The sequence below is a fragment of the Hippichthys cyanospilos genome, chromosome 11 (genome assembly GCF_059441005.1).
Source record: "Hippichthys cyanospilos isolate Australia breed blue-spotted pipefish chromosome 11, RoL_Hcya_1.0, whole genome shotgun sequence".
NCBI classification, from domain to species: domain Eukaryota; kingdom Metazoa; phylum Chordata; class Actinopteri; order Syngnathiformes; family Syngnathidae; genus Hippichthys; species Hippichthys cyanospilos.
The window spans coordinates 8,126,769-8,370,561 of record NC_142379.1 but is presented as its reverse complement, the minus strand read 5'-3'; the positions used below and the strand labels follow the sequence as shown (position 1 = coordinate 8,370,561).

The 243,793-nt window shown below is 37.9% G+C and overlaps 7 protein-coding genes across 13 annotated transcripts in view; 2 read left to right on the top strand and 5 right to left on the bottom strand.

Annotated features, from left to right (window-relative positions):
* Positions 1-373: 373 nt before the first annotated feature.
* On the bottom strand, positions 374-12,182 carry mtnr1ba (melatonin receptor type 1Ba). The gene is made up of 3 exons (XM_088427961.1): positions 11,996-12,182; positions 1,378-1,496; positions 374-1,123 (listed from the first exon to the last, which is right to left on the bottom strand). The coding sequence occupies exons 1-3, from the start codon at positions 12,180-12,182 to the stop codon at positions 374-376; spliced, it is 1,056 nt and encodes a 351-aa protein (XP_088284087.1).
* A 14,316-nt stretch (positions 12,183-26,498) lies between these two features.
* Positions 26,499-155,689, bottom strand: fat3a (FAT atypical cadherin 3a). The gene is made up of 33 exons (XM_088427661.1): positions 155,639-155,689; positions 118,488-118,547; positions 101,198-104,521; positions 91,975-92,298; positions 82,969-83,030; positions 79,531-79,845; positions 78,654-78,864; positions 76,052-76,120; positions 70,384-70,523; positions 67,603-67,878; positions 65,629-65,839; positions 62,819-65,544; positions 61,352-62,723; positions 58,495-58,691; positions 58,162-58,315; positions 56,838-57,071; positions 55,649-56,041; positions 54,370-54,584; positions 53,574-53,711; positions 50,975-51,118; positions 47,128-47,325; positions 44,933-45,734; positions 43,893-44,027; positions 43,640-43,794; positions 43,209-43,451; positions 42,174-42,420; positions 40,763-40,916; positions 37,902-38,614; positions 35,323-35,436; positions 33,376-33,435; positions 31,974-32,009; positions 28,836-29,486; positions 26,499-28,707 (listed from the first exon to the last, which is right to left on the bottom strand). Exons 3-32 carry the CDS (start codon positions 104,502-104,504, stop codon positions 28,855-28,857), a joined length of 13,977 nt encoding a protein of 4,658 aa, XP_088283787.1. The 5' UTR covers positions 104,505-104,521; positions 118,488-118,547; positions 155,639-155,689; the 3' UTR covers positions 26,499-28,707; positions 28,836-28,854.
* Positions 155,690-179,261: 23,572 nt separating this feature from the next.
* Positions 179,262-196,292, bottom strand: LOC148415718 (uncharacterized). 2 transcript variants are annotated; one of them, XM_088428354.1, is made up of 26 exons: positions 196,160-196,292; positions 195,846-195,929; positions 195,517-195,628; positions 194,026-194,239; positions 193,689-193,853; positions 193,226-193,333; positions 193,055-193,135; positions 192,767-192,865; positions 190,707-191,567; positions 189,496-189,614; positions 188,696-189,304; positions 187,912-188,043; positions 186,254-186,440; positions 186,037-186,111; positions 185,849-185,971; positions 184,735-184,878; positions 184,155-184,238; positions 183,995-184,063; positions 183,668-183,927; positions 183,404-183,556; positions 183,019-183,130; positions 182,204-182,306; positions 181,780-182,118; positions 181,616-181,682; positions 181,419-181,520; positions 179,262-180,388 (listed from the first exon to the last, which is right to left on the bottom strand). In XM_088428354.1, the coding sequence occupies exons 2-26, from the start codon at positions 195,922-195,924 to the stop codon at positions 180,292-180,294; spliced, it is 4,494 nt and encodes a 1,497-aa protein (XP_088284480.1). In that variant the 5' UTR covers positions 195,925-195,929; positions 196,160-196,292; the 3' UTR covers positions 179,262-180,291. The 2 variants fall into 2 exon arrangements, with proteins under 2 accessions (XP_088284480.1, XP_088284481.1); XM_088428355.1 differs by lacking the exon at positions 190,707-191,567.
* Positions 196,293-196,953: 661 nt separating this feature from the next.
* mrps23 (mitochondrial ribosomal protein S23) lies at positions 196,954-199,576 on the bottom strand. The gene is made up of 5 exons (XM_088427714.1): positions 199,452-199,576; positions 198,130-198,309; positions 197,949-198,026; positions 197,674-197,800; positions 196,954-197,600 (listed from the first exon to the last, which is right to left on the bottom strand). Exons 1-5 carry the CDS (start codon positions 199,493-199,495, stop codon positions 197,469-197,471), a joined length of 561 nt encoding a protein of 186 aa, XP_088283840.1. The 5' UTR covers positions 199,496-199,576; the 3' UTR covers positions 196,954-197,468.
* Positions 199,577-200,996: 1,420 nt separating this feature from the next.
* Positions 200,997-220,444, top strand: ngef (neuronal guanine nucleotide exchange factor). Its single transcript, XM_088428395.1, has 15 exons — positions 200,997-201,557; positions 205,949-206,045; positions 207,364-207,672; positions 208,034-208,098; positions 209,322-209,560; positions 209,766-209,926; positions 210,030-210,182; positions 213,578-213,707; positions 213,793-213,867; positions 214,459-214,548; positions 216,168-216,331; positions 216,409-216,567; positions 217,715-217,794; positions 217,864-217,968; positions 218,048-220,444. The coding sequence occupies exons 1-15, from the start codon at positions 201,293-201,295 to the stop codon at positions 218,290-218,292; spliced, it is 2,337 nt and encodes a 778-aa protein (XP_088284521.1). The 5' UTR covers positions 200,997-201,292; the 3' UTR covers positions 218,293-220,444.
* Positions 220,445-223,180: 2,736 nt separating this feature from the next.
* LOC148415715 (ATP-binding cassette sub-family G member 4-like) lies at positions 223,181-235,527 on the bottom strand. Of its 2 annotated transcripts, XM_088427308.1 has the most exons (15): positions 235,401-235,527; positions 231,426-231,682; positions 230,127-230,244; positions 229,793-229,925; positions 228,790-228,840; positions 228,224-228,369; positions 227,543-227,666; positions 226,985-227,099; positions 226,622-226,764; positions 226,436-226,534; positions 226,179-226,347; positions 226,001-226,101; positions 224,789-224,947; positions 224,583-224,701; positions 223,181-223,848 (listed from the first exon to the last, which is right to left on the bottom strand). In XM_088427308.1, the coding sequence occupies exons 2-15, from the start codon at positions 231,655-231,657 to the stop codon at positions 223,623-223,625; spliced, it is 1,935 nt and encodes a 644-aa protein (XP_088283434.1). In that variant the 5' UTR covers positions 231,658-231,682; positions 235,401-235,527; the 3' UTR covers positions 223,181-223,622. The 2 variants fall into 2 exon arrangements, with proteins under 2 accessions (XP_088283434.1, XP_088283433.1); XM_088427307.1 differs by having other exon boundaries at positions 226,436-226,764.
* A 3,722-nt stretch (positions 235,528-239,249) lies between these two features.
* Positions 239,250-243,793, top strand: part of usf1 (upstream transcription factor 1) — a 5,636-nt gene continuing 1,092 nt past the window's right edge. The window contains exons 1-12 of one of the 5 annotated variants that reach the window (XM_088428308.1): positions 239,250-239,290; positions 239,834-239,895; positions 239,977-240,026; positions 240,714-240,826; positions 241,218-241,331; positions 241,994-242,147; positions 242,288-242,375; positions 242,450-242,508; positions 242,596-242,690; positions 242,780-242,815; positions 242,889-243,017; positions 243,448-243,793. The exon at positions 243,448-243,793 is cut by the window's right edge and continues 1,092 nt beyond it. In XM_088428308.1, the coding sequence (XP_088284434.1) occupies positions 239,855-239,895; positions 239,977-240,026; positions 240,714-240,826; positions 241,218-241,331; positions 241,994-242,147; positions 242,288-242,375; positions 242,450-242,508; positions 242,596-242,690; positions 242,780-242,815; positions 242,889-243,017; positions 243,448-243,537 (969 nt within the window). In that variant the 5' untranslated portion in view covers positions 239,250-239,290; positions 239,834-239,854 and the 3' untranslated portion in view covers positions 243,538-243,793. The other 4 variants (XM_088428309.1, XM_088428310.1, XM_088428307.1 and 1 more) reach the window with 4 other exon arrangements.

Genomic DNA, 243,793 nt, shown 5'->3' with positions numbered 1-243,793 from the left:
GTAAGCCGGGGGCTGACTGTATATATATATATATATATATATATATATATATATATATATATATATATATAGGGGTAGTGTAACGTAAATGCAATAAATAAATGTTGCATTTTTAAAAAAGTGTGCCATCTAGAGGAGCAAAATGATGAAAATGGCTTCATGAGGTTTCATTTACCCATCACTAGTTTCTGAAATGAACACGTTTCATTTTCACAAACTAAATTGATGAGCTTTAACTGTTAAAAATGGCACTTGAAAATAACATTGTTATTTTGGATTTTTTTTTTGGTCTTTTTTTTTTTTTACTATAGCTTACTCGGCCATTGCGTTTCGAGCGCTCGTTGAGGCTTTGGCACAGTCAAGTCAAACTGCGTCACAGAGTTTCTCCTTTTACTTGGTCATTATTATTGAGTCCAGGTGACGGTTTGCTCCTCATACCCTCAGTCCCTCCTCGTGATGTTTCTTGGAAGAAGAGGTGCGGCCACCACACGGACATGACAATACGCTTGTACTCCCTGCGGAAGTTCTGGTTCAGCAGGCCGTAGATGATGGCATTAAGGCAACTGTTGAAGTAAGCCATGAAATAGCTGACGACAAAGAGCCACTCGGGGACGCGGGGCGCCACTTCCGCCGGGTTAATGGCCACAGCGAGTCCGATGAAGTTGAGCGGCGCCCAGCAAATGGCAAAAAGCACAAACACCACAAACATGGTGATGAAGTTCCTCAAGTCGCTGGGCTTGATGCGAGGACGGACCTCCGATTTCACCTTGCGCCTCACCTGAATGACCAAGATCCATATTCTCATGTAGCAGAAAGCCACCACAGAAATGGGCACGAAGAAATGGATGACGACTACTGTGATGGTATAGGCAGCGCTGACCGTCTGTGCAAATGTGCATGAGTAGACTCGGGGATCATACTGCAGCGAGCCGAAAAACAAATTGGGCACAATGGCCATTAACGTTAGGAACCAAATGAGCGCAACCAGCAGCAGCGTGTTTCGGTTGCTGTACAGCTTGTCGTAGCTGAAGTTGTGGCAGATGTAGCAGTAGCGGTTGATGGCGATGCCTGTGATGTTGAAGATCGAGCCGATGACGCTCAAACCCATCAGGAAGCCGCTTATCTGAAAGAGGTGGACATTTAGACTGGTAAATGACAAACTACGTAAAAATATGCACGAGGAATTCCAGATACTGCGATTGGCTCGGCACCAGCTGACTTTGGGCAGTAGGCGGAGGACGCCCTGAACTGGTTTCCAGCCAATTGCAGGGCACACAGAGACAAACAGCCATTCGCGCACCCAATCACACCTAAGGACAATTGTGACGGTCTCGGATTTCTATGTATTACTTAATAATGTGTCAATAAATTGCATACCTTACACTGTGTCTCTCCCAGTGACCAGCCATCATGGAAGATGGCGTACAAAACCAGAGGATAGGGGTAGAACGCTACCATCAAGTCAGCGAAGGCCAGGCTCACCACAAAAGCATTTCCTGGCAAAGGTAAGAGAAAGTAAAGATAATGGTGAATCTAGAAACCTTGACATCTGTGTGGTTAACCTTGCATGCTTGGGCAAATCTGGGAAGAGATTCAAGATTCAAGAGTTTTACTGTCATCATCTAATATCATCGGTGACAAAAGCCAGAACATGATTGGCAAGTTATTTTACAGTATTTACAGACTTATTTTGGATGGCAAGATGTACAATGAATTTTTTGGCGTATCAGCACGACTTTAATCAACCAGCAATTGACTTATAGTCTCCGTCATGCACTCTCAAGGGTACGTGCTCGCACTTTATTCATTATCAAAAGAACCTTAAATGTAACTGGATATGACATAGGGAATAGAAGGTGACTGCATGAGATTCAGTGCAGGACTTCAATTACATAGAAAAGTGTGAGCAGCTGTCAAAACAATCTGGGCGCGTGTCATCCATCAGCAAGAATGGTGAACATTGTTTTCTATTGCCTGCCTCACAGTTCTTGGGATTCCGATTCGGATTCAAGGTACTCAGCATCCCAACAATCCCAAATCCAATGAATTAGGGACATTCTGTAAAAATTAAAACGATCTTCCACCTGTATTCAACTGAATAGACTACAAAGGCAATATATTTAATGTTTAAAATTAATTATATTGTTTTGAGTGTTTCCATTTTATACAATGGGAGTGCATGGGGGTATTGGGGTATATATATATATATATATATATATATATATATATATATATATATATATATGTGTGTGTGTGTGTGTGTGTGTGTGTGTGTGTGTGTGTACAGGTAACTAGTAACACCTGGATAGAGGTTCAACACGAGTGGGCTTTTTAGGGCTCAGTAGGACGTAAAGAGACTGCAACACATTGACAGTCGGATGAGAAAGGAAGACTTCCGGGACCAGGAGTGATACGTGAGCGCCAAAGGACTTTGAACCTTGACACACGTTTCACTTCCGCTCCATTGAAGCGGGTGTGGATGGGTGCGTGCCTGTCTTTGAACCTGTCTGAATACCGTTATGATCTCATTGGTCTTCTGGGTGAAGAACAGTGACGAATGCTGAAATGAGATCAGTAAAAAAGATTCTGACAGTAAATTGTGGTTGTCCGGATTGGTCAGTACTGAGTTAAGAGACAAATACTACTTTTGATATTTTTTTCCTCCTCAAGATGCACCTCTCGGTTTGAAGATGCAATGGAATTTTAAAACATTTCCATTGCACTCGCCTCCACTTTTAAACCGAGAGCACACTCTAAAGGAGTTTAAAAAAACAATCACAATTGGCTCATAAGGCTTTGTTTTCTATCCAATAAGGACAATATTTTACCCCCCATACACACTTATACAAACACCTCCATCAAAGTAGATTTTTTTCAGTCAGTGTCTTTTAAAAGATGCCACACAGTTTAACTTACAAAATGGCGCATTTTCTTCATCTAAAGATTGTTACGTTACTGTCAAACAAATTATGAGAGTGATTTGCTGTTGCGACATCAAATTGCACGAACCAAAAGGAACAACAACTTGACATCTCTTTCTTCCATTAGCTCTCCTCTCTTTTATATTCCTTGTGCTTTGCATAGTTTTGGTCATTTTGACATGTTCACACAGTTCTCTAGGTTCATATCAATAAATGCGCCCCATACCCCACTGAGAAACTGTACTATTTTAATCAGCCAAAGGGGAGAATATTTGGTATTATCATTTGCAGTAATTTTGTTATATACCACATTTTCCACACTTAGAGGACGAAAAAACATAGAATAATTTAATCACCATGTACAGTAAATTCTTCAATTTTTACCTCTGCGTTTCATTTAAAAATGAAAATTTTTATAACTCTGTTTGATATTTAGATATGCTATATATGCTCAAATTTTGAAGCTATTTATATGGCACAAAACCGCAGGTTTTTGTAAAAGAAAGTGTGATTTTTCAAATTAATCCAGAAACTGTTTTTTAAATCAACAAACAACATTTTTAAAGGTTTTTGTTTGCAATTAGATGAAAAAATATCATTTATATATTTAACTGAATCATAACTACTGTTTATTCTTTTAAACTCTGTACTCATCTTGGTGTTCATCCAAAATATTTTTTAACGTAATCAAGAGATATATTTTTTTCCATTCGTTGTCTATTTATCAAATTTTACCGATTGTGATCATTTTGTCAACATTCCCTTTAGCGCAGCTCCATCTAATGGATACATACAACAACCTCTGCCACTACTGTAGCTTCTATTCTATGCACCGTATAATGCGGAGCGTCCTGTATATGAAAACAGTTTTAAAATAGGCCATCCATTGAAGGTGCGCCTTATAGTGCGGAAAATACGGTATACATTACTACAACTATGCATGCAATTTCAAGAGAAAAGATTTAGGACATTTAACTTGGCTTACACAGCTTGACGAATGAAGTGATACACAAACCTTTGAGTTTCCTTTGGACATTCTTCTTCTTTCTGAAAAGGCTGTTATTGATTTTTTTTGTTTTTTGTTACTTTTTCCACTTAGTAACTGGGCTACATTGTGTTAGATTAGAATAGCATTAACAGAGCACGGAGAGTTTATTGAAGTCATTCATCAGTAAGCCCAGCAAAGTGCCAGGGTCATTAAAAGGAAGTCATACATCAGTGGAAGCAAACTTGATTTTAGCTCACTCATGAGTATGATCGGCCGGAGCGGAGCCGTCCGAGGCGAGCCCACGGGGAGAGGAAAGCGGCGACATGCTAAGCTTTAGTATTGATATTCTGCCGCTTAAGGCACGTAAATGTCCCGACGACCTACCGTGTCCTTCGCCAAGATCCGGGGCCCCTCCTTTTGCTCTGCTATAAATCTCCCACTATTCCACCCTCTTCCCTTTTTCACACAGATCGCATGGAATTCAATTCCCTCATCCATCATCTCATCTAGCTTTTCCCATCCTTCACTCTCTCTATCACATTCTTTATTAGGCTCCCTCCTATCTCATACCTCCATTTAGACCTACGACCTAGGGACCATTTTGCTGAAATGGAAGCCGGTTGCTCGCGAGATGAGCTTCTGCTCACCTCAGCTGGCAGGAACAACTTTCGCATGATGAAGGTTGGCAGTGATTGATGGTGGCATTCAAGTACAGTGAGGAAAATGGAACATGAGAGAAGGATGTGCAAGGACTGGCATTATTCCAATGCATGGCCATGTGATGTTGGCGCTGCACCTACTGTTGGATATTGTCATTGAACATGCAGTACATGTCCCGGACTATAACGTTCATTAAAATTCATGTAGTCATGCTGTGGACCTACATTTTCTGTTTCCACATTAAAAAAACTACCACAATGCTCACAAAATTTTGCTTCCCTAATCTCCAATATACGGTATTTAGCCGCGACTTTTTCCTCATGTTTTGAGCTTCAGTTTATAGTCCAGTGTGGTTTATCTGTGTCTGTTTTTTTTTTTTTTCCGAGCCACGCGCAATCAAATGTGTGTATCTGTTCAAGGTGTCAATTTATGGAACAACTATCAAATAGAACTGAAAAGATGTGAATCAATAGCTGTGCTTAAAAAGAGTTAAAACAATATATTATTGAAAAGAAATATATTTAAAAAAAAAACGGTCAAAGCACTCAGACATAATTCGGAGTTTCAAATCTTTAATGGATAATTTGCATTTACTACATCTACAATGTAGTCAAATTCCAAGTTGCGAAAATGTTCTTTACTTATTTTCTATCAAATCTGTAAAATTGGAAAACGCCATATACGTGTTTTGTTTTAGTTTTACAACGAGGTGTACAATTTGCTTGTAATACTGTTTTGCAAATACCAAAGCAGACTGTGGAATTCTGTTTCGAGAAAAAAATTACTGCAATTTTGTAAAACACATGCCTTTACTAAACTATGTTCTGTATTTGGATGAATGCTTCCTTAAAACCGGAATCCAGTGATCTCCAAGTTTCGTTCCAGGTTTCTACCGGCTACCAGAGGTCAACACGTTACCATAGGTCGCCATAATGTCCATGAGAGCTGCAATATTTTTTTATCTTTTTTTTTTATAAGCCCTTTATATTCTCCAGCTTTTTATGTTCCTTTTCCTGGAGGTTGCTATCATTCAGATTTGCTACATTTATCTCAATTGCTGTCTTCTGATATTTAGCCACCACTACTATATCAGGCTGGTTGGCTATCACCAATTTGTCTGTTTGGTAGTCCCACGTGATCTTGGCCTGGTTGTTCTCCTCCACATTCAGAAATTTCTGCCATCTTGATTCTGGAACCTCTAATGGATTTTTTTTACTTACGTTATGATAATGCTCCATGTACGACTTGCACGCCAGCATCATACACCCTGCTGTGATGTGATGTGCTGTACCATCTCTGGAGCATCCTTGCAGTGCCTACACCTGGGATCTTCTCTGATGTGGTAGACCCAAATCTCACTCGATGTTGTGTTTGACTGCCATGATTACCGCCGAGTGACAGTATATTTATCAGCAGCAACCTCCAGACCTAACACTAATCCTCTTAAACCAAGTGAAGGTCTCAAAATCTACTCTCCACGGGGAACTTCATTAACAAACGCTCTGTCGCAGTGCTACAAAAATCAGTGAGATGAGTTAAAAATTCTGAGACGGGTGACTTACAAAAGTGACGCAAAACGCCTCATCCTTTGCAAAATATCTCAAAGAATACCAGACAAAAGAGTAAGTAATGTCTTATCATGGCTTCTCCTGATTGCAAGACAACATAAGCATAACACTGCCTTTTATTCTGCCTGTAAACTGCCTTTTAAACTGAACGCAGTAACCCTGAAGAAGCCAGTGGTGAAAGAAGAATGCAACAGTTGGTGAAATCAATGGGTCACGGACTTGATGTACTTATTACAGGCTAAGGATTTGTAACTGAATATTAAATTTGTATGAGGGCAATTAGGATAGGATGCTGCTGACACAGAAGCAGGGGAAGAGAAACTGAATAATAATAAACAAGGAGATTTGTAGCACAGCACAGTTAGAGATCATCTGAGGTGGAGATTTCTCAGAGGCATTCAAACAGACAATCTTATGTGATGACGATGGTTATATAACGAGACTGAGAGAAGACTGAATGCTCCCTGAACAAGACCACCTTCCATGACTGTGTGCGCGTGACCTGAAGAAAACACAGGGGGGAAAAGAAAGCAACACTAGCACGAGTTGTATTAATTATAGATGGTTGCTGACAGCCTCTCAGGTATTAATAGAAAACTACTACAGGATGTCAATTCATTCTCATGCTTAAATATAGACTCACAAAGCAAGGATAGAGCTCAAGGGTATTTTTCTTCTCGGGGTCCTGTAAGTTACAAATTGGCCTGCAAAGAAGGATGGATATGTTGCAGAAAAATCTTGTGTTATATACTGTATTTTCTTTTCAACTAGGTTTATTACATTGCATGAGGTAGAATTATTACTAACCCTTGTACTGTATTTCATCCAATCATTTGATCTTTGAATCAAATGCATTTCACATCAAAGAAAAAGCAATGAAAAAAGACACTAGGGAGCTGAAATTTCACCTGCATGGTGACAACATGTTGAAGTTCAACATGGCACGACCACTTAGTTATCACACTACCAGGAGTTTTCCATCACTTGGCTGAAATACTGCAAGAATTATGTGGAAGAAAATGACCCATAAATGGTCCAAATATGTATGATGTGAAATGTATGATCTGAAAACGCAGAGGACTGCTTTGAGAGAGGGAAGTAACAGCTAATTGACTGATAAATACTTCAGGTCAGCGATAAAATTTAAATTTGACAGTTACATTTCCATGAAGACGATTCAAGTCGCACCTGTTTATTTAGCAGCTGTGGTCGATGAAAATTATGTATTCATCATAGCGCAAAAAAAAAAATACTGTCTGCATGAATTCAATCCACAGTTTCGGGTGGTACATGCAGCAGCAGTATAACCTCACAACCTTATTTTGTTAAAAGGGAAACTCCGAGATTCAGCAGAGTCCAGGTCAATGAGAAAGCAAAGTGAGACGTGACCTTGGCAGTGGGTAGGAAGGAAGGACAAAGGAAGTGAGTCCATAAAGATGATAAGAGACTGGAAGACAGGCAGGAGCAGGGATAAATCCATTAAGGGAGGATAGGGCAAATGCAGAAGTCATTATTACAGAAATTCCAAATAAAGGAACTTTTGTAAATACAGTACATAAATCCCATTGAGAATTGTGCTGACAAATTTTAATAAGTGGAAAGAACATCCATAATGCATATTGTTTACTTCCTAGAAAATAGATGCCCAAAACCAGAGCCACTACACTTCTTAAAAGTAAATATCAATTCGCAAGTTTTGTAGCCTGAAAATGCTTTTTTGGTATTGTTGTCTGAATACAGGCGTTCTCAAACTTTTTGGAGTTAGGAAACCCTTCTAAAAAGCACATTTTCCAAAGGCTCCCTTAGCAAATGTTTATGCAAACATAACCACAACAACAACAACAACAATCATACAGTATAAGGGAATAATCAGCACCATATTCAATTTGACATGTATATTTGTTACTTTTTAGTCAAAAATGAAAACGGCATGCCTCCTTATAACAAACCGTGTCAATTTCCCTAAAAAAGCTTATCTTTATTTGAACAAGGCAAAACAAGGCAAAAGATAAACTAACAGTTCCAAAACATCCCATTTTTTTCCGCCGACCCCACGTTGAGAACCACTGGTCTAAAAAACGTACTCTTGGTTGGTAAATATTGAAGAAAGATGAATATTGTTCTATAATTTCAAAACTTTGTAATGTTGAATAATACTTAAGTAACTGTAAGGCATTATCTCAGGTCCAGTTGACAAGATCGCCCTAATCTCTCTCCTACAGAAACATGGCTAAGTGTAGGTGAAACATCTGACCAAAACGCACAACTGAGTAATCTAACAACAGTGATTCCCAAACCAATAAAACAAGCAAACACATAAAACAAGCAAACGAGCAGAAAGAGTCCGAATGGAAACAATCACAGCAGACACCAAACCGAGCTAATCTTAATACTGCTTGCTGTTTGTATGACTAAATTAAATCCAATTCCTTCCAATGTCTAGTAATAAATTCCCACATAGATGGATCCACCAAGCTGTGTTAAAGTAGCAGAAAACTTAGCAACTACATCATGGCAGAAACAATGATGGGATCAGATCCTCTGACGAAAGAACATTTCGCTTGTGAATTTCTGTAGATGTTTGTCTCAGCGTGGCTCGAGAAGCACTTCTATTCCCAATGTGCCATATATAATTGGCTCCTTCATTAGTTCTGGGATTTTGGTGGTTCTTTGCGACAATGCTGGCATATCAATGAGGAGTCCAATTTCTTCTCATTGGCCAGTTGAATCATCATCAGGGATTCGGTTGTTCATTCTCTCTTTATGATTTTAACCTCAATGAGTCATCGGATACTGACAAATGTCAACACAACGAAAGCACTGTTTGGGGCAGTGTTTCTCAAATAGTGGGGCAGATGACCCCAGGGAAAAAGCCCTGTAATTGCATAAAATAAGATTTTTATTTTTTTTAGTTTCAGGCACTTTGATGCACTTGTTTTTTTTTTTTTTTTTCAGTTTTAGACTAAGCTGTAACCCATATAAATGCTTTGTTTACTCCAAATTCATTGTAAACATCTCATTTTCCAGTGCTTGTCAGTTATGAAGATAGCTTACTGTGTAGAACGTGTAAGGCATGTAATGGCGTCATGACCTCTACGCTGTGACTAATATGTAAACAGGATTATCAAACAGCTTTTATGAAGCATATTTGATAGGTGTCACTGACACTTCAGTTTTGTATTGTTTTTAACCTTGCGTTAAAAGCGAGACGGCCTCATAACAAGGGCTATAACAAAATGCCCGATAGGAGGATTGATGTCATCTTGAGGGCAAATACATCTTCAACAGACAAAAAAAAAAGAAAATTAGAATAAAATTTTCACTCTTCACTGTCTACTTCTTCAGGAAGGATTTTTACTTGCATTAGGACTTAGCTTAAACAAATTTCAGCCATTGTGTTGAATGGGAAAAAAAAGAGTGGGAAGGTTAAGCAGTTCGAAAGCTTTGCTCTACCCTTTCATACATCTAGCCAATGAGGCAAAGAAATATTAGATTTTTTTCCACATAGTTGCCCAGGGTGAGAAGTGGTGGCCAGACTTGCGTGGAATTATTCATGTGTCACCAACTGAGTTTTGTTAAGTTCTTGCCTCAGAGCAGAAGTATGATGCTTTGTGTCTGTCCGCGAGAAGCTTAACAGAGCTGAATATATAGTCTCCCTGAGTTTTTCGGTGGGCTCATGAATTTTGCAGCTGTCGTTGTTAAACTCGAACATAAATTGCTCTTTTTTCATAAACAGCACACAAAAACTGGCCCAAATCCATCTGGTGTTGGAGCAGGTCAACATTGGTGTTTGGGGGAAAAAAGGAAGAAGGATAAAACATATCTAGTCTTACTCCTTGTATTCTATTTACTCCGATGTTAATATAGATGTTGTTTTACATCACAAAGACATATTTTGTGATATGTATATTTTGACAGGTTAATAATTTGTATTGCTCTTTTCTGGAGCTTGGACGGAAAAATTAGCTTCTTCATACAAGCCATTGCCAGGGATAGCTAGTGGACTTTGACAATGTACTTATTGCTAGTGATGGGAAAGTAAAGCCTCATGAACCACTTTTGATATTTTTATTCCCCAAGATAGAGGGGAATATTGACCGAGTATTGAGTATTGGAAGTCCCAAAAACAGCAGTTTAAGTAAATTGGCTGTTTTCACAACCACAAGGGTGCAAACACCCCTTTCCTTTACACCATATATTTTTACAAAATACCCCAAGAGAAAACTCCACCCATGCTCACAGTTTGACTTCGTTAGACTTGTACCGAACAGAAAAATAAGGTCATTACTTTATATCTGAGAAGTTCGGACTGCGTTATGTGTTTCTTATTTGACCCTAACCAATCAAGAGACTACTACGCATTTTGCGCAGTTGCATACTCGTACAAGCATACACTACAAACTGCAAGAGGTAGATAAATGTTTCCATGGCTCTGAGGATTTCAATCTTTGTAACTGCAGCCCTGTGATGGAGCTACCGACATCATTGCCTCAGTTCCGAGCAGGGACAGAGCGGGAGAGAAAGCGTCACCAAGCTGCGCCTTGCTCATTAGAGAGATATGTGGAGAGAAACTGAAAAAGATGAACAAGCTACCACCGCCTTGTTGATGCTGGCATAGTTATTCTGTCTCGCTGAATATATAAACTATCCATTTCCTTAGTAATACTGTGCCATTTACTCTTGTGTATGGACTTCATTTTGCTGCTCAAAGTGAACAGTTAAACAAGAGGTCAATTCAGAGTTTTTAGAGGATGAGAATTCCCGAGGTTCTTTACTTTAGTGCACAAGCAAACAATTTGAACACAATAGAGGAAAGTGAGTCTTCACGGAGCATATCTAATCTGGCATTTCTAATTAGAGCATCAGATGTGCTGGAATGCAAATTCCATTTCTCCTCACTTGGCACACTGGCCTAAGGATGCTGATGTTGAACTAAGCAGCTTTGTTTAAAACAGATACGTGCATTAGGCAAAACATTCACATTACTCTCTGAAAGTGACTATAGTAGTTATTTAATTAATTAATTAAATATGACACATTTTAATTGATTTTCATCATTAAAATACATTCAAATACGTCACGTTGCCTCAGAAAGAATTCAGGCACCGATCCATTATTCTTCCAACAATTTTACTTCATGAACAGAATGGATTTTAATAACAGAGAACCTCCATGGTGCCTTTTCCACAGACTAATCATTGATCTTAAAATAAATGTTCAAGTTAAAGCAGCTCCATGAGCCAATCTCCACAGACCAATCAGTGCTCTTAAAACAAACATTGAAGTTACAGATGCAGACTAAACTACAATATTCATCTTTGTTAACAACATTAAATCATGCGATCAATTATAATTGGTACTTTTCTTTTCCATTGATGCACATACTGTACATGTTATGACATAACCGTTTCTCTGTGCTTCTACCCAATTAGACTGAACACAGTAAGTGCACAAATATATCGTAATGATCCCCTCCATGGCGCCCCTAATTATCCCATTATGTTGACACCATGACCAAACAAAAACAGTAAATAAACGAAACCTCCAATCTGCGAGAGTCAAGTTCCAGGCATTGTGTGGAATACAAATAGCTCCGCCACAAGACAAGTTGAGTAAGACTTATTAGTCGGGGATGAATGGAGAAGACTGTTGAAAGCAAGCCATTCAGCTTGGCACCTGAATGAATTAAAATCCATTCGTTTCGACCCACTCCTTTATAGTGCCCACTCAGTCAAGGTTGATTCCCATCAAAACCGTATCCAGCCTGCACGAGACACTTTGTTGACACGGGCGCTCCCCGACCCTCGCAACCACACGCACCCGCACGTGGATACCATTTCTGTATTTTAGCTCCTTACCCACATTTCGGAGTTTACGGTTCCTCGCCACAGCGATGACGACCAGCAGGTTCCCCAGCACGTCCACCACAGTGGTGAAGATCAGCACGCTGGCCAGCGCCGTGACTGCCCATGCGGGACGCGCGCCTCCCCGGCTTGGCTCTTCTGTCTGATTCTTCAGCAACGATCCATCCTCCGGCATGTCCATAGCCGCCCCCCCCTCCCCTCCCCTCTCCCCTTCTTCACTCCCCCGCGTGATAGATTGCCTGCGTTCTTTTCCTTCTCCCCCCCGGCATGTCCCAAATTTCAGCCGCGTGCCCCTCGGCGGCCGCCGGCGTTCTTTGCGCCCTTAGTGCCTCCAAGGTCCGGAGCCGCTCCGCCGGCCCGCAGCCAGTCCACGCGGAGCGGACCGCAGCCAGCCGAGACCCATGTACACTTCAGGGATCCGAGATGCTGAGAGCTGAGATGCAGCCGCATGGGTTCTCCGCACCTCCTCTTTTTATTCGCTCAGCCGCTCTAGCTGCCTCTCCAAAGCTGCTGCTTCTCATTTCTCTTCATTTCTGCCTCCTTCAACACATCTCCCTTCCTTCCCCCTCCTCTGATCTCTGAGGAATGAGAGGGAACTTGCTAAATCTCCTTATATGTCGTTTCTGCCTGGGCAACCTGGCTGTTGTTTAGTTGCAGCTTTTCCTACATTTTTTTAGGCTACAATGCTTTTGTCTCGAAGTGACGTTTGATCTGATTGGGATCTGTCTGCTTGATTTTATTAAGTCGACAGCTAGAGGTATTTGGTTGTGTTTGGAATGTCGGAGACTACAATTACCTTGGGCTTTGCTTCTCTTCTCATCTTGTGCCACTTATGTAATGCGCAACAATGTTTATGCAAAAGATTTTGATGCAGGTCTGAGAGTCTTTGACAAGCTGCAACAAAGTCCAACTTGGGCAAAAGTGTGTTGAATGAGCTCAGATGATGAACAACAAATTCATTTGGATATTAATTATATTTATGTTATCATATAACAAAAAAACACTGACTCACAACGAATACAATTAAAGTTGTATGCTGTGCAGTAATTGTTAAATTTGCATCAATGGTTTGAGAATTGTATCCAAGTATCTCCACCATTTTATAATCTTATACACTGCAGATGTCATATTATCATATCATTCAATATTTCCTCTCCCACAGATGTCCGCATTCATTCCTCCAGACGGACATTGACATGTGCAGTGAAACCTCAATCTCCATTCATCCATTCTCGAGAGCCGCCTCTCCTCACAGGCCTGCTGGTCCCTATCCCCGTTGACTATGGGGGACACCCTGAACTGGTTGCCAGCCAATCAAAGGGCACACAACAACGAACAACCATTCACGCACCCAATCACACCCAAGGACGATTTAGTATGTCCAATACACCTGCCATGCATGTTTTTGGAATGTGGGAGGAAGTGCCCGGAGACAACCCAAACAGGCTAGGGGAGAACATGCAAACTCCTCACAGGAAGGTCAGAGCAAACTGGATTTGAACTTGGATCCCTGAACTGTCAGGGCAAACGTACTAATCACTGCACCACCAAGTCACCCTTTAAAACCACAATATGTCAATTTTATAATCATTGTATGATTCAGAAACCAACCAGATGGAACAGGGGAAAAAATGACTCCAACTTTTGGAGGTCAAGCATCAAGTGAGAATTCAGGTTGTTTAGTATCGCTCAGGGTAACTCACCAGAGTTCATTTCAGCTATTATAAAAGGATTAACTTGTATTTCAGTGCCCCCGAGACAAGTGAAATTAATTCATGAATGACTTAATTCATCGTAACTCACCCGCCATTTTTAGATCCTCCTTTAGCCAAACAATCTAAAAAAGTAATAAATATATCCATATGTACAGTATAAGTAGCTGGGGCTGAACATCTGGACTCTTAAAAGTAAATATGCTTTTGGGATGGAATGCGATCACATTTTGCGCAAAATTATATAACTTCCTGAGCACGCTTGTATATAATAGTAGCTATCTTCAACATGTGCGAAGTGGATTATAATCTTGAAAAAAAGAGAATTAAAAAAAATCATGGTAGGGTGGAAGATATCTTTAATAATGTCCCTCACCTTTCTCTTATGGCATCTGTGGTAAATGTCATCAAAGAAGGTTAAATGGGAGCTGCTTTTCAGCCTGACAATATTTATTACCAGCAGGCACATTTTATTATCATGCTAATAGATGCACCCTCCTTACCGGGTTACTATTTGCATTATTCGTTTGATTGTTAGCGCATTCTCCAGAGCACGGCGCTTAAAAGATCCGGGATGCTCTGTTAAGACGTGTGTCTTTAAAGCTTCAAATAAAAGAACCCCAAATAGTCAATTTGTTTTACAGACTGACTATTTAACTAATCTCACCTAAATCCTAAAAAAAATAAAATCCACAATGCCATTTAGGCACCAAAGGTTTTTTTAATAAAATATTAAATTTCATACCACTATTTCAAAATGTTGTAGCTTGAAAATGGTTAGTGATTGATGGATACTGTAATCATTGCTTAGTGCAGTAATGGTACTTAGGTGCTTAAAAGGTTCAAATGATTCCAAAAGAATAATTGTATCAGTTCTTTTAACGCTTTAGCTTTACAAAATCTTCAATTAGGGACCTTTTGGGATGGCAAGTTAATATCTCAAGAAAATATATGTGTTCATAATCTGCATTCTGAACAAAAAAGAAAAGAAAAACTACCGTATAAACTCTTAAGGAGTAACATGAATTACTGATTAATGTGTCAGTGGAAAAATAAGTAGCAAATCTACTCATTTTTGTCCTTCTCAAAGTCTTCTCTATAACATTCTGGCCTTTGAGAAAAATGTGTCAGTTGTCAGCGAAGAATCTTGACTATACTGATTGTAATTCATCACCTGCAGAATAGATTAATTTCAGCCTATAAATTTTACGTTCCTTTTTTATATTTTGCTATGATGACCACTCAGGACAATCAGTGCCCTTCAAGCTGCACCACAATTTACAACCTACAAAAATGTCCATTATAATAAATCAACACATCTCAAGGATTCAATAAATACATTATACTCCTCAAGGAAAAATATGGAAGGTTGCCAGTTTAATTCATTTACAGTGAAATTTGCCAGAGCTCAGTTTGACTGAGTCAGCAAAGCTGTACTTGGAAGTCCGCAGCAAAAGACTAAAGCATTTGTCGAAGCTCTGATTCTCTCTTCTTGTTGTAAAATCTTAACTGTAGAGGAAACAGGTTCCAAAATGCAAACTTTAACTGTGAAAAATGGCACGTTTTTTTTTTTTGAAGCCATTTATGTGTTCTATTAAGTCATTTCTCGTGTCCATGTATAAAAACAGTCTTATAAACGATAAAAGCTGCACCTGAATGCGCAAAGCACTCAGCTATGAACTGGCGTGGGAACGGGGCAAAAGGAAAGTGCATTTTGATTATCGTGCTAAGAAAAGAATGGCAAATCTTTGTGGTCAGAAGGCTTCCTGTTCAGCATTCAATTTCTATTGATTTCTTTAGTCTGTGCGTGATTGGATATTCCTTATGACCATATTCGATTTGACCTCAGTGTGTCTCTGTAAAGACTTTAGACAGATGTGGGTTCAATTATTTTAGCAACCCTTTTGTCAAAAGTCCCGTTAGACTTAACTGAACAAAGAGAAACAAACCCAAACAGTGAGACTAAACCCAAATCGTAGGACATCTCCGTTTCCGTACAATATTGACACAAATCACTTATTCAATGCTGATATAGACATCTTAGCGACTCCCATCATTTCTATTAAATCCAAGACGGTCAAAGAGCACACATCGTTGACATTGCGGAAACAAAAATAGACTAACTGGTTCAAAGCAGTTTTTTTCCACACATTTTTTGACATTTTTTGAGATGGACAAGGTCTGTGGAGGTTTGTTTTCTACTCCCTTTCTTAGCAGGGGTTAGGCCACATGATTTGAGGTTTTCACCCATATAACTTCCTCTCTACTGTTGTCCTTGGCTGGACGGGCTCAGGTCCCTTGTCCATTGGTGGATCCATGTGTAGTTTGGCTTCATCTGGGGTTCTGATACCCTTTGGACTGTAGTGAAGGTCCTGCTGCCGGGCTATACTCAATCTCTGAAGAAGTAGTGAAGGTTGTGAGGCAGCTTGCTGATCTCTACTAAGCGCTTTTTTTAGCCCAGGTGGATTTTGAGATATTGTCTTTTCCCAGCCAAAGGCGCATTTGTGTCCTGCTTGTGTTGTTCCTCCATGGCATGTTGATTATTTGATTCATTGCTGTTTTCGTTCCAGAGTGAGTTGCCATGCAGTCAGTTTGTGAGATTTCTTCCACTTGCACTCTCACAAAATCTTGGAGCATTTTCCTCTTGGACTTTTCATTGGGCAGCTGATTAGGACATCTGTCTCACAGTTCAGTGGTGTAGGGTTTGAATGTAGGTTCTGGGGTATTTGTGTGGAGTTTGCATGTTCTCCCCATGCCTATGTGAGTTTTTTGCAGGTACTCTGTTTTCCTCCCGCTTTACAAAAACATGCAAGTTAGGTTAAGTGAACATTGTAAATAGTCCTTAGATTGTCATTCAGACTAACAAAAATCAATTGTAAATTCAAGTCTATGATGATTGAAACAACAAGGGAAGATATTGGAAGAGACCGCCAACCGTCATAACGTCAGAAGATCTTTGCAATTTTACTTGCAAATTTTTTCAAGGTTTTTGAACATTTTCAGACATTTTACTGTTCATGTTGTTATCCTACCTAAAAATGTCATATTTGCTTTTTGTATTTTTTGGCTCTGCATTAAATTCTAGGCATGTGATCGTGACAGAGGAACTGCAATTCAATATGCTAAATTGAGTCGTTTTTAACATAATATGGATTAGAACAATAATCACACAGCGACAAAGTAACAGAAAAAGTCAATGTTTTTACTGATTCAACATGAAAAAATCGGAAATTTTCAGACTAAAACATTTCATTTTTACTAATCAGTATCATGTCATCATGTAGCAACATTTTGACCCAAAACAAACTCTTTCAGACAACAATTGTGCACATCGGAAGAAATAAGTGGACGGCCAGTCAAATGTCAGACCGAAAACCCATAGAGCATTCATTATTTACCTGCTAAAGTGGAAAGTGAAAAGAACAACTCCACCGACACTAAGATGTATGAAAGCAACACATGATGAAAAAGTTTGAAAATTGTGATGTCTATCTCAGATTGATGCTTCGATTGAAAAGAGAATTCACAATGAACTATTTTGACTTAGTCACCTGAAAAGTCAGTGTTTCGTGATTCATTCAGATCCATTCGGGATGAACACTATTCCTCTTTTGTCTTACCTTCTCAAGTAATTGCACTTTTCTCCCCTCTGTGTTAAATATGTGCTACAAGCTACGAGCTGTCAAACTAATGGGAAATTCTTTACACGGTTATATTCCACCATATGGAAGAAGCACTAACCTTGCATATTCAATGTCTTTGCTGAGGGAGAAATGTCATAGTGAGGCAAAGCATATCTCTAGACACACGACCAGCAGCAAGCTAGAAAGAAACCATTCCCAGTTTTTATATTTCTGGCCCATATTTAGGATTCAAGCGGCCACCTTATACTGCTCAAGCCAAGGTTTTTCACTGCCAAATTGTGTCACTGAGGCTGAAAAATCCCTGCCATGTCTTATACACATGCTTTGCTTCATTCATATAGCAAATTACAGTACCATAAGGCAGAAACCCAGTCATAAATTGCTTGTTCTCAAAAATTGTTTTACTTTCTAATATCTCGCTATTGTGCTAATACTAATAATGCTAGGACTCTTCATGATTGAATTAAACACTGGAAGGGGGCATAAACTATGAATTGCATGGCGTAGTGTCTTAACTTGATTTCTCACCTCCTGATTGATAATAGTCCAGTAGTTAAATATGGTCCTCTCAAATAAACAATGTCCACACTTTAATTACATGTTGACGTATTACAACTATACTGTGGTGAGGCCTAAAATAAAAAACTGTAACTGTCTACTTTCTAGTGGACCTGACCAGTGTGTTTTTGAGCGTTTTCAAGCGTGCATGCATGTTTGTGTGTGTGCAGAGTAAAAGATTGGAGGTAAGGCAAATGGTGAAAAGGAAAAGAATGTGTTAGGTAATTTACTGAGCTCGCAAAGTGTAAGTGCATAGCAAGTGATTTAGCAAGGCACTCAGAGCTAACCCAATGAGCTTGAATGTCAAAAGGCTTTTCACGGATGAACTAATGAACAGAGAATGGTCTTCCTCAGAAACAAAGAACCGAAAGGGAGTCATCAATAATGAAAAAGTCCAATAAACTCAGATCTTCCATCCATACGTCCGAGCTAAAGTATGACCTGCATGTAAGATAACTCTGAGGTCTACACTTTGTTACTAATAGCACAATAACACAGTAGTCTGGGCCCTCTTTCGGTAGACAGGTGCATATGTGCTCAGAATAAAAAGTGGCACATTTTCATTTCCATGCCATGGCGAGTCTAGACTAGTGTGTTTGGATATTTGGCAGAGGATATGACAAGAACATACATGAGCAAACCCTTTGAATCATTGTAGAAACAAAATTAGGGACGGCAATACTGTTATTGTTATCATTAGAAATGATGTCATAGATGACATGAAACCTTTATGTTTTGATATGAAATTCCACATAAATTCTGTGTTGGTTTGTCAATTTGGCTCATTATCTGTGACAAAAGCCATGTCATAATTTGTTTTTTGAGGGGTTTGGTTGTTGCTTTTTTGTTGTTATATGGGTTTTTGTTTTGTGTGGTTTCATTCATGTTCCTAAGATTCATATTTCTGTTCCCCTGGCATCTCCTTTTCTTGTCTGCGTTCTCGTTAGCTTGATTTGGTCCACCCTATGAACATATTTTAAGATAGATGCTTGCACTATGAAGCCGTGCTCATCAGACAGCCAAGTGAGAACCACAACACACTCTAAGACTGCCAAATTCCACATATTCACAACAAGTGCCCGCAAGTCTCACAAGGCCATTACATTACAGAACATTTTTATGGGCAAAATGTGGTGTGGAAATAAAATTGGAAATCAGAGTTCTGCACTACCCTGTTTGCTTCCAGCCTTTTGTGATATACTGTCTGATAGAAGATGCGAATAAGATAAATTCAAAACATTTTCCAACATTAGTTTGACCTGTAACCTTTGTAATGTCTTAAAAAGAAATCCCTTCACCTAGCCACATCGATTGCGACTGCAATGTGGATTTTCTCTTTGCTGTTGTCTAGGGCACTGGTTCTCAAAATGAGGTCTGCGGACCCCCGGGAGTCCCTGAAATAATTTGGGTTATTAATAAAAAATATATATATTTGTGTTAAGTTCATTTTATTTTATATTAAATTGTGAAACTATTTATTACTCTTCAATAAAGCAACCACTTCAACCAGTTTAATATATTTGAAAAACTTTAATAATTTTGAAATTTACCAAAATGCGTTTGTTTCTACAATCGCTTTGCAAACAAGGCGATGAAGCCAACAAGGCTTTATTTTATAATGCTGTTGTTTACAAAATGATTGGCAACAACATCATTTGGGCGTGCAATTTGCAATTTTTATTTTCTAAACTTCAGGATAGCTGGAAAGTAACAAATGGGGGTCCTTGGAAAATAGGGTGTAAAAACAGCAAAAGATGCGGGAACTGTCAGGAAAAGCCAATGACATTAGGTGAACTTTATTCGATGTTTATTTAGTGTACTTCTAAATGCAGCCACATCCCCATGACTTTGCCTTTCTAAGGCTACGTTCAGATAACAGTGTAAATGGACTCAATTCTGATTTTTTCCCCCAATTTGATCTTTTCTTTTAATGACAGTTTGAATGACACGGATCTGATTTTTTCAAATACGACCCAGACCACTTGGGTATGTCATCCTGAAATCGATCAACATCTGATCTTTTGTCATGCGTCTTCAGTCTTTCCTAGGCTGCAGCCAGACAGCAGCATGAAGGGATAGTTCAATTTTTTTTTTCCCAATCTGATCTTTAAAAGGCAGTTTGAATGATACGGATCCGATTTTTTTTCAAATGCGACTCAGACCACTTGTCATCCTGAAACCGATCCAAAACAACAATGACGGATGAGACGAAATATCTCATCCTTTTCCTTCTCAATTTCCTCCTTAAATTTAACAAATGGAAAATATTCCGTCTCAGGTATGACACCCATTTCAACTAGTGACGGAAAAATGAAACCTCATGAACCAGTTGGGGTGCGTAGCCTTTTTATATGCACTGCATAGGCCGCATTTGAGAACGGCATAACCTACAGTACATTGCATTTACAATGTCACATGTGTCGGGAATTTGTAAACATTGTGATACAATTACTATGCGTGCAAACATGCTGGCATGTCAAAAATATACAGCGGCAGGAAGAATGTGGATGATGTCAGCAGCTTCACATATTGCAGAGAGTGATAGCAGAGGCACACACAGCCTTAATGAAAAAAACATAATGAAAGAACATCTCTGATGGAGAGACAGAGAGAAGTTCGATCGTATCCTAAAGCAAGAGACACATGATTAGTGGAGCTGCAGATAAAATACAATCAGCAGGAGTCTTGGGGATTCGCCACAGAGACCTGAGAGACTTTTCCTCTGATCAAACAAAATTCGTGCGTCATTATCAACCAATAATCATGAAAAAAATATTTTAGGACATTTAACAATGGGATTTATGTGATGTATAGAGTATGTATGTAGACTTTGTTTTGCACAGGACTAATGGATTTTTGGAATTTCAACATTTTGGGGAGGTAAAAAATGCATCGTTGTTGAGTCCTGTGCAATGTTTTGCATGTTAACTCTTACCACTCGGCATCCAATCCATGCCTGGAAGAGGGCCTGCTCCTGCCTGTGGCCTCTTCAAAGTTCCTCATTTTCCTCAGGTGGAGTTTTTTAAAGTTTTTCCTTGCCCTTGTGGGAACTTTGTTCACAGGACTTCTTGTGCACTTGTGAAGCTGTTTTAGATTCTTTAAATAAGGGTTGTATGAATAAATTTGACTTGATTTAATGTATTTCAAAAAACAGTCATCCCTGATTATTTCTTTTTGATAGAAGAGAAGTTTACAAACATTGGCTAATTGTGCTCTTGATTTAACATGAAGCATCATTGACCCATCGCTGTTGGTCTGTATTCATTGTGGTTAAAACTCTTTGTTTAAAAACACAATTCAAATTTAATGAATTACCACTGTACTGTACAGCACTAATCTATTTAAATCCAGAGCACCATTTAAATTAAAAAAAAAAAAAAATCACAAATGGTTCACGAGGCCTCATTTTCCCATCAATAATTTAGAATCGGCGGATCGGTGGGTGAGCGGTTAGCACGTTCGCCTCACAGTTAAGGGACTCGAGTTTGCATGTTCTCCCTGAGCCCATGTGGTTTCTCTCCAGGCACTCCGGCTTCCTCCTGCACGCTAAAAAAATGTGCAAAAATGAAGATTTTAATTTCTATAAGTGGCTCCTACACTATTTGTATTTGTTGTATGAATGTATGTCAAGCTTGTAAGAGAAATTGATGGCGCTGCTCTCTTTTTGGTCTCAAAATCCATGGTTATAATTTATGCTTGGAGAAAAATAAAACACACTTCAGTTAACGGTGTCAGAGTACAATAACTTGAGTTCCGCACACGCGACTCACAACTTTTCTGACCCGAAGAGTACCGTATAACCTCATACTCAAATTTGAATGATCGAGAGTAAAGCGTCCTGATTAAATTTAGTCATTTTAAACTTTAGTGAACATCTTCTCCTTGAGGGAAACGTGACAGTCAAAATGCACCCTTGTACTCTCTTGCTGGGTGAAGTTTTATTTTTGTTACTGGTACAAGAAGTAACGATTCAGCTCTGATTCGGAAGTTATATGTTGCTGTAAACACGGATGATGACTCAGGATTTGGATGAGTCCAAGCCCCATGCAGTAAAACCCATATGTATTGATTTACCTCGCTGATGATCTGTCAAAGTCGTTGAACCACAGGAACATAATCCGCATGCTGTCGACAAATGCGCGTTCATCATGGTCATGGTTTACGACAATGTTGCCAAAGTAAATGAGATTCACAACTGCGGGGTTGTTCTTGTTCCTCACAGTGACTTGAATAAATAACGTTTGATCTTTTCAGGGCCACTACAGAGTGCTGCAAACTCCCTACGATGTAAATTATGTACTTTGACAAGACTCTATGGAGAAAAAGAGATGCAGAGATTGCATCTGGCGAACAAACAAAAAAAGGTAATACATTGGATTCACACATTATGTGGCACATGTTGATTATGTAGTCATTGACAAACTGACTACTTATTCCTAGTTATGGGAAAATGATGCCCCATAAATCACATTTTTTTTCTACTCCAATCTCGCTCTGCAGATTTAAAGATGAAAGTTAGTGCAATGGAAATGAATTCAATATCTACAGCATTTTTAAACCAAGAGTGCAATTTAGAATAGCAAAAAAATATCAAATGTGGCTCATGAGGTTGCATTACTTTATTTAACCATCACTCACCTCCAAGGAAAATAAATGCTAGTTATTTAAGTAGTCATTGCAGGATAGGGCACAAATCTCATGTCCGCCAATGTGGACATGAGGTGCATTCAAAATGCAGTAGGACATTTCAAACTCAAGCAGAATGTATTTATTTATTATTACTTATTTACTTAGTTTTACCTATTATATATTACAGATGTATTTATTAAAGAACCTAATGATTTACTGTTACCCACTGCCTAATTTACCTGGCAACCATAAAATACGGGTGTACCAACAACTATTTTTTATCCACATTAAGCACGGCTACCCTGGCTGATACAGTACAGAAATATGCAACTGAAAAATTCAAGTAAGTTTGAATGTATTGGTAGAAATAATGTGAAGAAAAGTACAGCATTTTTTTCCCATAAATGCCAAGATTTAGTAAAAACATGTGGGGAGAAAAGCCTTTTTAAAAACCTACAATAAACTAATATGCTGAAACATTAACAAATCAAACTTTATTTGTATTTTATTATAATGTCTGTCATGCATGATTTCAGTTCAGCATCTTTTCCCATAATTCAACAGTGTGCTTGCGCAAGTCAATTCTGCTTCTGACAATATCAGTCAGTGTGAAATTAAAAAAAAAAAAAAACAGTCCTACGCCATCTATCTGTCACAGACACACACATCCACACACATCTTGAAACATAATACACACAGAGCGGAGACAAAATGATCCACCTCAATTACTGCTTAAATCTTTTAAGGGTGTCTATCATTTTAGCTTGACGAAATGCAAAATGTACATCTCTCAATCACAGAAATCACACTTATCACTAATCAACACTTGATCAGCTCAGGAGACTGACAAACTCAAGGTTAGGCGCACTTAATCTCGGTAAAAACAAGAGAGCAACTGTATGAATATATATTACCTTACTCTCATGATAGTGTTATTGCTCTTGAATTATTCAATGCATGATCTCCATAAATCATTCTAACCACATTAGCAGCAGAGCATGTTGTACTTACGTCGGGGTGAAATGAAATGTGCATGAGATTAACCTTGGCCACAGCCTTCTTGTGTGTATACGTATGTTAATTGTGTGTGTGCAAGAGGAACGAGAGACGGTAAAGCAAAAACTGGCGGGGGCGTTAACCTGTGAATGTCGACTTTGCGTTCCTTTAAAACACATATACACTATATATGTGTAGATATCAGCGATTACGTGACACGCTTTAAAGATTACTGATGAGAGCAATTGACCTTTGCTGAAAACCTCTTAGGCAATGGCAAAAAGACTGTTAGGGTGTGTTGTGTTAAGTGATCCTCTGGAATATGAAGGGTGCTATGGGCACCCCATTGAATGAATATTGTAGAACCAGAAAATACTGAAAGACGAAGAAGAAGAAGAAGCTACGGTGCCGGAAATGAAAAAGAAATGAGAATCCGGATTTCTCCCTGAGAAACTGCAATATGGTGTCTGGTGGCTTGAGTGTGCTTCAACCAACATGAGGAGTGCAAGTCATAGTTTGATATGGTCAGTTGCGCTGTGCCCTCAACAGGATCATTTCTTGTGAAGACCGCAGTGAGTCATGTTTGGGTGTGAATTGTGCGATATTGCTTCTGTGGGATTGTGTGTGGGTTTTTTTTGAAACAGTGAGACACAATTTCACACACGTATAACAAAGCCAGCATCTACTTTGACTTTTTAGACAAGGGCCTTCTTCAACACACCAAGGTTGGTGAGTTCACTCTCAACTGGGAAACCTCACAACCCCGGGGCGGCATTAGAACGATTCAAGTATTGACACAATCGATACTACAGTGAATATTGGTATCATATCACTACAACAAAGCCAGAAATTATCCTTTACATTTATCTTTTTTTGGTTATCTTGAGTTCATTACGTGGTCCCTTCGTTGCTGCTTGATGCGCCTTATCGAATGAATTAATTGCCATACCATAATAGTTGTGTAATTGACTTCTTAGTGTACTTAGTCAGCGTATGAAGAATGGGATGGCAACGTCTGCAGAGGACAACTTCAAAATAAGAGCCTGATACGACTATTGAATTGTCGTCTGTGTCGCTATCGGCGAATAAGCATCATGAATCACTTGTTTTTGCACTCTTGGCTTTAAAATGCAAAGACAATTTCATGCGTTTCCATTGTAATATCCTTTATCTTTAAACCAACAGCATAATATAAAGGAATACAAACATTTTGTGGTTAATGAGGCTTCATTTTCCCATCACGCCGACAATGTATTATTTGGTGTGTTCATTTTGAAGTTGACTTCATAACACATTGATTTCATTCCATCATGCTTGGTCACATTTGGCCAATGTCAGTGTGGTGTATCTAGGCCTTAAGGCTCACTACAGTGATCAAAATACAATATTTGTAAATACAATCTCTGAAGACGTGTTTTTTTATGTACATTTGGCTAGTTTGGGGAGTTACAAAGTGATGTGGTAAATTGATGAATAATATTTATAAATAAATAAATAAATGTATTCTGATTTTTTACTTTTTTAGAAATAGATTACCCCTTCATCAAAACGGCCGCCATTATAGAGTAACATATTTCAAAGTAACATATTGCTGGCCAGCCCCTTGCAACTGAGAAGACATTGTTTACCATACCACCCACAGTCAGCAATTCATGAAACAAAATGCAAGCCATGTTGTTTGCTTGCACTTTACAACTGCTTGCTATACGTTTCTACAAATTTTGTCGGACACATTCAGCACTACTGCCTGACACCATAACAGCTATTAGCGCCTTTTAAAATGGCTCTCCAGCCTCGGTTTAAAACTTCATTTGATTGCTTCTGTGAGTGTTTTTTTACTCTGACCTTGTCTGTACTAATACAGTATATGTTTCATCCAATGGATTATGAGTTGTTTTAAAATCTATTTTGTGCTGATATTTAAGTTTTTTTGACACATCACTTGACTTCCCTGTTTATGGTATACGTTTTTTTATGTTCAATGTTGGGCAGCCATGAACATGAGGTGGCTGCTCATTCTAAGTCACGTTTAAAACCAGTTCAAATGGTGAGGTGTATGCCCACCTTTATCAAAATTTTCCAACCGTGACTCAGTGAGCAAAACTTTAGTGAACCACAACTGATGAAAGAGATGAAACAATTACGGTCAAGCCAAGAGAAGGAAAAAGTCTTTGTTCTTTTGTTTCCATGGAGGTAATGAAGTAAAACTAGAACTGAAAACAAGATGGAGAATTTGATCCTTTCTATTGTTAAAGCTTCACTTGAATAGCAGTGTTCTGGACCATCTGGTGAATCCATTAAGACATGTTGCAGGAGTCTAACAAAAGACAATTAGCTTAGAGGTCTCAGAAGCATGAACTAGTTACCTTTGGATTTCTTGCACTCTTACGGAGGTAATCAAACACTTTGGAGAACCTGGGAGATTAAGGATATATATATATATATATATATATATATATATATATATATATATATATATATATATATATATATATATATATATATATATATATATATATATATATATATATATATATATATATATATATATATATATATATATATATATAAATAAAATGCACTGTCGCATGTCATAGAGCTTAGTTTTGAATTATTGATGACATTTTTTGTATTTTTTCAATGGAAATTGGGATTCCTACAAAAACCTCAAGGTCTCGATTTTTATTTCTCAGCAGCCAAAAGGTTAAAATTGTAATCAAAGTGAACAAAAATAAGGGATTAGAAGGCGATGTGCACAAATGAACATGCCAATATTTTAAACGCATTTTTCTCAAAACTTGGCTACATTCAAACTGCTCCTTAATGTACGAGTATTTTAGATCGGTTAAAAGGGAATTAAGTATAGAATTAGAATGTTTTAATATCTTATTTTGTGAAAACATATCATTTATGTATATATATGTATATACATCATATTCTCAGAATTGCAAGATGATGCCATGAGCAAGAACCACTTTATTTTTTGCAATAGAAAATAAGAAATGAAAAAAGAAACACATTGTACATTTTCTGCAGATAACGTGGATATTTTGATGGTCTCGAAAAACCAACAAATCACAAATACAATTCAGTCAATTCATTCAAATGACTGAAATGCAAAAGTTCTTCGTTTTTTTTGTTTCAATTGAACACTATTCATCAATAATAGTGCATTCATGTGGAATTAATTCAGTACAAGTGTGGTAGTGAAAAATGAAAATAACTGTTATTAATCTCCTCTTTCTCCAACATTCTCTTGAAAAACAATACTTACAATTCCATACCTATAAAATCTTAATTATAATGACATAGTTATGTACACTGTACAAAATTTTGAACACAAACACTTCTTTTACAAAGAAAAATGAGCCTTATGCTTGATTTGGTCAGCGAATATCAGGACCTAAATACACTTCCGTTTCTTGCGGGCGAATGTACAAACTGAAATGCTGTTAAGGTCGTAGTGGTGGGAAAATGAGGCTTCAACTGCTTCATGAAACAGCTGTTGTATTTTTGGACTTTTCGAAATGGCACAGTTGGTTTAAAGTAAGGTGTTGAAAAAAATGGACTCTCAGTGTGCTTTTAGTCCTATGTTGAACTGAGTACCAATCTAGAAGAGATGAAAAATATAACATCTGAGTCATGAAGCATCTTGAAGCTTCATTTTCCCATCACTACAAGGCTGTGAAGCCGATACGGGTAACACACTGAACGAATGAATACAATTTATCGACATTGACAGCGATTTTCGTCCACACATTTCGTTTACCAGTTGCACTGTCATTGTTTTCTTTTATTTAGTGTGTTTAATTTATAAATAAGAATGATATCAGTATTGCGGCCAAGGTTTAGAATTCATGAATGTGACACATTTCATAAACAGCTTGACAAAACAACATTACATCAGTTGTGCACCATAAAGTAAACAAAGCAATTTCATGAAACAGAATTACTGAAGCTTAGAGGGCCTGTGGTTGCTAACATACAGTATATGGAATTTCATTTCACACTGTAAACTGATTCTAAATTGCTTTTAGAACATTTTCCTTTTCTGTATCAACGTTTTGTTTGTTTGATACTCTTTGTGGTGCTTCTCCAGCGATGTGTGAACAATCACATGAGAAACTATTTTATGCCAATTGGACTTGCATTCACTGAATAAAATAAAAGTTTGCTCAAACATTGTGGCCAAAAACCGTTGTCATGGCTACCACACTATGTGCATTATTTTATCTTTGTGTCACTGGATTAATAAATAATGAATGTGAGCATTTCTATGGTTTATTTGCCTCAGTCTCTGACAGCAACATGAACATTATTGTGACTATTCCATTTTCATCAATTTAACTTTGAAAAGTTTCGGTGTGATCAGTTGCTACAATGAAGTGCTGGTTAGCGAGAACTTTGAAAAAATCAAAACCGGTCGGTCCATTGCTGGGTTAAAATCGGTCCTTTGAGTGTCTGAGCTTGATGTGTTGCACAGCCACCGCAATGAACTGAAATTTTATCCTGTACCCTGTATGTGTGCAGCTATATAAACGCCATTCCCATCACCTCAAATTTCCGAGACAAATTTTGGACACGGATACTGGTAGATAGAATACATTGGTAAAAGTTTTGTGAGTTGTCTTTGACAAAAACCTTGGCTGACTCAAATGTTATTATCCACAAGTCTGACATTGTGTTTTAGAAGAAGAATCTCAAGGCGTGCTCCCCAAATAACAGGAACCACCTGAAAGTATATTAGCAACAACAGCAGCCCTTAGCTTTCATACAATACTGGTCATGGTTGAAGGGGGCACATTCCACAGGAAATAAAATACAAGTCTTTTAGAAAAATCACCCCCCCCCCCATCTTATTATGAGTCAATTCACAATACAAAGACTGTACAAAGCACTTGAAATTGTGCAAAAAGGAAACATAGGAAGGCAGTAGTCGGGGAGGATTTGTGTGTTTCTTGAAAGAAGTACTCCTTTGGCATCTGTGAGTCAGCAGGAACTCAAACAAACGTTTCACTTACATTATTGTCCCTTCTGTTTTTCTGCAATTCTCCATAACAAGTGTAATTTTCATCACTTGTGATTTAGTCTCCCATGCACATTCTCTAGCCAGTTCTTTTGACAATTTCAGATGACTCCCTGCTGAATCAAAAAGGACACTTCTTTTCTGCAAATCAAGAAAAGAAATGACTTTTTCAATGGCTGTGGTACAATGCAGAGATACGACGGATGGGTTGTAACAATGTTATCATTGTTGCTTTATTCGTTCGATAGAACTTCTTCAAAAGCACCTACCGCCGTGTCCTTCGATCAATCACACCTCTGTTTGTTGCTGGGACTCGGTAATAATGGTCACCCCTCGACGCAGGTCGTCCATACTGTCGAAATTGCTGCCGCGTTCAGAGTCATCCGGCCCGCAGGGGGCCGACACGTCCGACGCCGACGACGCTCCGATCGACAGCCGCATATTTAGAGACGCAGAGTCACCGTTGTCCCCGGTTTTTGAGGTAACCCCGCTGGCCGGCGTACTCAAGTCCCCGTGCGCTGCCTCCCCCATCGGAAGCTGATGGGGGGGCAGGTATTGACTGGGGTGGAAATTAGGCCTACCATGCTGATGTCCGGCGTCAGCGGAACTCAAGGTGCTCTCCTTGGAAGCCGGCGCGTTGGCAGGGAGCGCGCCGTGCGGCTCCGCATAGTCCTCTCCAACGGGCAACGGGGGAGGCAACTGGTCTTGGCTAAAGAACTCATCATCATGGGGAGGGGGGTAGTCGCTGTCAACGTCGTAACCCCCCAGATAGTAGTCTGACTCTAACTCGCGAGTGCTTCCTCCAAGTCGTGCTGCTGTGCCCACTGGAATGCCTCCAGGAGGAGCTTCATAGCTTGGCGCCTCTTCAATGTCTGACAGTTTGCTGTTTGGCATCCAGTCTGATGTGTCCCAGTGATAAGCTGGACAGCAGGAGAGGACACGATTAGTGACAAGAACGAATGTGAAGGTTCCGCGCGGGATAGTAGTCACTGCAAACATCCCCTCCCCGCATTGTAAAGCTTTGCTGTGCACATGCCTTGGGTATGCGTACGATGCGTCACACACAAGCAGTTGCATCAAAGAAAAAGGTGGTGAAGGTCAATTACATGACAAGCGCTTGCACAAAATAACACGGCGTTTCACAACTGCTGCGGCATGCACAAAAGAAGCCGTTAAGAAGCACAGTCACAACATGCCTATTGAAAAACATATTGAAGACATATTGAAAAACATATACTTTAAACTAATGGAGAGAATGAAGCCTCATGAATGACTTGTGATTTTTTTTTTTTTTTTTACTCCTCAATATGGTGTTCTTTGAGTGAAAAGAAAGCTTAATTCGATGGAATTGTAAACAATATTCCCTGCCAAAAAAATGTCAAAAGTGATTCATGAAGCTTCATTTTCCCATCACTGCTTTCAACCTTTGGACAATCTAGAGAGCTGTATAATATTTGGTAAAATGTCCTCTTGATTGATGATGCAGTCGTATAATCACACATTTGACAATTGGATGCCCTCTCAAAGATCAGGAAGCAAATATTTTATAGGGTCTGGTAAAAATCATAAGTACAGTGTTCCTTCACTTCAATTACGGTCTCACTAGTTCACACAATTTTTATTTGTGGAATTTTTTTGCCTATTTTTTTTTTTAACAAAGGCGGAAACTTTTGAGCATTTAAACTGAAAAAGTATGGGAAACTGTTAATGCCTGATTGATAAAAGTGTATTAGGTTTAAAGTGAGCAGTTTTACAGCCTTTAAAACAGTGCTTCTAAATTATTAATGAAACATTTTGCACCCCCCGCTCGCTGACATTACTACAAATAAGTGTCAACAATACCTACATTTGTATACTTTACATTTACAAAGGGAAAAAAAGCAATATAAATCAACATTTCAACAAATGTTGACTTTTTACAGGATTTATACAGGTTACAGATTAGTCTGAAACAGAAAAAAAATAACTACGTGCATAAAACTGCATCAATCCATATTGAAACTAGAACATTATTGACCAACTGAACTGTGCTGAAAAAATAAAATAAATAATAATACATTTAAGGTATTAAATAGTTTTTTTTTTCTATATTGTATTAGTCATTAACATGATTCAGAAAAAAAAGTTTACAGCAAAATAAAAAGTTTATAACTCCCACACCGAGTTTGACAATAAAAGCGCCACATCACCACCTGATGCAGCGGGATGTGAAATTACACTTCGTACAGCAAAAGTGACAGCTATTCCGTGTCACGCCCACTAGCAGGAAACGCATCACATCCCTGTTTGAGAATGACTGCTTTAACTGTATATAATGGGACGAAAAGTAATTGAACAATTGAGCAAATAAAATGTGATTGCATGGTTAAAAAAATGTGAGAATGATTAAAAACAACAACAACAGTCAAAAACAACACCATGCACCAAATCAGAACACAATTGCATGGGGATTGAAAAAGTGGACTTTTCACATCATCAAACTTGCACAATCACTGGGATGGAGGAACGACTCCAAAGTGCATGCCAGTAAATAGAGTAGAATAAGTCCGGGGACAAGCAAGAAGGGCGTTGGATAGGAAGAAGGATGACAAATGAGTGATTCTCCTCTGCTGCCAAGCCAACAAATCAAGGGAAGAGGGGACAGGGCTCGGAGGAGTGGCATGAATTTATCAATGACAAAAGACCATCTGTGTATTTATAGATAAAAAGATACAAGGAGTAGACTAATTTGAAAAAAATCACTGCCTGGCGACGTGCGTTAGCCAATCAGGCTTCCACGTGATCTAATTCTGGAGCATGCTTTTTTTTTTTTGCTTTTTGGGATGATGGGAATTGGTTGATTTCAGCACAAGAACGTGTACTTTTGAATGTTGCAGCACTTAATTGGTTCCACTACACAAAGGTGAGTGAAGATGGAGGCTCCAAAGTTACGAAATTGCAACCTAACTAGTTCTGTCTCTTTCCTACCGCCGTTGATTAATGAAGCAATTGTGTACTTTACTCAAATTGAAATGTTAGCCTGATGCTAGTCCTAGAGAAAAGGTCAGATGCTTGCAACAAACTTATTGCAAAGTAGGTCATCTCATTTTGCCCCAAACATAATGTTGTCACGGATGGATTGATAGCATGCCATTAAATATGAATCTGTTTTGTCAGTAGTCATCATTGGGCTAAGACAAATTTACAGCCCAAGTTGAAGTCTACTCCTTGCAAATAGAGAGAGAGAGAGAGAGAGAGAGAGAGAGAGAGAGAGAGAGAGAGAGAGAGAGAGAGAGAGAAAGATAGATAGATAGATAGATAGATAGATAGATAGATAGATAGATAGATAGATAGATAGATAGATAGATAGATAGATAGATAGATAGATAGATAGATAGATAGATAGATAGATAGATAGATGTTTTCACCTCTGTTGTAGGTTTGACTTTGGTCCATGACTGACACTGTCAGATGGAAGAATAACATATGAGAAGTTTTAGTAAATCTGTGACTAAATTGTTGCAGTGTATAATGCATAAGTCTTAATGCTGTTTTTACACTCTCTATATGCTGTATTTCATAGTAATTTATTTGGTAGGTAAGAACACTAAATATTTGTAGGTATAGCGTTACCTTAATTACAAATAAATCAAAAATGTTATCTCCATAACTTTCTCATTGGGAGGTATATGTACCAGGGAAGAACACATGAAATGTAAGTGAGGATCTGAATAAATGTGCACAAATTTATTTTCACTGTCAGTCACTGTTATGAATGGAGCTTATCTTTATGGACCAATCCAAAATTGACAACCAATCCTCTCAATGTTTGTAACAGTTTGTACTTTGAGGGGGTCTGAGTAGTATTCTTATTACATATAATGTAATAATATAATCATAATATATCATATCATAATAATGTAATCATAATATTTGATAGAATGGATATAACAACAACCATAAGGGTGCCTTCAAACTGCATGGTTCAGTAAATTTACTGTAAAACAGTTAAGTTCAATTGTTCTTTTTTTTTTTTTTCGCAATGTAGTGCTTAATTTCAATGGCCTATGACGGATAAAAATAAACCCAATGATTTTTTTTCTCCCCCAAATTGCATCCATCATTTGAACTCACATAACAGCCATATCCAACTATAGGCCCAAAGTCAAAGAAAAATTAACACTAAGAACATTTCCAGATTATGAGGTTATAACTGGCCTCCAAAAGCCTAGTCAGTTACAGCACGTAGTAGTTATGTCGATAAACGATTCTTGCCCTGCATACTTCAGTCTGGAAGAATAAATCATCATCTTTTCGAATGAAAATCTGTAAGACTCTCTAAAATAAATCGACTGCCTGCGGTAAAAGCCAGCAGGGCAAGTTGTCAAAGAAACCGCAGACTATTTCATCAAATAAATGTTTTTTAAGATATATTCTTCAGGCTTGCAAGTCAATTGAGTGTGATTTTTGTCAGTATCCAGGAGCATGCGAGTTTGATTTCTTTCAAATCTTGCCGGTCTCAAAGACTCTCGTGATTAAATGATTCTTTATTGGGCTTAACTTGAGCGGACAAGGATAAGGCGTTGTTCTGTGACTTCCCCTAAGGCTGAGGGCCTAAGAAATGCATCGTGAGGAGAGATTTTTCCTGAGTCATAGCCACTACCTTCTAATTTAAAAGGACTTGTAATGAGAGTTAAAGCTTTGGGTGCCGTGACGTATTCGTCATCTCCAATTGTGATTTCCTGAAACTGCATTCCAAAGAAACAGCTCTGAGAAAGGAAACGAGCGGAACAGTCAGGGGTGAGATGTAAAATGGATGAGACATGGTACCTTCACTTTCAATTGTGTCGACAGCGTCATTGACCAGTCGAATGACGGTCACTATGGAGGCTTTTGGAAAAAAAAAAGCAGAGAGGAGGTTTTGAAAGACAGTAATTCATGGTGATGGTTTAGGACATTCACTCAAAATCCCATCGGTTGCCATCGCTGCCTGAACAGAAGATTCATTGAAACCTAAAGAGTTCGCCCAAACTTTTACATATGACAAATGAACAACCCTATCAAACAAGCATGCAGCAAACTAAACATTTCAAATGAAAAGTCAAAGGCATGGGATCAAAGAAAATCCTAAAGGAGTATGTGTGCAAAGCAATACACCTGGAAAAATCAAATCGGCTTGAAATGTCAAAAGGAACGGTGCAAAGTGAACGTCTTTAATTAATGGGCTATGATGTTGACATTTCCAAATCATACCCGGTCAAAAAATTGGCTGTTGAGGAAGCAGTGTCATGGAAACAATGCAATGCAATCAAACCAAGACACAAAGACATGTGCAAAGCTCCAGACAAAGGCTGCACAACATATACAGTAAGACATTGTGAAACATTAAAAACCCTCATCTGCAGAAGGTGCGGCTGACTTTCACAACAACTATATTGTGCTTTGGAAAGGGCCCAGAAAGTCTGTGGAACCCCTTTGTAGAATGATTACTGTATTCTAGCTTCGGATGTTGAGTGTGAACCAATTTCTCAAGCACCGTATATAGGTATAAAGGTCATAACATATAATATCAGCTGAATGATGTATATGTTCGGACATTGCTGCCTGTCATTGCTGCAGTCTGAAAGGAACAACAGAATTAACACGTGAACCTTTTACAAAGACTATTAGGGCACCTCCAAGCACCAGAACACAACATGAAAATGGAGTCATTGAATGACGTTATATTGTAGCGTGAAGAGGAGAATCTGGATCACAGTACTGTTATATGAAAATCAAGATTACCACAACTAGACTCGGAAACTAAACCTAATTCTCATGAATTAACAAACTAGTCCTGCGTAAATATATTGGTAATATGTGCTATATATGTCTGTTTTATTATGGTTTACACTGATTACTATGTGCTGTAGTAAGCATTTGGTGATCATTTTCACTTCTCTGGCACCTTTATATAATATTATATTATTATTATTATTATTACCATAAAATACCAATGGCAAAAAGGTGACAATACCATACATGGTCATTATGGCAAAGGCGACACATACCTGAGGATAACAACTGATATCACTCACATTATATTACAGTAAGACAGACCTAACGCGCATCCTATTGCTTTTTCTGCCAAATGATTAGAATAGAAAACGATCAACAACACAACTTTTCCATTAATCAAAACAATACTTCCTTGTTATGGTTCGGAACTTTATGGTCGGTTTCAAGCGTGGAGGAATGGCATTGTCTGTGTCAAACGCTACCTAAAAAGCATTGCTATGCCGGAGTCAATAAAGCTAAAAGGACAAACTGCATGCATTGGAGAACTCATTCTGTGGCTGCGCGCTCGACGAAGGTGTTTTATGTGAGCCGCGGCTCCACAAAATAATGTATGAGACGCGGTTGGCTGTGGAAGTAACACAAGGGAAGCCAGTAAATGTTTCCATTCCTCCTTCTCTTCTCATTGATAATTCACCCGTATTGTCTTGTCCCCTCCATTCTTTCATCCTCATTCTCCTCATGCACGCACACGTGAGACATGAGGTCTTTGTATCGCCTTGTATTGTTAACCAAACATTTCACCAATGTATGAAACCCCTGTTTATGGAAAGCATTTGTATTTGCATTTCAATGTGAACGCTGTCCCAGTCTTACCAAACAAGCAAAAATATTTTAGAACGCCGACATTACCAGAGCTGAAACTCAAGGGATATTTGAGATTCAGGCTGTATTACTGGCAAAGCAGTGTAAAAGGAGAGAAGGAGAGAGAGTGAATCTCACCATTGTCATCACAGGAGTCCGACTGAAAGGAGCTCAGTGACTGGACCTCTGAATTACTGCCCTTGTTGCTCCCTGAGAGACAATTTACTTCCTCTGCCATATCTACCATCTTACCTGCAAAGAGAGGACACAGGATGGGGAATTTTTACAAATTCAGAATGAGACATGTCTTCTTTTAACATTTCATTCTTAGGAGTGTAAGTGAAAACCGTTTGAATAGAAAACGAATAAAAGCAATGGTCCATAAATTAATGCATAAATATAGCTTGAGCCAGTAAATAGCCAATCAAAACGTTAAAAATCGGTATAAATCGGTTTGATTTTGCTGATGATTTTTGTTTCTTTAAATTCCCAAATAATTATGGAACAATTTGAGATTAGTTAGGTAAAAGCAATAATTGTTTGACAGCAGTAATAATATACAACTAATAAATTCAGATTATTTTCAAAGGGGGGGGGTGTTTTTGTCATGTGAAGTGTAATTGCAAAAAAAAAAGAATTTTCTTTTTTTTTTCATTATTTTTTTCAGTTTCAGACTAAGCTATAACCAGTACAAACACTGTAAAAAAAATACTTAATTGTTGTTGAAAGTTGTTTTGTATTGCTTTTTTTGTTAATGTTAAAAAGGATTCAGATTTAAAGTATACTTATACATTTTTTTATAGATAATAATCTTATTTATAGTCAGCACGTCGAGTGGGGGGTGCAAAAAGTTGTCTCTTTCCTGTAGGGGGCCCCGGTAAAATGTAGTCGAGAAGCATTGATCTAAAACGACAAGAATAGCATCTCTTCTTTGCAAAGCTTCAAAAAGGATGTTCTAAGAGGGAAGTGGCCACTGATGTTAGAGAGTCACAGAGTGTCATCAGCAGGTTGCAACACAGATACAAAGTGAGTGGAAGAGTCACTGCAGAAGTGGACATCCGGAAATTTTATGGATCAAACCAGGTGTGAAATTTTTTCCCCTCGGCTCCTTGTTAGAACAGCAAGATGTGCAAAAAGTACTGAAACGCGAACAGTTGGATATGCATATTCAAACATTTAGAGAAGGTCAACTTAAGTTCATGAGTAACTTTCACCCCAAAGCCCAACGTCCTTAACTTTTTCTGAGCAGTGTATACTGTGTTCCCTTGCTACATTTCCGTTTATTTTTATCATGGCTTCACCTTTGTGGATTTTCATTTATGACTATAACTTCTCTTACGGGTTGATTTCGCTATTTTCTTGCAATTTTTCTTCATTTTAGGTCAGACTAGTCAAACTATAGCAATTTGGTTTATTTAAAAAAAACAAAACACATCAACCTCTACTCCATGCACTTTCATTTATGGACATATAAGCTGCAGGTTCTGAATTGATTGCTAATTCATCTTATTAAAGCCCCACTCGGAGCCTCATGCTTTCAACCACACTCTCAGCCCATTCCCAAAACAATTATTTATCTCGACTTTTTCCCCTGGAGGAGGCATCCTGCTAGAAGCGACAATTTCCCGGCCCCCTCTCACCAAGTGGTCTCAAGGACTGATGGACAAGAACTATCAATTATACAATATGCTTGGACACTCTTATGAAAACACACACAGAGGAACCACAAATCCACAAAAGCATTAGCCCTATCCTAAATCTTGTCACCCCTGAATTCTACCCTGCTGCAGATGCGCATAGATCTGGCTGCTAGTCAGTTTGGTTGCATCAAGACTCCCCAGTCTCATGTATGTCCCGAGATCTGTGGTGATTTTTTCTTTTGTTTATGCATGTTCAAAAAAAACAAAAAAACAGGCTTAAGCTATTGCCCTTTGTGGGGACATGGCAGAAGAATCGTGTTTTTTTTTTTTTCCCTCCTGCTTTTCTTTTCTCATCTAAGATCTCGGAGTGATCAGTAGAAAATTTTGACAGGCATTCTTGTCTTTTATCCCTTGTGAGTCATTGTCGTTGATGGCAATTACAGTTTCGTTGTTTAAGTTTCGTTGACTTGTACTTGTGCAGGTGTAATGACAATAAAGCCTCACCTCTCTCTTTACTTTACTATATTTACCCACTCATTCATCCATCCATCCATTTTCTAGAGCCGCTTATCCTCACTAAAGTCAGTAGGTGGGGGACACCCTGAACTGGTTGCCAGCCAATCACAGGGGCACACAAGAACAAACAACCATTCACGTACCCAATCACACCTAAGGACAATTTGGAGTGTCCAATACACCTGCCATGCATGTTTTTGGAGTGTGGGAGGAAGCCAACGTTCCCAGAGAGAACCCACGTGGGCTTGGGGAGATCATGCAAACTCACAGGAAGGCTGGCGCAAGGTGGATTTTGAATTCGGTACTCTGAACTGCAAGGTGGACTTACTAATCACTGCTCCACCAAGACATCCTAAATTGGACCAAAATAAAATACAAAAGAAGAAAAGAAACTAAAAACATCAAAATAAAAACAAAAGATAAAAAAGGCTCAATCTCTGTGTGGATTTAGGTTATGGCACGCTTTTTTGGGGAACGTAACCGCTGCGATAAACACTGTATTTTCACAAAAACGATTGCTGATTTGAAATTCAGTTTGAGCGTATGCTGGCAAAGACTCACCCTCATCACTGTCCCACGGGCTCTTTTGTATGGAGTCACAGTCGGATCGACAAGGGGAAACCGGGGGCAGGTTGGGGGCCACGCTGCACACCACCACCCCCCTCCTGGTGGAGCCTGACAAAATCCTCGGCGACTCTGGGTGAAAGGTGCTCATCTCCGTATGCTCCACGGTGCGCCCGTCCACCATCTTTTCCAACGTGGAGCGCGGGTCGCCCTGGAAACAAGGCGTGTACGCCATGGGCCTGACAGGGACCTGTGGCGGCCCCATCATCCCACCCGCCCCCACCACGGTGGGCCCCAGTCCGGTCTCTGAGTAAAGATTGATAGGGTCTCCTCCCGTGCAATGCAGGGTCTTGAACTGAACCCCGTTGGCTTTGTTGAGAAGCGCTGCGGTGGCGGGGTCCTGGATCAGCGACAGGTTGTTTCGCGAGTAGCTCTTTTGGAAGACCTTCTTGCGGAACGCGATGAAGAGGATGATGAGGGTGGTGATGACAAACAGCACCACGGCGATGCCAATCAACTCCTCTTTTCCCACCACGGCGTGGCCAGCTTGCATGTCGGGGACGACGACGGGCCGCAGGCTGCAACGCTGGCCCACAAAGCCCGCAGTGCAGTTACAGTAGAAGGAACCGTGAGTGTTGACACAGATACCGCCGTTCTCGCACTCGCCCTCGGGATTGCTGCGGTCACATTCGTTCACATCCTTCTCACAGCTGCGTAATGGAGGGCAGGAGGAAAAAGGAGAAGAAACTAGGGTGAGAAGAATGTATGAATAACAACGGCTGCGCAAATTATCTGCTGTGTTAGCTTATAAATCAATCAAGTCTTTTCAAGTGATTTTTGTAATTTTTTTTCCCTATTTTCAAGAGAAACATTTTATTATTCAAAACAATTCACTGAGTTTATTTGTTGACGTATGTCTATTGATGCTTCTTGAACCATTTGTGATGTTTTTACTTTAGAACATCTACTTTAGAAGAAACAATTGGTTGCTTTGTTGCGCTAGCATTGTTGCCAAAAATATGAGTCATTTATTTATTTTTCAATATTTATTTATATTAATTATAATTTTGTTACTGTTTTGAACCTCTAACAAAGTCATTTTTTTCCACTGTTGTACTTGTGAAACTATGCTTGTGTACTGACCACTGTGACGGAAATAACACTGTGTTATTTTTAGCACTTGGCATCTAGTGCAACCTAGTGAGCTTGGAGGGGGGCTCCTCCCATCTGCAGTCCCTTCTGAAGGTTTCTTTTTTTACCCAAATGGGAATTTTGAGTTTTTCCTTCCCCTTCTGGGAGCTTTCTGTATTTATGATGTTATGTATGACTTATCTTGCACCTGTGAAGCCTTTTGAGACTGCTGTGATTCAGGGCTACTGAATAAACTTTATTTGACAACAGATTTGTCAGGGACAAAACAATTATAGTAATAAATATTTATCTGCATTTCTCAGGTCAGTAATATATATTTGATTTTTTTCCCTTTTGTCTTTAATGAGAACTACAAATGCTGTGTTTTTTCACTGACGGCCATTATCTATAGGGGCCTAATTCTCTCTTTTTTTCTTTTTTTAAAACCAAACTAGTACTATTTTAAAAACCAAATATCTCTGCTTTCATCTATTCTTCTTGGCTCCTGTTCTTTCAGTGGGAAGTTAGAGGTCGGAGGGTATATGAAAAACAGACAGCAAAAGACTGATGGTATTAAAAATTCTCGTCCTGGTGGTATTTCTTCATTCAGTGTTAAATGAGGTCAGCGCATGAGTGACTTGCACTCAATGGTGGGGACACTCAATAAGAACTTTTATGAAGTAGAATAGTAAAATAAGACGTTCAGACTAGACAAGACGTCAGGTAAACTATCTTGAAGGTCTGTTGACACACTAATTTCTGCAGATTAATTGACAAGAATCCATGTTATTAAAAAGTACTAGAAAAGGGTGTTAAGAAGTTGAAGTAATTAGTTGGAGTCCGCTGTAGAACAGTGATCGACGATATACTGTATAAGGTATTACTGCCATCATGTGGCCACAAGAAGAAATCACTGATTCTTATCCGTTCATTCATGGCATACGATTACGGGGTTTGTTTACTATATGGATCATCGACATTTGCAACCAATGTGTTCCTCATTGGTGAATAATACATAGATATATTTTTAAATGACGGTACAAGCACTGTATTTTATAAAATAAATTCACCTAGCCAATAAGTGAGGAAATACACTACTTAAAAATCAAATTAATTTTCAATATCACTGTGATTGTTACTACTGGTTGTATTGGTTTGGATTAAAGATTTCAGATTTTTTTTTTTTTTTAATGCTTCAGTTGATTTTCTTTTAAATGTGGCTATTGAGGATTTTAACGGCACAAATCTAAATCTTGAGTAATTGTTCCTAACCCTGTAAACACGGAATAAGAAGAAGTCTTTAGAACCAGTCTTGGAATCAGACCTAACACTCCGTCTAATGGTGCTTGCCTTGAAACCAAAAGGTATAGGCTAGCACAATGAAAATGCATCAAATTTTCACAGCATCATTAAACCAAGAGTGCCATCTGGAAGTGCAGAAAAACATCACAAGCAGTCCATGAGGCTTCATTTACCCATCACTACGATCAAGCATTCACACTCACAAACACATCTAAGGAAAATTTAGAGTAACAAATACTTACACAATAATAATTATCTCTTTTTACTTTTTTTTGATGAGTTATGATGATTCAATGTTAAAGATGATTGAGTCAATGTTAAAGAAAATTGATTCAATGGTTCAAGTTATTCAATAAATCGCTGCAGCCATGTAACTAATACTTGAAGAGTTTCCCTGTTAGAAGCTTGATTGACATGATACTTACGTCAGACCTATGAAGCCTCTTCTACAGCTGCAGAGGAACGCATTGCCAATAGTTTTGCACATCCCACCGTTCTTACAGGGATTGGGTACACATGCTGTTATCTCTATCTCACAACGCCCTCCAGTGTACAGGGGGTTGCAGCTGCATGAAAAACCTTGCAGAAATGAGATGGGGAAAGAGGAAACACAAATAATTATAATTTGCAAATATTTATGCGTGCTGGGATGATTACACACTCTCCTTCAATTTTAATAGTGGCAGGCATTTTTTTTTCTTTGGCGTTGAAATATGTAGAACTAGATTATGTTACCATGTGGTTAAGAGGGATGATTGCTGACTTTGTATTTCTCTGGTTTGAATAGAGAAGAAAAATCCAGATAAACGTACACTGATATGTTGAGGTACGACTTGAATTCTTACCTTGACCAGTCATAAACCAAAACACTCGTATATCAAATCATCTTTTGCTTTACCATATGAGTTGCTGTGTTGGTGATGAGTGCCGAAAGACCTTTTTAGGTAATTTAATGTGTACGTTTTTTCTTTATGTTTCTAATGATCCATGTATCTTCAGTTTTGGATTATTTTGACAATGTAAGTTAACTCGTTTAGTTCGCGATCATGCGAAGTGCTTCCTGTGTGATGTTATTCTGCCCACTCGTTAAAATGCTAAAGGTGCGCTAACAACACTAATGTCAGACACGACAACCCAAAGTGGTATCTTACATATGTGTACATATATGTGTATATACTGAGGATTATTGTTAGCCTGTGTGCCTATGGTCTTCCTATAGGATGCCAACAAAGGCTATACATGATTCCCTTTGTTTTATCTTTATTCTTACAGCAACCTCCATGTGAGGGTGCCAATAAACAGCTTGAAACATCTTTGTTTCAAAGTCTTTACTAATTGCATATGTAGCAAACCTTGAGTGTCAAGGAATTGCTATTGTATAACCCCAGGCATTTCAGAAGGTATTTTATTTATTTATTTTTTTACCTGTGAAACATTTATTTAAGGGGTAATGTTTTACCATGCGTTTAAAATAATGCAGTGCAATTTTACCATTATGGCGATATGAAAAAAAATGACCGGAAGCTGTGAATTTCACTCATTTATATTGATATTTTCGATTTGCCCTGATCTCGCATTGTAGTTTGCGTCCAGACCACAAGTAATAAAACAAACAGTAATTTTATTGTTTTATATCAACACGGCCAAAAAACCCATATAGTTATCTAGACTGAGTGTAATAATGCATATTTTATATGAGGAGAAAGGTAATATCATAATTCAATGAACGGTTTCAATGAAATACTGAGGCGAGCCTATACGAATACTTAATTAGTCGTATCGTTTTTGTGCAATTTGTGCTTAGGAGAGTTCAGTTTTGCGGTTGCAGTAACTTACCACCAGAGGGCAGGCTGATACAGCTTCCTCCATTGCGACAAGGCTGCTGCAGGCAGGCGTCAGGGAAGAGGACGCAACCCAACTTGAGCTCTGTCAGTCCCACCACCTCGGCATAGTGTGTGCGCTTGTTCTGCAGTGGCAGCTCATTGTTGTTCAGCATCACCGAGTCCAGGCAGCCTTGGAAGCCCTCAAGCACTTTCGGGTCCTTTTGGGAGTCAACAAGGCTGCGTGAAGTGGGATGCTGCACCTGAGGACATTGTGGGAAAGTGTTATGACAAAAAAAAAACATGACAAAGAAACCTATGGGGTGCCCAGACATAACTTTTACCCTCTTAAGTCCAATGACATAAATTGATCTTGCAGAGGGACGCAGAAGTACTTCAGTCATCAAACAGTGTTTTGTTATGTAAATGCAATGCACACTCAAAATTTGATACGTAGTCATAGTAGTTGAGCGAGTGAGAGAGAGAAAGAAAGAGAGAGAGAGAGAGAGAGAGAGAGAGAGAGAGTTACTATACTTTGTTCAATCAGATTTTCAGATTTCTGTGTAATGCACATTAATGATTAATGCGATTTTGAAAAAAATTCTATTTCAAGTTGTTTTTTTTCAGTTTAAGACTAACCTGTAACTTCTGTAATCCTGTAAAAAAGTAGTTAACAGTTGTTGTAATGTCAATTATATTGCTTTTTTTTCTCTAATGTTAAAAATGATATAATTTAATACATACAATTTTGATAGAAATTGACCTTATTTTGCAAAAAATAATTGCTAGTTGGGTCAAATGGTTAACTCAACCACAAAACAAACAACCTTTTGCACTTTTTAATGTTTTATTTCGTATGTACCCATTTGACTCAGTTACTTAGGTGAAATGCATTACCTCAAATATTGGTTGTTGCTTTCTGACCCAATTTGTGTTATGCTTGACCAAGCTGTTTTCCGAGTGTGTTTAACGCGCTTGGCCTGTTATTAAAACGTATGCTTGGTAGATTTCCCAAAATAACACAAATCAAGAAACAAGACTATTGACTGACCAGTGCTCCAAAGTAGATGGTTCTGTCCGGAGCGAGAGCTTGCACGTAGGCTTGCCCGTGGCGCCTTTCAACGTAGCTCTCATCCAAAGAGAGACTGCTGAAATTGCGGTTGAGCTCTATCGCCACCGTGTGCCAGCTGCCATCGTTGATCCGCCGGCCAGAGATGCCCAACATGTCGGGACTGTCACCACCTCCGGTGCCAGGTGCGCAGCTGAGCTGGAACCACAGCTTTCCCTCGTCCAGCTGCTCACACACACAGAGAAACATATTGTCTGTGACAACTCCTGCTTGCCCTGTGGATGACTGCACTCTAAATATTCCTAGTCTCTTGCAAAAGTTATTTTGCTTAAACAAACAAACAAGAAATACCTTTAAGGATGAAAGATTTTAAAAATGGACCAGAAAGATAGAGAGAGATGGAAAGAACATACCTTGAGCATAGTGCAAGGCTCACTGTGAGTGTACATGATGATTCCTCTCGTCTGCAATGTTCTAATCCTCAGGCTGAGCTTCAGCTCTGTTTGGAGACGCTCTGAAAGCTGGTATTTTATGTAGCTGTTACCTGAGAAACTTAACGAAGAATGGCCTACACACACACACACACACATAGAAAGACAGACCCCAAAATGCATTATTACATTATGCAAGAAAATACAAACAGGTAAAAGTATTTTTGACACATACCTGCACATTCACCGAGTTTGCCCGGTGGACACTGGCATGCATAGCGTCCTCTGGTAACATCCACTGAAACACACTGCATGTCTGCTGGACACGGCTGGTCTTCACATTGTTCTGACAATGCAGCACAGTTGAGGTCTAACAACGTAAACAACATCAAGAATGAGAGAAAAGCATCATGGAAAAACAAGATGTAGTCATCATTCGAATTGATGATAGCAAGATGAAGCACTTGTGACTTTTTTTTTCTCTCCTAGATGGTGCTCTTGCTTTAAAGGCTTGTGCAATGGAAATTAATCAAATTTCCAATCAAACTTGACATCAAGAGTGTCATCAACAGGAGCAAAAATATTAAATGTGCTTCATGAAGCTACATTTACACATCAAGGCATATACTTCATGAAGCGTGTGCTTACTGAAGATCCAGAGCCATGAAGCATTTTGGCATAATAAGAGGTCATTTTGGTCACTTTAGATATATTTGAATGAACTGGTCAGTACTGTAAACCTGTTATTTCCTTTTTGATATATATATATATATATATATATATATATATATATATATATATATATTTGAAAGTCTCGAGGTAAAAAAACAAAATTTTATAGAGCAGAAATCACCAACATTTTTGAAACTGAGAGCTACTTCTTTAGTACTGAGTAATACAAAAAGCTACCGGTTTATGTGAAGACACCAATTAGGTTCATGATTTCTCACAAAAATTAAGTAACAGCCGTGGTAGATACGTAGATCAAAATTAACAAGTAACATAAATGTAATAAACGTATAATTGTTTGTAAAATTCTGAGAAAAATCCCAATGTTCTATCACGTGTAAGCTTCTCGCCGGCAGATATTAATAATGTTAGATAATATGAAATTACTTGCATGACTGATTGCTACAGGGTGAGCTAAAATAATAAATAATTAATGTTTTTGTATTTTTCTGCATGCGGTCCTCAGAGGAAAAAGTTTCGACACCTCTGGTCTGTTTGAATTCGATTAGCCGTAAATAAAACATTAGACAACAAGCCATTGCTTACCGGTGCATGTGCAGCGCGAGGTTCGATGAAAGCGCGGTGAGACAAAGCTGACACGCGGCGTGCTGTACGTGGCCAGATTGTGCGAATCCAATACGATGCTTTGTTCACACTGCGCCCCGCGACAATCCAGCCCCGAGCAGTTTTTATCCAAGATGGCAGAGACTTTGAGGACCTCCTCCAGCCGCCGCCTGGACGCACTAAGTTTCTGAGTGAGATAAGCCGCCTTGTAGTAGCCGCCCTCAGCCGTTTCCACGGCAACAAGCATGTCCAGCTGTTTTGTCCCACCAACAGGCTGCAGACTGAGCAGGTGCAAAGCGTCCCGCTGCTGCGAGGTGGCGGCTTGCTGCAACAACTTCAGCACGCTCTTCAGGTGCGAGGCGACAAAGTCTTGCGGCGCTACGCTCTCAAAACGAACGGTCACAGCCTCACGCAACATCTCAGGGGTGGCCTGCTCAACATGCACGCTGACAGGCACGGGGACTGCAAAACGGCCATCACTAACGCTGGCGTTGAGGGAGTATCTTCCCGCATCCAAACCTCCCAGGGCGATGATCTTTCCATCACGAGGGCTAATCTTGAAGAGACTGCGATGGGCTGGCGGGGCGTGACCGAAGGTCAACGCGTCGTAGGGGTCAGCATCGGTGGCGTGTAACTTTCCAATGACACCGCCGGGAAACTCGTCCTCCATGGTGACAATATGAACCTCGAGGGGCAGAGCTACGGGCCTGTGTAGGCTCTCCTCGATCACCCGCACTGTCAGCATTGAGGATGAGGACAAGCGAGGCCTCCCAGAGTCACTCACCTAATACAAAGAAAAGAAAATTAAGAACATTTTTCATTGACGTGCAGATATCAACATGCTTTATCTCGTCGGGAGACGTTTTCGTGGAAAATTATTAACGCTCATGGTGTGCAGTTACACAACTGTAATTCAAAAAGCAGTAAAGCTCAGGTGTCCAAACTTTTTAATTGAAGGGCCGCTTACAGGTAAATAGAAGAATACAAGGGCCACCTGGCAATTCTTCACCTTTAAACACACTATAAAAATCCCGCAAGAAATTATTGCAGACCTGGCATAATTGAGGATTCTTTCAAATATTCCATTGATCAATCAAAAAATCTGGCATATTTTGCATTCAAGTCTTTTAAAAAAAAGAGTTCTCACATTTACCAATTAGAGTTGTTTATTATTGTTCAGTGATGAAAAATACTTTTTATAAGAACTGAATGTGCAAGTCACAAGCGAATGAGGTTATGATTTAGTAAGTTAGTGTGACAACAAAAATCCAGCAATGCCTGTTTAGCTATCTTTGCAGGCTGTGTCATATGGTTTTTAATTTTAGCATATGTTGTAAGCCACTGAAAAAAATCGAATCGCGGGCCACAAATGGCCTCCAAGCCGTGGTTTGGGCAACTACATGCCAAAGCAAAATTGTAGATGAATGAACATTTAAAATACTCTTTAACACTGTAATTCCTACCCTTGAAAACTACACAAGTCACAATATAAGCTTTCTTTTCTTGTAAATTTGACGACTGAATCATTTCAGGCCAAAGCTTTTCAAAAATGCATGCTTTATTTCATTGTGCTTGTTTCTCAAGCTGTTTATTTCTTTGTGCATCTGCCGTGGAGTTGTGTTTCTTGTGTTTTTTTTCTCCCCCGTGTCGATCTTCACGAGTGTAGAGGAAGTGATTATTCTTGCCTCATTTCAACACCTGCAGATAATTTGCTGCTGTTTACACCTCCTCCTCACTGCAATACAAAATACACTGGCTTGCTTTTTTTACAGGTGTTAGTTTGTTGCCAGACACGTGTGGAAACAGTATTATGTTAATTTAAAATGTTGCTTATAACCACATTTCTTGTGCCAAACTATCATCGGTATAATATGTTTCCATCTGTTTGTTGCCATTTGGACATATAACACACTAAGCTACAGTCAGCAAAATAGTAGTGTTTGGACATTTTTTGGTTCTTAATAATTTTAATAATAATAGTTTTTGGAATGTGAATTGTTTACAGTGTTTCCCCAATTGAACATAGAAAGAGAACTGTCAGAAGTAACCATATGGTCATTTTATATCTCCTTGCAATTGGTGCGGAAATCAAAAACTTTCTCATTGTTATATTAGCTTACATTGTTGTATTAGTATACAAGATTGTTTAGGGTAATTTTGAATCAGATGGACCATACCTGTATCTGGACAACATATTTGGCTGCCAGGTCTCTTCTGAACACCTGATTGGCCACAAGTGTTCCATCTTGCTCCAACTCAAATTCTCCTCCCTCATTTCCGGATAAGATGCGGAAGTCAAACGGCGGGCCATTATGGGATGAGTCCAGGTCGATAACGGACAGCTGGATGATGCTGGTGCCAATTGGCTTGTTTTCCTTGGGGAGTAAACAATCTGTCAATGGGACCTGCCAGATTGGACGTTAATCTTTTATAATATTTTGGCTGCTGAATTTTAGAATGTTGTTCGGTTCATTTCTGGTGCTACAGCACAACAAACACTCCAGATGCATTTCAATGAATTGCAATATCGAGGGAAACTCGGTTTATTGAAGTCGCTCACAGCTGAAAGTGAAAGATTCGCAGAGTAAAATATTAAAGCTTTTAGTTCTCATCACTAATGAAAACGCCACATTCCGATCACAAAAACATCAAAATATATATTAAAAAGAGCCAATCTAAATTTAATGTAGAATTGTGGGCTTCTGAAAAATATGTTCAATATTATGGGTATGCCCAGAAAACCCCCATTAACATAAGAATGAAGATTATCATTTACTACTGTTCAGAATTGATATAACATGACCCAAAATTTTATAATATTATTCATTAAAAAAAATAGGAATTTCGCACAGCGCCAATTATGAGGCAACAACAACACGTCAAACCCCAGTGGCTTGCTGCTCCTCGTGATTACATTTTTATTATCATCACAAAACACATCACATCTCTACTACCCTTACCACACTGCCCTATAAACAATAATCAAGACGCTGATTAATTGAGCTAGGAAACCACTAGTTAATTACGCTGTCATTGTGCGATATGGCACAAGTTTCCAGTGCTAGCCGCTTACAAGGTGATACATTCAAATGCAGTCGGAGAGAAAAAAAGGCAATCTACACATTATATTAAGAATCGCAAAGAACAAAAAATGTTGGCTTCTATCCATCTATAAAAGGTGACATACATCAAGAAGAACAATGGAGGAGAAATTACTCTATTTTACCTAAATGTGAAAAATGGTCCATCAAGTCACTTAGGTTTACAATAACTAATCATAAAAAAGGCTTGTGTCTTTCATTTTACATGTAGTTGTTGATATAACAATGAATCAAAATGAAGAATGCAGCAGCTGATGAGAATTTGTCAGCAGACGTGTAATTCTTTGCATATATGTATATTGAAGCAGAAAGCATTGTCCATCAAATGTTTTTGAATCAAAAATAGTTTTGAATGGAACATTGATTCTGAATCAAATCATACACTCAAAAATCGGAATAGAATCATGAAACAGTTAAAGATTCCCACCTCTATTCATTGTGCAGTCAATAGATTGTTGGAGGTGCTTTTGCATAAATTACAGCATCAATGTGAAATGGCAGGAGGCAATCCGCCCAAGGCACTAGCGAGGTGTTATCAAAGCCAAGGTTGCTTTGATGACAGACTTCAGCTTGTTTGCATTATTGAGTTAGGTTTCGCTCATCAACCTCATGGCAATACTCTTATGCTCAGGCGTGTGCATTTGCTAGTCAATGTTAACCCCTGCACAGTGTTTTGACAATTTTAGGGTCATTTTCTTCTACATCATTCCTGCTGCATTTTAGCCAAGGGATGGTACACACCTGGTAGTGTGCAGCAGCTGGTTGAATATGGACAATATGTACACACGCCCATTACTTTCAGTTCGTCAGAAATGAAGACAAGAAGAAGACAGATAATCATCAGGTGCTCAACATCTAAAAAGCCATTCACTTCGCAAAATAGGACCAGCAATTTGACACCATTTAGAGTGGTGCCATAGTAACGTGAAGTTAGCGAAAAGAAAACACAAGGAGGATTGTGCTCTCTCGCTGAGAGATGCCACTTTGACATCAAGAGTTTAGGAGATTCGTTAGGAGATATGCCAATATGGTGGATGCGCCTGCATTTCGAATCGAAACACTGTTGGCAAGATTCCTGTCAAAACTAGCAAGTAATGACAAGGTAAGCTAATTTTCACTGTACAATTACCATTCATAATAGTCTATAAATAGTTCTGTTCAATGTTTATCAAGAGGAAACATAAAAAAAAAAACTCACGTTAGACAGTACATTAAACAGAATAATAATGATGTAGGCTAGTTGCTAACATTGCCCCACCGAAACCATCCATTTTTGAAACGTCTGTCCCTAATCTAGCTGACTGAACTTGAATTGAATATTAACATTGAAATGGTGATATGCACTAATTGTTTTTGCCCACAGCATAAACAATGAATTACTATGCTCTGCAGTTAGGTTATAAAGCAATTAAAATACAAAAAAAAAAAAAAAAAGATTGTGTATCTTGTTTTTGAAGATTTACAATACAGATGACATGATTTTTACTATAGGCTTAAGCCAACCTTTCACTGTTTGTGCAATGAGCTTCATTTACAATAGCAAATTCATATTTCCAGTTGCGGTGGTGACAGTAATACAGTATAATAGTAATGCAATAGTAGTGTCATGCATTACATTTCAAATACAGTAGTAATGTAATGCAACTAAATACTTTGAAATGACAGTAATAAGTAGTAATAATGCATTACAGTTCTGAAGTAACTGGACATACTGTCCCATCTGAATGAAATTTCAGCTGCACAAAATGCTGCACAAGGGTTAAAGTTGCGTTTGGTAGTTTTGGCAATGTGGGGAAGTAGACGTAATACCAAGTTTCCCCAAATTCTTGAACGGATTTTGCGTGATATTCCTCTCAAGGCTGAGGTTATCAACGTGTTATTAATGTGTCTGGATCCTGCGATATGTGTCTGTGAAGAGCCAGCTTCTTGAGCTATAACCTGGCTCGCCTTCCTTTTGGAGGCTGTCAATAACTTGTCTTCCAGACAACAGTCAGCACTTTTCCCCATGATTGCAGGGGCTTCTAAAACAGACTTGGAGACCATTTAAAGTTCAGGAAAGTTTGGCTGGTTTTTGAATTGCAAGTGCGACAATGAGTCCATAAAAATAGACTTTGTCAAATATTCTAGTTCCCTGAATGGCAAGTCATTCACTTTGAAATATTTTTGTTTCAAATATAGTTTGGAAACACCTTCTAATTTAGTCTTTTTTTTTTCTATTGTTTACAAAACTCCTGATTATTTTTATTATTAAGTCATCAGCATCATGGTGATATACTGATGGTTAATCATTGAGATTACTGAAAGTGGAGACCGCTCAAATAACAAATTTGCACGTCTTGGTGTGTTTTTCAGCTTTATGATATGGATAATGTTTTATGACCTAGAGGTTATTCGAATGTGAATATACAGTATCTCAAAACTTTTGCCTGGTACTGTATTTTATTTTGAATCGAACGACTGAAATAATCAATTCAACTAGCTGGCTTGAGAAACGCAGATTGGAATAGCAAACCATGTTACATTACATCACATCAAATGACTCTGATTACTAAACACAGGATGATTGTGAACAACACACTGAGGTGTATGAAGAGATTTTCAGAATTTTAACCGAGACGCTTTCTGCGAGTGCACCTCCGAGGTTGTGTTTTATACATGCGTCACAGGATGTACTAAACCGTTTAATTTATGGGGCGTTAGGAACCCGAAACATCCTGGGAGGAAATATTACCTGACAGGCATATTTTAGGGCATAAATAATATCACCCACTTCCCCGGTGAGCTATCATCATGCATCAGCAACCTTATTACTGCCGAACTGACAGGCAGCACCACTGGCTTCTTTCCTAACACTATTTCAATGAAATCATAAACGTTAAAGAAAATCTAAGTCTAAATGTGTTTTTGTCAACATGGCCTTTACCTGAATGACAGTGGTGAGGTTGGCAGGTGAGAAGGTAGGCGGATTATCATTGATGTCAGAGATGTCAATCTTGACAGTGGCAGTGGAGGACAGAGGCGGGATTCCACTATCCAGGGCTCTGATGGCCAATGAATAGCCAGGAACCTAAGTGGCAAAAAAAAAATGTCTTTACTATTTATAAAAGTAGGCAAGTACATTTGAACCCAAACTATTTAGCTGTGTTATCTCAAAATCCTGCCCAAAAAGTAGACAGCTCATAAGATCTAAGATCTAAGACAAACATTCTATTCTAAATTCTTCCCGGAAAAAAAAAATAAAAATACAACTGTCGTAGAGGTTTTTATATTTTGGTCGTAGCGAGATGTGGGATAGAGATGCATTGCTTCAAATTGAGCAATGTTTCAGATATTATTGTTACCTTAATTAGCAAAACAAGATGGGTACACAGTATGATGTAGCGCAGCTCCTCACAATCGCAAATTACCTCCTAAATTAGATAACTGATGTTAAATCAATACCACTCTGACAAGAATCCCTAAAGGCAGAAGCAGCTGTTCTACTACCGCCCATTAGAGTATCCTCATCCTTAATACAAGGTAGTGTGGCCATTTAACTAGTCCCCTCCAAACTTATCAAAACAGCGGCGATCAATATTTTTTTTTGGGGCGGGGTGTGTCATATGTTTTGCTGTAAACAAGTAGTTCACAATTATTTGCTGTTAGGCCACACCAAGTATGAAAGTGTGGAACTGCCAATGTGGAGTAATCATGTTTGACTTTTCAAAAGTGTTTCCGTACTTAATAAAAGAAAATATTTGCAATTATATTCAAATGAGGTTGCTATTCAAAAATGTTCAGGATGCTCCAAAATGTCAGTTCCATATCCTAGGAAGAAGAAAACATTTTGTCGCTCCGCCCCACGTCTCTCCCACAAATGTCAATCAATAGTCTAGGATGTGCCTTCACGTACTCCACTTCTGCACTTTTCAGACATTTTAATATACTGTATATGCAATAGATTTTTTTTTTTTTTTTTTTACCAAACATTGCCCAATATATTGCAACTTGTGATGCAATATGCCTTTGCTATATTGCAATATATCGCAATACACTTTTAAGACCCAATACCCTGCCTTTTATATATATATATGTATATATATATATATATATATATATATATATATATATATATATATATATATATATATATATATATATATATATATATATATATATATATATATGAGTATATATATTAAAAAAAAACTCAACAATGTAGGCTGCCTGCATTTATAAATGCTCAATGTGATTATAATTAACTAAATACAAAATTTGACAACCTAAGACACTTTTCACTAGCTCAACCTTGAGACAATTTTTTTATAGTTTATTTTTATTTAGTTTAGTTTATTATTAGGTTTTTTTTGTTTTGTTTTAAGAGTACAGGGTAACTCGTTCCAGTGAGTAGCTGCCCTATACTATAAACATTGTTTTCAGCAACAAGTGTTTTAGTTGTTGTTGTTTTTTTTTTTTTCTAACATAAATGTTGTTGTTCAAATACTTTGGGATCAAAGTGGATATTTTGTATTTCCAGATTAGGCTAAGCAATAATATCTGAGAAACATATTTATTGTATGTACCTTAACTCCAACCTGGAGTGGCTTGTTTATTTCCTCGTTGTAATAATGAGGGATTTTTTTTAATAAGGGGAATCCGCACACATGCTCACACGCACAGCTTGTTTTTCTAATATGTTGCAGTGCCCCAGAGAGCAGGGTATTCTTTTGTTTATTTTTGTTGCACTGCAAAATTTAAAAAAAAGAGTCCTAATGAAGTACAATGAAGAGAAATACCAATGCAGCAGCAATATAATTTGAGAAATAGGATAACACCCCAAATTTAAAAACACATTTGTTCACATCTCTGGTCTGTTTAGGAGAGGCAGAAACACAGTCAGGGCGAGAGAGCGGTGGAAGGGAGGCAAGTGATGAAAGTAAATCAGAGGTGAAAACAGGTAAACACTAACATCTGACACCCATGGGGAAAAAAAGCATGGTGATTTTGCCCTCTCTCTCTCTCGCTCTCTCTCTCTCCCAAACACACACGAACCACTTCTCAGTCAGTGTATGAAAACCCCTAAAACACTTTCATCAGCATAAAGCTTTGATCCCACCCACCCAACTTCAACCTACAGTCAGATGGCTCATGCGCTACGATCATGAATACTTTATGATTAGAATCTTAGTCTGACTGAAGTTTTCAATAGGAGTCGTACAATGCGAAGGGTGAGAAAACAACTGCATGGAGGAGGCAGGAAATATTCACGCTAAAATTGACTGAGCTCACGTGTGAGACTTTCAGGATAATTGTGCGTCTGGGTTTCTTGTGTGTGAATAATTGCCATCCGCTTCGGGATTCATCCACTTTTCACACTTCTCATTGGCTGTTTACAGAAGCATTTAGACAGCTCAGAGGATTTGATCAGACAGAGATCAGATTTGGGCCCATTTTTTCTCAGGGCTCTTCAATTGATTTTTCTTAGTAAAGATATTAAGCGATTTCATTGGATTTTATGCATGTGTGTGTTGGTGCGCCCTCACCGTCTCACGGTCCAGATGCTTGTTGACCTTCACGATGCCGCTGAGTGGGTCAATGAAGAATTGGTTGTCTCGGTCCCCACTCACAATGGAGTAGAGGATGGCCCCATTCAGCTGACTGTCCATATCCTCTGCTACCAGCTGCAAAACACACGCGCACGCAAACACATGCGTGGATACACACACATGCACATTAAAATGGAAATATCAGCCTTTTGATTCAAATGCCAGGTTTCAGGGATTTACACTATTTGGTTTCACACTCTTGATTTCCTGCTCTAGGGATCAATACGTTGAATTATCTTGGATGTCATTCTATTTTTCTCTCGAATAAAACTTGAATAAAACGTGTATGCTCATTGCATCAAATGATGATGAAGTATAACATATTATTATAATTATTGACAGATAAGAAATTCGACTTGCTGAATTGTACACTTATATGCTAGCAGCACTCACCTGTAATTTTGTCATCATTATTTAATCATAAAAAATGATTCGTATAACGTTTGTGAAAAAAAAGTCGTCTGGCCTGCAAAAGAATGTATGAGTTCAACTAATGCTAATGTGGATTTCAACCATTAGGATGTCTCAACCGCGAGGCAGACATGCTCAGCAGTAACCAACCATCCTACTTGCATTCATAAAGGTTACATTTCCCCATGGAAAATTTCAGTTGCTGTCAAAATTCGATCTGAATCTACTACAGTAGTACTTGAAATGTCATGATAATGGGGGAGGGATTAATCACGGTGTCTTCAAAAGGTCATGAATGACGCATCTATGGATTGGAACCTACCTGTACAACAGACTCTCCAATGGTGGCATCCTCTGACACAACAGTCGTATAGAGGTCACGGCCGAACATGGGAGCATTATCATTGACATCTGTTACATTTATGTTCACTGTAGTGATGGCGCTCAAAGGAGGCGTACCCCCATCTCGAGCCTCCACTGTTAAGAAATAGTCCTTGCAACTTTCATAGTCCAGTGACTGGGCAACTATAATGGCGCCTGTAGGGAGGAGAGCAGAAAAAAAAAAAAAAATCAAAAGGATTGGTGAGTATGATACATTGCAGTACATACGCATTAAAAATTTAACAAGAAAATGCAATTTCTGGAAAAGCTGTGTGTGAATGTTAAAATGCTGAGCGGAAAAATATGGGATCATATGGAATGAACTGAAATCATGGAAAAGGATATTTGATGAAATGGAATAACGGAAGTGTACTGAATGATGTAGAATAGTTTAAAATACATAGCTTGACTTTGAATGATGTAAAATCATGTGAAATGATCTTGAATCAAATCAAATTAAGGAAAGCCATATGAAATCATTTGGAAAAATATAGAAGGGCTTTGAATGATGTAGACTTATGTGGAATGATGAAGAACAACAATAAATCATGTGAAATGATGAAAATAAGTCATGAGGAATTATATTGATGATCTGGAGTTAATTGGAAAGCTATGAAATGCTTTTGGAATTGAATGATGTAAATCGTGAGAAAATATATTGAATTACATCAAAACAATGATATAGAATCACTCGAAAATATATAGATTAGTTATTGATTATGTCGAATGATATTGTATGAAAGGAAATCATGGTAACGATATGGAGTGTAAAAAACTTGAATGCTTGTGAATGAATGCTAATGAATTAAATTATGCAGAGTGATATGAAATAAAAGGAATTCACTTATATTCAATTATATGGAATCATTTAGGAAAATATAAAATCATTTTGAAATAGAATGATATGAAATCATTTGGAATATTGAATGAAATGAAATCTTGAGAAATATTGAATGAAATGAAAACAATTTGGAATGATATGGAACCGGTTGGAAATAGATATAATGGTCTTTAATGATCTGGAATGATATTGAATGGAATGAAATCATACAGAATCCCTTGGAAAAATATACATCAGATTGGTTTTGGAAAATGTGAAATGACATTGGAAAAAAAATGTGCACAATGTTGGTGGATAAGCATAGCATGATATAGAATGTGGGTCCCACAGTACACTTTCTCATGGGACACAATACCAACAACAATGTTGTCATACTCACCAGAAAGAGAATGAATACTGAACTTCCCATGCTCATTTCCTGAACGTATACTGTAGGTTATCTCAGCATTGGTCCCTATGTCCTTGCTGGCAGCGTACACTGTGAGCATCTTGGTGCCCACCGTCACATCCTCTGGGATGGTCACCAACTGATCGCGGCGTTCAAAGACTGGCGGGTTGTCATTTATGTCCAACACCGTGATTGTCACGTTGACCAATGACGATAGAGGAACAGGTGAACCCTGATCTGATGCACGGACTTTTATCAGATAAGAAGGCTGAATCTCTCTGTCGAGGATGCGTTCGAGGACCACGATGCCCGTTGACTTGTCGATTGAGAAGGAATCATCGGCAGAGTCCGCTAAGGAGTAGACGACAGTACGTCCCGGACCAGCTGCGCGGACAAAACAAGTAGCATTGGTTATTTCCAACATGCATGATAAAAAAAAAAAAAAAATGTACTTCATTGCATTGCATTTGTTTCCTAATTTTGCAAATGCTTTCAGACATAACAATTCAAGTTATTTATCAATATTTTTTCCTTCAACCACACAAATTGTTCAGTGGCATCAGTTCTATCCATGTAGGTTAAATATTTTAACACCCACAAAAAAAATGAAAAATGGTAAGGTCTGTCTTTGTAGTCTGTGACGTGATTACACTTCAGACATAGCCATCAACTGGTCTCTACCGCCACCTTCTGTCTTGGGGTGAAACACAAGTCAAGATAGGATTGCATGTTTGCTGACATAGTTTGACCGCCGCCCAATGGAATGTTGCAAAAATTGCAGGAAAATCCTCCTAAAAAGCATCTCAAAAATTGTAATTATAATGGATTTATATGGTCCAAAATTTGGACAATCATTATTTTGCACACAAAATCTGGCATGTCCAGCTGCAATCACATAGAAATGTCAGAACTGTCGAATTTTGAAATTTGACATCATCTGCTGGAAATTTCAGCTCCCTAGTGTTTTTTTTGTTTGTTTTTTAGTGATATAAAAAAATCTGAGGAATTTCCATTATTTGTAACATAATGCCACAAGGGTTAAGTATTACAATGGTATGCATATCAAACCAGGACTTCACATTTTGCTGTCAAAGTTGATTTGATTTAGGAAAAACTGAAAAGAAGAACTTGACACGCGGTAGTATTTTTGAGCTTCCACTATTAAAATGAAACACATCACCTTCATCGGGGTCTATGGCTTGGATGCGAGTGAGAAGGGCTTTGGTGGCAGTGTCTTCATATACACTCGCGGTGTAATGTGGCAGGGTAAAGACTGGCGGGTTGTCATTCACATCTGTCACTTCCACCCACACCTCAGCACGGCACCACAGCCCACCGCCATCAGTTGCCAGAGCAACCAGCCAGTAGTTAGGTGTCACCTCTCGATCCAGAGCCACAGATGACTTCATCTCACCTGATTAATGAAGTTATTAACAGGATGTGTAAGAATAACGAATTGAAGCAAAGGATGAGGTGCATTGTATGAAGGGAGCATAATGAAAAGCTAGCAAGATGTTAACTATTTTACTCACTACCACAAATTAGTTATAGTTTCATATCACATACAGTGCAAACAGAAAATATACACTGGATACAAAAAGCAAACGTATGTTCTAAGTATGTTTAATCTATAGTATAGGTCTACAGCTGTATCGTTGGAGATGTCGCCGTTGCGATTAGGTATAAAAATGGCACACGGAATTTTGTACTGGTGCAAGTGTCGTTTCGCCTGTTTGGGAAATTGGTTGACCATAATTAAAACAAAAAATGCTAAACACGGTTTCATTGGTCCTCTGTGATGAATTTGGTCAATTCATTGGTCAAATGAGAGAAGACTGGGTAAAACTAGTGATGGATTGAAGCTTGTCACTATTAAAAAAAAAACAACAAAACAAAACAAAAAAAAAACATGATAAGTTTGAAAGCCTGGGAAAAAAGTAGCAGCTGATAGTCCGGGAAATACAATAACTATTTGTGTATATAGGCCATGTCTTTACGGAAATGTAGCCAAATTCTAGTGATCCCTATAGGGCTTCAGGAAATGTGTTTGTCCACACAAACAGGCTTGTGTGACTTGTACTGCTGCCACATGAAGTCACCCAAAACAGACTAAAAAACAACGCTGCATTCAAGCAAACAAACTCAAGAATATCGCTGAATGGAAAATGAAGAAGAAAGTAAACATTTACACGGATTATATTTGGGTGAAAAAAAAAAAGGCTCTATCTCTGAATCACTGTAGAACTCAATTAACTGACTGCATTATTGTATTATGATCATTTTTATTACTACCCTGCCTAAAGTCAAGCAAATATGTTTATTTTGAATCATGTCAAAAACTGTGCCTCTCATGCAAAAGGAAATATGGGAGCTTTGATTGGAAAACTCCTTTTTTAAATGCATAACACTGTAATGCTTTGCACAGGTCTGTAAAATTAATTAAACAAGGACTAGCCCAGCAGATTTAGAATGGGTATATATATATATATATGTTTCCTTCATACCAGTGTCCGGGTCCATTGTGAAGTCATGGGATCCAAGGCCGTGCAAGGAGTACTGAATCCAAGAACTGATGCCCACATCTTTATCAGTAGCACCGACCTTTAGCAGCACACTATTCACAGGGATATTTTCTGGAACGGATGCAGTATAGAGTGCCTGTGGACATACATTCACAAACACACTCAGACACACGGTCCTCGGATTAAATAATTTATCAAGCTTTGACACCGGCTTGCTCCATTCAGTCTGAAATAATTTATAGCCCTCTGATGAATCCAAATCTGGTGTATAAAAAAACAAAACAACAGTGGGCCAAGAGCAAGCTTAATAGTCACCTGGTCACAGATGGGTTTGTTATCATTGGCGTCCATCACTGTGACCTCCACGGTTGCTTGGGAAACAAATAGTCCATCGCTCGCAGTGACATTTAAAATGTAGAGGTTACGTTCCTCTCTGTCCAGCAGCCCTTTCACGTACATTTTCCATTCACCCTGAACGAGACCCAGCGCAAACACGCCACGATAATTCCCACCTGGAAAACGTAGAGAAACAGTGCAATTAAGTTGCTGTCAGTTTTGCAATTTCTGCTTTGATAATGACAACTGATTAGGCTATACAGGCAAATATTCTGAACATTAATTTATTCTAGTTCATTATTTATCACGAATCCTGCAAAGTGATAAAATTAAACTGTCAGTCAACATTGTCCACATTTTTTAACATTGTGCTCAAATTTGACATTGCACTTTTTTTTTTCTCTCTCCAATGATAATGTCCATCTTTGTCTGCCTTTGTGTCGGTGACTCTCCTCTTAAGTTTGGTTCTAAGGCTGTCACAAGAAATCAGTAAAATTGAGTTAAATCATTATTTTCCATAGTTAAAGCTTTAACAAAACAATCCACCACATTTATGTTTTACAGCATAATCCGGTGTGTGGTATATTGCTATACATGTGACAATAATTCTCCTTGAATCTTAATTTAAATCCAGGCTACGAATAATGATAAAAAGTTTGAGCTTGTCATTTTAGCAACAATAAATTACAAAATTCCAACCAAAGGATCCTAATGTATACATTTGAACAATTCCATACAAAAAAGGGGTTTGAAATAAAGGAGGTTTGCAGGCACATTTTGGGAGTTTTCCATTATGATATGTGGAAAATGCTAATCATAGTGACTGGCTCATTTTTCTATTTCAAACGTTTCATATTTCATTCTAGTAGAGCCTCTAGTGTTCAAATCATGATTATTCATTACTAGAGTCAAATTAACATATTAAATATTAAAATAGTTTTTCATTACGATATGAAGAACCACCGTTTCCCATGATACAGGAGGTGGATTGTTATAATTCGGTGTTCAGCGTGCTACTATCTGAAGCTTCCAAACCTCATAGTTTAGTTAGGGTGTCACGTTGAATTTCCGAATGGACCCTAATTAATAATTAATGAACAAATTAAAATGTAATTTTGTTTGAACTTATTTAATATCTACTTAATTGCCACACAAACTAATGGTGGCTAGTCTGACGTTCAGATAGACTTCAAGTGTGCCTGGACGTTTACATATCCTTCAAAAAGAATAGCTTATCCTGACTAAGCCTATTCATAAACAAAACATAGTATAGATGTTAGATGGTCAGTAATTTCATGTGTTTTATTGGGGGAGAAATTGGAGAAATTTGCCGCCTAAGATCAGTGTAATTTAAAATAATGATAATGCATAACTTTTGCAAAGTGCTTTTCTGGACACTCAAAGACTTTACCATGAATACATTATTCATGCACTCACACATTCATACACGAGTGGTGGTAAAATATGTTGTGTAGCCATAGCTGCCCTGGGGCAGGATGACGGAAACATGGCTGCCATTTTGTGGCGATGGCCCCTCCGACCAACCACTGAGGGCTGGAGGAGGGTGAGGTATCTTGCCCAAGGACACAACGACACATGACTCAGCGTGTAGGATGTGAAAGGCCGACCTTTCGGTTACAGGACAACCTGCTCTAACGCCTGAGCCCCGGTGAAACCCAGAAACAAGTGATCGAAAAAGAAACAAAATTGTCATCACCCATCACTAGTTCATGAGGTTAAACAATTGGTTACGCTTATATTGTTTCTAAGATGATTTAAGGTAAAGTAATATGTAAGATTGCTAAAATTGTTTTACATTGACCTCTTCATATCTTGTAATAGGTAAATGAAACACTTTTGATATATTTTTGCTCCTCTAGAACAAAACTAGATGATGTGGAAATTAAATGCAATTCCACTGTAGTAGCCTTTATCTTTATTAAAGTATCGGAAAATCACAAGAAGTTTAGATTCAGGACACTTAATTTCCCCATCACTAATATATATATATATATATATATATATATATATATATATATATATATATATTAGTGATGGGGAAGTACTTTGAGGGAAGAAAAATGTAACATAAAAGAATCCCTGATAAATTTCTCCTTCTCAACTGCCAAGTATATTGAGGTGCCTCTTTAGTTGACACTCATTGCCACGTAATTAAGAGAATGAATTTCTTCCATCTAAAGTTATTCATTAGAGCTTTTATCTCTTGTCTCCCAGTAGCGCTACTTTCAATCTCATGGGGATTTTCAACATAATTACCATCTTATTTGTCAATCAGGAAAGTAATCCTTTGAATTTAACACATTCTATTTCATCAAGTACAGATCTAATACTGCGTTCATTAGTTTTCATTGTTTGTGTTGCCCTCAATATGCTGTATACTGTATTTCTCATTGCGAGTCTACTTTTAAATGTTCTCACTCCAATTAAGCATACAAATTAAACTCTGTTTCATTTGGTAAAGAATATGGCATGGGACTCATTAAGTTTCCAGGGAAAGCCCTCAATGAATGTTTGAATAACCTCACAAATATACAATATATTCAATAGCTACAGGGGGGCAAAAGTTTACTGCAGATGCCTTTTTTGCTGCTAGTTATTTGTTTGACTTTCTTGGGATTTTAGCGCAAACATTCAGAGCTAATGTTCTCTGTGAAAATGTTACCGAATAAATCAGTGCCATGGTATTTCTGTATCATCATAGGCTTTAAAGACGATTATCCTGATACACATATTAGGAAAGCAGAACTGAAATGTCAACATTATCTTAACATACTTTTTTTTCATTCGACAATAATAATTAAAAACAAATGCTTACCTGTAATGTGATAGCTGACTTGTCGGTTGATGGCAGAGCTATCATCATCTCTCGTGTTCAGCACAGCGACCACTTCTCCCGGTGAGTCACTCTCGTTTACTGCCCCAACATACCGTTGCTCCAAGAAAACGGGTGGGTTGTCATTGATGTCTGATACTGCCACTGTCACAGTGGTAGTGCTGGAAAGAGATAATGCCTCCCCCAGATCCGAGGCAATCACTGTAAAGGTGTATGACGGGTTGGACTCATGGTTCAGGTTCTTGCGGGTGGAAATCCACCCCGCATTGGAGTCCATACTGAACATTTCATTTAATGCATGGGAATCGACCTCTGACTGAATGAAGTCCCCAAGACTGTATGTAACTTGTCCGTTTGCGGCTGAGTCTGGGTCATGCGCTTGGACTTGAATAACTCGTGTTCCGATTGGCATTCCTTCCAAAACGGTGGCTTCATAGGAGGTGGCCTCAAAAGATGGCTTATTGTCATTTAAGTCTAGTACTTTAACATTCACGTCAACGGAAGTTACAGAATCCAGTTTGGCCTGTTGCACAGTGGCGATTACTTTGAAGTGGTATACTTTGATGTACTCGTGGTCCAAGAGCTTATCAACCTTGATAACACCAGTATCTTTTTCAATCACAAAGGCCTCATCTTTGTTGTTTTCTCCGTTATCTCCATTCACCAGGGAAAATGAAGCTGAAGGTTTGTCATATCCAGGAGGATTGTTAAGGCGGACCATTCCAATAGCATAGCCTATCAGTGTGTCCTCCGGTATGCTGAATACATATGAATGTTGACTAAATGAAGGAATGATGGAGTCTGGGGAAACCACATGTATGTAAACAGACACAATAGAGTGGCGAACTGGATTTCCACCATCCACAGCTTTTACAAAAAAAGATAACACCGAATTCCTCAAATGACTGAAGCTTCCTTTTGTCACCATCCAGCCATTTTCAGGATCAATCTCCAAAACGTCTGCCACGGGGATGTGTGCCTCACTGTATAGTGAATAGGTAACCCTGGCATTGGTACCGTCATCAGGATCACTGGCTTGAATCTGCATCACTAAAAACCCAGTATCTACATCAGATTTGACAGAAGCTCTGTATTCAGTGGCACTGAAATGCGGCGCATTATCATTGTCGTCCAAAAGCGCAACTTGGACTGTGCAGTAGGAAGCACGTCCACCTGCGTCTTGGGCGAGAACAGTCAATACTATGTCTTTATTCGCAGAGTCCTCACGATCCAGTTTTTCCACTGTGGTGATCTGGCCCCTTTCATCAATGCTGAACTGGTTCTTGCCCGCATCATTGACGAAGGAGTAAGCAATATGACCAAAAACGCCGGGATCCGCATCTGCTGCCTTTACCTTTCAGAAAAAAAAGAAAAGAAACATGCAAGGTACTTTTTCCATTGCAATAAAATAGGAGAAAGAATTATTTAACTAAAGAGAGTTATTCTTACCTGTATAACTTTGGTTCCCACTGCAGCATTTTCTCTCAGCTCTGCTTCATATACATTTTGTCCAAACATCGGGCTGTACAAGTTTGCTCCCAAAACTTTAACGTGAACTTGTGCAGTGCTGGTGAAAACACCATCTGATACTGAAACATTAAGACTGTAAACAGATTCCATCCGTTCTTTATTGTGGCTGGACAAAGTGATGATTCCAGTCTTTTTTGCCATCACAAAGTTCATTCTTTCATTTCCAGATAAAATACTGTACTCCAGCTTGTCGAAATCAGAATTGTCCGCATCAGAGGCTTGGACGCAGGTTACAAATTGACCTTTTGGTGCAAGCTCGTTCACATGGGCTTCATAAAGAAGCTGGTTGAAAACTGGCGGATTGTCATTTGTGTCATTCACCACAACTGTGACAGACATGTAACTACTTAAAGGTGGGAATCCATTATCTGTCGCTCTGACGATGAAGTCGTACTTCTGTACGTGTTCATAGTCCAGCATACGAGCAGTCAAAATGAGTCCACTGCTACTGTCGATGTGAAAATAGTCTGTGTTGTTGTGTGAATCAGATAAGATCTGGTAAAGAACAACATTATTCTTCTCAGAGTCTTTGTCGGTGGCGATTACCTGAAGAGCTGGGGTTCCAATCACGGCTGTTTCTGATAAAACTACAGAATAGGACATTTTCTGGAAGATGGGCACGTTGTCGTTCACATCCAGAATAGCAACATTGACATCAACTTCAGAACGGGCACCGGTTAAATAGTCAGTTGCTCTGATTGTCAGATGATAATATGATGCTTTTTCATAGTCCAAGGAATGGATGACACTAATGACTCCAGTGTCAAAGCCAATGTCAAACTGAAGAGATGGATCTCCATCAACGATCGTGTAAATGATACTCTGACCTTCAGGACTAGTTGCGTTAATACCCAGGACAGGTGTATGCACCGTCACGTCCTCACTAACAGACACCGAATAAAAAGATTTGTCAAAGACCGGCATGGCTTTGTTGACAACCGTAATAGGAAATTCAATTGTAGAAGAGAGAGGTGGATAGCCACCATCTCTGGCGTATATCACCATCAGGTATTCCATGTTTGACAAGTCAGACTCAAAGGCCCTCTTGAGTTTAAGATTGCCTGTTTGTCGATTAATTTCAAAATGGCCATGGTCATCCTTGAGGTAATAAGACACCTCTCCATTAATTCCTTTATCGCCATCAACTGCCATGACTCTAAAAATGTGGGATCCCGGCTCAGCTTCTACTTGAACAGCAGCATAATAAGGAAGTCCAACAAAAATAGGGGCATTGTCGTTGATGTCTTCCACCTGGACTTTGACCATAACTCTGGCTACATGCAAACGGTCATGCTCCCTTCTTGCTTCGACGACCAGTTCATAAAATTCTTGCTCTTCGCGGTCAAATGGTAAACCGGTAGTTTGAATCACTCCTGAAGTTGGACGGATTTTAAAGCGTTTACCAGGGTTCAACAAAGTGTACTTCAGTGGTTCGTTAAGACGGTTCCCGACGGCATTGACAACAGCCACCTTGGTGATGTTAGACACATTCTCTTGAATCGAGGAAGTGTAAAGTTTATTAGTGAAGCTTAGACCGGAGTCCAGAGCTTCTCGCACAAGAATAGTTACGATAGCTGTGGTGGAGAATTTCCCATCCGAGACTTTGACACTGAAGCGAAAACGCTCTCTGGAAAAGCTGTTGTTTTTAACAATTATAATACCGTTGGAGGGTTTGATGGAAAAATGTTCCTGTGCGCCGTCTGTGAAAGAGTAGATGAGTCCTGTCGTCTGTTTGTCTGGGTCCACGGCTGACACCTGGAGTGCTTCCACTCCCACATAGGTGGGAAGAAGCACGACTGCTTCATAGGTACTCTGTGTGAAACGAGGTGGTGAATCATTGGTGTCTATGACTTGTATCGTGACCTCAGTTGGGCTGTCTGCTGTTAATTGTGGTCTGCCATTATCCCTGACTTGAACATGAAAGTGGAAGATAGAGGACGTCTCGTGGTCAAGATTCGCAATGGTCCTGATGGAGCCAGTACCTGAATCCACTGTGAAAATCGTTTTTGCTGTGTCCTCCACAATCTGATAAATGAGCAGAGCATTCTGGTTGTGATCAGCATCAGTGGCCCTGATCACGAGAGGGGAATCTTCTGTGTTTAAAACTAGACTGTTCACTGGTGCAGCTTCGCTGATGCTGCCATGGTAGTGAAGTTGCTTGAACACTGGTGGGTTATCATTTTCATCCAAAACTTGTATCACAAGTGTTGCATTGGAGGCCAAGCCGGCCATGTTGGTAGCCTGAACAGTGAGAGTATAAGATGCTCTAGACTCATAGTCCAGTGATTTTTGAGTTGTAATTACCCCACTATACTGGTTTATCTGAAAAACACGGTCGGCGTTGCCTTGCTTGATACCATAAGTGAGCGTGGACTGACCGACCGCATTGACTGTGGTGACAGAGGTCCCGATCACTGCGTTTTCTGTGATGTCAGCTTGGTACTCAGGTTGAGGGAACTTTGGACCTGCATTGTTGGAGAGGGTTACAGCAATACGCACGATTGTGGTTGTGGACAGAGAGGGGGAGCCATTGTCTGTGACTCTGATTGTCAGTATGTAATGGCCTATACTTGACAAGTCAAGGTCACGTGCAACTGAGATGATTCCTAAAGCTGGCTCAATGTGAAATGCATTTCCAATATTTCCTGTTGGAAAAGAAAGAAAAAAAAGGTTTATTATTTTACCAACAACAATTTATAAGCACATTAAACATATTCCGGTGCACGAACCTGATTCAATGGAGTAGTGAAGTTCTCCATTCTTCCCTTTGTCTTTGTCCAAGGCAGTCACCTGTACAACAGCTGATCCCACTGCTGCTGACTCATAGACTGAACCTTCATACAGTGCACTAGTAAATATCGGTACATGGTCATTTATGTCTTCCACCTCTACCAGCACACGGGCCAGGTTCTTTCGGTATGGGAATTCTTGGTCTTTTACCTGTTGGAGAACACATTGTCAAAAGTTAGCATTAATAATGGGAAGAAAGTGATTTTACTATTTAGTTGGACTATACAGTAAGACTACAAGTACACCCATATAAATATTACATTTCTGCAGACAGGTTTCCAAATCTAAGCATCTTCTGGTATAAACCAACTAATCCTTTCTGTGTATTTAAATTCCCATGTATATTGTTCAGATTCAGTGTAAATTTTTAATTTTTTACCATTCACTCCATTAATGTGTTTTTTTTTTTTTTTTTTTTAAATGAAGGTTTTAAGACCAAAACACTCAAGAGCGTCTGAGAAGTCACCAGTATTTTTTTTGCAATATTTGCATTTCATTAACAGGTCCTTTTTTCTCACTATCCTGGGTGCCAACTCTTTCCCCCGTCTGCAAGTGGGTATGTGTTAATTGTAGGTTTGGACACTGGCGTGTTGGAGCCAGCCAGCAGATGAATGCCATTCTTCCAATTAGCAGCTTTCTGTCTCGTACCGGTCTTGGACACCAACACACTTCCAGGAGTCAACACTTTTCATGAGTTTGTTGTATCCATCACTGAGAAAATTCAAGATCATATTCTGATGTACTTCGTCTGCCATATCATGCATTATGTTCCCAGTCTGCCTCCTACTCGCATGCACTCTGCGCCGTGATTCTTTCTTTCCCTTTGCTTTTTGTTCAGTAACAGCCATATCCAACATGTAACACTAAATATTCCTGCATCATATACCACTGTAGATCTCTTCTACCTGCACTGGAGTTTTCCTCACAACCATAACCACAACATTTTACAGTTTTTTGCATGTTGCCGTTATCCAAGAAAAGGCAATGGCTCTGCCTTTTAAGTCTGCTCTCAAAAATGAAGGTTGGCCTTATCAGTCTGAAAAGAACCCAAATATGATGAGCAACTTGATGTCTGGTCATGGGAGTAAAAGAGTTATTCTTCCTCTTCAACATTCATGGCCAATATATTCATGCGCTTTCATGCTGGATAGGATATACTGTAACTATATTTGCAAATGACAGCAGATTATTCCACAGCTCTTTACTTGGAGACCAAGTTGAGTACTTGCAAATACAACATATTTGTACAAGACCTGTTTGAGACTTGATGACCGTATTTTTCACACTATAAAGCGTACCTAAAAGCTTGAATTTTTTTTTTAGAAAGCCGATGGTGCGCCTTATAATCAGGTGGCCCTTATATATGGATCACTATTGTGATTGGGATTCGTAGATGGGGAATGAAGTGATAAAGCAAGCTTTACCTGTTTCTTTTGTGTGTTTACAATTGAACAATGTTGCTCATATTGACATTGAGTTATTATGCAATTGAGAGTTTAGAGTTATTATTTGAGTTATTATTGTTATGACTTTGAGTATTACTATATTGTGATTGAAAAAGTTTTAAAATATGTCATTAATTGAGGGTGCGCCTTATAATCCGGTGCGCCTTATATATGGAAACATTTTTACAATATGTCATTATTTGGAGGTGCGACTTATAATCCAGTGCGCCATACATATGGAATCATTTTTAAAATATGTCATTAATTGGGGGTGCGCCTTATAATCCGGTGCGCCTTATAGTGCGGAAAATACAGTACTCTGTTTTGGTAAGATTCTGTTATTATGAGCATTATATGTTGTTCTTACACTAACTGCTAACATTTAAAAGACAATAACATCAGTTCAACAGGTGGACAGTGCCATGACTACTCCATGAGCCACTTCTTCTCCACCTGAAGATCACTTACCATAACAGTTAGTATATGCTGTGCACAAGCCTCATGGTCCAAACTCTGGGTTGTGTAGAGAGTGCCCATGGTGGGATGGATGCGAAACAGGCGCATGCTGTTTGGGTCTATTGCACTCTGCAAGGAGTAACTTAGCCGATGATATTCATCTCTGTCCAATGCTAGGACCTGAACCACTTCAGTGTCAGGAGGTGTGTCCTCAGGAATTGTGACATCATAAAATGGCTGGGAGAAGATGGGAGCGTTGTCATTGTTGTCAGTAACAGTGATGTGAACCTTGAGACAAAAGTCAGAGAGTAGAATCAGCACCATTGATCAGTGATGAGAAGGTGAAGCCTCATGAACCACTTAAGATTTTTTGTACATTTCTAGATGGTGCTCTGTTGTCAGTTTTAAGATAATAGCTAGTGAAATAGAAATGGGTTAGAGGAGCAAAAAAAAAAAAAAAAAGTGGTATATATAATAAATAAATATTCACAAATGCATTTTATCGTGCCGGAAAATGTTTAAGTGCGTGAGACTGTGAGTCACCAATTATAAGTTACAAGGCACAAAATGAATCAGACAAAACAACGGGCTGGTAGAAAGACGGAAAAAAAAAATAGCCCAGCGAGTTTTTACTAAGTCACTAAACCAAAATACATATACATTTTTGGCAGATGTCCATATTTCTACAAAAACAACTTCCTTAATTACACCTTTTGTTCCCAGCAGCCAAATAATTCAACTTTTGATCAATGTAGAAAAATAAGAGATCAGAAGATGATGTGCATCATTGCTATAAGGTTTATAATGCAACAAACTAGAGGTTTATAATGCAACAAGCTAGTTAGCATATACAGTATTAGGCAATACTGTGATGCCCCTAAAGCTCTGATTCACAAATATTGCACATGATCTTTTTTTATTGTGTAAATTTGTAACACAAGACATTTTTGAACCGCAATACACTACCTAGGCACTGACAAACATCTAAATAATGTGGAAAAAAATATGATGAAATAATATGAAATCCCCTGTAAAATATTCCCCCTTGATTTTGGAGCATTTTTCTAAGTGTGTTACTCTTAGAATTAAGCTAGGCTGGAGCCCAGCAATACATGCAGTTCTTTGTTTTTTTTTTTTTTGGTCACTGTCACAACAGAAAAGCCGTGGCTTAGTTTACAGCACAGAGCGAAGGAGAACTTGTGTCAGACGTAAAGCATGTGTGTCTGCTGTATTCTATTTTCACCGTTATGTATCATCATATTTCATAATGAGGTTTTTTTGTTTTCGAATTTTTTGCTGTCACCACCACCCAGCTGTCTTGTGTCCCAGAGGTTAGGAACCTAAGACAGACAGCACATTATTTATTGATACCTCCATTTTCTCCTTTTATTCATTTCTCTAAAGTTGTCACTGAAAAATTCTGCCAAAATCTCTTTGCTGTCAGAAATACTTTTACCCACCATGTCTCTGATGGGCTGTGCACAGATGCCATTGCAGCACGCTGCCACGCTAAATGAACATTTTTCAACTTTTGCAAAACCAGCACAACAGTGAGTAACTTATTAAGTCATCCACTGTATTGTTTTGGCTACTTTCATTCGGTAATGGAATTGATGAAGATTCTGTCTTCTAAGACAGTTAGGAAGAAAACGCAAAAAAGCAAAAGACATGACCCGAAAGTCTCTCAGTTTGCGCTCCGACTGACTGCTCATCCAAAATAAACGAACCAAACTGAAATTGCAGCAGGAGCAGCGGTATGAATTGCAAGGCGAGGAAAGCATCAACATGTACTTTGCACACATTCAGAAACTGGATCCTGAGATTTGTAAAGAAAACATAACGAAAAGTGGAAGGAAACAGACTGGAGAGCTGCCAGGCAGTTAGTCTAAATATAAATCGTGCTGCGGCAGTCAGCCTTCTGTAGCTGAGCTGCCAAGGCTCTCCCTGGCGGCATGTAGCAGCGCTGAATGTCCATATGAGAGACTTGATTCCGTCTTACAGGTGTGCATATAAGTGGGAAAAAATGCACAGTGGAAGGAGAAAGGTCCTTACACGCCATTCCCTTATCTAAGCAGATGAAAGGCAAATTAAAGATGTCTGACAGTATTTTTTTTTTCATATTATGTAACAGTATAACACTTGCTTATGAAGCTTATGAAAAACATTTACCATGATAGCAGTTTGAAGTCAGAGTAAACCAAAAGTTAGCCAGTTCTCTTTTGGGCCGCTCGAAAGCTTCGACTAAAATATTAAAATAACGATAGAAGTAGTTAGAGCGTTTACTCGGTATCATTTGTACTCATTGCTCCTCCAACATGGAAAAAGAATCACATATTTACATTTCTGTTTAACATTTACCCTCTCCGAGGAAAATGAAATAACTATACTTTCATTTAGGTCAAGTATAAATGCTTGAGGCTTTGGCGAACAGACATAACAAATACTTGCTGCCTCCAAGCAGTAATCTTCAGTAACGGAGAGAGTTGAATGAAACTGAGGTCACTCGAAAGTTGGCAGAGACGCTTACCACATTTTGGCAAATTTAATATAGTATATGCATGTTATTATTCCTCCATAGTAAAGCAAACATTTGCTAAGATATCTGTATAAATCATTCAAAAATACAATTTTCTTGATGTAAACGCTCAGTGTTTTACAAGCTCTCGATACAGCATTAGTACATCAACTGTGTGAACGCAAAGGCAGCTATTACCCAAACATATATGTACCTTAACATCTACCAAAGTTGCAAATATTAAGCAAACCAAAAATGATGTGTGGCACGTGTCTTACCTGTGTGTATGCAACGTTGATGCCATCTGTAGCCTGCACTGTTAGGTTGTAGAAGGAGCGCTGCTCAGCATCCAAAGGCCTGGCGATGATGATGGTGCCCATGGCCTTCTCGACATCAAACACACTGTCCGTGTTCCCACCTGCTCCGCATAGCGAGAGTGAAAGGGGTCAAGCGATGTTAATCATGTAGACTTTGTTCAAACATACGATGGCTGATACAATCAATGTATGCACACACACACACGCATACGCACACACACAAAGACACACTCACTGATTAAAACAGTCCGAGGATGTTTATTTTTATGGCTGATTTTAGTTACATTCTCTAACAATGTGAACGTGGCAAATTCATTAAAAGCGATTAAAAAAAAAAACATCTCATGGTTAGTCAGATCATCATTGTCTTTGTAAAGTCCGCATAGTTATGATACAGTTTCAGTGGATCTCATCCATCTGGTCTATTGTGGCTAGTCGTCAAGAGATTCAAAACATTGAGAGATTAATTCACGAAGTTTGTAATTAATTCATCTAGTTAATTTCATTTTGATCCCACCACAAATTTTGTGTGTTTGTGTTACCTGAAGAGATTGATAAACAGTAATTTATTTACTTTAACAGACTTTAAAAAGATACGGTTGAAATTATTAATTTTCTGATGTATTTGAGATGAGTCTCAAGTGCCGGTTGCAACGTTTAGTTTCAAACATAGGAGGAATGACTGTTTTCTTTTGTCAATTGCCAACTAATTCAAAATTAAAACAAAACATCATTAATTCTGTCCATTGCAGACTTGCTTAAAAGTGGTGTGTTCTTAGGTTTTGTTTGACAAAGAGCTTTACTATGGCTTGCTACTTTAACGCCTTTGTTGCTATTGTTAGCCAAGGCTGCAGTCACAGATGGGTGCTTTGCATTTATGTGGTAGGCGGAAATTAAGATGCTTCTGTGATAAGCAAGCTCCACTTTACATAGAACGCCTTTAACTTTAACTATATAAAAAGTGCCATCAGGGCATTTTTTAAAGTTCAATATACCATTCATCGGACAGACAAATGTCACATGCTCGTCCATTTTCACATCTTCCTTCTGCTCCTGAATTTATCCTCACACCCACAACAGGAGCCAGTCAGGTTATGCCAAACATAAATGAAAGCCAATCAATGAAACAAACACATGAGCATACACAAACCATAAAGGGATTAGGAATTAAAAATTAGAAAAACGATTGAAAAAAAAAATAACTTTAAAGATTCAATGAATTCATCGCAATGTGGCCCAGGGTGTACATCACAAAACTGTCATTACTGCGTGTTTTTAAATGTTTTTAAACCGCATCTATTAAATAATTCATGCAACATTTTTTTTTATATAAAAACAAACGTCGGCGAACAAAAGATTTCAAACGTGAAAAATAATTTCTCGTGATTTTTCCCTGTTAGCAGCATGTTCAAAAACCAGGGATGCAATGTTTGTTTAGCAGAAGGAAGTGGGAAAGATGACACTAAGACAGAAAAAGACATTAAAACATACTGTGATCACAGGAAGATTCAAATGACTATGTCTGCTGTCCAAACCAAGCATCCTCAGTTAGACCATGTGGAAGACTGAGGTTTGGCAAGAATCCCACTGAGGCCAGAGAGAACCTCCCATCTGCCAACACCAAATTATATACAAAGAATCCCAGCCTCTGCCAGCTCTCAAAATTGGTTTCCACTGCCTGCAGGGTTTATGATCAGTGTCTTGCAACAGAACAAGGTACTACCTCACCATGCAATCTTTAATTAAATGCAGCAAACATCATGGTGGCGAAGCGTCTATTAATCGTGTTTATCATTTTAGTATCTGCTCTTTAACAATTTTAATGTTAAGACAATAAAGTCAAAGTCAATAAATGGAAGCTTTTCATGACCGCAATACAGGAAATTATGTTGTAATTTTAATCTTTAAATCTATTTGTTTTGCAGTGCTGTTTCCCTTTCAGTGCAGTTTCTCGCTTACTCGAAATGAAGATATGAACGTGCGCTTGCGAGTTATTATTTGAACGAGACATACGGATCACAAATTCCAACAACGACAAATCCATATCCCCTTATCCTTATAAACTAGCAAACAGGTTTTTCACTTTCAAAAACAAGCTGCTAAAATGATATGAAGGCCCAATGGCTTGCTGTTGTGGAAAGTAGCAGCAACTTCAACTACATTTTGAAAATTTTGAACAAGACCCATATGTAGCTTTTTTTCCCCATATAAGTAGTGTAAGTCATTGATTCCCATTAATCCAATCAGCAACTCGATAACCGGCAAAAAAATGTAATTCATCTTCGCTGCTGGTTCCTGCTTAAAGCTACAACATTCAACCTGGAGCAGTACTCAATAACCAGTCAACAGTTTCTCCCAGACAGCTGTTATTTGGCCTTTAAATGGCTGTTAGCGCATGGATGTAATGTAGTGCAGAGCTATACTAACTCCTAATTGGATCAGCGTTTGTTTTTAAGTGATATACTATCGCCTGAAGACAATATCTGGGATGAACAACCAAACAATATAAGAATTCACCACAAAAGCAATGTAGCCAACCATTCTAATCAGCGACTTTGCATAATTGTTGGAATAAAGCATAATTTGATGCATTTCTATAGCCGCTTATCCTCACAAGGGTTAGGCATAATTTTATGCTATCTTCATTTCATGTATCTCCTACCTTTGAGAGAATCAATGCTCTCAATGTCAAAATAGTTTGTAATTTGTCATTTTGGCACATTTGACAGCACTCAATATTGCAGGGATGAATATCCATGCATATCTAAACAGTAGAATGGCAAGCTGTTTGACAATGCACTACATATCAGACAGCAGAACAATGAAAGCAGTTTCTTGTTTACTAAGTCACTAAACCAGCTAATGAAAGACATTGATACAATACTCAAAATATATTTTCATGTCCTATTATGGGAACTGACTTGTAACTTTCCACTCATCCAAATGTAAAATGACAGTAAAAGTTTTTTTGTGTTTGTTTTTTGTGTTAAACCCATTAAAAAAAAGGGTAATAATTTACATGAAGTCCAGATTTTCATTGTACACTAATGTTTGAGTTGGCAGCCTTGAGTGGTATGTCTATGAGTTGTGGTATTTGAAAATGCAAAGGCAACCACCACCAAGTAAATCTAAATCTCACTCTGCATGCTAAATCAATGTATTTACATATTCTCTCAATATTTTGCAAGTTTAGTTAAAATCTTGCAAAATGAACTGAATGTCTAATTTGCTCGTTCAGCAAATGCAATCCTGAGTGCTCCCGGTTAGTAGATCTACATATGCTTGCTTGCGCAATCAGTTTTGAGGCTATTCGTGGGATTACAAACCTTTGGTGAATCAGGCCGCTTTATGTCCCAATGAACCAATGCAGGATTACTAATTAGAATTTTATTTTTGACAAATTATAAGTTAATTACACTTCAGTAATTTAAAGGTAGCCTGTTAAGAAAAACCCCGTACTATTTTAAGTCGCACTTACATACAGTGCACAGATGGCTATCCACTGCATGTATCGTGGGAATGTCAAATCTAAAGCGGTTCATAATTACTATGCCTGTTTCATCTTCTGGGTGGAGTTTTAGCTTGAACTGGATAATGAGGTGTTTGATATGAGGGTGTGGCTAGTGCAAGATTATATTTGGTTGCCATTACATCATATTTTAAGTGTGACTACTGCATATGAGACACTTTCAGGGAAGCGGAATCATCACTGCATTATCATCTCACCAGGACACAGCTCTCTTTTGCCAACTGTTAAATGTCATCTATAAATATTTTGCATGTGAAAATATGTTGTTACTTTTCTGCACAAATGCACAAAGCGAAAATAATGAAATGGTCAAATCTATAAAGTATACAAGAAACTCAATTTCTCAGCAAGAGTATTTGTAGCTAAGTCTATCTCCAAGAGACACAGACCAACATCTAAACCTATAGCTCCAAAATGCTCGCCTCAGAAATTGTAACAGAGCATTGGGGATGACAAAGTGTAAGTTACAGCGCTCCCGGATGTCACTAAATGGTGGAATTTTGCTTCTAAAACTTCAGACGCATGATAATTTTTCATCAATTTTTTTAATGACTTATTTTTGTCACTGATAAACATTTGCTCTGCACTTTGAATCAAGAGACATTTTTCACTGTGAGGATGCAAGGAAAAACAATGTGATTGACACATGCTGCAATATGGATGCCAAAGACTCAATCCAATCATGGTTAGCCAAAACCAGCAACATGAGGTTAATCATGTCACTTGCCCAATCGCTGTTAGCCAACACAGACACCAACTGCGTAAATATGGTGACACTGAAGGTGACTTCAACAGCCCAGCCCAACAGCAGTGTATCACGTATCTAATATGACATTGAAAACCACAAAAACGTATGTCAATCAATCTCCAATCCTCAGAATTGGGGCAAGCCGTTGCTTTGCCAGGCATGGCGGCTGGTGGATAAATCAAAGTGGCCTCTTCCCACTCAGCATTAATATATCACCACCAATAAGTGGGAGAAAAGAAATGATAGGAATCTTTCAGCGGGGTCTAAGCAACATTAGACATGCACATGGTAATAAACAAGCCACAATTCAACAGAATTCATAGTTAACAGGTAGCCCTTCACATTTTGGTACATCAACAACATTATATCACAGAAAAAAGCTGCACACAAGACATCTATCCATGACTAGGAAAAATTAACTTTAGTGTACATTTTTGGTGGTGTGCATGGTGCATGTGACTATGTTTACATTATATGATGTGAATTTCCATCTAGAATGCTCCCCTTTTCGGCCATTATTGACACATTTTTCTTCACACTCCTTCAATTACATGTGCCAACTTGGTCAACTTTTTTTTTTTCTTTTTTGGATCAGGCAAATACGAAAATGAAAACCTCATTTGAAAACTTATTTATAAAAAATGTATACTTATACCTTAACGGTATCATTTTTAACAATGACAAACGGAAAACCAATATAAACTAATGTTCAACAACTGTTAACCATTTTTTGCAGAGTTTATACAGGTTACAGCTTAGTCCAAAGCAGAAAAAAATAACCAAGTGCATCAAAGTGCCTGGAAAAAAGGATGCCAATCCTTATTTTATTGCAACTACAGGTCACACAGCAAAAACAAATCCTTTTCTTTAGGGTCATCCGCACCCCCCCAGGAGGGCCCACCCCGCTATTTGAGAAGCACGGCCCTAAGTACATAAGCACACAAAGAGAGCCACCCAAGAGAACTGCTACTTGTCACCAAGGATGTTAAAAATACCACATAAATCATTGCAATATATACTCTGGTTTAAAACCTATTACTCTCTTTGTATTTCATTTTGGCACCAAATTTCAATTAAGTAGCGAATGAAACCCCACTATTTATGCTTTATAATACAAAGGCGGATATTTAAAATTGTAAAATTGTTATTTTTTTTCAATTAGCACAGCAGAGAGGGAACAGTGTTCTACAAAGAAGTATTTGCTACCTAACGGCTGAATGATAAGAGCAACACCAAATAAATTACGCGGGTGGACAGTGATTAAAGTGCCAACAGCCCAAAAAAGTATGAAGAAATGAAAGGAAGCCAAGTGGAAAGCTGACAGCATAAAAGAGGAAGTGGAAGTCAGATACCTTCTGAGGAACAGTTCCGGATGCAAGTGTTGTGCAGAATAACAAACATCTCAAGGAAAGACCGGGGACCTTTCAGTCACGAAGCATTGAGGAAAAAGAGGAGAGAACAAGTGAGAGACAAAGACTACAGGAAAAGGACGAAAGGATTACATGATGAAGAGACAGCTAGAAGAGACCAGGGCAACAAAATGTCCAGCTCGCAAAGATTCTACATGTTTGCCGTCATTTTATTGCAAGTGGATCGTGCAGACAGTCCGAGATATTTATTTGCATGCAAAATATGTCTTTTTTGCAAAATAACAGCTACTTGAAGTTTGGAAACACTTTCAAATTAAATTGCTCGGATACTAATTTAAATGTCCAGAAATTCATGCTATAATTTTAAAAATCGACAGCTGACAACTGATTGATTCCAAGTCATTAAATATCAACCACTGACTGAGACAATATAAAACGTGCAAAACTGTCATTTTTGCAAGAATGTGCCTACTTTGAAGAATCTAAAATATATTTAGATTTCTTATTTTTTACTTATACAACACATCAAAACATTGTTAACTTTACTCAATGATTCCTACAATATTGCTTCATAGTCTGGAGGACTATTAATTATATATAATGCAAGTATTATTTTGCAAGGTAAAAAAAAAAAAATATATATATATATATATATATATATATATATATATATATAAAAAAAACACTGAATTTAAAAGTGTTCCCGAACTCATGGGTTCTGACAACCATCATTAAAAAAAAAGAAACAGCCAATTTAAATTAAAAATGAAGTGACTGACATTTCCCAAAACAGAGAGCCATGGCAGTAGGATGAAAGCGCCACATGCAGCTCTGGATCTAAGGGTTGTGAACTCCTGCTTTAGATTGCATCTGCTATTATTTAAGATTAAGTTAAAATCCAACAATAACATTAATCAAAATTGAGGCTAATAATGATGTTTGCTGTTGCTCAATGACATCTATTTCATATCATTTACAGAAGGAGAGAGAGCAAGAGAGAGGGGAGAAAGATGGAGCAAGCAAGAGAGAGAGAGAGAGCGAGAGGAGGTGGAGAAGGAGGGTGTTGAGGAAGAGAGAAAGACAGGGAGAGAGAGAAGGGGGAGGGAGTGGGTAAGGGGGAGTGTGTGAGGAAGAGGGAGAGAAAGTGAGAGAGAGAGCGAGAAAGAGTGAGAGGAAGTGGAGAAGGAGGGTGATGAGGAAGAGATAAAGACGGAGAGAGAGAAGGGGGAGGGAGCAGGAGAGAGGGAGTGTGTGAGGAAGAGAGAGAGAAAGTGAGAGAAAGAGAAAGCACGTGAGGGAGAGAGAGAGAGAGAGAGAGAGAGAGAGAGAGAGAGAGAGAGATTCAGAGTGTTAGTGTCTTGTTTTACATTATTATTTTCACAATGGTACGTTACCTTATACATTGTGTTAATGATTAGAAATTAAGTGTGGAGGAGGTTTGGGTGTCTTCATTTTCACAATGATCACAAAGACAAGTTTTAATTTTGTATGTCAGAGCTGTCAAACTCATTTTTTGTGCATGCCACATTGAAGTTACACTTGCCCTAAGACTGTGAAACAATATCAATGTTTAATTCCCTCCTCGTATAATAGCTATTATGTATTGCTTATGACAATTTGAAATTTTGTTTCAGCAAACAACATGGAAGTTGACATGCATGAGTTGCCTTTGAGGGTCACAAAATGATGTGGTGGGCCGGATTGGAGCCCCGAGGCTTCAGTGTGACACCTGTGATGTAACGTATGAAATATTAACGCTCTCCAGTTTTCCACCAACTCTCAAACTAAAATTCGCAATTATAAATTCAATTTCAGACATGTAGCGCTATCTTAAACGCTGTTACTGATCAAGAAAGATGTTTGAAATCCTTATGAAAAAAAAGAAGAAAAGATGGTCTCCTGAGAGACACATGGTCAGTGAGATGGAAAGACAGAAAAAAAATAGTCACGGTCAGCCAAAAGCACTAGTAAGAAAGTAACTCATAGGGGATACATGCTGACTTTCAATGCTAAGTAAAAAAAAGAAGTGAGACATGGACTGCCCCGAAGAAACGAAGCAGTATTTTCGAAGCACTGTCACACCACTTGAATCTCATGGAATTACAGTAAAAAGTACTGATAATTGGATCACATCGCTCGAACCCCACCAGTCGACACTATAACACATGCGGGCAAATTGGGCTTAGTGCAATTCACATGACATAATCTCATTTAAGCCTCTCAAGTGGAGAAAAGTCAACTTTGATGCATCAAAGGCATATTAGTGTACAACACTGGGCCGATTCACTACATAGGAAAGTGCTGACATTTGATTTATGATATATTGTGCAAAAATACATTTAGATTAAACCGCATCTCCTGTCTCAAAAGTTCTCGGGGAATTCATTCATTATTTCCCCTCCTACAGAGCAAACAGCATATATCTGCAATTGCTGTTACCATGGTGACTGGGACTTGCGGGGCGTAACGGATCAAACAGTGAGGCGACGGTACCTGAGCCGCGCTGATAATGCAATGATCTATTCAGCCAAACCAGCCATGCAATTAGCCCTTTACTAGTTGTCAGAAGAACATTTCTTTTTACCTGTGATGTCAAACCATAAGGGGGCCGAACTCCGCTGCATGGAGACCACGCCGACGATTTCGGTGACTTTGTCGTTTTCCATAACAGTAAAATTGTAGAAAGGCTCATCAAACAGAGGGGGCAGAGCGGTAAGAGGAGGACGACGGATCCACTCGATGTGGAGGCGAGCCGAGGAGGACTTCTGAGGACGGCCATTGTCTGTCGCCTTGATCTAAAAGAAAGAAGTCGTCAACCACTTTTGGAAAGGACGTTCGCCAAAGGCTCACAATAGTGTCAGCGGCACACAATTCCAATGAATTGGATATACATAATTTATTTTTTTGGCCGCTGAATAGAGCCGTTACTAGAACTCCTCTTCAGACGTCTTTAAATGCAGGAACCCTTTCGCGATGCAGCCACACGGGAAGATTCTGCATAATAGTCAATTAAGGCCATTTTATGTTTTTGCTGTTCAAATGATCTCACAGCAGTGTAACTCTCTTCATAATTGTTCGTGATATTCTCTCTACAACAGTTCTAATCATCTTGCTACAGTACCAGTCAAGACTCTGAAAAAAAACAAACATCTTTTCATTCATTGTGTTTTCATTATTTTACAATCTTATGACTTGTAGATGAATACTTCAAAGCACTCACATTATATATATCATTTTAATAGCCTGGTCTTCTTGTTTGGTACTGTGTATTATTTTACGGTACATTAGCGAAGAATTGAAGTCTCCAACCATATACTCTCCAGTGGGAGACCTTTTCATTTACCTATTGCATTAGGAATAGTAGATCTTCAAATTTGGTGACCACTGCCATTAGATTTGTTTTCTTGAAATATCATAATTTTTCTGGCTATGCTGTTATTCTGTAGATTCATTGTACATACTGTCAGAATATCGTAGCTCCCGGCAGCGAAAGCCTTGCGAGATGACACCATTGCGGTTTTGGGATCGATGAAGAATTTCCCATCTTCATTGCCATCCACAATGCTATAAGAAAGGTCGCTGTTGGGCCCATCATCGCGGTCGTAGGCAAAGACCCTGTAGATGGGCTCCCCCTTCTTTCTCCGCTCTCGCTCTGGTAGTTTGACCTGGTAGACCTTCTCTGGAAATGTGGGTTTGTTGTCATTTTCATCAAGGACCTGGACCATCACCCAGACTGTACTTTGCCTTGGACTGGGCCCACCATCAGACACCAATACCTAAAAGGGCGGGTCACAATATATACAAATGTCATCAATACATTCTTAAAAAGAAGTCTGAAATGTTTTCTCGGATGAGCTCAAAGACATCTTTAGCCATTTTTTGTTTCAAAATTTTAAATGTGTTTTTTTTTCCCTAAAAACTAAACATTTCAACTTGGCAACATTTGAATTGCTGTAATTGTCAATTTTAAGATACACCTATGTAATATATATCACTTTATAGATAATTACATGAAGCATTATAATATATCAATATCTCTATTTTCATTTTCTGAGTCATAGGCCTGATTTCATGAAAATGTATCAAACACAAATATACAGATTTACTTATATCTGGCAAAAACACACACACGCACTCTCTGCTTCTTTCTCATTCAAATTCTTAAAATTATTAGTTCATCAACAAGCTCTGTAGAAGAAGCTTGAAAATGATTTGACTCTGGTGCGTTTAAGAGACACGTATACAAAACATGCAGGATTGCTGCCCTCGAGGACTATACATACATATATATATATATATATATATATATATATATATATATATATATATATATATATATATATATATATATATATATATATATATATATATATATATATATATATATATATATATATATATGTATACACACATAAATATATATATAGTTTAATGCTTTTGCCAAACTTTCACCTGTGTTCAACATGTTTTGCCCAGTACAATAAAGGCTTTTACTTTTTTAACAATATCTCTGATTGGATCATGAATCACAGCACTAATGACACCCCAGAGTTGCCTACTCGTATGGTGAGGCAGCAGCCCTATGTATGTGCACATTGACTGAACACGATTCTTTCCTGGCTCTGGAGGATACCGCGACCACTTTAAGCTTTTTTTGTGAAAACGCCTTAATGGTAGGCATGGTGCATGAAGTCTCTTGCTTGTGCGTATTTCTGTAGTTGATTAAATAGCACCAGTCCCCCCACTCCTGACTCCATAATGGTGCAAAATTTCCCCTGTTGCAAATTTAATCAAGACACTTTTTTCGCTCCGGTGACCACTTTGAGAAGCCGCGAGCTTTGGCGTCATCACGTTTGCTCTTAAGCGCACATTTGAGGTGCTGAGCCACCTTTGCTTGATGCTTAAAGTTGGAGAAGCACAATCGATTAAGTCGTTTGCTGGACAATGTTTCGTCCTTCTTTTGGGTTTAGGACGAACAGCTATACAGTCATTAGAAATTTGCAAGAAGAAAAAAAAATGGACCTTGCAATGCTAAAAACATTTAGAATTGGAGGGCATTCCTAAACTTTTGCCTGATACTTTATGTACTACAAAACTGGGATGTCTCTTTGGATCCTGTCAGGTCAAAGTCCCAATTGGTCTTAAGATGTTCTTAATACTTTCTGAAACAGTCTTAAGTGTCCCAAAACATTATTACTTGTTTTTGAACACGTTTGAAATATCCTTGCAACACGATTGTTTCAGGTTATAAGAAGGTCTTACGAAATTTGCGACCCTGAACAAACTAACAAAACCCTTAAAGTGATGGCACATTCGCTTTCTTCGCAAATATTCCAATCTCAGTAGGATCGCCACACACAGTAAATCTCTGAAAAGAGTCTTCAAAATGTCTGTCCCACATGTCCTCATCAACATTTAAAAATACAAAATTGGAAGGACTGAATATGCGTGATGTGTTCTTTCCAGGCTCCGTAATATCACGTTGCTAGGTTAATTTATCATTGTTTCTCTTACAGGTAACCCATGTTTGATCCCAGATGAACACAAATGCACACACACACTCACCTGAAAGAAGAACTACACACTTCTTTCACTCACCTCATATTTACGACGGGAAAGCCACAGCATGGCACGATTTAACACTAATCAACGTAGACTAGAGTTGATACAGGTTCTCATTATTGTTAAAAGGGACCAGCATAGACTAACTGTCCTCAAACAAGCTCAATTACCAAGCTAATGAATACCACATTGAGGAAAGCCAAAGAGAATGGAGGGGCAAAAGCTGAGTGCGTGTCGCATATGCGATGGGAGAGGCCATTTATTTTCATCAAAATCTTGGCAGCTTCTGAAATGGAGTATGAGTTGCTGGGCTAAATATCAGCAAGGCGATGTCAACCATATGCCGTTCGTTTATAAAGAACGGGTCACCGCTGTGAGTTCTGAGGTAACACAACAGGGGTGAATTTAATTTCATTTTGGAGGTTTTAATTATCAAGCAACATGATACGGTATCACAATGTGTATTGTGGTTTGTCATGTTGAATTTTAGTAATAGAACTGTTGGTTGGTAAGTGAAGCAAAATAAAAGCAGCATTTTAATTGTACTTATTAAAGCATATGGAAACTGGTTAAAAAAGCTAAGAAATGATGAATTTTATGCTAATTAGATCTTTTCTTTTAACAACTTTGTTCTACTTTTGAAGGGCATGATGAAAGGTTGTGTGAACTTTATCTCCGCCTTCTTAATTGCATCAAATTTACCTTTAAGAAACTCGGCTTATAATTGTTAATTCAGGCAGCACATTTGGCTAGAAACATCAATTATGTACAGTACAAGAGATTTATTCATTCAAATGATATGTATGAAGTGATTTTGAACTAACATTTCTTACTACTTATTTCTAAACATTGCTTTTTACTTTAGGGCTGTGCAATGAACGTGTTAAGCAAGATTGTGTTCATTCAGTTCATGAAAGCATGACTGAATTGATGCCAGGGGAACGCGAATGACCCCGGGGAAAAGGCTTGGTTTTTGTCATGTGTAATTGCAGTAAAATAAGATTATTTTTGTTTGTTTGTTTGTTTCAGGCGCTTTGATTGACTTGGTAATTTCTTTTTTAAATTTGGAAGATGATTTCTGTGAGGTGACATGCTGCTACCAATGGTGACATGTAACATAGGCGGTGATGATTAAAATGGTGGATTAAATATACAGTTCCATCAGGTTTAGTCTTTTGATTTTAAAATGTTTTCATCAATCAGTGGCCCATTGGCAAAACATCAGAAACTACCCACCTCTGTTCAAACAAAGCATATCACACCAGTACAAAAACTGTAGCTTCAGTGTCATCTCATATGCCAGTTGTGTTCATTATTTAGCACACCAAAGTCCTCACCTCTAAAACATGTTCCGTTTGTTGTTCACGGTCCAGTTTCCTCGATGTTGTTGTGATCAGACCTGAGACAGAAAACAACAGAAAACCTGAAGATATGCATTTTTAAATCTCACTCAAAAATGTGTGTTTGCTTTGCAGTTTGCTATGTTTTTTTTCTTTTAGATTTGGGGTTCCAATCGTAGTCACCCCTAGCGATACCTCTACTTGTCGCGACATAATATATTCACCATTGGACAGCACAGAATGGGACACAGCACACAGCAATTGACAAGTGTGATAAAAGGTCATGCAGAAGTCATTTCATGTACCAAATATTTCAGAGAAAAACCCTCAACCAAAGTTTTCCGCAGGGCATTTCTGAAGAAAAAGAACAGCCTGCCCAAAACTTTTAAAAAACATAGTGTTTCCCTAAAGCAGACTGAAAAGAGCTGGTCTCCTAAAATAAGGGAGAACATTTTGGGCATATTTGCAGAAAAGAAAGTGGGAATTGAGGCGATACAGGGCATTGTGTGTTGTTGTTTAAAAAAAACATATTGTAATGATTTCACTTAAAAAAAAACACATTACAACATAGAGAAAAAAAAACTCATTATTTTGTTATTGTCAGCACCCATGTTCATAGGCTGTCTGACTTATGAACTCATAAACAAAAAGAAAAGAAATCATTGACACATTTATCTCTCATAACAGTGCAGCTAAAAAGAAAAAATGGTGCTGGTTGACCTAAAGACATTCCCTTTCTAATATAGTAAATTCTCCTCTTAGGTCAGCATGAAAGCCATAATGAGTATTATGCATAACAACAAAGACACACATTGGAAATAACAAACAAATGTTGATTATTAGCTCAACGTCAAAATGAACCCCCCCACAATGAAATAGAGAATCTTTTAATTGGATTTATAATTAGGGCTGGAGTTTAATCGGGCACATGTTCACTCCCTTCACACATATTTTTACCACCTGCTGTTGAATGGCCGATAAAAAGAGAGTTAATTAAGACCAAATTAGGGCGGCTCGGTGGAAAAGTGGTTAGCACGTCCGCCTCAAAGTTCAGGGACCCGAGCTCAAACCTGCCTCGCTCCGGCCTTCCTGTGTGTAGTTTGCATGTTCTCCCCGAGCCTCACGCGGGTTTCACCCGGTCTGGAGTCAAGACTGCCTTCTGTCACTTAATAGTTAGTGCGCCGGGGGCGTGTGATAGAAAATAACCTCAATCCGCTAGAACGCCCAGCGAGGTCTAACACGGTCTGCCAAATATTGAAACAAGGTAAACGAGACTTACCAAGGCACCAAAGGAAAGATGGCCCAGTTTTTTTACACCAAGCGAACATATGTCTTTACTCCAGGGATCTCAGAGTACACAGAGTAGTACTCAAATAAACACGTATTATGCATTCCATTGAATAGAAAAACTAATATGTATCTAATACTGTAGACTCAACAAACAAAAATTAAGTTTGAAACAAACAAACCCGAAGCTACTGGAGAAGCTAGCATCTGTGTCTGCACCATTGAACGAAGTATGTGTTGACTAGTTGTCGCTCTAACACTTAGTTGAACACTACTAAGCACACCTTTACGTCTGTTTCTTTTAAGGTGGTCCGTCTTCTCGAAATAAGAAAGTTCACTACATAGTAAATTGATTCTGCAATGATAACTTTTGTACTCAGTGAGCTAACTGGTTCAAAAGATGAAAGAAAAAGCCATACTTCCCCTCCACCAGACTCTCAATGAAAATGGGGCACAAAAGTGGGAAGAAATTGACAAGATTAAGGTCACTGTGCTTTTTCATCAATGCAAAATGCCCACGGTGATAATCAAATTAGCTGTATGAGCATGAATCTCCATGAAAGAGTTGTTATCAAAACTACAGTACGGGGTTAAATTAGCCTTCAACATAAAATGACAGTAAAGACAAATTTATGTTTGTTGGATAATTTCTCAGGCGTAACAATACTTCTTTATATTTGATCTTCATAACATTGCAAAGCTTTACTGTTTTGACTGTTTTCTTTTAAAATGATGCCTTATTTGTGAGAAACATGTAAAGAGAAAAGCAGTACAAGTGTGTACTGTATGGAAAATGTGTCAGATTTTCGCCGGCTGTGCCAAACAGTTCATTCTGCTGTGGTACTCATGTTGTGAGCCTCCGGTTTCACCCACATGCATTTCATATTTCCATAAGCGCGAGCTGTTAAATTAATAGAAGTAAGCCTTTGTAACTTCCCCAAACTGAAAGCGGCGCTCCACGAAGTGCGAGATATCGCGGACCGCTAAGTGGGTTTCACAAAAAGATGACCCATCAAAAAGCTTTTCCTGACCTTTTATACATTTGTAAAAGAAAGAGTCGGCCTTACCACGTTAAGAAGGACAGTGCAGCACATGACTGTCTGCCAAGAAAATCTAGAACAGACTGCATTTGCCAATCGTTGGATTTATAGGGCTACCAGAATTGATTACATCACTATTGCCGGTGTCCATGAATCATTCATTTTAAACTCATTGACTCAACTAAACAAACTCTTCAGGAACACCATTGCTTATTAATCCCCCCTAATTGCCTTTCAGACTATGTTAATCAGAACATTTGTATTCACAAATTTCCTTGCGAAATTGCAGCAGTTCACCACATTTTTTTAAAAATTGAAATGCGTTCTTTTGTATATACAGTACTCTGTTCATGTTTCATATATTCACTGGCAAGTACTGCAACTTTAAAATGAGTTATCAGTTATAAAAGTAAAATCTTGGAATTAATCTAAACTAATAAAGGGCTCAATTAACTCATTCACTGATCACTAGGTTAAAATGAATCATTAACATGTATCACCATCAATGGAAGACAAGTAGTGATCTTAATGATTTTAAAGCCTGTTATTTACTGCATTTTTTATTCTCCGATAGATAGGTGGAGTGACAAGTCATTGGGAATCCGTATCGAGCCATCTGCAGTTCAGTGCAAGTCACCCAACTGGGCAACGAGTTAAAAATTTCTGGGACTTACAGCAAATTATACTGACCCTTAACTATGACTCAAGTATTTTTAAAGTCAAATGTAAAGCATCTTTGAGTTTCTTTGCGTGAACATGAAAGCACAAAATGCTTGTTGACTTTTGTTTGAATGTCATGAAACACCTGATAAAACGCATGATGAAGACCATGGCAGTCAAAAATTTCACATTGAATAGAATTCTAATCAAGTCATGGGGTGGTAGAGAATGTACAGCACAACTGAATATAAAAAGCATGACATAAATTTCCTCCACATAGCTCATTAGTTACTCACTTGTCATTGCCTCGCATGACAAAAATACATCACCATATTCATGAGGTGCGCCTTGGGAACATCCGCGTTATACATCACATGCGCAGATACGATTGTGATTGTCCAGTGAAACTTCAAAGGAGCATGAGTAACAAAGTCATTTCTTCAAACGTACTTGTTCTATAATTGACCCTGTGGGTCAATGTCATCAGACAAATACCCATACTACAGCAGTACAAGGTTGTTATCGCTACCTGAGCCTTCAGTGGGAATTTTTCTGACTTAATCCACTTCTTAATTACAACCCTATCACACTGCAAAAGTACAAATGATCAGCACTATTCAAACACACACAAGCACAACATGTACTACAAACGTAAATCGCCTGGATCAGTTCAGAATCAATATATATCTAATAACCTGAAAACAAAAACAAATTATCATGAGAAATGATGGTTAAATAAATTAGGGCAAATTTGAAATATGCCTGGCTAATTACTAATATAGTTTAATCTACGTCAGGGGTTACTAACCTTTTTGAAACTGGGAGCTACTTCTTTGGTACTGAGTAATATGAAGGGCTACCAGTTTATAGCTGTAGTAAATATGTAAATCAAGTGTTATATGTAATGTAAATGTAATATATGTAAAATTGTTTGTAAAAAGCATAGAAAATTGTTTGAAAATTCCACTTCAACCTGTTGAGTCTGGAAAGGGGCTCCTCCCACCTGCGGTCTCTTCTGAAGGTTTCTGATTTTCCCCAAATTCGATTTTTTGAGTTTTTCGTTCCCCTTCTGGGAGCTTTGATCAGGAGATGCTGTTGTGTATTTATGATGAAAAGACTTCCTTGAGACTTCAATGATTCAGGGCTATACAAATAAACTTGATTTGATAGAAAATCATCAATGTTCTATCTCTTGTAAGCTATTTGCAGAACAGGCCTGCGGGCGACTCATGTGATCTCTAGGGGCTACCTGCTGCCCGTGGGCACCACGTTGGTGACCCCTGATCGACATCTGCTGAAGTCCCTGGTGAGACTAGATTGATGTGGAAGCACAAGGAGGCAGAAAATAATTGTACTTTAAAAAAAAAAAAACATAGCTGTAATGCAGTACAGCATAAAGGATGTAACATCAGATATACATAAGATGATACATTAAAGTAAAAAATTAAAAAAACCTGCAGATAAGCCGCACTGCACTATAAACTGCAGGGTTCAAAGGATGAGAAAAAAGTAATGGTTTATTGTCCTAAATTTACTGTAATCAAATTGAGAGAATAGCCTGCTTGGAATAAATCAAAGCAATATTTTACATGTTGAATTTGTGGTGATCTGATATTTGCAGAAACATACAATTAGTGAATTTAATAGTGATCTATTAAACAGACAATGAAAGAATTTGGATGAAAAAAAAATATTATGACTACGCATGCCCAGGCAGTCATTTCCAATTCCTCTGCTGACAGAGGAATGATGATTGTGAAAAAGACAAGACGAAGAAATGGAATGTAAAGAAGGACACTCATGCATGTGTTTGGGAGAGAGAGAGTGCCATGATTACCATATAGATATGTGTATTGAAGTTTGTGCAGTAAATAGATGGCAGAAGGCTGCCAGAGGAACTACAATTTACTTGCTCAGAAATAGGAAACAGGCAGAGAGCAAAGCATGAGAAGAGTTGTGGAAAAATCAGTCACTTCAAGAATATATAGAATATGATTAGTCAAATGAAATCAATTCAGATGATTGTGACACGTGACATTTTTGGCAGACAAGAAAAATCCTCATGGGAAATCAATACAACTGTCCTACGGTGTCTTGCTCAACCATGTTGTGGACTTAATTTTCCAACTGGCTAAGAAATGATTCATGAATACTATCATTTCAAACAGCACATAGTTGGCTTGAAATGAACCCCAATATATATATATATATATATATATATATATATATATATATATATATATATATATATATATATATATATATATATATATATATATATATAAAGAATGCTATGAATGTTAAGTTAAAGTTCAACGTAATTCAAAATCACGGAAAATTGTCAGAAGAATTGTCAGAGTTTTTTTGTAAACAAATATGTTTTGTGTTTATTATTTCGATTAAAAGCGATTAAACCTGTAACCCTCAAGAATGACTGGAAAGAGACATCAAAATTTTATTTTTAGGCTTTATCACCCAGCCCTATGTGTTGATGGACAACACTTCACTCTTTACACTTTCGGTACTGTGTGGATGCTGAACCGATGTTGTTGCAAATAAGGCGAAAATGAATGCATTTCAACTATAAAGACTCAGAAGTGCAAAATTTGCCAACAACACCATTTAAAACAAATTCTAGTATAGTTGAACTGTATAAATTACACTTAAGCTTTATAATGCATTGACATTTGCAGAACAAATTGAAGACATTATATGTCTGCAAGTATTTATCAATAAGACAATGGAAATGAAGGGAAATGTGATCATTTATTTTCAAGTCAATTTACAGTGCCCCCTGAAATTTTAGTTTAACACCCCTAAAATTCGTAGTTAGGGGCTACTTGCTACTTGTAAAAAAATGTTAGTAAGCAGCGCTGCAAGGGATCTGACAACCTGTGGTGTACAACTGAGTGAAATCCATCATCCCTTCTATTTCCCACACTGCTTTCCTGTACAGGGTGACAGGGATCGGGAGCATATCCCATCCGACTTTGGCAAAGGCAGAGCATTTAATCAGAGCGTACATATAGCCACAGAGAGCAATTCCGTTTCACATTCACACCTTCCAGAGTGTGAATTGAACCCACACTATCTGCACAGAAGTCAGGCAGGTGACACCAGACACCATCAATGGCTAACCCCAGGTATCAAATGGATGAAAATATTCTTGTATGGTCAAAGATTCAATTTGTTCAAAGCAAGTGGGCAGGACCCAGGTCAACATTGACAGAAGGGTATACTGATTGGTATGTAAGTTTATAGGAGTCATGTCCTTGTTACAGCCCGCCCGATGCTGTAATGACAACACAGAACTGCGAGTGCACTGAGGAGTTTTGCAAGACACAGTGGATAGAATAAATCAACAGAGAGGAAGAAAAATAGGCAGAAGACACACAGGGATATAAACACAACAGTAAACTGCAAATCAGAGAGAAGGAATGATACAGACTGATGGGATGAATTGTAAATCCCTCATCCATGTCTCATGGCAAATGATGAAATATTCAAGACCTGCCATCAAGAAGAGAAATAAACAATTGGGTTCAGGGCGGGATTTACAGTATGCCAGAAAAATGAACACAACAAGATTATCCAAAAAACAGCAGCAACACAAATGCATTGGATGTCAAATTAAAATATCAATTAAAAAGTGATTTGGCAAGTAAAAAAGATTACTGTATACAGTGGACCCCCGGGTTAAGGCATCCCTGGCTTACGTTTGTTTCATGTTGCGATGTGGAATACTGAGTTTTTTCATCCCTTCTTTAAGGCATTTATCCCGTTTTACGATCAACAACTGTCATGGCCCGTAGGGTTGGTTGTGTTTGTTTTGCCTCCCTCTTGAGGCATTTTTAGGTAATTGCTCTTATTTTCTGTTGGCGTTAAACTGCCTCCGTTGCAACGTGTCACTACAATGCTGGTCTGCTATTGGTCGGCGTCTCGACTCCCTAAGTTACTGGTCTACTATTGGTCAGCGTGATGAAGTCACAAAGATCCTGGTCTGCTATTGGTCAGCGCACGGGGTCACACAGACTGTTTTTGTGCCACTCTTTTTTTACATGGAGCTTTCTTGAAGATGCACACAGTTTACTTAAAACAGCATGCGACAGCAGTCCCATCTTTCTCCGAGGACAAGTCAACCTACTAATACGTCAGCCCCCCTTTTTCAATGCAATTTGTTTGAGTTTTACAACAAAAACGATTATAAGTCTACCCCTAAATTAGTGCTGGCTCGGTTTTTAGGTGTTCAAATTTTAACCATCAATGTCCAATCAAGCACAAAATGTGTAATGTGCTCATCAAGAAGAAGACAAAGAAGAACAGGAAAGTATTGACATTGCAGTAGCTAGCAGGCGGCTGCATTCAAATTTATATCCAGGTAATATCTAGGTTTAGATTCTAAGGAGAATAACAAGTCCAAGTACAACACCTGAATGATAATTCGGTCAATTAGTTGGCTGTTTCTCACGCGCACTTTTGTTTGTAATGTGAGGCAAATGATCTTTTTACTCATGCCACATAGGCTGAACCTTTGAAATGACTCCATTTATTCACGTGTTGACAAAAATGATCTCTTTACATCCTATTTCTGTACACTTCTGCCTAATCTCCAGCAAACACACACAAAAACTCATTTGAATAAGCCATTATCTATTTTCATATTTTCTTTCCATATTATTTCTGTGTATCCAAATAGACATTTGCAGGGTAACCCAACTGAATATCAGTAATGAGGAGCCTCCTTGAAGCTGAAATTATTAAAGGGAATAGCTTGATACTGTTGCTTGACACATTATTGAGCCACATCAAACAGTGAACTTTTTTCACTACATACAGTGCCAATCAAAAGTTTGCAAACGCCTTCAAATGTATTGCTCTCAAATACACTTTGAGGGCAAGAAATGCAAGCTATGACTCCCTGAAAATGCACAGTGACATGAAATTCACTCCAGGTCATAAAGCATCATACGCATCACAAAGCTGTCAAAATACACAGAGCTATTATCTGAACAAAAAGTGCCTACGCTGTACTTTGAAGAATCTCAAGTACACGACATATTCTGTTTTGATTACACATTTTTTCAACCAAATAATTCCATCAATAGGTCTTCATAGTGCCAGTTATTCTAATTTATTACTTTTAAGTTATAACTTATTATTACTATTACTCTCTATATGGTTCTATAGAAGACTTATTTCTATTTGTAAAATATATTCTACACATTCTTAACCATCATGACACACTGTTCCTTTGATATTCTTTCTCTTCTTTGTTCAGATTATTGACTGTAAATTCACAAAAATAATCATTTTATTTTAATCTTTTCGAGGATTGTTACTTTATTCTCAACAACTCATTTGGTGGGCGAAGTAAATGTAAAAAAAGAATAAACTGATACATTAATTAATTTCATGCCTCTAATTTGAAGTCTGATTACAGTATTTATATCATGAAACTGCGCTCATCACTGCCTGTGTTGATGCAGGGTGAATTTAGCAATAATGAATGAATAAATAAATGGAAGAAAATCAAAATGGTAAATGAGAAGCGAGTCACAATCAGCGTCATCATGTTTGTGTTGCAGAAAGACAGCTCATTTCTTCCCGCTTCAGCAGTCAAATGCTATTCCGATCTCTCCATTCGTACATCTATTTATTTTTTTTTTTAAATTTAGTTCAGCAAGACACACTTGATTTATATCTCCGTTTTGGTGTATCCCAACTACAGAATGTGTTTTGTCAGCTGATTCTGTTTACGGTGACATGATGTAATTATAGCCTCAAGTGAGCAAACTGTACACGTGCCAGTCTTTAGAAATGAATCACATTCTTTTTTTAACTCTAAGATGAACATTCTTTGAATGTGGGCGGAAACTGTTTCAGTCATTTCTGGCCTCAAAAAATGATAAGAGGCGTCTTTATCAAATCAAGTCATGCCTGATGGAAAATTCAACCCATGTCTTTGTCAAATGCTGCATTTGCAATGTAATCAAAGCAAAGCAAAATGATTACTGACCAGTTCGAGTGTTGATGGTGAAGAAATTCTGTGGGTTCCCGCTGATGATGCGGTAGTTGAGCCGGTCGGTCGATGAGTGCGGAGTGGCGTCGGGATCCTGAGCTTGGATGTGGACCACAGAAACATCCCGAGGAGAGTTCTCTGGTATCGACGGTCGGTACAGTGGCTCAGACGTCAGCGGGGCATTGTCGTTCACATCCTCCACTTGGACGAAGACTTCGATTGTGGCAAATTGAGGGACCACACCACGGTCACTGGCGTACACTGTTAGCCAATAAGAGTCCTTGGTCTCACGATCTAGCATGTCCGTAGTATAGATCACCCCTGTTGAAAGAAGAAAAGAAAAGAACGCAATTTTCAGAGACTTTTTTACTCTTAAAATTCCTTAAAAACCAGCAGATAAGCCGCGCCGGACTACTGTATGAGCCGCAGGGCTCAAATCGTGATGAAAACGACGCGGCTAACAGTCCGAAAAATACGGTAATCTTTGACATATGTTTCATTTTTGACAATAGCACTCCATTATTTCTTTTCATCACTTGGGAAGACGAGGACTCCCGCAAGATTCTTACATGTGTTCTGGAGTCCGCAACACACAACTACACACACACATGCACAGCATATAAGTGTAAAGCTCTGAGGCCCTCCATTTGCTCTCATGCTTTAATGGAGAAGCTCATAATAAATTTAGACTACATTTTTCAGCTCGAGTTCCCCCAGTGAAAAAAATGATACGAGGAATACAAGGGAGCATTACAGAAACTATTAATGTCTACTATCCCACATTAAGTATGAATGTGTGTGGTGAGGTAGATATCATTGACAAATTCATTTCGACAAGAAACACCTGTTTTGCATTATAAAGACACAAATACCCTCCTTTTCTAAGCACTCCAGTCCGTATCTTCTTCAATGTTCCGTTTGTAAAACTGTCTCAATATTTTCTGTGTATTTCCTACACTGCTGGGGTAACTTAAGGATTTCCTATCAGATGTTTTTATTTATTTATTTTTTACTACCAGAGACAATATTATTTTCAATGACAATGCACAGATATTCTTGCAGTCTCACTTTCTTCAGTTGTGTACAGGGCTGGCGTGCCACTCATTTTCAACTCTGACTGTAGGCATAATGGATTGGTTTCGTTCGGAATCTTTTAATGAATATACACAATATAACACTCAGTAGAGTGTCAATCTAAAATAAGTTATAATTACATAAAAAAAAAAAATTCAAATCCAAATTAAAAAGGTAATACTCTTACAAGATTACAATCAGTGTTTGAACAAGTATAAACATAAATAGTAAGGATGTACATATATATATATATATATATATATATATATATATATATATATATATATATATATATATATACACACACACACACACACACACACGCACACAGTATATTCTCCACAACAAAAAAACTGCAATAACCAGTCAGAGTTAAATAGAGGTAAACCATCTGAACTGTTGTATCACCTCTCCCTCTATCACAAAGAATGTCCACACATATTTTGGTAAACCAGCTTTGCGGGAACATCTTGGAAAGCCTTTTTGTCCAAAATCAAACATTTGGATTTGCATTTTTCTTTTCTTTCTGTTTTTCCTTGGGTGGGAATGGCTTTAAATATAAAATGTGGAGGAGTGTTTTAGTTGGGAATCAAATCTTAGTCAGCCAGAGGAAAAACTCAAGTGTAGTGTTATTAAACCACCACAGTCGGCTGGTATTGGCCAATTGGTTGCTGGCAGAAATAGATGAGCACTAAAATAGCATTGTAATCAAAATGGATCATCTCAAAGTAATAAAATAATTAAGTGAAGCCTGAAGCTGAATTCACTAACATTTCTCAAGTAGTATGAATGATGAGTGGAATACCACCAACGGCCCTGAATGAAATGAATGAATGCTTTTCTTTTGATTCGGGCACAGCTAATATGTGAAACTCTCTGACTGTCCTGAGGGCAGCGCAATATCTGAAGAAGTTCATTTCAGCAAGTCAGACAAAGTGAGTCTCAAGCTTAATTGGGAATTAGGTGAGGATTAATTAAGGAAGTGATTAGCATTTGCACTAATCCGTGGGAGTGGAAGACACTTGTAATTCACCGCACAGGCACTTGCACTGTGCAGTGCGGCCTCTTCAGAAGGAGGAAGTCACACATCTGAAGCATTGCAGCTGAAAAACACTGAGCGGCTTGTCAATATAGCATGCTCATGTACTTAAAAAAGCACCAGTGGACTTGCTTTCAGGCTTTAATATAGTTCAAATGAGTTGGTCTCAATGAACCATTGATGTCTCATCTTTTATGTTCCCTCATTTCACTATTTACACTAGACATGGAAGCGCAAAATCTGCGCAAAAATATGTATTGCCTATTTGTATTTTTAAAAGACACAATTTCCACTATTTTTTCCATTATTTTTTTCCACTATTATTGCAGTATCATGCCAATGTAATTTTTCTGAATACCGTAATTAAAAAATTATGCACTTTTTTCCCTAAAGGGAAGGCTACAATTATGGGAACAGTATGGGAACAGTAACTTGAATATTAGATGTTTTTTCCACAACATTTGAGAAAAATCGCATTTGTCAGCAAAAAAAGCAGCGTTCCGAGGAACATATGTGCATATTTATATCACCCGTATTCTTACTTACAATAATTACGGTAATGGGTTTGATGGAAAAGTGATTAGCACGAACGCCTCACAGTTCATTGTCCTGTGTTTGATTCCAGCTCACTCTGGCCTTCCTGTGTGGCATTTGCATGTTCTCCCAGAGCCCGTGTGGATTCTCTCCAGGCACTCTAGTTTCCTCCCACTCTCCAAAAAACATGCACGGCAGGTGTATTGGGCATTCTACATTGTCCTTAGATGTGATTGGGTGCGTGAATGCCCGAAGCCAGCTGGGATAGGCACCAGCAAGCCTGTGACCCTTGTGAGGATAGGATGCTCTAGAAAATGGAGGTATATACATATATTTAAAATCACTTAGGAATTAAAAAAACGGTGTGTTTTGTTGACCAAACAGAGGGAATATTTATTTATTTATTATTGAATGATCTTTTAATTGTTTTTGCAGGCATTAAACTATTCTTATCGTGGTGGAGGATGGAAAGGGAGCATTTGTGTAGGTGGAAGAGGACAGTAGGTCAGACATGCCAGATTGTGAAGCAGCCACTAGGAAGAAATGAGCAGTAGAGAGCTTTCATCAGATTACTGTTATACTGTTCCCAAGGGGGTTGTAATGAGTCTGAGCTCGTTCTTTGAGCTATGTGCAGGGATTATCACCTGGAAACCCTTCGGTAAACTCCTCTAAGCCAACTACCATAACAGCAATAACACACATTAGGCCACAATGCGGTATCAGCATGAGAGAAGGGAAGTCAAGAGGTGAAGTCAGTTAAGGTTAGCACGTGGATATGAGAAGACTTAATCTTCTCAGTTTTTAGCCTAATAGCAGTCTTTCAAAAGGTGCTGGCACGATGCAGATTAAAAAGTGGTACCTCTGCATTATTTTAATATTCATAACTGTTTTCCTATTCAAAAGTGTATCCTTAGCCACTTGAAGCAATGATGTGAAAATCACTGAAAATATCTGCTGTAACCAGAATCAGCAAGTTAGAGATTTTTGTCCCCTTGTTTTAAATAAATATGTGTTAATATGTTTTTTTTTTTTTTTTGTCTGAATTAGAAAAAAAATATCTAGGAAAAATAGTGTGGTAAACCTGCTACAGTCATGAATAAAAATACGTATAGTAGCGGTTGAATTGTTTTTGATACCCAATGATGCCACAGGTTATTGTAAAAATAAAGATAAGGTAAAACATTTATGATATGCAGGGATGAATGAGCATCCTGCTAAGTCCAAAGTTTTGAGTAGTTGAATAGTTTAAAGTATTTTGTTTTCTAAACATTGAATTTAATGAAAATCATTACATTAATATTGATTTCAATCTCAAACAAAAATATTGTGATTATCATCATTATTTCCATAATTGTCCATACTGTATGTGCGGATAATGAGCTATTCACTCTCTGACAAGCTTTTTTGATTGACACTTTAAAAGACACAGAAGAACACATTCTATTTTTACTCTTGCTGATTAATCGCATTTAGGGCAAAATGACAATAACGTAATCGAAGCAAGCTAACGGCTGAAATAAGATTCGGTTGAGTCAGTTGTGTTATTTGCTGAGAAAAATACAGATTCACTCCCTGTTTACTGCACCTGACTTTATCTTCCCACAGCGCTGACACCCTCCACTACCTCCACATGTGCCTAATCTGCTCCCCTCTGGGGTTTGCTGGCACTGTAACTGCTCTAGTGGCAGGCTGTGAGTCCTAATTGGTGTTTTCCCACAGCACTGAATAAAACCTGAAAACCACAGACATCCAGCAAGACACACAATGGAAGAAACCAAAATTATGACCAGACAATTGTACACATTGTTTTCGGATGGTTATTACAGCCCAAGGCTGGTTAGCCTTTCATTTAGGGACCACATGCACATACAATGTGGACTTGTTTTGATGTAAAATAACATTTGGGTAAGGACAGAATGTACGTGTGAGTGTGCGCATAGAAATGAAGTTACAAGGTGATGGAGAGCATTTTGGAAGGCTGTAGACTGACAGAGCCCATGTCCATGAGGTGTTTTGACCCATCTGACAACAGTCGCAATTTTCCTTAAGTAATTTGAGTACCTTGGTTCAAAAATATTCTTAAGACGTGTTATTTTATGTTTTTGCAACACAGGCATGGGGAGAACATGCAAATTCCCTCCAGAAAGGCCAGAGCATGACCTCCATATTGTGAGGCGGCGTGCTAAGCAATCTGACAATTTGCACAGGTTGCCAAGGTGGCAGATTGCTTTCACCTTTCACCCCATTAGATATACAGATATATGCAGAAACCCTGTTCAAAGCTCACATACCCCCTGAAGTGCCTTCTTGTACCCTCAGGAGTACAATTATCCCCTGAGAACCACTGTTATAGAATACTGAGATTCTAAACATGTTCAGGAGGGCTTTTAAATATTACTCTCGAAGCCACATTCACCCTGTCATTAGAATTCAACATTACCATATCAGTATACAATGTACAAGGGAGGATATAGAAGCGGTATATGTGTTGGATACCCCACAGAGAGGGCAGCCGCAAGCTATAATTACCAAAGTTACTGTTTTTGAGCAGAGGAAATGTAGCTTCTGCACTGTGTATGTGCGAGTGTGTGTGTGTGTGCGCGCGTTTGTTGCCTGGCTTGGATAAAACATTAGATTCCTGGTTAAATTTATATTCAGGAGCTGCTTTATATTCAGAATCTATTCAGGATCTCCAAAAGGACTAGGACAATGTTAGATGGTTGAATATGGAGTCGCAAAATGTTTAGTTCCAGTTTTCTTACATCTGTTTGCAATAGCAAAAAAAGAAATACTTAAAAATATAAGGATATTGCAAATAGAATATTGACTGAATGGAAAACAGAAGAACTCCGATGGGGCGTGTCTTCTACCTGGCAAAGAAATAAAGTCTATTTTAATTAAACATTATCTATAGGTTCACCATTGCAATAGGAATATAATTGCATTTTTCAATAAAAAGATTGCTCAATGTTTCATGCTGTTAATAATGTTCTGCCGAATATCTCTGTACAAACAATGGACAAAATGCTTATGTTGTTTTAATGAGTAATTTCAGTCTGCTTAGTTTAGTTCCAAGTGCTCAGTAGAAGGACATTAGACTGTGGAGCCCATTTACTCCTTCTGCTTTCTTCCTCTGGCTCACACTCAAGACAGTGCTGCACTCATCCATGTTCAAGTAATTAATGTTATAACATAAACATACAACTGCATTACTGCAAGTTTCCCAACTGCAGCAATTTATAAATTATCCCTCTCCTTGTAATTGTAATTGCAGGACCACGGTAAACTACAAAGACGAACTCACCTGTATAAGCCTGTATTTTTGTACTGTAAGGTTTGTTTTAGTGCAGGATCAGGTGGATGGGCGGAGCCTCTGGTGCTATTAGCATCGTCATTGAAGCGCACTTGTCTTACCAGGATATAATACTTGCCTCTGCTTACATTTTAATTTCCAAAAGACATAGTGTTTTCCTTTTCATCCCTCCCATGTATACCAAACAGTACTGGCTAACGTGTATTCCTCAAACATATTGCATACGGGAAGATTAAATGCAATGAACGTCTGAAAATTACAATTAAAAAGCTCAATTAGATTGCAAACAGAAAAGCTTCGTATCTCAAAACACTTGTATCGCAAATAATTCGGTCACGCACAAAGCGGAAATAAAAGAACATCAGCACAGCAGTTGCATGTCACATATTAGGTGTTTCCATATACTGTCGCTTGTCTGCGTGCGCGTGTGTGTCCCCGTTTCCATCTTCCTCTGTGCTTCACATTCAAGACTCTACAAAGCTGGTTTTGTTGAGAGACAAAGATGTAGCCCTCCCCCCCGGTTAGAAATTAATTACAGCAGAAAAAGAAGCCATGAATTCTGTTCCACACTTTTCTATCATTCTGTCACCTTAAACAGGAGAGGTGACACTGTGATTAAGAGCCTTGATGTGAAGAACATTCTACTGAATACAGTGGGCGGAAGAATGGCATGGAAAGGTTAGGCTTTGAAGGGAATGTTTGTGTATGTCTTTATAGCCCTTAAACACAAACACACACACACACACACATACAAACACGACAACTAGCAGAACAAAAATGGTTCTCAGGCAAGCTATAGAGAATTATGGAATCAGATTTGGGGCAACAACAAATCCTTTTGTTGAAAAAACAATATATAAACTGAAACTAGCACTATGCTTGGCCTCTATGACATCAGTTGTTTTTTTGTTTTTTTTTTAAATCCAGTGTCCATGCCAAAATTTTGAGTGTGAAGACATGTTACAGTGATGTTTTAAAGTGCTAATAATAGAAAATTTCAAAGAGTTTACTTGTGACCCATGGCAAAGAATGAGCAATAAATTATTTAACTTCTTCACTTACATCTAATTAGGGTTGATACTAACAACTACCGTAATTCCCCAAATATAGGATGCGCCTGTGTATAGGACACACCCTTGATTTTAGTGTTAAATGCTGGTATTTTCTATCTTATATGTAGTACAAGTTTGACAACCATGTAAAAACTATACCAAAACAGAATAAATCTCATCTTTGTAAATTCTTCATATTTACTTGTGTTCACATCCGTATGTTATGTATTTGTGGCAGGTTAAGTGTGTTTCAGACTTCCTGCAATGTGAGCAGTCAGTGAACTCAGCAACAATGTAAGGTTGCATGCGCCCGAAGCAGTTGCTTTTAAATTTTCTTGCACCGCAGGTCGAGATCATTTTGCCATAAATAACTAAAGTTGAGCAGCATCAACCAAGTTTATGTGTGTAATTTAATCAGCTGGAGACATCATAACCTTTACATGATCCTCTCCAACAATGATGGACTCGGATGTTGGTTCAGTCTGCTCACTTCTTTTATTGAAAATAACAGTAGCAACCTAGAGAGGCAGGTACACCCAAATGATATTGTATCTGCCAACACTACTTTCCAAGCAGCTCTCATCAAAATATAAAAAATACATTCAAAGTAACAAAGGTAAACCTGAAAATTAGTAGAAGATTGTGTGTAAACGCGCAGCACTGTGCAAATATTTTGAGCTATCAGTATATTTGCTGTTTTAGCAATGCAAGCATCAACGTAAAAACTAAAACAGCACTAAGTCGAGTAAAGGCATCCACCAAGAATGAATTATTAATGAATGTGAAAAAAAAAACTTCTGAGAGATTTGCATTTGTTTTTAAATAAAATATCAACCGTGAATTTGAATCGAGCCAACATCAGTAAAGACAAACTAACTTTTATCTTCATCTGTTTGGTGAAACACATATTCTATTGATGCACAATTGAAAAAACATGCATGTTGCACAATTTTAAAAGTCTCAAATGTCTTATTTAAGAAAAGTGTATTGTGGCCACCACCATTAAGCCTTCAGACTCTTAAATTGTTACAATAGAATTAATTTCTATATAGAAAATGGCTTTGTCTCTATAGCCAGCATTCTGCATTCACTTTTACCAATCCTGGATGGTGGAAATTTAAGACTTTTGTTAAAAAATAATATATCCAAAAAGTCTACCATCAAGACTTGATTTAAGTGTGTTTCAAATTTCACCTTAACCTTAACATGCACTCCTCTAAATGCAATTTATGAATGGCTCTGTGATGCAATCCTTAAACATAATACGTGTTGCACATCCATGAAGCAATGGATGTACGATCCTAAATGCCTATAAAACAGTATCAATGACAGCAAGCAGCATTTTTTTCACATTAATGTGAAATATGTTTAGCCCAAACATGGATTACACCATGTAAGTAGTTAATGATTTTATTCCTAAAGAACTGTATTTTACATAGCTTGCTAAATTAGCTGTGCTGATGTCAGTGCTTGCGTGTGTAGACCAGGATAATTTTTGTTTTAAGTTGTAATTGAATTTATACTGTTTCTCAGCAGCTTGGAGCTGATTTATGAGGCCTGCCACAGCTCAGTTAACAAGGGCAATAAATCCCAACCTTCAATGTGCTCTTGTTCATCACCTAGGGACAAGCACACCAAGTTAAATACAGTGTCCCACTACGTCACACTGATTGTATTAGTGTACAACTGTGCACCCCAATACAGGTAAGCACTCTAACGGGGCAGTGTTATGCAATTATTTTAATTAATTTCATCACAAGCTTTTCTCTAGTGATGTTTATGAAGTTTATTTTTGGTCATCAATTAGCATTTGATATTCATTGACAGTGTAGCTAGACTTGAGCGTTGAAATTGGCGTTGATGTTGGTGCTGGCTCGAGCTTCATTTTTCCAGTTTGCGGAGTGCTCTTCACTATGGTGGGTGTTTTTGTTGAAATGTGCCTGACGCAACTGACAATTTGCGTCTAAATGTTTGGTAATATGTCTAACAGGCAGATTCTGCGCATCGTGTTGTGGGCTTCATCATATTTCATTCATACGTATGACAACAGTGGGGATCGAAACCCTCAGCATCATTGTAGGATCAATTATTTAAATGCACTATGATTAATAACGTCATTATACCATATTTTTCATACTTTAAGGTGCACTTAAAAGGCTTTAACTTGATCAAAAATGGACAGTATGCCTTATAATTAAGAGAACCTACCTGATTCTTCATCAATGGCAAATCGTCCGAGTCCACTCCCATCGCGAATGGAGAACTGGATTTCTCCATCCCTGCCATTATCCTCGTCGTTGGCGCTGACTTGCAGAAGGGTAGTTCCAATACGTGCATTTTCTTTAATTAATCCTGACATGGCAAACTGGGAAAAGTATGGTGCATAGAGGTTTTCGTTAACATCAAGGACCTCTAACTCCACGAAGGTGACAGAGAGAAGAGATACTGGTTTTCCTTTGTCTTTGGCCCGAACAGTGAGGTTATAGAACTGTTGAGTCTCATAGTCCAGCTCCTTGGTCAGACGAATAGCTCCACTCACTTTGTCTATCTCAAACCATCCATTGTAGTCATTGGCTAAGGAGTAGCGGACCTGGCCGCCCAAACCGAGATCTAAGTCTTGGGTTTCTAACCAAGCCACCACTGTTCCGACAGGGAGATCTTCTAGGGCCCTGGCTTTGTACACGCTCGGAATGAAGAGCGGGGGACAGTCATTTACATCCTCCAGCACGACTTTTAATGAGGTTACAGAAAACCTCTGTCTCCCTTTATCTGCCTTGTCTCGTGCTTCAATCTTCAGATGAAAAAAAGAGCCAATCTCCCTGTCAAGCTGCCCGGCAACATATACGATGCCACTTGAGGAGTTGATGCCAAATTGGGTGGTGCTAGTCAAGAAGGAGTACAAGACTTCCCCATTGAGTCCATGATCTTTGTCAGTGGCCTCTACTTGAATGACATCCGTTCCTATGGCTGTGTTTTCAGGTATGACAATTCTATAACCACCTTCTTGCAAAAATTGAGGTGCATTGTCATTAGCGTCCATGATATAGACCGTAAGCAAACGCCAGGCGGCTTTCTGTGGCTGGCCAAGGTCGTAGATAGTTATGTTGAGGAGATAACTATCTCTTTTTTCTCTATCCATAGGAAGAAAGACGCGAATAAGACCTGTTTCCATGTCAATTGTAAAACAGCTATCGGTATTCCCATCTGAAATAGAGTAAACGAGTCGGCCATTGAAACCGGTGTCGCCATCGTAGGCATTTATCTGGAAAACGCTTGAGCCCACCTTTAGATCTTCCATCACAGAAATATCTGAAGGAAAAGAACTTTCAAACTGGGGCGTTTGCCGGTTGACAGAAAAAAGGTCAATAAACCCGTCCTCTACTTTGGGCTTGTTGCTTGATTTGGACTTTTTCAGTAATTTCTCTGCTAATTTTTGAGCCACCCTTGTTTCTTTGCAATTAAAACCTTTGTGTAGAGATTTTCCATTAACAAGTGAAATGTTAACAAACATAGGATCAGAAAAATTCTCACCATCCGTGGCAGTTATTTTGAGACTAAAAACACCATTCTTTGGATTGGCTGTTGTTAAGGGCCGCCTCAATGCAAGGACCCCTGAATCAGGATTTAGATCAAAGTACCCCCATTCGTTCCCTGAAATTATTTTATATTTTACGAGATCCAACTCGTCTATATCGATTGCAGACATTGTGGTAATCACTTCATCTATTGGGAAGTCTCTGGCGATCACGCCCTGACATGCAATTTTTTCAAACAAGGGCTGGTTATCATTGGTATTTTCGAGATAAACGGTAACATTTACTTCACTCTCTCGCCGGTAAGGTGAGCCCCAGTCAGACGCCCTGACTACAAACATAAAGCTTTCAGAAGATGATTCAAAGTCCAACTCCTTTGTCGTGCTGATGACACCAGAAAACTGATTAATTTCAAATGGCAATGTCACAAGACTGGAAATACTATAGGTGATGTATCCATTTTCTCCTTTATCCACATCCACCGCAGAAACCGTTAATACGGTGGTCCCAACTGGTGCACTCTCGTTGACAAAAGCCTTGTAGAGGGACTGAGTAAATGTCGGCGTGTTGTCATTGGCATCCTCAATGTAAATCTGCACTTTAACTTTGAGCTCACTATCAATTTCCAAAATCTCCAGGTTGAAGACAGTCTGGGTCAGCTGGGTAAACCAACGAGTGGTGGAGATGACGCCAGTGAGGGTATTTATTTCAAAAAACATGGAATCTGCAGAAGGTGTCAAGATATATTCCGCATCATCTGGCTCTGGTTTGATTTTCACAGCCTGTACGATTGTACCTGGCGGTGCTATTTCACTCAAATTAACATCATAAATGTCATGCTCAAATTTGACATCCACTGTTGGTTGTTTGTTAACGACCACGTGGACAACCTTGACTGCAGAGAACTTTGGTGGGTTTCCTCTGTCTTTAGCTTGCAATGTGAGGTTACAACCGTGTGGGTAAGTCTCCCAGTTAACTGTCTCAGAAGCTTTTATGGCAAATTCTACTTCATTAACCCTGTCAATGTAAAACTGGTTGGAGAGGTCCCCACCAACAATGATCACTGAGTCTATCTCGCCATTTACACCTTCATCCGAGTCTTCAACGGTGATTATGGCATACACCGAGTTTTTATCAAGCCAAGAGGGGTTGTGGGTAATCACATGTATGAGGGGCGCACGTTCATTTACACGTTCAACATGGACAAAGAGTTTGGCCGTGCTACTGACACCGTTATTTCCATAGAGCTTCATGCCTCGGTCTACCGCCAGTATTTCCAAGTCATACCGGCTTTGTTCTTCGACATTGAGCTTTCCACTGAGGGACACAACACCACTGGTTGGATGCACTGCGAAAAGCTCCTTTTTTTCTTTGAAAAAATAGTAAAACTCCCCATTGGAGCCAATGTCTGCATCGGTAGCTGTAACTTGTGCTATGCTAGTCCTGAGCGGGGTGCTTTCTGCTATGGTCACAGAATAAGTGGTGGGGGAAAACAGAGGGCGAAGATCATTCATGTCCAAGACTTGGATGCTGACTTTAGCCCAGGTCTCCAGGAGCGCCTCACCCTTAATCGAGGCTTTGACTGTCAAAACGTAGTTGTCCTGAATTTCTCTGTTCAAGATGGCGGCATTACCACCTTTAGTTCTTATACGCAAAAAGCAGAAGTCGCCAAGCAAATACTCCTCAGCTTTGAAAAACCCCTCATCATCGCCTGATGTGATTCTGTAGCGAATCTCCCAGGAGCGCTGTGCCAAGTGGATGCCCATTTTAATTTTACTGTTGGCATAGGTGCGAGCAGCTGAATTTTCATAGACTGTGGCATGGTACACGGGCTGAGTGAAACCAAAACGAGGTGTATTCTGAGGGGCCCCGTGGGTGTTCTGGCCGTAGCAGGGCGGTTTGAAGAGAAACAACAGCAGCAGCAAGTTGAGGCCGAGCAGAGGGGCACGCATGCCTGCCCACTGGCCCATATTCACATCCATCCCATCATCACTCCATCCTGTAACAGAAAAATACAGATGATCACAGTGAGAGAGATTTACAGCAACAAAAGGAACCACAATTTGACCCTTGAACTCTACTCTCATGGGCAACTAATTATCCAGAGGACCGCAAGACTGATTGGATGTGGGTAGAGGTAGACATTGTGTGCATGTTTTGCATGTTTCTTAGGAACCAAAACGAGGTCTGACATCATCAATTTGCGGTGGCAAAACAATGACCATCAACTGCAAGTTTCATAAAAACCAGAAGTGGTTTGAGAAGGAACAAAATAATTATATGGCTAGCGAGATAAGTGCGACGCCACCAAAACAAACACTGAAGAAAATAACTGGTGAGGACTAAATGATGGGCTACTTCATCGTGACCCTATCATAATCATTTTCCTGAAATACGCGGAAACTGCAGACTCAAAACCATGTAATAGCTCCAGAGGCAATGGGATATGATTTTGAACCAAGAGTCAAGTTAATGTGTTCAGAGTGTGTTCTTTTTTTAAAGAAAAAAAAAAGGCAACCACAAATATGTGCAACGCTAGTCTTCGGAAGACAAGCCTGATCCGGTAAATGTCATGTTGTGGTCAAAGGAGAGCCACACTGGTCTGCAACTTGATGATTTGGCACTTTCCCCCGCAAGGGATACAGATCACGGGTGGGACAAGAACGCATACTTATAATAACATACTGCCAAGTACAAATATAAAATTCTCAGCTACATATAGTGTATATATTGCTTTTACAAAAGCAACATTTTATTGTCTTGCACAAGAGTCTTGACCTGAGTCAGAATGTTTGGCTTTGTCTGCCTGGCCAAAAACCACCTCTGCGAAAACAATGCAAGCTGACTCCGAAGCCAACATTTAAATATAAGTCAAATCATTCAGGGAAGTCAGTCTCGAGTCCACACCAGTGAAAGGAAGACGAAAACCCCTGCAATTTTCATCTGACCCTAAACTGTCATCAGAATATCAACTTTAGTCAGTGAAGAGGTTGAGTGGAGGTGGGGTTTGAGAATGGGAAGAGAGGCGTTTTGAGGACCTTTTTGTGAGTAGACTTTGAAGCAAGCTCACTTTTACTAGGTCAGTCCATCTTCAGAAAAAAAAAATAAAGAGCGAGGCAGCCCTTTGATGCCTCAACCCATCCCAAACATAAAAAATAGCTGCTTTGGCTTGCTAATTGTGATAAAACTTTAGCAACAAGGATGACAAGGTAGACAATGCAATTCACAGTTACTGTACCATACAACCTTGCCACATTATTTTTAGGAAGATAGTGAAGACCCAATTGCACTTGTTGCTGCCTCAGCAGTTTGTAAATGAGCTGTTAAAGTTGCTTCCATCGCAGTCTATCCCGCAAGCATTTATCATTTGAAAAAAGGTGACAATGGAAAACATAAAAGAAATAAAAAGAAGGTAATAGATGAAGTAAGTGATACGCATGCTGCACATTGCGAAAATGGTATACTTCATAAATGGCCGACTTTAACCTGGGTCACTTGAAACAAGTTGCCAAATCCATATTTTCACACACCATCGAATGTTATCTCGGTAACCGTGTGCATACCCAACAAATTACATCTGACTGACATGAAGTGGAAGGCTGTCATTATTTTTGACCAAAAGCAATTCAGAGAACATCCATTTTCTTGTAGCGCCTCTTTCAAATTTTACATGTGGCCATATGGCGTTTGCTCATGAGAGAAGCAACAGCCTGCATTGCCACTGCTGTTTGTTTAATCTTAGATGAGCTTGAGTTTTGCCTGCTGTTTATTTTCAGTTGTTATGAAACTGTACATCCCCAAAGTTAGCTGTATTTTGAATAACCATGAACACACACAGGCAAAGTATTCCCTCGGGTTTAACACCACACAACCACAGTTGTGGCCATTGAGATTCATTCCCGTCCGCCACATACTTTATACAAGGACTTTTGCCCACGGGCTTGCTTGAGGCCTGCATACAGTAGCTTCATGGCAAACTCATGTACTCCACACGCTCCTCTGTTCTAAATGTTTCCTTTCATATATATATATATACATATATGAATATATGTATATATATATATATATATATATATATATATATATATATATATATATATATATATATATATATATATATATATATGTATATATATATATATATATATATATATATATATATATATACATGCAGTGACCCCGCGTTACTTCGCACCTTGCCTAGAGTGCTCTCAGTGCATCGAGAAAAAAAAGAAAAGCTATATTGCAGAGAGATGCACTGTGACGGTTTCCTGCATTCCAGACAGACAAGGTAACTATGAATGTAGTTGCCACAGATATCGAACTACCGCAGTACACACATTTAGTAAAATCTTAAATTTATTTAAGCTTATACAGCAACTGAACAGAAGTTACTCCTTTCCATCCTTTGAGTCTCGTGGCAGCTGCGGTCATATTAGCGACGCCCGAAGTTGAATTAAAGTCAAAGCTGTAGATAAGGAAACATGATAACAATGAGAGTTTATACTTGAAATACCATTTTATAATAAAAGAAATCTAGGTAAGAGATTTCCAATGGTCCAGTGAAGGTCCTTGCCCCTCTTCCTTGACTCTATACAACAGGTTGTGTGTTTTACGATTGAGACCGGCACCGCTTCCTTGGTCTACCTAATAGCGAGAGTTGGGGCGGGAGTAGATTACAACTCCTCCCCTCATTGGTCGATGGTCGCACTGGGAGCCAGTCAGGTGGCTTATGGAAGTGCCAAGCTCCCTCTTGAGTTCAGACACATTAAGTTAGGATGGATGTACCTCTTAAGTATATATTTCTATACCAAGACCCCCACTAGTCAGAGCCCACCACTTCATTCTTTGTAGTAGCACGCACACACACATACACACACACAAGCACGCCACATGGACGGTGACAGAAAAACATCGTCTGCACTCAGAAACCCCACTCACTGTTAGCGCTAAACACCCTCTCATTAGTGTTTCATCACAGGCTAATTAGTTTTGGATCATGTGTGGAAACCAGTCGCCTCCAGATCCTGGACAAGTTACTGTCTCTTCTGCTGGCTCAGACTTCTTGCTCACATAGAATGAGTTATCAGAAAGACATGCATTCACTGACACGGATTTTATTTTTTTGTGTCTTTGTTTACTAGTTGACACGTTGACAAAGTGCGTGAAGGACTTCGTAATGAGACAGGCTAAAAATGTTTTTCCGAAAGCTGTTTTTTTTTTAATATATAACCTTTTGTACCTTTATCCACAGATACATGAGAATTGAATATTATCCAAATAGTAGTAGTTTTTGATGCTAATCAACTGAGTATAAATTTACATCAGACTTTTTACCAGATCGACAGTGATTCTAGATTCTAGGGGGGTGTAGAAGTCACCAATTACACGATTAGTTCATGGTATAATTGATAGGATAATAAATTTTAAAAAGTATTTGACAGTCCTTTTATAGGGATATTACAGAAAAGTCCCTTCCACTTTTTTTTAACTCCATAAAGATGATGTCCATGGATCACCTCAACCATCCCTACAAAATCACTACAAAAAAGGAAACACGCTTGAATAAAAAAAAATCGAATTCGACAGTTAGACCATCTCACTGCCAAATCTTTCTTTGCAGAATAAAACGCTTGTTTTGTATGCCTTCTGAGATAATCAAAGCCCAATCTTGCTGGAAAGAGTGCAAGAAAGCAGACTGGTGGTGGAATAAAGCGCATGAAAGCAAGAGGAGAAAACAAACAAAACCAAGACATTGGAATGTGTATTATCTCCTCCATACAGAGAACTGCGCCCACAAGACTGCCCGAAAGCATGACTGTCATCTCTGTTTAACACATCAATCAGTAGAATGACATCCATTGAGCCAAGAAAAAACTCAATTACTCAAAACGCGTGATTCCCCCCGCCCCCCATCCATTTCAAAGGATGTAGCATGGCAAATTCCCAGATGACTCATAGAAAGACCAATTAAAAACATTTTCTTTTAACCCAAAACTGATTTGGCTTAAGCCAGCGCTTGCATAAATGTTTGTTTATGCTTCTGTGAGAGCGAGAGAGAGGAAGAAAGAAGTGCACACAAAAAAGAAATCAGAAAATAGGTCAGGCACCAAACAAGTTCATTTTCACTGCATTATCAAAACCCATCTCTGAGACGCACTATTGAAATCGGTATCTCACCTGTTCAACTCACAATCTTTTAACTCTTGCTGGCTTTAATTCTACTTTCAATTGAACCAGGGGTCCATGCCAAATCATAGCGTTCCCGTTTCAGCAACAAAATCATTACGGTTCAATGTACCGTGGGCAAGAAACCAACACAATACTTGAAAGCTGAGCAGATGAGGAAAATCCTTCGGCGTAAACAAATAAACTCAACAAGCTGTATTACCAGTGTTGAAATAGCACCTTTTCTATTTCTTTTCTCTCGGCCAAAGGCTATTGCAGGCGAAAACAAGATCAAGTTCAGTTTGTGGGAGAGCTGCTTCAAGCTTGGCTAGGCACTACATTGAACACAATCAGTGCTAATTGTAGGAAGTCAGTGAAGGATCAAGTCTCTCGCCACTCAGCCAGGAGTGTTTAATCTCCTTGCAAGTGAGGGAGGTAAAACGGAGAGGGTTGAAAGAAAGAGAAGAAACTTTCAAATGAAGAAAACAATACATGAAGGCGTTTTATAATCGTCTTAGAACTTCATATAGCACACAATTTCAATCTTGCAGGTAACATCTTAAAAAGTGTCCCAGCACCAAAGCCCTGAGAATGAAAACAAAATAAAAATGTATTGAAATGGAAACCTCGGTTGATGTCATCAGAGTATTAATGGAGTGTGGCTCAACAATATTATACATGCCATATTTACCTATTGTGCATGGCTTTTATTCAATGTGATTTGATAGAAAAGTCTTTTGCGTGTGACTGATAGTGTGAAGCATGCACAGACAAATGGCTTTTACCTAATGTAAAATAGCCCAGGAGAAACGGCAGAAAAAACAACGGCTTGTTTATAATAAATGGGGGCGTGGGGTGCAACTCCCACACACATACACAAATATCCATTAGGCAGCAGGCTGTGAATGCCAGTGCCAGTGTTTATGTCCTTGGTGTATATGTAATCTGTCTCAGAGTAATAGATGAGCAATTAACAGAGCAGCAAAGTCAGTCACTCTGCTCAACTACCCTCATATTGTGCATAGATGCGGCACACTGTACTGAGTTAAGGCGTTTGGAAATGGAGTAGCGCAAAACTGGAAGAACTTAGCTTGGGGACTGTTGGGAGGTCAAAATGTTCACATTAGGACAGACTGCAACAGATGTGCCAGTCACCTTCTTAAGTATCAGTGCTCCAGTGGAAAAAAGTCTCTTTCCAAAATAAAGCAGACAATGTTTCTGCTCTGTTAAAAAAAAAATACATCTTCTAGCAAAACCAAAGTACAGCACAACAAAAAAGTGTATGCAGCCAATAATGGTCAAAGTAAAGCTTGACCTCACTAATCACATGAGGTGAACGGAACTGACAAACACACCCAGTGTGAGTGTGCGTGTTTTGCACGAGTGTACTTTTTAATTCCCTTGTACATAAGATGAATAATTGAGTGAGACTCATTGATATTCTGCTCTCAATCACTGATGGTCTGGCGCAGTATAGAGGTAACATGACTGACATAAATTATTTATGTAATTTCATTTTGTCTCACAGCCATATTCTAAAGGTCAAAGGATGATCCATTCATTTTTATTACCATAAGCTGTGGTCAACTCCGTGAGTACTGTCAATAGAAAATGGATGACAGTATTCGGCACAGCCCTGACCAACACATGTAAACAGACATCATCTCAGCCTCATGCACAAACGCATCAGCATTATCTCCTTCAAAAGTCTTTTAAATTCTTAAAACTCCTCCTGGTGGGGCATGCCTGGAACACAGGTAGCATAAGAAAAATTCCCCATCAAGTAGCAGTCTTTATTCAGCATTAATATGCTATTCACCTATGCACATGCTTCATTTACAACAAAGTTAACGTTTCCCCACAGCTATGGCCTCTCCATTGGGTGCAAATGTGAAAATTGTGCCAACTGCCATTGTAATTTTACAAAAAAATTCACTCTAGCATTGGTGAAGGTTCACTATGCAGTGCCCCTTTTAATGACTATCAAAAACGCCTGCTGGTTGTGCAGCCGTGTGCTCCCAAAACCAATTTCCGACCATTTCTGGTGAAGAATTCCAGCTTTCCAAAGATCAAACACACGATTCTCCCAACCAAGACGCCATTTTCACCATTTTGACGTTTTCTACAGCAAAACCCTGTAACTAATGAATCAAAAGTTGTTGTTTACTTAACTAGGTGCAAAATCTTTTCTCCCCAACTCCGGTTCTTAAACTAAATAAAAAAAAGGTATTGCTGCTCGAATGATGTGGATGTGAGTTTGGTCTCACTGTGACATTACATAGAGAGACTGGAGTACGGAAGTTTCTTATTATCTGCTTGGGCGGGGCCGGTGCCAAGTGAAAAAAAAAATTCTTAGAAATAGATCAAGGAAGGAAAACAAAACTGTGGCGGTACTTACGGTGAAATATTTAAAAAGATTAGCTAATGGTTCATGTTTCACTTCTCATCATTCTTGCTATGCAGTACCACTCACAATTTCCTCATTGTGATATACATTATTTCAATGACACGCCCAGTTTTGTTTTCACACCATATACGCACATTAAAACTTGTTTTGAGTATTTCTCCAATACCACGAGTTCATTATTTTCATTGAAGGAGATGAGGAGGAGACTTGTTTAAAATGATTGAAAAGATCACATTTTCATTTGGAATTAATAATATTGCATCACTTTTATATAGTAATTATAGTCGTTACATCTATAGTTATAACTTCAGATCCAACACAGTGGAGCAAATAAATACGAAGTAATTAAGCTTGAATAAACTTTCACACTTATTTAAAATCCACATAACCCGAATTAAAATATTTGCTTTGCAAAATATGAATGGATTCATCCGGAAAATCTCAATTCCACTCGTCCCCTGAGTGGGACATCTTGTATTATGTCATACATAACACTGAATTAAATGGCTATAAATATTCTTTAGGTACATGGAGAGCAACAAATGAAGAGATCAAATCAGCCTTTTATTTTACCTTTGGTCCAGCAAAGCAGCTGTAAAGCTCTGCTCAGCCATTTCACATATGTTTTTGTGATAGTTGGCCGTGATACCAGTTACTATATGGTTGCGTCCAGTCATTTTTGTGCATTTATTATCTTTGTCATATTATGTCCTGCATTTACTGTTGTGACTGGTTTATTTCCTTAATGTATCAGTTATGCCATAGAGGACTGATATCTGATTGTTTATAATCTATGTTCACAGATAAACATTGTCAGAATGTCAAGTTGAGCTGTTTTTCTAGTTTCCAGTTTACGGGTTTGATTCAAGTATCATTTTTACGAGATGTGTTTCCGAGTCAAGTTCTCCAGCATGTTGGATTGCATTTTTGTGTATGAAGACTTTCTCATTTTTCATGTTTCATGTTCTGTCTGCTTCTGGGTCCAAACTCTCCTGCTCACATGACATATGTAGTAGAATAAAGTTCCTGAAGAGAATGAGCTAAAACAAAAAACTAATCCGTTTTGTATTGTCCATCATAAGACCAATATTAAGTTATTGCTCTGAATTGAGTACTCAGTGAAACAGGAAAAGGGAAAATCAGTTTAAAGAGTGTGAAATGAAACCTTTGTTTATGTTCAGAGTAAGTACCCAGACTCCATTATTTCACTTTTGTACCTCTTCCATCCCTCTGCTTTAGATAAATGCAGCACAGGTAAGTGATTTTCCAGAGATCCTTTCTGCTTACGACCGCCTCCTAGACCGAAGCATTTGTTCTATAAGCCTCCGCAAAATTGGGCGTTCTCCTGTTCCACAGCAGCTGGATGGGGGAGGAATACCGTGTGACACCGCATCATTCAGTGCTTCCATTTTGCCCTTGTAGCAGCACTATTTGATTAACAATGAATGTGTGTGTGCAACCCTCACAGCCATAAATTGCAAAGTCACCGGCAAGGACGGAGGACCACAAGAGATTTAATTGTCCCATTGCTATTAAATATGATATTTTTAGGTACTCAAGGATTTAATAACACAGTTACTTAAGTGACTCAAGAATCTACCTTGGGTGCCTCACTCCTATTGGATTGCAAAAAACCCCCACACTTTTTTAGAGAATTTAATACCATGCTTGCATAGACAAGAGCTTTTACGAAACGCTGCAAAATTACCCATCAACACATTTTTTTCATGAATGTATGAGAGAATTACAGATAATTGCCATTTGCAGAATTCCCAAATTCACCCAAGTGAACAACTAGGTCACTAAGTCACCCTCGTGTTTGATGTTCTCTTGCATTACCAACATTGCGGTCGGCTGTTGCTGCTTAGTGGTTCTGTTCTAACCACTAAACCCTAAATAGCTTGATGCCTGCTTATATTAAATAATCACTATGAGTAAAACACACAATTGTATGTTTAATAAGAATGGCTGTCAGGCTCCAGTATACTGTGAGCCATTAGTTGTGTTTTTAGATTACAAAAACAGAAGCATGCAACATCAGTGCAATGCGGTTCATTATTTTCCCTTTCGATATATGGTATCTATAAAGGTAACCCTAAAACATATGTATACTCTGTTAATATTTTTTTCTGTTTATCATTTTTCGGGGTCGCAAGAACTTAAGAGTGGGATTCATTATGTACTCCAACAAAGTGAAAGTTAGTCTCTTTAACAATATTTGTGAGAGAAAAAAAAAGAAAAAAGACCAAGGTGGTACATTAATCACTTTATAAAGTCCTGGTTATAACTGTAGTCATGACTTTGAATAGGTGATAAAACAGAAAATGTGAATACCTATAGCTTTAATACTTAGTACACAATAGTGTAAAACTGTACATATACTGTATATTATCATAATGCCTTTTTAAGTAATGGCTGCAATAGGACATGTTCCAGCTTACAAAAAAACATAATGAGTGTAGGAGCAACAGAAAGTGTAAAAAGAGAGTAAAAATAAACACCTAAAATATTGTAATGTAAATAATGTATCCAACTTTGCACAACTTAAACGTGGCTGTGTTTAGAATTTCAGAGCGGTTGGACACTTCTGAAGACTTTAAGAATATCCCTCGAGTTGATTATCGATCCATTGTCAATTCTCAGTTATTTCTACCTCAGTGCGTTTGCTACATGTATGAGTTTTTTATATGTTTTTTTTTTTTTTAATCTGTTTTAGCAAGACAATGACAATACTGATAATAATGATCATTTTTGTTACGACAATTATGGCTTGACTTTTTCAAAACATTTCATTTATACTGTCGACAAAGGATTAAAAAGAAAAAAAATATTTGAAGTGAATCTTTGATTCACACCTAAAACCCCCTTTGACAAAGCCAAATGAGCAAAAATATCCATCTCCTGCTTTTGCTTCGAAAGGAGATGCCTGAACACCAAGGACAAGTGGTGATATCTCCCTAACTGAAGTAAGATGAGTGGTGATTTCAAACACTATCAAAAAGACTGATATAAAGATGCACATCCACAAAGTAGGAAAGCAGCTTTGACCTTGAAGCCGCCTGAGGAAATGCTATCTGCGCTAATGGTCATCTGGCAGCCGGATAAGCAGCATTCCAAACTCACTCAGGCAATTTTGCGATCCATGTGTGTATTGAGGAGGAATCTGGCCCGTGCTCATCCATATTATTAATTCATAAAATATGGTCAGATATTCCATAAGTGTGCATGTTCTCACTTCCTATGCTTCCCTTGTTTCTGAAAGCATTCATTTTTCACTACAGACGCGTGGCTATACGGCTATGATGCGAGGAGATACCCATTATCGCTCCCCTACACACGCCGGCACGCACGCACACGCACCCCCGCACACACTTCAGTACGGATGCATTGCGAAAAGGCAGAAATAATTGCATAAGTCTTACTGAGCACCCCATTTCCTTCAGTGGAAGGCAGGGAGAGGAAACGCATGAGTAGGCCGGTGTGTAAAGGGTTGCATGCATTTCTGCAGAAATGCTTCAGAGTTCAAACACTTGTGTGTGTTGCCCTACTCCACCCCACGAGAGAACACTAAATCCAATCAACACCCCCACCGGCGTACGTGTGCTCATTGCAAAGGCAGCAGGGACTATGTGTGCGTGTCCGTCCGAGCAAACCTTTGGACACACTACGCATGATAACCGCAGCCTTGCCGAGACCACCCCTCGGTTCTGCTTCTGTTTCTAGGGGACCCGTGTAAGAGCAAAGATCAATTTAAGGCTTATGTGTCTGAGGGTGTTGCGGGTTCTGCTCTAGTTTAAGCCCCGGCTATGTAACGCTATCCCTGTCTTGTCCCTTCAAATGTCCCCAGAGTTTTAGACAAGAAAAATGGGAGAATGGGGTGGTGAAATGTGAGAAGAAAGGAGAAGGAGACATGGACAAGGAACATCGATCTGCATTGAAATCTAATCCCATCCTTGGGAATATGGTATTCACATCATTCGGGGTGTGTAAAACAGTTGCACTGCCTTCCAAAAGATTCAAGAAATAAGTCCCTTTATTGTTGCCCTAGACTGAAAACATTGAGGTTTGCAATCACAGAAGTTGTCTTTTTGAAGACCGAGCACATTTTATAAAAGAAAAAAAAACATGTTTTGTTGTGAAAGTATGGCCTCTACGTGGTTTATTCAGAACAACAAAAAGTGCAGAATGTCAATGTGCAGTTTCAGATTTAGAATTTGCCTGGACAAAGAGCTGTCTCAGCATGGGGAAAATCAACAACTAACAGGCAATGTGTAGGACAATCATTTGGTATTTCTCAAAGAAGTCGTTGGTTTACTCACAAACATCAAACGTTCCCTCAGTTCTGACTAGTTTGCTGGGTTCTGCCTCTGAAAAATAAGCCCGCAGCATGGAGCCGCCACTGTTGTGAATCATTGTAGGGATGGTATTGGTCAGGTGATGAATATTTTTTTCCAAACATGACATTTGGCAATTTCTCAGAAAAAAATGTTGTTTTATTAGACCAGAGGCCAATATTTTTGTATTCTGTTCTTCTGAAAGGGACAAGGATAGAGGCAAGGTACATATTCCCCACACTCGCTAGATTCACGAGTGGCCAATTTGTTAAAATTGCACTGTGGGAACCTGACTATCACGTCGAGATGTCAGTGGAGAAAAAAAAATCCATGTGCAAATTGCATACATTAATCACATAGTCCACGCGCTCAGTAACAATTATGATAGGTCAAGCCATTGTTTGTCAAGCCACTGATGCCTTGTTCACTCGAGACATGCTAGCAGGTGGTAGAGAGAAGTGGTTGAAAACGCAAAATTTTGCGGTTCATGGACCTAATGTCATCACTGCTGTATGTATTACAATAAAATTGCATGCAGAAAATATAGTGCTGACTCCTTGCATACAGACATATAATATTATACCAATTTGCATTCTTAGTAAAAAAAAATACCAATCTAAACTGGTTGTTTCAACAAAAAGATCCTTTGGACACATAAATATGAACTAAAATGGTCAAATTTAGCCTTTTTTTTGGTCACTTGGTCCAATCTGTTTTGGACACATAAATATGAACTAAAATGGTCAAATTTAGCCTTTTTTTTGGTCACTTTGTCCAATCTGTTTTTAGAGTACTGGAGTATTTTGACAAAGGCATGTCAATTCAGAATGGTTCATTTTATTTTGGAGGAAAGAAGTTGATCTAAAAAAAAAAAATCACTTTGAAAAGAAAACATTTTAATTATCCAATTCCATATAGTATATCATGGGCATTTAAGTTCAATGCTGTAATAAAACCTTGCGGAGAAATAGCGTTAGGGATCGAGCGTGTTGACGTTTCTGGATTTAGTGGAAATAAGTTATCGATTTAATATATGAGCCAGTGATTCCTTGGCTCACCTACTAAACACAGAAGTCAGAAAGTCAGACTCCCAACTGATACTCTTGTGGTCCTTTATAACAGCCTGGATTCAGCCATATCTTTTAAAAGCTTCTTTCAAATGGGTGAGCTATGACAGCAAATTTCTTCAATAAAAACAGCAAAGGCAATTACTGACTGGTATTCCAGCCGGCGGTGTCAACCATGTTATGGCCTTTGGTGTCAAAATATCAAACAACTCCTTCTCAGCCCATGAAGGATACAATAAAAAAGAGCGTTTCCCAAATCAAAATACTTTTTTAACTTAGAATATTTTAAAAATATAATGTTTGTGTCACTCAATTCTAGTTACACCAAGAATCAAATCGTATAAGTACACACATCCACGGTGGAGTGCTTGTGTTAAATAAGGTGTTTGTCCAAAGTAGATGCAATTGAAACAGCTAAAGGATTGTCTCAGTGGACCATGTGCTACCACTTCATGTCTTTTGCACACGGAACAAACAAATACACACGCACAATGAGGGCAAAAAGTCAAAAGTTCAGCTAATTAGGAATGTATTTGTCTAACCAAAGTTAGAATATAACAACTAACTTTAAATCATGGCAGATGCACGTAGGCTAGGTTGTAATATCCATGCTTGACTGTTGACTTCCAAATTACAATTAATGTTGAATCTAATCAGTGACAGCTGTTAAACAACTCAGAACTTACTCGTGAAAAATGGCCTAACGGCGAGCACTGACAGAAAATTCAAACAGCTCCATGGAATGAGAGCAGATCTAACAAATGACTGGAAAGTCAAACAAACCGTTAGTCAGATGAATGAGCAGATGAATAATGCACAAACCACCCACAATGCACAGACCGCACAAATATTTTTTCAGCAGATTTGGATGGAGAGGTGCAAACCAATGAAATGTATACAATCAGAGAAATTGACCTCACACTCCACAGGGGTGCCTTGCTTAAGGACGCCTCGATAGTAGCCAGGAACGAGACTGGCATCGATCCAACAACTAGTTGGCATGTTGTCCACTCATTTGGTTTGAACTGGACTGCAGCTTTCTACAACAACTAAGAAAATTATTTAATAGTCAGAGGTGATCCAGAAGAGGCCCTGTCCCCCTACACTAAAGTCCTGAGGCGGGCAATACCTGAAAGCTTACAAGACCCAGTAATCACATGTGGTCTCCAATCCAAGAACTAACCAGGCCTGCCACTGCTTGGCTTCTGAAATTGGGGCGCGGTCAAGATTATGTTCATTTTTTAGGGCTAATTTCTCTCCCATTTATCATGATGTCATGTGGCCACCCAACTACCTCGGCGGCCCAATACAGAACTATCTCATTGGTTGAGCAGACTTGCCGTTCTCAGGATTCACACTTACCCTTAAAGGGCCAATGTGTAAGATTTAGACCATTTTTCATTAAAAAGGAGGAAATCAAATGACTATAAATGTCCAAAAATTTCAAAAATTATATTTCATAGGAGGTGGCACTCCTCCGGAGGCTGCCATATAGCTACGGACAATGGTAAATGCTGTTCATAATGAAAAACTGTCTAAATCTTACAAATTGTCCCTTTAAGATTCAACAACATAGGCTACAAATTAAACAAAAATACTTAGACACATTTATGAAAATTCACTCTGTCAAGTACAACTGGACGCTGCTTTATAATCCGCCAACTTTGTTTTCTTGCCGCCCACACTAGTACCCCAAATAAAAAGTGTCCGCAGTGGGTAACAGCCATTATATGCTGATATGTTAATAACGGAGTGGAGGGAGAAGGCATAAACTGAATGAGGGTCCTGAGACATTAAAGTCATACTGAAACTGGTTAAACGAGGCCCTTGGCACAGTGTTAGTTTGTTACTTTTAATTCATTCTTTTTTCTGTATTTTTCCATTACACATTGTTTTCTAACGACACACAAGAACAATATTACTGGGTTGTCATTTAATCATTCCTTCAACGTTTCAATACTACGCGGATGCAAGAAAGATGCAATTTACCTTCTTCATCATCATCTTAAACACCGGGATTGATGCAAACCACATTGGTGTTCCTAGTATCTGAAAAAAAGGAGAATTTGAAAAAGGAATTAGGGTTGAATATATGTCAGTTAGCAAAACAAATATATTGCAGTTAGATGATTTGTGTAGTTAAGGGTGAATGACAAAAACATTTTGCTGGCGGTATGCTATAAAGCAATTTATAATAAAGCATCCAGCTAATTGTAAAGTAGTGTTGTATCATTTTTCCCTGTTAAAAGAAAAAACTCAGAGTTGACAACCACTGTGCCTGAAGCTGGAAAAAATCGAAGCTTTATAAAAAGATCAAAAATCGAAAATAGCTAAGGTCATTTTATTGATTTATTTACTTGCTATTCCTTCCATTGGAAGGTGTTATTTGCTTTTCAGATAAGTATTAAAAATCAATCCTACAATTACCATATATCTATAAACCCATGCAATCCAAAATGACCTTGCACTGTCTGCATCATATCACATGGGGGGTAGATGAGTCTTTTTTATTGGAAGTGTCTCACATACCTTAAATAGATTATGCATAGATAAAAGCTTGGCACAAAAAGACTGCAAGGCCTAGGGATATTCAGGACATGGTAACTCATTTGCCTCTAAGACTATTACATTACAAATCAAGTCAAATGACATTTAAATGAATTCTTAAGTAGAGAATGTAATTCCTTAAGAAATTAATTTTGAGGACTGAAAGGATGGATGAATAAGGTTGAATGATAATTAATGATGTTGGCAGATATGGAATGAGCTAGAATGGTTTTAATCTGTTGAGAAATGTACAAATGACATGAGGAAGACCCTCCAAAAAGTGTTTTTTTTTTTTCATTTGTATGTTGTATATTTAAATAGAAAAAAAAATAATGATTTAGGTAAATGTGAACATTTGGTTTAAAGGTGGAACAGTTAAAAAATTAGATTATGGAAATAAAAAACCCTTGAAAATTAAATATTTACATTTAAGAGGGTGTTTTCATGGTTAAACTTATGAATTTAAGGTGAGTAAGAATTTTGGGCATGTTGGATTGGTGAAAAGTTGAATTGAATGTGTAAATGACTCAATATTCAAAAAGGAACCAAATCTGTTGAGTATGTCCCCAGGTAATAATATTGTGGGAAAATATTTTTTTTTTAAAAATGAGGAACTGTGTACAATACATGATTTATTTTGAGGGCTGAAAATTTCAAAAAATTCCACTGAAATATGTGAAATTTTTGGTAAATGTGAATTTTTTTAATGTTGAAAAGCATCCCCAAAGAGAATCGAATGAGCTGATTGTTTTGAATTTCTGAGGGGAATGAAATTCATCTGTCTTGATGAAGCTCTCCTCAAATTTAAAATTTGTGGAACAGGAAAAAATGGTAGCCTGCATAAAATGAGTTTTCTGAATACACTTAAATTTGAATGAAGTGATTAAAAAACCTGAAGGAAAAAAGTGGTCGCTATGGAAAGAAGAATAGTAAAGCAAAAGCAGCGCTCAGTTTTTTTTCCTCTCATCGTAGCTCTACATTTCTCCAGGAAACACACTCAGACAATAAACTCCAGCGTGGGAACAGACGGATGGCATGAATATGGATGTGAGTGTTCAGATTAGTATGCAAGCGCTCCAGAGACCCAATGACTCCTGTCAAGCTACTGCTCAAGCATAAATCGGAAAAATAACCCTGTAGACCTGATTATATAAAATTATAACATCCATTCTCCCAACAGATCACTGTGCATAACTGATGGAAACCCCTCTCACCGCAGGAATTGGAAGATCACCCAGTTCTTCTTGTTTTTGATTGTCACTCACTTTGGCACCGAAACAAGCATTTATAAGCATTTGAAAGTGTCTAGGATTTAAAAAGAGACTCCACATGAGATATGGTTTTATTACGCTGTATTTTTCGATTCAATTTTATAGATATTTATTGACCACGAGCATTCCAACTTCAATATGTCCGAAAATTTCACGTCTCACAAGCTTTCCATTTCTAACTTTTAATTTTCCTGCAATTGTACATTTTTTCACCCCGAAATCCCCATTCATTTCCAAAGGGGAATTCAAAATGTTGTTCCATTCCAAATAACTGTTCAATTCAGTCACAGTTTAGTGAACCAATGTTCAACATTCTCATAATTCCTGGGATTCTATTATATTCCATGCATTTCACATAATTTCATATGATTTCTTTTTTCATTCATCTTTCATCATTCACACACAACTTCTGCAGAAATGTATTCATCTAGTTATGAATAGAATTTGACATATCTTAACATCTAAACCCTTTACTGGGCACAGCAGCTGCTTTCGATCGATAGTCCAAACAGGCAAAACAAGACGAAAGCGACCATAACAACCATTGCTTAAATCCTAATGCCCCCCTAAATTTGTCAAAAATCCTGAAAATTCTTGCATGTTTAGGACTTCAAAATAGAAAAATATGTGCCTAATGAAGCCAAAATTTAGACTATTGGCTGAAAGTGTCTGCTTTGCCCATGAAAGGGTTCAATGTTTGCCCTTCCTGGCAGCTGATATAGATTAATTATTAAATGATATGCCTCATGTCATTTAGTTACAAACATCACTACATTTTCGTGCAGTGAAATCGTCCAGCTCACATTGTTTATGATCATAAATACACACTTTATAGTAAACCTATAAACACAAAGTAAGCAAATGTAATCTGAGGCTGGAACATATTATATATGTTCCAAATTCAATATGACAAAAAAATCTTAGCTTGATGAACTTTTTGGTTCACTGTATCTCAAAAAGAGTTAACATCATCTAAATAATGTCAACTGGGTTCCCGCCATATTTTAAACAAAGCAGAAACACATTTAAGCTTGCCGTGCACAGTTGCATCACTTCATTGCAATTCACAAATCTCTGCAGTTCGGTAGAAACATCTGCATTCTTCGGTTAAAAAATTCTTACACATTGTTGAATGTCTGAAACAATCAGGGAAAACGCAAAGCAATACAATATGACACAGGGTTAAGTGGCTATGCTTGGGAGCAGGGGCGTCGGAAGGTGGAATAAAATGATGATGACATGACTGAAAGGGGCCTTCAAAAAATCATTTCAATTTGCAGCACTGAGGTTCCTGGAGCCCAGAGAAGTTGATTCACAGGGAACCGAATCCCAGGTATCTCACCTTCTTGTTAGGGTTAAGAGACTTTCTGGAAATATAGTTGGAGATTGCACCAAACCTGTATGTACTATTGAGAAACCAAATATGAAGAAAAATGATCGTATTTGTGATTGTCACAAGATAATAAACTGAAATTGTGCAATTGACTGTCAGTACGCAGTAGGCTGACTGTATCCCCTGTCTGTCCACACAACCGAAATTCCAGATTTTTTTTTATCTTTCATATTCCCACTCCTCAGCCATGGGTGTTTTCCAAGCACAACACAATTAGCCGGGATCAATTTTTAGCCTTAAAATAACCAGTCCATGCTGGCGTTGATTGGAAAAGGACAAGCAAGATAAAAATCAACCCAATTAAGCGGACTTGACTTAACAGGCATGGAAAAAAGAAGAAGAAAATGTGAGAGTGGTGAAAAGCTGGGAGGAGAAATGGAGATACATTGAAAGAAGTGCTCTCGAGACTGATCCTTGCAAGAAACCAATGTCTGAGCCAAGCATAAGGCAGCAGCATAAAGCAGATCTAAAGGGTGTATTCCTCCTGGGTGTAAATTAGGGCCATGAACATAACTGCTTGCACTGCAGTAACGAGGGATTTGCTCCTTCGGATTTACACCGGGCTAAAGGCTTTAGACCATTTTTTTTTTGTTGGGAGGGCGGAGGGCATGAGCACAATCAGGCGGTATTTATAATAGTGGCATTCCTGTTCTAACCTGAAGTAGCTGCTTTTGTGAGACGAAAGCTCCTGTTTCGTCGTAATCGCCTGGGGTCTCCACACAATAATAAAACATAGGCATTCACACAGATAGGTATGCAACCGCACACCCTGGCTTACACACAGCTGTTTTTTTTTTTTTTTTGATGATAATTGAGCAGGAACATCTGGAGAAGAACTTAACTGGCTGTTAAAAGAAAGCCTGTTTGGAACCACCACCTAAAACAAGTACCGTTAGGCTTATCATCAGTCAAAAATCATTTTTTACAAATCATACAGCAATATGTCAGGACAATAAGGTTATTTCAAGGTATCAAAACCAGCATCGGTGCCCGCTTTACGATCAGGAGGTAAAAGAAAGCATTTGGAAGAATATCAAATTGACAGTTTCTTCAAAACAAATTGACATATTGGGATAAATAAGTCTGTCTTTAAAATAAGTGTTTTTTTTCTGGATATTTTGTAGATCGAAAGTAATTGTGGTACCTCTAGCTGGTATCGGTATTGCTCCTGATACTAACCTTATTTCAAGTTACAGTGACTAGTATCAGTTTGAAAGAAAATTGGTGTGTTATGTTATATACACCTGACTTTAAAATAATCTGTCTCGGTTTCATTTTGATGACGGTACTAGTGGTACCTACAGTAAATAAAGTATCCATGCCGATACCACGCTAATTTCAAGGTACTGGTACCAGAATAAGTGTTTGTGTGTGTACGTGTAAGTGTTAGTGTAAGTGTGTGCCCATTTTATGATCAGGAGCAAGAAATTTAGATTCAGAATAATAGTAAATTGATGTTAATGTATTTCTTCTTTTAAAGTAAATATACAGAGATAAATATCGGAAGTCCGTCTTTAAAAATGATCTTTTTTTTTGTTTAGAAACTTTATGTATCAAAAATAAATGTGGTATCGGTACTTGGTATCAGTATTGAGGATTACGCAAGCATTGACGTTTAATATTGGTGTTGGTCTCAAGAAAGTGTTAAATACCGAAATACAGAACTCAATACATACACACATACTAGCTAAACAAGGCTACACAAGGTCCTAATTGCAATGCTATCTTGCTCAAATTACATTACCGCCTCATAGAATGAGATCTAGAAGCTGTAAAATATAAATTGAAAAATAGAGCAAAGCCAACTTCTTTGGCCTGAGGAAAACAACACTCCACTAACTTGAATGTTTACCCATTTATAATTTGCAGTCCATTTCCTATTCTCCATTTTGGTCCATCAAGACAAATTAGAGCGCAGTCAAATCCGGAAGGTACGAAGATTGTAGTCCAAAAGGCAGTTGCTAAGGAAAGCAAATATGTCTGGCCTGGTGTTGGGAAAAAAATTAAACAAACCGAGACAGACAGTATATTTAAATTTTCTGTTTAAGCCTACGAAAACATTGCAGCTTTGAAGATTTGCACCAAGGTAAAAGCATTACAGAACACTTGCATATTTGCGAATGTGTCAAGCAGTCAGGAAAAATGCAGCGGAGTCAGGGTTAAGTGCATTGCTTTCTAAAGTTAATAAACCATCTGCAAATAATGTTGGTAGGAACTGCACTGAAGTGTCTGATCAAAACTAAACAGTTTATTCTCTGGTTCTCACAAAAGATTTTGTCTATTAGACTCAGGATGTTTTGACTTATCCACAGTATCCAGATGCTTGATATTTGTACACCACAAGACGGGTTTACATGGAGACATTTTTGTCATCCGGGGTGAATGAAATCCCATTTATTTATTTATTTTTTAATACGATTGAGCTGTTTATGTGGAGCACTTTCATTCCATTTGGTCATTTATTTCATTGTATACAGGAAAGACTGTAAATCAGTGGTCCCCAACCCCCGGTCCGCGGATCGGTACCGGTCCGTGGATCAACTGGTACCGGGCCGCGTGGGCTGCACCCGAAATAATGTTTTGGAGATGATTTAGTTTAACAGTTCATACGTTTGTGCTTGAGCTTTGTTTTTTTGGCGCCGCCTCTGGCCGCTGTTGATATTACATACATAATGAGAAGGATGATGTGGTTTTTAGAGCAGCCAGCTGGGGACCACTGCTGTTAATAAAATAAAAATCAAATTGACAGATCTAATTGACGTTTAAAACCCTGTGTGGAGTTTGCATGCTCTCCCCGTGCCCACATGGGTTCTCTCCTGGCACTCTGGCTTCCTCCCACATTCTAAAAACTATAATCTAATTGACTGTATGTTCCATTGTTTGAATCAATTCATAGCTATAAGTACGCATTTGAGATTTTCTATGGTAAAATGACTGCTAATATATCAGTTTCAACACACAGCTCGAACATTGCTACTGACAAACCATGATAATGTTTCACACCGAGACACCTACAACCTCAGGCAAGATGTGTTATATGGAGTGCGCAGCATGTGTGGCAGGTCTTTTTTTTCATTAGCATATTTTGCAATAGACCTTCCAACTTTTCTTGATTGTCTAATGCCACAACATGCACTGATGAGACTGTTCCAGTATAACATTTAAATGGCTCTCATGGCCTTCTTTTGCTTTCATTGCCTTTGTTACTCTGTGGTGGTGGAATCATTCCTGATCTTAAAAAAAAAAAGCAGCTGCTGAATTTGCGCTCAAAAGCCTATCAATTGCCTACTTGAGTTCTGGCATGTTTCTAGTCTGTTTTTAATATCCTTTCCTGTGATTACGTGCCCTGCCATGCCCTAATGTTCTTCACCTGTGATACCTGATCCACCTCTTTTATTACTTTCCACTTCTATGCTGTTTCCGTGTAATATATGGTATTAAATTCTTTGAATGACACAAAAATGTAAATGTAAGCAGGGGCGTAATTGAAAAGGAAGCAGGACAAATCTCCTATTTTCTGAATCTGTCCTTGCTGTAACCCCCACAATTTTCCATCCATTAAAACGATTAACTCATTTTTTAACCTATTTTTTTCTGAAATTACCCCAAAGGTATCATGAAAAACCATCCTGCAGACTTTTTCCCATATGCTGCAGTAGAAGTCATGTCATCACTAAATACACATATAAAGTGCACACCCAAGTTTTGGACAAGTGTTACTTAATACATATGTACTTTATATTTTGTGCATTTAAGCACATTATTTCAATGTTAAAACCAAATACTATTCCAGAGCGACTTAAAAAATAGAACACCTCTCTCACAGCTGATAAACAATTCTCATCGTTCACCCCAAAACAGATATTCAAAGGAAGGACTCATATTCAAACGTCACGGCACTAATATATGATCTTACGTTTATTTAAATTGTTTTCATTATGTAAATCAAGATGATGGAATACAGTTGAGTGACTAATGAGCTGCTGATAGGTTGGAGAGATGCCAAACCTCGAGCTAACACCCTGCACTGCTACACTCAGGTTGATTAGCCCAGGGATATAACACGAGCGCTTTACTCCTGTGCACATAAACAGTAGTTTTCTAGAGCCGAATTCCTCATTAAGGTTTTCCCCTTTACATATTTTCTATTTCTGCTCTCAGTCACAGGAGCAAGTATGAAATACTGAGTGCAACGTAGCCTAATAAGACTTCCTATTACCCATCATTATCATGAAGCCGTCGTCACGGTTGCTCCCGCGAAATCAACAATGTTTATTATCGAAATAGTAGGTTTGACTGCATATTTGCAACTTTAGTAAACAATCGTTCCCCCTACTTTACTATGTAATTACTAATGCTAAATCGTACAGTTGTCAAGATAGCTTTGGCTACATCCCAAAAGTGTTCTCCCTTAATTTAAATTCCCAAGTGTTATGGCAAGTAACAGTAAGACCATACTGGTATTACCTATCGTTATCACAAAGTTGTCAATACGGTCACTGCAGCCGGTTACCAAGAGATATAATTAATCTAAGAGCTCACAGTTAAAAGTGAAGTGTAATACTTATTTAGTATTACTTATATATTAATATATATGAGTTACCTCAACGGACCAGTATGTTTGGTTTTAAAACCTTAGTGGAGAGTAAAAAATGTAATTAATGTTGCTAGCTTTAGTGAACAATTATTCCCACTCCCCCGTGTATAATTTTGAACACTAAAATGTTCAATTAGCAAGGTAGTGATATCAAAATCCCCAAAATGCATCATCCCTGAATGCCACCACGTATAGCCCTTTGTCATTTTTTTAAATTCTCAGGTGTACTGAATTCTGTGTTCTTAAAGGGACAATGTGTAAGATTTAGACCGCTTTTCACTACGGACAGCAGGAGGTGCTGCATTTACCATTGTCCATAGCTATAACAGACTTGGAAGCCTCTGGAGTGTCAGCCCTCATGTAATATCATTTAATGATAACTAGACCGACGAATATATTTAAATATACTGTTGGTCATTACCAAAACATTTATTTGCAATTTTTTGCAATTTATAACCAATAAATGGAATCCTTCTGAATGAAAAAGTGTCTAAATCTTACACATTGTCCCTTTAAAGCTACACTAATGCGGAGAGGTGCAACAATTAATAAAATAATTGACAATTAATCAAATCATAATCAATTATGTTAGTGTATTTTATCTGCACTGAAAATAATGTTCTGTTTTTTATTGAAGCGATAAAATAAAATAAAAAAGTTTTTCATTCGATGTTTCGATTAATAGGAAAAAAATGGTAAAAAAACGTAACTCAAAATATAACATCCGAGACAACGGACGGTTGAGCAAGTGAAGTTGCACATCAGGCAAGAATGGAAAAGAATTCCAACTGCAAAGCTTCTACAATTAGTCCTCAGTTTTCAAACGCTTATTGAGTATTATTTGAAGTAATGTAACTACTTTCTACTGAAGATTCTACTGTTTCTGTAACTCTCAAGCTGCAGGAATCACATTTCACACAGGCTCTGTGTAAAGTGGCCAGTTAGATCTATTTTGTTTGGACTGGCGCAACTTCACGGGTCAGAGTTCATTTCAGTTGCTCTCGAAGCCCTGCCTGAATGTAGTTCACAGTTTAGCCATTTGACAGCAGCGAGGAACCTTGCACCAAACTAACTGTCATGGTCTGATTGAAAACAACAAGCGTTCAGCCTGGCCACGGTAAATTGAGTGTAATCCTGTTTAGTCAGGCTTGTGCGGGCTCATACGATGCCTGAAACCACAAGATCTCCTCCCCTCTACCGCATATGTGTGGCACTTTTAATTCTGTCTATTTGTAGTCAGTCGGAACCTAATTGCCATCACATTACTCTTTTCGAGGTTGCTGAAACTACTTGTGTAAAAAGCAATTATAAAAACCAAATAATACAAACAGCTTTCATAAATTTTTGATAATGAATATTGTTTGTTGATTAAATGTAACCTGTGCTTACCAGCATAACATCTTTCCTCTTTAAAAACATTGTTTTTTAGACAAATCTCCCCCCACAAATTTTGAGACTAATTTGCCAGCTGAAACAGCACATTACAGTCAGCATGGTTTGTTGAAAAGTGATCAGTGGGAACGGCAACTGTGTCGGGGTGTGCAAAATCATTTAAATGTATCACGACAGCTTATTTGGAGCACTCAAGTGCTGCTAGCTCAAGGCTAATTTATCCTAGATGCAGCTATTGAGAAGCCTCTGGTAAACGTGTCATATGTCTATGTCATTATAATTATAGTACATTGTTTGTTAGTACCTTGAATTGGCATTTATGTCCATGTATTATTTGGTAAACTAAGATTTATTTTGAAGTTGGCCTTCTCACAACATTCCCGTGTGTTTTACTGTGACGGAGAGCATTAACGATTGTTGCTGGGATCAGCTTGATAATTTTTCTGACATGTACACTAATGAGCGGGTATCCGGGGCAAGAAAAAAAACGCCTCAAGCATTTTTTCGAATCAAGTACTTAAATGACTCGAGGACTCGTTTCAGCCCTAACACCTTTCTCAGTCTGCATCTCACTCTCCATCCTATTATGTTGCCTATCCACCTTTCTTTCACCTCGCTTTTGCTAGAGTGAGCTCAAGTTTCTGGTCTTAAACTCATTAGTTCCGGCGCCTTATAATCCGTTACAAACAAACAGGCAAACATTCAAGATTAATGGCAGTTCAGTGACTGAGGAAAAGGTTGGCTGAGATTTACTGTAAGGCTACTTTATAGCTTCACACTTTCCCACACACACACCTACACCCACACAAACGCACGCACACACCTCTGCCTCAATTTATGTGTGGGAGGAACTTACAAACTGACCGTTATTTTACCTCTGTCTTTACCAATTGTTAAGCTTGTCTTTCAGTCTTTTGTCTTCCCCCCCACTTTTCTATCTAAGCCTATAAATGTAGCTGTGGCAGAGCAGAGAGGAGGGGGTGAACCACCACGGCAGTAGATGCCAGGGACTCTTCTGGCTCATGCCCACCGCCGAGCATTCCAATATCCTAACACTACGCTTTCAGCCAAGTGCAATAACAGCCACCAGCAGACAAAGGCTGCCTGGCTCCCACCACCTTACAATGTTAACGGTTTGCCAATGACATCATCAAACCAGATCCAGCATGAATGAGTCAACACAGACTGTGTGTGTGTATGGGGGTGACTGAGTGAGTGTGTGTCCACCACTCAGGTGCCTCTTGTGTCTCTGAGAACCCGTTTGAATTTGAGCCCTTTTCAGTTTGAATTGAGCCAGATAAAACATTGATTTAATGGCTTCAACTGACAGAAGTGAAACTACAGCCTGACACCGGCAGAAATGATGCAAAGTTAGGCCCGCGGTTGATCATTCAGATGACTGATCAGAAATGTTATTTTTCTTGACTGATGTGGAGCAGTGTTGCTAGTGTCATTTTGCTAACTTTGAAGCTTTATGTTGTCTTTGTTTATGATTGTGACTGATACGTTTACATTTGAGGATCTTTGTGAATGACAGCTGTTTGTGCTGCGTGACAAGTAGGATTTATTAGGAAAAGCACTGCATACAAATACTAAAGTATGTCAACGGTGACAGTTAGATGCTGTATTAGGCAACTTGACAAGTAATTCTGTGGATTTATGATGAAGTGTCATCTCTGAAGAAAATACAATCGGGGTATATCAATCACAATTATCTAGACTATTTTTGCAATCCCATTTTTTTCCATACTCAACAGCATACACATTTAACAAGTGCTGTTGAGAAATTAAAAAATTGGGGGATTAATTAATTAGGATCTGTAATTAATTAATCAATTTCATTAATCTAATTTTAATCTCTCCCAAATTTTTCTTTGAGAACCCCCAACCACATTTTTTTCCCATTTCATTTCATTTTGGTTTTGTGGCAGATAAAAAACTTTATATACGACAACAAAAAGTGCCTTCAGTTGTTTATTTATTTATTTTTATAAATAGATACAGTTGTAACTGCTGCTGTATTTGAGACGAGTCCCAAGGGCAGGCCCCAACCTTGTGTGTTTTCTTTTGTTAATTGCTAAAAAATTTTAAAACAAAATTAAAATAAAACCTAGTCCATCCTGTCCATCGCAGACTTGTTCAAACGTGGGGTGTTCTCGAGTTTCAAAGAGCTTTTCTGTGGTTCACTATGTTAGCATATTTGCTACAATCCTTAGCTGTAGCTGCAAGTCACAGTTGGGTGCTTTGCATTTATGTGGTAGGCTAAATATGAGCCGATTCGGTGGTAACCAAGCTTCTTCTCACATAGAATGCACATCACTCTACCCTTATCCAAAGTGCTGTCGGGGGATTTTTTTTATGTTAGATTCGCTATTCGTTTTTATTTTTGTTGCAGTATCAGTTGCTATGTAGTTTCTATGGTCATGTCTTTATCAACTTTTGTCAAATTTATGTATTTATTATCTTTGTCATAAAGGGTTCAGTATTTACTGCAGTGACTGTGTTTTTTTTTTTTATTGCTGTAAAATTGCTATGCAGTCACTCTGGTCCCTTAATTCATTTTATTAAACCACATAGGATTGTTGTCTGATGGTATTCAAGCTCTAGTTTGTTAGTGACACATTTTCAAGTCAAGCTCTCAAGCTGTCTTGCTAGTGTCGTTAAAAGTCAAGTTTTTGACACAGTTTTCAGAGTCTGGTTTCCGAGTCTAGCTACCAAGGCCCACAGTGGTTATGATGGGTTTGTTTCAACGATGCCCCAAAAAGAGGTTGGAGTGTCCTTCAAGTGTATTAATATTTCTGTCTTATTAATATGTCACAGGGATGTTATTCAGACTTCCATAATATGATCCGTTTAAGATTTAACACATATTAATATGATTCATGTGTGCTCTATATTTGTCAACAGTACAGTTCTTTTAGTTTTTAAATGAAGGATAACAAATGTAATCTCTATTTGAATCTATGCCAAGCGTGCACTGTCCTAAAACTGCTCATTAAGGCAGCTCCGAGGAGATGACAGACATGAAACAGGTGGAGAGAGAAAACAACAGGCTCTCTTGTGTTGCTGAGTATTTTAGCAGGACACTTAAATTTCAACTGACTGAAAATCTATTAATAAAGATACTTGATACCTCAAGTCATAATGGGGCAACTTATGCTTCGTGATTACTGTAGGACCAAGTTCATTAGAAAGCAATCAAAAAGGACTTCATGGCTGCATTTGCCTGGAGTTGAAAATAACTTGAAATTCCCCAAATTCGCCCCCAAATTCATTTGTGTAACTTCTTGGGGCAACAAGGGAAAATACAGCAACAATGCGTGGTACGTAATAGTGTTGGAGCCACGTCATGGGAGTTGGAGACACTAGACACTAGCCTGTTCATAATAAATCCCATTATGACTAAAACAGATTTCCTGTGCTTGGCCAGAGACAAGATCAGTTTTCTTGAACCACCACAGTTCATATGAAATCATAACCTTTGAAAGACATGGCTCCGTTACAAATGGTTTGAAGAAAAACAGGAGGATGTCACGTTTGTGGTGTTAGGACGTCCGAGCTGTCTGTTGAGCTTGAGACACCAAATTAGCTTTGGCATGCTGACATTTTCCATAACCTACTCTTCAACATGACTCTTCATAAAAGTCGGTGATTCATTCTCTAAATCAAAATGTTGACAGGGTTGGAGCGCTCTCACAAAAACTTTGAGTCATGTTCATCACTTTAACTGAGCAGCTACTGTGTTTTTCTATGACAAAATGTATTTGTAAAAACAGCAAATTTGTAAAAAAACAAATCCGCTATTTTCAAAGATTTTGTTTGTTAGAAAGGAAATCATAACTGACAGCTGAGATGCCAATAGTAAATTATAGTCGTCTAAACCAGTGGTCCTCAACCACCGGTCCGCGGATCAACTGCTAACAGGCCGCAACTGAAATAATTATTTCCGTTTAATGAATTAATTGTCTGAATCTGACAAATATTTTGTTTTGAAAAAAACTTTTATTTTTAAAACTGACTGGATTCTCTTGGATTTGTTTCTGTCTTTTGAGAGCCAAAATTTCACCCATAGGGTAGAGAAAAATGAGTAAAATGTCTTTGGAAAAAATCCGGGGGAAAAAGACAAGAGAAGAGTCTACAACTTTGAGGAAAAAGACAACTTTTAACAGGTAATAGCAGGAGAACGACTTGAATGAATGATTTATCGTAATTGGGAGTTTGAGTGCTACTTTCTAGCCCAACTAGGTGAATCGAGCACGGCTGTGCAAGATGATTAATTGCTGGAGATTGCAAATGATGCTTGCCTTAAAAGTATGCCCGAGATTTCCGACAGAGAGAAAAGAGAAAAAATTAAGAGGTCAAAACAAATGCAAAGCTATGATTCAAAAGTCATTCCAGGTAAAATAATTGCACCAAACTTTCTTCATTATTTTAATGACTTAATGATTTACAATTCAGGATTTATTTGAATTTTTAAAGGAAAAAAAAAAACGGAATTAAATGGCGTTTCCCAACTGTTGACTTGTAATTTATGCATGAAACTACACCACGCAGCAAAATCATCTGATCATTGAAATGAATGAATATTACTGAAAGGTGACAAATGCACACCAAACAGCTGTTGTATAGAATCCCTCGTGTAATTCTACCCCATCTGCAGTTTTAATTTTTTAATCAACTATCAAGCTTGTAATTGCTTCTCCAGAACGCTAAACCATTTAGGCTTTGAAGTATCTTCATTTGCAATCCCATGTTCTATAGTTATTAGCCAGAAAGTCTAAAAAAAGAGCAAAGTTCGACTTGTGTTTTGGAGTCAATATAATGCCGGAACGGTTAAAAAAAAAAACTCACACTGCAATGCAGGAAAACCTGAAGGAGACCTGTGGCATGCAGACAGTTATAAATGATGAAAGTGTGAGGGAGTGAATGTGAGTAGAGAAGTGTTCTTTGCACATGCTTAGTATGCATAGCCATACCCCTGGCAGTGGCACGGTAGCAGAGTGTTGATTCAGATCAAAGATTGCCGCTGAGCTCTGTGCAGTCACTTATTCACAACTGCGGAGCTTGCACCAAGTGTCTGCACTGTGATCTTCCTCTACTTCTCACCATCGCAGAATGTTCTGTTTTTACATTGAGGGAAAAAAAAGAAATGTACTTTTTATTGTTATTTACTTGTCTGTGTTATTAATAATATCCTATTTGGCGCAATAGATTCTTCCTTGCAGTGCTGTGGAACATTGTTTGACACTGCTGGACGCGCCATGCAGCAAGATATGGATTGTTTTGGATTAAAATTCCATCCATGACTTCCTGTGTAATTTACTGCAGGGGTCCCCTGCTACTGGTCTGTGGCCAGGTACAGTTCCGTGGCTCAACTAGTAGCGGACCACACCCAAAATAATCATTTCTGTTTTATGTATTATCTTGGTCTGAAAGGTTTTTTTTTTTATTTTGAAAACTCTTTTATTTTGAAAACTAACCAGTTTCAATTCGTATCACTTTCGAGACAAACTTTCACCCACAGAGTATAGCTAAATGAGTAAGCCATCTTTGGAAACTTTCTTTGGGAAGGGGAAAAGGCACAGCGAAGAGATGGGAAAAGTCTAAAATTGTGAAGAAAAAGAACGTTTTAGCTTTGTTTAACTCACATGCACCAACACATTTGCGCCTGAAATTGTAGTTTAAAGCAGCTTTCTTTAGTACTTAGTACTAATTAGTACTAATTGAAATAATGATTTATTGTTACTTCTTCGCCAAGCCAGGTGATTGGTTTGATAAATAAATAAATATATATATATACTGTGTATATATATACTGTATATATATACTGTATATATATATATATATATATATATATATATATATATATATATATATATATATATATATATATATATATACTGTATATATATATATACACACATGCACACACACTGTATTTTCGAGGGAAGTGGTGGGCAAAAGGTTGGGCTGCTGCACACTCCCTGTCTTTTGAGGGTTCTCTGAATGACAGGCTTTTGTTTAACTCACACCCACCAACACATTTGCTCCTGAAATTGTAGTTTAAAGCAGCTTTCTCGACGGGGAAATGATCAATAGCCAATACATCAGTGACGGCACGATGCTGCGGGCTCAGTGGACTCCACGTCAAAATATTTGGCCGAGCTTCAGTCATGCAGAGTGACATACGTCGAACAAACAGCTCCACTGACAGATGATGGACAGGTGTTACTATCGCTATGCTGCGACATGTCACTGAGATTTCACGCGGCCTGAGCTAGAATCACATCGTAATTCAGTATGCATGTCCAGTCTGTTTAGCCTCTCAGGGTCAAACATTCACACCCCATCTCTCAACAGGCAGAATTTATTGCATCTTCTGTAGAACCCACAAAGCATCGCAGGCTTTCATGCAGGTGAGTGTGCACTGCAAGGTCAAGGGTGTCATAGAGGCAAGAGCCATTTACAAACAGTGGCTGAGGACCAGGGCGGCTAGGTGGAAGACTGCCTCACAGTTCGGAGTCCCGTGTTCAATTCCAGCTCGCGCTGGCCTCAATGTGTGGAGTTTGTATGTTCTCCCCAAGCCTTCGGGGGTTTTCTCCGGGCAGTCTGGCTTCCTCCCACACTCTAAAGACATGCACAGCAGGTGTATTGGACTCTCTGAATTGTCCTTGGAAGTGATTGGGTAACTCTGTGTGCCCTGCAATTGGCTGACAACCAGTTCAGGATTTTCCCCACCTGCTGCCAGCAACAGAAATGGGATAGGCACAAGCAAGCCAGCGACCCGGGTGAGGATAAGTTGCTATAGAAATGGATGGATGGATAAGGACCACTTTTTTACCATAACCTCCTACTGATGGGAAAATGAAGCTTCATGAACAACTTGAAATGCTTTTTTATTTTGAGACTTGCGAGATTTGAGCCATACACAGTTCTGTTCAAAAGTGTGATAAAAGTCATTTATGATTTTTTTATATTATTATTCCTAGTCATCTAAATGGATTTTTTTTCCCCTCTGTGGACAGTAAAAGTCCAGAAAGTACCAACGATAAAGCCCATTTTTATCTCCTCAAAACAGAGACTGGGTAGGGTGTATAAAGTATACTATAATTCTTGCTTTTTGGTGGGGTAAATGATAAAAATTGAACTTCCTGAAGCACTTGTGATTATTTTTTTTACTCTTCTAAAAGGACCTCTTGTTTTAAAGATGGTTAGTGCAATCCAGAATGCATTCAATTTCCGCTGTATCTTTAAACAAAGAATGCCATTTACAGTAGCAAAAAAAAATATGAAAAATGCTTCATGAGGCGTCATTTACCCATCACTACTGAGACCTATTGTTTCCATTTTGTCCCAGCAAGACAAAAAAAGTTTATTGCATCCTGCCCAAACACATCAGACATCATTGCAAAGGCCAAGATGCCTTCCACTTAGTACACTGGGACTAAGTAGGGTCCAATATAGACTTAGTAAAGATTTAAAAAGATGTCCTCTACAATGGATAAATTACGATGAAATAAAAACAAAATACAATGAAAACAAATTATTTGGCTTGACCTCAGTAGAAAGTTAAACAACTTTCATCCCTTTTGAAATAAAAACAAAAAGACAGGCAAAAGTGTCAAGCATTTGTTTCATCAATGTTCTTTGAACTTTTTTTTTAATTAGAGCTGAACTGACAAGTGAGGCAGCCTGGACAGTCATAATTCCATAGGGCTAGATAGCAAAAAGCCACACAAAGCATTAATGAGTTGTCAAAATGATCCTCTGCATAAATCGAATCATCTTGCGACAAATTGTTTATTTGTTTTCAAAAATCTCAACTGCAATTTTCTTTCTTTCAAGCTTTGTGTTGTAAGCCTTAAACTAAATTGGATACACAGTGTGTGTGGGTGTTGGGGGGGGGGGCACGTTTTCTAAAACTGTTTGACCTCTATCCTTGCTCCTCCATAGTTTATGGCCTTTGTGCTAATGCCTTCATGTTTAGTTCTAAAAATGAGAGGCCAGCTCAGATTGGCAGTGTGTATGTCACCTCTGCCCTCCACATCTGCTGGGAGCCTCTCAGTTGCTAAGTGGCTTTTTCAACATCCACAACATGCTGGAGAGTTGAGTCGCACCACAGCACTATGTCAATATTCATGCCATGCTGAGTGAGCTGACATTTACAGAGTGATTCTACATAACAGCGCTCTGAAATGATGCTTGCACTCTTGGGCCACACACTCACTCACACACACAGAGTACAACATTTGCGTGTGTACACAAACATTATATACTACAATTTACCATTTGAAACCGTCACAATCAGACAAATCATGTCATCCTCAGTTAACCACAAGCTTCCAGAATGAATTGGAAAATATATCTATATCATATTATGGTCCCAACCACCACAGCGAGGACCTTGCTAAATGTATTTTTCAAATCTCTCACACGGTTTTTGCTGTGGCCAGCAACCTCAGGGCATAGCCAAAAGATTTTTGATGAGTTGGCCAGGGTGTCACAACATGTGTTGTGTGAAATTTCATGGAAAAAAACAGAACATTTCATTTAAATATTAATTCAAAGATTCAAGACTTTTATTGTCATATGTATAGTATTATTGTACCACAAAATGAAATCCTTATTCTGTTCACTTTCCGAGTTATTATAGATAACTCATTTATCAAGGGGTCTAAGAATACTGCATGCATGTGAAAAAGCAAAGAAAATTTTGGCATGAAAAAACAAACACTATAGTTGGGCTGATTTTACTGTATTTAAAAAATTACAATGAATAAATAGCAACGTTTCCTTCCAATGATCATCACTTATATGCTCATTTTCACTAATCAAAGGATGGCCTAGTATTTTTCCCGGAAAAGTAGGGGTTACTTGTAAATACATTGTTAAAAAAAAAAAAAAAACACTTTCCTTTTTATTTGTTTGAATGAACTGTGTGGTAAAAAGTTTAATTGGCAGATAAATTGATCGGTCCCTATTAAATTTTTCTTTTGGATGTAAGTTTGGATGTAAGAATGGCGAGAAGGGGTGAACATGGCGTTGTGTCGCTTCTACCGCCATTCTGGGCTTGATTCAGCCTGATTTTTTTTTTCCAGTATCAGCATGTTCTGACAGTTTTGTAAGACATTTAGGCATCACACATGGGTGCAAAAACATTTCACGCACTGCAACACATAGAGAGCAGTCATCACGATAAAAAGAGTGACAGAGTGGCAGACAAAAAAAAAGGAGGATGAGATATCACTGCATCCACCGAGTGAGACCGTCGTGAACGTGTTCAGACTTTAGTGGGAATACTTTCTGATTTCAATTGAAGTCTACTTTCACAAATGAAAATTTACATATTTAATGAGTTAGTATTTACCTTCTCTTAAGACTGGTATGATTTTTACAAATAGAGAAATGTACATGGGTTTTAGGTACTTACGCATTTCTTTTTTTTTTTTTTTTCCCAAGATTGGGCTTGGTTCAAAAATAAAGGCTAATTGAATAATGCGAATGAAAGTTTCACTGCATTTAAACCAAGTGTGCCATCTATAGGAGCAAAAGCATCTCAAAAATGGTGCATTTTCCCCAACATTTTAAAAAAACGGCAATGGATTAATTAATGAACCATTATTGAAGGCTTTGTTCGATCTTAGAGGCTCCTCTGTATTTGAAATCTTCTTTTATTATATTCCCTTCAATAAATTACATATTTAATTTATATTCCTCCTGACACTATCCAGTTTAATTGGTCTCAGCTATTTATAAATCAAGAACCACTCCAGACAAATTGAACATTCGTTTTGGAGTGGGCAGTGTCTTTGACCATAAATGATCCTTGACAATATATCGGCGCTGACTTTAATAGAGGACAGTAGCACAGTTGATTGTGCTTCCTTGCGGAAGCCTCTCTTAATCCCGGATGGCATAACATGTCATAGAAAGGAAAAGCCATAGAACTGAATCATAGTCTAGTTTAGTTTTTTTTTTTTTTTAAATCAAGGAAGAGTTTCGGCCCAACACAAACAATACTCTCTATTTTGGCAACTGTGTTAGGGTCAAGCTTTGTATATTTACAGTATATAATCCTTGCTTATCTTTTTCGCTCTTTTCTCTGCTTTCCCTGCTTGCTGTGTAAGGTTAAAAAAATATTGACCCGTGTTATTGTTTCTTCATAGAAATATGGAGTTTAGGCATGATATCAATATACTATGCGAGTAATTCTGTGCTGTCAACATTGAATGAATTATAGCTCACCTTATGTTATAAAAAGCAGTAAACCAGTCAGAAAAAAAATAACTGCAGTGCCAAGAAACTCTGCCCAGAAAAATAACCAGCAGAATTTCATTTGGGGCTTACGTTATGCACATTCTGTAGTGTCCGTTCTGCTGGGAAGTCTCGAAAACGATGTGGCTGTATGTCTCCAAATTTGTGAGTTTGAGTCAGACAGAGATTTTGGTTTATGAGAGTGCCGGGAACACTATCCTTGTTGGAGTTCATCTTGAAGGTTTTTGATGGGGTGAGCTCAAGGTGGTTTTGGCAGAGTTGCAGTTGAACATAATTTATGAACACAACAGTAAGTCTGCCAACTAATGGAAGATAATGATTTATACAACCGTGCTCAGAATTTCCATAAACTGTGATAGAGTATACAAACTAATGACCACAATTGTATTTGGAATTGTAGAACAAAGCAATCTAAAAAAAATGACTGATTAAGAATTGTAGTGAAAATGAAGCATTAACTAATGGCATTGTATACCTTTAATTGTTAAAAGCTGTTAAAATTAATCAATTACCGACAACTAATTTAATAATTGAGTTATCGGACAGAAGCATTGTTTGAGTAAAAATATTCTGAATTTCAGTCATTTTAGTCATTATTCTCATTTCTGTGGTCCTTTTTGAAATTTGTTTGATTTATCTTTTGTGTGCATTAAATACATGACATTCGATTTTACTTTGGAAGAACGATGCCCCAAGCGGCGACTGAATCAGTTTATGACGATATCTTTTATTAATATTACTTCTGGCGACCATGCTGGCTTGAACATACTTTTCATTCGTAAAAATAACATTTGCCAAAAAGTTACATGGCCTGAACAAAGATTAACCAAAGTCATGGAAAGGCTAAAAGCTTTAAGAAAGAAAGCATCTATGTTGATCCCCAACAGACGAGCTCATCTGTGAAACACATTGGAGGTAATGTCATGGCTTCGGCTTTCGAGGCTTAGTTTGGGACTGACTAAATAATCTTTGTTGATGACGCAACACAAAATGGCAGCACCGAAATCAATTCACATGAAGAAATGCATCAGTCGCCACAACGTTGGTGATGTCACAGACTTGTTGAACGTATGGCAAGCAAAAATACGCAACTAATAAGAATGAAGACATTCAGTATTTTCAGTCATTAATTTCAAATGTATCTGACTGTTTTTTTCCATTACATGTCTATTCAGGAAAGCTGCCCACAACACAGTAAGCTTCTATTGTTAATGGCACATACTGGAGCAACTTAGCCCCCCGAGGAACATTTAATTCGCGGCAGGTCGCTACATTCTTCAGTCCACATTTGAAATAGCATAACTTTTTTCCCCATCTTAAGCACTTGGCCACAGCTTCCCTAAACCAAACCTGAACTCATCATTTGTCCATCAGTAACCTTCGCAGACCTCCATTGACTCCGGCTCAATGCCCTTGTCATGGCAGCAAGAAGTAGCCATCTTGTTTGTGAGACCTGACAACCCAAATAAATAAATCTAATCTCTATTTCAAGGTTTCCTTAAGGGATGGTAGCCTTGTTACACTGTTAGGGCTGTGGAGTAAAGTGCAGCCAGTTCAATCATGAAAAAATAGACTCGATTTTCTATTATCCAAGTATGTTTGCCACTTTACTCTGCACGCCAGTGTCATTTCACATGAATTCCTGCAAAGAAATTGCCAATTTAGACCATTCAGCACTCCCACTCCTCTCACTGCGCTGTTGCCTGCCTCGTCTCCGTCCCCACTTGGCAAATGTGTGTTTTCAGCATTTTAGCAATCTATGATGGCCTGAATTGGTATAAAGTTCAAATAGATATCTCCAAAAACAACACGAGTCAAATGTCAAGGTCTGACAGTTTCTTCCGAGGTTTCTTTCGATGCGGGCTGTCAGAACCAATTAGCTGAAGCATAGGATAGGCTTTGGCACACCCACGAACCAAGCGATTATTGTTACTACAGAAAACAGATGGATGGAAGTAGAGAAACGCAATGACACAAAGATGTGAGCAGGTAGCATTGCCTTTTAGTAAAATGGCGAAGAAAACGAAACCAAACATTTTGTGAAAGAGTTAAAGGTGAGGTTATGTCAAAAACTTTTTTACAGAAATGTTTTGTGCACCGCCGCTAGCTGGATTCCGATTAATATTGTCTTTGTGAAAAGCCAATTAAGCAACAAAATAAATCAGTTTTTATCCATCTCAGAGGATTTTTTTTTTCTCTCTGGCAAATTTTGCTGCAATGTGAGGGACAGACAAAGCAAAGAAAAAATTACTGATGCTATAGGAGAAAAAATTGGCACAGTTTAGCACATGACATGTTTTGTTTTTTGCACATATTAATTTCGTAGTTTTGATTTCAAGTGTTGGTTGCTGTTTTGTTTTTTGGGATCACACTCAGTTCATCTATTGTAGTTCAGCACAAACACTAGCACACATACACTCACACTGTTGAGACACACCATTCAGGAAGTCCTAACATGAGAATAATTTACGCGGGAACTTATATATGAGTCAGTGATTTTACGAGCACCTCCTCTTTGTGCCTGAATTGTTTCCTCTACACTGTCATGTTGATCGATATGGAGAACTGGTGCTGATATACACCTACTACAGAAACCATTGAATGCTTGAGGACAAATGTCTTTACATAGACTAAATTAGTACAACGGTCACGTGGTTACTTGTATCATTTACTAAAGGGAATAGGAAGGCATTTTACAAATGTTTCCCAGTCCACCCCAGGCCCCATACCGTCGTCAGTGAACATTTTTTTCTGTGAGATATGGGCTAAACGTATTCTCTACTTAACATGTCATTATATAAAAGGATACACGCCTGCTGAAGTTTACTGCCTTAGTGACATTTTCACTGTGTCATTTCTGTAAAAAAAAAAAAACAATTGTAGTCATTTTGGCTAAACTAATTCTTGCTTAATTATTACTTTAAATATATGGCAGTTGACAAAGACAACTTGAGGTTTACAACTATAGTTATTGTCGGCAGACAGACTGAAATTGATGGTGGAAAAAAGAAGTTTTCCCACCATGTTGTTCAACTGTCTGTCAGAAGCTCCGAGCGACATGGTTCTCAGCAGGCTTTAGTGTGTGTGCGTAAACGCGCCTGCATGCATGCGTCTGGTGGATATGTGTAAGTGCGCTAAAAAGAGCGAGAGGGAGCAGGAAAAGGGGCAGCGAAATGTTAATGAGGGCAGTCGGATGTGAACAAACAGCTTCCAGCCTGATGAACCCATTCAGACAAAGACAGAAACGGAGACAGAGAGCGATAGCCGCTGCAGGAACAACTTTAGGGGTCAAACACTCAAATTTGAATATGAATGAGTGCAGATGACCAAGCAACTTTGTTGCCCAGTGTGGGGTTTTTTTTTGTGTCTTTTTCATTCAGTTTTCAATTCCAACTATGCGCATAAAGATAGATAGATAGATAGATAGATAGATAGATAGATAGATAGATAGATAGATAGATAGATAGATAGATAGATAGATAGATAGATAGATAGATAGATAGATAGATAGATAGATAGATAGATAGATAGATAGATAGATAGATAGATAGATAGATAGATAGAAGCAATCATGATTTGGGGGCAATAACAAGGGCAAATCAACAGTTTTAAAGTGGCATAATTATCAATCAAACCTGATAAATTAATTTATAATAATTTAGTTGTTAAGTAATGTTACACCTTTACATTCTACAACGTTTTCTTTTTTTTTTTTCTTAGATTATATTCGATTCCGATTTCAGGAGTCTCACAGTGAACTGCGCTTGTTGCTTCTGTTTGTCATTACCATTTAACTACAACTGAAGTGTGAAAATGACATTGCCACTGGGACATCCCGTTTCCACGAGCCTTTTTATCATGTCTGAAGTTTGTTTTGCCTCAAGACCATTATCTATTGACAGTGATGATATTGTAAACCAAACTTATTTTGTACACAAATCCAATAGTTGTGCGTGTCATTTGAAAAAAACAAAAAATTAAGCTCAGGAACGAATGTTCATGGGCTGCTGTTATGCTTCATGTTGTGTTAAATAGGAGTTTTATTATGAAGACAAGTTTGAGATTAAGGTCACAGTTAGATAGTGGATTAATGTGAAACGTTTTGATCCTGTTTGGTTGGGTTAGCTGAATTTCTTGTTCTGACAAATTAAAAAAAAAAATCTTTGTCATTCACCTAGGAATTTTTGTGTGTGCTCAGTGCAAAGACAGGACATTTAGAGACGATAAGGATTTTAAGCAAGTTTAGAGGCTTGCTAACCATCCATGACAGCCTGCCAGGATTAAGCAGGTGTTAGAAGTTTACTGTTGTCTGGTCTTTTGCAGCAGTTAAAGATAAAATATTTTATTTTCTCATGCGTGTTTGCCTTCAACCTGTCAAGTCTTTCATAGGAGCTTGGTGCGTTGAATAGAAAAAATTGCTTTCTCCTCACCCCAAAAAAATCTGTGATGCTGCTAATACTCTGCCTTTGTGCAGTTTCTGACTCTTAGGCTAATCAGTATGGCTGACACTTCAAAATAGTGTGGCTCTAATCTGTTTTCAATGCAAATAAGCAAATGACAAAATTCAATTACTCTTAAGAAAGGTTCGGAAGAATGATACACTTTAGCTCAGCTATATCCACTGAAGGGTTTTTAAATTGCTTAAATGTATTAATTTTTTTAAACCGTTAACTCATCTTGATCCGCATTTGTGCTATCAGGGGTTAGTGAATTTATGCCAATAGCTCCATCAGCTACATAAATAGTGTGACTTTACAAATAAGACCTGATGTGTGATGCTAATGCTGTGATTTCTGTGTTTTTTGATGAGGTGCAAAATACAAATTTTGACGGGTAAACTATGATGTGAAAATGCCAAGCCATGGACTCCAATAACACAATTACCTGTATCTGCCCAATGTGTGATATGAAATTCAAAGAGCTCTAATGGTGGATCCTTGGAGTAGTACTAACAACTTCTAATAAACTTCTCATGTCTGGACAGCTGCTGTCTCGCTTGATCAAATTCAATGTGAAAAGAGAGGACACCACAGCCTTCAGGCAACAGAATCTCAGTGACCTGTTGCGGGGCAGCACAGATTTCTGACTCTCATCAAAGTATCCCTCAAAGCACCAAATGGGCAAAATAACTCGGCGTATGAAATGCCTTATTTAAAGCATGTAAGCACATAATGAAACAGTTTTGTTTCCTGCGCGGTGGAGAAGGCAAGAAGGGATTTGCACTGCATTTGGAAGTCCCAAGTAGAAATGGCTAATTTGAGCAAATCTTTGTTGTGCATAATGTCAGTGCAGTTTGAAATTGTATTTAAAATAGAGAAAGCAGAATGTTTTGTGAATGTTGACTGTCGATGCTGTATCATTTATTTAAAGAATGCACATCATGAAGATGATAGACGAGAGCAATTGGCAACTTAAGTAAATACAGAACAAATTAGCAATTTAAACCAGACTTAAGAAATATTAGTAAGCATCTTACACCTACTGATACATTTCCCTTTGGTAATAAGCACAAAGCTTCAGTATATGAAGAAAAATCAATGAGGTAAAGAACCAGAAAGAAAGAAAGAAAGAAAGAAAGAAAGAAAGAAAGAAAGAAAGAAAGAAAGAAAGAAAGAAAGAAAGAAAGAAAGAAAGAAAGAAAGAAAGAAAGAAAGAAAGAAAGAAAGAAAAAGCATTTAAACAGAAAACGGCTAGAAAAATGGCTTTAGAAAAAAGAAACTAATGGCAAACGTTTGGAAACCTCTGGTGACATTTTGGTGAACTACCGATACTCACCAATATCACCAAGAATCATTATCTTACCATTGGACTTACATGTACAAATTATTAATAAAGGCAAGGTGATAGTGCATTTAACTTTTGGCTAAACTGTGCAGCTTGTTGCAGCTTTACAGCTAGCTTTGTAAATGATAAAGTAACTTCAAAGACGGAAAGTGATACGCTGGCCTTAAAATTTTTTAGCAGTAAATATTTACTCCATTGTAAAACCAAACCAAAAATAATACACTATGCAATTGCACTGCTATGAAACTGGCTATATATAAAGAAGCTAGTGAAACCACGAGTAAATAGAATTCTGCTAATGAAAACTAAAAGACATTTGTATTAGTTATTCATTTTGTTTGTGTTCAGCTTTTATCCATTTTTTTTCATCAGTATGCATCATTCTGAAGTAATAAACAGATCTATAGAATCAAATGTGCTCTCCACCTGAAAAGGTAAAAAGAAATCCTAAAGATTGGAAGATTGTATTTATTTTACAACTATACAGATGTTACAGTAATCTCACGGTCTCCCTTGTATCTCAATATGAATCATGCATGGCCCAATACACACCACTGACAATCACTTGGAGAAAATATAACGCCAGCGAAAGTGCAAACATGAGGCTTGCAAAATTAACCCCCCCCCCTCCCCTTTCTTCTCTCAAACACATATGCCTCAAGCTAAATTCACACTATGCTGCTGACTAAGCACTTTCTCCCTACTTGACTGCCGAGGGAATTCCCGCCCCCTCCACCAATTACTACCTGGTGCACATGTATTTCTTTCGTCTTAGTCTTTGCGAGTTTTAAGTATGTGGGTGATGGTATTTATGGCAAAATAACTCTCCTCACTATGTTAATGGCTGGTCAATGTCATAGAGATCTCGGCGATGTATCTTTTTTTAGATATATATTGGCCCCATTTTCTTCAATCATGGATATCTGCATTACATATTAGTTATTAACAAGGAGCTTGAGCAGCTGTGCTGTTTAGCCTTTCAAATAAAGGACACCATGCTCTTGCTTGCCAACTACTTGCCAATTTACTTAAAGAGATGAACTATGCGGGGAGTTTTTGGTTGTTTTATTTTTTTGCAGTCCTGGGTGTCTGAATAAAAATGCCTCCAACATTCCATTAAAAAATACAGAAAATGAAGACAACACATGTAATAATAATCACTTGTTCCAAGAGTTGAAATCCGTTTTGGGTGAGGTTTGGAGAACCCCGATTTGAAATGCCGAGTATAGCTTTCATTAGGTGACGAACGTTAACAGAACTAGGGCATATACAAAAATCAGCGCTGCCAACTTCGTGACTTTGTTCCTGTAACGATACATCCAGAAAGAAGGAGATAGGAGCCTCAGCCTATAACTCATGCGAGTTTGAATGCGGGATACACAGTGGCTTCATTCGTACCACGCCACAATAGAAAAGAGGAGGACTCCCTCTTCCAATGACAAAAAAAAAAAAAAACTATCAACATGTCTAATCAATCTGGTGGCCCTTGGTTGTGCTAAAACTTTGGCTAATGCTCCATAAAATACTATTGCTATTGACTACATTGATTATATCAATCATATAATTGAATCAATCATATAATCGAACTACAAATTCCATTAATTTCAATACGAAACATTAATTAGATGCAAATGAGTACTTTTTCATGCAAAGCCTTTGCATATGCTAATATATACTGAGGGGAAATACCTGACACAAATGAAAATGCTAATGAGTTAACGCATACAAGGCAGCAAGATATAACATGCTGAAGGAAAGAACTAACATTAGCTAGCATGTCATCCACAGTCACAAGTTGTAGGATCAACAAACAAACAAAATTTTGGCCATATTATCAGAAACATTCTTGCAAAGAAAGTACAGTTTACAGACACCCGTGGGTCAGATTTCACATAGATACAAAACAACATGTATGTCACCGACAGCGACTGCTCTCAACTCAAACCACCGTCCTTCCTCACTACAAAGTGTAATATCAACAGCGGCCAGAGGCGGCGCCAAAAAACAAAGATCAAGCCATATAGAGCACAAATGAATGAACAGTTAAGAGATAAACTAAATCATTTCCAAAATATCTTTGTTTCAGGTGCAACCTGTGGCCAGTTGAGTTTTGATCTAAGTGTGATATACAATGCAACTGATTGACACACCAGGATCCACAAACTGCAACTGCCTGCTCTGGATTTTTGGGGTGCAAGAATTTAAGAATAAACAGCAGCAAAAAAAATCGTCACGTCTGTGTGCCGATTGCACCACATATTTACATATAATATTAGATTAGATGGTGAGTGTTACCAAAAAAACTAATTAAAACGAAGTCTTAATGGAATCATTTGAAACTCGTGACTCCTATCAGACAAAATGCATCATTTGGATTACAACCTCTTTACATTTTATAAATGCTACCACCTGTTCATGTTTTGCCGTTCATGACTTGTGAGCATGATTTTCAGCTCAATTACACACACCTCCGGGCCGGTTATATGATAGTTTCACTGCAACCGCATTGTGTGTGTACATGCACAATGAGCTCACAAATCCCAAATTATACCTTCTGTTTATATTACCGTCAAGGGAGGGGAAATCTAATGCGGGACCAGCTCGTTGAGATTAATGGTGAGAAGCTGAGTTCCCCACTGTTTCCAAACATTATTCTCCATCAATAGTGGCTGATGTACTAATTCTCACCAGTAAAGATCTCTTTGGCAGTTAGAAATGGGGCAAGTCGAAATGATTTTTTATGCAAAAATGTAATTTGTCTTTGAAAGCAGGTGGAAATGAAAGCGAGACACCTGTCTTTGTGTTTCCTAAAATCTAGAAAATGATTGGTGGTGCGCATGATTTAACATAAAGAGGTTTGGTGAATTTATGTATACTGATAAGCGATAATGGTCCATAATGATCCTCTTTAACGACGTACTGCATGTATAATTAATTTGAGCCTGATAACAATCACATTTTCATTTCCTGAATTGGCACATGGTCAAGTACAGTAAACACCAGTGGGCCAAAGTGTATTCAGTAAACTGTTTCGGACAATCTGCCACAAATTTAGACAACAGTCAAGAATAATCAAATGCTATCAAATATTATTGACTTTAATGTTGTTGATAATGCTGTTCAATTTGATTAAAATCAACAATCAGTACACTTAACGTATGACCATGTATGGTGGCTAAAAAATGGGTAATTTTGTAAGTGTGTGATGTATGCTGTATTAATAAATCTGTATGCAAACATGTAATGTGTAAACCTGGAGGGTTGGAATATGTTTGCATTCCTTGAATAAAAACATGAAATGGATCAAAGCATTTTTATCTTTCAGGGCTCTGACTTCTGACTGCAGCACTTTACATTTTACATAGAAATTAAACTGCTTTATTTGCCAGAAAAAATCATGTGGGATCACAGTTAAAGCTATAGTGATGTTTTTTTTTTCTATAAACAGTGCAAATAGCTTCAACGAAAACAACTAAAAACATCTATGTAGTGCTTAAATAACTCGCAATGTAATTACACCAAAATAAGGTAATCAATACAGATGGTGATGCCTGATCTTTTTTTTTAAAATACTCATATAATGTACACAAGTACAGTGAACGACACAAACGACAGATTTACTGTAATCACTGTTAACAGAAGTGAGGCAAAAATGTTGAATTAAAAAGAATATATACTATGGTCAATGGTCTACAAAATTGCCTCATCTAATCCTAATGTGAATTCCATGACATTATCACTCTGCTAATTCAACCACATAACAAGGTTGGTCTGCTGAAATCATATTGAGTGACAAGTAATGCTGTTCAGCAAACCTCTCTGCAGGCCAGAGTGAACAAATGAAATTTTCACCATGTCACATCACTGCCACCAGCATGGACTGTCTGGTAGTGTTGTTTGCACTCATACTGTGGATTCAAACAGTTGACTAAATTCTGACCCTTGCAGCACACAAAGAGCTTCTATGAGTCTCGTTGTCAGCACCTCTCTGTCAGATCAAATCAGTCGAGCCATGAGTTAACCTTTTATCATTGAGGATTTTTAAACACAGACCTCCAGCTCAATGTTTGTCACACTATTCTGTTGTGTCCCAAAGTCCAAGATGACATTATCTGTTTGGTATGTATAATTGTCAGTGTTGGGTAAATCAATTGGCACTCATGGTATTCTGTATTATTGTTATATATTATTTTTCCCATTCCTAACTCTCAAAGTTTTCCCATCAATTCAACAATTTAAGACCAAAAATCTCCATTCATTCTCAAAAGAGAATTTTATCTTCACATTAATGTGAGCTTTTCAATTAAAGCTTTAGTCTTTAGTTCCGATTTCTTCCTGTTTACTTTCACATTAACTTTCACATTCTTAGGCATGGTCTACACGTAGCCGGGGTTCTAGCAAACGGGCAGTAAATGTCTCCGGTTTGCCCTATATGTGCCTGGGATTTTTTTTTTCCCCATCAAAACTAAAGGTTTCAAAAACTCAGGCCAAAATGGAGATTTGCCAAATCCTCTGGATCCTTGTTTGCTTTAGCAAGCTTAAATCAGAGATTTGCATCATCACTCTACTCTATTTCCCATCAGACATCAGACACGGAAGTTCATTCTGATTGGACAGAATTTGGTCAGACTATTGCTGCATAGCAGCTTGGCATGCTTGTAAATGAATGAAATTACTCTATGCGGATTCGTGTAGGAGCCATTTTTTTTCAATACACAAAGCGGACAACATTTTTTTACACATGGAGGTGAGGAGAATATGCGAGTTTAGGCCTTATCTAAAATTAACCAGGCTTATTTGAACCCACATAGTCGCCTTCTCTTTGTGTGTAAAAAATAAATAAATAAACATGTCAACAGTGCTTTTTTTGTAGTTAAAGAAATTGCTGCATCAAACATAGTGTGGTTTCATTCAAGTATGACAAGTCGCTAGGTGGCAGTAGTGTCACCAAATTCTGTCAATCTGAAATAACTTCCACCCCTGATGTGTCCAATAAGAAATCATTTCTGCTTCTGACGTCACCTGTATGTGCAGGGGGAAAAAAAAAGTGTAGTGATGATGAAAATCTCTGGTTTAACTTTGTTTTTTTGATGAAAAAAAAAAGCCCGGGCACGTAGAGCAAACAGGGCAAACCGGAAACGTTTACCACCAGTTAACACAACTATAGACTATGCCTGTAGACTATGCCTTAAATAGCCCTGTTTACGTGTAAACAAGGCCTTATTCTCAAATGCAGTTTCTCATCGAATATTAAGTAGAACTACTTCGTATTATTTGTCTAAGAATCATGGGAAATGTAGTCTTACTATGTTAAACTAACAAATATACACTTGTACACGAGTGACAACGAGTGACTCGAATTTGAGCTGGGCCTTTGTGCCGGCGCCTTTCCATTTTTACAATAGAAAATATCAATGCCAATGTCGAATGAAATGAGAGGTAAAAGACAAAGCTTCTAATGTATGCAGGGACCAAGGAGAAAATGAACAGACTTGGATAATTAGGCCGGGAACCAGACTCATAGCTGTAACAGCAAATCAGTCCGGGCACAGTCACTATGAAGCACAAACCTGACAAAACAGACGTGTTTTTTTTTTCCTTTGAGGTGAGTTGGGTGGAGCCATCTGTTTAGTGGAGCTTTTAGTTCCCAAGCTTATTTTTGCATTTAACAGTTTTGTTACTTCCATTTTGGAAAGTTAGAGTGTTTGAATACTTTCAACGACCGCCGTGGCGTTCGACCTGTCGCGTGTTGTACCAACATCTCCATATAGTTATGATTAAGTGAGCAATCAAGTCATGACGTTATCTTTTAATTACGTTTCCTTTACCCAGTTGGTGCGGGGCAATTGCTATCAGCATTTTCATGAAATGCATTTGACGCTAATGACTCTAAATGAATACTGACGGTACTCATTGATGACAAAACTGATATAGCATATTTGGCATTGTTCTCAGCCATATGTACAGCAGACAGTGTTTTGGGCAGTGAAACAGCCTCATTGTGAGGCAAGGCGGTCTCACAAAAGAGGCAAAAAGGGCCCATACACATACTGTATGAAAATGACAAAGACAGACAATACCGCTGAACTGCCACGACCACCATTCAACAGCATTCCAGCAGTTGTTGAGGACAATAGTGGGACCTTCCACACAAGCACACACTACCCAACCGTTCCGACACTAGGGAAGGAGCACCATCCACCAACACATAACAGGCACCCCCCAGCTTGTATGGAGAGGGGAACCAAAGAAATCCCCCAACTCGCTCTCTCTCCTACACTCAGAGTGAGGGAGGGGGGCTTTCAGAGTGCTGGCATTTGGCACGAACAGACGCTCACAAAGCCCCCGGGACCCCAGAGATGAAGGAGAAGTGTGGGGGAGGGTGGAGGAGCACGGAGAGGAGGGGTTGCAGTAATGCCATTTCCAAGCAGGCAGCCTGTGGAGTGAGGCGCTCGGGGAGAATGAGAACAAAACGAACAGAGGGATGGATTCCCTCTCCACCTCCTCCTCCTCCTCCGTGCGGAGGTCAGTCTGCTTGGCGGAGAGGTCAGTCACTGCAGCAGGGGACGCACACCACCCCTCGTCGAAATCTGCATGTACTGTACATCTGCAGTGATGGGTAAGACTCACTAAATCCAAGCAGTTCGGCAGAAGGAAATGAGGGGCGTCTTTGCAATATACCGACACGTATTGCTCAGTCGGTCGCGTTATGTGATGGCTGTAAAACAAATTGAGATTACACTCTACATCAAAGTCTCCGGGCGCGACTGAAAGAAATGAATGAAGTCATGAACAACGGAAAGCAATGAGGAGTAGGGTTGTCTGATATGATATTGATATCGGATGTCGACTCCCAAGGAATATTCTAATGGTCTACATCCAAAATTAATATTTTTATATCATGGTTATTACTGAGGGCGATATATGTCAATAAATAAAAGAGCCCTCAGTGGTAACATTTATAATAAAAATAGTAACATTTATAGTATTTTTAGTATCATTTAATTAAGACTCCTCGAACATTTCATGCAGAAAAATAAATGAAAGCATGAATTATTCCTGCTTTTATTGTATTGGATGAATATTGGTGTTGGACTGTAGTCTGGGCTGTAATATCAGTATCTGAAATGAAAAAGTTGTGTTCAGTCATTGTAGATATATACTCTCAATCTACCAAATGAAAGCAGACTCTTTTTTAATGATCACCAGAAGAAAAACATTAAGTTCTTTACTTGCCATATTCTTACTTACAATAATTACTGTAATGGGACAAGCTAGAGGGGGACATCAATGGGCTATTAGCAGCAAGTGCCTGTAGCAACTAACAGCAGCTTGTGTTCACTGAGGTTGTTACAGAACTATTTTCAATAAAAGAAGCGAGCAGACTGAACCAATGTCAGAGTCCATCCTTGCTCACAGACAAGAATATTATGAAAACTGAGAGTATTATGTAAAAGTTATGATGTCTCGATCTGATTTAAAAAAAACTTCAGCCGTGTCATGAGGAAAAAAAAAAACAACTGCTTTGAGCTCATTCAGCGTTACATTTGCGAGGCCTTCACTGACCGCTCGCAATGTGGGAAATATGAAAAACACTTAACTAGCGACAAATATATAACTTTGAGATATGAACAGAAGAAAATATGAAGAATTCACAAAGATGACATTTATTCTGTTTTGCTATAGATTTGACCAAAACATCGGTGTGTCCTATACACAGTAACAGAGAAAATACCAACATTTCACCCTAAATTTAAGTGTGTATGTAAGAGGACGAAGCTATTAAACCAAATTTTCTGCCTGTAACTCACATCTGGATTGTAAACAATGAAGACCAAATAAATTTTACTCCTCATAATTTTTATTATCATTATTGATCAGCTGATAAATCTGAATTCCAAATATTAGAACAGGTATTGGCCTGAATCAATATCAGTCTGACCCTAATATATATACACGCCACCCCTTAACATGAGTTTTTACTGATGCTCAATAGGGCTGTGTATTCTGACTCCTGCAACAACACTTTTAAAGTGCACTAATTACCTGTGATAGGTCACGACAAACCATTTCAGATGACTTCCTATTGAAGCTCAAGGAGAAAATGTCAAGGGTGTGCAACCCAGTCATCAAAGCAAAGCTTGGCTATTTTGAAGGAACTAGAAGATAAAACCATAAAACAGCAAGAAGTATTTCCTGCTCGAGTAAAGATTTTTGTGAAATAGTGTATTTTAGACAGGTATTTGTGGTAAATCATAGAATATTGGAATAATGGTTCACTCGGTTTGCAGAGAGCAGCCGCAACATCATGACATAACGATACAGCACAGACAACACAGCACACTACAAGCACTATGATAAACATTAATGATTTAATGGTGGTGTCAATCCAAAATAAGCATTATTACATGTCTAAAGGCAGACGATGATCTCGTAAAAAAACTGCATCTTAGTGTTCAAATATTGCATGAAGTAAAATGGAATATATTGAAATTGGGGTGTTCAGTAATGAACTAGGGCATACGATAATTGTTTATTGACTATTTGATACTATATGTGGCTCAGGTGCTCTGGTGTGGTGAAAAAAAAAATCAGCAGATATAGTCGGTTCATTTGTAGCTTATTCCAATGTATTGTTTGTATTTATTTTGGTTAGGAACAAAGTTGTTTGATCTCAATGCCAGCACAACGCAGGCTGAATTAAAAACGCTGCCAAACAGACTTGTAAAATGATACTTGTCAAGCGTTGTCTCTAACCAGATTTAATATTTAATACTGCAGCCGCAACAAATGCATTCAACCCATTCGTGCCGTAACCTGACCCATAAGAGCCACAATCAGTCCCAAAACCACAAATAAAGAACCGGGTCCCAGATTTCAAAATGCTGTAGTCCAAAAAATCTGTTTGCCGCTGCTCGTATTGTGACATACTGTTATTTCTCGTCTTAGATTATTAACTGTGACGAGCCCACTTTCAGTGCCAAGCTCATAAAGACAAATCAAGCAGAAATCCTTGTTTTTGTAGGTGGTTGGGTGAAATGAAATGTATTTTCCAGTCCTGCGATTTACATTAGCAGGCATCTCTATTGACATTACCATTCATTTATGCGAACACCTACCCTTTGCATAATAATCAGCTATATGCTTCGGAGACTCGGCTTCATCATTTCTGTCCGCTGTAGTAGACATTTGTTTCTGTTCTATATCTTTTGAGTCATATGAGTAACGTCACTCAAGTCCTAGTGTGCACAGTAGAGGACATCCCTGCTTTTCCGATGATGTCTCATGTCCTTGAATGGGATGCCATTGACTTTCCCGTCTCGCTGAGACAAAATGGACACCACGGTGGACACAAATGAATAGGATGGGTCTCAGGAGGGTATGGTTCAAAGAATCGTTTTCTATTCTTCTTGCACTCTATGAACCTATGGGTCTATCCCAGCCGGCCAGGGTACAAATTCAACCAGTCACCAGCCAATTACAGGACATGTCCAGTATAGATGAAATAACCTTTGACATATTCATGCAATTTAAGTTCTTCAATCAAACTAACATGCATTTTACTGAAATATGGAAGGAAACCAGAGCACCCAGAGAAACCTCAGAAAGCTCAGGGAAACATGCAAACTGCACACAGGAAAGCTGGAGCACAGTAAAACCCATAAACCTCAGAATTGATTGGCATATATGCTACCCAGTATAAAACTATGCTGCCCGCAATTGAATGCAATGCAAAAAATGTACAAGAGAAATATTTTTGGAATGTGTGGAATATGTTAATTAAAACTTAGATCTTTTTAAGTAAATACATTTCTTATACAGTAGTACTAGAATAACCAATTAAAATTATTAGTTATTAAAGATAATTAAAGACAACATTTCAAAAATGAAAGGCAGCAAGGTTTGTAAAATTTGTTTGGCTAATAGAAGTAGCATGTCAGGCTGGAATGTAGCTCTAGCTTTCTTTGCAAAAAGGTTTGGACACCACTGAATGTAAGTGAACAAAAACTACCCTGCATTGTATAGTTTAAAACATATCATTTTGCAGGACATAGCATAAAAAAAAAAAGCACAAAAAAATAAAACAATTATCAAAATTTAGAACACAGAAAATGTGGTGAGACTTCCCAGAAAAAAAGCCAATTAAAACAAAAAATTCTGGGAAATAATTTTTAAAAATCTGACCTTATATCCTGCGAAAACTTGGATTATAACCAAAGGTAGCAAAAAAAAAAAACCTGGAATTAATGAGATCAGGTTAACCGTAATGCTTAATTTCAATATCCAATAAACAATGTTATTCATCGTCTGGCAAATTCTGACATAACAGCCGGAATTTCACATAAAAATGCAAAATATCTGCGATCCATCAATTAAACCTGTGTAAATTCCAGCCACCACCACTTCCAAAAAAATGTCCGGTTGGCCACACTTGAGCCATCAAAGTGTCCACACATTCCACAGAACAAACAATAAGTCGGTGTACTGCATTCTTTTCAAACCATTCCAAGCACCCACCACAAATTATAAGCAGATACTCCAGAAATATGTTATGATTACACCTATATGCTCATTTCCCAATATGCCAAAAAGGAATAAACTTAAATCCTTGAAGAAGATCAAATGTGTTTAAAAATTAATTTGGCAGCATAATAAACACCTGCAGGCTTTATTGGACTTACGTGCTTGCAATACTATGTAGGCCACTGCAAGGACGCAAGTCCACAGCAGCCGAGCTGATCTACGGCCCGGCCTTTGCAAAGCTGTTGAAAGCGAGAGCGGTGATAAAGGAGGTGCGAGGATAAGAGGTGATGGGGTGGAAGCGGAGGAGGTGATAGGGACCGAAATGAGGAGGAGCTGTAAACACAGGCCCGGCGAGCGGCAATACAGCTGTGCGCTTGTTTGGCCGCCTGCCAGCTGAAAGGTGAGAAGATGATGCTTAACACACAAAGCAGCAGATGTGCATATACAGGTGTGTGTGCATGTAGTGTATGTGCTTGCGTGATGTATGTTGTAATCAGAGAAGCCGGGCCGTGAACTAAATAACCGCTTTTGTCCCATCAGAAATTGGTCTCATGCATCCTGATGGCTTTTGCAGAAACCAGACTGTAAATTTTCCCCACCCTGCCAAAGCAGCCCCCTAATGACTGCTGCTAACCTTCATGATGGAGATCCATGAGACATTTAAGACCAAACCCCAGTTGTTGCGTTCATACGCTTGTCTGCAGCTACATGCAACCTTGCGGGAATCACTAAGACCAAGAGTTCCCCCTTCCATATTTGATATTTGAGTTTGAAAACGAATAGACATCAAGGCTCGGAAACTGTGTGTCTCTATCTTTTTTTATCGTATTTCTATTTTTCAAGCAAATGCAACCTAAACCATCGCTATTCAAGACACAGTATATGATTTGGAGCGGAAAATCCAACATAGCTACACCTGTCTGTGTAAAAAAAAAAAAAACCTCCAAGATCTTTCCTCCAGGTTTGGCTATAGTTTTCACATTCATCAGAGACGAGGATATTAGTAATTAAAACACACACACGCATACATACACACACATGGATGCGGTCCTACTCGGACAGTCCCACGCGACTGGGACTGAAGCCCCTCACCAATCATCAGCAATCACCTCACATTTGGTATTCCTCCAGCCAGTTATTCAGGACACACACTGCTGCAGGACTTCATTTATATTATAGGTGCACAATGCCCTTGAACATTCTTCGTATCCTTTATCATCATTAAAAAAATGATCGCATCACTGGTTGCAGAAATCCGCGTTGCTCCTCATTCATGCTCACCGCACGTTTGCGTGCATGTGTCGAAGTTCGCATGAATAATCTAAGAAATAAACGTGGCTGAAAGCTCGGGACTTACCTGCACATGCTGCTGCGGAATACCCCGATGGAAAAGTCCGTCTTACTTAGGTGTACCATCCGCAGCGGTGCAACTGTAATGCACGCCGACTGCTCTCACCGAGTGGTTGCTCCGCTGCGAGCTTTCTCCTCTGCTGCTTCCGCGCGCACATGACGGAGCCGTGTCGCGCGCGCAAGTCCGCGGGCACAGCACAGCCTGTCGGACAACCATCAAACTGCCTTTACTATTCCAGTTAAATTAATGTAGTCATTCCCGTCTTTCAAAATATATTTTTATTTTATATGCCATATTTATTCATTTAAACCATTTTAATTAAATTTACAATTTCAAACTTAAGCATGAAAATGTCAGAAAATGGGCTAAAATGTTGATCAGCATCATTCTAATTAAAAGCAACATTCCAGTATAAATAAGCTGGATGGATGGATGGATGGATGGATGGATGGATGGATGGATAGATAGATAGATAGATAGATAGATAGATAGATAGATAGATAGATAGATAGATAGATAGATAGATAGATAGATAGATAGATAGATAGATAGATAGATAGATAGATAGATAGATAGATAGATAGATAGATAGATAGGATCAGAAGGACCCTATTTTTGGCCGACACAAATGTGGCACAAAGGTCATTGTAATTGTTGAGTTTCATTTTGGTACTCTTGTACATGGGAAAAGGGCTGGTTGCGCCGTTGTGGGAATGAACACAGTCGGCTTACTTCCCAGCCAATGAAAGAGGAACACAGTTGGGAACTGCCTCCCAACACCGATTGTTCATGTCTTGGTGGAGCCCGGAAGGGTCTTTTAATAAATATAAAAAAGTTGATGGTTGTTATAATCATACGCTCAATGAATTGATTCCTACAACGATTCAGAGGTGTGTGCTTATGTTATTGTAAAATTGAATGAATGAGATAAAATAACATTCACCACAGATATCAGTGGAGCACAGAATCCAAGTATGTCTTCCAAGTATCGATAGAATTGATATTAAAGTCAATATCGTTTTTTCAATTCAATGTATGCATGTATGTACCTGTATGTATGCATGCATGTGTATTTATGTCACCAAACTGTCAGGTGCGCCAAGGTGTGTAAAAATCAACAATCTCGTTCTGCCAGAACACATAGCGGGCAGTCTGCATAAATCAGACATGTAAACTGAAGATATAATAAACATTTGGACTCACAATCTCACCATCACTTAGTGTGCATCACAGATCAGTCAAGTATACTATTACACCATCAGGGATCCAATATACACGTTGTTGTTTTTTTTTATTTAATGTTTAACAAAAACATTGTATCAATTCATTTTTTTTTTCAATGTACTAATGCAATGGGTTGTAGACTTGATACTATGAATAGAAGTTATGTTCACAGGTGACACAAAAGCAAAAGTGATAAATTGATGCTTGATTATCAATATTGTGACATGTGCAATGACTATTTATAGATATGTGAGCTTTAAGGTAGTGTTAATTCAACCCATTCAATAATGCTTGCTTGTGCCATTTGTTTGAAGAACGGCTTGCAATTCCGTACTGGAGGCAAGTGTACCAAATAAAATTTTAAAAAAAGGAAAGACCAGATGAAGAAGCCCCGGCAGGCATTATAACCTACTTCTTATTTATTTTCGACAAAACAACTCTGAAGCTTCCTGCCATGCAGAAAAGAAATAGTAGAATAAAATGCGTATGACCAACTCCAATTTAATTTGTTTCATTTAATGTGCCAAAAACAAGATATCAATCAGAAAATGAACACCCTGAAAGCTTTCCTTTCACTGGGGGAGTGACAAATCAATACCGTTTTTAATTAGTTTACATTTCCAGAATCTGAATCTGCAATGAAAAAAACAGGAAATATTTTTCTCATTAACACTGAGGTCAGATTGCTCTCAAAAGTAAATGTTATTTGATCCGTATCTTACATAATATTGCATTAACCGTGTGAGAAGCGTGATTCTCATGAGTAGAAGCGGCATCATTCAAAATTGTGGATGACGGCGCATTCGGTTATTCCCGAGAATTGTCATGAAAATACCATCCATGTGAAAAACACTGAGAAGAGGCTGCTGTGTTCTCCACGTTCCACAGAGACCTTGCCATCTGCAGGCCTGAACAATATGTCTCATAAATCTGAACTCACAAGAAACTGTTGTCAAGGACTCCATCCAATACAGGAGTTACCCCCTGTCTTCCTTTTATTGTCCCCTTCAATCACTCTAACAAAAAAGACAGCACTTCCTCGCCGCAATTTCTTTTTCATGATCATTATCCCAACCAATCTTTTCCAATCAGGATTTATGAATGCACAGCCAGTAATCTTGATCTTTAAATAGCTCCGCTGTATAACAAACACGGAAAAGGGAAGTGACCTTTTGTATCCGATTTCGTCCCCGCCATCATTATTTTCAGCAAATGGTGCAGAAAGCCGTCTTTTATTTCCATGTCATGTTCGACATAGCTGGTTGTGTGCCCGCTGAGGCTATAGCAACCAACCAAAAATAAAGTTCTGTCTTATTCGGACTGACAAGTGTGCTGATGCATTTCTGCTTTTTATCATTTTGGATCCATTTCATTTAGTGGGATTTTAATATTCGTTTCCTTTTTTAACATCTCGCTCAAATTATTGATGACTTATTTTACAGTATATGATACCCATTAAAATTAAGAGAGTGTATATGGAAGTAGAGTAGTTGTGTGAACTCTATATTCTCACAACCAGAATGTTTACACATGCAGAGAAGGTCACATGTCCTATGAGTGACCATGACCAGCTCACAATATATGCATATGTGCATGGATATATACAGTATACATATATCCATGCATACATTGCACTGGACTGTGAAATATGTTTTCATCCAAGTACCCCTTAACCAGTGCAAAAAATAAATAAATAAAAAGGACATAAAAGACATCATCACTGTTTGATTTATTAACCTTTAGAACCCTTCAAACTTCACTTGTATTGGTCCACAAAAAATAGTCCTTTTTTGGATCATAGAAGTCATCAAAAAGAAATGTTAATTATTTGTCCACAAAAAAATAATCAAAATAAAGTGTCAGCCCCTTTTTCAAAAAGAAATAATTATGAATATTTTTCCGCAGAAAAATATTACACATAATGTGCCATCTTTTGGGGTTGCAGAAAAATAAATCATTCACTTAATTATCAATAAAGATTTGTCCAAGAAAAAAATAAACATAAAGTGTCAGACCTGTTCTCAAAAATAAATAATCATAAATAAATACAGAAAAATATTAAACTTTTGTGATTATAGTCGAGATGTGTTCACAAAAATAAATCATTACAAATCAGAGGTTGGGTCAAACCATTCTAGGATGGGGGAAATCTGTCTTTTAAAAATAATGAAATTGAATAACCTACTGAACATAAAAAAATATGAACTTCTATTTTCCTGAAACATTTAAGGAACTGAAAAATTTTCAAAGGATTTTTGCATGTTTATTTATTCGTTTTATTTAAAATCTCAGAGTACCCCCTGGAGTTCCTTCAAGTACCCTCAGGGGTTTCCGTACCCCCATTTGAGAACCAATGGATTAGAGCATTCATCCGGTGATTGAATACAGTAGTTTCTACACCAAGGTTCAGACTACGCATGGAAATTGTGAAGCTTGTGTGGAAATTTTCTCCCTACAAAACCAAACATAACCGCTGCCATCCATGCAATTCGCTGAGAATAAAATAATCTGAATGAATGCAAATAATCACAGGTAAACTCAACTGAGCAATTTTGGAAAAACAACAGCAAATAGCGCTTGCCGAGAGTCACTTTCCGAAGATTTTCGAGGCACCCTTGAGCAAGATGCTAAACCTTCCTTTGCTGTTCAGAACAGATTAGATTGCAGTGTTTTCTTACTTTCCCCAAGGGGCAAGTGGCTTTATATGAAAGAAAAAAAAAATCAAAATGCTCGGGAATATGATCGAGGATATTGAAATCTTTGTTGGAAATTTCAATAAGAAATGCAATGCTTGCGGCCAGGCTCAAAAGTGGATCATCACGTTTTTGGTTTTTTTTTTTAACAATAATTGGAGCTCATAAGAAATCAGTTAAGCCACTGAACCCCTGCCATGATATTCTCTGCCGAAAACATAATGAAAATGGGATTCTTTATACTTACAGAATACTGCATAATCATGTTTCAAAATGTCTTCCTCATTTCGCAATTTTTTGATTTTCCCTGTTTAGGTCATTTAAATGATTTATGTTTTTTCCTTATTCTCATTTTTAAATGAGCTTGATCACACTTGTATGATAAGTAAAGTTTAGTAGATCCATAGAAAAGACATCTTCAAATGGTGTCCAAGTTCTGACTCACGATCAATACAAATAGTGTCCCATTTGCTCATGAATATGCATTAGGTCCGAACTCTCGGGAAAACGTTTAGAAGGAGACACCCGCTTATAGAAGAGGACATCCCAGGGGCAAAATTTGATTCGGTCGACAAACATCATGAAGAACTGTTTAAACGTGGGCTTGATATGAGGCTTCAAAATTGTGTGGGAAGAAAGCTGTTTGAGTAGAAAGATAAGATTTATTGCATAACAAATTTCATTCTGGTGCACTCAGCTAGCAAATCTTGCAAGTCTTGCTAAATTTCTTACTTTATTTTTCTGGGGAAAGAATAGAATCAATCTTTCATATGGTACCACCAATGTCTACATACAATACAATATTCTGTCAGCCTTGAAATATGCGTCAAAATGCTGGAAATCTAGGGATCGCCTTTTCAGATAACGCTTGGCACGCAAAGGGTTAATTAGTAATGCTATTTTAAGCAGCTGTAGTATAAACCTTTATTGGGTGGAGGTGTAATTAATGTGACACACTGTCAGTGTTATAATAGTGACCGTTTCAAATTTAGACTGACATTGGCCTGACACCTATGCTTTTATTCCACCATCTTATGTAACACCGGGCAAGAGTAATGTGACTTTCATCTGTCTTTCTCTGAAGTCAAAAAGGTTCCTGATGAAGCTTCAAAACAAGTTTTTTCACTAAAGTTGAATGTTTGCGATTCTGAATATCAATTTCTTTATTTAGTACAGCACTTTGTCTTGATGTGTTGTGGGTGAGTTGGTTCCTATCTCAGTTGACTTCATGAGCTAATTGTAGGTGTTTTTGAAACAATTTTGCATACTCACGACTCAGAGTAAATGACACTATTCACCCTGAAAAGGGGTGTTTTTCTCTCATATCCGTCAATGTTTACTCAACTACAGAGAATATCAATTACTGGTAAAGTGATATAATAATATGTAGCGCAGAAAATAGCACGGTCACAAGAAAGTCTCAAACAAGAGAAAATGACTGATGCAAAATGTCCATCCATCCATCTTCTAGAGCCGCGTATCGTCACAAGGGTGGCAAGGCTTGCCGATGCCTATCCCAGCTGACTTTGAGCAGTCAGCGGGGGATACCCTGATCTGGTTGAGACGAACAACCATTCATGGACCCAAACGAGGACAATTTAGTATGTTCAAAACACCTGCCATGCATGTTTTTTGGAGTGTGCATGGGAGGAAGCCAGAGTGCCCGTAGATCACCCATGCAGGCATGGGGAGAACAAGCAAACTCCACACAGGAAGGCCAGATCAAGGTGAATTTGTACTCAGGTACTTGAATTGTGAGGCAGACGTGCTAATCACTGCAACACTGAGCCGCCTTTGATGCAAAATGTACTGTATTTTCCGTACTATAAGGCGCACCTAAAAGCTTTAATTTTTTAAAAAAAGCTGATGGTGCACCTTATAATTAGGTGCGCCTTATATATGGATCAATATTGAGATTTGGATTCGTAGATGGGGAATGAAGTGATAAAGTAAGCTTTACCTGTTTCTTTTGTGTGTTTACAGTTGAACAAGGTTGGTCATATTGTCATTGACTTATTATGCTACTGAGAGTTTAGTTTAGAGAGTTATTATTGTTATTACTTTGAGTATTGCTATATTGTGATTGAAAATGTTTTAAAATATGTCATTAATTGAGGGTGTGCCTTATATATGGAAACTGTTTTAAAATATGTAATTAATTGTGGGTGCGCCTTATAATCCGGTGCGCCTTATAGTGTGGAAAAAAACAGTAATTAATTATTTTTTTCTGACAGAAATAACATGCATGACTGCATACTACAAATATTTTTTTTTTCTTCTTGCCCTGTGCCCAAGGTCACTGCCAATCTGATTCAGTGAAAAAAAAAAATAAGGTTAATGACATACAGCAGAGAGTGAAAACTTCGGATCCTCCATGTAAACAAAGGTTTGGATTAGCATGATGAAGTCAAGAAAAAATGGAACAATCTCCTAAAGGCATCAAACTACAGATTGTGTTAATATTGGGTTTAAAAAAAAAAAAAACGTTTTAATTCCATCATTCACACAGAAAACAAAATTACGGCATGTTTAAATCTTTCCTTTTCTTATTTTTGCAGATGAATACAATTTTTCATCTGGGGTGCCCAAACGTTTGATATCTAACACCAGTTTAAATTCATAGCCAAGAGAGACTGAATATTCTTATATCAATCCTTGCCTATAACCCAACGCATGGATTCATTCATTGACGAGACGGCACGGTGCACGGTGGTGTCTGATTCACTAAAAGACGTGGATGAGAAAGTAGTGAATCGTGTGTAAGCACCCGCATGCACACACGCATGATTCAGAATAGAGATGCAGTAATCTATAAATATGTCATCGAAATTCTAGCCTGACAATATCATTGCTTCCTCTCACCCAGTAACCTTTTTAAAATATCACATGAGCCTACTTTCCCGGTTATTACAAAGTGAATTGTGTGGACTGGTCCAGAGTATTTTCAAGACACATAAATCCATCCATTATCTCAAATGCTTATCCTCGCAAGGGTCTCGGCCATGCTATGCTGGAGTCTACTCCAGAAGCAAGTAGGCAGGATACACCCTAATATATATATATATATATATATATATATATATATATATATATATATATATATATATATATATATATATATATATATATATATATATATATATATATATATATATACTTGTATTCAATATTGTGTCCATTATTTTTTTGTGTTGTTGTGATTTGACTTTTGTCTTGGCTCTATTTTAATGGCAGCATCCTAGCATCCTCATTCACAGTCTGACCGTCCATCTGAGGGCATGTACTCATTGTCGGTGTCATCGAAGCTGTCATCGCTGTCTGCATCCATCTCCGAGTTCACTGCCTCTTCATCCCATTCTGTCTATGTCTCAGCTGTCACCGGTGACTTGCAGTTGCAGTCTATCTCAGCATGTGGGGTCAGAGAAAAGTCAACAAAGGGCTTGTCTTGGAAATGACTACACACATGAAAGTATGATTACATGCAAAGATTTTTCACGCAATGTATATTTTTTTAGATTTTAGTAACTTTAGTTTCGAGGTTACAAGGTTTCTTTATTGTCATTACGCCTGCACAGGTGGAAATTTCCTTTAGCAGGCTTGAACCATCCAAGAAACATATAAAGACAGTGGCCAACATAGGCACAAAGTATGAAAAAAAACCTGATGGTACTTGTTACAAGACACACTAAGATCTTAGATGAAAAACTAAAAACTCATGAGATCAGTGAAGGAAATAACTCAAGCCATGTCTCCAATGGGGGCCATAGTATAAGCCTGGGAAAAACTGTAACAACCTGGAATTTTTTTTTAAAGTTAAAACTTTGGTGTTTTAATTAAAATTTCAGATCATTGTATGAATTATTATATGAACTGAATATTGAGCAATACATTGCACATTTTTACTCTAAGCACGGTGGCTATCATGAGAGGACATGGGGAACATCATAGGAGTGAGAAATGTTTTTAATCTTTGGCTACAAAATAGATATTGAGGAGATTGCTACATCGATATACTATGAAGTGTTAGTTTGATAAGACAAGGAGCAAGGCGATAGCGGAACCGGGTGAGGAGGATGCTCATCTCGAGACTCATTAAAGGATGAGAGAAACTCTGCTGTGAAGACCCTGCCAAGTGCAGGGATTGATTGTTAACGAACATCATTGAGCCGAAAGGCTATGAAGAACACTGAAAGAGATGTAAAGAAATGCAAATCAAAAGCTGGACAAAGAGCAAGATTAATTGAGTGAGCATGAGTTTGTGATCTTTTGTTACTAGAACAAAAGATGATTGTCTCTGCTGGATGCGCAAGGCGTGACGGAAGCTATGGGCAGTTTTGAGATGAAATAGAAAAGCTCTTTCACATCTACAATTTATGTATATTGGCGGTGCTTTTGTGGATAGCTGATGTTAGCTGATCCTTATAGCAAAACCTCATTAAAAAAATGTCAAATCATCAACCTCAGATGTTGGTCAAGGGCAAGGAATTTTCCATTACATTAAGCAGGTGGCGGGATGGACTTATTTGGATAAAGATGTTTGGTTATCTGATGTATTTTGGGGTTGCGTTCAATAATGATTGTGCCAACCATAGCCATCCATTTTGTATTACTCTTATCATCATTAGGGCCACACGTATGGCAGTTTGTCAGCCTTAAGATCTCAATAAACCAGATTAAAGGCATCCAAACTGCAGCTGGGGAATAGAGTAAAATGTATGAGCAGGATTAATATAGAGCCTCTGAACGCTTGCCTTTCTCTATTTCACAAAATGATGATGATGGCAGTGGCTGCACTGGCTACAAGGCAACAAATGAACTCATTTCACTGATGCCACACTATCCAGAGCAATTAGGACTTGACTATATTTCTCAAGAATTCACTACAAGCCTCAGTAGTAGGGGGCCAAATTAACATAGCCATTCCTGATTGCCAGACGGCAACTCGACCACCTGAGCCCTGATGTTATAAAAAGAGTACGATTGGAGGGGCAAGTACTCAGTCAAAATGATAATACCTTAACTGCGCCCTCCAGAAATGGTGTGCAGCCTACTACAAAGCTTGTAACGAGCGAATCAATGGAAAACGCAGAAAATCTTATAGGGTAGCTCTGCTGGCGGCGAAAATACTCATACATGCTACTCCCATTCCACAGATGTGCGAGTTTCCCTGCAGCCACAAACAAATAACATATTGATTATGCCAGGAGCACAAGCGCGCACAGACTCACGTGCATACACACACAAATACACACATGCACATTGTGTATAAGGGGAACAATGGGAAAAAACTGAACTAGATATTCAGCTTCTGTGTTTTTTATATATTGTATGCACATAAATGCATTTTTTCGGGGAAACAAGCTTTTTATCATTCAGTATTGCATGCTCTTATCACACAAGATGAATTGGAACAAAATTGATTGATCATGGCGTATAATATGTTGGTTAGGACAGTCAGAAAGCCATTTACAGATTTAAACGGTGTATATATTGTTGTTGAGTCAAAGCACAAAAAAATCAATTGGCAACATTAACGCCTCATAAGTGTGATTTGTTTTTCAATGCTGTAAAAGTCACGAAGCCCCATTTTTAAAAATCCTGTCCTTGTTAGATTAGGTACATTTATGAGTACATTAAAACAAAAATAATATGTATGCACTGAAATGCAGTGAAGTGCAGGTCTGTAAATGATTGATGAAAATGAAATAAAACTGCATACTGCGGATTTGATTAGATATTGTAAATGTAAGTGATTAGATGGATCATTTATTGTAATTAAGTAAAATATCAAAGTAATTTCCCCCCCCCATGCTTTTTTTCTTGATAAATGTCAGCTTTTACAGATTGATAGAAAGCTTGCATTATTCAGACATATGGATTTATTCACATTTAATGCAATGACTGACTTTTTTGTTGTATAAGTTTAAAATGTCAGACTGTGTTTGAATGCATCACATGCATAATTAACGGCTAGCTCTGGCGCAAGAGACTTTTGCTTTCCCAGCGTCCTTAATCAGCGATTGACTATGTTTATTTTAATGGCGATGTTGGTCAAGGACTTATGCTAGCCACCCCGCTAACACACAATGCATTGACGTCCATGTTTTATTTGGTGTGTTTATTTTAAGTCGGTCTTCAAAATACACTGCTAGATGTGTGACGTTGTTTGTCTATGTTGTTTGTTTTTTTTTGTTAGTTTTTTTTGGCTCACATGTAAAAGATTGAAACTGCTCTTTTTCTCTGACGTCATATAAAATATAATAAAATTTAAAAAAATTTGGAGCATTGTTTTTTCTTTTTGTCATAAACCAAAACTGCCTTTTTGTTTCCATTTTTGAGTGAAAATGTTCTATAGCTGAAAATTTGGTGCACCGCTAGTAAAAATATGAATGAATAAAAAGCTTTATTTTCCCATGTTTAAACATTGAGCTCCACAAAAGACTACCTGGGGCACTCTGGTAATAAATAGCTGAACCATTTGAAGACAGCCTAATTAAATTCCGTTTAGGTAGGTGAAGAGAGACAGGCAATTGTTAAAATATGCTGAGACAAATGCATGAATGATAATATCTAGCTCAAAATGAGAAAACATTTGAGTTATTTTTAGAATGTCTAAGGGGCTTATCCAAAAACATGAAGGTGTTTTTAGAAAGGCGACTCCAAAAATGTGGCACGTTTCCAAACCACACAGTCGGGAGCGACAATTTTATAATGAATTAAATCAAACTGGAGTGAGTTGTAACTGTGAGCCATCAAGCCCTTCACTGCAGTCATGAAGTACATTTTTCTGTACCTTGTTTGCAAAAAAATAGGTCATGCATGCTATACTTTCCAGTTCAACTGCAGTGAATAAGATTTTGGATTGGTTCATTTAGCTCGGTAGCTGCATGAATGAAGGTCTTGGTTCTCACAGTTACTTATTGCAAGATCCGCACCATTAACCACTAACCGGTAGACAAAGACAAGACTCCTTTGGTATCAAGTCTTCAAGAAAAAATTGATGTCAGAAAAGAATCCCTCGATAATTTAGCCCGGATGCATTAATGCAAAGTGCTCCACTTTGTGAATTCTGTCCAACTGATTTGACAAATCAATGCGTGTAAATGTAGAAGAGGAAATATAAATATTGTATAATGCAGTGCTATCAAACTTAGGTCATACCAAATTTGCAAGTTGGCTTCAAATTTTAAAAGATTGATGGGAAAAAACAAGCATTTTTGAAGCCAATCCTTCTGAAAATATTTTACCGACCTCTGATTTAAAAACTAGGTAAATGTGTGATGAACACACTAAAAATGTTTTTGACTTCATAGTCAAACCGGCCCTCTGACAGAGACTATAACTACAATGTGCGCCACGATAAAAATGAGTTTGACAACGCAGGGTATAACGTATTTCAAAAACAATGAAAAATGTGCTGTTTGAATTTGTATTTATAGTGGATATGCTGGTTAACTCACTTGTGTCCTTGAATATGGTAGGAAAGTGGTTGCAAATTATCTGACCCATTCCATCCCATTGTTTTGCTGCAGCAGTACAACATAACACATGACAGTGAAGCTAGAATTTCCACCAATTATAATGGAGAGTAAATAGGCGGCAGTGAAAAAAATTAAAGCAGATCAACAATAACAATAACACAGTGCCGAATTATTCGATTATATTATTGTTATTATATTATATTTGTTTGTCCTGCGCATTAAATAGATGATTGTTATTGTACTATATTTTAAAATACAATGTAAAATGAATGAGAAATCACAAATCATTTGTCGAATAACGATTTTTTTCCGAACACAGAAATGAATGGTATTTTATTTCATTAAACTGATTTATAGTATTTGTTTCGCCATTATGGATGGGGATTTCTATTCGGCAGCATGTCGGAATCAATCCTTAGAACATGTCTCCTGAGGTGACTTTCATGCAAAGGTGAGAGGTGAAAGCTGGGAGCTCTGGAGAGCAAGAGTAATAATACCTATGAGGCTTTCATGAGCGATGCTAAGTGCACTTGTGCAGCCACCGGATCAGAAGCTGCAAGTACACCTGAAGTGATTTTAGAACCGCTCTGAAAGCAAGGAGTGATAGGAAAAGCCAAATGCTGTAAGTGGCCCATTATCTACTCATGGGATACAAATTTTCAATTTCCTGTTTTCATATCAAAGTGATCTGCGGTACTAGAGCTGGAAAGGTGGAACGCGTGCTGCTGTGTGATCTGCAACCACAAAACAACACTGAGCAATATAGCATAAACAATTTGCAAAATATATGTGAAACAAGAAGTCGTTTCCAGACGTTTTCAACGAGCTAAAAATCTGGGCTGTCCATTTTTTTTCAACACCATGCAAGTATTGAATGGGGGAAAAATATATCAATGATGAGACAAGCTCTGAAGAACTGTGGATGGTCCTGATCCTACTCTGAAAATGCTAAATGCACTTGCCTCGCTTTCACTTTGCTGTCTCCTATATCTAAAATCTATTACTCCCTATTGCTGGTGAGTGATGATATGCTTTAACACAGAATGTGCTCAGACATCAGTTCACTCAGCCATGTAGAGCACTGGTGGTCTCAGTAATGGGGATGTGGAGTCTGTGATCCAGCAAGGTATCCTCCGGTTAATCTAGTCATTCAATACTGTACCTTAGGGAGTCCTGCAAGAAAATGACCAAGCAAATGCTTTGGGGGTTGCTTAATCATATTTTTAAAGACACACAAACACACACACGCAGTATTCAATATATATATATATATATATATATATATATATATATATATATATATATATATATATATATATATATATATATATATATATATATAAATAAATGTGTTTTTTTTGCATTGATATTTACTGTTGTCTTCCTGTCTTCATCTTCACTTCTTTCATCCACAGTTCTAATTACACTGTAGAATTAACAAACATAAAATGACATTAGCTACAGCTAACATTGTACATATTTACATAAAAACACATTTGTAACATGCCACTTTGGGCTGTCACGTCTGACGTTAGCGTTGTTAGCATGTCTTTAGCACTTTAGCGATGGCATCGCACAGGAAGCACTTCGCATGACCCCAAACTAAACTTAAGTGAACTTACATGCTCAAAATAATCGAAAAAATAAATGTTATGGCTCTTGTGGTCTTGTAAATGCTTCTTGTATGACTAGAAATGTTAAGTAAAAACATGAAAATTAAACATCCTGTTTGTTATCATTTCCATGCATTTTTATAATTTGATCATATTCATTTAAAGGGTTTAGGAGGTTTTTGAGGCGCTTGGAAGGGACTAGAATTTTTTACTTGTAGAAGCCGGTTCTACTTAAGAAACATTCACGTTACGAAATTATCTCCAGAACAAATTAATTTCATAATTAGATTTACCACTGTATGGACGGAGACGGACGGACGGACGGACGGACGGACGGACGGACAGACAGACAGACAGACAGACAGACAGACAGACAGACAGACAGACAGATAGATAGATAGATAGATAATCAGAATGTATTCCAAAACCATTTTCCACAATTACTCTCTATTAAGACATTGCTCTTTTTTTAGCACTGTTTAGTTTTTATTATATTTAGGTTGGCGGTAACGATCTAAGATCGTGATACCCATTGAAAAACATTAAAAGGTAAAAGAAGTTTGATATCTGTGAGGCGTGTGAGACAGGAAGAATCAAACACAGTGGTTTTAGTTGCCCCAAGGGTCACGAAGACAAAGCTTCACCTCCACAGCTCCGTATAACAAAGTAGCCATTTTACAAACACTTCCTTTTTATGAGCTGCCCATGGATTCCAGGGAATTAGGATGTGCTTAGTGACACTGCTGCACGTGCAGACGTTGACACGCTTTAATGTACTGTTGAAGTTTCGCCACCACTAATGCTATTCGACCAAGTGGAAAAACAATTAATAGTGACAAACAAGGAAACCGTAACTATAAATGAAAAAAACTGAAAATGATATTTGCATTCTACAGTATCTAGACAATGTCAAAATAGACCTTGAACTGGTTGATGAACACAATGCATCACATTTTGAAGTTCATATAATTGCAGACTGAACGTACATTTTCGGGCAAAACGCGACTCATATGTCATACTCGGAAGACTTCGGGGCACCTCGTTCATTCTCAGTTTGACAGCTTTCAAAGTAATATGTATCAATCCATCCAGCCATACTCCATTTATCTAGGAGTTTGATGCAAGGGCTTCTCAGACTGCCGTCTCCTCAACCAATTGCACACCAAAAGTTGTTTGTCAACTTCCAGGAAATGAAAACGTTGGCAGAAGTATTCTTCGAATCATAAGTCACAACAGATTATTAAGTATAGTTTCAATGAACAAGACATTTCTATCTATATAAAGAGTGAACAGGGTGATATGCATAAATGTCAAGTACCACATTTTTCAGACCATGGGGTGGATGTAACATGAAATCGAATTAAAGATGGAGAACTGAAAAGATATATATATATATATATATATATATATATATATATATATATATATATATATATATATATATATATATATATATATATCAGTATATATATATCAGTCAGTTATGTGTACTTAAGGAATATAAACTACAACAGCAATACCACAATACAACAACAATACCAAAATAAACATGATGCATGATGATGTCTAGTTATCATTAAATGATATTACATGGCGGGGGGGCCCTATTCCGTGGTTGTTATGGCTACGGAAAATGGTAAATGCAGCACCTGCAGCACCTCCGGCTGTCGGTAATGAAAAACAGTCTTAATCTTAACACACTATCCCTTAAGGAGGTTGTTTTTGTAGAAATCCCAAAAATGACTTCCATGTCGAACATTTATATTTTCGTCAACTCAAAACAAATTTCCGCAACATAAGCCTACTTTTGTGAAAACGGATCACAAATACATTCGAAAGGAACTCTGAAGACTCAGATATTAATCGACAAAGCCTAAAAAGGAGACATTTTCACTTCAATTCCAATAATTTTTAGTTAGATTTATAAACGAAAGATTCCTTTTTTTTGTTCATTGTTGATTTCTTAGTTGTTTTTCATTTAATTAAGAAACACAATGTAATTCAATGTGAGTTTTAATTGTTACGTTAGCTTTCGTTAACTGTAATAACCGTGTTGGGGGGGACTCATGCCCAAGGTGACATTGTGTTTAATAGAGTAGGAATTTAGAGCTCCCGACATCATAACACCAGAGCTCTTTCCAGCGTTACACTCTTTACATGAAGTACAGGCGCTCATAGCGTTCTACATCAGATAGAATTATGCATCAGACTCTTAAGATATGTCTGCCATGCAGTATTAGATTTCTAACTTAAGAAAGAGAATTTATCATTTCCAACGTTCTTGTGTAATTTAAATGCATTTGTAGTTGTACCGCATCCTTATGTTGTACGCAGTCTCACTGTCCTCTGAATAACTGAAGATTTAGTCACCTTACATGGCAAAAGCGGATGGGATGGATTTGGGCCATCATAAATCTGGGATGTGCCCTTGGTTTCCAGAAAAAAAACAGCTCTGATTCCTTTTCCACTAAATAATTCAACTGGATTTGTTATAGAAACACACCTAAAGCGAGCACTACTACTCATTTAAAGTAGAGGTAAAGCAAAGAGAGAAAAGTGAACTTTTAATAACAGCCCGCTTCATTGTAGGAAGGAAACATCCTTGACTGATAAATTCATCACTGAAATTTACAGACTTGTTCTTGAAGAGTTAGACATATGACATAACGAAATACACTTACACAATAATAACTACAATATATAAATAATTGCCTGTATAATCTGCGTTAACTGCACTACATTGTTTAAATTGTGGAATTTTTAGGATTTAGGTGATATTTTTAAAATAGTCTGGAAAACCAATTGTCTTTTTGGGGGGGTTTCTTTAATTTGAAGCTTCAAATACACAAGTCTTAACAGAGCAGTCAGGTGGTCTGTAAGAGAGTGTGCAGGGGCAAGTGAAAGAGAAGATTCTTGAGGATATACACGAAGGGAGTCAAATTCAAAAGGATATATGTATGTGTTGTTAAACTCACTTATCTGTCAAGGTCATTTCATTCGAGGTACATGGAGAGTTCTCATGTATGTTAAGTGAAAGGGTCTTCAATGTTCAAATGTTATACTCAGACATGACTCAGGCATCACTATAAGTGATATTTTCAAAACTTAAAAATAAAAGGGAATTTCACATGATTTGTCCACCAAGAGCAGACAAGCTTTAACAAGATTGTCGCTAAATTACAAATCGCATTTTAATGTAAGAAGAGTGTCATTTTATTTATTTATCATTAATTGAATATGAACAAATGACAAAAACATATTAAAAAATGGAAAGAAAATACATCAATAAAATGTTTGCACTAAAACTTTTGTCTCCCAAAACACTAAATTCAAAACAAAATCCATTCTACTTTCTTTCCCCAAGAAGACTTCAATGACTTGCTTGTACAACTTGCCTGGGTGTTTTAGTTCCAATAAGAAATCCTTTTTCTATCATATGTTTTAATCCACTCTAAAAAAAAAAAAAAAAAGAAAAAAAGCTAGAGAATGAGCGCTCTACAGAAGCACAAGACACAGAGATTGTAACAGCCAAACTTGCTTGACCTGCATAGTGCTGCCTCTCATCCTGAGTATCCAATCACAAAGCGCGTACATGTCAACGTGAGGCTTTCTAGCTGGCCTCACTGTTGCCACCTCATGATCCGATTGGCTATAGCAACAGTCTATTAACTCAATGTGCTCATTCACTCACAGTGCACAGAAGCCTGCAACTGTTGATTGCTAAGGCCTCGGTCAGTTTTCATACAGCCTGGCGACACAGATGAAAAATAAATACAAAATGAAATTATCTTTTGTTAAAATAATGCTAATGATGTCATGTTATGCTAGGCCAGCAAAGAAGACCTTGCTGTCACTGACGCCAACCACCGTGAGCATTTTTCTCTCAGTATAGAAATTAGCATCAGTGTTGAACCCAAAGTGAGAGTCAGTTAAAAACCTGCTTTCAAATTGATTTACTATATTTTGAGTGCCTGGACAAGTTTGATATGAAACAGTATCCTTTCACTCCTTTCATCTTTTTCTTTGCATGCGTGTTTCAGCTGTCACCCTCTCAATAAAACTGAAGGTGAACAATACACTAAAAGAGCCGATTTCCTCACCGATGGCCAATGTTCACACGGCGTATCCTTATTGTGTTTCCGTCGGTCTGATCCTTTTTGCTCTTTTTAGCGTTGCAATAAACATGTCTATAAAGGGTGGAACCGAAACTTAATATCCAGGTATCCTCTGCTCACTTGTTTTGAAGCCCCTGAAGACACAAATAAGAGAAAGCTGCGACAATAGACAGCCGGATGCCTTTGGAGTACATTGTGAAGAAAATAGGAAAAATTGTCCTTAAAAAACCTCCAAGCTAGGGAAGTGCTGGGAAATCTATTTAGCTAAAATACAAACTTTCATCACAAAAATGCAGTTACCCCCTCGAGAAATGTCGTAAGCTAAGCTACATGTAAATTACTACATTTTGAATGCACTCGAATTTACGAACAAAAAAAGTGCATCTGTCACATCCACAATCGTTTACAACTTAGATTGCATGACAGAAATATGCTGCTGTTCATATTTGTAATCATTTAAATTATCGACAATTTATGAATGTTAATGTAAATCTGTTCGAGTGTCCCTTTATGTATTTTACTAGAGTGGAAAAACAATCACAAAATATCAGGAATATATCAGGAAAATTTTCCCCCAAAAAGTCATCAGTATCATATCAAATTAACATGTTGTGGTATCTCTCATTTCTAGAAGGCAACAAACATGAAATAGAAACACAAATCACCAGTGTATTCACTAACTTAAAATCAATGTTTTTGTGAATTTTAGTCAAAAATCATGATCCTTTTGCATATAATGGACTAGAACAACAACATTTTAATTTAGTGAAGAACACCATCCCACAACAGTTCTGCATACAAGAGCTCTGTCTGTAATGCCGTCAATAAATGTGAGAGAATGATATCAAGTTACCCTAGCAACCTTGATCACTCATTAACACAGGAATCTTGCACCATTCTTCACACTTCTCAGCGAGAAAATCACAGCTATCAATCAAATAAGGCGGTAAACCAATGTGCCTCAATAACACGTTTAAAATAAAAATTTCACTACCCTTCTGCGACATATTGTACGCCAAACATTGCTAACCCTAGAAGTATTAGTGGCCAATCATTCGATTTAACATCAAAGATGTTTTACATCAAAGGGAGAGCCCTGAAAGAAGATGCTGAAATTTCACCCAGATGGTGCTGTTGTGTCAAAATTTCAAACCTTAGTTATCATACTTCCAGGAAAGTCCCCTGGAAAAAAAACATATTTTTACATATATTTGATTTGTTTCCCAAGGACTTTGCCCAATAGCAGTAATAGCATGTATGTTTCATTCAGTCATCACAGGTTTAAAAATATTTTTTTTAAATCTCAATTGTGTTTCTATAGAGCATTTCACTTCACGCAAAACCTTCTGTGCTTCAGCAACAACATGAGCAGTAGCCTTAGCAAAGGTGAATGGATAAATTTGGTATGCTCTTCCTTGTGTGTGTGTGTGTGTGTGTGTGTGTGCTCCCAACGATTGTACTCACAGGCTTTGTCAGCATGGATTATGAGTGGAAAGGTCAGAACAGTCTCCTCAGTCTGCCAGCATAAATCAGTTGAAGGAAGGTGAAAAGGCATAAGAAAGGAACAAGGCACTAAGGCCCAGTGCATTTATAGCGGGCCAAAAAGTTAATCAAGACTCAATTACTTTTGTTTTTATCCCACAAGTTTGAAGGAGGACCCTTTTATTTTTGGTCATGCTTTTTCCATTTACTCTTGTTTGTTTCTTTATGTATTAATGATTACTATTTTTGGTATTAAGAAACTTAAATCTGCTGAGACTAGGTAAAAACGTCAGTCAGTGCTCTATTGATTACACTTTAATATTTACGAGTGACGTGAGTGGTTTAATTTGGGATGCAGCGATTGATAAGTGATGGGAAAATGAAGCCACGTGAACCATGCATGATTGTTTTTTTATTCCTCTAGATCAGGGGTGTCAAACTCATTAAAGCTTGCGCACGGAGGAAAATCTCTTCCAAAATGGGCTAGAGCAATAAAATCATGGTACTGTATATATTTATATGACTTTAAAACAACCTCAAAGAAAGACAGGCGTGAATGAAGGTAAGGAAATGGGTGTGGAATGATGTGAAGATGAAACAGTGTAAAAGAAAAACAACAACAATGACCATTAATTTGTGACTGACTCTTGCACAATACAGAAATGGCCAAAGCGGTACGGGAGCAATCGAAGAACAGAAGCAGAAGCAATGGGCAAAATGAAAACCTACCACAAGACGGGAAGAGACAGGTGCAAAGGACACAGAGAAAACGAGACGGCTTACTGGCTGCAATTTGGCTTGCTTGGCAGGCTGAGGGCAATGTCTAACAGAGCGACCGCATGCGGGGCGACACCATGTGCTCCCCGCTGGGTCAGGATTTTCTTTGGCTATTCTCTTTTGGTTGACTTAAGTCCAGGAAGCAGGCAGGAGGTCAGCCAAAAGTATCGACTAAGAATATCAGTAATAAAAAAAAAATAAGGTTAAATAAAAAAAACAAAGGGGATACAAAGGAACAAACGCATACTCAACACCAGATGAAAACAATCAGATGATGATGATGAACACAAGGAGGCAGAGATGACAGAAACAAATGGGGACAGAAACAAATAAACCAAACAGGTCGTAATATAGAAAAAAAAACAAAAGAAATTTAAAATGATCTCCACAAATGTAAAGCAAAAAATAAAATTCAACAAAATAAAATGCATAAGAGTGAAATCCTTGCCTGATGCTTTAAATTATGGTAGACTGTCATCAATGACATTGAAAATGACTTACCTGAGTGTGAAATTGCATAATTAGATTACTCCGGTAGTTGCCCCTTTTATATGAGGTCAAATTAAAATTAAAGTGTAGAGCACTGCCACACTCGAGAGCTATAATTACATCATTTCCATCAAGCTTTGCTGTCTCTTATGCGACTGCTGCCAGTGGTTGTATTTATAAAATGTAGTAGAATCCATTCCCAGAACCTCCAAACCGGACCAAAACCTAGCTACAAATCTTCACATAAAAGTAATTTTAATGTGACAACCTACAACAACGATCTACGTCAAAGGAAAAGCATTGAATGAAGACACTTAGGGAGCTGAAATTTCACAGAGATGGTGACGTCAAAGTTTGCCTTGGTTTGACTTAGTTATCACACTACCAGTTTTTCCATCACTTGGCTAAAATACTGCCAGAATGATGTGCAAGAAAATGATCCAAAAATGGTCAAAATACCACACAAGGGTTAAGTTTTCCATGTGTCAGTAAATCGAGTGTCTGTCAGTGACACGTGACACCTTTCCACTCTTTTAAATCCATCCTTCTCACCCATGTTAGCTAGCTAGTGCTAAGCTAACAAACAAGGTTTTAAAAAATATGCATGTCTGCGTGTCGCTTAAACAGACCATCTTGTGACTGTGCCAAAAAACCAACGTGCCGCAGTCATACTGTATGCCCGCACGGCGCTCATCATTTTCTCATTCTATCGGTAGTCTTCCGCTCCTCTTTCAGCCAACACATACCGGCTGTTTGGCATTCATGGCTTGTCCTCAGACAAACATCACTGAATACATGAAGGCAAAGGTGACGCAAGGAGACAATGACCCTTCACATTTTTCCTGATCTATGCTTTTCCTATCCAGCCGTCCTACCTGTGTGTGTGAGCAGCTTTTTTAATAACCCAATTAACGCAAAGGTACATGGTGACACTTGTTCTTTGTATATTTGACATTGCTCTGTATGTGTGTGTATGGGTGCACACACGCATGCTTGTCAGTGTGTGTAATGAGCCAGCCTGGTGCGATGCCAGGCCCCAACTCACATCCACAATGAAGATGAAGGACAATGCAAGGGTATTTGAATGATGGCTGCTTCCTCCCCAGGATTTAAATTCATTATCATACCTACTTGTGTATGTGCATGTCAACATGCACCCTTTGACGCGAGTGAATACATCAATGCTTGAGTGTGTACCGTATGTTTGCCCATGTCACACCATGTTAATAGACAGTTGGTTTGTGAATGCCATGAATTCAGTGTAAAAATGAGACCTATTCATATTTTGCACAGTGTATGTCTCCTAATGCATATACATTTTGCATACATAAATACATTTGGGTGTGACAGGAAAAGGGATGGGTGGGATTATTCCTGGTTTCTATTTATTGTGTCACTATTCTTGGACATTCTTAAGTAGCATTTGAGTGTAAGGAAAAATGTACCGCTGTCGGGCTCTTTCAATACATATCGACATTAACACATATATTCTCTTTCTGCTTTAAAGATGTATGTACTCTTCTCTAAAACGCCCCTTAATAAGAATATTACTTAATGGTAAATGACAAGAAAAAGCCAAACAAAAAGCAAGTGAAAATAAATGTGGTTATGATAATGATAGTTATTTTCCAAGCATTACACTGTCTAAGAAATAGCATTCCCATTTTATTAACTATGAGAGAGTTTGAGTTGTTAAATCGCTACCTTACGATATTTTTTCTATACAAGTTTCTACTTTCATTTAAAACTAAGTGGATTATTTTTGGTGGATAACAGATGCTGGCCACAGTATAGCAGCTGTTTGAGCGTCCACTCACCTCCAACTCCCATAGCCACTGGAAAAGTGGTATTTGGACGGGGAAAAAAATGCATTATACAGGGATTAAAAAAAAAAAAAAATTGAGAGCCGCTACTGTGAGGGCCACTGCAGTGCAGGACTTATTGGTTAACATTTACAAAGAGATGTGAGCTGTAAAAATCAGGACTTTTCTCCAGAATGTACCTGAAGAAAATGATTTTTTTTTTTTTTGACAGCCAAAGTCAGTGAAAAGAGCTTGAAAGAAGAAGGCAAACCATGCCATGCCATTTTAAAAGCTTCAGAAAATGGGCAAAAAAAAAAAAAATTCTCACTCAAAATCTAATCTGAATGACGGCTATTTGCCTACAGTTATGCCAGAAAAGTTTTGACTCTGTATTATTCTCATAGGCATCGTACTAATTAGATATACAGTTAATTCATTCCAATAACATAAACTTAACTGTTAATGCAGTATTTTGATCGTTTTTGGGTCAGTCTCTTCCACATCATTCTCACGGTACTTAGCCAAAAATTGGAAAATTCCTGGTAGTGATCGTGCCATGTAGAAATTTGACATGTTTTTACCATCTAGGTGAAATTTCAGCTCCCTTCTTTCAACATTTTCCCTTTGAGCTAAAATGCATTTGATGTAAAGTTCAAAGGACAAAATAACACACAGGGATTATTAATATAGAAAAGCCTGCTTGCTATGAAAAGCATCAAATTAAAAGCGAGGCAACAGAAGGAATTCTTCTCCTTGTCAGATTTGGAAATTGACAGAAAACACAGAATAACGTCACGAATAATGGCGGGAAACAAGTCTGTTGTTGCTATGCATGTATGTATATGTAAATACTTCATTAATTCCTAAAGGCCATATTAGAAACACATTTATTATGTCAGCCATCTTGTTCATTCTTTCTTGAACCAAGAATCGGATTTAGAAAGAAAAAAAATAGAAAACGAGCAACAAGCTTGGATTTAATTCTCCATTAGCAAAGCTAATATCTAAAATATGAGGCATCACTGTGTGCAGTCTTGGAAGTGAGGACTGTAAAAGCCTTGTTATGGAGTGAGCCAGTGCATACTTCCTTTAATACCATCAACACGCATTCATCTTTATTGATTTCTAGAATGCTTCACGAGCTCATCACTTTTCAAGAGTAAAACTGATGCAACGTTGCGTCTCACTAAAGGTGAACTCAAGAATTCAGCTCCAAAGTAGAGCAACTTTATGCGGGTGCTTCACTGGTAATACTGCTGTGAATGCCAATGGACATGTTTTTGAAAAGAACTGGTTGGCCTTCGGGGAGGGGGAAAAAAATCAAATCAAATCTTATTTTGCACTCCGCACACTTATGATGCAAGAAATCTCTCATCACAGACTCAGATTAAAACTATCAATGTGTTTCAAAATCAAATTACGGCTAGGATATGCTAATATTCGATGATGTAACAAAATCAATTCCAATATGTAACCATTAGACCAGAAATAAGAAGATTGTAATCTCATTCATAATAAGGTGGGTAAATGTGATTTCAAGGTACTGAAAGCCTCAGTTAGATCCACATTGACAGGTTTTTAATATTCTTAGGGCCCCATTTAAACTTTCTCAATTATATTTTGCCAAGCCACCCCTGGAAAGAGAAACCTAAACCTGTATTATTTTTAAAATTAACAAAAGAAAAAAAAGATATATAAATCAACTGTCAACAATTGTTGACTACTTTTTACAGCGTTTATACAGGTAAGAGCTTAGTCTAAAACGTTTCACTGTGGAAAATCGAAAATGAATATTATATATATATATATATATATATATATATATATATATATATATATATATATATATATATAATATAAAAAACAAATATTTGGATGAAATTAGTCTTCCAATATGACTTTTTAAAACTACTCCAACATGCTCTTCACAATAACTGACTCAAAGCAATAGCATTTAATGTACAATATTTTATTCAACAAAAATTTGCTCAGTAACAGCAGCGGCGATTCAAAATTTATATGATCTCACATTTACAGAAAATGCAAAAATATACTAATAGTATAAAAACGACTTATCACATTTAATACAAAAATATAAATGCACAAAGCTCATGTTCACGCATAGGGTGACGTAATGAGTAGTCACTTGGATTTTGAAGACCTAAGTGGGGAAAATATATAGAAGTCTTTCACGTGACAGAATTACTATCAAACATCAAGTACAACTACAAAAACACACACAAAAACGGTGTAGTGCATTACAATTTGTTTTACTTATTTTGAGAAATGAGCTGACAAAACTAATGACCTATGCAATTTTTTTTGTCACATTAAGTAAAATTCTTGCTAGAAAAATGTGAAGAATTTTTTGGAAAATATTTTGTCCTTAAAATAATGACAAAATCACTTTTTTCTTTTTTTTGCTTAAATCATCTCAGGATGTTGGTCACTTCTCCTAAAATCACCTGCAGCGTTAAAATGATGATTCATAAGGTCGGTATTTGGTTCAGTTTCTGTTTTCTTAAAACACACACACACACACGCGGAAAGGATGCCTTGTGCCAATATTTTAGGAAGGTGACAATATTGATTAAAAACTGCGTCCAGCACAGCGGCCTTGCTTCAAATGTAAACCAGACGAAATAACAGGATAGGTAGAAATACGACACCACAGTAGCAAGTTCAGCGACAAGGTCACATCTGCTTGGATAACACACTCAATAAAAATAAATGTGAGCCTTTTTGCGTCTTGTGGGGGACCTGAGCAGAATCCAATACACTATGTGACATTAGATAGACCTTAATGGTGGCTTGTGGCCACTCCATATAATCGCACTACATAGCTAAACTTCACAGAACAAACAAATCATTGATGGGACCCAATCAATTTTGTGATGTGTGAGAAGCATTAGAGTCACGCTACTATTTGTTCTCCGAAGTCTTGAGAGAGCACAGCCCAGCAGGACTGCGCAGTGCTGTGTCATCAATAATGGTAGACTCTGATCTGGTCCTTGTCATCCAGGCCCAGCTGGACGAGATTGCTCTGAGAGGGTGAAGCCTGATAGCGAGTGAAGAGAGGTCTGAAGCACTCGATTAAGGAAGACCGGCACTTTAAAATACAATATGTTTCTTGGTCTTTTCTTCTTGCCTTTCTTAAACCCTGTCCGGATCGGCTCCTCTGTGATGCAGTTTTGCTGGATCGTTCGGTATTATCTTTGCAGCAGGAGTTTGACATCGTCGCCGTTTCTTTGTGTTGTGATATAGTCATAAAATTTACTCCATTTCCATTTTTCTATTTAGACATCATTTGACTGTAGAAATAGCTTGAGTGCTAATATTTATCTCTGTATCTTCAATTGATGCAGAGCTTTCTCGTTACCTAAATCAATCCATCATTTGCACAGTTCACATTGTATATTAAGTTTTTTTTTTTTAACTAGCTACCTAATACACACACACACATACTTTATATACAGTTGCCGTTCCTACTGATCACATTTCAGCTTCCGTTTCAGCTGGAAAATGTGTCTCTTCGACCAAAACTCATGGGAAAAGATTTGTCTAAAATGCAGGTGTTTGCTGATTAGCAGTTTTAATTTAGACTTTATAAAAAATTGAGGATCAAAAATGTGTTCACTCAATTAAAGGGACACTGTGTAAGATGTTCATTAAAAAGGAATAAAGATTGATGATTATTTATTTCAAAAGCGTGCAAATAAATGTGTTCTCAACGACCAACAGTACGTTTTAAACATGATCGTAGATCTAGTTATCATTAGATTATATTACTTGAGGGGGGTGGAACTTCTCCGGAGGCCGCCAATGGTAAATGCAGCACCTCCTATTGTCCGTAGTGAAAAACGGTCTAAATCTTACACATTGCCCTTTAAGTGGAAATGTGTCATTTGGTCTCCAGTGTTTATAATTGCTTTCAACAACAACAAAAAATGTTTCAGACAATTCAATATTACATTTTATGTTGGATATCCGAAAACCAAAAAAACTCAATAGCTGCAGCCCTAGCTAACATCAAAATGAAGATTTTTATGCCACGCAAGCACCAGTCTACCAAAATCAGTCACAGTGGATGTACGTGTGATGAAAGGATACATGCTTGTGTTTTTCCTTCGCATTTCCAGCCATCTCTTGTTGCTGTCAATCAGCTTTTGCAGTCTACGGTCATCCATCTGCATTGACCTTTGCACGTTTAGGCTATGGGGAAAACACAAAGCATTGCCTGTAAATACACTCGTAATAACTTACAAGTCTCTAGGAATTACTGTGATCAAAGGCAAAGATGACTTTACCCAGCAGGAGTATAGGTTGCAGGTGATGTGTATGTCCTCAGGGTGCTGGAGCTGAGCGCCGCCGCTTCTGGGGAACAGCAATAACAATAGCCCACAGCTTAGGCTGAGCGAGAATAATCACTGCTCATATGTCAAGCGATATAGAGCGGTTCTACTGCGCGTACCAGGGAAGATCTCTCTCCATCTGCGGAGTGTGACATCCTCAGCGCTTCTCGGTCCACTCGTGATGGAGCTGTCCGAGTAGGCAGTCAGTCTCGGGGCATCGTGGGGAGACGTGTTCCAAAGCGGGTAAGGTTGGCCTAAAGGGATCGGCCCTGGAGTGGTTGAAGTTCTTGCGGCGGGAGTGGACTGAGACAGCGCTGCGGGGAAGGTTGGGAGAGATGCGTTGCTTTGTCGCTGGGCTAATGATCCAAGAGCACCTAAAACGCTGTTGAGCTGGCCGGAGATCTGCTGCTGGGACTCTGCTAGCTCCTGGACTTTGGCCAAAAAAGTCACACCTCCTCCTGAGAGTTGACAGGTTAACGGATGAGGAAGGAAACATGTAGTCTATATTTTTTTTTTCTAGGGTAAAAGACCGTTGAGGGTCACCTGTCTCGTCTGGTGGGTCAATGGTGCTGCTGAGTTCGGAATCTGTTACATCAAATGTGACTTTGCGCTCTGCGGCCAACAGCGGCGCTTCTTGAAGGAAGGACTGCAAAGGGAATAAAGACAGAATGATATTCAGGAAAAGTATGGTGGAAACTTAAAGCAAGTGCTCCAAACACAGTAAGGAAATTCCGCGTCAACTTTGATCAGGATTATTTGTCCTTCAACTACCATGCAATACAATTAAAGACATTTATTTCATATAAGGAAAAATACCTGTAGTTTGCTTGATAACACATGACTTTACTTTTATCTTGCTTGGACAAATACTTAAGTATCAAAAAAGTAGTATTACTTTTTGAAAAAAGTAAAAACTAGTACTTTCAAGCCATTTTCAGATAAATTTATCACAATTGTGATTGTTCATATTTCTTAATATTTTTTACAAACCATGTACAGGTATTTACTTGAGTAACATCTTGTAATGAATTGACAATGTCGCCGAAAGACTGTTACAATCTCTTTCTTTGCTCTAATCCTTTACCTGTATAATATAGTTGCTGAACAAAGCTATCAAATCTGTCTCATCGTTAAAATATTTTTTTCTCATTGGTTTAAAATAGATCTGACATCTATTCTCATCAATAACACTGAAGGAGTTAAGTCATTGTCAGCAGGAAAAAATAGATTTGATGCCTATACTCCTCGATGGCAGTGATTTGTTTAAAAGGGTTCTCACCTCCCTGGCTACCAAACTGTTGAGCTGCTTAACTTGTCCCGAGTTCATTTACATATTTAACTACCATTTGCTTAGTTACCTTTCCTTCCTCGTTGGATTGCTGTCGTTGCATTTGTCGGCTGCTCTCCTTCTCCAGGAACATTTTGGTCTTTTCGATGGATGCACAATGGGAGGAGTTTAATCCGCCAAACCTGAACAGACAGGTGTAGCATTAGTGTTGATTGAATCATGACTTGCCCCACAAAAAATAAAAAATTATATATATATATATATATATATATATATATATATATATATATATATATATATATATATATATATATATATATATATATATATACATATATATATATATATATATATATATATATATATATATATATATATATATATATATATATATATATATATCAAACAGAGCCGCATAAGTCATTATGTTAAAATAATGTAAAGGTTGTACTTACTCAAGGATGTCGCAGTTACTGTCGTGTCCAGTGGCAAGTGGTTCCTCCAGTTCATCTACATGTAGTGATGAATCCCTTTGGCCACTGGAGGGCGCCGTCACCTTATTTTTGTCCTTTTGTCTGTAGGTGTATTCTCCACGCGTTTCCAACTCACTGAGTCAATTCAAACAGAGGAAATTGATTATGTTCTTGAAATCGAGTTGGCAATGTGGGAAGAACTTCATATTCAATGTCATTACAAAATCTGTGAACATTTCAGCGTACCTGACTTTGCGACTGAGCCGGTTGCATCGATCCTCCAAAAGAGCCACCTTGCTCTCCAGTTGCTCTTTGTCCTCCTTCATCTTCCTGCTCTCGTCCCTGAATTTGTCCCTCTCCTCCCTCGACCTCTGCTCCTCCTTCCGGGCTTCATTCCACTCCTCCCGCACCACATTAAGGAGTTCTCGAGCTTGGGTCAGCTCTTCCTTTGTTCTCTCAAGCTCCAGCTTCAACTGGTCCCTCTCCAGGGTCATTTTCTGTAAGGCCTGAATACATACAAAAACATCACTTTATCAATATGTAGTTCACTTTCTACATAATAAAATACCCTACCCCCATCTGGTTGTCAAGACGCTCTTCTTCTTCTCCAAGCACCTTCCTTTTCATCTTCAAAGCTTCAGTCTAAGAAGAGACAGCATGAGTTTGCATACAGTAACTTTAGCTGTATTCTGGTGTTTTGAAAAATAAACAAAACAACAACAAAAAACGGTACTTTGCTGTGCAGAAGTTCCTCCTCTCTTTTAAGTTCTTTTACTCTCAGCTCCAACTGACTGATAAGTTCCTGAAGTTCTGACTCCTGCCCAGGGAATAGAATGATTTTAATTATTTACATCATTGATAACTTTGAAATGTGTATTTTGCATTTTTACTAAAAGCAGGACTTGCTACTGTACACTACAAAACTTGTATTGTACACTTGAACTCTCAAACGTGGTTGAGTTCCTTCTCAGGTGCTTGGTACAAAACATTTCAAGGTTTACACACCATCAACTATTCTGCCCAGGAAAATACTCCTATACTACTGCTATCCTAGTGGTTTCAGTACTTGGCATCAGCATGACTACTTAAGTGTTGAGTACTTGTACTGATATCGGTCTGAAAAAATAAAAAAAATAGCATTGATCTTCCCTACACAAGTTTATGTTGCGTTGTCAACCAAGAACCTCTGTAATGCATTTAGAATTTGATGTCTTTACTCTTTATCAGTCTTTTTTTTTGTTAAAAAAAAGTCTTAAACTATAAGGCACAGGTTGCATTCATATAAATAAATGTGAGAGTCTGATTGATCTTACCCTGTGCGAATGTGTCAGCTGTGCCTTCTCAATTTCACAGTCAAGTTGCTTATGGAGTCTTTCCAGCTGAAGAGCGTGTGAGGCCTGAAGATGCTCTCTTTCAACCTGCAGCGCGGAAAGCAAACGATCCCTCTGGGCATTTTCCTGTCATAAACAAACATAAAAAATCAGATTTGAAAGTTGAAGGCAACACAAAGTTCATCTCATATTACCAGCAGAGTGAATTGCAAAGTTAGTAAAAAAGATGAATGCTGTGGTGTAATTTGAGCCTCAATGTTACCTGTAGTTTTGTCACGCAATGCATGATTGGGTTGTGTTGTACTGCTTGTTACGACTGCGAACTATACTAATAAAGAGTTAACACTACGTCATAGTCCAGAGTATCATTGTTATATTAAGTAACAAGAAGAGTTAAAGCTAAAACAAATGCTAATTTTGGGTCCATGTTATCTTGTTTTGAACTGATGATGATGATTCAATGGTTTGTACATGTTACAGGTTAGTCTGAAACTGAAAAAATAACTACGCACTAAAAAGTGCATTGAAGTGCTTGAAATAAAGAAATTGTAAATCCTCATATGAACTATAAACATTTTTGACAACTGAACCATTGGTTGTTGGAAAAAAAAAATCAATAAATTATAATGAAAGCTGACCTATTGATTGCTCAATTATGGAATATAGTCTGCTGCTCGGGGAAGAGAACAGAATAAGAATTTCATTGTACAACTATACATATGACAATAAATCTCTTGAATCTTAAATATTAACACCTAACACAGTAATTTAGGTACAAAACATTGTATTAATTATTTTCTAAATCAAATATTAATATGATTTAATTATTGTGATAGTATAAATGCTGACCGCAATTTAAAAAGATTATAACTCCGCAGACTTTTGACAATGCACCACCTGGTGGTGTGGATGTGCAATCACACTTCACACCGCAAAAGCAAAGCCTGTTTCTTAAGCATCACCCACACAACGCATCGCGCCCCCCTTGTGTGTTAACAGCTTTGATTTTCATCTGGCTTCAGGCTTGCTGAAAATGAAAATGAGCAAAACAAGAGCGCAAGTCCAGTCAAAACATATACTTCAGATAGATTCTAACCTCCTCCAGTTGTTTCTCTCTGATATTGTTGAGCTCTCTTCTATGTTCCTCCCTTAGCTGTTCCAGCTTCCTCTCATGGTCACGCTGCACTTCTTCTCGCACTTCCAGGAGCAAGTCAGAGAGCTGCAAAGAGAAACTAACTGTCAATTTGAATCCTTATTACAGCAAACTTTTTTCCAATAGAGTACCTCTCTGTGGTACTCAGCAAGTTGCTGTTCGGGACGTGGACCAATCAGCTCTCTCCTCCTTTCCGGGCCAATGATCTTTGAGCACACAAAAGAAAAATAGTAGAAAAAGATCATTATCGAAGGAATCTGAATAAAATAAAATAAAAATACCTCGAATAATTAATAGTAATGATGTAATGTATAGTTTCCATGCTCATTGATGTGTTTTCATTTCTACCTCCTGTTTAAAAGTGTTCAGTTTTTCATCTTGGAGCTTCGTTTTCTCCACTTGCAGTTTCTCTTCTGACTCAGTCTTCAGACGCTCAATGTCCAGTTTATTCTGAGCCTCCAACTTGTCGCGGACTGCAGCCTTTTCTTCTTCAAGTGTGTTACGCAAGTCTTTCAGCATGGCTTCACTCTCCTCTCTGAAACACACACAAAAAAATTACAGTATATAGAAACTAAATCCTGTATCAATTTATTTCATTTGACTTTATTCAACGGGGAATGTCCAATGGGAATTAAATAACATTTTTAAGAGTCCTGGCCAAGAGCAAAAGCAAAGTTACTGTTTTAAAATGAATGTCAGCCAATATTTAGATTGAGCACAATTTAACGTGAATAAAATAAAGCTCAGTATTAGAATCAGAACGATACAGTATGTTTTTTGTTTTGTTTTGTTTTCCTCCAAGGCTGATACAGTTGCCATTTACAGTCAAATAAGCTGACAACCGATATTTGGAATCGATTCATTCATTTTTTGTAAAAATCGATCGGCATCAAAAGTTTTAAAACGACTCCAACTTTTTAGTTTGTTAAAATGTTTTTCCAAATAGAAAAATGCATGTTTTATATAGAAAATAGTTTACTACAATAAACATTATTTTTCACAATTGGAAAATATATCTATATTTTTATTTCAAACTAAGATGCCATCTTTAATAAAGTAAACAGAGCTGTTAAATGAATACCTCACTGAAGTTAACAAAGTCACACATTGATTAATTACCAGCCGTCACATGTTTATAAAACTTGGTTGCCATATTTGTCAAAAGGTCAGATATTTGAATCAATAATCGGCCTGACCATTAATTATATATCCTTACTTAGTGCATTACTCTCATGCCACCATTCAGTCTTGCATATGTGCCACAACACACTTAAATAAAATTAGAATATCAACTTATCAGATGTTACAAAGACCAACATTAAGTCAAATTACGGCAATGTAAAAGGAGACCTCCGTATCTGTGTACTATGAAACATCACAGCGCTTAAATAAAGTAAATAAATACAAAGTTGTCTTATTCATCGGTAGGGTGATGAAATAACTTCTTTACCTTGGAAAAATTTATGTTTTGGACCACCAAAAAGCTTTTGGGAGAAATTTAGAATCTGTCTGACAGCACTCTGATGAACTTATAATCACTGCTTTAACAATGATTGGATAGAGTAAATGTCAGTCATACTCTCTAAATGAAGTGGCACCCATCAATTCATCTATTCAGATTTTCTTCCCTGCTATTTTTTAAAATACTCAACATATATAAATTTTTGAGCCCCCTATATTTTGTGGGCTTCCCCCTTTCCTATTCCCTGTGAATAGATGGGGTCCGCAATATAACCTACTGTATTGACTTAGGACTTCATATAGCTTTACATTAAGGAATATATGATTTTACGATTAAAATAGGAGTAATGGTATTCATTCATTATGTTTACAATTTGGGCAAATAAAGGATTAACTTTTTTATACTCTACCCCATTGGTATAGGAACTGAAATATCATTTTAGCACCATTAATGTATTTTTAACTTGCCATTGAATTTGAAGCAGTGGTGGCAAGGCATAAATGTGGGTTATTTTTTAATTTAAGAAAAAAAGTTATTGACTAACCTGAGTTCATGTAGCTGCCTCTCCCTCTCTTTCAAAGCAGACTCTTTCAGCGTCTCCAGGATCCTGTCGGACTCTTCATTCAACCTTGCCTCCTCCTCTTGCCTCTTGGACAGAAGATGCTGTTTCAGAGCTCTGATGAAGCAAACAAATTTAAGTGCTCATGACAATGTGTTTTGTTTTTTTTCCAGAGCAAACGTAATTTGGCATCAATGTGTAAATGGCACATTAGAATGACCTTGCACGTTGCATATTGCACTCAAAAACTGAGTTCCTGCTGAAAACAACAGATTTAAAACTAGTGCGGTGATAACATTGTTAAACTATCATCAACAACAGATTTTGGACAGTGTGGAAAATACAAAATTGTGCCATTTTCACATGGGATCCAAATTTTAAATCTCAGAAGGAAAAAAAAATGGCAATAGGGAAGATGCATTGAATTTCAATGTTTGCGTCATTTTTCATCTTTTCAATTTCTCAGACAAATTCCTACAGTTAAAGAGGATACAAAAATGTGTTGTTAAAGTGTAGTGCTTAATAACCAATCAAAAAAAAAAAAAACTGGGCAAAAAACATTAAAAAAAAAAAAACAAGGTGGATTTTAATCTATTTGCCCTAACTGTTGTCCCCAAAACAACCAATTTTAGGTATTATTTGAAACAAAACTACCTTTTTTATATGTATATACTGTAGTTAGATCATTGGTGGATTGGTCCAGTTTTGACTCAACTGTCTTTTGGTTAGTGAACCCTCTGACAATAGTCCATAATTGCATCTAATGTACCTCGATTTCTCTTTGTTCTCTTCTGTAAGCTTTTCCTCCTCCTCCTGTTCTTTCCTTCTCAGCTCCTCTTGGAGGAGACATTTTCTTTTCTCCTTCTCTTGCATTAATTGTTCCTTCTCTGCCTCCTCCTCACTCTTTATCTTCTCTATGAGGAGAGATATTCTACTTTCCTTTTCTCTTTTTAAATGTTCTGTCTTTTTTTCCTCTTTGCTTATTGTCTCCTGAAGACGAAAGGATGTATTTTTCTTCTCCTCCTTTATTTTCTCTTTGCTCTTCTCAACTTCCCAAACGGCATTCCCACTTTTTTCATCTTCTTCCTTGTTTGTCTCATTTTCTTTTTCAGTCCTTCTCCACTCGTTAATGCCCTTCCTCTCTTCTTTCTTCTCACTTTCCCCGATTCCAAAGTTTGATTGTTCCACTGTTTTTCCTTCATTGATTTGGGTGTTTGAAGTTCTGGACAGTCGACCTCTGGATGTTTCGGGCCTTTGTAGATTCAAAGCCATGCTGAGGCCAGCTGCTTTTTGATGACTCTGACCACTTGGTTGATGGCGCACGAGTCTGTCCACTTTGATAGATGGAGTTTTGTCATTGTCTGCAGCCTGCAAATACCTTTGAAGGAAATACATTTTGAATGTTAATTTATTAACGTTAACATTCTTCAGTCATGACAGGATTCATAACTTTGAATTGTGAAAACAAGCAATTAATCTAAGTGGATTCCAGCGGCAGCAATGGCCCCTCTGGTCCCCCCTTTGGCTCCGTCAGTGAGCGTCACCATAAACTGTTTGAAAGCTACTAACCTCCTGGCAGCCTTGCCCTTTATATACTTATTGATTTCCTCTTCCACATCATCATCGTTATCCTCCAATGGACTCACAGAGCCAGACAGGTCATTAAAATCCAAAAACTTTTCTGACAACTTTGGGAAACAAAATAGAAGAATACACCTTATTAAATTTGATACAAAAACACTGGCATTATTATTGCTATTATAGTAATTTTAGCACTGTGCAAACATGTAAGCAAGAAATCACTAAGAAGATAATTCCCAGTTCAAATTATACAGAATTTTTGGACAGTTAAATTGGAAGTCAAATTTTAGCTTGTGATACAATTGAAATGTAAAAAATGATTGCTTTAGCAATGCTATACAGACCAACTACTGTTCTGCATCACAGCACAAACCTGTCAAAGGTGAGCTGTTAACAGAAATGACTGATATATCTTGTTCAGAGACAGACAAATAAAATCGCACAAGTATTCAAAATAAATATTCAAGTGAACAAAGGACAGATAGAAGTCACTGCATAATGGCAATGCCTTCACATTTATGAATGATGCACTCTGCTTAACTCATTCAATCCGAAAGGCGTACCTACTGTATTCATCTTGAGAAGGCGAACAATCATCCCCTCGTACTTAGTTTTACTTTTTATTAATATCACTCCCCAACCCTTATATAGCATGTTTTAACTCATTCAATCTCAAAGGTGTACTAAAATGTCTTTCCAGAGTCCAGATATGAACTCTCATGTAAAGGAGGGTTTGAAAATAGCTGGCACTGAATGAGTTAATGCCATCACTTGCATCAGAGTATTGCAATCACACACACATGCAATCAGCTACTAATTGACATGAAACCACTGAACTACTGAAGATATGGACACATGGATTTGTTGTTTTTATCAAATACACACAGTCACAGAAGCAGACTACCTAGAGAAGCCATTCCTTTGCCTGGCATTAAAGTTGCAAATGCCTTGCATCTGTTGTCCAAACCAGCAAAAGTAGCCAAAACTAAGTGAGCATGCGTGCAGAAAATAAACCAACTTAAAATCATAAAAGATTTGGACTCTTGTCTCTGACCAATATATCACATATTAATTTTAAAAAAAGTGAAAATATGAACAGCCTGCTCTTTAAAGGAGGCGTTCAAAATAAGCTGGAGGTGTAAAACTAGCAAAATATCATGTGAGCACACAGCACACAGAGATTTAATAACAAACCCTACCTCTTCAGCTCTATTACTTGTAGGCCCACTCTCCATTTTGTCAGGTTTCATCCTTTTGTCGCATACTTCAAGAACACCCAATGTTGCCTTTCTGCCTTGCAGGGCAGATGGAGTTGTTTTCATCTCCAAAATCTCCATGGCCTCCTCCTCATTCAGAGATGCTGATTGAGCCTTTTGGGCATCTGATTCGTCTTTCAAGTCTTTTCTCTTCCACAGTGGTTCGCCATCTTCACTGACTACACGACTCTCCAACACCTCATCTTCGTCATCTGTCAATTTTCTCTGGCTCAAGGAGCATCGTTCCAAATCTCCATGACTTTCACCATCTTCTTCCTGTGTTCCATCATGTGCACAATAATCATCGGACACACTCTTATGTACAGCTCCTCCATGGTCAGTTTCTTTTAGACCTGTGTCATTTTTGGGGGAGTCCTTAACAAGACTATTGCCTTCTTCTTTCTCCTGCACATCTTCTTTCTCTATTACCTCTGCATCCTCCATGTTTTCCATGTCTGTTATCTCATCATGCTGCACTCTCTCAGGTCTGCCATCTTTGTCACCTACATCATCCATTTTTGTCCCATATAGTAAAAAGTCTATTCCTCCATCATCTCCTTTGTCTTTTGCTTCACCCTCACCATCACTGGTTTCCTCATGTTCTTTTTCAAGAGTACCATGACTTTCCCTCTGCTCGTTGGGAATATCATCCTCATCGTCCTTTTTGTCTTTATTTTTCTCATCTTTATCTTGTGCCTTTTTTTTGTCCTCGCTCTGCCCAAAAGGCTTTCCTCCTTCGAGTACCGTGTCATTGAGAAGGTTTTGAACTGCCAGAGGGGACAAGCGACGGCCCCTCAGAGAGTCCTTGGGTAAATGGTTCATCCATTCCAAACAGACACAAAGAAGAGAAAAGTAGGAAGGGGTGGTGAGGGAAGCAGGCGGACAAAGACAAGTCAGATCATTTTAACACCCATGCAAAAATAACGGCAGAGATCATCTTGACAAATACATGCAGGACTGAAAGATGGTGATTTGAGACACATTTGTTGACAAACAGTCAGTATACATGGAAAATACAAAATAGGCCGGATTAAGATACATGCATGCATGAAAAAATATAAGGGAAAATCAAAATGCACGTTTTCTATAATTGTGTTTAATTGTATGCATTGGTATATAAGTTGCATCTATCAAGAAATACATATTAGAATTTTATGTAATTTGAGTTGTTGAGAATGCAGAGGCAGAAATAAACTCGCATTAAAGTATGTTGTGTGCATGATCATCAGGTAGTGTCAATGCTGTCATTCGTAACAGTTATTTGATGGTGTCAAACGACTGAAGAAGCCATGCTGGTTTCTGTATGTACATTTTATTTGATTTAAAGGTGTGAAACAAATATATTGGAAAAATAATTATTAATGTCAATGAGTGATTTTGGAGACTCAAAGAGAAGATGAGGAAAGACAAGAATGTCACATAAACAGCATTCTTGTTTAAGCTGCAGGTGTTAAACGGTGGGCTGTGTGTGTATGTGTGTGTGTGTGTGTGTGTGTGTGTGTGTGTGTGGGGAATATCGGAATTCAGATGGCAAAACAGTAGCAGTGACAATAGGTAGAGAGTAAGACAAAAAGGAAGGCACAGTGGCAGCCATGCCCATAGGACAGATCCCAGCAGCACAGAAGCTGCTCAAACATATCATGGATCATGGTGCACACGTCACAAATCAACAAAAGAGAGAAGGATGCAAGAAAAAAAAACATGGGAGGATAAAGATGAAAATATGATTCAATTAGAAAATGGTGAAAAGATAGATAACTTGTAAACACTTTTTCTCTCACAAATACAAAGTTAATTTTACCAAAACTAGAAACAGAACCATGCGGTTGCTAGTGATGTGACTCGTGTTGACAAAAGCTGGCTGGAATAGCAAGCAGCAGAGTTTTAAGACAAAGGGCACTGCCTCTTGCGGTCAGCAATGATTCAGTTCCCATGAGCTCTTTTGGCATTTGATAATTATTAAAATAAATGACAAATAGTAGTAGTTGTGTTTATGAGCGTACCTGACGTGATGGTGGTTCAGAGCTCAGGCCTCCAGATATGTCCTGCATTTCTGGTTCAGTCCTTTCCTCTCCTCGAGCTGCCGCACTGGCGTCACTTTCCTGACCAGCACGCGTGCGCGCACACACGTAAGAAACAGATTGTCATAACGGTGTAAAAATGGACTCCATATGATACAAATCAAGTCTGTCTTTTATTCCAGTCCTCTTATTAGCTGACGATGTTTTCGATAAGCTAAAGTGTAACACAATCATAAATATTTATTGATTGAAGTGTTCTGTGTACAGTACTTCATATTGTATGCCCCCTCTGAGTTCATCCAGATCCAGGTGAAGGTTCATCAGTTGCCGGTCTGAAGATCGCCGACTCGACTGAAGTCGAAAACATCGCCACATTACGTAAGATCCATATGAAGCATCTACAAATGTCTACAAGATAATTGTTTAATACTTGTACTAAACCTCGTTTTCCAAGATTTCATCACCATCATCACAGCCAGGCAAGGAAAGATATACTTTTTCTTCATTTTTGGAGCTTAAAACACTTGCAGCACCACTGTTACGGTGTACCTGAGGAGTGAAATGAGCACTTCAATTGTTAAATTTACAATTTTTAAAAATAAACACACCCAGGTGTGGCATTTTTACATTTTGCTACTTGTGCAAAAAGTCAATTTCACAATTTAGACAATTTTTAATTAAATCACATTTTAAAACGACAAATTAAGTGGATACATTCAAGTTATTGCCCAGGCCTGGTACATTCGATTGAAAAACAAAATGGCAGTGTTAGATATAAACAACAGCAAGAATAATCATCATCATCCCTGCCATCATCATCATTTTTCAACTGCGTACATTTGGTGGTTCCAATGTAGTTTTCAATACAACTCCACCATAAGTATAATAACGAATTAGGGATTACCCCAAGAGACCCAGGAGACGCTCTGAGGGGTTCCAGTCCTCCAGATCCAAGAGAGCGTTGAAATGGAGGTCCAGAGATTGGACCAAGGACAGGGGCATCGAGACCACCGATAGGAGCCAAGCTTCCAAGGGGAGGTGGCAAAAACCCTAATGTTGAACCCAGGCCCTACGAGATAGAGGGCAACAATTTCACATGTGCATGTCAACGTTTTCTTTTTGTCAATAAAGGTTTCAAATCAAAAACTTCGTTGTTCACCTTCTGTTTCAAAGGTATTACTTACTGTAATATAGTTCAATGTATGCTATTCAGTTGGAAGGAAACTTGTCAAGACACTCACTCCACTTTTGGCTGAATCCTTCTTCTTTTTCTCTTTTTGTTTCTTCTTTTCTTTCTTCTTCTTTTTGATCCCTGAGCCCCCAGCAGCAGCCGTGCGCTGGATGCGTTCACGCTCTTGGATAACGAGGCGGCGGTAGTGCTCGTCGCAGGGGTGATCCCAAGTGGACTCCCCAGAGGAGAAGTTGTAGTAGTAGATGTCCCCTGTAACATCTTGGCTGCAGGGAAGATCGCAATATCACACAAAGGTGACATTACAATGAGTGATCTTTGTCTAGTTTTGCACCCGCGGGCAGAACTCTTGTTTTAAATACTGGGTTTCCACGGGAACTGGTTTGATAGGAGAATGTGTCAGTGAGTGCAATCTATAGACACTGTGTTTCATTTTTATGTCAAAACGCCTGTTTTTGGTTCCTTCATTCATTCCACGACCCTCATAAGAATAAGCGGTTAAGATCACGGCTGGATGGATTGTTTTGTGACCGACGGCATTGAACAACATAATAAAGGTGGCGTTGCAGCCACAGGCGTGAAACACGGTCCACCAATGGGAAAGTCACTTCCTGGTTAGGAACGTCAGTACCATAAAACTCATATTTAATCAAAAATTAAATTGCCAAAGTGTCAAATTTAATTAATATGCATTAATTTAACTGGAAAGTGTAACAATATCATGATCTAGGTCCTTTAATTCTATGGTTATTCAAGATATCTAAAACAAAAAATACAAGAGATAGAAACGCAGTATATATTTACTCAGGTGTCTTAAGTAGCTTGTTGGTGGCCGGCTGCTGACATCTCCCTGGAGATGCTAAAAAAAGATAAATCATCACTGCTGACACTCTCAGATGTCTAAAAGAGGCTCTTGACCATATGCTACAATTTCGACCAATAAATTCACAGTGATGGATTCACAGTCTTAATTGTTCGTTAATCTCAACCGTATAGGATCCAAACCATGCAACAACTTTCTGTGGATCAACGTTCAACTGAAGTAGAATGATGGGAAAAGGCAAATATGTAAAATGAAATTAATGACACATGAGGCAATGCATACTAGATGCCTGTTCAAATAAGGTGGCTGAGCCAACTACAGAGCATTATTAATTAAACAAAACTCATATCCAATTGGATTCAGACTTAACCCATTTCAACCCAAGTGACCGTACAGAAAATTCTGATTATGAGGCTCTGTAAATGATTTTTCAATCGTTTTTCATGAAGTATTGAAATACTACAAAGTGTAAATAAAACGTGTGCAATGTCATATGTTTAGAGAACATTGTCACATTGAATATTAAGCAAGCGTCTAGTATATTTGTTAGATCAATAAGTTAATCAATTAGTTCAATAAGTGATTTGAATTGGGTCAACTTTGAGTTAAAGGTAACAATCTTTTCACAGATCAATGTGTTTTGTTTTGTTTTTTTTGTTTGTTTTTTAGGTACTATGGAAATCCCATCAAAACTTGACTGGAATTCACCTACTGACTTACCAAGGCTTCCACTCCGGTGGAAGAGGTGCAACAATTCCCTCCCTGGCCAGCCACATGAGCTCCGTCTCATTGTCAAGATCAATGCCTATTTCCTTTGCATACTCTCTGATCTCTGATAAGATGGGGAAAATAACACATTTAGAAAGAGGAAAGGCTAAAATAAAAGCATTAATTAACGATACGTAAAGCTGTGGGCTTGTGATGGTCAGACATGACAAAAAAAATAGATCAATAAATACATTTTTTTGTATTTATCTCCAATGATTGATGGTTATGACAGCATTCAGAGTATTAAATCATTATTTTTTGCAAACATACTATACGTGTACCTTGGTCAGAGGGGTTATAGTTTTCATCAAAGTCCTCCTCAAGGATGAGCTGGTCTCCAATGACCATAGGCGCGCTCATGATGACTGCGAGTAAAAAGTATCAAAAGAACGGGATGTATTATTATTAGAATGAAGTAAAAATGTCTCCGAGGTCAACATGTAAATACAATCATATAGAAGGGTTTCGGTGAACGAATCCGTGGAATAGATGCAGCATCTCTAATAATTCGAATTTAACCAAGCGCCATTTAGCGATGGCTAACTAAACAGGCAACAAAAACAAAAAAATACTTGCATCTCGCAAGTGTGCTTACCTCGAAACTCCAACTGTCCTTTGCCTTTCCAGATTGTGTCAGCTCAATAACGTGTGCATTATATTTGCGAGGGATGAAAATTGAGAAGCTTATACTATTAGGAACTTCTCCAAGGACGCTTCCCCAGCTTCCTGTTGACGGCGACACAAGAGCTGTTATTGGCTGGGCCGCTTGAGACATTCAGGAAAGATCGTAACAAAGATTCTCAAGACCATCCATCCATTTATTTATCCATTTACTTCGTCGCTTTGAAAAGTCTGGATGGACGCAGGTTGAGTTATGGACAAAGCTACATCTCGAAAACTATTTTCTGTACAGTGCAACTTGGTGCAAAAACAGCACACAAGAAAACAATCCCATATATCAATTATTATGGACGTACCTCGAGGAAAACATATTTGCTTTAAAAACAAAACTAATCTCTCACTTATAAGTAGTGGCTACTAATAACCTGTTTAATACACATTAAAGCGTTTCCGTTATCGGCGATCGCGTTCAAAGACAATGGATAATGTTTTTGAAGCTACAACATCCGCCGGACACACTTGATAGATTGAACTGGTGGTGCTTTCAATGGTACTGGGAAACTCGGATATCTCACGAAAGCGCGATCAAACAGAAAAGCGACCGCAATTATCAGTACAGTACTGTAATTCGATTCTTTGTGGAATACAAAATTGAATACAAAGCAACAAATGACATTGTAGCTCTTATACACACACGAAATTTAAACAAGCATATAATACATTGTAGCTAAGCATTCATGAGCTGCGGAAAAAAGCAATTGAAACATGTTTAAGTACAGTAGTTGTAATTTTTATTCTCATGTTGCCACAGTTTCAATTAAACAAGAAACACGGTCCACCGTAGTAATACTCAGACAACGGTGGACTCAGGATTTGAAATAACTCCTTGGACAAAGCCTGCTAATAATTGAATGCTATGACATTGCACAAAGAAGGCTAAAGGTAGAGATGCCTAAATGGCATTTTTAGTTTAAAAATGAAGTGGAAATTTAATGCATTCCCATTGCAATTGCCTTTATATTTAAACCAGGAGCACAAACTAAAGGAGGAAAAAAAAACGTGGTTTAAGAAGCTTAATTTTTCCACTAGCTAAAGAACACTTGGAAGTTGATGATTTTTACCATATTTATTACACAAAAAGATGGATTGCCAAGGTGTCCTAAAGTTCTTTTTTTTGTATGAAGCCTCTGTTTGAAAAAGTTTGTATACTTCTTTCTGCCTGACAACCATGATAATATTTCTACAAGTGACAGGAGTCTCCATATAAGGAGAAAGTCCAAATTCTATGAGGTTTGTGTTGTGTGTGACGTATGCTCTTCTGGTTCTTGCTTGCTGTCATCATCAACTGACTGTTTCTCTGCCAGCATGGATGTTAGCTTCAGCCCCAACACTGGATCCCTGGACTCTGTTGCGACCTACGAAATAAAAAGCTAATCTCTGATCATGTGTTCAAACGTGCAATTTCAACCTTTTCAAATGATCACTTACTGTAGTTGATACTCCTCTTCTTCTCAGTATGATGCCTTCTGCAAGTAAAGCCTTTGCAGTCTCTTCAAAAAGAGCAGACTCATCCAACTCGGATTGGCTCTCTAACTCAGCATACTTGTCTACAAACCTGCAGTGAAACAGAAACTATTGTGGCTATGTTGTTGCCTCTCATTCAAGTGTGCCATCATTACAAAATATATAAATAATAAAATAAAATAAAGCCCAAACATATAGCCCAACATAGAAACCTGAAATGAGGAAAATATAATGCATACCTTTGACAGGTAGAAACAAAGTTTGATTTGGAAAGATCAAAAGGACGAGGACCCATTCCATATTGGTCATAAAATTTCCTAAAAGCAGAGTTAGACATACATGTTGACATAATGCTGAATTTTGTACGTTCTTTATGTAAGCACCATCTTGTAATTATAGTAAAAACCGACATTTACTTACGCCCTAATTTTATCTTCTGGGTAGAAAATTTCTGGTACTGGGTCTGGTTTCTTCAGCCTGGACCTTCTATAGGGTTTTATGTAAAGTGGTTGACGTTTTGGTGGGAATGCTTCATACACATCATACCAAATTGGTTTCTCCGATTGCTTTATCACTCCAGAGCGCATTAGATCCCGCACCCTGTTAAGCACATTGGCATACAATTAGTGATGTTGAATTGCACCAATTCAAAATAAAGCACACACCAGCCAGGACAGAGCAATTCTAAAACTGAAAAAAAAAAACACTCCCAGGATTGTTCTGCACCCACCCAATTGACTAAATCTTAGTTTTCATTCAATTGAAATCAAATTTATCATTACGCTTCATATAATCTAAAGTAAACACTTTCATGAAATCAGAAACAATTTAACACTTTGTACCAGTAAAAAAATCATTTAACATAATAGGACCTAAAGTCCTAAAAGGAGTTTTAGTTATGAATTTACACTTACCATTCTAATAATTCGTGGTAAGGCAAGCTTTTTTTCCCCATGTGAATAATGCGCTAAAATGATTTGTGAACAACAATTTGGTGTAAATAGTCCACTGATAATAAATAAATAAATAAATAAATAAATAAAAGCATATAGATAGATAGATAGATAGATAGATAGATAGATAGATAGATAGATAGATAGATAGATAGATAGATAGATAGATAGATAGATAGATAGATATAGATCTGAGCTCGAGGTGAAATTCAGGGAGTGGTATTTAAGTGTTTGGCCAAGTAGATCATTAAATTAACATTAAATGGTTTGTCCAAATTGCCGGACTATGTTGAAATGAAGTACGAAGCCGCCATCGAGCCTTGACAGCAGCGTCCTTGAAAAGACTTGAAGCAAAGGGTCTGCCGACAAAGACGTAATTTCTGGATTTTGGAAAACGGAAGTTTTCATGAACACAACTATTCGTTATTTCAGCATCCATCTAGCATACCTCCCAAAATTGGGTACGTTTATAGAAAACACTCTACAATAACGCTTTTGTCGCACAACTATGTCGTCATCAAGAGGCATGTCGAATATGCTCTTGAAAAATACAAAATCACGCTCAACTACATCTTTTTAACACCCTAGATGTTATATTTGTATATTCTGAGTTCCGGAATAAAATATCTATAACCACATAGTTTTATATTGTTAATTATAAATAAGAATTTGACGTAACGTTTCAGAGGAGATGCGGTATCAACTACCACAGTTACTCTATGTCTGCAATCTAGTTAAGTAATGAAAAAAAAAAAAAAAAGAGAGAGACGACAAAAAGCGCTTTCCTACCGTGAAAACACGGTTCCAATTCTCTCCAGTCTACTCCCAGCCATTAAGTTCTCTTTGGTGCATCTAAACTACGAGCACGGTTGTCCTCTCGATGGATGAACAGTAAGACCACGACTTCCGGTAGTACTTCCTTCTTCAGAATAAAATAAACCTGCTTGAGCTGAAATGACTTGTGACAGCCGGGTTGTATTTTTCAATGTTTTTATTTCTTATTTATACTGTAATCAGAATGACTAGATAAAGGTGATTAATCATGTTGTTGTTGTTTTGTAGTTCGGGCTCCGTAGAATTGCGTTCTGGTGTGACAATAAAATGACGTAAATCCAAATCATTTACTGAAACTCACCACTAGGAGTTGATCAACATCGCGTGGCTTCATAGTTTGACCCTCTCTAAATTGTTCTATTTGATACACAAATCTATCTCTATCCAGCCACAGCCAATATATTTAAAAAGCAAAAAGCAATTGCAATTATTAAAATGCAATTATTGTGATGTGAAAAGGGGACCAAGATCATTCCAAAACCTTGTCCATCATTAATGTTACAAGTGGAATCTGCCCAGAAAACATATATCAAAGATTATCGAGAGGGATTTTTTGGAATAAACAAAAAAAAAAAAGGGCATTCAAACTTAATGATAATGGGAGAAAGCAGATGAATACATGACTCATACGTGTATGTATGTAAGTATTTAATATGCAATTAAGACAATTCGGAGCCTTTTTTAATCATTATCAAAGAATTGTTGCGTTGAGTCATAAACCCAACAGTACGATTTGCTCACTGTGTGGCTAGTTCAAGCCCCATCGTGTAGTTAACTTGTGGTTATCATCTCCAGTCACAACGATATGAGTGCTTTATCCTGCTTAAAAAAAATAAAAGTTATTTTGGTGGTATGTCTAGTGTTAACTAGAAAATTGATAATCTCAAAAAACAATGTTTTAACCCTGAATACGGGTATCCTTAACAAATGAAACAAAAATGTAACTGCTTGTTTAACACAGTTAAAATGTTCAAATTTGCTTAAAGGTTTATGAATTCCAAAAAAACAAGTTAAAAAATGCGGCCAATCTGCAGAAAGCATAAAAGAGGACAAGACAATGAATGGGAAAATAGCGACACACGGAGGCTTTTTGTGGCTACTCATAAAAGTTGTTAGTGAACTTTAAACTTTTATTGTCAGCTGACCAAAAATATGACATGTGCATGGGGCCCCGGCTCACCAGGATCAGGAAAATTACTCACAGTTCTCAGCGCACACTTTCACACATGGGAAATCGCTTACACTACAAGCTGGTAGTTATTTTCGGAATGCCTTTCTTTACTTTTGATGTATAATTTAACTTGGCTCTAAGGCGGAGGATAGAATCTAAAACGGAGAGGCACATTGCACTGTAATCTGCCAGCGGTTCACTTTTCTGGTTCGGCAACAGAGAGCATTTTAGTGCACAGAAGTAGGCAGGCAGGCCAGGTTGAGTTTAGGAATGTCAACGCGTTGCAGGGTGGTGTGGAGAGAGGGACGGAGCCAAACAGAGGAGGGACAAAGAGCAGGAGCGGGAGAGCGAGTCATAAATGCAATAATTATAGCTTCGGTTGAAATAAGCAAAGCGCTCGGCTCTCACTGGCTGCCCGCGTAGTTAACGACAGAACAGAATGGAGAGGACTTAAACAACATTGACTTTTTTTTTTTGTTCTTTTTGTTACACTACAATTCACTGCTCCTACTTGGGATTTTTTTTTTTAATGAATAGCATTACGGAAGCCAATCATTTCTCAAGATGGATTTTATTCTGGATTCTGGCTGATTAGAATGGATTACTAGTTTTATTCTAAATCCTAATGAATTTTCTTCGCACGCTTGAAATCGAGAACTGCGATACATTCGGCATGTCTGTGGCTGCCCTTTTTCGGGGCAAGTGGGGGACAAAATCCCAGGAGAGCCCTGACAAGCATCCTACTGTGGCTATACCCATCCATGATGAGGACTATGATGATGATGATGATGAATCCAGGGTGGGCCTGAGCAGAGAACCCATTCGCAGAAACTCGCGATTCTACCGTTCAATGAGGAGGAAGAGGATGGCTGCCTCTGAAAACTCAGAAAGTAAGAAAATGTCTAATCATAGAGTGCCCTGATTTATTTATGTTACTTCATGATGAGTTTCTATCCAATGGCCACAGCACATTATGACAGACTTGTCAGCCGGGGTTTCTTAAAATGTGGCCCTCGGAACCAACAGAGGTCCCTGAGGCGCCACAAGTGGTCCGTTCTTTTTTTTTTTCTTTTTTGGCAACACTGCTGCAAAGTACAAGATTTTGAGTTCAAATAGTTTAGTGTTTGGTGAGTGAAAACAGTTTTTGTAGGAGTAGAACAAAAGTTCATTCAAATATATCGCAATATTTAGTCCTGTCAAGAAGCAGTTTCTGTTTTTGATCTACCTTCATGCTTGTTGAATAGCCTTGAAATTAGGCAACATCTAAATCCCAAAAATGAAGATATTTTCAAAACACACACTTTCATCCACATCCGAATATTGTTTTTTTTCAACACCACTTTTAGAAAGAGCCAGAAAGTGTGAAGGCCTTCTAGAACTTCCTTCTCATCATCTGTCTGTTGACGTAGGGAACAGCCAATTATGGTTTGTGTCATATGAAGTGCGCCATATGTTTAAACAATAGAACAACAGATGGATGACGTTATTGCCTTGCAAGCGCTGAATTCATTTCCTTCAGTGATAGACTCAGAATATGGGATGAAAAGTGACCAAACACACAACCGTAAACTGACGTTTTTCATAGGGCTGGGCAGATCGATCCATACATCTATAAAGTTGATCCCGAAGTTGGTATTGGTATCACATCAATACCAAAGTGTTAGTATCGATCCTTTACATTTATTTATTTATTTGCTTTGGCTTTTCTGTGCATGCACATGTGACACATTTGCCAACCTGCCATGCTATAGATACAATACTTTTCTATTTTCAGTATTGTTTAAAATGTTTTTGTTTATGGAGATTTGCATATTTTTTCATTCCAGTTTCATGTTTACCAGAGTATAGTCCTGCTTTGCTCTCATTATCCATGTCTGCCTCCTCGTATTTCATAATTGGTTCTTTTTTGTTTATTTGTGTTATGTTTTTATTTATACTGATGGTAGAACTTTAGTAAAATGATGGTAAACAATATAGTTGTTAATTATATTGATTAATACATATTTAAATAGTTAGGATTAGGAAAAAAGGTACTTAATAGGACATCATTTTAAATACCGTAATACTTTATGAGGCTGAAAGTACTTGGTATCAGTGATATCGGTAATGCTGGCACCAGTTCAGGTTTCCCTTGTTTATTATAGGGGGTGACCTTCCCAAAAATATGCAGAATCCACAAAATAGAGCCTTTTTTTTTTGCCTTTAATTTATTTTTTAATTTTATTTATTTACATGTATAGGAGGGAAAATATCAAGAAAAACAATGAGGTAAACCTGCCATAGAAAAAGTTTTGGTAATAATGAAAATCAGTGATAGAGTAAAGTCGCAGTAACTGAAATGTGACGTAGCGAGGGAGCGCTGTATTTACTATTTACTTGGTATCAAAATCTCAATTATCGTGAATCTCTATTTTTTAGGCATTGGATCTCATTAAAATTGTACATAGCCTTAAAGGTAGCCGTAGTTGTTTTACATCGATTTACTTGTCCGTTTACTATAAAAGTTTAAGAAACAGGCTTTTTCAGACTCCTTAAATTGAATATGCTGTGAAAACTCTTTGATGGAGACCAATACGCAGTACTTTTCACCTCAGAAACTCTAACTGCTTTACTAATGGCTTCAACTTCAGACGCCATGTTGTGTTACCCTGCCACCACCAAACAAGCAAATAGATGCAGACATTACTAAATGAGAAACAAAGGCTTGCCACCCATTCGACTGTGTGAGTGCAACCTGAGTAACCTGTTAGGTTAAAATAGCCCAATTGTCTGAGCAATACCTAAATGTTCCGTGTCAAAGGCTGCACTCATCAGACTGAGCAAAATAATTAGGAGGAAATGTTTACATTCAATCCACTTTTTACACACAGATTAACACTCAACAACTGTCAGGTGAATGATGGAAATGTTTGTTTTTTCCATTTTTTTTTACTGTGTAAAGAAACCATTGTTCTCAATAGGAATTAACCATTTTTCTCTGAGCCACACCAAAGCGTTCGGGCTTGGACTTTGCCCAGCCTAGAACGGGCCTCCGAGGGGTTATAGGGTAATAATACATAACGAGACAGGCATGCATTAAAAAGACAGTACAAGTCATAAAAACCACTGAGGCTTGTCAAAATGTGTTGTCAAAGATCTGTTGATAAGTTCGTTGATTTTGCAGCATCGACAGAAAAGTGGAGGCTCTTTTGATCAGATCATTAGTCAGTGACGTGGACTTTCACTCCATAAATAAACCAAAAATATACGTGCGTACTGAAAAAAAATGGATGTGTTTTCTTGATATTACTTTTGTTTTTAGAACTCTTTTACATTGAAAATCTAGCCACACTTTACTTGGACACAAAACGAATGATTTGTTCATTTATTTATTTTTCACTATGCACCTTACGCATTGATGACACATCATAAACAGGTTCACGCATATTTTTGAAGCCAACATTTAGGGAGTGTCTCAGTTCTACTGCTATTTGACACCTTAATGTTTTAGTACAAAAGAATATGAGGGCTATACCGAAAATAATAACACCATATACACTTGTACAATATGTACAGTATGTGTGGATGCATGTATTTACATACATATTTACGAATGTTTATATGCACATATATATGTTTATATGATCGTAAGTATAGCATGTACGCATTTACCTATGTGTGTGCATTTATACATTTGGGCGTATGTACGTGTGTACATACTGCATGTAAATATGTACGTACGTTTGTGCATATTCATGAATGTATGTTTGTTTGTATGTATATATGTATGTATGTGCGTATGTGTGTGTGCGCGTGTGTGTATGTACTATCTGTTCTATCATGTGATGAGTGATGTTTCTTGACCAATCAATTCTGTAAAGTGCCTTAAGGAAACACCTGGTATGAATTGACAGCAAGAAGAGAAATTCAATCTTTTCACTTTTTACTTTATTCTTGTAAAATTACAAGATTATGATTTGTTTCTCAGACAGTGGCAAAGATAATGTTGTAATGCTTTTTTTTTTTCTTGCCACAGTACCACCGGTATTACAGCTTCATCTTTGAAATATGTAAAAATAAATTCACATTTTGTTGCATTTCAAATTTTGATGATAACTAACTAAATATATGCCAGGTTTTATTAATTAATTAATTAATTAATTTATTTATTTATCATTAATGTGATGTCTCTTTATGTCTTCTTTTGAGAGCCCTTTGAGACTTCAGTGATTCAGGGCTATACAAATAAACTTTGATTGATTAATCTGGATATAAATTTGCCATCCAACAGTAGGCCTACAGCATAACAGGTAGACATCATTAGCAGTTAGGGTTTTTGCTTATATAAATCATGTTCCCAGTGGCATATATTTTTACACGCTATGTATTCCGTTTGGTATCCATTTCTAATCTACATCACCAAATAGTTTATTCTGGCTTGAGAGCCGTTTCTGTTTTGTTTACCAGTGTGTAAGAAATGTCCTGGTTCTTTACATTCCAGGAAGAAAAAAACTCTGTTCTGATGATATGGTAGAATAATATTCAGGTTAGAGCGTGCAGTGCAATTACTCGCGGTACTAGGTGACATGCAGCAAGTTCATGCTGACTGACCTCCCACTTATACTCCCCTTCAAAAGTATTGGTACAATGAGGCAAATTCCATTATTTTTGCTGTAAGATGACCTCAGAAGACAAAAGATCAATAGTCTTCTTATCAATGGGTATTTGGATGTTTGTTCGAGACACAAATTTGAAGGTAAAATTCTTTGTAATAAAAAAGAAAAATCAAATGTTCACATAAATATACAGAACTGGGACAGTTGTCATTTGTTTTGAGGTTAGTTTATTCAGTCTTCTCCTTAGCGGTTAAAGTACATTCTCAATTGTGTTTGAGTCTGTATTTCAGGTCGAAAACACACTTCATTCCTCTGATTAACTTCTTTGTTGTTTATGCTTTGTGTGTGTGACCGGGGGGCCATTATGATGTGTGCTGTTACAATTACATGTGGTCCCATGTTTCTTTATATTTGCCTCCTAACTAGCCATTTGCTAGCTACCTTGATGGCTAACTAGCATCTTCTAAACCTTGTTTTCTTTAATATGTTGAGTATTGTGGATCTTTTGCATCGGCTGAAAAATATTTATAGTCCGTCTCAATATAATATTCAACAATATAATGCTCCTTGCTTGGACTCAGACTCAGTTCAGTCAACAAAGAAATCTATGTCGTATTGTGCTTCATTTCAATAAATATCTTTTTTTCTCCCCTATTTTCATTTACCACTTGTCATTTTTACACCAGGTTCTCCTAGGTCTGGAGTGGACAGCACCACATCAGCAAACTCTTATTCCAATACCCCATCACCCCATAAATCACCGGAATTGTCCGTGCCTGGCCGGTGAGTTGCTTTCTCCTGACTATTCAAAACAAACACCAACACAAATGTGAATGTTGCATGTTGAAACAATGCTGCCAGACACACACTGAGGGTCATTAGATTGTCGTTATAACAGATGCAATATATGGCTTTTTCAATTTTATAATCAGTATGATGTGATAGCTTCAAATTATGAGTCAATTTCAAATTATGTGGTAGTTGTCTTCATCAAATGTACCTAAAATAAATATATATAGCCAATTTATGTTAGTGTTTGAAACATTCCATTCAAATGCTAAATTCTTACTGTGGTATACTGTATGTGGGTTACTATGCCTCGTGATACCTGCACTGTATTTTTTTATCTACCATAAATCCACCTTCCTGTTAGGACGCACCTTTAATTGCTCATCGCAAATCTCAAGTTCTTTGAGATATCCTTTTGACATGTACCTTCTAGGTATGTCTGTGTGTGTGTGTGTGTGTGTGTGTGTGTGTGTGTATGTGAATATTGTTTAACACCAAGAAAGCATTTCTCTTAATCGTTAGTAAAATTGCACAAAGGTAGAAATATTTAGAACCAGTATCTGCCTTCAGCTACAATTGTTAGAATTTTTTGGAATTGAATTAGCTGCAAAGTGTACCCTGCCTCTCGCCAATTGTCGGTCGAGATTCGGATATACAGAATACTGTGCATACTATTCCATGCAAATTTTGAAACTTCTCTTTGTGAAGTTTACATTTACATTCACAACTTTACGTTACATTACATTTTTGGTTGAACTGTCCAGTCTAAAAACATGGGGGCTAAAAATAATTACATGTCAAAAAAAGACTGGGTCATTCTGACCCTACTTTCTGAATTGTTTTGCATAAAATAGTCCCCCAAAATGGGTCCTTTTCTACAAGACATACTTATTAATCGGGTTGTTTATTATAAAAAAGAAAGAAAAAATATGGTTTGTCCTTTTTTGACCCCGAAACTGGTTATTTTTAGAGTCGTATACAGTTTTCAGAATATCATTCTGTAATTCTTTTTATGGTTTCTAGCAAGTCAATTGTAGGAGTAATGAAAATGATGACAAACGTTTGTGTCCACAACTAATAATAAGTGACCCGTTATGGTAATACTTTAGAGAGGTGAAATTCCAACAATTCGTTGTATATATGGCTAGACTTCTAGCACATCCTTGAAAACAAACCAACAAATGTACAGTTAGTGATCACACTTAGCTTTGGAATTTCTGTTCCAAGGATGGCTGGGCTAGTTATTACTCTAAAGTGGCTTTTGTGTTATGAAATGCAAGTCTCTGATTCCACCACATTTGCCTCATTCCAGACCTGTGTTGCCAAGCAATGGTGAGGCCAGCAGCAGATATTATTCTTCTTCATACAACAAGGATGCTGTGAATAAGGGAAGGGGAAGTGTGGGAGGAGGGAGTGTGGACATATCTGCTACCTCCTACCACCACAACAGTGCTCTAACGGTCGACTCCATCTCGTACCGGACTCACAGCATTTTAAGTGGAGACATTAAAAAGCTGTCGGAGCAAACAACTGCAGCCTGCACCGTTCGCGACATTGGAAGTACCATGAGTTCGGGAATGCCTAGCCCAGAGGGATCTGACCGGGATAACCTCAACCACAGGTTTGACCAAAATACCCTGAAAACACCAAATATGGACAAATAATTCAAGCTTGTGGCTTTCTGCTCCAACTAAATAATATGAAAAACCGTGCTCAAGGAAAATAGTGCGCAAATGTATACTTTTTTCCCCTCTATGCATGCCTATTGAAAATGGACTTTTTTAATGTGATATTGTGCTGCGTGAGAGGGAATGTTCTTGAAAAGTACTTGAAACACAAATAACGGTGTCTGCGCTGTGACATAACAGATTTCCTGTCACCTCGCTTAAATTCAGATATCCACTGACACATAGCAAGCATAATCTTTCAGCCGCTTGCTCGCTTGTCTTAACAATTATCTGTCTGCTCTTCTTTCGTTTCAGGTTGATGAGCAATGGAGCGTACTCTAATACCATCAGCCACAGCCTCAACATTGTCAAAAACATCGGTGAGAACACTGATCACTGTACAGCATGTTCTCATGTTCTGTCATCCTCTCCTTGGCTGCCAATAATAATAACAATAACAACAATGATAAAAATAACAATAATAATAACAATAACAACAATAATAATATTAACAATAATAATAATAATACATTTTAAATTAAATTAAAATTATATTTGGAAAATGAATGTGCCTTATTGTTGTTTACATGGGCATCTCCACCCTGTGCATTTTTCAGCTGCATATTTTTTCATGCTTATGTAACTTGCAATCCAGTTTGACGCCCACCAAACCAATCTGCAGTATATGACTGAGGAAGATTATGCAACACACTCCTGTTGTTTCGAGTCATCTTACCTTTTGGTATACTGTATGTGGAGTCGAAATGCCCCGGAAAAAAAAAAAAAAACGTTGTACTTATCAGTGAACCTTGACCCCACCGAAAACTTGTGCATCTTCAACTCCTACGCTGAATGCACAACAACAATGCTTCAATCCATTAGATTCATTAGTACAAAGCTATTGTTTTACACTATTACACTACATCACTATTTTATTTATATATAAATACATATAGATAGATAGATAGATAGATAGATAGATAGATAGATAGATAGATAGATAGATAGATAGATAGATAGATAGATAGATAAAACAATTCTTTTTGCCAAGACCCATCAGATGATGCTTTACAGTTTTAAAAAAAGCAGAAAAATTTCAGTCCAGTCGCTGCAGCAACAATTGTTAATGCACTGCATGTCAATAAAACAAGCTAGAAAGATGGCCGACTTCAAACTTACCCTTAGTTTACCAGCCAATATATACAGTAGACATAAATGCCTTGGAACGCTTTTATTTTGAAATTGATGTGTAGACTTGCTCGCCACACTCTGGCCCATTCATATTACAAATGGAAATAATTCTGTTCTTGCTCCAACTTTGTATTTTTTGAAAGTGCATGGGCTTCCAAGCCTCCAACCTTCTCCATATATGTCATTTTGAGGGTTGCAGATGGCACAACACATAATTATATGTCATCAAACAAAACACGAAGGCACACCGGACTCAGAATTTTCCCACTTGATTCTTTTACATCTATGAACAAAAGTGTTTTTTAAAAACACAAATATCTGTAATTGGGACATTTCTGGTTGCAAGTGAAAAAAAACATATCTATAGTTCACCTAATGTCGTGACATGTTTCATATTTTTTTTGTTTTCCAGCCTTCTTGTATCAGGAATATCGCGATACATCGAAGAAGCAAGAGATTGAGCAAAGGCGCCAGCGTGAGAATCGCGGTCCTTCAGCCATGTTGGCAGGCTACAATGTCTCTCCCGCCCCAGTGTTGCAGCTCCAGCTGAGGAATAATGCACGTGCACTGAGTTTGTGGCAAAACCTGGAAGTGGTGCAGGCCAGTGGACTACTCACCCAGTTGCCACAGAAAGAAATTATAATGCAAGAGGTGATCAAAAATGCTTTGTAATTGGGATGGGCATTTTGAATGCTATCTTCAGATTTTTCCTTGATACTTGTTTTTAGCTTAGAACCCTTTAATTTTGCATTGTCAGCAAAAGATATACTTTTTGCACAATTTATTGTTAGTGTATTTCAAAATGTTCTTATGGCTTGGCCACAGTGTGACAATATGAATGTCTTTTTCTGTCCAGGCCATGTTTGAGCTTATTACTTCGGAGGCATCCTACTACAAGAGTTTGGAGATTCTAGAGACGCACTTTCTTCGTAATCCTTCATTAATAAACACACTCAGCCAGTCTGATATGCATTTTCTCTTCTCCAATATCGAAGAAGTCATGAAAGCCAGTGAACGGTAAGAATAAAGCAAACTGCAGGTCATTCCACTTGATTTTAATCATATTCCCGCAGAAAGGCTTTCTTAGTAAAGAAACACTCATGAATTTTTACGCTCTCAGGTTCCTGATGGATCTGGAACATCGAATCGAGAAGTCCATTGTGATTTCGGATGTGTGTGACATTGTTTACAACCATGCTGTTGAGCACTTCCATGTCTTCATCAAGTACGTCATTAACCAGGTGTATCAGGAGAAGAACTATCGCAGAATTTTGTGAGTACTTCTTTTTATTGCATTCTGCTCGATCATTTGTTCACACCCTTCTGACAAGGCCGAAATGGAGAGTGACACTTATTAGCACTGCAACAGTTTCATTGGTAGTCAGTGCTCTAAATTGCACCTGTGGAAAAATGTTTTATTACTGCACCCTAGTTTTGTTCCACAATAAACATCCTGATTAAAAATTAACTAGTGGGTGGTGAGGCTCATGTGGTAGTTGGGTAGTAATGGAGATTTTATGATACATTGATACAGTTGGTTCTGTTGTACTGTATATAGCATGTGACAAAAGTAATTGTATCCCTATCAATTATGCTGCAATAGTTTTCATTGTTAGTGTTGGCGTAACTCAGGTCAGGGGCTACTATTTCTCAATGCAACGGTTGTGGGTTCATTCCTCTGCCCTTGTGAACATGTCAACATATATTTGAACAACATTTGGAACTGAAATACTCTGGAAGATGCATCTATTGTACATTAAGTTGATGAAGAAGCAGTGTGAAACCATATTGAGTATCTCACAGGTAGAAAGGTGGCATACAAGTGAAGTCCATTTATCAATTCTGATGTAGTTCTGAACCTTTTTGCCAGCCAATTGCAGGGTACACAGAGACAAACAACCATTCACACATTCAATCACACCTAAGGATAGTTTAGTATGTCCAATATACCTACCGTACATTTTTTTGGAGTGTGGGAGGAATCCGGAGTGCTTGGAGAGAATCCACACGGGCATGGGGAGAACATACAAACTACTCAGGAGAACCCGATTAAGATGGAATTGAACTCGGGACTCTGAACTGTGAGGCAGACATGCTAACCTCTCTGCCGCCCAAGAAGACATACTATATAACTGAATCAACACTGTTTATGACAGCAAGGCAGGTATAATATTTGATCAACTGAGTGAAACACATCTTCTAATGTAAACATAGAGAAGGAAAAATCCGTACTTTTTGTGATAACATTGGGTTTTGCTTAATTCAGTTATTGTGTGATCTAAAAAAACAAAAATGAAATGAGCGCATGAGCGAAATAGGAGTCATGCTTGGCCTGAAATCTGCTTTGTTTTTTTTACTGTGACAAATGTGAAAGGTGTGGTTGCCTATGAATTTTAAAGTGTACATCAAACACAGCTGAACTAGTGAGTTGTTCCCACACACCGCACAAGACATGTAGGACAAATGCACCGAAACAAAGAGTTCTCTCAGAATATGCCACTTCCTTGCGATGCCAAACAGGATAATTGGAATCCAAATGGATGATAAACAAATGGATTTGTTATAAAAGTGTGAAGATCCACTTTTATAAATAGCACATAGTCAAGTGAGGAAGGAACAGTGGCTAAATATGGTGACTAATCCAACAAGTCACTGTCTTGTGCTAAAACATTTATTTTTTTCAGGCAGGCTACTGTTTTCAATTGGATTGATTCCAGCACAATACATTCTCCGGATTCTTGTTAAAAAAAACAAATCTTGTGCTTGCTTTCTTGTTTGTTCTGGTGGCTGGTGATACATTTTCGGACTGTACTTTAGTAGTGTCAAGAAATCAAACCTGTATCGCTTGTTGACATACCATTCTCTGTAATGTGTTTAAGTCTTCTTAATTGCCTCGTCAGTTCGCTTTGTTATTCTTGGCAGGGTGTTTCAATTAGTTAGTTAGTGTTTCCCACAAAGGCTATTATAGTCACTGTAGTGACACAATACAGCCTCGCCTTTATGAGTAATTGGAATTTAAAAGATAGACTTCTTATTTTGAAGTCTATCTATCTATCTATCTATCTATCTATCTATCTATCTATCTATCTATCTATCTATCTATCTATCTATCTATCTATCTATCTATCTATCTATCTATCTATCTATCTATCTATCTATCTATCTATCTATCTATCTATCTATCTATCTATCTATCTGTCTGTCTGTCTGTCTGTCTGTCCACCTACCTACCTACCTACCTAATGGTGGTAGGTAATGTTTCAAAATTTTAACTGATATTGTAAAATAATTATTGATTTAACAATGTTTTTGTGGCGCAGCTCAACATGTTAACTTAATAGGTCTGCCTGCATATGTAAAAAATGGCTAGCATGTGTGTTAAAGACACAGATGTCAAAGTATAGGACATTAAATCCTGGCTGATACTATCAAAGCTATTAGCCGTGTCTGTCTCTCTCCCTTTTGGTAACCTGAAAAACTAGGTTTGTCTGAGTGACAGTTACTTAATATCGAGTGGAACTGAATGTTGTGTAGTTTGTTTTGGCGTCATTATGGCATCACAGCAATGGGAAAATCACAGTAGTCTTGTATTGTGTATGCAGTTTGCACTGAACTGCATCAGTATTTGCTAAACGAGTTCCACACATTCATTCCGATGGTCCAAAAACAAAACAAAATGAACTCCAGAAACGCTGCGCGGATTGTTTAGTTATAACGCCTTAACAGAGGGGGGGAATAGAGAGAGGGAGTGGCCTGGAAGAGCCGGCTTTTAAAGTCAAAGGCACACCTTCCTCACAGGTGTGTCTGAACCCACACAGTGAAACTGGCGCTCGGGGCAAGACTGTACACAACAGATTGTACGCAATCATATTGCACCTTGCTCTCTTGATACTGCAGAGATGGAGAATGATCAACTGTAGTTGTTCAGCAATAATAAAAAAGTAACTTCTGGTTGTTTGTTACTTTGATTTTGAGGTTGAACATGTGATGGCGGAATAGATAAAAAGATAGATTGTAGAGAGAGAGCGAGAGAGAGAGAGAGAGAGAGAGAGAGCAACTGAACTATGTTGATGGACAATGACGATATTGTTGCTGCCCTGTGCATCATTAATTAAACATGCACCTAAAAAAAAGTCACAGGTGGTGCTAGCTACATAGTTGTAAATGTTAATACTAATTACTGTAGCCATCTTACCACAAAGTGGTACACCCATAATGCTACACCCTCACATGTGTGGACTTTCCGTAACGGGTGTGTCAACAACGTTATATCAGCATAGAAGATCCACAAGATGGATAAAGTGTGTGACGTAGCAGCTGTATGATGTATAATTCAGCAGGAAATCCGACAAATAAAAGTCCTCTGTGGTAAGTCAAACAGAGGATCACAGTCTGAGCAAAAGGCATTCATGTAAACCGTTGCAAATAAAATAAATACCAATGGCGGCTATGCAATGAGTAATGAACCTGAATAGCTCATTTCTTACCACATGCAGACAAGATGTTTGGTTCCGCTCTGTTCATGAAAGAAAACATAATACAGTATAAGAAATCATCATCATCATGGTACTTTGTCAAATGTGTATTTCATACACTGTCATGGGGGTGATTACGCATTACGACGCGTCCACAATGTGTTTAGCCGTCCTCTCACTTGTGTCTCCCCAGAGAGGGAAACCAGGCATTTCGGGAGACCATGGCAGTATTGGAGAATCATCCATGTGTCAGAGGGTTGTCCTTTACATCATTCCTCATCCTTCCATTCCAGAGGATCACAAGACTCAAGTTGTTGGTTCAAGTGAGTATACCTTGGCTTGATTAAAAGTCGCAGTCACAGTTTTGCATCACACTATGTTTTTTGTAAACGGACTTTTCTCATACAGAATATCCTGAAAAATGCTGAAGAACACTCTGAGAGAGAAGCAAATGCGATTAAAGCTCACCAGCGACTAGAGCAGGTAAGCCTTATTCATTTATTAATGAGAAGAGTACAAATTTATTAGCCCTAAACAACTTAAAATAATAACATAAACAACATGAAATAAAATAAATGAGTGCAGTTCCTTTTACCTTTTTGATTTGTATTTTATTCTACCTATGTATCTAACTGTATTTATTTCCACATTTACCGTATATTTCTATTTAGTTTATTTTTAATTGTATTTTTATTTTGTGTTTATGTTTATTTATTTGTGTTTATATTTTGCGAGTTTATATTTACATTAATAGTTTTTCATATGTGTTTTTAATCTCACATTCAATTGATTAATATATTCTTTCATTATTTTTTTTATTATTATTATTTTTATTTCATTATTATTTTTATTCTTTTCATTATTTGCGTTTAAGTTGCATTTTTACCAAACATACAGTAGTCATGAGGGAAAGAACAATCATCAGTCAAACTTTTGACACCCAATGATTGTCTTTCATTTTTCACATAATGCAATTTATTTCTGTTACAATAAAAAAAAGAATGACAGTAACAGTATTTCATCACTCTGAAATAATATTTCCTATTTGTATGTTTGTGTATCCGTCTCCTCCAGATTGTGAAGGAGTGTAACGAAGGTGTCCGAAAAATGAGTCGCACAGAGGAGCTTATCAGCATTGAAAAGACATTAGAGTTCAAATCCAAGGTAAAGAACTGTACTGTACCTCTCTTCTGACATTTTACCATACAGATGCAAATTGGTTTCACTCATTTGCCATCCATGCATTTTCTGGTTGTGGAAAACATGGAAAATAAGAAAAGTCTTAGAAAAGCTGGACTCGTCCTGGAAAACTATTTTTCCTCACTCGGATTCTCTCTACCTTGTGTGTGAACACTAACGAGTTCAACATCTTCTGTTTTGGAGCCCTGACTAGTCTTTTTTTCTGAACACTGAGGCATTATGATGGTATTTTCAGTCACCAGCAAGTGGCAAAATGGCTAACAAGGATAAAAACAAGTGTTTTTTTTCTGCTTGATTTGTATTTTACAATTAGAGAGAGTCAACATCTGGTTGAATGTACAACATTCAAAGAACAATTGTAGAAAATAACACTTCTCCAAAGCTTGCTGGTAAAACGTTCTAATGTATAGCATAATTTGACTCGTACTCACATGAAAAAGCATTTCAAGAAAAGAATGGGAAACCTGAAAAGTCTCAAAAGGAAATAGTTTCTCCGTCTTGCCCCAATTCTGTTCAATCGCCTTAAAGAGCTTTGTTAATACTGTAAATCTTTATACCAAAGAGTTGATTGATAGTCCATATCATTCACATCTACAGTAAGACCTGGTAAGACCATATAACAGTAGTTTATTTTTTTTTTTATTGTTTGTTTTTTGAATGATGCCAATTTTATATATATATGTGTACATACTGATTAAAGAAGATCAGAAACAGGACATTTGACTATTTTTTACACTTTCCTTCAGTTTTTTGTTAAATTTATAACATAGGCATTTTCCTAAAACTTTACCTAAATAATTCTTTCTTGATATGTTTTGCCATAAATGTATGTAGTGTAGAAGCAACATACTTTAATCAGGGAATATACTGGCAAAACGTGAGCATGTTGAACTAAAGTGATTCGCTAAATAATGATAGGAGGAGAAGAAGGAAAGTTGTGTCTAATTGTGCTCACAAAAGTGACTGTTTACACTGCAAGCATTCTCTTTCAACCTTTTGATCGCTATCATCCCTTTGAACCCAGAAACATGTGAACGCCCTCCTCTCAAAGGTACAGGTTCATGGTGTCTCTTTCGTGGGTCACCGCAAAATCATATTTCTTCAGCTCCATTCATTTCTTTGCCTTAAGGTCAAAAAAGTCTTTGACGTAGTTAAAATTTAACACAAGCAGCCAAACCAAAAACATGTTTGCGTGTGTGTTTTCTTCATACACCATATAAATGTTTCTCAGAGGTACATTTTAATCAGCCAAAGTCGGGCCAGTTATGATTATTGTGAAAATGGCTAATAGCATCCAATAAAATCATCCAACTAATTATCGACCGGTCTTAATAACCAGTATGCATGAAAAAACAGAGAGAAATTTGCTGTATGTTCTTCGAAAACCTTTTGAATACTGATGCATGTAAATACAGCGTGTTGCTGCATTTACACATGCAAATGAAGCCTCTTCAATGCAAATTGAGTCAGACTGCGAATGTGACCACGCTCCAACTGGCGCAAGCTCATCTGAGATGCTGTGATGCAGGCCTTCCTTTTCGAAACATATACTGTAAATAGTAAAGCATGCTTTTTCCCCTTAGTCTGTCCCCATCATCTCCCACTCCCGCTGGCTGCTCAAAAAGGGTGAAGTTCAACTCATGGCGGGACCCAAGAGCACCAGAACATTGCGAAGCCGTAAACTTTACCAGCCCGTCTTCTTGTTTCTCTTCAACAACCTGCTGCTGATCACCAAGCGCAGTTCGAGGTGTCCGTCCGTTTCATCATTCTCACTTGAATTGCAGTGCCAGTTTTATTCCTAACCAAATGGGAATGTCTTTCTAGCGGGGATAAGTTTCAGGTACTTGACTCGTGCACTCGAGCTATGCTGAGGACTGAAGATCTGGAGGACCAAGGCCAGATGCTGGCCTATGTCTTTAACCTTAAACTGCTAGAGAACCAAGAGGATCGTCAAGCCAGTTACATGCTAAAGACCTCAAGCATGTAAGTTTGTGAATCACATAATGGGAAGTTAAAAAGTGATTTCAAATGAAACAATTTGTTCTATGTGGCCCCACTAAGCAAGGTATTCGAGAAAATACTTTGTTTTATCATGTATTACATGAAGTATAATTGCAATAAAATAAGAATTTTCATCATTTTTTTTTTTTTAGTTTCAGGCACTTTGATGCACTTGGTTATTTTTTTCTGCTTTAGACAACACTGTAAACTGTATAAACGCAGTAACAAGTAATTAACAGTTGTTGAAAGTTGATTTATATTGCTTTTTTTTTGTTCGTGTTAAAAAGGATACAGGTTTCAGAATACGTATACAGTTGTTATGGATAATAATCTTATTTATAGTCAGCGCATTGAGTGGGGCGGACGAAAAGTTTTCGCTTTCCTAGCGGGGTTCTTGGCAAAATATCATTGAGAAGCACTGGCCTAGTAGCACAATACAATGTTATTTAGAATACAGTGTTCAATTTGGGCTGCATTAGTATTATTCTAAAGAATTTTTTTTAACTTCTTTGCAAAAGCCCTCCCCTTTAAAAAGACTTCTATTCACTGCCTGTCTGGTGGGTGGAGAAACTCTGTGAAAAATATCAAACACATTTTCAGAAACAGATAAAAGATTTACATGGTTGCGTAATTTGACAATGATGTGTGGGCAGCGCACTCCGGGCACTCAACTATTTTCAAAACAAGCAACTTAAAAGTCAGTTTCCCATAAAGCGTCCCCTTTGATTGCCTGTGAAAATAGAAGAAAGTAATTATTTTAAGTGAATGAAGTTGTTAACGTGTACAACTTCAGAAAGAGTTAAAACTAAAAATTATGTGTCAAAAAAGTAGTAGCCCACTATTTGGGTCAATTCGACCCAACCTTCTGGGTTGTTTTATGCAAAGCAAGACTTTACATGAAAACATGCAGGATACTGGCCCTCGAGGACTGGACTTTGACATCGATGATCGAAGTCCTAGGCAACAGCAAGCAGGCATTTCTGGTAAAGGGAAAATCCGAACTATGAGAGTACAGTCGAGTACAGCTCCCCTGCGCCCTCATTGAGCACAAAATTATTCGTCATGAATGTAATAAATTCCATTAATAAAGGATTGGAGTTGTTACTGATCAATGGAATCCTGTGCACAGGAGTGATAAGCTTCGATGGATGTGTGCGATGACTCCAAACCCGCGCACTCGTTTTATGTCGACCAGCGCACACCAATCAGGTGACGTTTGAAATGACGGAAATTAAGAATTACGATTCCATTAACACATTCGATCTGTTGTGATTTTAGACTCTTTGCAAGTGCAGTGTATACAGTCCTACTCCTCTCAGGAGCCAGATGAACTTTCCATTGAGATGGCCGACGTTTTGAATCTCTTGGAGAGGACGGATGATGGTATATTTGACTCTATATTATCTTCAAAGCTGTCCAGTGTTGCAATGAGTCACCGTGCATCTTTTTGGGTTGCTTCCAGGCTGGATGTTGGGAGAAAGGCTTCACGACGGCGAAAGAGGATGGTTCCCAAGTCGACTAGTGGAGGAGATCCAGAGTCAGGAGGTGCGGGTTCAGAACCTGAGAGAGGCATTCAAGGTTCATCATGCTCAAGAGGGAGGCGGAGCACTGCAGAGTGGTGCAAGGATTGGCACAAGAGGTGGGAGACCCATGCCAAAAGTCTCCAGCCTCTTCAGTTTGTTGAATGATCCCATGAGCAGGAAGTAAAACAGAGTGCTTGGAAAAGATGCATGTGCAAAAGCGCTGAGTCCTTCACATCTTGAACTATGGGCAGATGGCATTCAAACTTCAGCGTTGCACTCAGTAGCCTCTTTTACACCGAGATGGCGTAGAATTGCCACATCAGAGCCGTAACAGAAGAGCTTGCCTTTAATGCCAAAACCAGTGAAGGTGTAATATTGCCTCGACTATGTGCAGTATCATTCAGTAAGGAGGCTTCCCACAATCAGATGATTTGATCAAATCAGCGCCAGCATCTGGTCTCCAGTGAAGAATCACACACAGACAGCTGGTCCCAAAACAACGGGAAAGGAACAGCAGGGTGAACGAAGGATTAGCGTGTCTACTTCGTAATTCTGACATTCGCACTACAAATCTCTGACCTTCGTTTTTGGTGTTTGCATGTTCTTCTCGTGCTTCCTTGGGTTTCCTTCAGGTAATCTGTCTTCCTCCCAAATTTCAAGAACATGCTTTCGGGGTTAATTGAAAAGTATTTAAATTGTCCGTTGGTGTGATTGTGATTGGCTGTTAGTCAATTGGCCATTGTAATGAGTCTCAGTTTACATCTTGACATTAAATGGTATTTTGTTATGTAAAATGTTAAGATCGTCTTTCTCTAACAATAGTTCTGTAGTTTCGAGATCCTCAGTCCTTGGAGAGGTTTTCGTTGTAACTTTTCGATTCATGGTTTTGGCCGTCCGGGTTTCATGACGACATTCGTGTACATTCTGAAGTAAAATGAGATAACCTCTTGTCATTGATAGGCAGGCTGGTATGCTTAGCTTCATTCATTTTGCTAGCTACAACTCAGCATACACAATAGCTTGTGTGTACTGCATATACTTGTTAATTGTTTACAGAGAATCAGTAAAGGTATTCTCATTATTTTTCTAGTGTTTTGCTAATATTTTACAATCTTTGCCATGGTGAAGAAATGAAAATGAAAAAAAAAAAAAGGTGCGTGGGTTGAATTTTACAGCAAGGTTAATTCTATGGCAAACTACAATTCTTTGTATCTACTTTTAAAACATGCAAGAATAAAAATACAACTACCAGTACTGAAGATTAATGAAGAATTGTGACACGATGGCCGATCAAAAATATCGGCCAATTTGATATACCTTATTACACAGGTGAAAACTCTGTTCAAAACTTAGATTCGTTTTGAATATGCATTTTAATTAGATGCTACATACATTATGCGATGTTTCAACGCAATATAACAGCAAATCGTTGTAAAATCAGTGGCTGACTGTTGGCCACTCATCAAAAGTTCTTTTGGGTTCGGCCACATCGCTCTGTCTGAGTTGGGATTTTCACACAGGCTTCTGTTATGGCTCTGATACTACCTCCAAATGTAGACTATTGCCAAGATGACTTTATATGCATGCAAAAGAATGTTTTCTAGAAGCCGTGCAAAAGGGGCTAGTGATTGCAAAAAATCAATACACCTCCCATAATGTTGCATGGCTCGTAAATGTGCAATGAAGGGTTTTTGTTGTTTTGTGCCTGATGCCCTTAATCTGGTGTATAATAAATGAAGAATCTACAGTACATTTGATAAAGAATTTATTTGAGGGTGCAATGGCCGATACACCCGCATTTTGCTGTAGTTAATTTATTGTGAAGATACTGTAAACGTTCCTCGGATGCATGGGCAGGGTTTAACCATTTGATTGTGTTCATTCATTTCATTATAAAAATGCATAGTAAATGGTATGAAAAGCACCAGTGATTACCCAAATGTCTGAATGTGACTACTGAAAAGAGTGAGTCAACAAAATGTATTTTGGATGCATGACTCCCTGACCGCAGCTTGGTCAGTCTACCCAAAAATTCTTTCTGGGATGAAAATATACAAAATCGACCTACAGCGTTTGGATGCACTATTTCTATTTGAACCTTCCAAAAACACACACTTAAATACACAAATGATAGATTCTCGTTTGATAAATTTAGGCTGTAAATGTGTATGATTTAATATGAAGTGTGGAACAGCATGATTGTAAAGTCTGTATGTTTCCGTACGTGTACTGTACATAAATGAAAACATTCAAACTAAAGAAGATAATTGTTACTTTGTTTTTTTTAAATATGTATATCATTGTTGATAAAAAAAGTAAAAAAAATATATATATCAGAGGTTTGTCTTTCATTTCTAAAAATTGTATGTCCCTTTAAACAAAACTAGTATTGATAAAGAAGAAGATAAAGAAGAAGGAAGAGGTGATAATAAGCTGCTCATTTAGTGTTGCTTTGTGATTGAAGTAAGTAGGCCATTCCTGAACTGTGGACTGGTTTCTAGTCAATCACAGGGCACTAAGTTCATTTAGTGGGAATTAAACTCACGTTGCATGCATGGAAGTCAGGTGACTCCATTTATTATTTATTTTATTATTATTGCCCCGGCAAAGCCGTGAGTCTTTTGAGGATTAGCAGTGCAGAGAACGAATGGTTTAATAGTCATTGCAGTTTGGTATGCAACTCAAATGTTTTCAGAGTAGAGTGAGTGGACCCCTCATTTTATCTATTAGACTTGTTTTTTTACAATGAATACATAATTATTGTTTTTCTTTTAATTAGTAATATGTTTACAGTTATATTCCATTCTAAGTGCAGTTTTTCTATGATTTTTGTTTCAGAAAAACAAGAAAATCAACAACATTGCTATAGTTGATGCTAACCAAATTTTTCACTTTAATTCCATGTTTCAGAGATTCAATTTGGAAGAATGTACAATACAGTATTCTTTCTGTTTCAATTGGTTAATGATAGGTTGGAAAAAAAATATTAATTTACAAGCAGTAATCATTCCTGCTCGGCATTTAAATTGGCGCTTGTCACATATGACATACATTCTGTGATGTATTAGCTGGGACCTCAACACCTGTTAGCAGAGCCAAGGAATTTTTACAGCATTTGACATGCCGATGCCTGAACAATTTGTATCACGTAAAACACAATATGTAGTCAGTGTATTTTACTAACGTTGCTAACGTTACTCGACCCATTCTAACATTATTAAATAATTGTATTTATTTGGTATTGTCAACAGGCCTCCTCTATATCCAAGAAATACAGAAAATTTGAATCCTGTTTTTTCCTCTCTGTAGCTGACACAAATTGACACGAAAACAAAATCTCAAATACTGGTTACAATATTCAAAATCTCAAATACTGGTTATAATATTCAACAAATATGTTGCCATTTTGATTAATGTTATACGGTAGATTTCAAAGGTGGGTAATTTTGTCAGTTTGACATTGGACTGCAAGTGAATTGTGAAAAAAACATAGGTATGCAGACAATTTAACAACCTTTTTACTGCCAATTTTCTTATGTAATGCATTGTGTGGACTGCATACTTTTAAAAAAATTCGGACTATCAAGCTTTCAGGCAGAATTTGGACCAAGAAATGTTATCATCAAGGACTGCCAGGTACTGAGCATTGTTGAAAGGGAGGGGTTCAAGAAATGGTTTCAAATCCTAACACATTACTGAAGAAATGTTTAGCCAAGTAGTTGATCTCTGTAATTATTTTTTAATTTACCGTACTTTTTTTTTTTTGACTATTTACAGTCTCATTGAACGGCACTGTTCATTAGATTGGAAATTTGCATATACAGAACAGGGTTCTGCGTTTCGTCATGTGACATTTGCAAGCTGTGCAATGATTGGTGGTTACCTGAGAAACTGTGATATCATTTTCAGCCAGCAGCAAGCGGCAATTTGGCCACCACCTAATTTGAATTAGGTAGGTTTTGCTCTGTAATTCATATTCCACAAACCTTTAAATAATCACAATGGCTTGAACATTGTGGAGCTGCTTCGAACAATTTATTGTACGCAAATAAAAAAGTGAGGAGGTTCACTCCCTATTTAAACCAAGAGTGCCATCTAGAGGAGCAAAAAAAAAAATCAAAAGTGGTTCATGAGGCTTCATATTCCCATCCTCAGGACCCTCAACAATATTAGGGAAATCATAAAACTACAAATATGGAAACCTTTCGCCCTCTCACTTTTTATGCTCATCCTCATTGCCTTGCAAGAGAGTGCTCTCTAAAAGCTAGAAATATTGCTTTAAAAACAAAAAAACTTCACTTTCACAACATTTTCACAAGTTGGCCACGTAGCACTATTGGCATATTCCAACTTTACTGGAAAACAAGAAAAAACAAGAGAATTTGTAGAAGACACACAAAAGAAAGTTTTTTTTATTTGTTTTTGTTTTATATTGTTTTTTTTTCCTTTTTTCACGTCATGACTCATGTAAATCATCTATCTACCTTACCATTGCAAATGTGTGAAATCATATTCAAGACGTTATATGTTCTTCAACTTCAAAGTTGTATTTCCAATGTCTGTCCAGTCTCTAGGGACACATGTATAGAAAAGAACCCATCAAAGGCTTAAAATTCTATATGCTTCTACTTATGAGTGAGGAGTGAAAATTTTGAAACATTTCGTTGCATTAGTCAGCTCACTATTTATTGTGCGCTCAATGTTTTTTTTATACACTACAATTGTGAAGACAAGCTTAAAAAAAGACATACGACACATAATACAAAAGACTGAGTGAAAATAACTCTTCATGTCAAACACAATGTGAAGCTGCTTCCAGTTTTTGTTGTTTTTTTCCAAGTACTCCTTTTAAGGTGTAGTCCAGATGCAAGACATTTTCCATATTGATCATGAAAGTTAGCACCAAACATGATTGCATGTTATGTCCATGCATAAAATATACAGTAAGTATAAAGTACAGTAAGTACACGTATTGATTTTTATCTTCAAGACTCATATGTTAGTGCATAAACACAATAAAAGTAATTGTATAAAATATGAAGGTTGAACAATATATCGTGATTCAGATTCAGTGGATTTTAGATCACTTATTTTAATTACAATAGAAAATTTGATAAGACAATAGGATATTAATTATTTTACAACTATTAAAAACAGGTCAATGAGCACGCAAAATTTTGAGATCAAATAGGTATCAAAACAGACATAAATAATATTGTGTGTATTGTATGTTTTTGCTTTGGAAAAAAAAAATCACTGCTCACACCCAGCATGATGTTAAAACATGCTTGAGAGGCCCTAATTGTACTACAGATGTGTCTGGGAAAAAAACTAAACAAAACTAAGCCTAATGTGTTGAGGTAATACAAGTGAATAATAAAACATAGTTGACAACTTCAGCAAGAATTTTAGCAGCAATGTAAAAAGAAAAAAAAGCCAAGAGATGTTATTTCATGATATGAATGTGATGGCCTGATCTGGAATGGCAACAATACAAACCTTCTGGAAGACAAGCTACCGCTCAGCTTTTATTTTATAGCGAAGAACAAGGTAGGTGGCCAACCGCAATATGACAAAGAAAATGCCCAGGACGATGAAATCAATGTAGAGCTTGGCATCTTCCACGTCTAACAGCTGTAGAACCTCCTCGGGTTGTTGGAAGCGACATGCCTTGCCCGGACACTCCAGTTCCGAACGATTCATCCCGTAGATGGACAGAATTACTCCTTCAAAACCATACCTGTGGGAGATGTGCAAACATTCTAATTCTTCTTCTGTGCAGACAGTGCGGTTTTTTTTTCCTTTTAACAACATTGGTGATTCATCCTAATGCAGGGATGGAGCTAAATGGTGAGAATTTATCTCTGGGATTAGTACAAACTATTGTATTGAAAATGTTCTGATTTTGTTTATTTTGATGAAATTTGGGTTATATATTCAATGGAAGGAAACCAACGATTTTTTTAATATAATATAATTGCTTAAATTTAAATATTTTTTAATTAATTTCTACATTTATGCAGTTTTTGTTAACATTCTTGGATCATGGTGGCCATCACAATTGTACCCTACAGGTCATGAAAGGTGTCGCTTAAAATGCTCAGTGTTGAATAGTCTTGCACCACTACACTTCATGTTGTATGTGCCAAAAAAAGGACACAAGAGGGCGCCAAATATTATCAGCGACAACTAACCCAAGGCAAACTGAGCTTTTTTGGCGGCATATTTCCAAAAGTCCGTAAAATAAAGTAGTCGATTTCCAGCATCTACGAACATCATACACATATTTTTCATTTTGTAATAACTAGAAAATGAGTAGTGAATCTTTTTGTAACTGTGAGCTGTTTTTAGGTAGATGTTTCGGAACATCAGGTTGATTAGTATATTGTTGTGACCAAAAACTTATCAAAAATTTTCTAAGCGGCAGATAGTGTGGCCCCCGTGGATGTGATCTGATGCAGATACTGCACACACCTGACATATGACACATAAGAGCTCCACTGCAGGTACTTCGGAATTGTATCAAAGTTCACAAAGAATCCAGAGAAAAGCAGCACCGGGATGGCTGTGACTGGTCCAACGAATGTGGCCACCTGTATACGGGTACAGTGGACATAGTTAGACACACAAGGTGAATCAAGAAAAAAATGTTTTTTGCCTTTTATATATATATATAGTACCTGCAGCGAGGTGGAGGCTGCGCCAACTAGCAGGCCGAGGGATTGAGCGACTAGGGAAGTGCAAATGGACAGCGCTATGAAGAGGAGATAACGGCTGACCTCAGGAGGCTGCTCTGTCATCCAGTACACAATACTGCAGTACATTATGGGGCAGATAACCTAAAACAAAAGATCGTTAAGATTATAATACTGCTGATTGCCTTCCCAACTGGCTACACTACTCCAGTCTAGTATGATTGCTTCATCATATTTACTATATAAATGGTGTTTTAGTTCACATTCATGTAGCCTATTGTATACAGTATGCCTACTATTGCGTTGAGTTTAAAATAGTATACCACATACGGTTGTCATTCTACTGTTAATTTCATTGGCCAGTTTTTTTTAAAACCACAGTTTCTAATGACTACTGACTTGACTGATGAAGGCGAGGAGTTTTCCAGTTTGAGACATATAACAAATTAGCTCAAATTGTTTGAGAGAAAATCAACATCATCGTTATGCCTGCTTACTTGTACCTACAAATGCTATGGCTTGGTCATTCAATACCACAGTGAGCATTGAACTCGAATTGACATGATTTGTTTTGGGGTTTTTTGCCCCAATAACCAGGATTTTTTTTTTTCCAATGAGAAATCTGGCCATTAAGTATCATTTCTTAATTTACACCAGTGCAAATGTAATGAATGCAAATGGGAAAAGAACCTTAAATGAAACTCACTAGCAAGTGGCTATATTTTTTATTTATGTTTTTAAGAATAGTAAGACACACAAACACGTGAAAAAAAAATTATCTCTTGGTGAGCACTTTCAAGCACGGATTTGGGTAACTCATTTGCTTCTTGGATGCTCTTTGGTCCCTGCGGACATTTTGTTTGTGGCCTCTGCACTAGAGAGAAGCGAATTATTTGTGCATTTCTATTCTTCAAAAAGAAAAAATTGCCACCATAGAGCTGTTCATCATTTTTTGTTGCTTTTCTGTTCACGCTTGTATTAGTTTAATTTTGGGAATATTTACGAATAAAACTAGTACAGTTCAAAGGTCATTATCGATATTCACAACCAAATCGGACCGTTTGAGGAAGTGTGCATCAAAGAGGTTGACCCACTGTCATCAGTGACCAATAAGCAGCACTCATTTTCTACTGTAAAATATTGTGAATATCTGATTACAGATTCTTTTATTCCAAAACTCGACTACCACCAACCCACTTGGAATGGAATATCAGCCATGGTCTTGGCCAGATAATAGGCTTTCAGGCTGTACCAGTAGTTCAGATGCTCCCTCAAAAACACTGACATCTCCAGAGGAACTGTAATGTAAGAAACATCTTTACTGATTGATCAGGAAAACGCTGCTGTCACCGCTCTTGGCACTTTTCATACTCACAGGTTAATACAGTTGGCATGAGTGCTCCAAACATGAGAAAAAGCATTGAGAAGAAGAGAAATCCAGTGTTGTTAAGCACCTTGCTGGCATCATTACCAATGTTCAGATACAGCAACCCTATCAACACACCTATGACAATGTGAGACATCAGTCTGAGGTGGGTCAAAACCTGAAAGCAAGGGAGTAGAAACAGCATATGACATTATAGTGTGTCTATAATTTTAGTTTCACGGTTGCAAGGCTCTGTAATCAGGTACCTGGTCTCGACAAATCGTTATGAAGGTTCTCTTGAAGAGGACGCAGAATTGCGTCAGTGTGCTTGTGGCAAACGTATGTCTCTCAATATGTCCCGCATCCTGAGGAAAATATTGAGAGAAGCAAGGCTTAAGCATTGTCTTCCTTTTTTGATGGAAAGGGAAATTGGCACTTGGTTTAGCGCCTACCTTGGAGGGTTCTTTAGTGCAGACCAATGAGCCGTTGGTATCACATTGGATCTTCTTCTCTTCAGTTGCACACATTCCTCCTTGGACTGCTTCAACCAAAACTGGGTTCAAGTCTCCATACTCTCCTGATGCCACTTCAATGACTGAATCAGAATCAGGAAGAAGTCATTTTAAAATGAGATCAATAAGAAGTTTGATGATCTTAACCTTTCACTCAGAACCACTTAGTCGCCACACTGCAAGGAATGTGCCATCCCTTGACTTAAATACTGCAAGAATGATGTGGAAGAAAATGACCCAAAAATGGTAAAAAAAAATAAATAAATAACTGCACAAGCACTCATGTAGGCAAAGGTGACTTACTGAAATCTGCAGGGTTGTGATAGGTAGGACAGTAAAGTCCCAGTCCCTTCAAATATGGGATGAGGTATTGTCCCGTGCCTTTGTAAATACACTGACCCTGACCAAGAATGTAGAGCTGTGAAAAGACAGATTTTTTTTGGATCATTAACTTTTTGGGTTGTGGTATTATCGAGAATGTCAGTAGAGATGAATATGAATAACTTAAGTGTTTTGTTTCAACCAATTTAAGATTGATTGGTAAGCATGGACCACAAAAACTTCAGCAAACATCAAGTAAAATCAATATTTTCTCATAGATACAATCGAAAAATCAATTAGAGATTTCATGAAGACTGGTAAGAAAAATGATCTAAAATAAAAGCAGAAGAAATCCCGCAATTTGAAACAGGTTCACAGAATGAAGAAAGTAACAAAAGTAACACAGCTGGGCAAAAAAGGACAGATTTAAGCACAAAAAAATATATAGGATAGGAAAAAAAACTTGCTCAAAACCTTCAACAATTTCAAAAATATCACTTTGCTTCCATTTGAGTGAAGATGAAATAATGTACAGTATACCTTGTCAAACATCTCAAAGAGTTTAGCACTTGGTTGGTGGATCGTGCAGATGATAGTTCTTCCTCCCAGTGCTAAAGAACGCATCAGGGACACTACCTGATGACATGATACGCTGTCTAAGCCACTGCAGAGACAAACAAAGGCACAAACTTATCAGAAGAACCACAAAGAAAAAAAAATGAATGATAAAAATAGTTTGAAGACAATTAAAGGCCAATATAGTTTCTTTTTAGCCATTTTCGGGGGTGCTCAAGTGTACCTAAATATCAGCAAATTTAAGATATTATTTGATTTAAGATATTATTTGGTTATTTTTCATGCCATATTCACACAATTGTTAAGTATTAACAACTGTACCTTGTTGAAACTCAATGATATAAAAAAAAAGAATTACAGCAATGTGTGGCTTTTGAGAAGTGATGACTACTTGAAAAGTGTTTTTCTTCTCTTTCATAAATGTGTATTAAAATGTACCAAGTAGTTAAAATGTACTTTGTCAGCGACGCGAACTACAAGCAGTGCCCCAAACCTGCGGAAATATTTTACTAAAAAGGAAAGGAGTGGCACAGTCACATATAAAATTCCTAAGTATTCTGACCGTATTTGTGAATTATTGAGTTATCACACACAATTTAAAATACAGCCCGTAAGAGTCAACGGATGAGTATTTCAAATTCTTACCTGGTAGGCTCATCAAAAAACATGACTGGTGGATTGTTGACAAGCTCAAGGGCAATGGCGAGGCGTTTACATTGACCACCCGAGAGTGAGCTGGTACGAGTATGAGCGCAGTCAAGAAGCCCCAAGGCAATCAAAATATCGTTTACCTATCAAAGAAAGGTGGAAATCAACAAAGATAAGAAAAATAATAATAATTTGGGAAATCACGACATTAAAGCACAATCTATATCTTTTTTGTCAGCTAACAACATTCAAATTACTTCTCGGTTTCCAGGTTTAAATATTTTGACAATTTTTAAATCATTTTCTTCCACATCATTCTCACAGTAATTGAGCCAAAGGAGGGCACACTTCCGGTAGTGTGATAACTAAGTGGTCATGTCATTTTGAACTTTGACATTTTGTCACCATCTGGGTGAAATTTCAGCTCCCTCGAGGCCTTACTTCAGTGATTCAGTCTCTCTGTACCCACATGCAGCTATGATTACTCAGCACATCATTTTGAGCCTGCCCAAAATTGCTAAACTGCCTTTGTATTCTTTGTCTACTTTTTCTGTCCGGTTTACCAGTTCTTTCTTCACATCCATAGACTCATTGAGCTTCAAGTTGGCCGACACCTGTAACATAAATATAACAATAAATGGCGAGTAATGAAAAAAATCCAGCATCAGCAAAGACAAACATTATGTAGATAATGTATTTTTCTGACTATCCTGTAAGTTTTTTTTATAGTTTAGCTCATGCTCAAACCAAAAAAAAAAGCTCTTTTTTATTTAGATTGAGCCCTCATAACCAACGCAACCAACTTATGCTTAATGTACCTGTTTTGTGAAATAATGTCTTTGACTTTATTATAAGCAGCTTGTGTTTGACATATTTCCATTTGTAATGCCTGACCCACTGAGCTCCACGTACTGATGGGTAAATGAAGCCTCATGAGCCACTTATGATGTTTTGTTGTTACTCCCCAAGAGGTTGCCCTTGGTTAATAAATTAAGGTCAGCGCAATGGCAATGTAAAATTTTCCACTGTATTTATAAAACGGCAATGCCATTTGGAGGAGTAAAAACATATCAAAAGTGTTTCATGAGGCTTCATACTCCCATTGTTGTCTCCTGCTATTTTTTTAGGGTGCACTCTTAATTACTGAATGGCATATTTGATCGACTCGCTCAAATGGTTGGAGGGAAGCACGCCCGACTGGTAAAAGGGGTTTTGAGTGCAGGAGATTAACTGTTCTTAATCGCGGTTTTTGGAAAAGAATTTTATCCAATAAATGTGACTAATACTCCATAGCAACTTGTACTGATTGTGTTTTCTTGATCATGATGTATTTTCGGTTGATGTGACTTAAACTTCAGAGCTACCCAAAGGAAAACAAATCTATCTATATGGTAATCTATTTTTTCAAATTTTTGTTGTTATTTTTATGTTTTATTGCCTACTTTATTATTTGCTTGATTATGGAATGTAGTCTGCACGGCGAAGTGAAGAGATTAAGAATTTAATTGTGTAGTATTACTATGCAAATGACAATAAAACTCTTGAATCTACTATGTTCATCCTCACCATCATGGCTTCCCGTGCAGTGAGATGTGGCAGAAGCATGTCTTGCTGCATGATATAGCATGACATTTTCCTAAATGACCTCAGGTCCCTGGGTCGCCCATTCACAAGGATTTGGCCCTTCATTCCTGTTTCCCTAATAAGAAGGAAACATTCATTTGGGACCGAAAAGATAAAAGTTTCACAGATACAACAATGCAGAACTGTATGATGATGACGTCATCACATGGCTTTATTTTTAAACCTTTTAACCAGAGTTGACATACTTTACAAAGTATTTAGTTTCATGTAAAGCAAACACAGCTGCAAAAAAAAATAAAAACCACAGTTAACTCACCTGTATCCTGCCAAAATGTTCATTAAAGTAGACTTTCCCGCACCTGAGGGACCCATGATTCCTACAAGCTCCCGACTGCAAAATTTCCCAGAGAGGCATTTCAGTAAGGCTTTGAATCCTGATGACGATAAAAATGGCATTCATCAGTTATGGATTTATGATGTGTGTGGAAAAAATAAATAGAAGCCTCTTTTCCACGTTGCCAAGTTATGAATGTAATATACTTATGGATACCCTCTGTAGTGTCCAGCACAGACAATACAGAATATGCATTTGTGATCTAAAGTCACAACACCTCAAATGTAATTCAGATGACTCTGGAAAAGGATCTCAAGATTACAGCCACATGTCAATAATTTGACATTAAGCCAGTGCTTCTCAATTATATTTTAAGAAGCTCCCTGAGGAAAGAGAAAACCTCTGCAGCAACTATAAATATTATTATCGATAAAAATATTTAAGCATACCTAAACCTGTATCACTATGTACATTAACAAAAAAAGGAATATAAATTAACTTTCAACGAGTATTAACGACTTTTTACAGCGTCTACATGGTTATCTTTGTCAAAAACAGAAAAAAAAACCAAGGGCATCAAAGTATCTGAAAAAAATTATGGCAAGCAATTATGGATAATTACAATTATCCTTAATATGCCAAAAACAAAGTCATCAGCAAAGTTGTTTGGGAGTGCTGTTGTGTATTTATGATGTTCTGTATGACTGCTTTTTCACCTGAGAATCCCTTTGAAACTGTGCTGATTCAGGGCTTTACAAATAAACTGACTTGACTAAAACACTTGTCTTTGACATTCACGCATTTTGAGTTTCTTTGTGGATGTATTTCATAATCAAAACAAGTTGAATCAAGTGCTGTGAAATGTTTGCCTCAAGCTAATGTCCTCATTAAATAAGTTTGTTGTCAACTTCGACTTGCAAGCCTAGTGAGGATTAACGATGGATGGATGGATGGATGGATGGATGGATGGATGGATGGATGGATGGATGGATGGATGGATGGATGGATGGATGGATGGCATTGGTGAATCGCAGACACGTATTTGAAATGAAGTGACAGATTTCTCCTGTTGGACTTATCTCAGAAAGGCATGTACCAGAAATATTAATATTGTGACTCAGTCAAGGATATTTGTGGTTAGCAATAAAAAAAAAACGCCAGCTAAGCTTTAAAATGAATACAAAGATTAGATAAAAAAGTATAGCTAATTGGGTCCAGACAATACCTAACAGGCAAATTGAGGTATTAAAGTGTACGAAAGATAAGTTTAATGTGCAGTACCTCTCCTCCTACAGCACGATCCCTCCCGAATGGTGTAAGAGAGGTCTATAAACTCAAGATCCACAGGTGAGCGTTTCGGTAGATGGGTGAAGTGTTGTGCTTCCGCGATCTGGTTTTCAGCCTTCTTTAGCTTCACTGTGGAAGCCTCGTGTTGCTGAGTACCTCCATTACAAATGACACCGTCCTCCATGGAAATTGTCACAGAGTCGGGTTCCAATGCCTTGTTATCCATGCTTGTCCTCTGTGAGCTTGAGATACTGTAACAGAGAAAGGGATAATAAGATACTGTAAGTGCTATCTACTGGAATTCCTTTATAAACGGCATTTTCTAGAAGTGTATAAAGAAAGCTTAATTTAAAATATTTTCCAAGTTAATCTTTATAATTTGGTGATTTGTAACCCAAATCCATCCTCCTGACAAGACTCAAAGGAGCAGAACTATGTACTCAAAGTCTTGATCGCAAAGCTAACATCAAAATGGAGATATAATCTACTTGTTTTATACAGAGTACTGTATAAGTGGTTCCCAAGTTTGAGGTGGTACAGTAATTTGTCCTCTTTGAGGCAGAGGTCTCATCTAATCTTTCATGGGGGTTCTTAATCCTCTGGAGGATTAAATTCAACTTTTTTTTTTTTCAGCCTTGATCTGTTCGGAGCGGGAGGGGCTGCAATTACCTCCTTGGGAAAAATCTGCAGACTCATGGACAATACCAAGCCAAGCTAATGTATGGGAAATGAGTACTTTTTCACTTGCCCTCTACTTCACACTTAGGCACACTCATTTGCCTGACAGCGTGGACTGGGAGGTCTGAATCTTTTCTTTTAGGTAACAAAGGGTTCTGATAGAGAAGGCAGGGAACAGGAGGGACATAATTAATGCCAACATGTCACGAGTCCACCTGAATTGTCCTCTGAAAGAGAGGCACAGTCCACAGAGAGAAGAACTCAGTGGCCCACGATAATACCACCTCAGGTGCTCTGTTAAATTTCAGTCACATTTGAAATTTGTTGCTAAATATGTCAATTAAACACATGTGATTTGATGTGAAAAGCAAATAAAGAGTAATGAGATCATTTGATCCTTCACTTGTGCACTCTGTTGAAAATACGATATGCAAAATTCACAAAAGTGTGTATTCTACAGACATGAGCAAAAAAAAAAAGTTGCATATCACTACAATGGAATCTAAAACTTTCAGGAAGCATTTCTGGATTAAAACTGACCTGTCTTGAACCATGCCAACTTTTCCTTCTACAGGGAAGTTAAAACTATGCACTCATTGCCCCCTCTGACATTAAGGTCAGGAAATCACATGTGCTATCCAAGAACAAAGAAATCCTTCCATCCAGAGTACATTCTGGGAAAAAAAAATGCCATCATAATCATATTCACTGTGAAATCTCAGCCAGTATTCAAAAGTGTACATGTCAAGTGCACAACAACAACAATAGTGCCTGCAAGTTTAGCGATGACGATGCAGACAAATGTGCCCAAAGATGAATGATGAAAATGTCCATGTACCAAAACAAGGAAATGGTTGCACACAAGGTATGGAGCAGTGTCTGTGACTAAAATGCTTTCCCCGCACTTCGGCAGTCCCACGTCTCTTATTCTGTTTTGTAAAGGTCCGATGCTGTTTTGAAAACAGTAAACTCGGAGCATAGGAACTGTCTGACGGATATTTTGTATTTTGTGAAACTTTGGTAAATTGCAAAGTCACTGTTTGTTTGTTGTCTTCTTTTCAGGAAGTTTAAATTTAGGGACCTTTGTGATTTTTTTTTTAATATTTAGCACATTTATAGTCAAATAGTTATGTTATTACAGTTATGACATGGTGTCCAAGTGGTTTGCACATTTGCCTCACAGTTGCTGTGTCTGAGCATGGGTCTTCCTGTGTTGATTTTACATGCTCTTCCCATGATTGTGTGCTTTTGCAGGGTATCACAGTTTCCCCTCACATTAAAAAACATGTCTGATAGGTTCACTAGAAGACTCTAAACTGTCCATAATTTGTCTGTACCATCCTGAGAGCCAGCCTATTCATTTGTGTCCACTCTGGTGGGTGGGTGGGGACGCAACAGCCATTGTTCTCTTGTGGAGATAAACCGACACAACAGTGAATCAGCTGGATCTCTGGAGACAATGTGTATGTTATGTAAATATATTGAGATGTCTTGTGTGTGTGTGTGTGTGTGTGTTTGTGAGTATTTGTACTGTATAAGTAAAGCTACCTTGTCTTTCTTATATGTACCCTACACATGACTGATGACGTGTGAACATGGTTTCGCTCTGGATGTTTTTTTGTTTTTTTTTTTTTTTGGCATTATGGGGATTTTATTTCTAGAGTAAACATCTTGTGATCCATCTATCAACTATCAAACTAAAGATTGTAAATGACGACTACCCCTGAACAGAGGTGTGGCCAGAAAAACTTCAGTGGGGCAACCAGGTGACACAACACTCCAGTGAGGGGTGGCCAGGACAAGAATAGACAGACTGGAATTGCACTGACATCAAAACATAAAGCTCCAACTATTACATCAACCGATCAGAAGCCACGGTACTTAATGACTCACTTACAATCTACCAAACACATGATCCCGTTATCTCCTGAAGCTTTTTGACTGGGGTTGTTTTTGTACTTGATGACATGGATCGCTTGCAGCCATTAATGAAACAATGAATTCTGAAACCTCTCAGAAAATCCTGCAGGCAAATGTTCAACTTTAAATTGACAGTGATGGGAAAATGAAGCCTCATGAGCCACATGGGCTGTTTTTTACTCCTTGATTAGGTTCTCTGGGTTTAAAGATAAAACTTTAAACAGAGGGCCATCTAGAAAAGCAAAAAATATACATCAAAATTAGTTCATGAAGCTTCATTTACTCACACTTGGGTTATGCAGTAGGACTGCAACGCAAACCAGACCAGCAGGTTCACATCAAAATTGGCTCAAAAATGCAAGCTTTTGAGCAACCAAATTGAAGTCAGGCTTTAAATTTAACTGTGATTCTAACGTTGAACACATCATCATTAAAATTCCTCCAATATGACTGACCTAAAACAATACTGTGAAGAAGAGTGAGCGAAAATTCCTCCACGGTGATGCAAAGATTCATCATGAGTCATCTCGAAATGCTTGGTTTTATTTATTGCTGCCTAGGGTAGTACAACCAATTTGATTTGGGAGGCAGTTAAACTTTTCATACACATTCAGGAAAGTTTTAAATGGAACTTTGAGTCCAAAGTGTCAAAAAATATTTTAGATACTTTGGGATTACCATGGTAGTGATTAGTATTTAACACAAGAAGGCATAATCTATAAATACCGTATCTCAAGATCAGACCGAGCAAAGTAAGTTAATAGTCCAGGTCTCTCGTGACTTTGTAAGCTCAATTGTTGAGGAGGTTTAATGAAAAAGATGAGAACCATTTCTTCTCTTTCAAACAATGAACCTAACATCGTATCACTCATAATACATATAAGGTGAATGCCAAAAAATGGTCACAAAGACATTGTATATGATTACTTAATTTTTTAAGACAACTGAGATAGATTCAATTATTAAATGGCTTTGAAAAAACAATTATACATTCTTTTACTATTGATATTCATTTTTTATATTCTTTCAACTACAGTTATATCCAGTAGCCTTAATAGATTTCTTTATTTGTACAGTTAGGTATTAGAATAATTATGACACACTTCTTAGTTTTTTTCTCTATGGCTTCAATGAAGTTGTTTTAGCTCGCTATTGGCATAAAACATGTCATACAAAAGCATCTATCAAGAAATGCCGAAAACAATTAAAATGTTTCGAGTGAGAAGAGCTTCAATGAAGAATGGTTTGAAAGTGTAACTTGTATGACTTTCAGGTATCTGCTTTAAGATGTTTTTTTAAATGTCAGACAGCATTCACAACACATCAACAATAATCTACCTCGTAAATTTCAAAATTAGGCGATGATCTTACGTTATTTGTTGTCAGGTATGATGTCCAATTTTTGTGAGGGTTCTTGAATCTCCCGTATCCGGTCGAGAGTGTTCTACACCATTTCTGCTGGCGGGGCCCCAGCTGAGAGGGCGCATCAGTACAGGAGGGACGTAGGTGGAGGGGTGGGGTCGGCTCGGGTTGACATGGTAGGTGGATACCGTCGATGGCTGGAGGAGGGGTTGTTCTGACATACCTGAGTCACATGAGGGGATTAAACAACACCTCTTGGAAATGTCACTTTTTACCATTCTTTATCGTTGCTGACCCATGGCCTCATGATTACAAAGAATGTATTTCTACTTCCTGTTAATTGTTTTTCAATATCAACTTCACATAAACATACAATATGAAGTTAACGTAATGTGGAAGTCCCTGTAAGTGGGTCAAACTAAACACAGTGTATCCTCATTCAAAATTGCACTGTCTGATGAGGATTAAACATGTAGAGCTTGATTTGCAGTACATTTACCTCATTAATAAGACCGAAGCTTTTGAAAATGAGAGAAACTGTAAAAGATTCCAAAATAGACCAGTACTCAATTTTGACTAAGGCTTTCCTTTTTATTATTTAATCAACTCTAAAGGGGAAACTTGATTTCTACAAATACAATTATATGTCTGATTATAATCATACATACATTTACATACAATATATTTCAACTTCATCTGGATAAAAAAGGCGCATTGGATGAAGGCAGACACAGAGAAGCTAAAAACAGGAGTTAAATTGATACACAAATAGTAGTGGAACACTAAGAAAATTCATATTTTTATTCATCTCCAACACTATTTCTGAGCTGTGGTAGATACTTCTTAAAAATTGTAAAATGTTTGTATTATTGCGAAAATTTTACTCTCAGATTTTCAATAGCAAGAAGTCCATCAATACCGGACGGAGATAGATCTCTTTCAAAAGCTTTAAATGCCTCAAGGTACGTATTTTCTTCGAGCTGCTGTGGAACATCCTGCGGAAGTTGGAGTCACAGTCGAATTCCTCAGTAGTTCGGTATGTAGCAAAAAGGCAACAAGCCACAACTCGTCCACCAGAGTTGCATATCTCAAAGGCTGAGAAGGCAGCTAAATGTGACACATACGTGTATGGACATGAAAACCTTGAACAATGGACATTTAGTTCCCTTATCCTTTGTCTTGTCTTGGGTTCATGTGTCTCTCATTCATATCAATGTCCCTCTAAGTTGCCAAAAGGAAAACATACTTCACTAAATAAACTGCCATTACAAGACGCAACGAGACACTTAATTCTGGTGTTTTTATGATCAGCAGCAATTCACATGAAGACTAGACATTTAAATTCTCAATTTCTTCAAGATTTTCACTGGTTGCAGTGTGAAAGTAAAAATAATAATGAGCCACTTTATTTATTTTAGCTAAACCCTGCTACATGCTCACATAAGCTTGCATATGCTAATAACACTTTCCTTGAGTCATGGAAGATGATGTCACATATCTATGGGTATAGACCATATGTAAAGCACATTTATCTTAAAGTAGGCTGTTGAAATCCAATGTAGCAGCTATTTGATTCTAATATAGAATACAGTGGAACCAAAACAATAACCAAACAAGTTGGCTATCACTGCTGTGATGCAAATGGATTTCATGTCGTACTGTTTTCCTTTCTTACAACTTTTGCTCTCATGAAATATATGTGAATTATGCAGGCAAAGTTTTGATGGCATAACATTTTCAAATTTTTTTAAATTTATTTGAAATTTTCCAGAAATTGAGACAATACAATAACATTGATGTCATGACCTTTTGCCCATATAACAGCTCAGCACATCTTCATATTTTCTCAGCTACTTTATGATGTGAATGATGCGTTATGACCTGAAAGGACGTTCACTTTGCATATGTGCTTTTTCAAGTTATTACCTTGATTTTTTTAAACCTCTTATAGTGTTTGAGACTATTTGAATTTAAACATAATTCCAAACCTATGTGAAAAATCAGAGAATCTTTTTTGTTCTCTATGTTGCAATCAGTGATTCCCTTTTCATGAGATGGTTTCTCAACCACAACATTTTTTTCATTTCTCTAATGAAACAGTGATTGGTGTAATGTTTATCTTTCCATCATATCCTTCGAGTTTACAGGAATGAGGAGTGGTTACAATGGTGTTCTGATAAGCGTGAAAAAGCCTGTGTACATAAAACCCATGTACAAACAGTTAACAACAGCTCTGTCAAATAGTATTAATCGGTTATTCTAGGTCAAAAAATTCAACAACATGTACACTATGTAATGATTGCTTTAATTTCTCATGTTTTACCCTATTTCAAATCATCGCGACTAAACGTTTCACTTTGATGGACTGTATCTATATTGTCTCATTAGCAATCAATAGCTTTATCTCTCTATCTATCTATCTATCTATCTATCTATCTATCTATCTATCTATCTATCTATCTATCTATCTATCTATCTATCTATCTATCTATCCATCCATCCATCCATCCATCCATCTACTCTTTGTCATATCCCGGCCTACCTTTAATTGCACCACAGGTGTTCTTCCTTTTCTTTTTAGCCGTATTTGATTTATTTTATTAGATTTGTTTATTTATTACGTTTATTTTTCATAAATACGGATGCTTTGAGTCACAGTTCTCTATTAAAACCAATTATAATATTTATCATAAGTGTGATCATTTAGGAGCGTTACTTGTTTATTCAGCTCCATTAGGAAATGTGGCGACCTCTAGTGTTGGCTATAAATAGCAAGACTCTTTTATGTATTAAATCTATCCACCGTACTCGTCGCTTTTAAAATCTTAATACAGTACTGTACACAGTACGTAGGACAAGATTCTATTTCCTGAGTAGTCTCGCTAACAAGAAAGTACACATTTCTATAAAGATTACTGTTAGAACGTTTAGTTTTCGCACTGGTGTAGCTCAGTGGTTACTTCCTCAAGAAATAGTTCTACCGCAGAAATAATCTCTTCACAATCTCGGCTTGCCTGGGATCGAACCACGGGTGCTGTCCAGTGTTTTGAAACTTTTTTAACCACTCTTTTCACCCTCGTTAAATTACACTAACATGCTTTGAGTGAATAGCCTTGAATTCTAATGAATATGATCATATCATAAGCGTGATAACAGCGAAGCTTTGCATGATAATGCTGTTTAACTAGTTGACGTAGCGACCCCTACTGTCTGCTGTAAGTGTCAGAATTCCATTATGTCTAAAATAGAATCTATTCTCGCGTCTCGAAGTCTTCCATTTCTTTTAGTTTCTAAATATGGACATCATCAAGTGCGTAGACTTTCAACAATCCCATTTAGTGATTGAATTAGAACAGGTTTTTAACCGTTCCAAGCAGAAAATGAGACATTTATGCATGTAACCATCTCGCTCCCGCCTTCATATGTGGAGTTTGCATGTTCTCCCCGAGCCCGCGTGGGTTCTCCCTGGGCACTCACGCTTCCTCCCACTCTCCAAAAGCATGCATGGCAGGTGAATTGGACATACTAAATTGTCCTTAGATGTAATTGAGTGCGTGAATGGGCGTTTGTCTCTCTGTGCCCTGTGATTGGCTGGCAACCTGTTCAAGGTGTCTCCCACCTACTGCCCATACTCAACCGGGATAGGCACCAACAGGCGCGCGACCCTAGAAAATGGATGGATGGAAGGATTTATAGAAAGAATGATCACAAAGGTCAAAGATTTATCGTCTTGTACAAAATATGATGTTTCTGCATTTTTGAATCAATTGCAATTGTATTGCCAGCGGATGATTCGATAAAGGTAAACAGGTAAACAATGACGTTATTTCCTGTCGCGCATGCGTACAGTCGTGATGACTGCTGTTGACGAAATGTTGTGGGAGGGTCCAAACCTCAGCGTAAGTCGATCTTTGTTCGTCACACTAAAATAGGCTCAGCGTGCATAGCTTTTGTAATTGCAACAAACTTTAGGTTGTTGTCGTTAATTACTGGAATGTGCATTGATTTCACATCCCTAAGGTAAAGTGCTTTGTTAAACATCTGCAAAGAACCGCTTGGGTCGAATGTTGTAGACAACAGGAATGATCTCGTCCGGCTAGCCAAAAAGCCCTCCTTCCGGTTTGTATCCATAAAGTTAGCTTCGACATACCAGGTAAAATTGTTTTAAAATACATCGTACCACAACAAATGCCACCCCTTAAGTGGCTTTTGCGTTAATACGACTCTTTGTCAAATGACCCGCAATTCATGCAAAAAAAATCAGAATCACTCGTTTCCGCCACGACGACAACAACATTAGTATCGATTTACTGGAAACACAATCTAGCTTTACAGTGAAGTCTTTTTAAAGTACACTCTAGGCAAATAGATAATGCGCCCCCAGCTTTTATTCTTGAAGCTCTAGTGAAAGTGAGTTCTGGATTTTTGTGTCGAACAATTAGTGTGGCTGCGGGACCGAGTGAATGCGGTTTCCCTGTGCAGGACTCTCGCCAGAAATGAAGAGGTGAGTGAGACTTCTTTTTACAAAATAAAGTTGTGTGTGTGTTTAATTCAGTTAAGTGCATTTATTTGCATTTTGTTACAGCCAACAAAAAAGCCCCGATGCAGATGGAAGCACTACAGTCAACGAAGAAGGTGAGGCGGTCCCTCCGACATTTATTCTGTAGGTGTAAGGATATGCAGAAGTGCAGCCTATAACATTCCATGATTACTCTGATAGTGACCGTTTATGCCCTATCTTTGTGTGTGCACAAACTCTTTTAATCAAATCTCCATCATAAAACAAATTATAAACGTTATTACTAAGTGCTTTGCTGAACTTGTAACCATCTGGGTGGAATATCAGCTCTCTAGCATCTTCTTCCAATGCTTCCTCTTTGTGAAATGCCTTTGACGTAAAGATCAAAAGATTGGGCAAAATACAGCAAAAGGGTTTAATTTTGTGTTCTTTAACATTCATCCAAAACATTTAGTTTCCCTTCACAGGCGTGCATAATTTAAAAGTATTAAATTGATCCACAATCAAAATGTGTTATGCAAATGACACGTGAAATAACAATCTTAAGCTTAAGAGGAATGTATTTTTAGTGAAATACACCAAAAACATTCTGACTTATTTGCTAACATTAGTCATCTATGTCACAGCATATTACCCTCAATGTTTCTGTTTACATCACGAATCACATAACACCACCACTCTGATTACTACAAATACACATTGTTGTGGTCGTGACCAGTCGTCTAATCTTGGCAGCGCTAGGGTAAATAATGTTATGTTACATTTTCAATGTCTGTTTAAACATCCTGTTTGTGCTCCAACAGGCTCTGTGGCCACTGCAGAAGACCCAGCAGCTATTGCAGCCATTCAATCCGCCTCCACATTCAGCGATCAACCCATCAAATATTTATTCAAGACAGAAGGAGGAGTTGGACAAGTAGGAAATAGTCTTAATATGATGAATAAATGCAGACCAAACGTTGTGTTAAAATCTGTGTGACAATATATTTTTCATAACCCCAAGAAAGTATGTGACTTCTAACAAGTTCTGAGGCTGCATTACCCACTGCTTCGAGACAATCGCTGTACATTATTAAATATAGCCTGTTGTTATGCAGAGTTTGAACTGCCAACAAGGACTTTTTCTGTGCACAGTTTATGGTCAATTAAACAGTATTTGACTCTTCTGGTACTTTTGACTGGTCTTGGTACTTTTGGCCGACTCACTGACAAGCTAAATATCCAAGGGCTGCATATTCTGTTTGTGCCTATTTTGTCAATCAGTTTAGGTGTAATTCGACAACTTGCAACAACCTGTTTTCTTCTAGGTGACCTACAGAGTGATCCAGGTGTCTGACAGCCAGTTAGAGGGTCAGACAGATGGAGGAGGAGCAGTCAGTCTGGTCACTGGGTTTCCTGCAACCACTCAGGCTGTCACGCAGGTGAGATCTTTGACATTGTGTAGCTGATCCCATTCTTAAAACGTGTAATTAAATGTCAATTCAATACATACTTTGAAATTATGTTCACTAGACTAGACAGACCCACAGGTTTGAATCGGCAGATTTTTAAGTGATTTTATAAAATAGGCGATAGTTTGTAAAGTCATCATTTGCTGATCAATTAGTGACATCAATGATTACGCTAAAATAAGCACAATCCTGTTCCTTCAGTAATAATAATATTTGGTCTTTCAGATTATAAAGGTAGTTAAAAAAAATCCTAAATTATTCGGGAGGTGTAAGTGTACAGGAATCATTATTTTGTTTATAATTAAAATGGATGGATGGATAATTTGATGACTCAATTTTCATGTACAATGAATGCCTTTAAAAACACATTTTCCACTATCTGTCCACTGAAATGTATGTGTTCAAGGCCCCAGTTAGTTTCATAAAATAATTCTGTTGAACCACAACTCAAAGGCAACATCTGATTTTTGTGGGTTATTTTTTTCTTAAATTACTACTTTTGGGAAATTCAAGTATTTCCTGTGATCCCTGTGTGCTTTTGGGTCCACTTGTGATTGAGTTCAGGTTTGACAGTTTGAGCACATTAGCGAGACCATTTCTTTGTGTTGTAATCAATTTTTCTTGGCCGTCAGGCGGTGTTCTCCCAGTCAGAAGGGCTTGAGGGAGATAGCACCACTGAGACACAGTACACATACTATCCTGCCACCATTGCTGACGCCACAACAGGAACCATGGTGACCACAGTGCAGGCATCTGACACACTCCTCAGCCAGACCACACCCACGGGTAACAAAACTCCAATGTTTTATTTTTATACCTAAAAAGGAATGCAATAAAACTAGTTTCCATTAAGAAACATGAAACATTTGCAAAATCCTAAATTGCACCGGCTCAATTGTGATTTGATCCTGTCATTTTTGTTACAGGGCAGCTCTATGTGATGATGTCACCACAAGAGGTTTTAACAGGATCCAGTCAAAGAACAATCGCACCTCGCACTCAACCATACATAGCGTACTTATTTATGACTATATACCTCAATTTAAGCATATTTTTTCGATTATCTTACAATCTGGCGTGGTTTCCAGAAAACAAGAGGCGCCTCGGGGTTCCAGGGATGAGAAAAGGCGTGCACAGCACAATGAAGGTTATTAGAAATTTGAGACATTTCATACAAAATTCGTCTTTTTGATTGATAAAATCCACTTACGTCCTCTTACCCTCACCCTCTCAGTTGAGCGCAGACGTCGGGACAAAATCAATAACTGGATAGTGCAGCTGTCAAAGACAATACCAGACTGCAATATCGATTATACCAAGACGGGACAGGTGAGCTTGGCTCTTTTCAATGCTACATTTAGACATTTAAACGTTGTACAGGTAGCTTCAGTTTACATATCTTCATTTGTTTTGAAAAGACAAAAGAGTCATCTTCAAGACAGGACATGAATGCTGTAAGAATCGCTTTGTAACATTAGCAATGTAACAGTGATGTTAACTAATCGTCCCTCCTCCTGTTTTGTTTAGAGTAAAGGGGGGATTTTGTCCAAAGCGTGTGACTACATCAAGGAACTCCGACAGAGCAACTTGAAGTTGGGGGAAGATCTCAGCGCACTTGATCGACTTCGGATCGACAATCAGCTTCTACGACAAGAGGTGCTTTGTTGTCTGTTGCAATTTAGAATCTGACCAACATTTTCTGGACAAGTGTGCCTCAAAAACCCAAAGCCATCACATGTCCCTGGACTTGGAAACTGCAAAAGATAGGCAATGTCTTTTTTTCTTAGCCCTACCCATGACTGGATTTTTAGTTTTATCTTTAAAGTTTTATAGTGCATTTTGGGTTCATACTGTAACATTAGCACATTTAGTAAAAAAAATTACTGGTAGTGCCAGTTTGATTATGAATTAATTATATTTCCAATATGTTCAACTGAAAAAACGTTTTAACATTAAAAAAGGTTATTATAGCTAGCAACAAAGTCAGCTTGACTGATATGCAGAGAATTCCATGTTCATGCAAATCTACATGTGTTGCGTTTGTTCTACTGATTTAAAATGATTTTTTTGCATCTGTTTTGCGCAGGTAGAAGACTGGAAGTCCAAGAATCAGATCCTAAGGAACGTGCTACGTCAGCATGGCATTGTGGGATCATCCAGTACAGACCCGCAGTGAAAAATTCCCGCAGTTCAGGAGCAGCTTTTTGAAGACAACTGCACACGGGCCAAAACTGTACTTGAAATGCTCGGACTGAAACTTGTAAGGCTTGTCAAAGCGTGCATGTTAAATAAGAAAATAATTGAATATTGATCCAAATATTCAACCCATCGTCTGAAAATGACCTTTTAACATTTTTAAGGTTTTTAAAAGTACTTGTTTAATGCCAATCTTATTTTCAATAGATTTGAAAGAGAAGAACTGGTCACTGAAT

What these genes read in the sequence shown, in the direction of transcription:
- mtnr1ba (XM_088427961.1), bottom strand. Translation starts at nt 12,182, where the DNA reads ATGGACATGCCGGAGGATGGATCGTTGCTGAAGAATCAGACAGAAGAG. An exon ending in CCGTAAACTCCGAAATGTGG is followed by an intron (nt 1,497 to 11,995) that starts GTAAGGAGCTAA and finishes TACCTTTGCCAG; the next exon opens with GAAATGCTTTTGTGGTGAGC. An exon ending in TGGGAGAGACACAGTGTAAG is followed by an intron (nt 1,124 to 1,377) that starts GTATGCAATTTA and finishes CACCTCTTTCAG; the next exon opens with ATAAGCGGCTTCCTGATGGG.
- fat3a (XM_088427661.1), bottom strand. Translation starts at nt 104,504, where the DNA reads ATGGATGTGAATATGGGCCAGTGGGCAGGCATGCGTGCCCCTCTGCTC. An exon ending in TGCCATTGATGAAGAATCAG is followed by an intron (nt 92,299 to 101,197) that starts GTAGGTTCTCTT and finishes TTCTTTCAACAG; the next exon opens with GGGTGATCTATACTACGGAC. An exon ending in AAGTCAAACCTACAACAGAG is followed by an intron (nt 29,487 to 31,973) that starts GTGAAAACATCT and finishes CCTGCTGTCCAG; the next exon opens with CTTATCACTGGGACACATCA.
- LOC148415718 (XM_088428354.1), bottom strand. Translation starts at nt 195,924, where the DNA reads ATGAGCGCGCCTATGGTCATTGGAGACCAGCTCATCCTTGAGGAGGAC. An exon ending in ATGAAATCTTGGAAAACGAG is followed by an intron (nt 193,136 to 193,225) that starts GTTTAGTACAAG and finishes TTTCGACTTCAG; the next exon opens with TCGAGTCGGCGATCTTCAGA. An exon ending in GAGAGAAACAACTGGAGGAG is followed by an intron (nt 184,879 to 185,848) that starts GTTAGAATCTAT and finishes TGTTTATGACAG; the next exon opens with GAAAATGCCCAGAGGGATCG.
- mrps23 (XM_088427714.1), bottom strand. Translation starts at nt 199,495, where the DNA reads ATGGCTGGGAGTAGACTGGAGAGAATTGGAACCGTGTTTTCACG. An exon ending in ATTGGAACCGTGTTTTCACG is followed by an intron (nt 198,310 to 199,451) that starts GTAGGAAAGCGC and finishes TGTGCTTAACAG; the next exon opens with GGTGCGGGATCTAATGCGCT. An exon ending in GAAGAGGAGTATCAACTACA is followed by an intron (nt 197,601 to 197,673) that starts GTAAGTGATCAT and finishes TTTATTTCGTAG; the next exon opens with GTCGCAACAGAGTCCAGGGA.
- ngef (XM_088428395.1), top strand. Translation starts at nt 201,293, where the DNA reads ATGAATTTTCTTCGCACGCTTGAAATCGAGAACTGCGATACATTCGGC. An exon ending in GAATTGTCCGTGCCTGGCCG is followed by an intron (nt 206,046 to 207,363) that starts GTGAGTTGCTTT and finishes GCCTCATTCCAG; the next exon opens with ACCTGTGTTGCCAAGCAATG. An exon ending in CAACATTGTCAAAAACATCG is followed by an intron (nt 208,099 to 209,321) that starts GTGAGAACACTG and finishes TTTGTTTTCCAG; the next exon opens with CCTTCTTGTATCAGGAATAT.
- LOC148415715 (XM_088427307.1), bottom strand. Translation starts at nt 231,657, where the DNA reads ATGGATAACAAGGCATTGGAACCCGACTCTGTGACAATTTCCATGGAG. An exon ending in AACATTTTGGCAGGATACAG is followed by an intron (nt 229,926 to 230,126) that starts GTGAGTTAACTG and finishes CCTTCTTATTAG; the next exon opens with GGAAACAGGAATGAAGGGCC. An exon ending in TCACAACCCTGCAGATTTCA is followed by an intron (nt 226,765 to 226,984) that starts GTAAGTCACCTT and finishes ATTCTGATTCAG; the next exon opens with TCATTGAAGTGGCATCAGGA.